Source organism: Hydractinia symbiolongicarpus, chromosome 12 (genome assembly GCF_029227915.1).
Source record: "Hydractinia symbiolongicarpus strain clone_291-10 chromosome 12, HSymV2.1, whole genome shotgun sequence".
NCBI lineage: Eukaryota > Metazoa > Cnidaria > Hydrozoa > Anthoathecata > Hydractiniidae > Hydractinia > Hydractinia symbiolongicarpus.
The window spans coordinates 5417316-5664286 of NC_079886.1; the positions used below are offsets into that span (position 1 = coordinate 5417316).

Here is a 246971-nt window from a genome sequence, read left to right on the forward strand (position 1 = left end):
GGTGATTTTTCCAGATTCACAAGATAAGAGTGATCTACGTGGGTCAACTTTAGTTGTTTGGCTGTTTTTCCTACCTAAAGCTACCACTTGATACTAAAAAGAATCTCCCCCCTATGGGTGGTGATTGACCCATCTATGAGTGGTGGTTTACACGTCTCTAGGTGGTGGTGACCCGTCTCTATGGGTGGTGATCGACCCCTCTATGGGTGGGGGTTTACCCGTCTCTAGGTAGTGGTTTACCCGTCTCTAGGTGGTGGTTGACCCCTCTTGGGGCCTATATTAAATGGAACATTTTTTTTTCAATTTGAACATTCGTAATCCTGATTAAATCATTTTTAAAGTAATAATCATTAATATTATAATTCACATTAAACGTTCTTTAATAAATAACGCAAATAGAAACCATTCTTCACATAAACAGCACGTAGAAACCACCAATAAATGACATCCAATAATCCGCTCTTATGATAATCTGCTTCGTTTGTTTACTTTTGTAAAAATTTGGTCGCGTTTTAATTTGAAAATTGAAAAAAGTACATTATAACTGTAGTTATTAGTCAACGTGTTCAACCAGATTTCTAACTGTCGCTAGTTTAAACACCTGGACAAACATTTATGTCGTGAATACTCTTTATTTCAAGAGGTTTGAAATTTTGCATCAGATGTGTACTGCTCCCAGGATTATCTTTCTTTGGCAGTCACTCCCCGCTGCTGGATCCACTGAACTTGCCTGCATATAACATCTGTATGGCGCACCATACTATAGTGCGTGCTGTTCGAGTCAGCTTGGTCAAATCTCTGACAGCAGAAACCAAATTCATCACATCTGAAAAAAATCAAAACAAATCGGAAATAAAAACCGGACTAAAATAACAACAATTCAGCACCGACTGGTAGTCTTGTGTTTCAAACCCAGGCCGAATCATGAAATTATAAAGACTATGTATAAAGACTATGAAAGTGCATATATATGCTATTTTAATGCTTAACGTTAAGCATAAAAATAGCATTGATATAGGTCGTCTAGCTGAGCGATTTCTGTGCTTTACACTTAAATGGAAGCTTTAAATGGCCTAGGACCCCTTTTGCAGGACCTTCATCTATAGCAGTGGCAATAAGAACGGAAGAGGCTTTTCTGGGTAAATAATTTAAGAACAACAACCAAAGCTTAGCTATAAAAAAGCTACCATTTTGAGTGTGCGATTTACTGTAACCACTATTGGTATCGCTCATATTTGCTAATTCGTTCTTTCTTGCGCCTCGCAAGTCTTTAATCGCACCCAACCACAAATCTAACGTGACTCCTACATTCGAATGTAACGGCGTAAAACCCAAACGCTCGATTCTTCCAATGAGAGATTCCACCTAAAGTAAATAAAGAAAAATCAATGTGTCAATATTTAACTCTCTCTCTACTGGGGGTGATTCTGCCACTTTCTTGCCAAGTGTTTCTGTTCATTCTTTCGGTCTGATTTTAAGTATAATTTTATGGGGATTTTGACCTTAATTTTATTGACCTTAATGGATTAATAGGATTTTGACTTTAATTTCTTGACTTTCATTTTGAATTGATGGGTTCATGTTATTAGCAGGTTGAAAAAAATACCCTTGTATTTAAATGAGTATGCAGCATTTGATCTCTTTGTTATTCACAATGACCTGAAAATCTGAGTAGAAATAACTTCTAAAATAACTTCTTAAACTCAAATTCTTTCACAAAAAACAGTGTTTTGCTCGATCACTTGATATTAATCACATCCAAGGTTCGGATATAGCATACTAGTAGGTTTCTTCAATGTTGTGAAAATACTTTCAAGTGATATCGAATCATACCTTTTGATGTTGTCTTTGTTGATCAACAATAAGTTTGTCCACTCTTGTTGCATTGGGCGGATATTTCACAGGGCTACCTTCACCCAGTGACGACTTACGTAAACGAAATTGACTTGTTAAACAATGATCAGCCTATAAACGCACCACAAAACAAGTTAGTCACAAAACAAGTTATTCGTGGAAATCTGTTAAATGTCTTATTTCTGCTAATTTCGCGAACTTGAAGTGTATTTCTGGACGTGTTAATCTTCACTGTTATACATGAAATTATTTTATCTATATTTTATATCAAACAAAACAGGTAATTTTAGTAGATATTGAGAATAATTTTAAGAAAATTTTTAAATTTTTTTCCCAAGGTCTAAAAAATAGATTTTGCGAAGTTCAATTTTAGCGACTCAGTCATGCCGAGATATTCTCGAATGAACCTGAATTTTCGCGCGAACAAATAAGATAATATTCGCAAAATTTAATCTACGCGAAAATTTATCAACTTTAGGTACTAACTATGACTAGAATATTAATGACATTTTAAGCCACTCATAAACCTTTTGCAATCCCGCATTCTCACGCCGTGGAAACAACGACTTCTACAAACCTTCTTAAAATCTCTGTCCAAATGTCTCAACTGATCTCGACATTCGTCCAATGTTATCCCCAGCTCCTCTACGCTGCTCATTTGATTGTCGAATAATACAGCTGGAGCAGGGCGTTGCGAAACATGATACCTATGTCTCACTCTGTTCTTGTTGACATCAGGGTAGTGGTAACCACCTACGTAATGCGGGTTGCCATAGTAACTCTGCGCATCCATCACAACAGGTCTGGCGTTGTCCATCACGATGTTGCTTTTTGTTGGCGGTATAACATTGGGGTAAATCTCCGCACTATGTTGATGCTGTATACCAGGACTGTAGTTGTATTGTTGGAACACAGGCGAAGGAAGGTTTTGGTAACAATATTGGGGTTGATTGCTTGCATTATTGTTTTCCTGGTTTATCTCATTACTGTATACGACATGCTGGTTTAGCATTTCGGTCTGCACCTGCTCAAATGACAGCTCAGGGCTTTCTAACGAGTTTGGACTGTCGATCACTTGCTGCGACTGGTGAATGGTTGCGTTGTATTGATTCAACATTTCGTCACTTGGTGAAAGGTTATTTAATCCGTTCGGAGAGGGATCCGGAGACCAAATCTCATGAATTGACTTATTGTTAATGGAGCTTTTGTCAGAAGATGATCTATCCACATTGAGTGGCAGGTTAAAATTCGATGTATTGGAATGCCACGCATCAACGATATTATTCCCAGTGATATTGTACCTAAAATCATGATTCAACTCTTCTACTTAATACATTTTCCTAAAGAAAAAACAACTCACTGCATTTTGCTAAAAAACGAAAGAGCTTACTGATTCCTTTCTTGCGTCAACGGGTGAGGGTGAGGATAATTCATTCTTGGGCTAAGGACAGGAATGTGCTCCTTCATCACGTCTTCAGGAACTTCATCGTCTAATACATTTGAGACTAAGTGAAATGCTATGTGTTTTTTGAGAGTATTCGTACTTGCTGAGGAACCTGCTACTATTAAGTTCTCAGGATCAACCGGTTGATGGACCCAAAATGGCGAAACATAACCGTTCACACTCTAAAAGTATTAGACAAAAAAAACGTTTTAAAACGTCATTGGTAGCTGGCAAATATATTTAACAATATTATACTGGATGTACTAAAACTCCTTTAATACAGTTGGGACTAAAATGGATCGATTCGACCACATTTGTTTGAGTGGAAACCCGCCTTTACAGCATCTGAAATTTGATTTTTAAGGTAAAACGTTACTAAAATACAACAATCATTCAATATCTTAAAAAATGATTTAGGAGGATTTTAAAGGAGATTTGCACTGAATTTAAAGGATTTTTTTTCGCAAAAAAGACAAAGTTCGAAGAAAAATAGAAATGTCAAGAACAAATGTTTTAAAAAGTATTACTAAATAGATTAATAAATATTATTATTATTAAATAATTTAAAAAAAACAATTAAAAAAGGAATTAAAAGTAGATTTGGTCACATTTTTAACGAGGACAAACTTTAAAGGAGGTTTTTAAGGAATGAGGACTTTTTAGGATTTTAGAGAAGAGGAGGCCACCCCAGTAAAAACGAGTACAACTATGATGGTGTATACAAAATCCTTAAAGGAATTAACACATCAAAGCAATGTAACTGGAACATACATACAGATTGAACTTAGTTAAAATATCTATTACCTTTCCATTCTCGTTTGGATAAAAATGCCAGTTCGTTGGAGCAATTGGTAATGGATTTGGAATAAATGGCTTAGCATCAGGATTTGGACGAAAATGCTAATAAATGCAAACAACAAAAAATCATATAGAATTAGTGTAAAATTCAATGGGTCCTGGTGGAGGTTTAGCAGTTTTCCCTACAAGATTTTTGGCTTATAAATTGACCTTTGCATAAATGAATAATTATATTGGTTGTTCCTGTTGAAAGTTCAAGTTGTCACCTGTTGTGTTTCTTGCCACCTAAACGGTCACTTCAACCTTCCTGTTTGTTAAAAATAAAAACTAGCTCCAGTTTTTTGTGGCACCTGACCATGTTACATAATATTTATGTATCACTCAAATTAATGACTTTTAGTCGCTAGAATTAATGACTTTCTTAGCCGAAACACCTGGGTGTTGGCGAAAGCTTACTGAGAAAAGAATATATTTTGGATGTCTTAGATTTTCTGTATATATATTAAAAAAATGCTCTACCAACTCGAAGTTAAGTAAAATATGTAATCACACAATACAACAAGTTTTAGCAGAAACAACCTTCCAATTTTACACTGAAAAATTTCTAATATGATTTAAAAGTGTATTAGTTCTTTAAAACACCTTCTCCTCATCAGTTACTTCAGCAATACCAGTTACACCCTTTTGTTCATTGTTATGATGAGCTACATCGTGAATGTTTGATAAAGCCATTCTTGGAAGTCATATACCTACCATCTTGTAGATATTTTTACGTCTAAATGTATGCAATCATGCATATACATTATAAAAACTAAATAATGTACTGACAAACAATAATTTGCTTCTTTTGCAAATTAACAAGTTAGAAACACAAAATAACACACAATGCTTAAAGAAAATTGCGAATATAACAGATCAGAGGAGGAGTGAGGCAAGAATAGGTGCATATTTTACATGGCTAGCCTTACAAATATCGAGGAATATATATTACCATCTATTTTTTCCAGGAGGGGCCATGGCTAAAATGGGGAGCCTAGAGTATTTAATGGTTATTTCGCGTTATACACAGACCAAATTAGGGTCTGCACTCTACCAGATAACTCCCTGCAGCATACAACAGCCCACATATTGTACCATATCCCCAATTTCCCCACATGGCTTGAGAACCTGGGGCTATGGTAACATGCACTTGCCCACATTTAATAGCTGCCAAGGGAAATTGAACCCTGGTTTTCTGCACAAAGTGCTAGAATTATAACCAGATAAGCTATGACGCAATAGGCTACAACAACACCATAGGAGTTCTAGTTAAAAGTTGTGTTTCTCGACACTTAGCACATGTAAAGAATGATATAAATTTAATAAAAAAAAAAAAAAAATTGACACTTGGTTTTAAAAAGTTATGCTGACAGGAAACTCATGTGACTACAATCTGCCTTACTCTAAGAATAGGTTATTTAGGCTATATGCTACCATGCTGAAATATCTTACACAAATTTTTTTAGACATAACTGTGACCATGAAACAAAGCAGCCATGAACATAGCACAAATCAAAACAAACTAAAAGATATATATCTTTTGACAGCAACGTATTAACCAAAATGTCATTAGGGTTGTTAAAAGTAAGTTCCATAAAATGTTTTTAGCAAACAGCTGTTACGACTATCATATGGAAAAACAGGAGAAGCCAGGTTGATAGCTTAAATTTTAGAAGACATAAGTTGCCCAAAGCATTTTAAAAATTCGCAAGAAGCAAAATGAAACTAAGGATACAGTAGGGCCAGTACAGGACTCAGACAGTCACATTATGCATAATAATTTAAAAACTGCTAAATGTTCAACGAATATTTTGCCTCAAGTTTTTCCACAAGAATTGTTAACAGAGCTTCCTGATCCTCCCTAAATGTATTTCGGAGATACGAAACTTAGTCTATGAAATAACAGTTGAATGTGTTCACAAGAAACTAATTGCATTATCACCAAACAAATCAGCCCTAACAATATATATATATATATATAAAAATATATGAAAGCCTCATAGTAGGTTGTAAAAAGATAATTTTCATTTGTTCCTCAGGCTATTAATAAATGGAACAGTTTACCAGAGAAAGAAGTGTTTGCTACTTCAATAAACCTTTAAAAAGTTCATTTAACCACATTTGGAGACTGTTCCTATTAATGACCATAATAGTGGATCGGAAATGTTATCCAGTAAGGTAAATAAACTAGCTGTAATAGCTATATAAAGATGTTACATTGTCAAAGTCTGATTTGCAGTTGTCCCCTGAGTCTATATATCTATCTTACACGCACGTTGGAAAAATCGTTTAAATCAAGATTGCTTTTACACCAACTGTACCAGCTGTTCGCTTCGTAAAACAACTAAAAGCTATTATAGCTAGCAGGCTAGTGTGCTCTTCAGAGGCAATTATATATAGTTTAGCTTAAGGCAATTTAGTAAAAATGGCTTAGAGTTACTATTCTTCAATAATAATAGTCACAAGGTCTTTTTTTTCTAAAACAGCATAAAAAACATTGACACGAAACAACCAAGAGGAGATCTAGCTAACCCATGTAACGGAAGCCATATTGTTTTTATAAGACTTAAGCGACTCTGGGTATGTGACAACTCTGTCCGGACTTAAAAATTCTCGGAAAAAAAATCTGAAACAGTTTTGTGTGGTCAGAATTTTTTTAGGACGCGCTGAAGTTTTGTGTATTGGTTATAATAAAGATATGCTTTGCTAATCTATCGTATTTACGAAATAGCGTGGCAACGTCAAGATTATCTTTAATGCTCGGCTGAATTTATGTATTTTTTGGACATCAATCAGCTTTCTGGCTTGCCGCAGAGCTTGTTGGCTAGCTAGCTGACTACTTACAAGCAGAGAAGCATGAGAGAGAGGTGATACAACCGTCTAAATCGTAAAATAAAATAATAAACGTGATGATTTTCTGCGAAAGAAATATTCATAAATGAACAAACGACCAGGGTTGCAGATTTTACATTAGAAAAATTGCCCCTGTAATATCACCACAACATCCGTCTAGCCTCTTTCGGATGTTGCGACCACGCTAGCTAGTTGACGTATCTGTCTGTTACTTAAAAACCCAACCGACAAACACTAACAAGTTATGCATTGGAAAACGTTCATTTTAAATAGCTTTTTAGCTATATCTAGCTGGCTACACCAAGGAGGGTGAATATAATTTGGCAGCAGAAGTGAATGATAAGTATGTGGTGAATTGCCTTTTATCTTTTAAACTGAGCCGATGTAATCGTTCCAGTGTTCTAGATATTTTTGTGTCAACGTAATTCAAAATTCCAAAAAAGTTTTAAAAAACTTGAGTCTCTACGGCTCGCGCACGTACGGGTGACTTGTAAATTCGCTTTTTTTTCAGCTCAGATAATGTTGATATTCGTGCAGCCATCTTTAAATTTTTTAGAAGCCTGAACCGAGCGCACATGCGCAATCGAACGTTGTGGTCATCTGACATTTTTTTATTCGGGCCTGCATCGTTGTGTGTGAAAATGTGTTTCAAAGCCTGGATATTTACGTAACACGCATGAAGGGTTGTCCTCCCGCCTTTTTTGTTCAGTAGACCAATTCAATAAGTTACTGTGAAACCATTGCTTTAATAATTGGAAATTTAGTTCATGGACAAAGCTGATTTAAATAGTCCCGTCAACTTTAATTTTATTTTTACGAGTTGCGTTAAATGTGGTGCATAGTAACTACTCCAGCCAACGAGAGTTAAAATTTGTTCGTGTGTAAAGTGATAATACCATGAATAAAACTTTATCGATGAAATGGTTCATTATTTTAAAGAATTGGTTACAGTGAAGTGTATGGCTACAGAGTACATTCATGGCGCCTGCTTTAGTTGAGCATCCAGCTTCCAAGGGGAGAAACTCTGTTAGCAAAAAGTTTTTGAACAACTTGAGTTGTATACCCCAGTTAAGTTTAGTTTTAGCAGATAAATTAAGGTGTGTTGATACTCCTAGCATACTCAACGAAAAGATGTTCGGTTCTACGAAAATATCAAATAATCATACAGAGAAAAATAATTCTTTTGAGCCCAAACTTATGGTGTCACCATTGCAAGATTCATCTCTTATTACATCGTGTAGTACACCATTAACTTCAAAGGATTTTACATTTGAGGCTCCAGTTATAAACAAAAAGAACAACATTATTCAAGAAAATGTAGATACGTATGAGAAGGCTATTAAAACAAATCACGTTAATGAACAATGTGCAACACTGAAAAGGCTTCATCCAGCAGAGTCACCAGATACAAAAGACGTAATAAATTACTTAAAACTTAAACAAGATAAAGTGAAAGTTAAATATTATGATATAAATCAGAGTATCAGTTCTATTGAACTTTCGTTAAGAAAATTATGTTCGCGAAATATCAGTTCACATGTTGCATGTCATTTAAGTAGGCATGGTCATAACACTGATGATTCTGGAACTAAGACCGAAAACTATAATACTTTAAGCCCTTGTTCACTTACATCCGTGACTGAAAGTCCTGTAAACAAGCTTTTGGAAAGTCAAACACAAAAACTTTACGAGATTCGGAAGATTAATGATCTCACTGGATATCTTAATAATGATACAGATCATGAAGAAGACTTTGATTCAAGAGTAAGAGTGCCAGTTTCTCATGGAAAAAAGAAATCTCAACAGTATGTTAAATAAAATCCATATGTTATTTCTCTTCATATTCGACCAGTAACTAGCCATTAATTGCTGATTGGAAAATAAAATATAATTTTTAGTGCAATAGAAAAATGTATCCTAATAGTGTGAGTTGTTAAATAACATACAAAATGGCATTTCATTAAAATCTGATTTTGCATCCATAAAAATTCATGATGGCATATATGCTTAATATTTATTAATTTTGAAATTAAATGCTATGGAAATGTTGTAGTAGTTTGAAAATATTCAGAAAATCTCATTTAAGGTTGCCACATCAAGTGAAAAGTGAAAAATACGCTGGTTAAGAAAAACTTTGTTAGTTCGATTCAACTGGGGTAATTTAGGACAAGGTTTGTTAATGTTAAAATCAGATGATGATTTTGACATCAACATAGGATAAATGAAGACACGGCTGGATTGTCATTTGATGGTAATTAATAAGAAATCAGAAAAAAATAAAATAATTAATGTAAAAAAATTCGCTCTATGTTTATTTTAACCCTGTCGAAATATTTTGTTGGTTAAAATTACAATTTTTTTGTTCAGTGACTAAAATTTTTACTGAAAAAATTATTGACCAACAGATTTTTCAGGAATAAGGTATTATAAAATATACCAGAACAAAATCTTCGTTCACAAATCAATTGTCAGTGCTCAAAATGAACTTTCATTTTGCTAATAAAGTTGACCTAATGCAAGTCGACGTACCAGTGTTAGCTAATAAAAAAATATCTTATGTCCAGATCAATTGTATTTTCCTGAAAACTATGAAAGAATATACATCAAGTTAGTGCATAAAATATGTAAATGTGTATATGTGCACATACAACCCTTTTTCAACCCCTGGCTGATATATGATGTAGGGTGAATTTGATATTGGTGTGTTATATATTTTAGCCCTCCTCCAACAACTAGCGCTTTACACCAATGGAAACAAAAGCGTGCAAAAATTGGCTCACAGTGCACATGGTTAAGTCTTCAAATACACTCTCTTGATAAAAAGATTGAGAAGCTTGATCAAATAAATAGAAAATTAAAAATAGAAAGACATGCAAGTAAAATGTTAAATACTGAACCCTGTGAAAACAGAGTAAACACAGAACTGACTAACGAGAAAAATGGTGTCATACCGTTGTCATCGTCAACATCAAGCCTAGATGATCAAGTTATGATAAACCATGGGTGTAGTAGGACTTCCCCAGTGTCATTGTTGTATTCACATAAATACATCAGAAATACTATGTTACCTGAAGTGAAAGGCAGCTACAAATGTCATAATTTACAGTCATCGTTAACTTGTCGCTTGTGTGCTCAGACAAGAAGCCGGAGCTCACCCTGTGCTGCTACAGATTGTCTTCATGAAATGTTAGATGCAAGTTACCATTCAAATCTTTCATATGCCAATGGTATGTTTTAGTTATGTTTATTTTCTGTGATAACAGACGATTCATAGAGCTGCTCCATTATCATTTTATGTTCTTTGAATCACAACAGATTTGTTTTTATTTTACATTAAGCAGGGTTAGTCATGAATTTTTTACCTGGAAAAGATGTTTAGTAGTCTCACCTACATAACATATCAGGCCTGTGAGTGAGAAAATTAATCCGCAAGCTAAACCCCAGCTGATAATATACCTACAACGCTAATGATAGTCAAAAAAATTCTGTATCAAGTTTTTTTTACCTATGGCTTACTTTTATATTCTCCAAAAACTATACCAGCGCCTATAATAATGTTTTCAAATCTAAGGATTGTTAATTTTTACAATGTTGAGATTTGATTTTTATTGTTCCTAAATTCATGGAACTAACTTTCGTCATGTAAGCATACAATTGTCTGGCACCTGTCTAAATAGTTTATTAGAGTTTGATAAATTCCGCCTACTGTTATCATCTTTTTTTCAATACCTCTAGATTCTACTCACACAACAAATGTTATAACTGTGAGGGTCTTCTTCTGTATTGCTAACTGGTGAATAATGTTTATATGTACATTAAAAGCAAGTTGAAATAAAAAATTATAAATAACTTTTCATTTCTTTTGAAATTGTGCCAAAATCTTCCTTTCTAAGAAGGTCATTCTTGTGAATTTAAAGCTTCTATTTGAGCTGCGAAAGCCATGCATATACAACAATTGTATAAGTAGTCAACAGCCTCAGATATCAATCCTATCCTCATGCTTAACGCTAAGCAGAAAGAGTGGGTCTACACTTATATAGTCTTTGGCGTGGCTTGATCAGGGTTTGAACGAATGACTTTGTGCAGTGAACGCTCAGATATCAATAAGAACTGGAGCATGGATGAATAATTTCAGTAATAATAATAATTCATAGTACCATTACCTGAGATCTTAATGAAAAATTCAGTTGATTTATAAACCATTGACAAACGAAAATCTATAAATTATAGGAGAGTGGAGTGTGTATGTTAATTTTCTTAATAAAATAAGGAAAATAATTCAAGATTTTGAGTCCCAGGTGCAAGTCCTTGGTTACAGAGTATCACGTCCCAGGTTTTACCTAGGGTATATGATGTAAAAGTTTCTGAATTTGTGTTTGCACATGGAAGTATTTTACCTTTTCACTTCAACAGCTATTTATTTAAGTGTATTTTCCTTAAAAAATTAAAAGCAGAACTATTATGCCAACTGACTGACCCAAAAGCGTTGTGTTTGTTGCTGTAAAACAATGAATTAAGATTGTTGTTAAAATGGAAAACTTTCCATTCCTCTGCACACGGGGAGATAAATTGTTGTTAAGAAAGAAGGTTTTTACCTGACCAGATTTCTTTCATTTGACAGCCCTTTATTATTACTTTTATAATTATGAATTTTTGTAATTGCTTTCAGATATATCTTTGTCATATTCTTTGGAAGAGACATTATGTACAAAAAGAATAAATACGAAAGTTACTATAACGAAACCAACAAAGAAAAAGTAAGATAATGTTATTTTTTAAATTCTTTTGTAGTAAGTATTTTACTGTAAAGCAAAAGGAACTTTATAAGAATATGGTAACCTCCTTGACAGGTAATTTTTTTTATTATTATATATTTTTTTCTTTAAATTTCAATTCTTTCCATTGAATTTTTAAAAAAGTGAATATCTTTCACTTTTTTCAATATTGTGTTCCAATTTCTTAGATATTTTTATTCTAATGAGAGAGGTATAGCAGAACGCAGGGTATTCCACACATCCTAAAATCTTCTAAATAACCTAAAATTTGGTCAAAAATATTGATTCCTTCTAAAATCTCCTAAAATTGTTTATAATGATGTCAATTATATTTTTGAATAGTATCTTTTTTTGTGTTATGTTTTATCTGACAAAATTGGTTTGCTCACATAACCAGTTTTTTGCCAATTACATAGAGAAAAGTAGTGTTGCTATATAGTGCAAAAATAATTCCTTAGAATAGTTTTAGGACTAACTAGAAACTGCACCTTTTTTAGACTAAAAAATGAAAAAATGGCAAGGCTGATAAAACACAAAAATATGGGGAAATATTTCTGTTACAATAGAAATTTTCGCCTTATTAATTATTTGTTTGTATTGAAATGAAATGATAAAAATTGCTCAAGATATAAGAACAAAATAAGATCGCAGGTAAAAAAGATAAAACTTATTTCTGGCTAAACATGGCTGAAGCCGAATTTTCTGGGTTTTTTTTATAAAAAAGGGCAATCACAGGTTGAAGTATTTCAAATGCCAAGCATTTTTTACAGCAGTACTGTTTATACTTTTCAGAAAGAAACTGAAAGTAAAAGACATACCACCGTCACTGTTGAAACAACCAGAAAAAGAGAGTAAGTGACGCTTACCTAGATTTCAGTTTATTATAAGAGCACTTGAACATGAAATTAACACAAAGAAAAAGAGTCAGTGTAGAAGTAAAGATCAGCACTGTCTTTCTGAACTGATAAATTATGCGTCTAAAGGCTGATCTGAGGTGTCTTAAAAACCGATTTTGTTAGACTTAGACTTTTATAACATTTTGAACCAGACGAGGTCAAATGTATTGAAACGCGGAAATTTTAATATGATCTCGTCCTTTTAATGAATTGCTTAGAAAGAAATGCGTAATGGCGCAAATTGGTTACTTCATCTCTGTTTATTTTAGAACTAAAAAACTCCGTGGTCGAAGAAAAAACACATTCAAGAACAAAAAATGAGCGTTCAAAGTCTGACGAATACACTCGAAAGCGTTCTTTGACGTCCGAACACAGTTCGTCAGGTTCGATTAGCTAGTCATAGCAATAATGTAATTATAACTGTAGTAGGTCACTGTGGAAACTTAATAAGCGCTAATGTTTTAGTAGTACATTTTAAGTCTTCGCGATTTGTTTGTTTACATTGATGTGTTTTTTCTGTTTTTTCTGTAGGTCGTGTTCGAAAGTTACGAAAATTTTCTGAGTCGCTTAGTTGCGATAGCTCGAAACCATCGACGCCCACCAACGAACTATCTAGTCCTTTGTCGCAGAGCTTAAATTCGAGTGGTCTGTTTACGTCATTTAACAAAAACAAGAAAAAACTCTCCTCTGGTGGTGATTATGACATCAATAACATCGTTATTCCGTACTCCATTGCTGCTTCTACAAGGGTAGAGCGAATTCAATACAAAGAAATTCCGACACCAGGATGGAGAAATATCGAGGATGATTTACTTGACGAAGAAGTGGAGTTAGAGGTAAATACTCGTATATAACTTTAAGGAAAAAAGAGGAAGCGTTGTTTTTCTAGTAAACAATAGAACCTTAACATTCCCTTTTTGCTATTTTTTTCTTTGCGCGAAGATATTTTTTTCGATAAGCTATCCTTTTCGCTATGTTATTCTACGTTGTGTTAAAACATAACATCCTGTAAATAGTAAAGGGTTTGCAGCTAAAGCAATTATGCAACTAAAACTATTTTGTTAATATGAATCACGTGCACTTTTTACTTTATTATCTGTTATATATGATTTATAAGCGTCTTTTTGTTGATGATTTTTTAGCGAGAACTAACTGATGAAGAGGTGATCTCTGAAAGACACGCACGGTGCGAAGTGTTGGAAAGGAAACGCTTTTGTGACTACTTCCAACCATCTCGACGACCACGACCAAGCCGCTTAAGTGAGGGACAACTGTCAGAGCCGCCTTCACCCATCGTTGTCGATGAACCAGCTGGAACTCCTGCAGATTCTCCTAATCCAAATTCTTTTAAAATTTTCGATCGTTCTTCTAATCTGACTCCGTACAGCGAAGAAGAGAGAGAATTGTCGTGGACTGCACGCAAATTTCCGCTTAATGAAAAGGAAAGCAAAGAATTGACGATATTCCCTGACCTGCTGTCGCCTGTTGTATCTCCGACAGATTCAAAAACGTTGGCTTCTCTAAAGCAAGTTTCGCATGCTTTGATGAGGAGCAGTCGTACTCCGCGTCATTCGCCATTGCAATCCCCCACATTGCTCAGTAGTCCTGGTACTCCGACAGAGCATGACTCAAATTGGACGGTGAAATTATTAAATGATCCACCTATAGATGTTGTAACATCAGAGAAGCAAAGGAAGGGCATTGTTCTTAAACTTGCAAAAAAATAACATTTTCTGTTCTATTGTTATGTTGTGTGCCGTGTAATTGTAAATATTCCAGTAAAATGCTCGGTATGCAAACACTTGTGAAGATTAGATTTACAAGTGCAAGTAAATAAAAAAATAAATACGTAACCGCTTCTTCGCCGTTCTTTTTCTTCATTTTTTTACCTAATGAAAATTTCGCCGTAAATCAAAACGAAGTCGCGTTTTTAAAAAACGACACAAGTGTTTATTATTTTATTTTTGATGCACGCATACGGAAAGATCCTTTGTTACAAATTTTAAAGCTTGGTTGTGTCTTACCTTCAATAAATGGATTTGATAAAAGGAATAGTACAAATATCTGGCGGATAGCCTGATGGTAGAGCGTTAGCTTCCAGTGCGGGAGGTCTTGGCTTCAAACCCCGGCCGAGTCATGCCAGAGACTGTAAAAGTGTGAATCTATCCTTTCTGCTTAACGCTCAGCATGAGAATAGGATTGATATCCTAGGCAGTTGCCTTGTTAAACGATTGCTGTGTTTGCATAACTTTCCTAGTTCAAATATGGGAGCTTTAAGTGTAAGGACGTCCTTCGCAGGGCACCCTTGTTGATAGCAGTATCAATAGGAACTGAAGGGGCTATCCTGGGTAAAAATATTAATAATAATTATATATAATTCAATGTATTTAAAAATAATTTAAAAGTACGTAACTGTCAATTTCACGCTGAACGATTATCAAATGTACAGTGATAATTACTTCAACAAGTTTAAAAAACTGTAAATCCGGTGGGAATATGTACAAGTTATAGACATAGAAGAGTAATACAATTGATAAAAACAGTTAAAAGAAGACGTTTAAACGCCCCCCCCCCCCTAAATATCAAAATATTTAATAAACGTCCCCGGCGTTTAATCGATGATGCATTACGGTATTATCAAGAACTTCATTTCGAAAATATGCCTTATTTTCCTTCTAGCTATTGAGGAAAAAAGCAACTTATTTTTTTTTTAAATTTGCTAAGAGGATTACTTAATAGTACGTCGTTTACGATTTCCTCTCGTTGGCGGTGTAGACAACGATAATATTACACTGAATTCGAGTTATTTACATTGCGTATTTCACACTGAAATTCAAAATGACTTGTCGGTGGCCCATGGGAAATCCACGGGTTTGCTCGTTCTTTTCAAACCGCATAGCGTGCGTCTCGACACTTTCGATACTATTTCACGTGACAGACGGATAGACGTATACGGGTATTATAATATAGATTTACTATTTATTATTTTTTTGCTGAATAAGTTTATGTTGTGCACTCCTTTAATTCCGCCATTTGAGGGATTTGGTGTATCGCCTCTGTGTTTTTTCTCTTACGACCAGTAGGTCTGGTCTTTAAAATAAACACTCATCATGAACTTTTATTTACCACCCTCTCCTTTAAAGAGCAGCCATCATTAAAACACGGAAAAATGATGAACTTTATTGACATTCCTTTTATTATTTGCCTTTGCTTGCATGACAAAGTATGAGCATTTTTTTTTATTTCTCTTTCCTCTTCTCTTTCTCAAACGAAAAAAAACTCAAGTCTTTCGATTTACATATTTCCCGCCAAAAAGCCACTTTAGCCCCAGTACGCAAAATCAAACAGACAATATTTTTCAAAGCAAATATCTTTTTTGCAATCATAAGCCATTCTCATCCCCAGAGCTCTTTGAGATTAAAACCTTACTTACCTCAAAGAGCCTTGGAGTCGAGAACTGGTCATAAGCGTAACTTAACTACTCAAAGGGAGAAAATATTTACGCTTGCTAATGGCAAATGGCAAATGGGCTTCGCTCAGCTCCGCCAAAAAGTTTACGTTTTGAGAAAAAAGGTGGTGCTTTACCGCATTTCTAATATAAGACCCGTCTTCTATTACTTGAACACACCTTTTTGAGTTCGGCTATAAATAAAAGGAGGCCAGTATAAGGTTCTATTATTTAGGTTGCTAGGTTCGATTCCTCTTTCTAACCTAATTTGGTCAATCTTGAAAGAGGTCTACGATTAGAAGATAGCTAGTACTTGAGGGGTCGATCACGATTATCCAATTTTCTTATAATATGCTATTACTAACAACCTCGTCTCCATAAAGCTCTTCTTCTACTAGGTCTACTACATAATGATAGTCTGATATTACGCCCGTCGCGCGGCGGCCGGATGTTATATAGGCGTAGGAGGGCCCTGGGGATGAGGTAATGCTGCCTAACTTAGCAATATAGTGTAGCCAACCTCGTCCCGCCCTGACCTAAAAACGCTAATTTTAGCTTTTGATATGCGCCAAGTAAGACGCAGCCAGCCAAAGTTTACCGACACAACTTTTGCCCGAATTTGTATAGAACCCATCGTTGTGTGGAACAGCTGCGTCCACCAACACGTCAATCAAACAAAATGAAGTTGTCAATGTGACGTACTGAACATTTTCCTTCTCTCTGTTTACTTGCGTTATGAAGTTATGAGGACATTTTAGTTACGTAATTGTGTTGATTTTTTATTGTTTACAGGTTTTAAACATATTAATTTTTAAACATTTAATTTATGATACTTCAGCTACAAGAAGACCCAAGTAGTAGCCATATAGCCAGTTACACTTTGCTAACGATGCTATATAGTTCTGGCTAGCTATCTATGTGTTAATGAAGCAAAGCCACAGAAATAGAAAATGACTATTTTTAACTACAAAGATTTCGGAAGAATAACCAGTAGAAAGGTTTTATACATCATAGCACTCACATCAGTGTTTTGGCTATCTATGAATGTTCTGTTATTGATAGCAAACAATGAAGCAGCAAGATCGTCCTTAGAACAACTAGCTTTTACATCAAATGAACTTGTAGATTCTCATTATATGCGCCATGTAAATATTCAGCCATTAGCACCGGCTCATAAACCGTTTGATCTACCATGGCTGAGAAAGGAATTTTGGGAAAACAAACTGGTTAATACTGTCAAAGATAAAATATTATTTAAACCTGGTTACAGAATAGTTTATGATAAAAGTAAAGAAGTTAATAAAAACCCTGCAAAAGGGGAAGGAGGTGAAGCTGCTTATTTAGATACAGAAGAAGAAAAAAAATATGCTGAATCAATATTTAAAAATCATTCTTTTAATTCATTCTTGAGTGATAAAATTTCCCTTGATAGAACTATGAAGGATGTTCGAGGTGAAAGGTATGTTTATAGCTAGCCAGCTATATTTACATTATTTTCAATACTCAAGTGCATATGAATTTGTTTGTGCATCTATATTTGTATTGTTAAAAGCACTTAAAATATAAGTAATCTTATGTGGGTAACCAAAATGACCAAAATTTCTTACACTCGTTTTAGAAGAAAGGCTTTAATGATTCATAAAAAACCTTTAAACCCAATATCAAAAGCATAATGATCCTATTTACTCTGGTGGTCTTGATGACTGCTAAAATTAAAACACTTGTATCTCTTAAATTAATTGTCAAAAACACATATTCCTGTACATTTTCTTCATCAGATATTATGCACTCTGACATTATCAAAATTTCTAAAAAATCTAGTCTTTTCCATTGTTTTTCTGCTTTTTTCATGGCCTTATTGGCTAGTCACTGATTAACTATCAGCAGGAAAAAGGAGGAGTTCCCTAAACTTTTATAAACACAAGTATTAGTGATCACCAACTTTCCACTGAAGATAACTATTATATACTTGTTCTTATTGCAAAGAAATGTGATGATGTTTAATTTATTAGAAGGTATATACTGTAGCATTTATTCCATCAAATTTAATAGTAAGCACCTTATACTAATGAAAATTTAAAGCCAACTGGTGTGACCACCAAGGCAAATTCACCTATGGGCAAACAAAATTGAAAAAAATATCAGTCTAATTGAAAACATTAGAAAACAACTTGATTTTTATAGACCTTCGAAAAGCCTTTGATACCGTTGACCACAACATACTATTGGTTAAAATGGCATTCGTGGACTAGCAAACTCCTGGTTTACATCTTATCTTACTAACCTAAGACAATTTGTTTTTATTTCTGGGAATAACTCTTTCGAACTAGAAATTTTTCATGGGGTGCCCCAGGGATCGGTCCTTGGACCACTACTCTTCTTGATTTACATTAATGACCTCCTAAATGGAATTTACTGTAGTGATGTTTTCCACTTTACAGATGACTCCAGTCTATTATGCTCTAGTCCCAATTTGAAAACCATTAAGAAAAGAGTAAATATTGATCTAAAACTTCTATGCCACTGGTTAAATGCAAATAAAATTGCACTTAACGCTGCCAAAACCGAGGTTATTCTTTTCAGGCATCCCAATAGGTCAATCAACTATGATGTTAGCCTAAAACTAAATGGCAAAAAACTATCCTTTTCTACTTGTGTTAAGTATCTTGGGGTTATTATTGTCTCTCACTTAAATTGGTCATTTCATATAAAAAACTTAGCTACTAAACTTTCCAGAAGTAATGGAGCAATTTCTAAACCCCATCACTATGTACCCCAAGGGTCTGTACTTGGACCTTTACTATTTCTAATTTATATTAATGATCTAAACAATGCAATTAAATACTCAACAGTCCACCATTTTGCAGATGATACTAACTTACTGACAATTAGTGATAATTTAAAATCAATAAGGAAGCAATTAAACCTTGATCTAAGATTCCTTTGCAACTGGCTCCGGGCCAACAAAATATCTCTAAATGCTAGTAAAACAGAAATCATCCTTTTTACCCATCCAAACAAATCTATTGACTATGATATCAAAATAAAAATCAATGGCCATAAAATTTTACCTTCTGAATCTATTAAATATTTAGGGATCACTCTGGACAAACATTTAAAATGGCATATACACATAGATAATCTTAAAGTAAAACTATCCAGATCCATTGCGATATTATCTAAAATAAGACACTATGTTTCCTATAATATTTTAACTAATATATATCATGCTATCTTCTCATCACATCTAACTTATGGATGTCAAATATGGGGACATAACAAAAGCACCTACCTGAATAGAATTATCTCCCTTCAAAATAAAGCAATTAAAATTATGAACTTCAAACCTGCAAACAGCCCTACTTCTCTATTATTTAATAAATCCAAAATACTTACTTTTCCTGACACAATTAAGCTGAAAGACTTTTTATTTGCGTATGATCATTATTATAAAAATTTGCCTAAACCTCTGCAAGGCATTTTCACTCTGGTTACAAATACTCATACCCATAATACTAGAAATGCATCAAACAATAACCTAATACTTCCAAATGTTAGTACCACTTGGTATGGAATTTATAGTATAAAATATCAATCAATCCGTTGCTGGAATACAATTAATAACCAACACAGTGATAAAAAGCTGTCATCACTATCCAAAAACCAGTGCAAAAAAATAATTACAAATCAATTGTTAAGTAAATACTTATAAGGAATATATATAAACTAATAATTTATTTGCTACACTTAAATTTAATTTTAAGTTTAATTAGTTATTCATTTTTTGTATATATATAGCTATATATTTTTTTTATTTAATTTTGTTTAATTTTTGTTTATCTTATTTCATTTATTGATTTTTTGTTTGTTTTTCTTGTGTTTTTTTTTGTTTGTTTTGTCTAATTTATTTCTACTACGTATATATATATGTCTATCTTATTTTTTTTTTTTGTTGACAGGGGTACTAGTTCTTGATTAGATTTATCTATTTGACTAGCTCTCCTGTTAGGTTAGATTATTGCATTATTTATACTCTAGACAATTTTTTTTTTTTTAAAAAGTTTATTTTTTGTAATCTAACTTAACAAATAAATGTATTTACTTACTTACTTACTTACTTACTATGTTCCCTTAAAGATACTCCTCTCTGTATACTACTCTTTATTTTTTTCTCACGCTTCTTATTCCTCCCAAGTTTGGTGTCAAACCCGTAACATCCATACTGATCGAATCTTTAAACTTCAAAAAATAGCGGTAAGACTCATCACCTTCGCTGACTTTAATCAACCTTCTAAACCTCTACTAAAGCAACTTAATCTTCTTGATATTTTTGATATCACCAAAATCTGTAATGTAACTCTAGTTCACCAAATCCTAAACAAAACCTTTCCACCTAATATAAATAGTCTTTTGAGTCTAGCGTTTTGCCCGGATACTTACAATACCAGATTCTTCTATTAAACTTTTAGACAAACCCCTTGTTAGAACTTTTTCTTTTGGTACCAATTCTACTTTATATCAATGTATACTAGCCTGGAACTTTCAATCTCTTTTCCCTAGACAAGACCTTTCTTCACTATCAATATTAGGAATCAAATCACTCCTCAATAAATATTCCTAACTAACTTAGTCCCTTTTTTACTTTTTGCAAACGGATAAATAACCCAGTTACAGTGTATATAGTTTATATTTATTAAATTTAAAATGAAAATTCTAAATATATAATGGTGGCCATCTCCTTAGATTAGTTTTTAACTATTGTGATGGTCTCCAGCTTGTTGTTGTTTTTTTTAGCAACTTATCTAGCTAATGTTCCTTTTTCATTATAACATTTTGTTTTTTGTAATTAATTATTTTTCCAGCAAATAAACTCTTACTTACTTACTATATATATATATATAATACTGATTGTATATATTTGATTTTTGATTTAAAAGCTGTAATCAAATCAAATTACCACCATTTATATGCAGAAGATACAATAATTATTTTATCCCATAAAAACTCGGACACCATTTTCAGCACTTGCAACCTTAAAAAAATGACTGTTAATACTGACAAAACAAAAATAATTTTTTTGGAAACCACAGCCAGTTAGGATATTCTTTGAAGATGTAAAATTTGATTAAAAATCATTTTATCCCTAGTGGATGCATATATGACTAGTGCAGTGTAGAACACGTGGGTAGGCGACCACCAGCAGGCTGTGCACGAAATTCTGAATGTATGCATTTATGGGAGATTTATCGAGTGCAAAATATTGAAGTCCCCAAAATTCGCAAAAAGTTTTTCCTGCCAAACTGCATAAGAATTGTCTACCTGACAAGTTTCAACTTTCACGGTTACAATTTTTTGCAAAGAAAGCCTCATTTGATATTTCGCGACCAAGTGTACTTGTGAGCTGATGAAGATAATGCTTCCTTGGTGGGACCGTCTTCAGCCGGTCGATAAGTGAATGTGTTCATTTTCCTTTGATGTAATTCAAAAAGTTATGTCTTATTTGCAAACTTTTTCAACATACGGCACAATGTCAATGCATTAGACTTACAGGGCGTTGAGAGCCAAAAATTATTAATGACACAGTCCTTTTCAGGAGAGGCGTGCGATCCAACTCGCACACCTTGACACACGCCTAAATCCTTTCAGGTGTGTGATTAATCGCACGGCTGAAAAATAAATATTGAGTTTTCAAAATCAACCTTTGAAATCCATTTTGTAGCATCAATGCAGCCCTTTAACGAATTTTTGGAGACTTGTCAGACAAAACGTCCGATAGATTTCTGTCATGGTCGGACACTTTTAGATCTCAGAAATTATTGAATAGTCCTGGTCCTTTTAGTCCATGAGCAAGCCTTTTGATAGCCAACCCGACCATCCTAGCTAATTCACCGACTCCTGACTTAGTTAAAAGAACTAGGTAGACATAAATCTCTTTTGCCTGGCCTCTTCGTCGTTGGTAACCAGGTCTTACACAAGAAATCCAGCCATGCGGTCTTAACTAATGTGGAGATGAACGCCGACGAAGCACGGATGATGCAAGTCTGCAAAAATGCACTTAATAATTTCTTCAGGTCGGAATTTAATGGATTTTTTCTTTATGCCTGTAAAAACGAAACCCACGTGTGGTGTAAATTTTTTGAAGTTTTAAGCCACGTGGATAGAGATTTTTTTTAACTTAGAAACAAAGCATATTTTTGCCTGTTTGATTGTGATGACCCGAAAAGTGAACAATAAATATAGAAATGACAGTATAGTCATGCATACTAATTTGGACATGTAGAAAAGGAAGTTAGGATTGAGAGAGTCGCTATACCAATAGACGCTCATTCATTGTGTTTGGGATTCACGATTTAAAACGTCCCCCACTTTTCTACCGCAAAATGAATGTGCAATAAAAACTAACCTTGGAGCCCGTGTCGTATGCGTAACATTCTTTGCATGTGCGCTTTACATCGCACGCATTACTTGATTTACATGGCGAATCATCGCACACCTACTCAAATATTCCTGAAAAAGACTGATAACAACCCGGTCAAATTGAGACTAATAAAAATGGAAACTGTATTGGTATGGGATATTATATCACTTTACTGGCGTTAAACTTGTGACTGCTTCGTAGTTAAAGATTTTTATATACTTGTAGTATATAAATTCATAAAAAAAAGAAAATAATTATCAAAAAATGTTTTAAACCAACCTGTAAATCAATTTACATTTGGCCTTCTTTCTCAGATTCATCTTCTGAGTCACTCGAACCTTTACTATTTTCACAGCGACAAAGATCGCTACAATTAAGACCGTAAATCCAAAAAACTAAGACTGTGCGATTTGCATATGCACTGGTTGGTGCGTCTCAACAGTCTTCAACAGTCACAAGGAATAAGATTTAAGTGCTGCTCTTCTCAACATTCACTGCATTATTAAAACCCCATGTTGCAAAATCCAACCATGTCCATTGGGATGTGACACCTGTGAGAATGGCTGAAGTGATTTTTTGATAATCGCTGTGACACAACAGGGCGTCACATTTCGGTGAAAGTTGTTGGGGCTCTGGTGTTTTGTTCTTAATGCAAAACTTTTTGTAATAAACCTTGTTAGTGTTATTGTGGTCAATACCATACAGCTAACACACAATTGTTGGAAACAGTGTTGCATCAACATAAATGTGTCTCCGATTTTTGAAAGGCACTTTGACACTCCATTGATTTCTAAGGATGTTAAAGGCTTTACCTTTCCAATACCATAAAATGCACTGGTGTAGTCGTTCCTGGTAAATGTATTATTTTTTCTTCAAAGTACAATGCATATATTGCAATGTCACTGTCAACAGTAGATATGCAAGCAGAATGGCCTCCCTTTACATAGACATGTTGTGCGCATAAGAAGATCTTTGTATCTACCTTTTCCTGACTTGTTTCCAGTAATTCCTCTTCTAAACAAATGTTCATTCTGTTTAGACAAGTTAGTTTGTAAATCTTTAAAGCAGAATTTACAAACAGAGCACATTGCGCAGAGAAATATTTACAAAGCGAGTTGCATGTAACCAATCCTGTTGAAGGAACTCAACAAATTCCATTTTGTTTAAATTGCTCCTTATAAACTTTGCCCACTGCTGCTCATGTCTTTTAATTCTAACTCGCAGGGTTTCCGAAGCACCTCTTCTGTCTCTTTACCACTTGATGTTGCTTTCAAAGACAGCTTTGCTGTTGGCCTAAATTTTTTGCTTCTTTGTTCAAACAGTTAGTTGCTTTCTTATGGAGAAAGTATTGTCTGTACGTTTTAGAAAATATGTATATACGGAATTTCCCTGTTTATGCTTTAGAAGAATTAAAGGTTAGCTAAACCCTTTTATTGGAGTGGAGAAGTTATAAACAAACTGATGTAGCATATTAGACCAAGGGGGGTTAATCTTCTGGTCAGCATGTCTAAAATTGCAATTGCATGAGGATTTTCATTGCCTAAAAATATCTTATGCGCTAACAATAAGGTCAACTTTCCTTGGCCTTTATAGCGGTGTGAAATGTACCATTTTTATTGTTTTTAAACAAACTGCAACACTATTCTAGCTAACAACGTTTTGATAAACTTCAAGCAATCTGTAGCAAGGTCATCCTGTTTTGATATATTTTTAGTGTCAATTGATCTGTATATACACATAGGGTCAAAGTGAATTTCAAACACTCTTAAATGGCCTTAAATGGCTCATTTTACATGAATTTCAAATTATATTTAAAAAGTATTAGCAATTTCAGAATATTTGCAATAGTATGACTCTAATCTATGCACCTCCCCTCCCTCACTAAAAAAATACAACTCCTGAAGTACTAAATATCATCACATTTCTTGGCAATAGGGACAATGAGTTTCTTTTTGTTTGTGATTGCCAAAAGAGATGTATTATTTAAAATACTAAATATTATACAAGTTTTTTGGAGATACAAGCTTTAAATAGAGTGTTTGTATGTATTCTTTATTTTAGTTGTGCCAACAAACATAAAAGCTATCCAAAAAAGCTACCAACAGCCAGTGTTGTTATTTGTTTTCATAATGAAGCACTTAGTGTATTACTTCGCACTGCACATAGTGTATTGAACAGAACACCACCAGATCTTCTTGTAGATATTATATTAGTTGACGACAAAAGTGAATATGGTAAGACACTGTTATTATTTTTAAACTAGAAATACTGTTGGAGGCTCCACAGAGAGGTTCTTCTATTTTTGCAAATTTTGCACAATGGCTGCAATTTGTTCTGTGAATTCAATCTAACAATTTAATTCAATTTTTAGCTCTTACCCTCGGGCATGCACATACATTTGTTATCATTGTGTTGACACAGTTATTTCTGCAGAACTGACTTGTGTCTAAACATACCGACAAACTCAGATAGTTTGTAGTTTTGTACTTAAATTTAAAACGATCATAAAATTACACTTGTAAATATCAGTTTCCAGGTACCTTGTTTATGATTTGATTAGTTTGCTTACACAGTTCTCACTGCAGAAGCAAACTAAGCTTGGATTTTTTCTGTTTTCTTTAGAAAATCTTAAACAACCTCTAGATGATCACGTCAGAAAACTATCAAATAAGGTTAAAGTGGTACGCAATAAAAAAAGATCAGGTCTTATAAAGTCTCGTTTAGCAGGAGCTGCTAGGGCTATGGGCGAGGTACTAATTTTTCTGGACTCACATTGTGAAACAACACCTGGTTGGATTGAACCTTTATTGGCAAGAATTTCTGAAAAAAGGTGAGTTATGCTATGGGGCTATCCATTAGGACGTCTGCACAGTTTTTTTCATTTTTTTACTCCAAGCATGTCAGTGCAGTGAAGCTTAGTATAGCTATTCTATAAAAGCAGGAAAATTTAAAACTACTAAGATTTCTCTATGCAAAATGCATCCGATGTAATTGGATAACGAAAGAAATTGGACAATAATGTCTTCATCCATAAAGACAACTAAATCGACAAAATATTAAGATACATATTTTGCTTACGGCTAAAAACCCTCCCTCTCCCTGTCCACTTTTGTCTTCATTGTTGCTAACCTCCACCGCACCTAAATTATGGAGGACCCTTGTTATGCACATAATTGTTAAGACATTGTTAATCTTTGTTAAGGAAACGTGCATACTGACGTGTTATTTAAATTACCTGTGTTTTTATAAGCAATAAGCATATTTTCCTATCTGTTTTCGTTCCCGAAATACACATGCCAAAATACAGAATATCAAAAGCGAGATTATTTATAAGCAAATTTCGAGATGCTAGTTGTTTGCATGCATATACTTGTTTACAAGTTTGAAGAACGAATCAGAAAAATGTTGAATTTTTACAACTTCTAACTGGCTGTTTCACGAAATTTTAATTAACATAGTTTTAGGGTATTGATGGTTGTAGTGTCACAAAAAAAGTTAAAATTTGAAACGGTATATATGTTATGAGCTAAAAACTATTTCTTAAACATGAAATGAATAGCAACAAAACTAAAAGTTTTAATGACACAAGTGTAATTTCTGACAGTATGGTAGCGTTAAAAAAAGGTTTTAGTTTTAAGAAACGACTGTGCTAAATTAAAACACACACAAGCATATCAGAAACAACAAGGCTAAGCATATGCATCAAATATTTCTCTAACCGAGTCTGAATATGTTTTTAAACGCCACGCTTATGAAACACATGTGTATGAAAAATGCAATATAGAACTTTGAACAAACGTTATCTTTAACTGCAGAGAGTTTGTGAACAGACAAATAGTAAAACAATGAAAAACAAAGTCAGTAATCATCAAGTGGTAGTGCCATCGGCTTGTAATCATAACGTTTCAGTTTCGAGTCCTCACTCCAGCGCACTTTAAATGTACTGTTATCAGCCCATTTGGTGCCATCTACTGACCGCTAATTGGCTTGTGTGGCAGGCAAGCAAGTTAAAGCAATGCTATACGTATCTCTAGCAATATGTAACATAGTTAGGATGGAATCCCCAAGGACGGTAAAACTTCCCGTTACTTACTTTTTAATGAAGTACATTTTATTGCTTTGCAGATCAAACGTGGTTGTACCTGTTATAGAAGTTTTAAATGCTGACACTTTAGCGTATCAAGCAGCACAAAATCCTGATCAACGAGGAGGTTTTAGTTGGGATCTGTTTTATAAGTGGAAACCTATACCAATGGATGAACAACATTTACGAAAATCTCCAATTGATGTTATAAGGTATGTCCTCTCACCTCAGCTTACTTTGTCAATGTTATGGTCAGTAGAAATCACAACTCACTGTATATGTCACCAATTACACAGGACGCATTTAAATTACAATGTTTTGTATACAGAAAATATTTTATCCTTTATAAATATTCATTATGAATAAAATAAATTAAAAAATGGGATGTAACTGATGTAAAGGTCTATTTATAACAGACAGAAACTTGTGTTTCAGGGTTTAAAATTTAACTTGATTTTTATGTTTTTATCCGTTATGGCATAAGCAGAAAACTCCTGATATTTGCAAACGTGCTAAAAGAACTTGGAATCTATTATATATTGTAATAAAAAATCTTGGAAATGTTTTAACAAAACAGAAACTTTCTTTCATAATTATTGAATTCCTTTTTAGTAGTTTCATGAACCCTTTTCCACTTAAACTTACTTGTAGCGGCTCGTTCAAACGCTGATTAATTTTCATACAATTTTTGTGGCAAAATTTACAAAAAGCCCCAGGGCTTTAAAGTTTACCTCTTGTAAAAAACAAATTGATTTATATGAAAGAGCTTTTAAAATTGTCTATGGATCTTTATTTTTCTTTGAAAAATCTTTATCGGTTTTCGGGATATAGCCCTGGAACGTTTCGCTAGTTAAGCAGAAATATATATATAAAAAGATTTATTATAGAGAAAACTTTTAAAGCTCTTTCATATAAATCCAACTTCTTTTTTTCACAGGAGGTAAGCTTTAAAGTCCCAGAGTTTTAACAATCTCAGTAGGAGTAGTGCAAGGAAAACCGCTACCACATTGAAAGCAATATAATAAACAAGCGAGAAACCTAAAATTAAATTACTTTTTCCTCCACCGTAATAGGACTTGTGAGAGATAAAAATTCTAAGTTGTAGTTGAATAAAATAGCTGTTCACGGAGCTGTAAACTAGATGCTGCATGATCTAGAATTTCTTTTGAGTATAAGCAGCCCTCCTACAAAGTTTTTTAACATCAACGATACATTTTATAGCCACGTTATAGTCATCTACGTGCGAGAAAACATTTCAAAGCATTCCTTTAGGTGTCGTCAAATCCTGCGTAAAAGGTTCATGTTAAATATGTTCGGATACGAGTAAAGGAGGGTAATTGGGTAAGAAAGTGCAGAGACTAGGTAGGATGTAATAAGGATAGATGTTTTAAAGAAATATTTGAGTAAAGTACGACGTGTATACGGTGTGCGTTGTGTATACGGTGCGCGTTGTGTATACGGTGCGCGTTGTGTATACGGTGCGCGTTGTGTATACGGTGCGCGTTTTGTATACGGTGCGCGTTGTGTATACGGTACAACTTGTGTATACGGTACAACTTGTGTATACGGTACAACTTGTGTATACGGTACAACTTGCGTAGGACAAAAATTGTATTGTTTGAATTTAATTTACCTAGATTTCTTTTTTAAATATAACTTTAGAACGCCTGCTATGGCTGGAGGCTTGTTTGGCATACATAGACAATACTTTTATGATGTTGGTTCTTATGATAAAGAAATGGATATATGGGGTGGCGAAAACCTGGAAATGTCTTTTAGAGTGAGTGTGAAATTTTCTATTTTTTTCTTATTATTTTTGCGAAAGACTTTAGTTTTGTGACACTTTTTTTTGCCCAAATGCGCACGCGCTAACAAAAATAAAAATGCAGTCAAATGGAAACGAGTCTTTAGAAAAATGGTGGAAATACATTTGAATGATACCCGAATTTTTCTAAAGAATAATATTACAATTAAAAAAACGATCTTTTTAAGACCTCTCCACGAGGTGGCATGTGCAGGTCCAGTCTCCAATATTCGGAATGCGCAACCCTGATACTGCGCCTGCTCCAAGATGAATGGAAGAGAAATTAATTTTCTTTCCCGAATCTCGTAATTAATTTTAAAATGTGCGGTGCTTGTTGTTCTTAGATTTGGATGTGTGGAGGACGAATAGACATTATCCCTTGTTCAAGAGTCGGCCATATTTTTCGAAAATATACAAGTCCGTACAAATTTCCTGACGGAGTTGAGAAAACACTAGCTAAAAACTTGAACCGCTTAGCTGAAGTGTGGATGGATGAATATAAGGAATTATATTATCAGAAAAGACCGCATGCTAGGTATACTTGTTCATCTCTTTGTTTTGAATAACCTCTACGTGTACCCGAAATGAGATTTCACACCACAAGTAATGTTCTTCACAATGACTTTGTGAGCATGCGCAATAGTGTTATTCAGAACATTTTAAGAGCAAAAAAACCTCATATCAGTCATTCAGGTTAGTAAAATTTTAGCACAGAAATTTGTTGAATTTCGCCTGAACTATAACTAGTTCTATATTTTTACACTATTAAGATAGAAATAAATAAAAAGAGGAATAAATAAAAATAATAAAAATATATAAGAATAGAAAAATAACAGGGACAATTATAGGGAGCATGTTGTGTTGTCTGGTTAAAGAAACTTAATATAAAAGCCTAAATTGGATTTTCACTACTTCTGTAGATTTAGTTATACTTTCATGCTTGGATATGAAGTCACGTGAAGTATTGTATACTTAATTCGTATTGTTTAGAGGTATGGAGTATGGTGACATCAGCAGCCGTGTAGCATTACGCAAAAAACTTGGTTGTAAAACTTTTCGATGGTATATCGATAATGTGTATCCTGATGCTCAAATGCCAGATCTCTACCCACCAGGAAAAGGAGAGGTGAGGCTTCTGTTTATGGAAACAACATCTTGAAATCTTGAAAGTTACAATCATAGAGAAAATATGTGAAAACACGACAGCTATTTTTGAATTTCGCTATCACAAGCAATACTTCGGTCATGTCACAAAGTCCTAGCTCTTGAAATGTGCTAACTATTTTCCCCATATTTCAGGGACTTCATGGGTTCTGATGTGAATTATTTTGAATTGTACGGGCGTGCTAATGCCGTCACAAGCAAATGTTAGGCTCTGTTCACCCGACCTACGCCTAGACAAAAGTAGCAAGTGTTAACCACTTTACAGTTTGTCGAAATTTGAAAAATAACGAAAAAACTGTCTTGTTTATTATAATAATATTTTCCGTGTTTGTACAACCATGAAATCTTCATGGTAGAATATTATAATAATATTTTCCGTGTTTGTACAACCATGAAGTCTTCATGGTAGAATATTATAACAATGTTTCTGCGTTTGTAGAACCATAAATTCTCCATGGTAAACTAAAAATAGTCGATGGGTTTGTGAACTAATAGAAAATTATATAATTGCATTGATGAAATAATGCGCTGATTATGGGCATGAAAAAACATTGACTTTTATTTGTTTTGTCATCATTATCTTTAGATACGAAATATAGGCTCAAAAGTATGTTTGGATTCAATGGGTGAAGTGAAAGGAAACGACCCAAAGCATAAACTTGGTATATTTCCATGCCACGGTCAAGGTGGAAACCAGGTAAAACAAAAACAAAAAAAAACCGCGGTCGTTGTTTTTAACTGCTGATCTAGCTCGCCAGAAAAGCTATGCAGATTTTTTCTTTCATCCTATTAACTAGGTAAAAAAAGTTACCTGTATGCTATGCACATTACAGGTGGAATTCACAGTAAATGTTGTCATGTCAAACAAGAGTAAGGAATGAGCTAGCTACAATTGTTGGAGTTCCTTTTTTCTGTAATATATATAAATTTGATGTTTCCTCTCTTCTTTTTGCTGAAATAAGCAACATTGCAAAATGGCATTGGCTTACCATATTTTATTTAACTAGCTAAAAATTTCTTCCATGTTATACACATTTATTCATGCATCAAATTTGTTAGAGTTTCCCTAGCACTTTCCATACATCTACGTGGTATAAGATTAAATCTCGCTGCTACCCACCTGATTGTAAATTTAGTTTTCGAAATATTTCTGCTGCTTTTACAAATGAGCTTTTGTATAAATGTTTAGCAATTTATTTGTAAAATATTGGTAAAATAAAAGCTTTTTGTTAAGAGCGAGAGAAATATGGAGGCCTTGAATCGAAATTTGAATTACATGATAAAAATACGTGCACGGGACCCAATAATTTGATTAGATGATTTTTCAAATTCCGCGAGTTTGAATAAAAGAAAATTTTTGAGTCTGCTAGTAGATTCTGAAGTAACGGAGAACTTGTTTATTATAAATGATCCTTCGAATTATACGAGTTCCACCCATGCGAACGTAGAACGTAAATTAATTTTTTGACCTTTTGTTATAGTATTTTCTTTTCACAAAGAAAGGCGAAATAACATTTGATGAAGAATACTGTCTCGATTGTTCAGACTCGAGACCTGGTGCTAGTATTGAGATTTTAAAATGTCACAATTTTGGCGGGAATCAAAAATGGATTCACGACAGGAGAAATGTAAGTTAGTCTTTACAGTCCACCAAAAATATGCGACGAGAGTTAAGTTTAAAAAAAAGTCGTTAATTTTGTAATATACACTTATTGTTTTTTTGTAACGTATATTTTTGTTACGCAGGGTGAAATTCGCCACCATCCAACACAACAATGCATCGATCGAGGTGCAGATGGTGTCGACCGCGCCCATATGAATCCTTGTGACGGACGACCTTCTCAGAGATGGCAATTTGCTTCTTATAATTCTAGTAGCATGATATTGCAGTGATCGCTGCATGTAACCATGGTGATAATAATAGCGGCGTAGTACACAACCATGGCACCGTTGAAGAAAATATGGCTGCCTTGAGAAGAAGCAGTTTCAGTCATATGGTCAAGTGAATTCGAAATAACAACTTTGGATTTTACCAAACATGTGTACACTGTGTTGGTATGATTTACCAGTTTGATCAAATTGGGGTTAAAAACATTTTGGTGCAGGGGTGTTGGGAAATAGAAGAAAAGCGAAATGATTTTTTTATGACATACCTTTTTAATGTGCTTTTTCACTCGTGATGAGGACCTTCGTGTTTTTATCCTTTTTTGGCTATTTCTCCGTTTGATAGAATTTAGTGAAATTTTTTATTATGTGAATATTTGGAAAACTATTTCACACTTTTTGTGATTGATAATGTCTTAGAATTCGCCTGAATACGTATCGCTTCCTTTTATATTCAAAAAATATATTTCTACACATCTACAGTGGTTTTTAAACTTTATAAAAACTCTAGAATTTTATTTTGTATTTATAAGATATAAGGAGTTGGGATAGGTTTTTAAAATAAATATTAAAATATAAAATTTATTTTCTTTCTATGCGTAGCATTGTTCTGATTCTATGTACTGTTTAAGTTTTTTCTTCCTGAAAAATAAAGTAATATTTTAGAAGTATTAACGGGCAAATAAATTATGACATTCAAGAAAATCACTATTAAATGACAGACAGACACACGAGTTCGTTACATCCCACCTTACAGCAAATTGTTTGCAGAGAGAATAGAGGCGACGACTTTACAATTTTCTGTTTTTTATGGTTGTATGACAGATTTTGACGTCATCATGAAAATGATATATATGTAGTTGTATACCTCATAATCAAGTGATTTTTATCACCCATCTTTTACCTAGCGCGCTAATATTCTGTGTGTACGTGCTTTTGACGTGCAAAGTTGATATGTTTATTTTCTCTTAAATTCGCTGAAGAGAATGTCGTAGTTTTGTAGAGACCGGGTTCGATTCCCCTTGGTGGCGATTCAATGTGGGCTAGAGAATATTACCATAGCCTCAGGATGTTGGATCTTGCAGGGAGTTGTCTGGCAGAGCGTGGACCCTGTTTGGACTGCTTAGCTCAAAGCCATGACCCATCCTGAAAATAATAGACAGGGTATATCCCTCGAAATTTGTGACGCTGCCTTGTAAAACATGCACACATAAGTTACGACGTAACGGCACCGCGTCAATACATGAAATTGACGCCGATACACTAAGTTTGATGGTCTAATAACATGGACAACCTCCCGTTTCGGAACAGATGATAAAACAGATGATAAAATCATAAAAAAAACATCAAAGAAATTAATATTTTAAAACCAATTATTTGGCAATGGTGAAACGGATTATTGAAGCTCTGGAAAACAATAATTGCCTATCCACAGGCCATTTAACTAGTAAAATCTATATTAGGTTCGAATTTTATAACCGAGTCAATTTGCACAGGTTTTGTTAAGAGAAAACTAATTTTTAATTTTTTTTAAATGAAACAGAAATAACTTTGTTTCATTCCTTTAAATTTAACACCAAATTTCTTGCGGCGGACCAAAGTACATTTGGAATAAGATGTAGCCTTGACATGTTGACACGCCCGACCTTAATTTTACGGAACTGTCAATTTAATGACGCGTGACCTTGTGGTTACGGAGTTCGCTTCGCAATCACAAGGTCCGTGGTTCGGTCCACAGCGCGGGCATGTATAGCAAGTGCCTTTTCCACAGCTACGGGTCAACCCATGTCACGTGAGGGAAATTGGGTAGGTATTACCGGTGTATACTTAATGTATACATTCCGAACGCAGGACTCACATTAATAACAGTGTTTCCTACATTGAAGTGGCTATATCCTGTATAGATGTTCGGAATAATAATAATAATATTAGCTTCTTGTTAGGCGCTATATTTCTGAAAGGATAGAAGGAACCTTTCGCACAAGAAATTTATTTTATTTGTAGAACGTGTGCAAAACTATTAAATTGATTAAAAAAAGTAATTAAAAAAATTATTGAGAAATTACGTTACATTTGGAAATAAATAAATAAATATATGGTGAGCAAAGAACACAACCACAATTACGTGTTGGTGTCAAATTGAAAGTTGACATGTCTACCAAAAGTAAACCAAGAAAAACATTTTGTGCTGTAAAATGATTTCAAATGCTCATGGCAAACTTAAATTACCAAGGTAAAAATATAAACTTGTGCAATGCAAAATTTTAAAATGTCGTTTCTTTTGTTATCGTGTTTTATGCAAAATTATGAAACTACTTCAACACAATGGTATCATGAGAATTTAACTCTCCATTGAGTGGGTGGATGACATCTGTCAGGTGGTGATTGTTTCCCACATAAGCAGTTGTATGTTGAATCACCGCTGAAACCTAAGATGTCACGTTCTTCGTGAATGCGAAACGAGAATGTTGATTCACATGTACCCAGGAAATATCTAAAATAAATGAAAATATTGCACTGATATGAGAAGTAATTTTTATTTAATCAAAGCAACAGGTGCAACGAGAAAAAATTTAAGATGAAAACAAACTGAAATCTTAATGCAGGTTTCCACTGAAATAAAATTAGCCACAGACCAATGCGACAGTAGAATTCCTTGTTAAGACAAAAATAGTCAATCGAATTGACTATTTTTGTCTCAAGTGAAAGCCCTTCTTTATTTATCTCCGAAAACATTTCGTTTTAGGGAGAACGCATCTCCCTAAAATATAGTTACGTGGCAGTTTTAAAGGTTTGTTACGTAGGAACATTTTTATATTTTCCTTTAAAGCAAGTACAAAACAAACAATATTTCATGGGTGGCTAATCCATCACGTATAGCGCATACCGTGCATGTGCAACAATCCATTGATCTATGATAGCAATTCCTCCATCTTTGAATTTTTCAACAACATCTTTCGGACGTGGGTACATGTAAACCTTTCCCTTGATATAACTTTGTAATTCTTTAATTTCTAAAAAAAATTAGAGATACTTTAAAGGAACAAATTTTTGCGCAAGAAACTGCTCAAATCGCAAAAGTTAGGATCTGTAAAAAATTTTAAATTCGCAGTTAAAAGGCTTTCCCGTTAAGGTTTATTCTTTCACAAAATAATTTAAAATCATCTATTAGAAAAAAGTAATTCTCATTCTGTTTTGTTTTTTCATTCGTAGGATAGAGAATCTTTATTGGTAAGTTCACATGCTATTGAGAAAATAATCAACCATGGTCTACAAAAGTTAATTCTCGTAAAGTATAATTAAAATGATCATTCGCGAAAGGTAATTTTTGCGAAATATCATTAAAATAAAATTTTTAAAGTAATACTATCCAGACGAAACGCGACTCTATACCTTCATCAGTTCCATCAGTGGAAAGATATACTTTCTTTATTTTCCATTTATCTAGCAACTTTTGTACTTCAGTTCCTATTTCTTCAATTGATGGAACAGTTTCCTTGTGCGCATAGTGTGCAAAATCTCCTCTTCTCATATGTACACCGATATATGGTCCACCTAAAGCATCGCCATCTCCTGGAACTTGCTTTCTCCAATCAGGAGTATATGGTGTCTTGTCTTTTTCATCTTTCGAGTTTAGATGTTTTTCACGAAACCTGTCTCCTTCTTCTCGCAAATGTTGAGCAAAAACTAGACTTCTTCTAGCCTAAATTAAAAAAAAACACAATATAAATTTAATACTTAAAATACAGATGTTTTTTTTTATAAATGGCGTATTATTATTTCATGTTTCATTTTTTTTTAGAAGTCAAAGTTCAAAATCAAGTTGGAATATGCTTGTGTGAAAAACACAACCAGGTTTAGAGTATGCTTACTGGAGAAACAAATTAAAAAGTAAACGGTTGCATTATTGGGATAAAATTTTGCTGCTTTAAAAAAAACAGAGACAACACTATATGCGTATAAAGACAACGAAAAGACTGTCTTTTAATATACACAACAAAAGAAAAAAAAGGAGATTAAGAAATTCTCTTATCTTAGCATTAATATGCTTATAAAAAGAGAAACTTGTAGCGTAGTAAAATTTTCTTCAAACTGCTTCTTCTGCGAAACTTTTACATCTTTTTCCTTCTCCACTCCTGATGTACGTTTAATAGTAAACTGCCTCCTCTCTTTTTTTTGCATTAGACTGCTCTGAAACACCTTCTGTGATTTAACATTTTTCCCACGGGGTGGCATTCTTAAATAAATGTCACGCTAAATACAGTACTTAAGATATAATGGGCCTTATACTGATGGATATTAACCGATATTATCTATCTTAGGTATGGTTTCCCATTCCACCTCTAGGTAATACTTGAAATTAAAACTTCAATCTGTTATCTACATATGCCATAAGAACAAACGATATAAAAACATTTGGCTTCAGAAGTTCTGGAACTTTAAAACAAGTTAAGACATTTAAGGCTTCGTACATACAAAGAAATACTTAAATGCTCCTTTAATCTTCAAAAATGATAAAATAAGAGGAAAATTAGGAACAGTTTAAGAATACTTTGAGGTTTCAATTGAAAAAGTCGAAAACATTTGAAGGCTTCCTTCAGATTGGGTGTAGTCGGCACGTGTAGGATTCGTTTATATTTGTGTTTGTGAACAACTTCTTTTCTCTATATTAATATTCTGACTGTCTGTTTCAAATAGTTGCTCGCAGTTTTAATTGTTCCATCTTTTGGTAACGCTATTTTAAACTTTTCAATTCTGTCTTTCAACAAAAAGCCTCCTCTGATTAATTTTTTAAAACTTTCTTACCAAAAAGTCATGAGTAATTAACTTTTATTGTTCCCTGGATGCAGTTTTTGTTACAAATACGTGCACGACGAAGTTAAAGACAATTAACATTGCGTTATCTACATTAAAAAAAGTTATTCGCGCCTTTTCAAAGAACTTAACAAAACCAATTTACGATGGAACAACAAATTTAAAGAAGTATATATTTGCAAGTGGATTTTTTTGTTTACTATTATCCGTACGGCAGGCGAATTCCACTGAAATTATCCGTACGGCAGGCGAATTCCACTGGAATTATTCGTACGGCAGGCGAATTCCACTGGAATTATTCGTACGGCAGGCGAATTCCACTGAAATTATTTGTACGGCAGGCGAATTCCACTGGAATTATTCGTACGGCAGGCGAATTCCACTGAAATTATTTGTACGGCAGGAGAATTCCACTTGGTTATACCATGGGGTAACAACTAGTTTTATTTTATTATGATTTTTCCATCACTACGTCACAGTAATTTTATTTTGTAAGTTAACCGGTTTCCTTTATCTGTTTATGTTAGTGACATTTTTAATTGTAAAACATGTTATTTGAATTGTATGTTATTGTATCATACCAACTTTTTAAATAGATTAACAGATTCAAACAGAAGTACAGAAAAGAACAACCTACTACTTTATTATAAAAGCCAACAATCAATAATTTTATTTAAAAAACAAAATTACATCCTCAGGCTAAAAAAAAAGACAAAAACCGAAGATGTAACGGTTTAATTATGAACAAGTTTGTTTTAATAAAACTTATTGTGAATTTTAAATGTTGTTTGTTATTAAAAATTAATCTTTTAATTATAACCTTATTTCTTTATTTTTATTTATTGTTTTAACACATATTTTCACATATTTTACTACTCAACCATGTTATTAAATTTTACATTAACTTTTACATGATACATAAAAATTTAACATTTTTTAAAAAGCTGCATACTATATGCACATACCTTATAAAAATCAACTCCACCATAGTTGGTATGTAAAAGCTGCTCAAATCGATCAACTAGTATGGACCTAAAGTGAGGAAAACATTTTTTCAGTTATTAGGATGTTTGAAATTGAAATACGGAACTTCCTAATTTAACACTAATAACAAAGCCCCACAATATTTCACTCATATAACCAAATCTTTAGAATTTGGGAAGGAGAAAGATTTCAACATCCCTGCAACCAAAAGCCAATAGTTTGTTGGTTGAGAATTAATATAGACACAAAACATAAAAACATGGAAGTAATGACTTGTTGTCTTATGTTACATGTTGTTGCACTGTGGTATCTCTTACCATGCTTAATGATATTGATAAATTATATAACATTATTGTATAAGATCTTTATTTTAGATTTTTTCGTTCTTCATAAAAATGTATTACCAAATAGTTGTATGTAAATATTTGAACAGCACACTGACAATTTATGACGGAACACTTCAGGAGAGTGGATTTGTTGTTGGAATTTAGAACACAAAATAATGAATTTAATGAACTTAACCACCTATGAAGCTTTGAATAAATGATTTTTTTACAACGTCCTTGAGTGATATGGGCAATATGACCTTATTAAGCCACTGTAAGGGATTCTTGGAAATATCTCTGGGATTGGTAAAATATTTCCCAGGAGTATTCTATTAATCACATTTTGCCTTTCTCATCCTTATAAAATGTTGCTACTATTTTTACGGGGTGGCGATAAAAATACATGCCCTCCTTTTTGCAGAAAAAAACTGTGAAGTGCAACTTACTCACCTGAAAATAAATTAGGGTAAAATTTGAAGACTTAATGTATATACCATTCATCTTGTGTTGCTGTGCAAAATTACAAATTGTTATGCCTTTAAATAAATGTCTTATCAAGAGAAAGCTTTGTTGCTCTTTTTTGCTGCCACTTTTAAATTTATCAAAAAAATATGGTTACAGGGCACTAGACCCTATCAGTTTGACTTAGCAAGACAATATAACTCTTGATGATGCAGGCTTTAGTTATCAAATTATTATCTTTAACTAAATATCCTTGACTTGCATAACAGCAAAGGAAGGGTGTTGAATAATGCACTTTGTGTAGCAATTTTTTCAGAGCAACCATAATATTTTAGAGGTTGCCTGTCTTTTTTTTCCTTTATTGAGTTAAAATTAAAAAAGGAAATCTACTTTTTACAAGTCTGACTTAATATAGGTAAGTGAAAGTTAACAAAGCTGAGGGTTAACGCAAGTCATGTGAGTGAAGTTGGGTAAATGGCACACTGTGCGCCGTTGGATGTGCATGGAGTTGTCTGGTAGAACGGGTCTAAGTGGGTCTATGTAGTTTAAAATAAAAATGAAAATTTTGGTGTATACCTTGCCTCTAACTTCTTTAAAAAATCTGCTAAAACTGTAGCATGTCCTTGAGCACTGACACAATCAAACTTTTGTGAGTAAATATGTGACATACTCCAAAAATAACCTCTGAATTTTCCTGAATCATCTCTATGGTAGGTAGCTTTTTCAATGCAGTCAGCTGTTTCAATTACCTCTTTCCATCCATTCTTAAAACCATCTGGGTGACGTTGCAAATACAAAACATGGTCAATGCCATTTGAACCTATGTAGGAAATAAATTCTTCAAATTCCATGACTGGCACATACAAGTTCATACTAGATAAGTCAAAAAAGTATCTCCATGGTGTAGCCTCTTGACGTAGATACCTAGATTTCCAGTGAAACAAGTGTCTCCATGGCGGTAGAACAAGTATCCAATCTTCGCCTCTATCATTCATGAACTGAATAAGATTTGCTACGCGAACATAAACATCCCTTCTCAGATTAAAACCTTCGCCTGGATTCACATCATAAATGAGAAACCTAGTTTTTGATGTAATGTTAAGGTAATTTGAATAAAATATTGGAGATTTATTTCCTGGATCAAAAGCATCACTTTCTTCGATTTGAGCAAATGAATGGTTTAGGACAGCCAGAACAAAAATAAACATAAAAAGTAGTATTCTTGACGCCATCTTTACCCAACGTGGTATTGTTATTATGATGGAATGCCAATCACTTTATTAATACACAGGGCGCCATATGTACAAAACTAGTGAACGAGAGGGAGCATCTCGTCACCAGATCTCCTTTTTCTACAAAAATAACCCCGAAAATTATCGGGGAAAATATCGCGCCCTTATCGACTGATGACGACGGAAATGTTTTTAATTTCTATTTTGATTGGGTTTAATTAGTATATAAACTTCCATAAATATATATATATATATATACCGTACTATTATTATATTTACTTCCATCATAAAAAAGAGAGAACTTCAGAGAACACAGGACAAGGTTGCCGCGCATGGCTATTATTACTGTATCCAACTTGCCGTTGTATGCTAAAAACTCAAATCACCTGTACACGATATTCTTAACATTTAAAATTTATTTTATTTTCACACATCACACATCTGGGGGGGGGGGGGGAGTTATATAAGAACTAAAAACGTTATTCGAAATTTATAAATCTGAGCTTTTTCGAGCGTTTAAGATTTATCATACAGAAATAAAAACTCAGCATTGTTATGATTTCGCTGTTGTTGCCATACTCATTCAGTATGAAAATTCGTACAATGCCAAGACTCTATCAAGAAAGAAAGCTATAAAATTGGTAAGTTGTTTAAAGTTTTGACCAGAAATTATTAGTTAGTTGATCTTTATGGCTTAAAATTATGTCTTCATAACCTTTTCTAATTCAGAGAATAACGCAAATTTGTGAATATATCGTTTAAAGTTAAGTTTGTTTCACTCAACGTATAAACTATTATATTTTACTTTCTTACCTTTAAAAGTCATAATTTGCAGACGTAACCAATGATGGCGCCTGTACAACTTATTTGCTTGATTTTGTCCATATTAACGACAGCAACAAACTGTCTGGATAAACAAGGCATTCAACGGCTCAAAAAGAACTTCAACGATAGCATTTCAGTTTTGGATGATCGAGGTAAGATATTTTTTCGCTATTCTTTTCTATACTTTTATTTTATCCACTATGTTAAAAAGTCCATCAGTATTATTTCCTGGGTGACTGTCTACCAAAAAATTCGTAAAATTATATTTTCTTTACAGTTGATTGTAGTGTCGTCGTCGCGAGAGAAAACAACGGGTGCTTGTTGCAGGGTTTCACAGATAAATGCGTCATCCTTCCAACTTTGAAGCTGCTACAATCTGTACTGTTTCCTTATATTCACTTAGAAAAAGCTTCAGGTAGGTTGATAAAGCTACCATTTTAATTTACCATATTATTTGTGATCTGTGTTTTTTTATTTAGTAAAGCACTGGCATTGTACAATTTTCACGTTATTTGGGAGCAAGTTTTACTAAGCAGTGCTAAAAGTAAACAACAATGAAAAATCTATAATGTCCACGGCTGCATGGAAGGGGGAAAAGATGGAGCTACGCAACTTAATTATCTTTTTAGCTTTGTAGAAATACAAGCTTCAATTTATTTGCTACTATTTGAAAGAAAGAGTAAAAACAAAAGTGTTAGCAATCCACGATTCTCTCCAAACACTACATATATTGATACATAACTGGTTGTTTTGCAATAAATAATAACCAAAACATGTATAAGTCTGACATCTGAGATTGTATAAATCCATTTCGACCGCAACATATTGCTAAGATCGTCCTCACAAACAATTAAATGCCTCATTTTAAAACTGATACACACTTTGTCAATGATGTCAACAACAAAAGTGTTTTGGTATTTGCAATTTCTAGAAAACTCAAAAAAAAGTTCTACAAAAATATTGCAGAAAAGACTAAAAAAAAGATTACACGCAGTAGAGGGTTATTCAAATTGCGCTCTTGTAAGAGTCTACTGGGAAGGATTTGGCAGTGCTTTTACCAATGCTATCACTTTTTGTCTAGGTGGTTTCATCAAAAACATCAAACTTCGCGTTGAAATGTACTCTCTCAATGTATGCGACGAAACGAGTCCATTTTTTCAAATATCACTGACCAGCTTGGAATCATATGAGCTTGCCGAACGATACCTGATTGTTGACCAATTAAAATTCAATATAAGGTTCTCCACAATAGAAGGAACAGTAAACGGTCTTGCCGATGTCACTATATCACATGGTGAAGCGCAAACGATGATTGGTGGAAACAACCTCACTATTGCGCTAAATTCTGGAAAAGGAAAACGTGTATTAAATTATGAATTCGCTGCCGATGTACTGCCATTGGAAGAAATTCTGAAAAAGTTCCATTTGACAAGTTTAGAGTCCACGTTTGGTAAGGAAGTGGTAGATGAGAAAAGGTTATCCCTGTTACAATTTATTGATTTAAAAGCTGTCGGGTACTCAACACCAGGAAAAGCCTTTGAGTTTGAATTATCTGGAAACGTTAATGGTCCTGATAGTTTTTCTGCAGCTTCAAAGGTCTTTCTTATCATGCAGAAGTACACTCACGAGCTAAAAGATGTCAAATGCTTACTGTTTGCTTTACTAGAAGACCAGACCCCTCTTACGTTCTATAGGATTTCACGTTTGGGTGAAATCGATTCAAACATTCCATTTCTAAATTCAGTTGATGGTAAAATTGCATTGGTCATTTCTAATGCTGACTTTCTTGCTTTTAACAATGAGGGAATAAAGCATACGGTGAATATGTTTACAACAGAATCAAATTCAGGAAATATCGTCAGCAAAGGTTCAAAGTTTATATATAGGCTTCAACGTGTTGATGTTGATAATGATAACGATGGGAACAGCACAAGCGTTGATTCTGATGATGCGACTGAAATGTTAGAAGGTAGTAACATTCTCTTTGTTGTCTTGTCTGTTCAAAACCATCAACATCTTCCATCTGTCATGTATGATAAATCAGTGTTAGAGATGATATGATGGATAAACCAATTGAAAAGCCTGCATTTTAGGTTTTCAAGTTAATTCAAGGGAGCTTTTAAGAATAGAAAAGATAAAACGCCTTTTAAAAAATTGCAGAATATTGAAAGTAGCTGAAGTCATTAAAAAATTCCTGTCCACTTGTTGACGTCCCCCTATGGCGTTAGTATTTTCAATGCTGTGTCGTAAAATTTGTTGGTGCAATGTGTTCGTCCATACGATTTTACGATGTGCCTTTAAAATAACGAATGAATCAAGTTTAAGTACATAAGGGCCGACATAGCATAAAATAATGTCAAGAAGATGTCAATATATTTTTTCGTAAAAGCGTTATAAATAATGCACTTTTTTTTGTCATCACAGATTCTGCAAAATCTGGCTTAAAATATGAGCCAACACCAACAATGAAAACCACAACAAAACCTCTCACGACCACGTGGAAGTTAAAGACAACCAAAACAAAACATGATGGATACTCGTCAAGTGCGTTGGAGAGACAGCAAGCAACTTATCAACACAAGTCACAATCATTTCCACAACAACAACAACAACAACAACGTAAACAAAAACAATACCAATATAACAAACAATCCAATATGGCGCAATCCTATTCATACCCACCACAACAAATATGGTATCCGAATCAACGGAATTATCAACAGCGACAATACCTCAGTTACCCAAATAATGGTTACTACAATGTTAGAAGCAAGCGAGAGCCAGGTAAGCACTATGGTGGAGAACATTTGCGGATTTTCACGTTTTACTTTTTAAAATTATGAATGCTTGGTGCTCTCCAAAGGGGAGGATGTGTAGTGTACTGGTGGTATTATTTCCTTTCTAAACTCCGAATTTAACCAAAAAACGTTTTTAGGAGACAGTTACGAGAATGAAGAAATCATCAAAAATATTATGAAAAACGAAAATACATCTTCGGATAAAGAACTTTCCTTTCAGTCCGAGACGAGATATCTTGTGTTTGAAATGGAAGTAAATAAAGATTCCGTTTTGATCCAACCAAAACAAGATGTTTCTGGAAATTTTGCAGACATGATGGCTTACATATTAGGTAACTTTTCCGAAACTCCTGCTGCTACATCTCCCTATATTAATAGGCTACTTCCGTGTTCTTGCCTGTAACAAGCGAAGTGGATGTCTTTATTTACGTTTGATGTAGCCGGAAGAGTTACGTCTCAAATGTTAAATTTTCTGACGTTACGACACGACGTTAAACTAATGAAGCCATTACAATGAACTTAAAAATTTGAGGCTAAATAACTAAATAACGAGTTGGTGACGTAATTTTTCACCGCGTGGGTTTTTCGGGACAACCTGAAACCAAATTGGTTAAGTTTTTTAAATTTGGTTCCCGAACCATCAAGCCTCTCATTCGTCACCTCAATGTCTCTGTAACCATTTGTCAAAAGTACATGATCCTATACATTTTTTATCCGCGCTTCAAGATCTTTTTGGACTTTGAGTCGGCAAAATTCATAACTCGACAACATAATCCCATACTTTATTTTGATCAGCGTTTCACGTTCTACACTATATAAGCAAAATTCTTTTTGCATCTGGGTTTATAAACAAAGAACTTAAAATAAGAAGTAAAACGTACAACACTTCTAACTCTATGTCAAATGAATAACCAAAAAAAGAAAAAGAAGAAGATATTCTGTCTTAGCTTACACCAAAACTCTGATGCCAGCGTTTTGGGTTTTGTCAGAAAGTAGTTGAATACTTTTTGAGTACAATTTTGAAAGTTTTGTGCAAAAAGTTAAATTTCCTCCCTTTCTTCTGCGCGAACACTAAATGGTTCAGGGAAGTTAGTAGCACAAACTAAAGACGTCTATTTATATCAACTCTCAATATGTGCTGTATCTTAAAGTTAAAGTTCTGCAATAAAAATATATGCGTGCATATATTTCTTTAAACTGTACATGTGATAACTCATAGGTGATAAATACGCAGCAGGGAGAGATGAAGTGCCAATTAAAGAAGAAAGTGATGTGTATCTACAAAGTGTCGAGCTCTTCAATGTTGATAGTATGATGGATGTAAAGATGGATTTGATACAATCAGAACCATTAGTGGTAGCGCCAGACTTTCTCGAGTTGAAAGAAATAGGTAAGACGCTCAGTTATTATTGTCCTCCCTGTCGTTGCACAGTTTTATTTGATCCGCATCACGTGTTCGTAAGTTTAATTACCGGCTGAGTCATGCCTGAATCTATAAAAATACGTAAGACCCTTTAGCAGTACCCTTCAACTGGAGCCTTTATGATAAGAGTACAAATAGATAAAGAAAATCTTGATTTGTTTCCTTCATCTAACTTGTTTCAGACTTTTTATTTAAAAAAGTTTATTTTTTAAAATATACACAATGATTTTCGTCTTGTTGCTATATTGTCTTTCTGCTTAGTGTTTAACATGAGGATAGGATTAATATCTTAGGCGGTGGTTGTTGTTGTTGTTGTTTTTTGTTGACGATGAAATCTATTCTATTGCCCATAGGTCTCTCGGTCTCTCGTTCTATTTCTTCAAACAATAAATGGCGACTTGCTAAAGGAACTTCCAAAAACGACGAAAGCGATACAAATATAGTATACAATGTTTTCACAAAAAATTATTTTATAACTGGTCAGCTTGAAGTTTATGCACAAGACGAATTGGAAAACAAAACTAACCAAGCTCCTTTACCAACCAAATATCAACAAATCTTTCCTGAGCTGACCAAATTCCCTTACAACAATGCTACCTTCAAGATGGAGTTGAATAAAAATGGAACAGGATTCACTGTGTAAGAACTTTTTAAAACAATATATACACTAGTAGTTAGCCGGTGTAAAATCTATCGAAATTCACCCATTGCAGCGAGGTTATTAAGAATATATCACAATTGTTATTATCAGTTGAAAGCTTTTTTGCGTAGTTTAGCATGAACCGGTTTTGGCTGACAAACACACAAAGCACGGTTATCATGAGAAGACGAGAGTTATAGCTACCAAAAACTAATAGTAACTTTAAAAGAATGAAAACTAAGTTAACAGATCAATAAAAAAGTAAATTATTGTGGAAGATGTTATACACATTACTCAACCTCGTCACCAAAGCCCTTTTACGCCTATAATATGCTGACAGAAAGGTGCCGTTTTGCAGGCATACCATAGACGTAGGAGTAGTATAACTAGTTTAGCATAACTAAAATCACTTCAGTTGAAGTTCAGTCAATTATAATCACTTCAACTTTTGTTACTATTTTGTTATACAATGTTTGTATTATTATGGCTGCCCCCACATATTTGGTTTTTACCTAAAACATTACCCTACTATGCAATGACGTAACCTATTTAATTTAACTTCCACAACGTTTGTTTTCCGCAATTCCAAAAACACTGTTGCTGCAGCTTTAACTTTTGTTCTGTATAAACAAATGATAGTATCACAATTTTTAATCTAGACACTATTTCTGTTGCTGCGACACAGTTAACTTTTGTATGTATCTTTTTCTATTCTCTTCAGCATTGAAGCGGAATCCTTAATGTTTGATACGAAGAAAGTTGCGATCGAGAGTGTCATATGGAAAGACGAAAAAATTGAAGGGCTCACGACTGGTATCATTGTAAAAAATATTGACCTGAATGACTTTTTGTTCAGTCTTTACAGTAAACGTATGCTGAAGATATGTTGGTTAAAAATGAAAGAATTAGGTAGCTTTATTCATCGTCTTTTTCCCAAAAAATATTTTTAACTCTCCGGTTATATTGTAGCCTTAAAGGTACAATATTGTAAAAAATTATACATGGACAAAGGAGCAAATCTTAAGAACACAACTTGACGTTATCAATAACGTGCTCAAAACATAAAATTTGGTCCAAGTTAAAGTTTAAATTTAGATACTTTAGATATTTTTAAAGGGTGAAATTTTTATCAGTGATCAGCTTGTGTTAACACTTAGTTCTTTTTTCTTATTTTAGTGATCATTTTCAGCACGAAACAAAACAATAGTATGGACGGAATGTTTCTTTCCAACGTGAAAGGCATTGATCTGTCTAAAGATGGTAATAATTTTAGGTTCCTAACATCGAGATTCAAATGAAGGGACATTCATATCATTTTCAATTGTTTAAAACAAGTAAAGTAGATTTCTTGTACTCAAAAACTCCCCGCAATATATTGCACTAGTTGTTCACCTGTTAAGAAATCCACGGAAAAGCACCTGTTTTATGCATCTTTTATTTATGTTTAACAAATCGTAGTGGTTTGACAGCCATTTGAACAAAATATGCTCAACCTACAGCCCACCTTGATTAAGCATCCTTATGTATGTATACATAATCATTGTATACAATATACTAAAATGTACATTATAAAGCAAAAGTATACATTCCCAAAATGTGTTTTTACAAACCATAATAAAATCCATTTATTTTTCAGATATAATTGTGGTAAAGGGAAGCCTCGATGTCAACCTAAAAACCGGCTGTCTCGATGAACCAGTCTGCAATTTCATTAAAAATCACATTCTTCATGAATTATCATTAAATTTAGAGGGACGTATTTTAACCACATCGTATATGTTTACAGCAGCATTAGAAGGTGTGTCGATACCATTTGGTGATACTTGGGGAATGAGCCAGTTAATGTTAACAATTGCAGGGACAAGCGAAAAGGATTCTGGGATTACATTAGCAGGAACTATTATTCATGCAGAAACAAAGCGAATCGGAAAATGTAAGTATACATTGATGTTCGAGAAGAGTCATAACTTTATTTGTTTTTCGTCCCAGTAAATAAATATGACATTATATTGATGAAGTTGTAAGTTTTCTTTTTGTCCAATTTATCAAATGATTACAGAGCCTTTCAATGTTTTAGATTCTAAGTTTCAATGTTTTGGATTCTAAATTTCACCTCTTTAATAGCGTTGTAACTAACTCACAAAGACAAACTCACAAAGAGATAGGTTCAAAAATATCATCATCATAATAATAGGATTTATGTTTCATTGTATAATCTTTTATAAATAAATGTTCTATTCTTTCGTAGTTTTTGTTGGAGAGGATAAATTTCTAAAGCGAAATACATTAGAAATTATATTTGAAACGCCATGGAGATCATTTCTTGGGTTTCCAATGCTGACTGTAAAAGGTATGGTATCTGAAATGGATATAAGTGGAGATAAAAAGCTGAAAGACCTAGGTATGTTCTTCTTTTTTCTTTTTTCTTTCTTCTTTTTCTCCTTTTTTTCTTTTCTTCTTTTTCTTCTCACAGCGTGTCACTCTTATTTATCTAGCGTTTACAGCAACAATGGAAGTTGGCAACTCAAACACACCAATCGTAATTGAGAATGCAATTGTCGTCATGGATATGAAACGGGCGCATTCTGCAGAAAATGATGTCATATACGGCTCATTAAAAAACGTCTCAATGATTCAATTTGGAAAAGCATTCAAATCAGCGAAATTGGATCAACTGAGTCGAAAGTTTGCTTTCAATCATGAGTTAAGGGTATGCTTCACCAACAATGAAAAAGGTGGGTAAAGAATGTAGCAAACTGTTTATCAAACTCCTGTTTTTCATTACTAAATCAAAGAGGTGCTGATTTCGTTGACTTTAGTGACAACATCAACTTTTCCTCATATTAGCAACATTACGAACCTTTGATCAGAGTTATTTTTGTTAGGAAAACTCAACCATTCCGCTAACATAAAGCTGTGGAAAATGGGTTCTTGCTATTGAAGCATGTTTTTGTCCCCTGCTGGTAAAGAATAACACATCCTGAGTCTCTTGTACTCTTGTAGCGTATTACATTTTAAATTTTTACATTTCAAAAAATACTTGGGTATTAGGGACGGTTTTTGACTAAGCATACAAGTATATATAGCTATCTTCTGTTATTGCTTTCTCAAGTAACTGTTTCTGTTTAAATTATTCTGGACTATCTTTATCAGGACAGTTTACTCACACGATTGTCTCACATGGTTCTGTTGTGATAAGTGTAATTGAACAATGGTGTATAGAAGTATAGAAATAAACAAATTAGTTGCTTGCTTTTGGATTATAACATGAAAAAAGATACATATAATTTTATTTTAGGTTTTCAAGTAGAAGAATTTGGAGGATTTAAATTTGATCCAACTTGTAATGCTATAGGCAGCATCAACACATTCGCAGGGAATGTTACAGCTCAATTTACACTGAACAGAAAATTAAAAATGCGTTTTCAATCAAAACGTTTAAAATACAACGATGAAAACTTGATAATTCAGAAAAGTGAGAAAAACATAAAAGATGGACCGGAATTTACGTTTCAATTCATTGACGGCAAGAATACTACAAGTAAGAAGGTCTTGTTTACTAAAATCACCTTAATATTGGCAATCAATAACCAATGGTCATGAGTTGCCAAAAAGGATAACTATACACATCCAGATTTAGTTTTTCCACAACAAGTGTTTATCAAAATCAGCCATTTCCCAGTATCAGAAAGTGCTGCAAAGTACTTTTCTAGAAAATCACATGCATGTCTCTGTATAATAGCCATTGTTTTTTTCTACGCAATTTTATAATCATGTTATGAAAAAAGCAAACGTGGAATTTAAAGGACGGACCAACACGTGCATTTATATTTTCATACTTTTTGTCAGTGGTCAGTTGTCAGTTGTCAGTGGTCAGTTGTCAGTTGTAAGTGGTCAGTTGTCAGTGGTCGGTTGTCAGTGGTCAGTTGTCAGTGGTCAGTTGTCAGTGGTCCGTGGACAGTGGTTAATTGTAAGTGGTCAGTTGTCAGTTGTCAGTGGTCAGTGGTCAGTTGTCAGTGGTCAGTTAAAGAATAAAAAAGCAGTGGGTTTGAGGAGGTCTTACTAGAACCCACAAAAAAATAACGCAAATATGAAATAAAAAGTGATCCCTATTATTCCGACACACTCGTTTATAATTTTGCTGTACTTACAACTTGCACCCCACCCCTTTACTAAATTCATCTGTAAATTTTTTGAGGCCGAAAGCCAAGTGTTTTTTTTATTTGTTATTAGGAGTTTCAAAATAATTTACATTGATCAAAACGTCCGCCTCAAAGATCTCGCATATGTATTTTAGCAAATCTGTTTTGTCATAGCTTTTGTATAGCTGTATTTTTGTTGCAGCATCGAAAACTTCAGTGAAGGGTTATATGGAAACAGTTGGTTTTAAAGGTCCATTCAATAGTAATTTACAGAACAGTCGGTTTAGTCATCAATTTTCAGCGTATTTGTTTGATGAGGTCAAAATGTTAGTCAACATTACTGGTAAAATTGATCAGCATATGAACGATACAAAGGTAAGATTGCTGTCAATTCTGTACATTGCTTAATAACCCAAAATTTTATTTACAAAAAAATATTCTAAAATATTTAATATTCGGTAAAGAATTTGCTTTTGATAAACATAGAAGACAGACAATATTTAGATGATATTATTTTCGGTTTAGTTTACGACAAAGCTTGACCAAGTAACAGCGTTACCGGAAATTAAGCGCAAGTTACGCCATATTATCAAAAAAGAGACTGATTTCGTTACGAACAACCTTATCAGACGAATGGAACTCTTAGAAAAAGAAATTCTCAAAGTAATTAACAATATTCAAAACGATGAAATCAAATTAACATCAGAAATTCGAGAGAAAAAGAGTAATGTTTTTAAAAGAAGATTTAGTATTGAGAAATTAAATGAAGTGATCAAACAGGATTGCACAGAAAGTTGTGGAAAGGGTGAGTTGCTGCTACTATTTGTTCTCTTTGGGTTAGCTCGTTTTTCGAGATAAGAAACATGGTCGGAAACGAACAAGAAACTTTAAATCTTCTGTCTGTTAGTGCGCATTTATGTAGGGCGGCCTTAACTCTACTTGGAATAAGGGGAACATAAAATGTCCGTGGGGAATTTAAATTTAAATCATTTATATCGATCAAAATAGAAATGCCAAAATATTTCCAGAATGTCCTTAAACCTAATTTGTGTTAATAATGGCATCTTCCATGATTTTAAAATGCCTACGTCAGCAAAAAATAATTATGTTGATTTATTTATTTTGAATTTATTTGATTCGATTTTTATTTGACCAATCACCGAGCTGTGTTTGATATAGAACAGCATTTCTCGCTAATCATTGTTTTTTTTATCAAATTCCATAAGGCGTAAACTTTGAGAGTCTAGGAGCCTAAAGGCATCTAATTCACAAAGCTTAAAATGACACCTTGCAATTCTGCAAAAATTTCTTACCATGCTCTGTATAAATTAGTAGGGGGCGGATAGAAAGAGAGAAAAATGATATTTTAAGGAAATCTTGGATTTCCTAAATGAAACGATAAAAGCTTCCAAGCAGGAATAAAAATATGATGGATTTCGACTACACACAGACATTTGTCCATCATTTTTTACAAAGTATAGGTATCATCTATGGAAATACTAACCAAATGTAAACGCTTGTAACATTACACAGCAGTGAAAAATTATTTTAAATTATCATGTTACTAGTTTATCAGAAAACTAAACTTAAAATGTAGGAGATTCTTGTTTCACTTTTTTATTTGCGCCGAGTAACTCTATACTCAGTTTAAATGATCTCCTTTATTATAAATGTTAACAAATATATTATTTTTGGAAAGCAGTAATCGGTACCTTGATTGAAAACGCTATTCTAAAATTGATATAATTCTTTCTTTCTGTGATCATTAAACAGTGGACAACTTTTTGCATATTTCAGAATGTGTCACTGCACTGGATTGGGACCACGATTGTTCCACTGTCAGAAATCAGAAATTTGGATGCTTAAAATGGAAGACCTGTCAGGCCCAGGCATCGGATACTAGATGTATCGCAAAATGTGAAGCAGCAAAAATACCTGCCACCATCACTGCTCATGAAAAAAGAGATGGCATAAGGGTATGGATAATAAATATTAAAATCACACAATCTTACTCTTTGTCTTCATCAGTAGCATAGGTAAAATTTGTTCTTGCTGTACTTTGTTTGATGCTATAAAGGATTGCTGCTTTAAAAAGTTTATGTTAATTTTTATTGCTACTGTGTTATGTTCACACTCTTGCGTTTGTTTTGCGGCAGTCTTGGAGTCTTCCTCACCGTGGTTTTCCCCTGAGTATTTGTAGGCATGTGATTGGTTGGGAAAACTATTGTTTTAAAGGTGTAACTTGAGTTGACAAGATTTACAACTGTATGAGACAATAATCCATCCAAAAAACGATGTACAAATGGTTGTTCGGCACTGATGCATTTGCTCTACATAACACAAACATGATGCATTTTACTAAGAAATTTACCATTAGCTACATCACGGAGCAGTTCAATATTAGCCATCAATAACATTTATGATTTTTTTATTTACGTTAGCTCAGTGTAGACACGAACGTGTATTGTGTTTTAGTATCTTTCTGAAGAAATCATCCAGACGCGAAAGTTGGCTGGCATAAAAGACAAATTAATAAAAAAAGGTAGAAATTTACATGCTGAAGCAAGAAGGAAGACAGATTACTTTAAGGACAGGTAATAGATCATATCACTTGTTTTAAAATGGATAAATAGATGCAAACATGACATCTCGTCTCTCATATATTCTATTCTTGGAAACAGTTTAACGCAATTGCTCCGGCATGAAGAAGAAGATCTAGAAGTTGATATACTAGTGTTAAAATAGTTAGCTGTTTCTTCATGTAATACACAACTCAATATAACATACATCTTTCCATAATGTAACAGCTATGAACTGATAGCTATTTTCAATCAGGTTTACGGGAAATCCGCTGCGCTGATTGGCTAAAAAAGCTTCACTACAGGCATTATACAGCACGGTATAACTTAACCTCATAACAACCAAACTACATTACTATAAATGTAAACAAACAACTTCGCCAGAGAAACAGACTCAAATATCAACTTACAGTAAATCCAAAACTTCGCATCACTTCGCCAGTAAAACAGCAATTCAACAGATAATTTTAAATTCACTGCGTTTTTAATATCAACATTCATCGCAACAATAAGCGACAAGCGAAACAGCGTCGAATTTGTGTGATAGACTCTTCTTCTAACGAAGAATTAAACTTTGGTTTAAAAAACGTTTAAAAAAATTCGATATATGGATATTCGAATGTTTTGTGTTCCTTTTGTACATGTATTTAAAAAATTGATACAATAAACTTCAAACCGAACTTTTTCTTTTTTTTTTGAATCTTTAGATAATTATGCTGGTTTCCAAAAACCCAAACAAAATAGCTATCAGCTGATAAATACAACATGAACTGTTTGATCTATCTCTTCTGTTAAAAATATTTCCCTCGGTCACCGCATCGACCTCGCAAGCTCGGTCTATACTTTTGACCTCGGGTAATATTTCTCGGTATAGATAGATAAACAGTTTATATTGTATTACATTGTACACAAAACACAAAGCAACACGCCGCTCCATATAACACGCAGCTCAACCATGCTCAAAAGGATATTTACAACCCTAATGAAACAAACTATATTCTTAATAATATTTTTATACAGGTTATACTTCTTGACAAGCATCAACCCATCAATAAAAGCCTTATTTTCCTTCACTACACCCATGACGCCTGCATCATCGCAACAGCTTTCCAATATGACGTCACCGTGTTTGTATTATGACGCCATCGAATACAAATTTCTTAGTCAGACTTATACGGTTAAAAATAAAGAGATATGCATGAATGGAAATTACTTCAGAGATTTAGCTGAGGTGATATTAGAAGGAGTCGGTAAGGGGTTTGGACAGCTGCCTGAAATAAAAGATGAAATTACAAAAGACATTATAAACTTACAGAATAATTTGAATACATTCAAAGAAAAATACAGGTAGATAGCTACATTTTAATCCTTAAATGCCTGGAAAATTAGAAGTATAGCGGAGTGGGATACTTTTATTTTGCTGTAACAATGGCCGCATTTTGTCTGTTCAAATTAGTTGGGGCAGCAAAAATCCTCAGACTGGCGAACTCGTTGATTCTTTCATTCTTCCACGACTAGTTTACCTATGAGAGTGTCTACCATTTTGTAAATAGATTTTAACATTTTCAGCAGAAACTTAATTTTTTGTAGAAGAATATACAAAATAAACGTTTCTAATAAATAAATCCCACTCAACTTTTAGTAGGCAGTTAGAAAGAGAGAAAGATGAAGTTAATGGAGATGAAGATGATGATGATGATGATGAGGATGACGACGAGGATGATTATAAGGAGGAAAAGGAGGACAAAACAAACTCCGGTCAAACAAAAAGGCCATCTGAAATACCAATGGAATCTTCCAACATAACAGGAAGTGTGTTTAGTGACGCGTTTCCGCTTTATCAAGCGTCCAAAAGGAGTGAAGTAACAGACGAAGACGAAAACAAAGAGATATTAGAAGCTACCGAAGCTGATATAGCTCATTACGTCATCAAAGGTAACATCTAACGTAGTCACCGAAGCATGTTCTTTAATTTCAATTGTAAATAACTAGTAAGTCTGTGGTAAAATAGTGATCATATTTGGTAATATTTAATACACTATTTTCAAGTATTTATTGAAAGAATACAACAGACAAAATAAAATCTATGTTTGCTTTTCAACAGGTTCAAAAACATTCGCTGCGTTCGAAACAGATGCACCATGGATATATATGAACAAAAAACGTGGAATAACCATACCAGCCCTGGGAATGCTCTCCCTCAAAAACTCCTCCTTTGATGGTAAATATATTACCTCTTACAGTCAAAAATTTTTGATAACAGCACTAAGCCTTAGTGCTCGTTAGTGCTCGAAAAACAGCACTAACGAGGGACAATGAGCACCGAGGAGCGTTGATTCTCACTTATGAAAAAAAACACGAGATATCGCGCATTAGTGCTCTTTAGTGCTCTTTAAAGTGCCAGGTGAGAAACAAGCTTAAAAATCTTTCATAATCGGTCAATAAACCAATGCCAGCAATATTTCTTTAACATCTTTTTGGTAAATTAGTGTAAAATTACTTGATTAAAGTATAACAAAACTAAATAGGACTGTTAGTAAGGATATTTTAAAAAAAAGTTGCCACGACAACAGACGTCACGTCATAAATTGTAAATTGTAGATCATTGCACCAAAAGAAACGACGCTATTGAACACTTCGAAGATCTGGCGAGCAGTCTGAATGACATCAAACTGGCTTATGAAGAAGGAAAAACATCCTTAGAAAAAGAAAGAACCCGTCTTTTAAATGACAGAAGAGATGTTGATGATGAAATCACAAATGGTGCGTATTGTTTAAAAATTCGATTTATGTTTTCTTCTTTATTTTCTATGGAATGTAAAGTTATCAAATTTCTGTCTCTTTGTTCTATTAAACGATAAAAAAAAAAATTATCATTTAGCCAAAAATTCAATACAGTCAATCCTGGAAAGAAATGATATGATCTATTGGTTAAAATCATACAAAGACGGTCAGTCTGCTTTTTATTAGTGTGTAATTATTTCGTGTAATGTTTACTAAAGGTTATGAAAACATGGCGGCCTTAGTTAAACTTTTTTCTTTTTGAATTTCGTAGGAAGTTTTAACAAAGTAAAAAGGAAAGTATCAAATTTGATGCAAAGTGGATTGATTTTAAAACTCTCTCACAAAACTTCCAGAGTTTCGTCATTTAGAATTGAGCCTTGTTTATCTAAAAGCTTTAGCCAATTTACAATAAAAGTTTCGTAATACTGACAAAAATGCTGCGTGGATATCAGGCGATATTTTTACGATGTTTTTAGGAATTACTGAATATCTCGAGTCTGCAAAGAAACAATTGGAGCATCAAAATAAAGTGAGTTTGAAATATTGGTTGACGCAGCTGGATTCTGCAGTCCGAGCGAATATCGCACGTACATCAGTAAAATACTTTGAAAAACTGAGACTTAATGTGGTTAAATCGAATTATGCAGCTAAACGGAGCAAAATAGCTGGTGAAGAAGCCTTAGATAGTGTCACAAAGGTTAGATACTTGTTGTTAACAATAATGTTAAGGGATATACATAAAGGACGTCCGTACAATTTGTCGAGTTTTTACCCTCTCTTCCCCCTTGTCCACCTGTCTGCTTTTACTTAACAACAAAACAAAAATTCGGAATAAATTAAGCTATTATTTTATGACAAAACAAGCACTGTTCGTTAGAAAATTATCTTGTTTACAGGCAATTTTATACTTCCTAAGACATAAAACTATATTAAATAGGTGGACTCCTGGTGTGTTAAGATTATTTTTTTAGGAGTTCATCACTATTGCACAAAAAGAACTATCGCTCTCCGAACTGAATGGGAGGCTTACAAAGATCTCAAAACAGCTTGATGTTTTTAAACGTTCGTCTCTAACCTGCGCACCATAAAAAGACTGCAGAAGTTATCCTTACTATTCTATCTAAATAATGCGTTGAATCTTCAATTTTTTTAAAAGATCCAGAAGAATCCGAGTTTTTTTAAAATATCTAAACTTTGTATATAAATTTAAAAAATTGAAAATATTGAAAGCTGTGTCAATGTTAGAAGAATATCTTAAAGCTGTAAAAAACAACATAGTCACTCTGCAACCGTTGGAGAACATATGTTTTTGGGTGACACAGTCATATTTTATATTGGTCCCTCGATTATCTGCCTCTCGTGGTACACCCGCTTTAATATCAAGCTACTTACATTTTTTATCTTCCACATCGTGCGTTCAGTAATCATAAGTGAGAAATGGTAGGAAAAGAAAATTTTGCTGCTTCCACCAGTCAAAAGATATTGTTAACGAGTAACATTTCCTTGCGAAATATCATTTCATCAAACATTTGTACTTGCAGGATGTAATAAACATGTTCTCTAAGGTGAAACTATATACATTCGTTTTCTTTATAACGCATTGACAATTAGATGACGTTGACAATTAGATCCGTCATCTACAGAGCGGCACATCATGAAAACGATATCTCTAAAAAAATACAGATTTCCTGGTTCTCATACGAATCCTTTTTTTATCTCTTACTAAATGTTTGTCGCCGAAACCTAAACGAAAACAAAAAATAAAAAATAAAAAAGTATTTAGATTTATTACAAAAGAGAAAAATTGATCTTCTAAAAAAGAATTTCCCAGTTTCACTTTTCAAAATCGTATGAATGTCCCCCCACCCTGTGCCCTCCCAATCATATGTTGTATTATTGATCTGTTTGGTGACATACAGGGGTGATATACTAACCGTTATAAAGGATATACTAACCGTTGTTAGCTTTTTTTCTGTTTATCAAACTTTTCGTTTTTCTGTGTTCCTATCTTTCGGCTTATTTTGACGACTCTCAACGTACTCCGAATAACGCTTGTATCGCAAGAAAACAAGATGCAGAAGCTGCATATCTCGCTTTAAAAAGGTGCAACTACAATACAACCAAAATGGTATATGCTACTTAGGATCTATGATTGACCAGTTATACGAAACATTAGGAGACATTTTAATAGTTAGTTATAAAAACTCAAGACATTAAAACAGGTTATAGTTCAGTTGATAAGTTACGAGTTAAATACTAATACTATCCTCGCAAGCGAGATAGTAAGATATGCATCCGTTAAAAAAAACATATTTAACAAATATCTAAACACTAAACAAGGTTAATTATTAATGGTTGGTGATTTTTACGTTTTTTACGTTCTTATGATCTGAGCCAATGTAAAATTTGCTGGTAGAAGAAACCTATGTCAGTCTTTTAAGTGATTTATCCATTTTTATCTTGTCAGTGGAACACTGTTTCAAAAGCAGTTTCTTATTACACCCGTTTGACCTGTGATTCAGGTTAAAGAATATTTTAACAACTCAAAAAATATTCATTATTTAATGCAAACAAAAATACCGCAAAGAGAACTACGATGGCCCCTATGGCTCACTTCTCTTCCAAATCAAAATCACTTCTCTTCTATATAACGAAACACTTCTCTTCTGTATTTTGACACTTCTCTTCTGCACTTAACACTTCTCTGCATGTGGCTCTTTACAACTTGAATTCTAAAATCTGGTCCGCAACTTTACATCATTGGTCCGTAGTTTTAACCTTTTGTGAGGTTTATTACACGGGACCAGTCCCCTCGCCATGTGACATATTTTTTCAACAAGAATAAGGTCTGATGATGGTACTGAAAACTGTATTTTGGAAGCTGTTGAGATTGCATTAAGATCTCAGCATAATGACGAATATGCTGGCACTGGCAGTTTTATTGTTGGTACATCAACAGCTAATCAAAGAATCGAATCTTTTTGGTCACAATTTTCAAAAGACAGACCAAGTTGGTGGAGGTTATTTTTTAGAGAACTTGCAGACACTACTGCTTTATGGATTTGATCAGAAAGAACCTTGATAAATTTGCGATTCGTTGGAATCAACATCTGTTAGCACCAAGCAAAGGTGCTACTGCTCCCCGTGGAAGGCCTGATACATTGTACTTTGTTCCAGAATTATATGGTTGCGAGTCTTTTAAAAAAACTTTAGATCTTAATGAGCTAGAAGAATTTAGCCAACTATCTGTACCAGATCACGATAATGAGCCTGAATTTATTGAATTTGCGAAACAGTTCTTCCAATGGAAGGTTTCTCCAAACTCAAGCCAGATACAGCTCATGAAGCTATTGATTATTATATCGCCTTGATTTGTGCAGTAGAAAGATATATGTATTACAACACTTGTAACAATGTAAAATGCTTGGATTTTAGAAATATATATCTTGTTTTTTCAAAACCACGAGTTCTTTTCCCAACATTGCTGCAAAAAAATATCTTGGTTTTTGTAAACCACGAGTTCTGTTCCTAACAGACATCATAATCAATATTTATTCCCGGATAAAGTAGGGTCAATTGTAAGCCGCAAAACGTTCTAGTTTCGCCGAATCGCAATTATAAAAATTCAAAGTTAGTAGAAACTAGATAAAAAAAAGCAATCTCGTATTACGCTTCTGGGACCGTATAAGAATATAGCTTGAAATTTCGCAAAGTTTTTCCCGCGAAAAATCTAATTTTGTAGAAACGTTAATATGCCCCCGTAAGAATTTATGCAAACTTTACTGGGTACAAAATTTCCTATGCGCAGAGCCCGGGGTGTGCCATTTATTCATAAACAAGATCTGGATAAATTCATATATTAAGGACCAGATTCAGTCTGGGAAATTTTCGAGCTTATGGAAGAAAAGTGTTTCGCACTTGGCGAAGAAGTGTTTCGAACGGAAGAGAACTTCGGGTATCAAAGTAGAGAAGTGTTTTTATACAGAAGAGAAGTGTTGTTATACAGAAGAGAAGTGTTGTTATACAGAAGAGAAGTGTTGTTATACAGAAGAGAAGTGTTGTTATACAGAAGAGAAGTGTTTTTATACAGAAGAGAAGTGTTTTTATTGAGAAGAGAAGTGAGCCATAGGGGCCATCGTAGAGAACGTTTAATTTCTAAGTTTTACACAGAAAGTAAATAACATAACTTATGCACGCTTGCATAGAAAAAAAATACCAGGTCATTGGGCGCTTATGCACACTGTTGCATCTGAGAAAAAAATAACGTTCCGTTAATATCTAAACATATTTTTTGGCCATTTTTTGAATGGAGTTACTGTAGTGATGTACATAGCTTAGTTAACTAAAATTTTTTTCGAGGATACTAAAATTTAGTCAGCAAATTCCTCAAATTTAAATTCCTCAACACAAAAAAGCGAACCCCGAATTGAAATCAACCAATAAGCACAAAACTAGCGTGGTTATATCTCACCCTTTTAAATAGTACCAGAATTAATTATATCTGTTCGGGTGAATAAGGCCATTTGCGCTCAAAACAAAGGAATGCCCGATAGTGATCACGTGAGTAAAAAACAATAGAAGTAACCAATCAGGAAACTCGTTTGCGACCCAGCATAATCTTCATAATTTAATTATTGCCATTCATGGTGAGAAAGATTACTTCTCCTGGCTACATAAAAGATTTATGGTTTGCAATAAGCATTTTAGAATTCCGAATATTTTGAATCACGAAAAAATTTGTCACACATTGAAAGTTTTAAAGGATAACATTACATCGACGAGCAGTCAGTCTTTCAGTAGCTTTCAAGGAGAGATGTCGTTGGATATAAAGACAACTGCGTTTCTTTTTTCAATTTGTTTACCTTTGGTTAAAGCTGGTATATACGTACAAGGTGATGAATTACCTAATGGCAACATAACAAAATATTTGAAGGGTAAGACTGAAGTTAGTTGTCTGTTGGAATGTGAAAGAAGCGAGCAGTGTGACACCATTTTATTCAAGCAAAAGAATAAACAGACGAGAAGCGGATATTGCTGGTTTGTTAAAAAGAAAAACACAACAGATGTAAAAAAGAAGATGGATAACAGCTCTGCTAAGATCTTTAAAAAGGTGAGTTTAGTTTAGTGTTAAGTACAAAGATATACAACAACATTGCACACCTTCTATCTACACTGCTTTGTTAGATTGGGGTAAACATTTGTTTAAAATCTAAAACTTCAATACGAATTAATTTCTTTAAGCTACCATCTACATGTGCAGCTGGACCTCCGTGTAAATATAAACAATGTGTGGATATATATGCTTCCAAAGGATACAGATGCAAATACAAAGGTAAACTAAGGTTTTCTCTCCATCTACAAGCTATAAAAACACAGCGGATGAAAGACATATTATGAATTGCTTTTTAAAAGGTATCAAAATAAGGCAATAAATTAGAAGCTTGCAAGATTAAGGACAGTTTAAAAAGTGATCTAACCAAGTGTTGACTGAGAGTACGAACCACCATTATTTTGCTGTTTCGACAAAAACCTTAGACGTCTATCACTCTAACAGTTTGTCAAAAACAAAGGCTCTGCATATCACTTGACCAACGTGCCAAGTTCTACACTCCAACATTTTTACATTTTCTATCGTACCAATCAAGAACAAAGAACTAATTCATTATTCTATTACAGAAATACATACAATAGATCCTAGCTAAAAGAGAAAACGCCATTGTGAGCACAAGTTTAACGGCATGCGATTCAAAGCACGATGAAATTGGCTTGCTTTTAGTTTTTCATGCGAAGCTCGATTTAAAACTTTCATGTAGGCTAGCTGAACTCTTTACCCTGTGCTATATCTATGCTAGTTTCGCAATTGGCCTAATGATTATATATTCAAATGATGTAATTCATATCTTGTACCCAAAACATTACGTACAAGGTCTTCTAGGATAGTTCAAGTTAATTTTCTTGTTATAGATGACTGGATACTGCTACAACAGAACGTCTGCTTTGGAGCACGTGCAAACGAATTTGGAACATTTACAATACAGCATGAAGCAGTCATGACCGGTATGAAGCTGGTCCATGTTGGTGGAGTTGGTCTTCAATGCGTTGATACAACACCAACAAAATGGGGATGTAACTCAACATTCCATCTTGGGTATAAAATGGAAAATGTCATGACTCTCGTTACAGATGTTGAGAACAAGATAATTTACCCAAATATCAAATACCATATTGAAAAGTATGGTTATTTGTTGCCAGGATACAATGCTAACTCTCCCTACCTTATTTTTAACTCACGTAACTACACTCTTCACCAAGGACAGGAGTTAAGAATACAATATGGCGAGACTTTGTATATTACTCCTTTGTACAATAACAAAGGTGTATCTTGTGCCGATATATATGCAAAATTTGCTGATACGTAAGACATTTTAAGCTGAAAATTTCTTTTAATATGTTACAGGGTATAATCGTTTCTATATAAAAAAGGTATATATGGATAATAGGTTTGAGAACCTTTTGAACATAAACAACCGCGTACGTGTCTTCTTGGAGGAACCTGCAAGGTGTCATCATGTAAAAAAACGTCAACTTTGAATCAATAGGCGAGTAATAAGTTTTGTTGATAAAATTTCGCATATGATGGGTTTGTTGTATATTTAGATATATAGTATGTATGTACACTTGACGAATATATAATTTATACTTCTTTCATTTTGTAAATCTATATAACCATAGCGTTACAACATTAAGTTTTGCTTGTTGTTGACGCGACTTTTTCACAATTTTTTTTATTTACCAAGTCACACATAAAGTGTTAATTTACTTCGCAGTAATAAACATCATTGTTGTTTGGTGTTTTCAATTCTACTCGCCTCGTTTACGCATGAACCCTGGCATGAACCGTTCTAATTCTGATAACATTGAAATCGACTCAGACAAAATAGCGAGTCTGTTGACATCAAAAAATTTTTGGCACCTAATACTGTTGCAGCAACAATCTGTTTTTCGTGTATCTTAATAATATGGACGTTTTTTTTGTTATTTTTATTGATCTCGTTATATAACCAATATATAATCATGCACAAAAAGAAATTTGTTTTTTGATTTTTGTCAAATGAGAAGGTTAATATATCCTACTTGTTTATCAAATAAAACAATTGTAGTTTTTGCATCTCGCTGTGTATCATATGAATCCTCTAATGGTTATACTTTTCGTATGGGTTGAATTAAGAACATGCATTCATACTTTTTATATATTTTATTTTTCTTACATCGTCTGGATACAGCAACAAACATCATTATACAATCCATAAACCAGTAGAATAACAAGAGTGTAGAACACAGTATAGAGCATATATACATGCTTGATACTGTATATTCTTTAATAGTGGAGGTCATATCTATCGGCGAAGTAAAAAATAAGAGCAAGCGGATTTGAACCAGTAAAATACTTCTTATTTATAGTTTGTATAATGCTCCATATATATCTTATATACATCTGTTTGCAAAACTAAAGGATATGTGTATATCTAATGACACGGAAAGAAGGGACGATGCTTCATTATCAGGGATAAATAAATGAAAAAATGAACACTTTAAGATATTTCGTTTTTAAAGCCTCAGGATTGTATCTTCCTTTTTTTTCTCCCCTAGTACCAACAAGCACAATAAGAAAACATCTGAATACAAAAATTTTTCTTTCGCTTTGGGATTAGGAAGACTATTTTCATCATAATTTAAAAAAATATGAATCTTATCCAGCACGGTGCACTTGCTGTGTATATACAACAACCGATTTTTTTAACACTGTGGAAACGTTTTTTGAGAGACAAAGACATATTAAAGTCACCAAAATTAGAAACATAAACTTTATTTCCGAAAATTTTTTCTTCTCTGTTTACTAATATGCATTTATGTTTTTCATATATTCCATTTCTTCCAATACTAAAAACTGCATTATCTGCAAATATGAATCAGTATGATTTTTTGTGGAATAATTATTTTCCGCAATTTTTTCGGAAGAACGCAAAAATAAGAACATTTGAGGCTGAAAAAATAAGCACATCCAACATAAATTAAAATTTAGCCTTTTTTTATATGTATATAAACCGTGTATAACAGTACAGTGTTTAAAAATAACCAAAAAATACTTAGTAACATTTTAATTATGGGTAGCTACTTAATTTCATGGGTTGATTTTTTCAGAGAAGATTAACATGTTATCTATTTTTTAGTAAATTAACCTTATCTTATTCAGTTTCGGTTTGACAAGCTATATATTTCTGCGGTCAAAAGATAGCGTTAATATTTTATTATCACATCAAAAATTTATTGTTTAGTACTAACAAAGATGTGTTATTCCGGAGAATAAACAACCTTTCATCTATCTGCATGATTATTTCGTATAACAACGATTAAGTCACAAAAGTCGTGCGCATAAATAATAAGCCGGTATCCACGCAATTCCGAGTTTCTTACGATAAAGTTGTGAAGTCAAACTCACCTGCATAAAGAAGGATTTCTTTGAATAAATCCTTAGCCTAAAACGTAGCATGCATGAATGCAGAAAAACTACATAAATATTCGTGGTCACTGTACTCGTGCTCACTGTACTTGTAATCACTGTACTCGTAATCACTGCTCTCGTTACGAGAACAGTAATCACGAGTACAGTGATTACGAGTACAGTGATTACGAGTACAGTGATTACGAGTACAGTGATTACAAGTACAGTGATTACAAGTACAGTGATTAGTGATATGAAACTTGTTGTCAAATTTGAACTTAGCGTTATATTGACACGCCATTAGAAGTGATCGCACGTCTTCTATGTTCCTTGGTCGTCCACCGTCTTTGATCTTCTGCATCTTTGCGGGTCAGCGCAGAGTCCGTTGGAGTGAAAATGTCTCCCAAACCATTTGATCCGTGGCTGGTCAAACGTTCACTTAGAAGATTTGTTGCTGTTGGTCCAAAATATAGGCGTCGTTCCATTCGGTGTAGATTTTCATGGATTTGGAAAACACTTTTGTTCTTTGATTCCTTGTCAAGTCGTAGCTGGTGATAGCCCCATCCCACCTCTATCTCACTGAAAACCTTGGGTTCCCTCAGATTATAGCGTATCTCCTGTGGTATTTGGATATGGAATCTGGTACGCTTCATTCCTGGATTCTGAGGTGTGTTGCCGATATTTATGCGTATCTAGCCATTGTTCTTGTTAGTAATGACCATGTTCACGATACAGTCGTAAATCTTGCGAGAGTCGACGTCAGTGATTACTCCTAGGACTCTCAAGAATGAGAGGAGTTTGCTGACCTCGTCTTGGTGGTGGATTGGAACGTTGTAAAGTGGTGGCTGCTTTATTGTATTTTAGGTGGATTGGTTTCGTGTTGAGACATCCTACTTTGTCTTCATCAAAAACTAGACCTTACTATCCATCGACGAGTTGCTGTATCTAGGATTTGGTTTGGTTTCCGCTGGGCGTGTCTTTTACTCCTAAATTTGTGTTTGACCGGTGTAGCTGGTAGTCCGCCGCCAACCTTGTTAAAGGTGTTAAATCTAAGATTGTTCTGCATCTGTGTCTCCTAGCAGTGGACTAGAATCCATCGACGACATAGACTTCGCAATGGACTGTGGTGCCTTTAAAGTTTTCAATTACTGCGTTGATCATGCCTGTAATGTGGAGGTTGTCTGATTAGTCTCGCGCTCTTAGTTCTCGTGATGTACGTCCATGTAGATCACGAAAGCGAATTATGGCTCAATTCGTGAGAGAATTTTAATTTATTCGACCTAACTCTGCATGCAGTATCGGCCAATGGTAGGCCCGAGAATCCAGACTATGATATCTGATATGTCTCGTTCGCAGTATTACACATGTAAAAAACTAGCCTAGTTAACTAAGCTTCCCCTACGGGAAATTAAAATTTAGTTTTTTTCTATAATAACGTGTTTATTGCTTTCTAGGCTTTACTCGAATGCCCAATCTTTTTTTTAATTACAAATTAGTGTGTACTTTATGAACATTTAAAATGAGGAATCGGCCCCTAGGTCGTGTCGATGTTCGCTGTTACACCACACTCTCACATGAAACTATTTCCATTTTCTGGTGGTAAAGAAAAATATGCTGGTTCTCCCGGCTAGGAAAGAACCAAAATGATATAGAAAAAGCGGAAATAATAATGAGTGCCTGAATTGTCCGCCAGGGAAAATTCTAATAACAAGTGCGAGGACGGAGGTCCTGTTTTCTACAGTGAATATTTTAAAAATGTAAGTAGCTGACATATGAAGGCCATTCTTGTCTCGATTTATAACATGCACGTGGTGCAAGTGTGGTTATTCTCAATTCGAACGGTGTTGGTTTGTTCCTGCGTTATAAATTTTCACATAATTCAATCTAGTTTCCTTTTTTACTACTTGCACCCTTTACCTAAATTCCCCCTCTGTCGAGGAATATGAGAGTCTCATTTTTCGAAAAAAACTCCCTTTACTTGCCTTGCGTTTAAAGTAGTTTGCTTTTTCGCTCAACATTTAGCAGCCAAATTAAGAAAAAAACTATTGGAAAAAGATATCTGCAAGCACTAGCAAGATACTTTAGTGGAATTGGAAGTGTATCCTATTGAGTCATATTACCCAATCTAGCGAGTCGCATTGCTTAATTTTGATATACCTCATCTAGTAAATCTGCCTTGACCTCTTGGCAATAGCCTACACTATTACCTGATCAAGTTAGCATATGTTAATGCACTATGGTTTACCACTACAAATGAGGTCACCCACTTAGATATTCTCTTCATATGTGAAAACATCACACATAACCTACTGTGTTCTATACCTATTTTCTTTTCGCATGTACCTTGTTAAACCTTGTTGTAGGCTTTCAAAGAAAGTCTTCAGGAGTAGCAGTTGTGTACCAGTCCTCCATTGGATTGATCATCCAGTTTATACCAATGTGTGCATATGTATATTAGAGTTTGAATCAGCCCGACTTAACGTGGTGTATCCTACCAGTTGTGGTTCATCTGGTATCTGGAATAGATATTTATCAAGGCTGTTTTTAAAAAGGTCAAGTGTGCAACCAGACATATACGGATGGATTTGGGGAGGATGTTAAAGAGCTTTATTCCATGGATAGGTAAACTGAACTTTGCCACCCTACTGCATGGACCACACAGAAGTTTTTCTTTCCGCCCATGCCAAGGATGATGATAGCTTTGGATTTTCAGATTGACATTTGGTACCAACTGTTCCATGATTTTCCAAATATAAATTATTCGATACCTTTCCCTTCTACGCTCCAATGAATACAGTTTCAGTTCCTTCAATGATTTCCAATAGGTGTGATTGGTCAAGTTTCTGATTTTTCGTATATAGGACCATTGCAATGCCTCTATCATCTGTATCTCTCCAACTTTATGTGGACTCCATAGGACTGAGCATTACTTTAATAGAGGAAGAAAAAGAGATTTCTACATGGTCATAAGGTGATCCTTCGTTCTAGTGTAAAAAGTTCTTAAAATCCAAGACATCATGTTTTTACTGTCATTTACTACTTTTAATATGTTGGAATGAAAGGAGCAGTTGGTGGATAATATGACACCAAGATCTTTCAGTTCCTCTTGCTCTGTGATTATGGATCCAGAAGGGAAAAGATACGACATGCATATTTTCAGGGTGTTGTTCGTTTTCAGGGTGTCGTATGTTTTTGAAGTTTGATAAACTTTTCCAATATTGGAACAGACAACACAATAAAAGTTGACAACAGTAAAATTAAAAGGGAATCAAAACTTGCATATTCAAGATTATGTCATTGAAGATGAAGAACAAGCTAAAAACAATATAGCTATGAAATAAATTTATGGTCGAAATCAATCTATTGTTATTTCAGAAAATTAAGCATACTCCCCATTGAAAAACAAGAATTACAGAAGGAAATATAGCACTGTCAAAAATGTGACTATGTAACATGTGACTATGTAAAGTTTTTATCATAAGTTAATAGTCAATAAAGTGGAAAGATGTATATATTTAGATGTATATATCTGGATCAGTCTCCAAACAAGCAAGCACAAACAATAAGAGTACAAGTCATGACGGCAATCCAAACCAAGTAAACATCCATATCGGATGGTACAATGAATTATTTTTTTGATCGGTGAATCAGTGCAAAATACAATAGTAATCATATGTAAAACAATTATTTAAATACACTTTCCTCAAGCAGCTTGCCACCAGTCAGAGCTGAAAAACTACTCACCTGATTGAGACATGTCTATAAAACTCATTTAACTTTCCGATTTCTCTAAACTATAAAGTTCTATTATCTCACCAAACCACTGGAAATTGTATGTTATTGCTTATTTTTGTTGATTCAGGAGATTATGATCCAATTGATATTTCAATCTTCCAGTAGTCCCAAGAGAGTTGTGATATGTTCATCTTCAATCAAATTTGCTGTTAAAACCTGCTTGCAGGGTGATTTTAATTTGAAATGACACCTTTTTTTCCCAAGTGTAACTAAAATAAGGTGATCTATAATACAACCCCCTGTTGAGACTTTGAACCTGCAAACTCTATACAGTACAGTCTAAATGTAAGTACACAGAACAATAACATTGTGAAAGCTTTTGCTATTTTAAAAATAATTGTTTAAGTAAAGTTATGTTGATAAGTAAAGTTATCTTGATTAATTCAAAAAAATAATGTGTAAACCCTTGCGGCATTTGCATAACCATATAACTTACCTGATAACTTACCAGATCCACCGGTATGGTCTTTAGTAGGCCAACATCGGTGGTCGTTTCAAAACTTGAGCGGACAGTCTTCTTTGACTTGTATAAAGCCCCCTAACAGTCTCGAAATGTGGTTGAAATAAGTTTTTAAAATTGTTTATGGAAGTAGCAGACACTGTTGTATACATGATCCACCATCTTTATATTTATTTAGTTGGCGCCTGCACTTTGGTCGGTATTGTTTAACGAATATAACAGACACTGCTTTCTCTGGTAGAATGTTCCATTTATTAATAACCAGAGGAACAAATATATATATATTTTTATTCAGCCTACTACGAGTCAGTGGATTCAAACACAGTTCAAAAAAGTCATTATTATTTTAAATACTTCTATGAGGTCAGCTCTTAATCTCCTCATTTCCAGAGACATAAAATTACAGTGTTTGAGTCTTTCTTTAATGGTAGATGACCAATACCTGTGATCATCATGGTAAATCTTCTCTGGACCTTTTCTATGTTATCAGCATCGTTTTGTAGGAATGGTCTCCATGATTGTATGCTGTATTCAACATGAGGTCTCACTAGGGATTTGTATATATAATATACGCAAGTTGCTTTTGGTTTTGCATTCAAATATTTAAGCTTTGGTCATACCCTACTAACTTCAATTGGTACTCTTATTTTGGTGAGTTTACTAGGACTCATCAAAATCAAATCAAAATAAATCAATTGAATGGACCCTAAGTTTTAAAAATAACATTGTATTCACTAAATTTTAACCACCTGGAACCAGGATTTTTCTTTGTTGGTTCAAGATTTGAGTATCCTTGATGCTAGCTCTTACCTGAATGTAAAGGGAGGTTCTCTTTTTAAGAGCAAGTTATATTTATTTAGCCTAAATTAATTTTATTTTCTCTTAATTTTTTAAATCGTTGTTATCTGTTAATATATCTTGAATGTATGTATGCTTGTGCATATCATTGTTCTAAAGCCGAAATAACAACATCGCATCACACCACAACTTGTATTCACTAAAGCACCAAGGTGACACAAAAAAAATTTGTACAAAGTATTTTACAACCAAGTATTTTTTTGGCTATTGGCAACATTTTTTGTTACCAGTAACAAGATTATACAAAATCAAATATTATGTTAGATATCAATTTTTTGTTTTTTTTAGTGTCTAAAATACTGTATATATGTATAAATTGTACATATTTATTGTATATATATACACAGGGTTCCCACAGCTCCTTGAAACTCCTTGAATCTCCTCCATTTTTATTTTCCTTAAAAAACTTGAAAATCAATGATTCCCTTCTCGAATCTCCTCGAATTTTTTTTTCAAAGTGCGCAGAATATTTTGATGAAAAGAGAAAAAGGCTAAAATGGACAAGTACAAATTCAAATTGATCAATTGAACAAAAAAAAATCAGTTATAAAATAAGAATTCCTTGTTATTTTCTTTTTTTTTCTGGTTTTGATAAAAATTTAAAGATTTTTCTAATTCCCATCATTATAAGTTTAGAATTGTGTAGATATTGTAGATATTGTATTTGCCTTTTTTAAATTATTAACTTCCCCGGGTTTTAAATGTTAAGCACTGTTATAAGAACTAGTGTTTTTCGTTTGTTTGTATATATAAAGTATAATATACATGACGAAATAGCGAAAGAACCATTTTTTGTTGACCTAAAAACTCCTTGATTCTCCTTGATTTTGTTTGAAAAAGTAAGAATAAGAATTCTGCTCACTTATTTTCAAAATCATCCTTGAATTTTACTAAATTTCTTTTTTAATAGATATACATAATTAATTTTATATCAACTTATAACGTGGCAGAGATGAGCAGTTCAATATCAGGTATGTTTTTTTTTCATATATTTTATGTGATTAGCCTCCCTTTTGTGCTACACAAGGCAGCTTTAAACATTGTTAAATATTGTAAATTTTAGCTATAGTAAGTGTGTCGAATAAAACAGGTGTTACCGAATTAACAAAGGAACTTTCTAAACTTGGTTATCAGCTACTTGCATCTGGTGGCACAGCTTCTGCAATCCGTGATGCTGGAATATCAGTCAGGTAGGTACTGAGACATTTTTCACACTCTGCAAAATTATTTAAATTTGAAAACATCCAAAAGTGTTTCGAATGTGGCATAACATAACAATTCTTGTGTACAATTTTTTATATATCAACTTTTTTCACCTTGTAAATGTTAGTTTTATTTTTTTTCATGTTTTGCATATATACTCAGTATAACTGATAATGGGGAAACTTAAAAAGCTTTTATGAAGAAATGAAATCTTTCATATTTTATACTTTTTTTTAACTAATAGTGAATAAATCAAACACTTTAGTCTCTATTTCACACACTGTTATATACACACTGTTATATATATATACAATAGCGATGTGTCTGAAGTTACTAAAGCTCCCGAAATGCTTGGTGGTCGTGTGAAAACGCTTCATCCTGCTGTGCATGCTGGTTAGTGGTATCTATATGTAATTTACTTTTTGCCAACTGAAGACAGGAAAACTTTGCAAGAATTATCATCATATCACTAAAAAGATTAAAAGGAGACTACTGTTTTTCAGTTAAAGAATGTTACTTTTACTTGTTTTAACTTCAGTTTAAGGATACCATACCCCCTAAATCAATTTTTATTAAAAATATGTACATTCCAAAATCTCATTTTCAATAACATTCTTTTGAAATAAATCAGGCAGTCAAATACAATGGAAAAAAGATATTATTCTTTTACAATATTGCTTATCGTTTTCACACCTTCTTCTAAATTTAAAAAGAAGAAGCTTTTATTTTTTAAACAAATTATGCACACACAATAAATTATTTAATGGTTTCACACTTTTTGCATACCAGTATTTTACAGGTGAAATCTTTGAAACTTTACGAAAATGATGTAAATAAACACAATTGTTTATACTTATATTACTATAAGATTTAAAACGAGTTATTAGAGAGATATATAGCAGTAAATACATCAAAATAGTTATAAACCCGATAAAAAAAGGAACAAAGCAATGGAAATCTAAATAAAACAATTTGACCATTATATGCTTTATGTAAAAAAATAAGTTCTGAGGGTAGTTATCAAAGCTTAAATTTAAGTGTAATTTCTTTGGTGCAGATATTTTTCTACCTTTTTAAAAAAATCCTTATAGTAAAGTAATAATCATCATGTAGAGAATCTTTCAACTAACATCTATTTTTATATGAACAGCTCTCTCATGATTTTGAAATCTATATTACAATACCTGTGTAAGTCTGTCTGTAAGTCGTGTAAAATGGTACTGCAAGTAGCGAGATACACGCAATGCAATATAGAAAGAGCGGGCGAACCCATGGATTTTTTCACCGGCCACCGACTAGTATTTAAAAAATACTGAGTGTGTAAGGTCTGTCAGTACCGGAGGCATGCCATAACTCTTCCCACAAAAACCACATATATACACTTGCACTTTTTTAGAACGAAAAATGATTCACTTTCTTAATTAAGGTTGACAGATTATAAAAGTTATTACTAATTGCTAATTATAGAAGCATAGAGCAATATCACAAACATGCATGATTTCAAGATCTTGATAAGTGTTTTGATTCAGAATTTTATTCATTTGTTCAACAATTTGCAATCAGAATGTTGAGAATAGTGGAATAATAATGCAGTTATACAAACTATATTCACTGTACGTATATCTTTGTAGGCATACTTGCACGAGATTCGGAAGAAGACGAAGCAGACCTCAAAAGGCAAGGATACACTAAAATAAGGTATAATGTATAATAAATTGCCACGTATATTCAATTTCTATAAAGTTTAAAACCTTTAAATTTTTGTCTTTTTTTTGTAGAGTTGTTGTCTGTAATTTATATCCATTCAAAGATACCATCTCGAAAGAAGGAGTAACTGTTGACAAAGCTGTGGAAAATATCGATATAGGTGACTAACAACATTTTATTGAGTTGCATTTTGCTAGAAAGAAAATTTGTTTTATCTTGCTTATTATGTTATTAGGTGGTGTAACATTGCTTCGTGCCGCTGCCAAAAATTTTAAATATGTTACGGTTTTATGTGATCCTGCTGATTATGAAAGGTAAATCTGCATAAAACTCTATCAGAATTTTATCAGGTTTGAACACATTGATTTCCTATGGCAAATTAAATCTGAAATAGAATCTTTCATCCTCAATTTTTGTGAATGGTTAAATCAATAGTCATCTACGATAATGTTAAATAACTATTCGAGTTGTGTGTTAGCAAGGTAAGCCTAACATTTTAAGTTTATGTTTTTTTGTAGTGTGATAAAGGAAATGAAAGAATCCAGTAACAAATTTACGTCTTTAGAAAGAAGAAAAAGACTTGGATATAAGGTTTTATTATTACTATTTTTTTTATACTTTCCTTATTTTCTTTTTTTTCAAGTCAGATTTAAAGTTACTTTCTGCAATTTCAAAATTACTCTCCGATAAAAACGATATTGTTTGCTTTAGATAAAAAAGATTCATTTGTGGTTAGTTCACACTAGGGGCTTTAATCTTTTTTTAATGCACCTGTCATGCTAAGAAAATGATGTTTACACCAGTGAGCTAATGAATATAAAACAGATCTTAGCTCAAAGAAAAGAAATTCAGTACCATGCAAAGAAAATAGGAGTTTGCAGGCTTTTTTAGGAGAGGCGTGCAATTGCACGTGCACACCTTGGCACACGCCTAAATTGTTTTAGGCGTGTGATTAATCGCACGCCTGAAAAATAAGTATTGAGTTTTCAAAATCAACCTAAAAATCCATTTTGTGGCGTGCCATGGCAGCCCTCAAAATAATTTTTGGAGACTCGTCGGACAAAATGTCCAATAGATTTCCGTCGTCAGGCCAGAATTATTGAATAGTGCTGGTCCTTTTAATCCACGAGCAAGCCTATTCATAGCCAACCGGACCATCCTAGCTAATTCACCGACTCATGAATTAATTAAAAGAACTACGTAGACATAAATCTCTTTTGCCTGGCCCCCTCGTAGTTGGAAACCAGGTCTTACACAAGAAATTCAGCCATGCGGTTCTTAACTAATGCAGAGGTGAACGTCGACAGAGCACAGATGAAGCAAGTCTGCAAAAGATTAAGAGAGTCGCTATACCAGTAGACCCTCGATCATCGTGTTTGGGGTTCACGATTTAAAACGTCCCTCACTTTTCTACTGCAAAATGAATGCGCATCAAAAGTTAACCTTGGAGCCCGTATCGCACGTGTAACATCCTTTGCACATGCATTTTACATCGCTAGCGTTAATTGATTTACACCTGCGAATCATCGCACACCTACTCCAAATATTCCTGAAAAAGCCTGAGTTTGGCTTTTAAATTTAAAATTATTTAAAGCAAAATTATCATTCTTTGGTTAAAGAAATATGTTTCCTTTTTGTAGATATATAAATATATTTTATATATTTTATCATGTATTAAAAACCTTACAAAATTTTGGTTTACAGTATGCTATTGAAATGTTTTTAGGCATTTACGCACACTATGGAGTACGATACCATGATACAAAGTTACTTTAAAACAGAAATTTCACCTGAATGTGCAAATTACCTTCCTTTGCGTTATGGAATGAACCCTCATCAGAAACCAGCAAGTTTATTTACCACACTCGATACCCTGCCCATATCTGTAATGAATGGTTCCCCTGGCTTTATTAATTTATGTGATGCGCTAAACGCTTGGCAACTGGTGAAGGTGGGAAAATTGTATTCATTTAATGTCTGATGAAAATTTTAGCGCCGTATCTGCATCTTCTGCAATGAGTAAAAATTGTTTAATTATTAGTGTTAGGGAAAGAGAAAGTAGAATAATCAATTGCTGGGCTTTTGACAAGCATATATTTTAAATTGCTGTGATGTCTAACATTTCATTCCAGGTATTACCAATCTATGAATCTGGAGATTGAAATTCAATAAAATATTGTACTGCTTTAATTAAATAACTGTGGCTTTTATTTATTAGGTGTTTGTTTTAGGTGTATAGGTAGTTTTAAAGTATGGATAATATTATTGTTAATCTGGCTGCTAAAAGCTATATAGAACAACTTTGTACTTAGTTAAATTAGTTTTTCACTAAAGGAACACAGAATTAATATATAATATTATATTTTTTAAAAATAGTGTTTCTGGAAATAGAGCGTGTAAAAGAGAAAAGTGTGTCCTTTAATGATACTGCAAGTAATAATGTTAATGACCTAAATATAATATTTTTTAAAAAAAATTGTACACCCATCCCACAAAGTTCATTGTTTTAAGAATATTTAGGAACTTAAAAGATCGCTCTCTTTGCCAGCTGCTGCTTCATTTAAACATGTCAGCCCTGCAGGTAGGTAACTATTCTTTATTTTAATATACGTAAGTTGACTTAAGGTGAATTGCACCTATTGCTTTTTTCAAATGGCATGTGCTGCTTTTAAATTTTAAAGTCACATTTCAACAAACCATTATATACATAGCACCTAGAATAACATGTTCACAGGCTTGTATCCAAGCTAAGCAGTAAAACATTTTGTTTCTACTGTAAACAGGAGCATATTTAACCAGTATGGCTAAGAAAACATCGCAATATAAATATTTAAATATCTGCCTGGTACACATGCTTGCCTAATTCTACTTCTCAGTACATGCATACTATTCATTTTTTAAATGCGATGTTTTGTGCTATGTTTTTGTCATATAATTTTATGAATGCTTGTACAAAAGTTAAGAGTTTTTATTTGATAGGCACAGGTTCTAAAAAAACTAAAATTTGATAATATCCTAGAAAATATCCTAGAAAATCCTAAAGTTTTGTACAATATACGTCTGTCTGTCACACAAAATGGTACCGCAAGTAGTGAGATGCACAAATTGAAAATAATGGGCGATCGCGTGAATTTTTCCATGGGCCACTGACTAGTTTGGATGAAATTGATAAAACAAAGACAGTTTTTTTTCATTTTTCGAACATGGCCAAAAGTGTCAAATGGTCAATATTCTGCATTCAAGGAAAAGTGTCAAATGGTCAATACTCTGCGTTTAAAGTTGCTACTTTTGCACACACGTAGGCCAGGTAGAGAGTGTTAAAATTTGCTTGACATAATCAACGTTGGAACCCACAAAGATTCCAAAATTTGCTAAAGACAGCTGTGCTGACCTCAGCAACAATTAGAATGTTTCTAGAGCAAAATAACCTAAGATAGTCATAATTCCATATTCATAATTTTACTGGAACGGCTACCAAAAAAACTGTTAAAAACGGTTTACTTTGAGTGAAAACTGATTTCATATTGAATTCTGTCTGCTTATTATTTAAAAGTAACATTTAATGTCGTTAACATAGCTTGATATTGATAAGTAGCTTAAAGTCATAACTCTGAAGCGAATATGCTTTATTAATAAATAAAATAAATAGACAGAAACTGTATGCATTTGAAGCTGCTGTTAAAACTTTCTCAACTTTATCATTCTAAGGTGCAGCTGTTGGTGTCCCACTGTCTCCAGCTGAAGCAAAACTCTGCATGGTGGATGATATGGATTCCTGTTTGAGTCCTCTTGCAATTGCCTATGCACGTGCACGCGGAGCAGACAGAATGTCTTCATTTGGTGATTTTATAGCTTTATCAGAATCATGTGATGTTGCCACTGCTAAAGTTATCTCAAGGGAGGTAAATATGATAAAATGTAACAAATGTAAAATTCAAAAAATAAAGCAGTATAATTTGTATGTGTTATCTGTTCTAAATGTATTTTTGATTAGGTATCTGATGGAGTTATAGCACCAGGCTATGAAGATGAGGCTCTTGAAATTTTAAAGAAAAAGAAATCTGGAAAGTATTGTGTTTTAACGGTGAGAGGCTGGTTGTTTTACATCAAACGTTGTGTGCAAATTGACACTGTCTTTTAAAATAAACAATTCCCCCCTTTTCCAAAAAGATAAATGCTGTAAAGAATTTGTTTTGATTGGACAGCCTTAATGTTCTAAAAAACGTTTTTTACCAAGCCAGAAAGACAAACTGTCACTATTCCTAAAAAATATTTTTTTCAGATGGATCCTAACTATGAGCCAAGTCAGATGGAATCAAGGACGTTGTACGGAATGCAACTAGAACAAAAAAGAAACAATGCATTGATTGATAAAAGTTTTTTCACAAATGTTGTGTCTAACAACAAAGAGGTATATACTTTTATTGTTACTATTAGGGTATTCTACTGGTATTTTATGACTTGTTCTGCTCGTTACTCTGTTCTTTTTAACTAAAAAAAATGGGCAAATCCCAACTATATATGTCGACAGGAGCGGTGAAGTTGTTAACTAATCAGGTTCTAGCATAAAATATGTTTAAAAGTTTCGTTTTTCTAATGTATGCAAATATTTTTTTGAAGATGAAAGAGTGTATTCACAACTATTATATTCGAAATCTGCATTTTATGTTGTGTTAATCAAAAGCATTATTCAGCAGTAAAATATGTGTTTGAAATAAATGTGCTGCTTGTTCACAGTTTAAGATTGTTCCTTCACGCGATGTTTGTTGCCTATCTTAAGGCCTAAACTTTTATAACTTGCAATGCTAGACTTCATATGTTTTTTAGCTAACAGAAGATGCAAAGCGTGATCTATTAGTTGCCACCATTGCTGTGAAGTACACACAATCGAATTCTGTTTGTTTTGCTAAGAGAGGACAAGTAAGTTTGAAGTAATGTGTGTGATATTTTATGTTTTTCTAGATTAGTTTTATTCTTAAGTAGGAGAAAAGTAGTTTTTTTAGTGTTCGTTTGGTGTTTGTTTGTTTGTTTTGAATCGTATAAATCGCTGTCATTCTTAGAAAATTTTTGCTAACAAACACACAGTGTGAGCAACTCCCTTTTTTTCTTTTTGAGATAAGATGGTTTTCATTTCAGGTTGTTGGGATAGGAGCTGGTCAACAATCTAGAATACACTGTGTTCGATTAGCCGGTGACAAAACCAACAATTGGTAAGATAACTTAATGTTTTGTTGTGACCAAGTTGTTATTTTCGCATTATTATACCTACAACCCTGGAACTGACATTTTAAAAAAGTGTCCGTTAGCAAAGGCTGGGATAACAACATTAAAAAATGCAACTATATTTTTAGTAAACGATATTTTCGTGATGAGGCGTATACCAGGACATCGCTTCCAAACAATCATTCAAAAAATTAATAATTTCAACAATAACTTTAAAATGCGATCACGTCCCTAACAGGAAGTTCGCATTAAGAAGTAGCGTGGCCTACAGCCCGTAATAGTCTTAGAATTTAAGAAACAGGGTATGGCAACGTCAGTAAAAGTAGCATGGTTTAAGAATTATGTGCTAAGCAAATAACCTAACGCATGAGTCACCTCTGCAAAGTAAACGTTACCTAGAAACGGCGTTCTCAACTTCTTAGAACTATCTCCCTCTTTTCCAAACTTTATCAACCGTGATTGTAATTGCAAAACGAAATACCTTAAATCTGTATTGTTGTTGTTTATATGATGATGTTCTTAAAAACTTTCATGATTCTCAACGATCTCTATTTTTCTTGTAGGTGGCTAAGACAGCATTCAAAAGTTTTGAGTTTGGTTTTCAAAAAGGTATATCGATACCTTTTTTGTTCAGTTGTTCTAATCTACGTTTATAACCATTACAGTTCATATACGAATTTCACGAAGACAGCACAGACGTATTTGTTGCCTTTCATAATTTAGGTGGCAACAACATATAGCTGCACCTGGAACTTTTTTTTTATTTCTGATAAATATTCAAAAATTGTTGTTTTTGTTAACGGTATCATAAAAACACGTGTGGAAACGCACTATTTTTTATGAGTTTCAGAATATCTCAAATCTCTGCATAAACTAAGCAAACAGTGAATTTTTTATGAATAGGGTGTAAAGCGATCTGAGATGTCCAATCTGATCGATGTTTATGTGAATGGTACAATTGGCAAGGTGAGTGTTTTCAGCTACAACTTGTATTTGCATGTCTTTTTTGATACATAGAATATGTATATTCTGCTTCACGTTAAGTAGACGAATTCCTACATTATTATTTAGGATATGGAAAGGGAAAAATTTGAAGAAAATTTTGATGTTATACCGGAAGAGTTTACTGATGTAAGTGAACTCTTCATTTTTCTTTTTGCATTCTTTTCAGCAATGGGAGATATCAGAAGATGATAGTTACTATCCTGACAGAAATAAAACAAATATATTACTATTGTCTGGTAACATACTAGTACTGATTGCTAGCCTTTTGAAAAATGAAATGATGTAAATGGATGTTGCGTTTTTAGTTAACAGTTTTTTCATATTAGTGCTGTTTCATTCGTTGTTAACTATTCTAATTACTGTACACATTTTGTTTTTTTGGAATACCAAAATTCTAGCAATGGGATCATTATTCTTTCTTCTCTATTGTTTTAAACAATAGGCCTTTTCTTTTTAACCTGGAATCACAGCCTGATATTCTTATAAAACATTTTCTTATCAAAGAAAAAGCCTTTATGTGTTTTTATTCTTTAGAAGGAACGCAAAAACTGGATTGCTTCTCTGTCAAATGTTGTGCTAAGTTCAGATGCTTTCTTTCCATTCAGGGATAGTATTGATCGTGCTGTCCAGGTTTGTAACTGTGTGTGTTGGACTGTGATACAACCTGAAACTCTACCCAGATGCTTTTAAAGCAATTATTTTCGACCAGAGCGGGAATGAATTTTCTGTGTAAAAGGTAATAAATGTGAAGAGCCAGCATCTTTAAAACACTGCTAATTCTATATAATTAGCTTGCCCCAACGCTCGATTTTAGTATGTTGTTTTAAATTGTGTCATAAAGATGCTAGATTGGTGATGCAGGGTCAAATCACAGAAACTATGTGAGATGTTATTACTTCATGTTACATGAACTGTGAGCTGTATTCTTAAACTTAGCATTTGTAAACTACCCTTGTAGCACCAAAAAATTTGGTTTTTTGCATTTCCAGGGCGGCCTACAGGAATGAGAAAACTAGAAAACAAGTTTGGGGCTAGATGTGTACTAAAAAACCTTCCCCATTATGAATTTCCTTATTAATTCGTGTTAAAAAAAACCTCGATCGATTGGGCTTGCCATAAATGGATGTTTATGCATATATATGTTCTTTTTCCCCCAACTTGTTTGATATACTTTAATTGATGCCCCATCAGTACCACGTCTGTATTTTAGAGCGGGGTGAAATATGTTTGCAGTCCCAGTGGTTCTGCTGCAGATCAGATTGTCATCGATGCATCCAATGAACGAGATGTTGTGTTAATTCACACCAATACAAGACTCTTCCACCATTAAGAACATTTCTCAAAATGGTATCTTCAACAAGCTTTCCTGGCTAGCCTCTTATAAAAAAGAAAATTCTTATTGTTGTTAAAAAAAAATAAAAAAAAAAGATGTTTATTTTTATCTACAAAAAGATTTATATATTTTTTTATTTTAGAAAAATTCTTATTGTACATATTGTCTCTTTCTCTTGTCCAAACACAGGGTGACTCGCGGGCCCTAAAAACCGATTAGTTTGGCTAAACTGTTGAAATGGACTATTTGTACTTTTCATGTACACAAACACATCCTTTTTCTCATAGCTTCAGGAGTCAGTGTAGCTGCTGTAAGAGTAATTATAGAAACTTGTTTGTCAATGTCGAGTGATTGTTACATACAAAAATAAAAATTAGTTTGGTTAAGTAATATTCTTTATTTATCTATTTTACAATTTCCCATTTATATTGAGGGTACATTAAATACAATTTTTATAAAAATCCATAACTGAACTTTGAAATGTTCACGCTGTCACAGACAATATTTTTTGTGTTTTTCTCACCCTCTTTTCCACGTCTTTTCTTTTTAAACAAGAGTGTTAAGGGCCATGTACGCGTTGAAGTCCTGACAACGAATTTTATCAGTGCTGTCGTAATATTTGTTTTTGATTAAAATTATACCCTCTGTTGAAGTACTTTATTTTTTCCGCAATTACTTGGATATATGCGTCATCAACCATAGCAATATATGCTTCACCTTTCAGCTTGTGACAAACGGTCGGTTCATATACTTGGGCGTAATGGCGTAATTTTCTGGGCGGATTGTGTCCTGTACACCAGGTTTTAAATTTTTCCACACCTGCAATTTTTCATTCGTGTGTTTTTTCTCCATATTAGCCATGTCTTTCGTAATTTTCTCTTTCCACTTTTCAATCATTTCAGTTAGTTCTCTGCGGGCATCACGATTCACTTTTATTCGACGTCGAGTTGCTAAAACACAAGGAATCCAAGTAACACGTCAGTTGTTTGTTTTGTTTTTCATAATTAAAGAACCGGATCTAAACATCAGCCTCGTTCCCAGGGCTTAATTTTAAGTGTGCAATAAAAAAATTAATAATCAAATTGATATTGAAGAGACGAGGCTATGGAAAAACTATATGCTTAAAGAACCGTCATCGAAATTTAAATACACTTTCCCTTGGTCTTCTGCTTAATTTGATTTTTTCACAGCTTTCTTGATTAGTTAATCGCATATTTTTAAAAACATTCAATCCAATGAATAGTGTTCTAAAACTTCTCGGACCTTTGCCTTTGTTGTTCGGCTTTGTACACATGAAATGACCACGGCTAATGTTTGAGTGTCTTGGGACATAGGCGACCACTAAGTTTATGTCTGTGTGTGTTTGTGACAAGCAAAGTAGACTGAATTAACTGGCAATACCTTCAGTTGTATATTTGCGTTTCCATCTTTTGAATCCTATATACCAGACGCTTGCCCCCACGCCAGTGAAGAAGATGAGCATGATAATCAACGTTACCATGGCAATTTTCATCTGTGGTGAATTAGCACTTGTCAGGCTTGTACTTTCAGCATTCTCTGGAAAATTGAACTAAAATAGAAAAGACTGTAAGAGGACACGTGAAAATGGTTCATCCTAAGAGAAATAATATGTCGAGGTATTCAGGTGCGTCGCGTATACAATAGCAGTCGCTTAACTCCAACCTCCATGGAGGGAAGATAAAAAAGGTTCCAGTTAAAGAAAGCCTTTTCAAACAGAGAGGCATTTCCACTTCTTAAAACCTATTTGGTCAGGGAGTGTTTCAAACAGGAGAGGGGGGGGGGGGGGGGGCTGATTTCTTCTTGCTTCCACGCTATCCGACGTAAAATTCACTCAAGTACACAAATTATGGTTCGAGTTTAACTATGCGCATTAACGACCTCGTCCCCAGGATTTTGTGCTTCTCATCTACACTGCAATTTTTTCATAGTTCTAGCAGCTAGGGTCACGCTTGAATACTTTAATCTAATGCGCATATTGTATAGATATCTAATAAATGCGTACAATATACTAACCTTTAAAGCTGGCATGTATTTTTGAAACGCTAAAGCGATCGCAGTGGCGTTTGCTTTTATAGCGCTGTTAAAAAAATCTGCTGACGTAGACAACTTCGAACTAAGCACAATTCCGTAAGATTTGCTTGTTTCTACAGTTCGTAACACAACCATTTGTGGTATATTAAACAGTTCCATATTCAAAGCAGCGTCGTATACATTAACTAACGCCCCGTCCACGTTTCTTGATAACAATACTGATGATACATTTTCAGGTTTTCTCAACGCTCTTACTAAAATAAATATAAAAATGTTTTAGCATAGTTTAACGACGTGCTTGACAATATGTACTTGTATTTGGTGGTCACTAACCTTTCGCTTGGCCTGTTTCCGCAATTTTTTGTTCTAAGCTTCCTTTTAAGACTGATATCTAAAAAATGCCAAAAATTACAATGCTGATTTACACTTCCTCGAATAGTTTTTGAAAATCTCGTTCCCATGTCTTTTTGAAATGTAACTTTGGAAGAACCTATAAGATTTTTTACTTACTTTTGAACCTAACATTTTAAAATCGAATTTTGAATTTTCTGTTTTCATGACAACCGTGGTTACACTCCCTAAGAAGGTACTAATTATGATCATGCTTGCTAGAATCCAAAACATTGCAAATATTCGTCCTGGGATTGTTGTGGCGTGTTTGTCTCCATAACTAAAAGGAAAATTGAAAATTGCTTTTGATTAAATTTTTGATCAGTCTATGTCAAACTTTGGTAGAAATATTTATCGTAAGTTAGGTCACGCACTCTCCAAAAAGTATTGGTGACAGTGCATGCAGAGAAATACTTTTTTTTCAGAAATTCCATTTAAACCTTTAAACCGAAAATGTAGGGCAAACGTCCGATCGCACAAAATATTTATTGATTCTTATTGGTATGAAAAAAATTCTTCTGTTAAGTTTTTATGAAGTAATTATGTAGGTTGTATTGCAAGTCCAGCACATATCTTTATATTGACGTCAAATGTTAACATCTGTCAATCATATTTGCATCTTTATATTGACGTCAAATGTTAACATCTTTCAATCATATTTGCATTCAATCTTACCCAACTGTTGTCATGGTTACAAAGGACCAATAGAATCCTTGTAGTAAAGCACCTCTCAAAAAGTCTGGATGAAACTGATCGGAATTTTTGGATCGTTCCTAAAGAAGTTTCATAAAGCAGCATTAGAAGAATAACACATAGTTTTAGGTAGCCTCTATATACAAACTGTTTCTAGGGAATGGTTTGTTTACGTTTTTGCAGAATTCAACTACCAAAATGCATTGCGAATTAGCTGTATAGAGAGAACGGGTAATTGACAGCCGCCACCAACCTAGTCCCCTGGGTTTTTTGCCTTCTTGATATGAGAGGGGACTGCGAAAAAATATACCTTGTATGTTTGAGAGACACAAAGAGGTATACTTGGCCTAAGTTTTTTGAGGTTCACTTAGTTAACTCACGTTAAGACTTAAATTTCAGAAATACACACAAACTTACACAAATCCACAAAAGAATTCCACATATGACTACGAAGAGGGACATGATGAGGATGAAAGGTAAAATGGATGCGATTTCTTTGATTTGTAACTCAACGAAGGTGTCAAAGGCGGGAACCATTGTAAAAAGAAAACTGCCTGGGTACGAAATAATAGGTACGAATGTTCCTGTGAGATAACTTGTTGTACTATCATCTAAGAAGAACGGGAATGACAATGATGGCGAACCATTTATATCACTGGATGCTTCCTGTGATGTGTGTTTCTCGGCCCAGTTCCCCTTTCCTGAAACGAAGAAATAACGTTAAACAGTTTCTGTTTAACATGGGAATAAACACCCTCGATCTCAGTGCATGTGTTTTTTATATGAGAATAAACATCCTTACATCAAAAAACGCTATAGGCCCTGGGATTAAGGTTGAGGACAAAAGTTTTGAAAATAAAGAAAAATTCACAATAAACAACAGTACCATTTTATAGCAGACAAATCGCATCATTTTTTCAAAATCAAATCTCGAAATTTTTTAGCCTCAGACTCTTGTAGCCCTTTGATAATGTGTCTTGCAATTTAGAGCCTATTTTCTAGAATAATTTCAAACGTAGTCTAGTGACGAAACGTTTGCTTTTTAAAGTCTTGGTCTTATCTGAACCTCTTCCAAACTGAAACAGCGATTATGATATTAATTTCATCCTTTCTTCTTTTAATATTGAGTTGAGTATTTGGTTTCTTTGTGCTCCAGCGTAGATGAAAATAGAAAGATTTAAGAAAAGGCGTTACTCTTGTTATAAAGGCTAAACAATTAGCCCATTAGGTGTGAAATGCTTTAAAAGGTGCGCCAGTATACGTACCGTTGGTAACCCAATCTACAGTTGACTTCCTCTCCACACCATTCACTGAACACGTTTTGCAAACCTGCTCTATGAGACCGTCCACGACATCAACAAACAGACCTGTCAAAGTCCCATCGTCATTTCGGAATAAGTATGGTTTTTCCATGAAATAGTTTGTCGTTACCACCAGTGGACATATACAATTTTCTAAAAAATTGAAGCAAAAAGTAATAGTTTTATTGCTATTGGTTTTTTGGGACGAAGGTTTGGTTTTTACCCAATAACAGAGCTAGATGGATCTTCCTGTAAAAAATTGGAATTAAACAAACTTTTCGCTTGTAGGAGAAGATATGAATTGAATCCAAATTGGACGTTTTGAATTCATTTTATAGGTATTTGCGGCTTCTAATATTTACAATTCAATGAGATACCTGTTTTCACAAACGCTGACTCAATTCCATATCCGTCCTGATTGATAGCCTGTACATTTATTGTGTAATGACCAGAAAATACCAAGTCATTTATTGTCAAGCTGTTCTGATGGGCAGGTACCGACACGTTTTTTGTCACGGGATTATCTAAGTCATTAAATCCATATTTGGTGACCGTGTAAATGATGTTGTATCCGATCAAATCGCCGTAATACCAATTAAAGGGGACTGGGTTCCATGAAATTGTGATGCTATTTGGAGCGGTCCGTGGTTGCACTTGAACATTAAAGAAGTGCCATGTTTGAGCTTAAAGAAAGAATATTTAAGTTTAAAATAAAAGTTCAAGATATCTCTGTTTACAACAAAAGCCAAGTCATTTGATTAGGCTGTTATCTTCGAGAAATTAAGTAAGGGAGATTGAGTACGAATTTATCATGTTTACTCACTGTTGCCCTTTGTACTCCACGTCGTCTTTGTGCAATGCAATCCTTCACCAACCTCGTTCTCAGGACATATTTTGATGACAAAATGATTAGCTGGTGCTAGCTCAGCTATCTGCACTCGATCTGAGGTGTAGGGAATTTTTGCGCTGAAATCTGTATGGCCGTTGGAATCTCGTATTATGTACATATTGTATGAGACTGGCTGGCCGTTCATATACAATAAGGGGATTTTTTCCCATTGAATAAAGAGGTGACCAGGATTTATTTCATTGATGTTAATCTCTGGAGCATCAGGTGGCAAAACTGGTACTAAAATTAAACAAAAGATGAAATTACTTTAATGCTTTCGATCTTAATTAGCTCCCATGTTCCTTAGCCGAAAGGCGTTGACTTTTGACGATTATTTTAAGAAAGGGCGTTGGAACCACTTAATATTCAGCAATAGTGCTATCTTTCAAATCCTCAGGATTGGAATTCAACTACAGGAATTGCATTCGTTTTATAACGGAAGACATTAAATTTGCGGTAAAACTCATTTTAAAAATGTAATCTTATCTGTTTGGTACTTTGTTTTTCATAAAAAGTTAATCAATAAAGTGTAAAAAAATATAGTTTGTAGCAGTGAGATGTGTACATTTGAAGCATTACCAATGTTATAATTGTCACATCGAGCACTTCCAAATTAGGTAACATGACAATTTTAAAACGACGATAAAAAAAAGGACTGAAGAAGAGAAGAAAATCCAAAACGAAAATCGTGAACAAAAGCAGTTTTCCCGTTATTTTTCAAGCATGGAGAAGGGTCAAATAGTTAAAACTCTGCAGCCGGCACACGTAGGCCAGGTAGAAAGCTTTTAAATTTGCTAGTTTTAATCTGCAGCACACCCTCCTTTGTTCAGTCAAAATTGAAAAAAAAATGCGAAACTGGCAAAGAAAATAAAAACAAGCCGTTAAACATACAAAATTTAGAAAAAAAATTATATTCCATTTTTCTTCGTGCTTTTACAAGTAATATTTCCATATTATTATTACTATTATTATTATTATTTAGTCCAAATATTTATACAGGATATAGTCACTTCAGTATTAGAAATACTGTTAAAAATGTGGGTCTTGTATTCTGAATGTATACATTAGGTAATACACCGGCTAGCCTACCCAATGTCTCTCATATGGCTTGGCTTGAACCGTAGCTGTGGTAAAAAACTTGCTAAACATTTCGACGTTATCCCCACAACCTCAAAATAGTTCTAGTCACGAAGAGATTTACCTTGATCTGCGCATGCACATGTTAAATAATAGTGTTTTCTCAGTCGTTGATAGCCCCGTTCTTATTTCGTAAGGTCACTAATATATGAACAGCGCACGCCGATAACTTGTCCGGATAGCGTTTGGGTAGTTGAAGAATTAACATAAAATGGTGTTTTAAAAAAATAACTCACATTGTGGTAAAGTCTTAACGGAGACAACTTTACTTGGTACACCATTTCCCCACGCATTGTACCCCAATACTACCACTCTATATAAAGTTCCTGGGTTTAAACCGGTAACCAACGTGCTTGTAACGTTCATCCATACTGTCCGTCCTTGATAGTGACTTTCCCGCACATCAGCATAGCGAAAATATATATAGTATCCACCCAGTGTAAAGTTGTGGGTGTTGTTTTTGAAAACATTGAAGTTAGAGTTATCGATGCTTTTCCATGAAATCTCAAATGAGTTGGAGGATAAAGGAGTTGCTGAGTTGATGTCAGGTTCTTCTTTTGGGACTAAAAAATTAAAAATTAACAGTCAAAAATGTTACCACGGCAGTTATAACGAAATGTCGTCACGATTAATATTTGTTACACTAAACTTGCTAACGAAAGTCAATTAAAATGAGCAACGCCCCTTTTCTAACGTTGAATACCATGAAAAAATTTTACGTTACCTTCTCCCAATAGCGATAAATTTGTCAACAAACTTTCATTGATTGAGACTTCATATGAATTAAGTTCGATGGCCAACTTTTGCATGGATCCATGTTTTTGTAATTCGTCCAAAAGATAAATATATTCTTCCTTGTTTATTGAGTTATACACAATGTCAATGAAAGATGTGAATTTGTTGTTTCTAAAAGACACAGAAATGAAAAATGAAATTCCGAAACGCGTGTGTACCTGAGTTGAACTTCATAGTTGATTGTTACAGAATACATTTGCATCATGTGATTTATGCGGATGTAAAGAAACTCACATCAACTGAAATGACTCTACACTCACACTGCTGACGCTAGAGTTGATTGGAGCAAGTGACTCTTCATAAAACAGAAATATCTAAATACATAAAAGTTGTTTTTATTTTGTGCTGAAATATATGGATGTCATAGTATTCGTTAGACATTTACTTTTTAGCACGACGTCCACTTTGAAATTCAAATTTTAGGCGATAAAAGGATGAATCTATATTATAACACCCGTATACGTCTGTTTTGTTGCCACGTAAAATGGTAGCACAAATAGTGGGAGGGACGCAATGTGGTATAAAAAGAACGTGCGAACTTTGGATTTTTCCACGGGCTACTGTCTAGTATCCTAAAACAATATAACAGTTTTCCAATGTTTCACATAACCAAGCAAAAAAAAAAAATCTTACGCTGTTGCTAATAAATGCTACTAAATCATCATATATTGCATTCGGAGGGTACAGAAGTTGATTTTCCCAAAGTTGCTCTGTTAATACTCCTTTAAGTTTCAACAATGTTTCTAGGGTAAAAAAATATTTATTAAGATTTTTTGCACGGATTCTTGATGCAATAAAATACTTAGAGTGGTAAAAAGTTGCTATTTCCTTTAATTTTTATATATTTTCCTTTAACTATTACATATTTTCCTTTAATTATGACGTATATTTTTAATTATTATATATTTTCCTTTAACTATTACATATTTTCCTTTAATTATGATGTATATTTTTAATTATTATATATTTTCCATATTTTTAATTATTATATATTTTCCTTTAACTATTACATATTTTCCTTTAATTATGATGTATATTCTTAATTATTACATATTTTTCTTTAAATATTACATATTTTCAAACTTGTCTTACTATCGGAGCAAAAGCTCAGTTGGCACATCATTTGGGCGCTAACCTAATGGTTACTGGTTCAAATACCGCTCGGTTCAAGTGTTTTATTTTTGACCAATAGATATCGTCTACATACTAAAAATTCTAAATATATTTAATTCTAGTACGGTGTTCCACTACTATTCCATTTTACTACTGTTCTATGAATTGCATATTGGCTCGTTCGTTTACAGCATGCTACCATTTTTAAATTTCTTACGTTGGCCTCAGATATTTCTATTGTTTTATTAAGGGATCTCCATTGCTGACATCAGCATGCTGAGACTTTCATCGCTCTATATATAATTAAATTAAGAAGTTTAGGTTAAATAGACTTTCTAGTGACAGCAAGATCATTGGTTGATGCGTACTGTAAACAATGCAAATCAATTCTACCCTGGAACGACATTTCCACCAAACAAAACAAACAAAATGCTTAAAATCAGAGTTAGCTCAGAATACTATGCTCAGTGGAGATGAGTTAGTGGCGCCCTTTAATTTCAACACTCTCTTCATTATTTGGTTAAATACTCTTTTTTAACCCACTGACATTTATATGAATGCAGAATAGTAATCTCAACATGTCTCAGCTAATCAAAATTTGCAGTTAACCTTCTAGCTGGATAGAAATGTTGGTGTATTTATTTATTTATTTATTTATTTACTTTATTCATTCAATACTTATACAGGATTGCCAATTCAGAATATATACAAGTATTACATGTACAATTCTGTAATTAATGTGGGTTCTGTGAAAAATAAAATTGTCAAAAATTAAAAGATTGATATTTAGGAAGAAAAAAGACTTTAAACCAAAATGGATGGATAATAAAAAGAGAAAAAAGAAAAAAAAACATGACTGAAGGTAGGATAGAAACTACCACTAAGAGATGTAAGGTAAAAGATTTCTAAGCTGATACGACACAGACGCACAAAGAATAAATTGAAGAAAAAAAGAATATCTATAATGTTAGATAAGCAACAAAAAAACTGAAATGACTGCTAATTAGAACTTAATACATATTAAAATTTGTTTGATTTCGAATATTTACAAGAAATTTATTATAAATAAAGCGCCATTGTAAAAAAATGACGCTTTTCCAACTCGAGATGTAATTTTGGCAGTTTTAACGAGATCGTGTTGTTTCTTGTTTGCTTGGTATGATTCATTGAATTAAGATAGTTCACGTAGTTCTCACATACTTCTCCGTTGATCGATTTTCTAGTAACAAGTAACGCATTACAAGATGGTAATTTGTCGTCTAGGTTTCGACCGTAGTCAATAATTCTACAAGCTCTAAGATGAAGTTGTAGCAGTTTGAAGCTTTTAGTTTCCCACAGTCAGTTTTACAAAACCACAGTATGTAACCATAGGCTGTATCATACTTCTGTAGATAGCTGAAGTTGAGACCTTGTTATTTCTAAGTCGAATTTTCGTAAGAGGCTAACTTAATTTATGGCTTTCCTGAAGGTATTTTCGAAGTTTTCGTTCAGGTTCGAGTTTGGGTCCAGAGTGATACCAAGATATTTGTATGACATGGTAAAAAGTATGTTGCTGGATCCATATGTTCAACGTTGTTGGCTGCAGTTGAAGATTTTTTGCAGTACCAAAAAGCATGCATTCCGTTCTTCCAGGTTTTAGATTGAGTAACATTTCGTTCTCACCACACCAATCGTATATTCCGATGATAAACATGACTTAATTATATACGTATACTTCCCTGCAACAAAGAGGACTGTATCATCAGTATACATGATAGCATCTGAGTGCTTAAGAATTTCGAATAGATCGTCAAAAAACAGAATGAATAGTACGGGTCCTAAACTTGACCCGTGTGTTATTCCGGAGGTTACTGGATGGTGATTGGCAAAGTGCATTATTACATGTGACACATTGAGTCCAATTGAACAAATAGTTTGTGAACAAATCCAGTTCACGTTCTTTAACACCATACCGGGATAGTTTGGATAGTAACTTTGAGTGACTTAACATATCAAAAACTTTAATGATAAGATCCAAAAACACTGCACAAACTACTTTTTTCTTGTCTCAGTAAAATAAGTTGCCGCAAGCTCAGTGGAGCGTCGTGATCTAAAACCAAATCGATTGATGTTATAATTTAAAAACATAACTGTATATGTACTAATCGTTCAATAATTCTGGAAATAACCAGTATGACAGATATTGGTAGATAGTTGTCGATGTCCACTGATGCACCTGATTTATAGAGTGCGGTAACTTTGGTGCGTTTTCCAATAAGATGGGTACGTTGATGATGATAGAGAGGTATTGATAAGGTGTGTCAAATACTCGACGATTTAGTAGTCACCCTGGTGTGTCATCCAAGCAAACTGTTTTCTTCTGTTACAGATTTCCAAGAAGTTGTTTTACTTCAGCGACAGCATTGAATTCGAACCTTTTTTTTGTTAAATTCTTTGCATGTTAATAGTACTTCCAGGTAAAATCACCTGATAGAAAATTTAAATTCTTGAGTTTAACGATGACGATTTCGGAGAAGAAGCCGCAAAAACCCTCAGCGATCGCTTTCGGATGGGATGTAGTTTTTCCGTCAATTGTGAAAGAAGCTGTAGTTTCTTTCTTACATTTGTTCGCATCGCATTACAGAATATACTTGGGTCTTGAGCAGATTCTTCCAGTAATGTTTTGCTATAGTCTTGTTTACATTTCCGAACGTCTAGGTTAACTCTGTTTCACACTGATTTGTATAATCCAATGTCTTTGGGAGATTTTCGTTTTCTTGATTTTCTATGAAGTTTATCTCGTAGATTCATTTCCTTCTTTATATCGTATGTAACCATTTACATGGTTTTGCTCGGATTTTCTTCTCAATACTTGGTGCAAGAATATCTAAACTGTTTAGGAGAGCGGTTTTCATAAAGTCCCATTTGTCATTCACATTAATATAATCGTAAAACGGTTTCCAATTAATATTTATCAAAAAATCACACATAGATTTGGTATCGTAATGGCGGTAATTTCGGCATTTGATGTTCTTCTGCTGAAACTTCTGAGGGCTCATCTTGCGTACACAGCATATAATGTCATGATAACGAAGCTGGTATGACGTCAGTGGTTGCGATAATCGATGAATTTGTTGTAAGAATAATGTCGATTAACATTTCACTGTTTCCCATTATTCTTGTCGGTTTGTTGATGATTTGTTTAATCCATAAAGAGATAATCAAATTTTTAAGTTCTAAGTGGTCTTTCTTTACAAGATAGTCCATATGATAATCATCATGTCTTTATTGCTTACTTTAGATAATATTTCTGCAAAAATTGCGTTATGGAATCTCACAGGGATACTTGCTTTTTATCATAGAATATCGAAAGTGATATAGCTATTGCTATTTCGAAAGGAAGATTGGATCCCAACACAAAAATAATTGTTTCCCTGAACGGTGAAATTGTGAATTAACCTAGCTTGATTGCAGCTAAGGAAAACTCAGATCAGAAGATAAAGATTGACGATCACAAAGCAAAATGCAATACTTCGGTTGACGTTGGCTCATATGAAAGAAAAGAACAGTATGATCAACAAGGAGTTGACAGAGGCGAGTCAACATAAAAAGGATTTAGGGAAATTTTAAATTTATCGAACGATATGATTCCGAAACAATAAGAAGTTAAAAAGAAAAACTTTTGAGGCCGAGGGAAACTTAGCATGCTTGATTGGTAAAGTTTAGTAAAGCGAAAGCCTCCATTCAATTCTGTATTATAATACGCTTGTGTGAGTGACTGTGGTTGTCCACGGTACAAAAATCATCAGTCACTATCTTATGGCTCTCGCCTTGCTTCACTAAAGGAAGGCATGAAGCTTAGATTTTTTTCATCCTTTTGGCGTTTTGAATTAACATAAAGTGGCATATGCAATATTTATACCGAAATAAATGAATTTTTAACAATGGTAAATTTTGGTAAATTTTTATTTCACATGTTGTGGGCCTTGGAACTTTTGAGTAAAAATATTGTGGACGATGGCATTAACTATATATATACTAAAAGAATTGATTTTTGTTGTTTTGAATGTTATGACTGAAACATTTTTTTGACATTTCACGTAAACATTTGTGAAGGATGACCATATACAATGTATCAAAAGATGACAGTATTGACATACCGAAGTGATTAATTCTTCTCCATTTATACTCGATCTATTTTCATAAATTATGATTTTTTGGGTAAAGAAAATATACAAAATGTCAAAAAAAGGATTTTTTTTGATTCGGTTTTGCTCGCACAAATCCGTTGTTTGTTTACATTTTCTGTAAACCTCTGCGGGAAAGGACTGCATGCAATGTGCTAATGTGAAGAATGATATGCAATAGACAGAAATAAAGGAATTTAGTTGGTTATGCTTTATATGTTGCGAATAGTGGGTTTTAAAAGTTTATGGTAAACATTGTGGTTGTATAAAATGAACCGAAGATAGATTATTATTGTTTTTTTAAATTTTTAATAATTTTTGTGTCGAAGGACAATATGCAATACCTGAGATCAATCATTTTTTGTCCAATTAGATTTTTCACCTTTCAAGCTGTTTTTTTTATTATGTAAACTTCTGTGACAGAGGACTGTATACGATTTGATATTTTGTGTAAAATTTTATGAGTAGCGATGGAAGCTCGGACCGAATAGGGTTAACAGCACTAAATTTCACCAGCCAGAAAATTTCTTATGGCTTATTCCTTTTTTTAAAAAATTTTACTATGACATAATAAATTTATCCCCCCCTGTTTTAAATTTTAAGTTTAAGTTCTTGCTAAAAAGAAGAAAGAAAAGAAAAAGAAATTTAGCCGAGAATCCGATTATATCAGAGTGCTGTTACTTTTTCTCTCAAATGTCACTTCGGCATACTTTAATCAAAAAGATAAACTGAACTGACCTGGGCATGTTTCATTAATTGGTAAATCGTCACACGGCATTTTATCCACGTATTCTCCAAAACATGACAGTCCACCATACATTGGTGGAGGTTCCAGGCAGGGGCGATAACGCAAATGGTGTCGACCATTCAATGGATCGGTGCAAACAGGACACGAATTCCATGATGTCCACTGGCTGAAGCTTCCATTGACTAATAAAATATTGGGTAAGAAATGAACAACCATTTACAAACGAATCTAATTACGAAAGGTGTTTAAATATAAGATAGCTTAATGTTTAAAAGCTCGACAGACAAAGTCTAGATTAAATGCTATAACTTATCCACGATAAAAAAGTCCGCTTTAGATAATATTGGACCAAAAATATCTAGTTACCACTTCTTTAAAGTTTCTTAAAATTTTATAGCCGAATGACAACAACCTTTTTAAAAGGTTGAGGTTGTTGTAAGTATTTTTCTGTTTGCAAACAGATGACGTATTCCATACGTACTGGGACAACATTGCACATTGCACGATCCTGTTTCTTCAACTATGTTAAAACACGGATTGCCATCATACATTGGTATGGGATTCGTGCATGTTCGATTTCGTGTTTTTATCCCTCCTCCGCATGTGACTGAGCAAGATGACCAGCCTGACCAATCAGATAGATCACCATGTACTAAATAAGCATGACTATATCTGAATCCAAGAAACTCTGTAGGAGCGCATTTAAGCTCTATAGGTTGGTAGCAAAATAGAAAAAGTTCACGAATATCACGAAACTTTACAAAATAGAATGGTAACGGAAAAAGAAATATATTAGAAAGCTGTGAAGGAGAGCACAGAAAGAAAAAAGAAGTACCAAGTAAGGTGTAGGTAAAAGTAAACAATAAAACATATCGATGCAAAACCTTACCTGGACATTTCTGCTCATTGCAATATCTTTGTCTTCTGCTATCTCCACTACATGGGGGATATTGGCAGTATCGACTTTGATATTGGGTCCCGCTTCCACATGTGGTCGAACATGCTCCCCAAGATGTCCACTGACTAAAGCCTACATCATCTAATAAAAAAGAAATAATTTATCGATAGACGGACGTTTGATGGGATATGTAATGACTACAGTTTTTAGTTTATATGTACTAGTTGTCGCACAGTGCACAGTATAGTATAGCATATATTTTTCAGTTCTGACATTTTTGCCTGGTTATTTTTTGAGTCTTTAGGAGAGAAAAATAAATATAAAAATATAAGAACGAGAAAAATATATGTCATATTGTACGAGGTTTCAGTGCGATAGCTGGTTTTTCATATCAAAATGAAACAAAATGCCAAATAAATCGTAAGTCTCTTTTCCAAGAGGTTTGTTGTAAATTTTCAATCAAAGGCGGGAATATTTTTGATGAAATTTTGATGAAATAGACAACAATCGAAAGACAAAGAAGCAAACAATAAACGTTAATTTACCGCGACAATAACACAATAAATTAATTTAGTGTAGGTTGTAACTTTTACACATTAAATTTTATAAAAAAAATACGGACAATAAAATTACATATGTCACAGAAACACAGACTGATATTTTTATGCTAATATTAAACATCACTTTTATAATTATCCAGTCTTGTCTTCTACGAATAGTCAATGTTAGCCAGTGAGATAGGATGTATAGAGTGAAAAGTTACAACTCGGTGAGTGTACTCTCTAATAACATTGACATACCTTGAGTATAGCAGTTACACAATCTTCTGAAGCCCAGTGGTGGAGCTACATCACATGAAATCTCCTCCGGGGTGAGCAGATAGCCGTTACAAGCACTAGTTGCCACTTGATATGAAGGATCAAACTTGTTGTTCCATGTTGGTATTGAAAAAATAGAACAAGATACCCCCTGAAACGTGAATGCTTCCACTCGATTGGCTGTATGTATATCTGTTCCGCATTTTACACTTGCGCCTGTATAAAAGGTGCTTACAATCGAATATAAAATGCAACACATAGTAAAAAAAACCGGGATAGTTGTGTTGTGTTGAAGACAAAATAGGCTAGCATTGATCACGTATTATCTGGAACAATTCTGGTAGAAAATTGTTACAAATATACCTTTTCCATTTAGAAATTTAAAGTTAAAATATTGTTAATCGGGCATCCACGATGCTCAAATTTCTTTTTGCTTTTATAACCTATCTCAGACCCTCCCACCCCCTGATCTAATCAGCTTTTATATAATCGCAATTACTTTTAAGTTGGACGTTCGAAGGACCGAGAAATCGGTCCCACTAAGTGAATTAATCTTTTGTAAACATTACTTTGACACAAGAGGTAAAAATATCTAATCCAGGGTTCAATCGTTGCTCGTTTCAAGTTAATTATAGTAATTCCCCATTATTCAGGGTCCCACATAACGCAAGTATACTGGTATTCAACAGGAGAAAACAGTAAAAAGCTTTCTTTGATTAAGCGAAGGGATTTGGTGGTAGTAAAATTGAGGTACCTAAGCTTGTACAATAATTTTCGCAGCTTTGGCCATCATTTGCAAGTACAGTTCCAGTGCATGGCTTTAAATGACATGGTTTGTAATCTACGTTGCTCCCAGCACATGTGGAACCAGTTGAAGATGGTGTAGGATTGTCACAGTAGCGCCATCTTGACTGTCGACCCAAGCCACATATTTCACTGCATTCTATGCTCCATGGACCCCACACGCTCCATCCGCCATTAATTACTGTTGAGCTCACTGTATGGAAAGGAATGAAACTCAAAAGAAAGAGTTGAAACAAAATCGACAAAGAAAGGACTTTTGAAAAAAAATGATTAAAATTATAAACAAATGTATTTGAAATAGAAGAATAATTTGAAGAAGAAGAAGAAAAGGAGAAGACAAAAAATATTTTTCTTACCTATGTTTACGGTGACAACGCTGAAGATAAGAAGTGTACCAACCATCTAAAATATAATATAAAATTTAAGATGAGATATTTCTGCAGGTCACATAATTAAGAAGTTAAAAAAGACTTACGTTCAAGTAATGGCTTTTAATTTAAGAATATGAGAACGATTTAAATTATATTAACGTGAACTGAAATTCCTATGTATGTGATTATTTATGTCACCGTAAAAAAAGATTTAAAAAAAAATATTTTCTACCTACCACCGTAATCTTTCAATATAATTAAAATGTTTACTTTGGTCACGTACTTCAAAAATTAGTAACAGGACCAGGAATGAAGTTTTTCAAGTATTGTATTAAAAATGAGTAACCTTTCAAAAAAATTTTAGTAAACTTGTTTACGTAGCAACGACCTGTATCGAGAATACAACGTTACCTCATTCGTTATTGTACATTCACGAATTGAATGTGAACTTAATTATTTAAAAATGATATTTATTGATATGGTACGTTTCGCAGAAATATTTATGAGTAAAGAACAGAAATGAAATAGTAGGGCAGGTTTTAGCAACCACGATTTGTAGTAATTCAGAATAGGACATGCCATATTTTGTAAGTAAGAACAAGCCACAAGCCACTACATGTTCTGAAATTTAAACTTCCTGTTTTTATAACTTTTTTTTAAATTGAATTTGTTTTCCTTTTTTTTAAGATTTCACAGCACTACTTTCTATCTTATTCGATGCTGGAAAGATAGGAAAAGAAAAGTTCAGGGAAAAATTGAGTCCAAAAACTTTTTGTAAAAAAAGTTTTTAAGCTTTAACTTGCTTTAAATTTCATCAAACTTTATTTTTCTTATGCAATTTTTTTAACAAATGAGCTCCCCCGGTTGTGTCAAGCACAGTAACTTCATTACGACTCAAAAATGTTGTTTAATTATTTAAAGGAATTTATTTGTGATTTTTATTTATTTTTTTAGGCATGGTGACGTACAATAAATAGGGTAGTAACAACGTATTTATTGATAGTGGTTGCCTTATCCTACTCAGAGTTCGCAACAGCAACAACCTTGATAATCAGTTCTGCATACTTTCTTTAACGAATACATTGTATATGTTTTGAAACTTCACAATCATGGTGTCCGTGCTGCAGCTGATACTGCAACAACCTTTAGCATAACAAATCATACAGAATGAAGTATTGGTCACTCAAAGTGTCATACTAATTTAGCTACACATGCAAAAAAACCAGGAAATACATCAACTCTCTATTATTAGCACTCTTTAACTTCAGTTTTTAATCTCTCTCACGCGTGTTTGAGTTACAGAAAATCTGCTGTAGTATTTTTCTAGCAGTGTTTTATTTTTTGGGACTAGTCAAGCTAGAAGTTCTAACTTGATTAGTGTGGAAAAAAACAATAAAGAAGGTAGGCAGATAGGTTATGTGATGAAACCGGCTTATTTTTTGAAGAATGACCTGGTAAAATGAAATGTCTGGTGCTGAAATTCATTTCTCTGGTGAATGTTCTGGTGAGATCACATGTTATGATGATTCTAGTGTTAGAACCAATGCATTTGGTGGTCGTTCTGGTGAAATCTAGTGTTCTGGTGATTCTGGGTTTTTTCACGGGCTAACGACTAGTATTATTAAAAAACGCGCCAGCTTCTTTACAAAACGAGCGGATGATTAATTACAAAACACGTCAGATTTTTATTACAAAATGAGTCGTTCATAGAAAAACGCAGCAGGTATTAGAAAATGGTTCATTTTCTAATACCTGCTGCGTACCTCATACAAAACGGGGCTCAAATGTCTAAATATAAAAGCGTTTGTGTTACTACATTAAAAGCCTTGCAGAGCTATGACAGCTCATATTCCATATACTGTTTTCTCTCCTTCTTAACGGCTACTTAATATTTCATGTAGGTAATAAGAACTATATTATATGCATACTAACTATATGCAAAAAACGTGCCATTTCATCGTACTTCATTAATATTTTAAGCAGTAAAATTTTAATGTTACAAGAATAGGTTGTTTTGCACTTCATCCACGTCATATGTTATGAACTCTTTTTTAGTAACATGAAATGCTTGAGGGATTCTTAAACCGAGCAAAGCAAATATAATCCGCATTAAGCCAGGCTATTTTAATTATTTCAGTAGAATATTCCAAATCAGAGAAACACTATGTAAAACACAAAATATTTTAGTTCATGCCTCTACAACGTTATGTACATAACGTCACACAGGAGAAAAAGTGAGGGGGATAGGGGTAATCAATTATAGATGATTTGAGATGTGCGTGCAAAGGATGGAGCTATCGCTGAGGCATATGTATCTTGAGTATTGAAGTATTGACAATGTTGTAATCGCTATAATCAGAGACAAAATTAATTCAACGTCTGACAAAATAACCCTTTCCCTTGCTTTGTCTCAGCTTACCGAAAAGCTGTCTCTTAGTCAAAATAGTCTGCACTGTATGAATCCAACGTTGTCAGGAGGGAGAGCTGCAAAATATCAATACTTTTTAAGATTTTTAATTACATTTCGTGCAGGGTCTGTTACAAAACTCCTTTTTATGTGGCCGTTGTAAACGGTGTCAAATGTTTGCGGACAACACATTCCACTTAGAAGCGGAATTTCACACAAAAATTGCGAAAACATGCTCACATTTTGAGTTGAACTATGTTAAACTTGTTTTTGTACAGATCACGGTTGCATGGCAAGCATTTCAACATCAAAGAACCAATAATATTCTTTACTGGAAGATCATTAATTAACATATTAAGTTTTGCTATAAAACACTTTGAAATGTAAATTAAAATAAACAAGCCTTAACCCTAGGTCCGGTGTTTTTCAAACATATTATGACCGAGGGGGGGGAGGGGGGGGGGTAAATGGGCGGATTCCGGGCCCCCTTTTTAACTATTTATAGGCTTATTCAAATTGAATCAAACTTGGCACACTTATAGTACGTCACAAAAAGAACAAAATGGCGGCAATAAATTTTTGCTTGCGTCAGCATATTTTTTGTGACGTCATCAAAAGCTTGCAATTTGTTTAAAATGCCTTTAGTTCTAGAGCTGATTTTTACCTTCTCTTAAAGCTACATAAAAGTTATTTAACATATTTTCCGGTTTTTATATAGATCGCATAAAAAGTTGCCGAAAGTTTCCCGAAAATCCGTTTTTTCCGATTTTCGGGGAAAATCCGAAAAATTCCAAAACATGGAAAATGATTTTCTTAATGAAACAATGTTGTATTGTAAGTTTCAAGTTCTAAAGATAATCCTTTCAAGAGTTATTATATTTTCCCCGTTTTAAGGGTTTCGAGTATTAGCTAATATCAAAGCCTTTGAAAGTTATGGGACCTTTTGATTTAAGATTTGGCATGCAGGTGTCTAATTGATAAATATTGAAACTCAGTAAGTATCATAGCCATGCAGCATAGTGTTAAAGAGTTATTAAAAAAACCCGTCAAGGGGAGGGGGCGGAATCCGCCCACTCCCCTGGACCGAATAAAAGACTAAAATGATAGTATAGAAATTTATATCACTTTTGACCGACAACAAAACGACAATATAGAGAAGACAATTATGTACTTAGGGTCTTAGGGTTAAATAGTCGAAAAAAAATATTTAAAGCTTTTTAAAACAAAAAGAGAATGGACTGTGACAAAATAACAAACGGTTGTAAAGAAAACAATAACAGTCTATACTTATTGCAGAGTAAAACACAAGGTCAGTGCAATGGAATGTTGTTTTTATTTCCAAATTGTAAATTCTTATGTACTTTGGGAATATATAAACTTTATTGTAGCAGTTACCATACCACGTTTAAAAGTTATTGTGCAGCTAAAAACTTAACTAACTACTTAAAAAACTCTTAGCATGTGGAGAAAATTTTACAAACTTGATTGACTCCTGGTTATCAGAGGGTAGTTATTTCTGGTACTGCAACTATCGTTGACTTTCTTTCATTCATTACATACTACGTCCTCCGTCTTAAACTCTTCAACGCACAGTATTTCATCGACTTACTCAGTTGTCTCGCACACATGACATTCTGAAGTCAGGCACCTTTCGTCAGCAGAGTTACAAGCAAATCTTTCAACGATATCATGGGGATTGGTTTTGGCATTTGCGAACTTTTTGGAAACCACTGATTGAGCCCTGTCATAAAATATACAGCATTTTAGCATATTTCGCACAGGCAGGTCGCATGCGGAATGTTCTTATTAAAAATGTATTCTTTATAAGTTTTAGTGTTTCATAAAGAAAGTTTCCGACCAAATACTTCCACAAACGAATCATCAATTTCATGTGTAGTATTCATTGCTGAGCATCCGTTAGCAATATCCAATATGTCGGTCAGTGTTCAAAGCAGGTATTTTTTCTGCTTGAAGACTTTCTCACCGCCAAATCTTCCCAATATACACCTGATCGTTTTTGCCTGGAGTTGCATAGGTGATATCTGGGCGATGCAAAAACTCAATTAACCAGGATTTTTCTTTGACGGTTAGTTCATGTTTCTTCCGCCCTTTATTTTTTGCTTGTGGTGCAATTCTTACTTGGAACTTTTTAGCTAAACTCGATACAATGGCTTTTTTTCTTCTAAGACTGTCCAGCAAAGCTTTTTCTGCTTTTCGAAGAGACCGCATAAGGGTAGATCGATGACTGAAGCCTTCGGGAGTTGGCCAAGATGTCGGAGATAATGGAGCCATATCTTTAGAAGTAGTCACAGTAATGTAGTAATAAATAGTCACATAGTTTTTGTGACGGAATAAATAAAGGCATTAGTAAATTTTAACTGTCATATTTAACTTTATGCTTAAGATGTGCTTACATTTTATAAAACCTAAGCGTAGAAATGCTTAAAAGGTGCTAATGAAAAGTGCCTATAAAAAAAAGGGAAATAATCACACCAAAAATTAAAGGCTCACCTTACTTTGAGAAGTTTTATTACACACACACAACATTCTCAAGCTTGCCCATTGTTTACTTTCCAATAATGCGTTCAAGTTTTACATTCGAATCAAAGATACTTCTCCATTGCAACGTTCAATTTTTCACAGAAAAGCTTGAAAAACATAAATTGTTGTGAAATAATCCATCTAAATTATCTCATCCTATCCATATGGATCAGTATTACTAAGATTTACATGAGAAACGTTGAGTTAGAGTCAAATATTGTCGTTAATAAAGAAAACATTTTTGTCCGTCTGTCACGCAAATTTTTTTCAAGTATTAATGTTAACTAGCTCAAAAAAAAAACATAAAATGACAACATATTTATTGTTTTCGTCCTAGCCATTATCAGAAAATAACAATATTTTTATTATTCTGTTAACTTTTAAATTTTGTGTAAACGCAACGATTTTTGTAACAGCCTCGGATGACACAAAGTTATTTTCCAAAGTGAAAAAACAGAAGTAATACAGATCAACTACAAAATGATCTTGAAACTATGTATAATTGGTCAAAACTGGTATATGGTTTTCAATTTTAATAGATGTAAATGTCTACACATTGTTTGCAACAATCAACACCATGAGTTGATACATTGATAGTTGAAGCTGTAGAAGTATGTGTATGTTGATGCAACTATGAGTGTGCAGATGCTGTGTCAAAAAAAAACAGAACCTTTTGTCATCTAACGAACGCTTCAATGCAAAACCAAAAGCAACTTGTGTATATTATACAAATCCCTAGTGAGACTTTATGTTGAATACAGCATACAAACATGAGGACCATTGCTGCAAAAAGACATTGACAATAACATAGAAAAGGTCCAGAGAAGATTTACTGGGATGATCACAAGTATTGGTGTCATCTACCATATGAAGAAAGAGTTAAACAATGTAATTTGACATCTTTGGAAATGCGGAGATTAAGAGCTGACATGAAGTATTTAAAATAATGAATAGATATAAAAATTTGAACTTGAATGACTTTTTTGAACTGAGTGAGAATTTACTGACAAGAGCAGACTCAAAAAAGATTTGGAAGCTTTATAGATTCATTTGTTCCTCAGTTATAAATGAATGGAACATTCTACCAGAGAAAGCAGTCTCTGCCCCTTCAACAATCCTTTAAAAAGTTTATTCAACCACAGTTTGAGACTGTTGGGTAGCTCTACACAAGTCAAAGAAGGCTTCCTGCCCCAGTTCTAAAACAAACCACCGATGTTGGCCTGCCAAGACCTACTAAGACCATACCGGTGGATCCGGTATGTTATAACGTAACTTTGCACAACTGAACATCTATTTTTGTTGGAATGCCATTTTTAAAATATAAAACAAAAGACAACGGATTAAAAAAAATCCGGAAAATTGTTGCCAAAAACTTTTGCGTTTGGCGACTTTTGGGAGAACTTTCGCGAATTCGAATTCAAAATAACTTTTAGGAGAACTTTCGCAAATTCGAATTCGAAATAACTTTTGGGAGAACTTTCGCAAATTCGAATTCAAAATAAGGTTCGTTTCCGCATGAAAATTTTTTGTGTAAGACAAAAATACAAGAAAATATTTCATTCGGTAAGTCGCATTCGAGATATTTAGTATTATCTGCATTCATTACTGTTTTAAAGAATCGGTTTATTCAAAAAATGTTCGCAGCACCCAAGAAGAATGAAAACACCAAATGTTATTGTAGTTGATGATTAAAGAAAAAATAAACCACTGACTTTGGTATTACCCGTGTTAAAATTTTTTTACGGTAAAAAAATTTTTTTCGCGTTTTACTGAATAAAGTCTTGCGAAAATAATAAAAATTCGAAGTTTCTGTCCGCACAAGTTTTTGCTCATAAAGTAGCCAGTCAAGAAATAATACTTTGAAGAATTTTCTTAATATAATAATTTACACTTTCATAAATGCTACAGAATTTTCTTTTTTGCTATAGTTGTACTACCCTACTAAAATTTACAGTCCAGATTTATAGTATCATAAAAAAAATGTTCATACCTGAAAAGGCTTTCCAAAAGCAGGGTACCAATTTTCGACAAGAAACAAAAGAATTCATTGACTTAGAGTCCTTTTAATGTCAAAATATGAACAAGATCCGCTTAACTAAAAAAAAATTCGTTGCTTTAGAGTAAAATATGAATTAATTTACAAAATGTTTTCTCCTTTTATTTACAAAGTATTTATTCTCGTTTTTTTGTTTTGTTTTTCTTTCGTTTACTGATAGAGGTATAAAGCCATTAACAATCTTTGTGATTTTTTTATAGGCGCATTTCTCGATAAGTAAATCAGTTAAATAAGCATATCTTCGCCAGTACAAAACCTCTGGTGGTCACACTTTAAACAATCTGATGTAGTCACAGTAAACAAATGACAACAATGCCGCATATGACCAGGGCTGTTCCAGTTCCAGTCATCTGTGTCACTTGTTTGTACTTTACAATTTTTTTGACAATTTTTCGAAATCCTCGTATTCTCCTCGCATGTAACTGTGATGCTTTCGTTGGTTGAACCTGGCGACGACAATATTGAGGAGAGTTCAATAGTGCTCTGTAGAATTCTGTTTGGTCTGTGTAACCAGAGTAATCAAAATCGGGAGCTGTTGGATGGCTATCTGGAACTTCAGCACTAATGGAATCGTATGGAGCACGTGACACGTATTCTTGTTTATCTTGGATACAAAGTAAATCACTCTCCATACAATCTCGTAAGTTTTTCGGATTAATTTTTACGACTTTTCACTTCAGACTTTTTTTGATCGTTTGTTTTTTTAAATCTCTTCTAAAAAATAAGTTAAAAAACGGTAACATCTTAAATCCTTTTTTTCTGTAAATAGAAGTGAGATAAGTCAAAATTATCGCAACTGAAAAAGAGCAAAAATTGAGTGAAGCATTTAGAAAATACCCTGTTTAAATCATGAACAAGAAAGTTTTAAATACAAAAATAAGAAAAAACTTGCTAGGGAGGATGTAATTAAAGAAGCAAACTTGTTAGATGGTACGTAAACAATTTTTTTAAAAAATACATGATTTTTACCATTCATAAAATTTCTCGAAAAATTGAATGTTGAATCTATTATATTGAGATATATGTAAAGCACAAAGCATCTATATTATAATTCCCGTCCGTCCGTCCGTCCTTCCGTCTAGGGCTAACGACTAGTATTCCAATAATGTTGATGAACTTTTTTTAAGCCAGTACCGTTGAAAAATCGCTCCGAAACATAAGAAACATATATGGGGGAGAAAAAAAGTCAATAGCTAAAAAAATCAGTGCTTCTTCACCATCCATATTGCTTAAATTTTTTGTTTGAGTGTGAACGGCTAGCATTTTTCTTGTTTCACTCTTGCGTTCCTCTTAAAGAAGCTGCTACTGCGCATGCGTACTTCACGACGCAGACATAACTGAGAGCAAGTGTGAATCAGGCTTAAGTCCATTTGCTTCCGTACCTCAAGGTTTTTCTTAAATAATTTGAAATGCACAGGTCTAAAGATGGAGAGCGTGATTCATTCGATTGCTAGCAATAGTAGCAACTTACTTACTCATCGACGTCTACCAACTTTTCAACTACTTAACTTTCCGATTATAAAAGTTCTCATACTCATAAGAACAACACACAAAAAGAAATACAATAGATTATGGTGGAAATTATATTGCATTCTTTTTCTGCAGCAAACTAAAGTAATATATTGGTCGAACTTAATCAAAGAAGTCTTTTTAATCAGTTGATATACACAGCGCAAATATGCACAATGCCTCAATTTGCTCTCAACAAGTTGTTAACTTTGCGACATCTCATTTTATGATGATCATACTTCTTGTTCTAACTCTCTACCTCCTGAAAATATTAATTTGCGGAACTACATGTCTAAATTTTTGTTTATCGTCGCCATTTGTTTTTCAAACGCAAAGATTTTCATAATGTGAACATTGGTAAAAATAACTGTGACTGTTAACAAACATGAAGTATATTTTACATAAGCTCTTTTGTGGCCAGCTACAAAAATACATGGATGTGAATGTGGTGGCTTTAAAATGAGTTTTTAGCGAGATATGACGGTAAATAGTATACTTCAGAGAAAAATTATATATTTTTTGAACAGAGCATTTTTGAAATGAATCAAAGCGTTAAGGATCTAAATAAGAGCAATTGGACTATACGTTTTTAGCGAAAAATTTTTTTGAGGTCAATGGCTTATTTATTTTATACATAATATCTTAAAAATAAATTGGTCGTGATTAAATGAATAAAAAAACGTTAAGAAAAACTTACCGCACAAAAAACTTTTTTGTGTGCAATCTTCTATCGCGAAAATTTTATATTATGGTAAACCTAGCGTAGGCTGCCATATTTATAGTGATTTAGATGAACCAATCAAATACTCTGTTTTCGTTTTTGTCCCTCCAAATATCATATTGTCAACATTTTCCGCGTGCTTTTTATTACTTGTAAATGTCGCCGAAGATGAACCGCAGACCCACTGTTGCCTCTAGAATTTTTATTGTTTGAAGACATGTAAAATGTCAGGAGTTTTCGTTAAAAAGGAAAATTTGTATGCGACGAAGCACAAAGTGATAAAGATAATGTGTAATCGAGTCGGTGAATAATATATAAAAATAAAACCCGTGAATCACTGCAAAATTGCACAAAATTTGATGAGAATAAAGTCGCTTGTTTATGACATGATAATATTTATATTATTCAATGACAATGACTGAACAGATAAGTTGTAATATTTTTTAAAAAACACTTTGTTACTATAGTTATTGGCACTGTAGTTCTGTTGTATAAATTTTAGAAAAGACTTACGCTATAAAGATAAATACTCTTCACTTAAAACATTCACAATAAATCTTCTGCGATGGAGATCACAATTATCACGAAATCATCACAAAATCATCGGGCTAATAAAAGAAACTAACGTCATGTTTTTTTTATTGTTTTCTAATTTTATTTTTGTCATATATGGTCAAAATTTGCATTAGAGCACATAATATTGGCAAAGAAAACACTGAAAATAAGTTTGCCATAGTAATCAACTTGCGCTTCGCCTACGAAATACGTAAATACGTGCGTCATAACACCGTCACTACGCGCCACCTCTTTTCTCGTGTCGCGCCAGTATTTTTTGGTACAAGTATCTACATTTAGTAGAGGATGTCCTCACATTGTAGGGTACTAACACAAAGGGTACTAACTGGAAGCGTATAATTGAATTTCGAACGAACCTTTTTACAGGAATTCAGCTATAATAAAAAAGTCCATGAATTACTTAAAGTGTAAAATTCTTCCGCAGGATTATGTATTCTCAACTGTACTGACCCCAAACTAAGTTTTAAAGCCATAAGACTTACCAACCTCGTTACAGGGCATGTAAAAGTTAAAATATCTGAACGGAGCCGTCCTAAAAAACCTAGCAATTCCGCAGACGAGGTTGAAGACATATGATTTTGATAATAAACCATTTTATAAGTAATTCTTAGCCCTCCAATACATCTTTCCCAAGACCATGAGTCATACTTTTTTTAAACTCGTAAAATATGAATACCATATTTGAATTCAGCATAGTTTGTTTAATTTATGTGTAAAAGTTTAATTTGATACGCCATTAGGAAGTGCTATTTTGAGGAGATATATATCACAGTTAAAGTCTTCTTAATGCTCAAGTTACCATGTCCCGCCTCGTTTTCAAAAAGAGGTTGGACATGCTACAAATCTTTAAATTAGAATAGCAGGTTGTTTACCTGCTGCATTGTTTCGAAATTTTCTTTGTTTATGACATTTTTGATAAGGAATTCAAATCTGTTGTCCGTTTTTCATAAAACTTAACAGAAAATGTTGCGGCATATCAAAAGAATAAGTCTTGGGAAAGGTGTATTGTGTCATAGTAAGGAAATATGTCGTTATTCTACAAAAAAATTCACAATTCTTTTTGAAAAAGGTTTTAATTTTTAAATCTTTGAGAAAGCTTCTGTACGCAGGATATTTTTATCTTTTTTTTCTTTCAGAAAACAAGAAAAACAGTCTGGGCGGAAGATAAGAGCTCGTTTAGCTCACGCGGAAAGTAAATCGCCATCGCTAGATTTGAGTATATAATTTGCTTTTGTAAACAATAAACTACGCATGCGCTTGCTTAGAATCTTTCTGTTTAAAAATGGTAGCCGTATCGAAGCTCGGCACTTTTGGTTTCATTTTTGTTTTGTGATTAGCTGTGCTACCTTTGTTAGTCCAATGCTATTTTTTTGTCTGGTTTAGTTTACAAGCCATTTTATTGGTTTGTTAATTAAGACTAAAAACCCTAGTTAAAATTATATTATATTTAGGTACTAGCTAGCTAGTATACTCTTCTTGAGCGCTCTCTACTTTACTTAGGCCGTGGACCCCGTTAAAAAAGGCCATTCTCTAGCTAGTGTGAAAAAAATTTCAAAACAAAAAAATTTCCAATCAACGTTAAATGCATTGAAATTTGAGGTTAAACCCCCTTCTAGGTATTTGTGTTCAAAATAAACCTCTAAACATCAGCATCTTATGGTGACACATGTATAGCTAAGAAGCACCCCTAAAGGTGCAGAGGCAAAACAAGGAATAAAAAGAATTTCCTGCATGGTGGCTAGCTACACGTTTGCAGGATGCAAACAATAATAATGGTCAACTTAGGAGGGTATTCATATCTTAAATTTGTTGTTTTGTCAAGGCACAGTAGTTTAGTGGTTATCACTCTCATACTTTGTGCGGGACACCGGTGTTCGATTCCCCTTGGCGGCGATTCAATATGGGCAATTGAATATTACCATAGCCTCGAGTTAACCCAAGCCATGTAATGGAAATTGGGGAGATGGTGCACTGTGTGAGCCAATCGATGTTGCAGGGAGTTGTCTGACAGAGTGCTGACCCTAATTGAGTTTGCTTAACTCCGGGAAATAATAGACAGGTTATATCCTTTGATATTTTTGAGGCTAGTCATGTAAAATATACACATCTATCTATCTATCATCTATCTATCTATCAAACATTCACTTGCCACATTGAATCTCACCAACTCCAAGCGATACACCCTTTCAATTATTTCCAGGAGGGGCCACAAAGGCAGTTCTGGAGTTTTTAAAGCTCCTATTTGAGCTACACTAACCTATTTTGAAATTATTGGCTAACTAGGCGACAGCCTCATTTCAGGATCACTTAGGTATGAGTGGAACGCTTTACCGACTGTGCTACTAATCCTCATTTATCAAATATATTTGTCAGTTGATGTCTGTGTTCGTTTAATTTTTAAGAAAAGCACAATTTATGACATGGTATTTGTATTAAACATTAGTTTAGGTATATTTGTAATGGATTATATTTTGAGAACTCAGGATTTATTTTCTTCCTCCAGACATTTTTTGTCCCCTTTAGTCCTCTCCTATAGATACTGCATTTATCCACAGTTGAGCCTGGCATGTCTTCAATTTTTTTAAGTCCGAAACTGTGTGTCAGTTATTGGGTCTAGCCCATCTTACAATGTTTAACTTTAGTCTGGGGGAGTCTTCAGACTGGCCCATGATGTGGCTGTCTCTAAAAAGTGTCTTTGTCATAGTTGCGCCTGTCCCATCTTGAGAAATTTTTATACATTTGTCCAAGGTTGGACCAGACCCGTCAAAAGATGGGCCGTCCCAACTGCAAATGCCCTGACCCTTCTTTTGATTGGCCACCCACGTCTGCAGTTGGACTGGTGTCTGCAGTTGGAACAGTACCATTTATCTCCATATTCATTTATTCAAAACTGAAGTGGTGTCTTTTTTTTTCTTAAAAAATGTTAAGAATTTATCACAATGTGAAGGTAAAAAGTACAACAAAGAAGATCGAAAAGCAACTCAGAACTACACTTAAACAGGCAAAACTGAGGCACCGTTTCAGTACTCAAGTGGAGTATATTTAAATAGTAAGTAATTAATAATTTTTTACGTTTTTCCAATTTTTTATTTTACAACAAAAATAACACATTTTAAGAAGTGATTTATCTGGTTTTCAGAAAATATATACTTCTGTATATTTTATTTTGCAGAAATGTAAACAGTAGTCTCAACATGTGTAATAGGTGTTTCATGTATCCTGAAAAACACTGATGTTTCTTATGCTGTGACATTTTTAGAGAAGTAGTTATTTTGTCAATTAAAAAACCAAAAGGATGGTTGTACAGTACTGTGAAAAGGTTTGTTAACATTGTGGTTCATGTTTATTTCATGTTACGCACGAACCACGATAGTCCACGATGCATATTTTTTTAACAATCATGGACTTCACGGTCGTGGTTCATGGACTACACAAACGAAAATTAAATATTACATTGTGGCTTCACGATAGATAACTTCTATTGTAAAACAACAAAGACCGTTAGTTTATCAATTAAATCAAAAACCAAGGGCAAAAAAATAAATTAACACGTTTTAATTCGTTGTCATAAAGCTAGCAACATAATAGATTTTAATCGTTCATGAATCAAAATTGCGATGTAAAAAAGCATTTCTATCGCCGCTTTTCGTCTATAAACTTTTAAAATGCGATCTAAAAAAACATTTCTATCGCCGTTTTCGTTTATCGACTTTTAAAATACGATCTAAAAAAACATTTCTATTGCCGCTTTTCGTTTATAAACTTTTAAAATGCGATCTAAAAAAACATTTCTATCGCTGTTTTCGTTTATAAACTTATAAAATGCGATCTAAAAAACATTTCTATCGCCGCTTTTCTATTTTAAACTTTTAAAATGCGATATAAAAAAACATTTTTATCGCCGCTTTTCGTTTATAAACTTTTAAAATGCGATCTAAAAAAACATTTCTTTTGGCGCAGACAAATTTAACTTTTCTAGACAAATGACATTTCGTAAAAATACGATCGCGTCCATGACGAAAAAGTATACACAAAGCAAAAAGTACGAATATGCTTTTTTAACTTGATAAAACCTGAAACAAACAAATTAACTTTAATGAAAGACTTTTTTGAAAAGAAAAAAAAATTAATTATACTGGTTATAAAAATCGTGGAGCTCGCGAAAATAATCTTGGGACACACGATGTTAACAAACCTTTTCACAGTACTGTAGCTATATATATATATATATATATATAGTTGTACAATTCAGTCCTTACTAGAAAAACTGTGCGCTTGCGCACTTAAATTTTTTCTTTTTGTCAATTTATTCTTAAGGCATTAAAAATTAAGCGTTTTTTGTATTTATAAATTTGATTGCAAACTGACATGTGAATCCCAAGTTATGGTATCATCAGGAAAAAGATAAGAGGCCTGGGATGAGCAAACAAATTTATGTTAATAAATTCACCTTTATAATATCTATGCATTGATAAAGTCAGAATGAAGAGAGAGAGAGAGAGAGAGAGAGGTGCATATTTTACATGGCTAGCCTCACAACTATCGAGGGATATACCCTGTCTATTATTTCCAGGAGGGGCCATGGCTTATAGATAGAGAGTCCTAGAGTATTTAATGCTCATTTTGAGCTACGCAGACCCGATAAGAGCCTGCTCTCTACTAGACAACTCCTGGCAACATCCAACGGCCCACACAGTGTGCCATCTTCCTAATTTCCATCACATGGCTTGGGTTAATACATAACTACTAATCTACGGCGCCACAGTAACCACTAATCTATGGCGCCACATGAACTTAACAGGTCTAAAATTACTGATGACAGAAAATGTCAAAATTTGCTATTCCTTAATTATGACAACATAGTTTATGCAGTATAATTAAACAATAACCATGTCACCTCAAGTTTGGATGGTCCCCCTTGCTGCATAACATAATGCCGTTGCACACAAGTCAAAGAAGCAATTATTCATGGCGATTGATTGCAATAATGAGATGTATTCCAACAAGTTATCATTTTTCTTTTTTTTTTCTTTTTTTGTGTCACTAATAAATGCAACAAGTTTCAGTTTCTGATGTGTATTTTCATTACTTTTTTCATGTACATATTTTAGTATATATATACATTAATAAACAAAAAAGAAAGAAGAGATGCCATCTGGAAAGGTCAGTTGTTGTTATTGCTTCATGATATGTAATGTGTGTGTGTATGTCCTGTTTTATTTTTTAAACTTCTACAATATACAAAGAAATTAGAATACCATTTTGTTATCAAAAAAAATGGAGCCAAGTTTGTAACATGCTTATAAAAGAGCAAACCTGTTCTGTCCAAATTTTGGCTTCCATATGCACACACAACTCACAACTTTCAACATAGACCATAATGCCTGGCATTATAGACCACTATTTAATTCTTTGCAAAAGAATATCAGATGTCATCCCTAAATACACACACAGCCTATAAAACATTACAATTATCTATAGTTAAAGCTTTAGTGGTAATAATTTTTACAGGATACCAAATGTTTTGTTGGAAATACAGGATTTTATGCTAGACGTATTTGGCATAATGTGCTACCAGCTTTAAAACAACGGTTCACCCACATCATCACATAACATGACATTTTCCCCTTTAAGGAAGTTGCACGAAAATATGTTCATTCTTTTTTATTTCCTCTAATATTCTTTACATTTTTCCTCCACAGGTACATGGGCTTTTGAAGATAAAAAAACTCAGAAGGGGACCTTCAAGATGGCTACCGTCACACATATTTCCTAGATAAAAGAAACTATATCCCAAATTTGATTCTGTGCTTTTAGTTTGGTGTCATATATTAAGGATGGTTTAATTCTAATGGTTTCATGGCGGCATAAGTTGCAACAATACAAATCATAAAAAATCGTGGAAAATATATACATGAAAAACCTTACAGGGAACTCAAGACCTAAAATAATGTTGGACTTGTTAACTTGTTAAACAACTTTTTAAGTTCTACACTATAAGTCCAACATCATTTTATACCTCGGGCTCCCTTTAATATTAGTTTTTATGGCCAATATCTAAGACTCTGAGAGGTATGAAGGCCTGTGAATTAATACGAATTTCATGCACAATAATTTATGATACATTATCTTGTGTGACAAAACGATTTCTGAACAACATTGTGCAAAAAGATACACACTTTATGCAACTATAGACAGCAAATCCATGATGATGAGTTTGCTACTTTTTCTTTTCGTATTTTTTAGAATTATTTGTGATGTAAAATAAGACAACACTGCATATATTTGTTAAAAACTAATACCTGCAATAAGATTTGAAAATCATTGTTAATGCCTCAACTGGCTTTATGTATACAACAGGTTGGAATGTTTACATGAAAAATTTAGAAGAACATAGTTTCATCAAGCTGTTTTTATCAAAAAGCTTGATTTAAGAAATATAAAAGTGCTATATAATGTGAAGTTCTATGGGCCTGACCGTGTACATTTTTTCAGAAAAATTATAAAATGATACAGATTCTTTTAGTTGAAAAAAAAAAAAAATTAAGAAAAAAATAACAAAATTACATGTAAAAAGCAAGGCAGAATGTTTGTACTACACCCTCCTCTGTTATAATGATAAATATTTTGTATATACAGAATCTTCTATTATTTTCAGATATCCAAAATGTTATTTAAGTTAATTAAAAATATTTTAATCCTTTGTGATCATAAAACCTTTCCAGACAGTAGCCCAACTTCTGTGTTTTTCACTAAATTAAAAAATCAACAGCCCGTTTTGTAACCCTTTTTAAACTTCGTTAAAATTTATTACACAATTTTTATTCTTAATAAATTGCACTGTTTTAAAACTACAGAAATCTCACTAAGATCATTAATGTAAATTAAGATCAAATGCTGCAACAGTATAGGAACAAACTTTTTTATAGATTATATATTACACATTATATTCCCAATCTATGTATGTCCATTGTGTTTGCTGCCCTTATGTGTAAAAAGATATTGCAGTAGATTTGCTATGATGTGCAAGTCATTACAGTCCCGATCGCAAGTAACTATACACAAGTATACAAGTACGGGTACATTAAATGCCGAGTAAAGTGCAAGACGAGTACGAGTAATCGGCGAGTATACTACTTCATACCCTTGAGTATAGCCTCTTGCGCATGCGAGTACAGTAAGTGAATGATTTGTGAGTATGTGTGCCAGTATAAGATAAAAAACGGGAATTCGTTGTAGCGTAATTTTTATCGATAGCTCACATTTGTCTGCTACCTTCACATTGTGAAAACTTTTACTTCGTATTCGCGTCTTAAGAAATACATTTTATTTTACATAATTTTTTTTTTATGTTGCAAAAAATTTTTTAGTTTACATAAAAGTTTATACGTTGCTGTAATGGCTCTTTATAACTTGAATTTATATAGTTAATTTCTCACCGACGAGGAAACCCTTTGCTATTTACATCTGTTATCTAAATGCTTTTTTCTTCTAGCTGAATGTTTTGTTGCTACATTCAAACATTATTCCTTTTTCTTCGCAAGCATGAATTAAACAATGAACTCTGGAGACTAAATTAAGCCAATCGCATTTAATTTTATGTAAGTAACCAAAAGTAAAAACGTGCCCAGCAGGGAAATCTTGGATCCAGTGAGAATGATGTGCACCCAAATTTTGAGTGAGTTCCCCAGTTACTTCAAAATGGGTTGTCATAAATTATAAGTAGCTTATAATTTCGTTTTATTTTTTCGTTTGCCTTTCGAGCACGCTAGCGAGTACTGTGTGAGTACAGTAGCAAAAATGTGCGAGTATTTTTGACGTACTCGTACGCGCATTATACTCGTCGCATACTCGTGGAATACCCAAGGAAGAAATTACTCGTACCCATAGTTTAATATATTTTTTGATATTTTTTTACCACCCTAATGCGCAAGTTTTTCAAGTTTTTTTGTCAATATCTTTTAACGTCAATAGCTTATATTAATTTAATGAAGCCATTACAGTGCACTTGAAACTTTGAGGCCAAATAACTTGGAAACGAGTTGGTGACATCAATGATTTTTCACCGTGTGGGTAACTAGAGACCACCTGGGATCAATTTGGGTAATTTTCTGGAACCTGGGTCCCCAAATCCGTTTCGGAATGGACGTGTTGATGACGTCATCAAAAAGCATTCAATCCCTAATATCTCTGCAACCGTTTGTCAAAAGTAAATGATCCTATACATATTCTTGATCAGCGTTTTAAGATCTATACGATGAAGGCAACAGGTATACAGATTTCTAACAAAAAAAAGTTAGTACTTTTGACAGGCCATTGCTGATGTCAGCAAAATTTTTAAACTCTTATATCTCATTAACCGAACCGGTCATCAAAATCACATGATCATATACATTTTCTTGATCAGTGCTTTAAATTCTACACAATAGAGGCAATGCTAAAACAAGGTTCTATTTTTTGTTGTTGATGGGTTGCTGACGGCATCAAAATTCATATAATGCTCATTTTTAAATTTTTTCCTGCCTCAGTGGATTTTCCCACAGGTTTTATCGACTAGTCTTAGAATAAGACATCGATGTTTTATTTTCTTTTTTAATTTTTAGTAATAATAATTATCTCTTATATTAATACAAAAATTGTGTTTGTCCGTCTGTGAACCGCAGAGTGGATGTGTTCATTTTTCTTTGATGTAGCCGAAAAATGCATGTGTAAATTTTTTAACATTTGTGCATTCAATAAGATTAGTAAAGCCATTGCATTGCAGTTATAACTTTGAGGCCTAATAATAAAAGACGAGGTGGTGACACAGTTATTTTAACTGCTGGACCACCTGGAACCAAATTTAGACTAGTTATTTTTATTTTTAGAGGAGTAAAGAAGATACTTGGACTGAAAAAGACTTAATGAAAGAAATTCAGGTACTGATAATTTAAGATAAAACAACACATGTTTTTTTGTTATCAAAAATTTCTTATACATAACAAGACGAAATATCCGTTAACGAAATATTTGTTAAAATAAAATAAAAAATTTCATCATCAATCGAACTTCTCAGACTTATTTTTATTGTGAAGTTTTATGCCTGAATTTATATGTTTAACATAAATATATATATAAAAAACAATATGGGATAAATTTTTACATCTATATTCGCATATCTTAATATCCATATTTTGCTCCAAAAACCTATCTTACAAACAGTTGCTGCCATTATTAAACAAAAGCCAACCTAGTTCGTATATGTTGTGTCATTTTTGTACTGTCATATGGCTTCAGTACAACAAACTTTAATAGGAGATGACTCTAAAATATATTTCAAATTGTCTTCTTAAGAGATTAATACAAATTTTTATTTCATAATATAAAGGTGGATAAGTAAAACATATCGAAACATTTTTGACACATAGTAAAAATTTTTAATAAAATCACTTGTGGTCATGTCTGGAACAACATGTAGTGTACCTTTTTCTTGAAAAAAAATCACATTTTGTATATTGTTTGTTATATATCATAATCTTTCTTCTGAAGTGCTATACTGGATGAAAAGTTTGGAAAAAAATGATTGTACTGTGCTACTAATAATGATTTGGAAAGGTTCTAATGTAACATGGTAAACATGGCCGATAATTAAAAATTTTTGAACATACTTCTTGTTACAGGTAAACCATTTTAAAGTCCCTTACTGCAAATAGATTCATATTGAAACTTTCTATTCAAACAAATTAGAAAAAAAATAAAAATAATAAAAAAAAAATTGTAATATATACTTGATTTTCTTCAATTGGTTCTTTTTTTACCATTTTTGACTATTTTGAATTGGTTTTGTCTTAAAAACGTTTTTTGGTTTTTAAATTTCTAAAAAAAATACAAAAAATGGCTATTTATGAACATGTCATTTTGCCCTTCAAATGCCCTTCAAATCTTTATCTACACTGTCATGGCGGTGACTGTTTCTGTTAACATTAAAAACCTTGAGAACCAAAGCTCATGACAAAAAAAATTACAACCATTTTATTATCAATCATTAGTTTTCTTTTAACAAGTATGATCCCTTACTAGAGAAAGAAGAAAACAACTCAGAAGAAACTTCTTGGAAATAATACATCTTATATAATAATAAGGAGTGTTTGTGACGGTCTTGTGGATATCGTCATTTTCCCTTGATGTTGCCGAAAAAGTGATGTCCCAATTGTTAAATTTTCTGACGTTTTGACGCGACGTCACTAACACTACTTTAAAGTCAATATCCTATATAAAATTAATAAAGCCATTACAACTTTGAGGCCAAATAACTTGAAAATGAGGTGGTGACGGCAATGATTTTTCACCACATAGGTTGCTAGGGACAACCTGGGACCAATTTGGCGAAGTTTCCCAAACCTGGGTCCCCGAACCCGTTTCGGAATGAACGGGTTGATGACGTCATCAAAAAACCTTTAAACCCTAATATCTTTGCAACCGTTTGTCGAAAGTACATGCTCCTATACATTTTTTGATCAGCGTTTCAAGATCTGTACAATGAAAGCAACAGGTTTATTAGTTTTTAAAAAAATTTTTGTGTGTCTTTGCGGGTCTTACATTAGCAAATTTTTAAACCCTTTTATCCCCTTAGGTGTTAGTCGAAAACATATTAATCTATACATTATTTTAATCAAGCAGTACACAATAGAGGCAATAAGTAAAAAAATAAAAAATGGCAATTCTCTTTTCCATAAGTTCTCCTTCCTAAGTGGATTTTTCCATGGGTTTAATCGACTAGTAAATAATATTAATATTTATTATTTATAAATTTTTTTAAAAACATTTCAAAACTGTAACTCAAACATATTTTTCAATTTTTAAACAAACCTGTTGCAAATCTTTATTTACACCTTCTCCATTTCTGGAAACATCTCCAATTTTTTTAAAAAAATTCAAGTCACAAAAATTCAAGAAGGCAAACTTTGTTGCATTCCATTGTACAAAGGTTCTAAGAGATCTGCAGCTCTTTTTAACATTTTTGTTTCTCGCATTCTTTATTCATTAATAAAATAAAATTATAAAATAAAAGTCTTGTAGGGTTGGCTAAGATAATAAGTTTTATAATTCAGATTTGGATACTTTTTTACTGATAAAGTATATCTTTTAGTGGCATGAATATTAATAATGAATGATTCGCAATTGCCATTTCTTATGCTTCTCTTTTCTGTTGTGAAAATTATTTCATTAGCTTTTCTTCTTTTATCACTTCCTTTCTATTTTCCATTGTTCAATAATTCAATTCCCCTGTACATGTTTTTATGTATTATAAACAAATCTTAGTGACACTTTTATTTGTCAGTGATTAAGTATCTTGAAATGTGCTTATGTGTATAACAAGTGATATAAAGGATATGTAAACATTTTTTTTACTATTGTATTGAATGTTGACACTGCAACCTTTTTTTCCCCCATATTCAAATTATTACCCAAGCGTCTTTGAATTACAAATTATCCAGATATAGAAGAATTTTCATACGTTTTTAAAAACATAAGTAAATATAAACATGCAACACAAAAATTATTTCTGCTTTTTTACAAAAAAGTCAGAGGAGATCAAATGCTCAAAGGGGATCTAATAACACAATTGGGATGATATTGAACCAAAAAAAATTGATGAACTGTTGTTGTGAGAACAGTTAGTATGAAAACGTCTAAATCACTTTTGCATGAACTATACCCTTATCCCTAAGTTTTAAATTTTAGTGGTTTCAAACTTAACATATAATCTGAGGTTAAATCTTTTTTTTGTAAAGGAAACTTATATATAATAATAACAAGTATTTAATAAGTATTTATCCCATTGTCTTTTGTCACATTTATCTCATTTATTTATTTTATTTTGTCTTTACTTCTTCTAATTTTAGAGCCAAAAGAGCAAAATTTAATTCCGCATTTCAAATGTTTAATTATTTTGGTAATATTTATTTGTAAGAGCTTGCAAGGCTAAAATTTAAATATATTTTTAGGGTGATTCAAAAGACAAAAAACATAGATCTAGTCGAGAGAAATCTTCAAGGTATACACTAAATTTTTATATTTTTTGTTGTATTTTATTTGGGCCATTGCAGTCAGATTTTACGAGAAACTAAAACTTCCTGACGGCAAATAAAAAACAAAACGTTATGACCATATTGTGGAGCAGATGCTTCAAAGACATCTGTGATTACGCGTTTTTTACTATTCTTTTTAATATTTTTGGGTGCAAGGTAATTTCATATTTCTTAATTTGCCAGTTGTAAATTCAGGTAAACATTCAAATGGAGTTAATATAATTTTAAATTTTTAAAAGTCATTTTGAGGGATCTATATTTAAAAATTTGTTCATTGTTAATCACTGGATTATGTGGGTAAAATACTCTCATTAAAAAATATTGATATTCCTTTTTGTGCTGTTGAGTCATCTATAAATCAAAAGCCACTTATTAAGTCAAGTTTAAGGAAAGATTAAGTAAAGAACTCAATTTCTTCTCAAAATATCCTCCACATCCTGCATTTATATTTGTATGAAATGATGATAAACAAACTTTTTAATATTGGTTAACTAATCTCTTATATGTAAATTAATAGGCATGTTTGTTGTTCTTTCTAGGGAAAAAGATAAAGATAGGCACAGTGAAGACAGAGAAAAAGTATTTATTTTTCTTGATTACTTAGTATTTCTATTAAAGTTTACCTTCCGTGAAAAAACGAGTTAAGCTAAATTGATTTATATGAATTAAATAATCAAACAAAGTTTCCTTATATTCGACAAGCATATTCCACCTCACTGGAACATGCGTGTGACTTCATGACCTAGCTCTCATCAAAATATACTCCCCACTTGGACAGAATAGTTTTATAAGGAAGAGAAGTACTTTCATTACAACTGATATATAACTAATAAATACATGATGTACAGGGCAGGGCTGTATTTTGGTATATTATTCAACCAGAACCAGCAGAATGTAGCAGGTGTAATTTTTAATACTTCCTTTGATTATTACAGGTAATCACTTTTAATTAGAAAAAATAAAGTTTATTTTTGTATTCTAAAATGAAAATAAGTGAATTTAGGTCAACATTTTTGCGGGAGGTAACCTTTAAATTCTGTTTCAAAGCATTTTAATACACACTTTTATAGCGAAGAGAAAGTCAATCGCATAAAGAAAAAGACAATAAAACTGATCATGATAAACATCGAAGAAGTAAAACACAAGAACTAGATGGCAAAAAACTTGATACAGAGAAAAAACATCGTAGGCATAAAACTGAGGACGGTAGGGTTGCACATGTGAAAAACGATGAAGAGAAGAAACATAAAAAACATAGAGAAGATAAAGAAGATAGGAATGATAGAGACAGTGAACATAAAAAACATAGGGAAGACAGAGAGCATAGAAAACATTCAGACAGAAAACATCGAGATAAAGATAAAGCTGATAAAGAAGCAGTGGAAAAACATGCAGATGACGAGAAAGAACATAGAAGCCAGAAAGATAAAAGGAGGAGACACAGAGGAGAAGACACTGAAGAAAATAAAGAAGAACATAAAAATCGTGAAGATAGACACAAAGATAGAAAAGAACATGACAAGGATTCTAATGAGAGGCGCAAGCACCGCGATAAAGAGGAGAGAAGTAAAGAAAAGGAAAGAAGAGCGAAACATAAAGAACAGGAAGGTATGTTGTATAGTATATATGTTGTCATTGTTGTGCTTGTCGATTCATTGTTTGCTTTGTAACCTCAGACTCTGGTAGTAAAACGTACAAAGAAGAAGATGGAACACATAAATCCAGTAAAGAAAGTGATGATCAAACAGAAAAAGAGAAAAGACGAAAAGAGAAGGACAAGGAGGTATTGACTGAAAAACTTTTTTATGTCTTATGTATTTTATTGAATAGACCAATTGAACAGAATAGTATTTTGAGTCATCATTTGTTTGGTTACAGAAAGCAAAAAGACATAAAGAAAGAGAAGAGGAGATGTTTAAAGCATTAGAGGATACAAAGGTATAGTAGCGAATGTTTATGCATTATCTTTAGTTGGGCTTAGTGCTGTATAAAAATATTTTTTTGTCAGTATAGCTTAGGTAGTCAGGATAAATAGCCTTTTTAACCTCACAACTATATGTGGCTTGGGAGTACATTCCTATAATGACAACCAAGATGGATCTGAAATTTAATTAGTTTGACTTGCCACAGTCCAATTTACAAAAACAAATATTTAAGACATCATGCATTTACTTTTACGGGGCCAAAAGCATGTCTATCATATTGTCTAACTGTCAAATTTGTTTTTAGAAAGAAAATAAAATTACTGAAGAAGATACAAATTATGATTACGATGATGATTTTGATGATTATGATGATGACGATTTCGAAGAAGAAGAAGAAGAAGAAGAAGAAGAGGATAATGAGCAAGAAGAAAGTCATACTGATAATGACATACAAGACAGTAATGACAGAGCTGACAATAAACAGAAGGTTCAGAGTCAAGAATCTAAGATACATTTATCAAAATCTGTAAGTGTTATCTTGCATAGAATTTCTTATCTTTTCTTACCAATGATCTTTGCACAGTTTTTGTCTGCTGTTTAAAAAACATTATTTTATTATAATATTTTTGTTATTTATTAACAGATTGTATTTCAAACATGTTTTTATTTTTAGGAACAACATGGAGTAAGCGAGGTACAATACTTTTTGAGTGGTTCTATTTTATGTCTTATATATACAACAACATAAATGTAGAATCAACGTCTGCCACCATATCTTTATATCGTTACTTTACTGACAATCAGAAAACATATTTTGGCTTTTAGAAAAAATATATGTTTGCAAAATGTGTTTACTTTGTGAAAAAGCGTAACTGTATTTATATTTAAGTTGGTTATTGCACGATTGAAAGACGAATATTCTTAAGTTTTAGAAATGTTGAATATTACATCTCAATAACTTGTTAATAGAAAACACATCATTTGTTGTCTAATATTCGCATTCATTTTGTAGAATTACCTGTAGAAATTGAAATGTGACATCTATTCTCAGGTCTAGGTCCATTAATTTGGACCCACATCCATTGGTGGCATCAACATTTTTGATTTCTTTTGCATATGTCACATATTTTTGTAATCTTACTTTGCACATCATCGAATAGGTCCTAAAAGCCATATCAGCTGAAAACAAAATAGCTGCTTCACAAGCACACAGTCGATCAGCAAGTAGGGTATGTGGCAACATCATGTGTATACATCCGTGTGAAACAATTGCAGTACCCCTTTCCTCCATTCTCCTTAATAACTATTCCTTTTTTTTTATTCCAGTATATATTTCAAGCACCCATACCCTTTTCCCATGAGCAATTTAAGTCCAGAAAATTCCCCTGCAATTGGTGCACAAAATGTATTCACAAGTTACATGTTGATTTCTGTTACTGTGTTTCACATTCTATGTTTATCGTTTTTACTTTGAAAAATCCATTTTGATTATTGTCTAATCATCTCATTTTTGACTAACTTCATTAAACAATATAATAATTAATTATAATAATATTAGTTAATATAATATAATAATATTATCAATATCATTGTCAGAAGGTTCTCATTAAACAAACTAGACTGCCTTTAACAATAAAATTAATCTTTAAAAGTAATATTTATATATTCGATTTTATTTATATATATCTTTTTTCCATTAGCCTTCAACTGGTAGTGACAAAGAAGAATCCAAAGGTAAATTTTGTAAACCGGGTTGTTTTTGCATCAACGTTTTTACTTCAACCACAACTATAAAGACAGAGCTAAGGGTAGAAGGGTTTTCTCGAGTTTCTTAATACCTAACCTTTTTACTGGCTCAGTATTAGAATTCTAAAAACTCGACTCTAAACTTTGGATTTTGTTTATTATGTTGATAATAGATCATCAGTTTTAAGCTTTTTAAACATTGCTGCCGTCCAATTGTAAGGGGAAAGGTTGCTAAGCAAGCAAAAAGGATGGGAAAATAGGGGTGTTTAAGAGTTTAATCTCACCAAATAAACTAAAATCCTAAATCCTAGCATGTTTGTCTGGCATCTTTGCATGTGATCTACAAAATTCACACCTCATTCCCACTAAATTATGTCCAGGGTTGTAGACCGTTAACTACTAGCTTGTAAGAACACAATAATCATACAATGTTGCAAACCTACACGTTGGTTACTTATCTTTTCTTTCTCAATACCAAGACTCATACTTCTCAATCAAACTACTGATTTACTGAAGTAATATTTTTAAATTCAATTTGTTCTGCTGCGTAAATTCATCTTTTTTTTACGTCATTCCGTATAGATGTTAATTTTGATAGGGAATCCACCATCGTTGTAAAAAATGTTTGTCAGCTGCTGTAACAATAGGGGATTGGCACAATAACACGGGCGAATTACCATGTCTGTCATATAGCCAGTTTCTATAAATTTGGCAAGGAAACATTTTTGTAGGGACACCCATAGTTTGACGTCCTAAAATCTTATAAATTATGTGACTGAATTTTTTGTGTTAAAGAAATTAATTAAAAACGATGTTGCACTGCAGAGCCAGTTGTTTATGAAAGCTAGAACGACAGCTCATTCCCACCTCTGATTACTCCCTTTCACTTCACTGGAGTAACCTTTGTGGTTAATGTGAATTTAGTAACTGTGGGCCGTTCCACTATGCATTTTGCATGGAAAAATATATAAGGTTTAGTCAATTTTTCATAATCACCAAATAATAATGTAAAAATTGAGCGTAAAAACTGTTATAAATTAAATTTCATGTCAATTTAGGGTCAAAATTTGTGATCTGACAGTTTAATAATAAATCAGTTTTTTTCTGTCATTTTATTAGTGAAATGTAACTACGTCAAAGTTTTATTTATATCTGATACCATATTTTTTATCTTATTATTATAATTCTTTCCCCTTGGACATCAAATTCTAGGGTGGTGTCCAGTGCAGTATAAGTTATCACTAAATATAGGGAAACTTTACTTCACAAGGTGTTATCTCAAAGAGTCTTTGCTTCTTGACAGCTGGGGAGGTACTGCGTAACAATTTATGTAATTTTTTAGTAAATTTTCATCATTTTGAACAAAATATTCACTGGCCACCCAGTGCAAATGAAAATTTAAGGTGCGTTTGTCCGTGGCTGCCCCGAAAGAAAATGTAGGTTGTTCTCCAAACTCATAGGAACTGACTGTGCTTTCCTTATTGTAAAATTTCTGAAACTCAAGTTATGAGGTAATCTGCATGCAAATCTGGGCGAATTGCTATGCTTTTCTGCCCTATTTCTTATTGTTAACACAAGAAACCTTCAAATTGAGGTAATAAAAATTTACTAAGGAGGACTCATTCGGTATGCATTCTTTTCTGCATAGGCGGAAATTCATTTCAGCGTGTTCTTTATACATATTTGCAATGGAATCTCCGATTAACATGAATTACACTTTGGGTTCTTTCAGTCATATCTTCTACTTTGGAAATATGTTATTGTGCTCCTAGTTTCACGAAGCAGTGAGCACAAATTGATGAGCTAAACCATTCTTCTAAATTTGATAAAACTTTTCAAATCTACCGGAAAACCAATGCCATCTAGGTTTTACGATTTTATTTTAGAAAAGGAATCAGCAAAGAAAACATTTGGAAAGATTAATTTTATTGCAGCAAGTCAAAAACAGTTGAATGAAAAGACGGCAAAGAAAACAAAAAAACGAGGCCAGGTAATTCACACTCTTGTTGTGTAGTCTATACAACTCCTGATCATTGGAAAAATTTAAAATCAGTTATTAGATTTTAGATGTTAGAGCGCTAAGAAGGAGATATAGGAGTTTTGGTGTCCACATTTAAGAAAAAAAATTCAATTTATATTAACAATTGTTCAATTCAATCCAACAAATAATTACTAAAGATCTCTAACTCTGGCGTAGCGAAAAACTTTTCCATCCTACAGACTGAAAAAAATTCTGATTTTATATAACTGCTCATTAAATATTAGTCGCATTTGCACCCTGCAACATGTAATTACTTTAAAATAAACAAAATAAATAAAAATGGCAAACACATAAAATTTGCATTTTTTGCATTATTGCTACCATTTTAAACAGCAAATCTCTTCTTTTAAATTATTAATATAGAATACGGGGACAATTTCTTAGTTGAAAATAATTTTGACCTTTTTTAACCAACTGACATATTTTCAAAATATTCCACTTTTACACTTTCTTTTATGTGTGCTATTTTTCCATTTTGTTAGATTCGTTATTTACGTTTTACATTGTCGCATGTCGAAAACGTGACAGTTTTTACACTGACTGTACGAAACAACAGTAGCTCCAAGAAAAGCAGCAGTGATCACGGTATAAATAAACACTAATATCTTACAATTGAAAACTATCAAGTAACTATTTTGCTGTGCGGTAATTGCATTCGCATTATTAAAAGCCTTGTGAAAATATAAATGAAAAGATTGGTGGATTATGCGGCTAAATCAACTTTCATATATTAACGAATAATCCCTTATAATATTTTGGACAGTTTTTTTTTCAATTCTTAACTTATGATTTTTATAGGAACTACTGCAACTGATCCAGCTTGATGTGCGCTCAATAGAACTTTTTGACATGCCACCGATGACTGAATATGAATTATACATGAAAAGATTTGGTCAGTCAGATAGCAAACAGGTGAGTTATCTATCTGACAGCTTTTATATAACTATTTGGAAAAATTTGAAAAAGTGTGGAAAAACAAAAACCATTAAGCTTTGAGGTTTTGAGGTTTTCCTATTCTTGGCAATGTCATCGTCACACGAAAGACAGTGGATTAATTTCATCACAATTTTAACGCGTGTTTTGCTGATATTTTGTTTTTTGTTTGTTTATTTGTTTGTTAGTTTGTTTACAATTCTGATGTTGGTATATTTTGTTTAGACCTTTACACAAACAAATGATGATGACGTTACCCAAGAAACACAAACTGATGAAGTCGAGACTGAATCAAAATGGTGTCAGTTTACTCACGATATAAAAGCTTGTGGCAGTAAGTACTGCTGCTATTTTGTTTTCTACAACTTCAGAAGATTACCATCTTTAATTTTTTTTTCCAATATTCATTTTGTTAAAGCATTCAAATATTATTTTTATTGGTATCTACACAACTAAAGCAGCAGTCACTTTCGTTGTTGATAAAATTTGTAAAAAAATGTGTAAAATAATATTTTTTAAAGTTGGAATGATAGGATAGTTGTTATAAAAACTGCTTTCTCACTTTTTCATTTATGTTTTTAAATAGTTACGTACAATATATAGAAAAAGTACATATATACATAATTAAAAAGAAGAATAATTGATAAAAAGGGATGGATAATTGATGAAAAGGAAAGAATAAGTGATAAAATCCATTTTTGAACATTTTTTGAGTCAATGCTATGAAACGCAATATCAATTCGTCAGTGACGATGTGTTACAAATGTTTTGTTAGGGATCAACCCTCTTGGACACGAGATAGGAACAATCAATCAGGAACGACAATTTGTATTTGATAAAAGAAAGTCCTTTTTGATAGCGACAACCAAATTTATTAGCAATTTCTCAAGCAAGATATTAAACATTAAGCATTCTCTTGCAATAGTCCTGTTAACAGAATGGAATAATTGTCCATGTTTAACTTTCATAACACGTTTATCATATTTTTCCTTTCTTTCTCTTTTTCTTGATGAAATTTTTTTCGGTTGGCATGAGAGTGGGTTTGTGGAGCTGATTTAACGTCCAAAAATAAAAAATATATATAGAGATAAAGGTGTTTACTGATGTGGTGGAAACTTCGCATAAAAACTTACCTCCTATTTAGGTGATGACGGAGACAAAATGGACACATCGTATACAAGCAACTTGACATCCACTAGTTCTGTTCGCTTGAATAAATTTCTTCTAAAATCTTCACAGGTAAGATTCTTTAAATAATTGGTTGATTGTGTATGATATTAAAAGGAAAAAAGAACAACTCTTTCTGGTGAAATATATTTTTTAACGACGTTTCGGCCGCACGACGGCCGATAGGGTAAGATTTGGTTTTATTTTCTTGCAAACACATGCTGAACGAAAAAAGAATTGCAATGGAAGACAAGGATGAGCGATCAGCGTGAGTAATTATGGGTGGTTACACTGTGAGAAGCAACGTGTATTGTGTAAAAGTTTACTTAAGATTGTCAATTTTTCTTTCTCCTAAGATAGCAAGCCTTTTATCTTTTGTCAACATTTTTCAAAACTGAATTTGCATGACTATTTTGTATGGACATCAAAAGTATGTTTTGTGAAGTAAACTTATAATATTTTCATTAAAACATCCTACAAGCTCATTGCACAACCCTTTTTAACGTGTCTTATATACATTCAGACATACCAATAAAAATTACTGTTCATTTTTGCCTTCATGCGTTTACATAAACTTTATTTACATTATCGCACATTCACACGATAAGGTTTGTTCGTGCGCGAAACTTACAACAGCAATTCCGCGAAAAGTATACTTTTTTTTATGAAAAAAAACTACAAACATATCTATACGTTGTCTTAAATTTTACTTTTTTTTCGTGCTTTTTGTGGGGGAATCGATGTTGCGTGAAAATTAATACGTTCGACATAATTTTTCTTCACTGGGATAAAATTAGTACAAATAAGATACTTCGGTAAAAAAGATGTAAATGTCTCACTGTATGCATGTTTCACTCAATTGTTTTGTAGGTTTGCAATGCATTGTTGGAAGAACTAGCAGCAGGTATTGAACAACCTCAAAGACAATATACAGAATCTCGCGGTGCTTTCAGTGACGGTTATGTCACCCTGGAGAGTTCAAATTTCCTTGTGCTTGGTATGTATTTTTCGTTGCATGTGTATATTCAAAAGTTTGTCCTTTAGACGCGGAATGCTCATGGTTGTTTGAGTTTTAACTAACACTGTTGACTTTACCAGACACATTTTTATAAAAGGTCATATTTCCTACTACCTTCAGGTCGAAATTTCTGCGATTTGGCGTACTCGATGTCACAGACGAATATGTTACTCACAGCTTATGGCGCCAGTAACGTCGTGGTGTGTACCCTTTTTAAAGTTTATGTCATGTCTGCAAAGTAGATAGAAAATAGATATGAAATCTTGAAATCTTATTAGTAAAAGCCACTGGTTCAGTCGAAAAGACCGTCTTCTTACCTTTTTTCTTTTTCTTTAAAATACTAAAGAAGTTTTTGAATTAAACTTGTAGTATTATCTTGATCATTTGTACTCTTGTCTGTAGACAAAACATCATAAATCACCAAAAGGTCTCATCTGTTTATGGAACACAAACGAACCAACCAAACCGCTAAAGTATGCCAATTTTTTCTTGCTAATTTTACAGATTATTTTTTGCAAAACAGTGCATTTGTAATTTCCGGAAAATAAAAGTTCGCGAATAAGTACGGCGTGAATTTTTCGCGAAAATTAATCATATGTAATAAGAAGAATGTTTAAAAAAATGCAGAAAGATGCAAATAATTGTAAAAGTGATGGTATGTTTATAAACAAAGTTAAAAGTGAAATTTGTCGTAAAATTCTCGCCATTTAGTTTCGAGTTGTATTTTCTCAAATGTTATTTATTGTTTTGCAGTTCATAGTAACAAGTTTTTTTTAGGTTACTGACATGTGAATCGATACCAATGAGTTGTTGTTTCAGTTCTGGCAAAGCTTCGATGGCATTTGCTGGAATGGTAAATTCCCTTTTGTTCTCTATTAACACTAAATGTGTAGTAATTGTGTCATAAATGGCTCCTCTTGTTCATTTAATTCATTTTACAATTTATACAACTTACTCCTAAATATTTTTTGTAAATTTATACTTAATCAAATTAATTTAATCTTCCAGATCAACACGTAATTCAAATGGTTGTACTGAAAACAAACAGTAGTATTGTATTGTTGCTAAAGAGCGTAGCTGTTCTGTCAAAATTAACCGATGCACAAATGTACGCAAGTTCATTTTACTGATTATTTTTTTTGGACTTTCAGGAAGATGGCATTATCGCAGCATGGGATCTTACTGAACCAGCCAGTTACCATGACAATGTTATGATAGGAAACACGTCACATGTTTTTCGTACAGCGACATTTACGACAGGTTTGTATGTTGTTGTTTGGTGGAACTTCTGATTGTATTGTTATAGTGTCTGATTGTATTGTTATAGTGTCTGATGTCGGGTGTGAAAAATGTTTAAGTACACTTCACCAAAGGACAGGATTGTTGATCTACGTTTGTACGGCGCGCTATGTCATGCCATTACTGCCGAGTACCTTTGGAAAAAACTATAGTATATATGTTTTTAGAGAGTAAACTCAAAACTTACAATGATTTTGTTTGTTTAGCTGCATCAAGTGAAAACCATATGTTTTCTGTCGTAACGTTGGCTCCAATAACCTCAAATGCAAGGTAATACACTTTTTTGAAGTCGGCATGGAATTTCAATATTTTAAAATGTTAAGTGTGTTAAGTGAGAATGCTTTAGAGTTCAGGTCAACGGACCTGAGGCAATAAATGCAGCCAAGTATTCAGATATTGACGGAATATTATACTTCATTGATACATGTACTGTCCTCTATTTTTTTAGTTATCATGCTGAATCAGATTCGAACGGTAAAGAATAATAATTTTAAGTTGCATAAAACACTTTTCCAATCCTCAATATATTACAACTCTGACCTTTTTGCAATAGCGCGACTTAATACTGGTCTCTACGACAGCTCTTAACGACGTTATATTTGGTTATCTTACACGAGAGGTTCACCGGTAAAATCTAAAATCTAAAGCCAATAAACGCAAAAAATTATTCACAATGACGATCTACGCCCATCCTCTTTTTCATCCTCCTAATTTATTTTAGATGACGTTGACATGTCTTTTCAACTCGCGTCATTGGATCAAAGTGGTGTCATTAATATATGGGTAAGAGTGATTATCTTTCCTCCTAACTACTTGCTGTACGAGCGATTACAGGAATTGGTATGGATATAGATGGAACCCCTCCTTGAATGAATGCTTATGGTAGCGAAAGAAACCTAAAGACGCCCCATAAATTAAGTAAAAGTACAAAATTTATTGTTTTTTAAGATATTAACTTTAAAGAACAAATCGCATATAATTTCATCACTTTCAATAATACCGTATTTTCTCCAATAAATGCCCTGGGTTTTTATAAAATTTTTAAGATTTTTATTGTCATATCTTATTGTTAATCTTATATTTTTGGGAACACTAGGGAAAGGTGGGACAGTTGGAGTTCCCTTTTGTGATCTCGATAGTTTCCCTTTGAAAGTTCAGGGAAGGTACTATAAGTTTATTTTACTTTTAAGATTGTTGTTGCTGTGGAACCAAATACTACCAATCTTTCGAGTGTAGATGACGATTTAGGTATGTACGGTATGTGATACAAGGTTAGACGTGTAGTGACGATTAATAATAATTGTATTTCTGCTTATATCTTGTAGGATTATCACCGAAGGGAAGGATTAAGTTGGTAAAAAGTGCAACAATAACTCCAGCATCATCTAGGTAACACGCCTGTTGTATAATTTATGTTGTAGTACTTCTGAACTATTGTATTACTTCTGGACTATTGTAGTACTTCTGGACTATTGTAGTACTTCTGGACTATTGTAGTACTTCTGGACTATTGTAGTACTTCTGGACTATTGTAGTACTTCTGGACTATTGTATTACTTCTGGACTATTATAGTACTTCTGGACTATTGTAGTACTTCTGGACTATTGTATTACTTCTGGACTATCGTAGTACTTCTGGACTATTGTATTACTTCTGGACTATTACTTCTGGACTATTGTGTTACTTCTGGACTATTGTATTACTTCTGGACTATTGTAGTACTTCTGGACTATTGTATTACTTCTGGACTATTATAGTACTTCTGGACTATTGTAGTACTTCTGGACTATTGTATTACTTCTGGACTATCGTAGTACTTCTGGACTATTGTATTACTTCTGGACTATTGTAGTACTTCTGGACTATTGTAGTACTTCTGGACTATTGTATTACTTCTGGACTATCGTAGTACTTCTGGACTATTACTTCTGGACTATTGTGTTACTTCTGGACTATTGTAGTACTTCTGGACTATTGTAGTACTTCTGGACTATTGTATTACTTCTGGACTATTGTATTACTTCTGGACTATTGTATTACTTCTGGACTATCGTAGTACTTCTGGACTATTACTTCTGGACTATTGTAGTACTTCTGGACTATTGTAGTACTTCTGGACTATTGTATTACTTCTGGACTATTGTATTACTTCTGGACTATTGTATTACTTCTGGACTATCGTAGTGCTTCTGGACTATTACTTCTGGACTATTGTATTACTTCTGGACTATTGTAGTACTTCTGGACTATTGTAGTACTTCTGGACTATTGTATTACTTCTGGACTATTGTATTACTTCTGGACTATTACTTCTGGACTATTACTTCTGGACTATTGTAGTACTTCTGGACTATTGTGTTACTTCTGGACTATTGTAGTACTTCTGGACTATTGTATTACTTCTGGACTATTGTATTACTTCTGGACTATTACTTCTGGACTATTACTTCTGGACTATTGTAGTACTTCTGGACTATTGTATTACTTCTGGACTATTGTAGTACTTCTGGACTATTGTATTACTTCTGGACTATTGTATTACTTCTGGACTATTATAGTACTTCTGGACTATCGTAGTACTTCTGGACTATTGTATTACTTCTGGACTATTGTAGTACTTCTGGACTATTGTATTACTTCTGGACTATTGTATTACTTCTGGACTATTGTATTACTTCTGGACTATTGTATTACTTTAGGACTTTTCATAAAAGTTGTTGAGATTACTTAATTTTTAGCCCTGATGCTTTTAAATTTTTGAATTTTAAGGTGCAGGGCAGATAGGCCTTATTATACTAAAGGGATGCCTAGCCCTCTTTAAATGTGGATGCTAGTAAAAAGTCTTTTTCGCGAGTACACAGTATCAGTTGGTACAACGACAGCAACTTAAAAACTTAAGTGCTTACGACACGAGTCCTGTTCTTATGCTAAAAAAAAGAGAAATTCACACGTCTAAAGTTTAGCGTAACGCGAACAGGAAAGACAACAAGAAATTTTAATTGCGTTGAAACCGAATACTCCTACTACAAGTTTTAACAATAACAAATGCCTTATCAACTAAAAAATTAAGCCCGACGAAAACACAGGCTGACGAATAATTTCCGACAGTTTAAATTTAATTCAAATATTCGATCAAACAGAGGAATCACAAAATAAATTTTATCCTAAGCCCAATGTGAGAATTCTATGTTTCTACGATACATGTAATGATGTGAAATAAATTAGTGACAAAATTTTGAGTAGGAGATTTGCACCGATAAAACTGAAAAGCTATTACTGCTGTTTTTTTCTTTGCAGTATTGGATCATTCGCCAACTTGTTCTCTTTTACTTGTCTTCAAATCAACCCAACCAAACTCAATCATCTATACTGTGGTACTGACCAGGTACGTTACTACTTTCTGTAGTTGGGTGTAGCTTAACTTAGTAGCGTTTAAAGGATTTTTGTGTTGTTGCCGAATCCTAAGCTGAACTTTGAAACTTATTTAAACCCACTTAATGTCAATATTACCATGCGTTGCATGGAACAATATGCAAACTGATGACTAATTCATATAGACGTCTTTTAATGACACGGTTCAATGTGAAAGTGTACTTTGCTCTTTGTTACGGTTCAAAGTTAGTTGTGTAGGACAGCGATAACTAACTTTGCTTTTTAAATAAACAAGTAGTGTTCAACGTTAAGTTTGGACTTTCGTCTTTAAACTGCAAACCCACTGTTGTTATTGCGTCCTGCCTAAGGAATGAATGCAGAAGAAAAGAAAACGGAATCAATGTTCGCAAATTGGCCTCATATTCAAATTGGCCTCGTATTCTCAAATTTCGCTTCTGTAAACTTTTTTCCCGCTAACAATTTTTTCCGACATCGTTGTTTAGGGAGAAATATTACATTTTGTTCGATTTGGAAATAGACCAACACCAAAATCTCTAAAATCAAGCGAAGGTATGTATAATATATGAACCAAAAGATTGCAAGCAACTCGGAAATTCTACCTTGACATTAACTTGTTCCACCCTTAAAGACGTCGGGTGGTTCCACAAGATACAGGTTAACCTCTCTTAGTCTCGAAGTTATTATGATCAGCGATACAAGGTTTCTTCTTGATTTAGATGGAAACAACGAAGTGTATTCTATAGATATCTCTCCGTGGCGGATGCCGTATTTATTGGTAAGAATAATTATCAATCTCAAAGGTTTTTCCACTCTCTACCGCAGAGAACATTCTATGTCGTTTCAGTTCAGCTTACGCATATTTATTTACTATCTCGATAAAAGAAGAACTAGCTTTACCTTTTACTGTCTAGGCAAGTTACAGTGATGGATCAGTGCATCTCTTCAATCTCAATAAAGGTACTTTCTCACGCAAGTGTTCCACGTAATTTTTCTTCTTTGTTGTTATTAATTCGATGTCTTCTATTTTTATTTCGTTTTCATGTATCGCATTCCTAGAAACACCTGTTGCATGTTGGTCCATGTTTAGCAATGGATCGGCAGTACTCGATGTAAAATGGTCGCGAAGTAAACCGAATGTCTTCTTTGCTATTGACTCTCAATCTATTTTATACTCATGGTAAGAGCTCGATCCGTATTCTTACATGTCGGGTTATACTCACTCACTGTTTATCATTCCAACATGTTTATTTTCAGTGAAATTTTAGTATGCACTTGTGGAATGATTTTTTGTCAATTATTCAATACTTTGTCTGTCTATAACTTGGTTTTATTGTGATTTGCGCTTTTTTCAAGGAGCACGTCCCTTTTTTTGCAATTAAAAACTAAAGGCACGTTTCCATCTGGTGGTATTTTCCCTTATGGCGCAGGGCTTGAGGCCTTAAAAATGTTTTAAAAACGTTACATAATAAAATGAGTATAACCAATCATAGTAGATTTTTTTTTGTTCAATGAATTGCAAGACTATGCAATGCTGTTCTTAACTCGTTCCAAAGTTTTTTACAAGTATTTTGACTAGAAACTGTTGTGATATGAAGCGGTTTGGAAAAGGTGTTCTAGACTTTATCAAATTCTTTTTCTTCAGGGATTTGTTAGCTTCGGATTCAGGTCCAATCCTAGAGCAAAAGTTGAGACGCAAAGATAAAAGGTATGTTATGGATTTATAGTTGCTAATGTAGATAAATTTTGATGTGCTAGATAATAATAAAAGAGGGATATTTTCCTTGAAATTGTCTTTGACATTCAAGGTCAAATAATTAGCTAAATTCGAATCATCATTTCTTTCTTTTTTTAATTTTTAAGCAAAACATCCGAATTTAATTTTCGCCCATCTTGTGTTCTAGTACTGTTGCATAAAAATAAACTTTTACTTGGAACTCACATAGTTTCTCCCCTTTGTTTATCCAGGGCGATTGGTTTTGCTTTTGCTAACGACTACACATCACTTGGTGTCGGCACACCTGGCAGAGCTGCGGAAATGGTAACGTATTTATTCGGCTGTTTTAGCTATCTGCCTTTGAGCTAAAATTAACACGCGAAAAAATAGTTCTCTTTAACAACAGTTTCCATTGTAATCGTATGTTTGTTATCATACGAGACCGAAGCCGAAACTGCTTTCACAGTCAATTTGTTTTTGTCCACATAGTCCTTGTTACAGACGTTTAAAAGCAAACGCTATGCGATCATGTAATCTTATTTATATAGGCTGTGGTGTATGGTGACGGCTCTGTTGAAATTCATCGACTGTCGAATAAATTGTGCCGAATGTCGGGTGATGAACTTGACAGAACACAACAATATTTTGATGAGTTGACTAACTAGTTTGTTGTCATATACGCGCTTGTCTTCCCATTTTAGATAGAGAATTAGCCTATGAGTTCTGCCCGAAGCCATTTTTTGTATCTGTTTCGAATAAAATGTTCTAGCTGAAAGACTGCAAAACACTGCTTTTCTTATTTCGTTATTTCCTGATCTTTAGCGTAGATAATCGACTAGCTATGCGTTTCGAAAATTTGCACATTTTTATTTCTGAAGAAAATATAGCACCGTAAATGCTCGATCAAGCGTCCACATTTTCTGTATTTTTTTTAAAGCGATCATCTCGAACAAGCCCAGGGATGGCTATTTAAATATATTACTAGATTTCGTGTAAAAATATTTGTCCATCTTTTCGTTCTAAATAAGCACCTGTCTAGCTTAATGGAGTAATTACGGTGCATGACTCTGCACAAATATCGGCACAAAAAATGATGTTTTTTTCGTGTTTAATTACATGAATATGTGTATATATTAAAATTTTTTAAAATGTAATTTATTGGTATAACAAAATATAAAAACATAATTTATACAATACTTCACTTGTAGTTGTCAACTATACTAAATTTGATGGTAAATATATTTTTCATTAATAGAAGCTTCATGGAAGATAATTCGTTATAGTGGAAGGCATTCTTGATGAAGCACTTCTTCTGTCTACCGAATGTTATATCGCACTGTCGTTAACCGTCTAAAATTTGCACGAATGTTTAAACTAAATCGATTTGCCTTAGGTCATAATACATCGTGCATATCAGGAAACTGTGACAAACAGACAATGGCTATTATTAATCTCTTTCCTTCTGAGAGGGTTTTACAAAAACTAAGAGAAATGTATTAAAGAGTTATCTTTTGATCTACTAGCTAATTAGCATTCCGATCAATCAGATCACTCAGCAAAATATTTTCTGATTCTCATATTGGGATCTTCAAGGTATTTTATTTGGACCAACATTTGATGCCCTTCTTCTATTTGTACGTTTGATTTTCTTAAAAGAGCACAATTAGCAAACCATTCATTCACTAATATTTCAACGGGACAACGTATACAAGTGGATGTTAAGCTCTTCACCTACAATCAGGAAATTATGTTTCTGTAACAACGCTTTGTAAATAAAAGATTTATTGCTTCTTTAATGACATCAATTACTATCGTGACGGTTGAAGACATTGAAGTATGGAAAGCCTCTTTTTATTCCTTGCAAACCATGTAAAACATTTAAATATTACAAATTTGTTGGTGCACCAATCAAAAGCATGCTGCATTCCTTTGACTTTTAAATGGTGTTTTAAATGGTTTTTTTGTAAGGTAATTCCGTGATTATGACAATCTCGTGTTGCATATAAAAGAAATCATGTGATTGTAAAAAGAATTCAAGCCATTAGTGTTCATACCAACGTTAATTGTTGTTGATGTCAGTATTGTCAACAGTTCACGAATTGTTGGGCTTCGTCTCAACACTATTCTCTGGGATTGTACATTGTGATGAAGTTGTACCTTATGAAAATAAAACGCGTTAATAAACAGGATAAGGTTCTGGGGTGTAAACGGTCATTGGTTAAAAATCCCACATACGTTGTCTTCAGCAATGACTGCGCGAATCATTCATGCTAAAATAGGAGCTAACAAGTTTATCATCCGCAATGTTTATAAGAAATAAATACAAAAAGTTGTTCCTATTTTTATTTCTATTAGAACTGCACCCTGTACGTCTACTATTAAATAAAAACAAACACATTATATACAATCAAAAATACACAACAACAAAATTTTCTCGACAGCCTATATCTATCCATATCGTTGTGTGGGAATGGCTGTAACGTCTTCGATTTTTAAAAAAAATCTTGTATCAATGTTATTTTTAAGAACATTGAGGTGATTTTAAACAAAACTTATTCATTGTAACAAAGATTTTGATAATATGGCTAGGTTGAACGTAGTGTGTCATTATAATATCAGTAAAATATTTTAACAAAAGTCAAGTATCAAAAGTCATACCACTCACTCAAAAATCGCAAAAATTAGTACTAATGAAACTTTCTACAAAACGCTATTCGCAAAAAAATTAGTCATAAAACGTTAATCAAATTCATGGCTTCTAAAAACGAAACAAAAGAATTAAATATAGCTTTCTTATATTTATGAGTACAACAAACCAATTACAATTGTCGCATATGAACTTTCTCATTTGTTTCTTATGAAAAAGATAAAAAAAATCTTTACAGACATATTCACAGCGATGCTTTTGAAAGCTTATTATTGACAAAAAAAGGAGTTGTAAAACATGATTTTCTACTGGAGAAAAATAATGTATAAACGGCAAGCTTTGCAAGCTAAATAATTATATAATATTCCTCTAAATATATGAATTACAAAGTTAACTACTGTAGCGACGTAAACACAACAAAATACATAGTCTTTATATAAAAATACGGCGCTAGATAAAACCAACAGAAAACGGGAAATTTGATTCGTTAAAATATCCAGCAACTTTGTGATAGCAAATGTGATCAAGTGCAACCAACCAGCAGATTTACTTGATAGCAGATTTGATATCTTCCTCCCATGCTGCCAGACAAAACATGATAAGCCAACCTGTCAATAGACCGAACATTTGCAAACCAATGCAAGTCCACGGTCGCACCTTCAACAACGCACTGTGCAAAATTTCTGGTAACTAAAACAGAGAATACCCTTCATCAATTTAAAGTTTAATTTGCATTGCATCTTATTTCATTTTATATCTAAACATATTCAACAAAGCAACAGAGATCACACAACGTAGCAGTGAAGGTGATCACACAACGTATCAGTGAAGGTGATCACTCCTCGTGTTGCAGTTATTACAGTGTCGAAAAAAATGTCGAGAATATTTTTTTTGATTTTTTTTAAGTTACAGATTTCAGGACATTTTGGGCAAGTATTATAATATAAACCGAGCAAAATCATTTTTTTGAATACTCGGTAGTTTATTGTTCAATTTCCGTCATGGTTCATGAAGATTTTATTATAATTTTCTTTTAATGAGAGCATTTTCTTCTTAATAGATGTTTTAGTGTAGTGATCAAAGTGTTCAAACAAAAGTCACGCTATCTCAGTGATAACGTTTAAACAAAAATTCTTACCATATCTACCAAAGCAATGTAGACAAACAAGCCAGCTGTGCATGCAAATAACCAAGGCATAGCATTCCACGTGGTACCGAGCAGTACACCAACAGTCGCTCCAGCAAACGCCGTCAGTGAGGAGATAAAATTCATTAAAAGGGCTTGCTTAATGCTGAGACCAGACGACAATAAAATGGCGAAATCACCTGTAAACATTTTTAAAAGATTACTTCAATTCGCTACAATTGTAAATGTTGTTGCAGATCACACGAAAAACAACACAAGTGGAAGGTTAAAAAAGACGCTCAGGATACAGTGAGTTCTGTGTGCTACGATTTCCCAAAATCGATATCTTTAACTCTTCGTGTGACGATAAAGTAAGAAGATTTTGAAAGAAATCTATGGCTATAAACCCCAAACCATAAAAAGATAGCTTAAATTTTTTGTGTTAATTTGAGTATTTTTTACAACTTGCAGTTTTTCAATTAGCACTGAATGGCGCATAAATTTCACGTCTCCAATTCCTGATGAAATCTTACAGTAAAAACATAATCCAAAAAGCAACTGTTATAAATTTAAGCACCAGCTATAACCTTCAAATTAAAAATAATGTGCAGTAGCAACATCACATACCAATGTTTACCAAAACTTACCAAGTTCATGTGGTAATTCATGACAGAAAATTGCAATAGATGTGCTTATACCACCATGTAAACCTGACGGCCATGTTTCAGTAAAGGCTACACCAATTGCAATTCCATCCAAGAAATTATGGATTGCATCTCCAATTAAAACCATCCATACAACTGATTTGAAATTCTTTATAGAGTTCTTCTTAGACGGAGATACTAAACTACTTTTCCCATCGCTGTTGTTTTTAAAGTTGACGGAGCCATTATTGTAGTTTTGCTGGTATTCAACAGTTATCTATAATTTGAAAGTAATCCATAAACAAATTAAGTTAGCTACACATGACTGTTACGTGCTCCACATCAGATAACAAGGCAAAGTATTGATTACTTCAAAAACCAAAAAACGCCATACAAAAGACAAAGCAAATCAGGAAATGAACAAAAAATGCAGTCAAAAGAAAACGAGCCTTAACTACTTTTCATGAGACTTACTAAGTGTGATATTACTATTTTACTCGTTTTACTTTACACCAGCATTCGGAAATTGTACCCACAAATACCGACATCTCAAAGCTGCAGGAAATGGCATATCGGTAATTTTTTGCCGACGTAAAAAAATTAGAAGTAGAAAAGCTATGTTTATTATTATTAGACGAAAAATATCCACTGAATGAAAAAGATAAACATCAACATACATTATACTCTTTTTCATTGGCGCACTCATGTATTCCAGCTGGAGTATTAATGACAATAGATTCAGTCCGATTTCGCTAAATAAAAGGGGCGGAAATTTTATTAAGAGTTAAAAATAGTGCAACCACCTTCGCACCACACACACACTCATCACTGTTAAGCTAACCCTAACGCCAACAAAGGTCACTTACATTTGTAAAAACAGCGTCTTCAGACATCTGCAGTGTTCCCTTGGTTGGCTCTTTGCTCAACGAATTCATTCTTCCTGCATGCTTATGTGTTTCCTCCTAGTAAAATAAACAAATGAAGTTCAAGAATTCTCTTCTTCAATTAAACTTTATGTTAACAAGCATTTGACAATGGTTTAGACAAATTTCAACAAAATACATTTTGAGATGAGCATAACACAAAATGGGTAAATCGTTAATCAATTTTGCAGATGCTACAAAAAAACTCAAGGACATCGTAGGAGAGAGATAGCCACATGAAACAGCTGAGAAAAAGAGGTTTCACAAAAACCAATAAAAGAATTTCATTGCCCATAATACGAACTATATAGGTTTTTAAACTAAAATTGGTCCAAAAATAAGAGTATTTCAGCCCTTCGATAGCAAAGGCAGATTACACACCAAATCTTAACAAAGGTTGGGCAGGGTATTTTTGATCATGGTTATTTGCAAAAACAACACTCGTAATAAATTGTGAAATGACTATATGACTAAATAAAAAAAAAATAATCGCAACAAAATACGTACCAGAGATGTCATACCATCAGGTCCATGTGAGTGGGAATGTCCACTAAACGCGTGCATGAGTATTTCAAATGTGAAAAACGAAAAAACACCGGCTAAAAAGACCATACTTTTCCACACAAAACTGTTTGATTTCAAGGCTTCATTTTCACCACCATGGTCGTGACTTTCACCTTCCTCGTGACCATGCAAACCGAGGGACTGTAATAGAAAAACGTCATCTTATTAATAAATCTATAAAATGTTTTCTAAGAAATATATAGGAGTGAGAACGACTTTACGAAAAAAGTTAAACGTGGTCATCACAGAATTTTCATGATTTTTTTATTTATAAGATTATCTAATGTTTATATTCAAAAACCAGATCTATACCAACCGAAACTTACATGAGGAAATAAATGCAGCAATGCATCACCAATTAACACAGCCACAGCAAGTGCAATAAGATACATTATCAGGAGTGGAAACCATTTTTTCTTTGATAGTGGAGCAGCCAAAACTCCTGACAGAGATCCCAAAGATACAATGAAAGTTGCAATTAATGCTCCAATCCATGCTGTAAAAACACAAATAAAATTTAAACACAAATCTCACGGCACACTACCAAAAAAATACGATCGGGATAAAAAATAATCATTTTTGTCATAATATATATATATTCATGTTGTTAATTCTATGAAATTTACTACGTTCAAAATGCTCATTAAGACCTTTATTACCAAATTCTTGTCCGAAGAAATGTGCTGCCTAATTAGATGACACAAAACACTGCAACTGTTGTGGGGTGGGATAACTCAGAATTAATGATTCCTGACATCTCATATCACATATTGTTAAAAGGATTTGATTGACACATACATATGCATCACAATTTGCCACAAAAATAAAAACTCACTTGTTTACCTTGTGTAAAAACATATTTAAATGAAACTCACGTTGCCACTTATCTTCTTCTTTGTCTTCTTTCTTTGTAGTTGTTGTATTCTTTGCTGCAACATTGCATGCACCACTTTCTATTTGCTGGATTAAAGCTGGACACATTTTTTCAAACTTTGCTTTGTTTATTAACGAACCTTCTGGCACAGAAAAGATGGATAACATGTCTTCACCAGAGTAACACTAAATAACAATTAATACCAATAATTAACAAATTTTCACCAGAATACTAAAATAGCAATACAATTCAACTAAAATAACAATCAAAGATTTAAAAAAATAAATCACAAAGTTGAATAAAACAGGAAAATATATTGTTACTTTTTTTGCATATGCTGAAGATTTGGCACTGTGCTCATCATGGTCATGCCCTGTTTCTGTTGATCGTCTTTTCCGATGGTCATGGTGTTTATCTGGGACAACTGACGAATTCTTTACTTTTCCCAGATTCAATTTCTCAACTAATTCCTCAAAATTTTTATGTGTTAAGTGAGTTTTGTTACCAAATTCATGAAATATCTGTTCTGCAAAAAAACCTTTCTCAGGTAATGGACTGACGTCTTCTTTTATACAGGATTTCTTGAGCAATTTTAGAATGATATAAGCAGTAGCATATTCAAATTCATGTTCACTTATAACTGTTTTCGATATGTTACTAGCTTCTTTTTGTACTTCATGAGCAGAAAAACACTAAATCATAAAAAAAATAATGGTGAAAATAAATGTGAGCATAACAGTATAGCTAGACTGGTTATTTAAATATTTACACTTCTGCATCTTTTATTTAAACTTTTATTTAATTTAATCTCCCAACCACAAAAGTAAGATCTGTCAATTCGAATTACAAAAGAAAGTTCTGTCAGTTTGAACCATAAAAAAATTTCTGTCAGTTTAAACCACAAAAGTAAGTTCTGTAAGTTCAAATCACAAAAGAAAGTAAAAGTTCAAATCACAAATGTAAGTTCTGTCAGTTTGAATCAAAAAAGAGATTTCTGTCAGTTCGAATCGCAAAAGTAAGTTCTGTCAGTTTGAATCAAAAAAGTAAGTTCTGTCAGTTTGAACCACAAAAGAAAGTTCTGTCAGTTTGAATCATAAAAGAAAGTTCTGTCAGTTCGAATCACAAAAGTAAGTTCTGTCAGTTTGAATCAAAAAAGTAAGTTCTGTCAGTTTGAACCACAAAAGTAAGTTCTGTCAATTTGAACCACAAAAGAAAATTCTGTCAGTTCGAATCACAAAACGTAAGTTCTGTCAGTTTGAACCACAAAAGTAAGTTCTGTCAGTTTGAATCAAAAAAGTAAGTTCTGTCAGTTTGAACCACAAAAGAAAGATCTGGCATTTTGAATCATAAAAGAAAGTTCTGTCAGTTTGAATCACAAAAGTAAGTTCTGCCAGTTTGAATCAAAAAAGTAAGTTCTGTAAGTTTGAACCACAAAAGTAGTTCCACCCAACAGTTTCATTTTTCACATATAATAAGCAATTGATATTTTATCAAGGATAACCTAATTAAAAAATTGAACACAGAGTTGCTAGATATTTGTAGCAAAGTAATAATAAACTAGTCTTTAGCCAGTGGAAAATCCACAGGTTCGCCCGTCCTTTTTATACCGCATTGCGTGCTTCTCGCTATTGCGCAGCTAAGCTACCATTTTGCGTGACAGACAGACGGACGGGCGGGCAGACGGATACGGGCATTTTAATATAGATTTCTATAAAATCTCAATTTGAGAAACCACTAGAATGAAATGAATTATAAGTTCTAGATCTTGTTTACAAATTGTTGCTTAACACACATTTTTTCTGTCCATTGTTTTTTTCATGTGTATATATAATAAATTAATTGATTGATTTCGAAATACATATTCAAAAGAAACAAATTAAACCACTCCTGAATTCTTTATGGAAACCAATTACATTATTGTAATTCTGACAGATTGAACTAATAAAATTTAAAACTTACCATAATAATTATATTTCTTTTTTATATTATATTGTATTTATATTATGAATATTACAAATGTCTAGAATTTGCTTTTCGGGAAAAGTTTTAGTTTGAGGAATTGGGCCTAAAAATTTTACTTATTATGTAGAATTATGACATTGAGGATTTTTAAACGTGTAATTGCTGCTATCAAGCACTAACTAAACTATCTTAAGCATAAAGTAATCATGCATATTATTAATTAGTAGAATGTTTAAAGGGGACCCAAGGTATAAAATGATGTTGGACTAATAAAGCCTAAAAAGTTGGTTAACAAGTCTTTTTAAATTTTTTAAAAAGCTTTTTTTGTTCTCAAAATATTCACATTTAAAGAATTTCAGATCTAATTATGCTGTATAAATTGTGATGACTTTAGTAAAGAAATAGCAAATTTTGACATTTTCTGTCATCAGTAATTATAGGCCTTAAGGGATATGCATTTAAACTTTATCAATGCATAGATATATTATAGAGGTGAATTGATTACCATTACCAATTTTTTGCTGATGACCCAATAACTTCAGATCTGCAACTTGGTTTGCAATTAAATTTACTGGGTAAGCTTTTATATGCCCTATATGTTTACCTGCAAATTTTGATTGCAAAATGACATTAAATCTGAAATTCTTTAACTGTGAAAGACTTTTAACCAACTTTTTAAGCTCCATAATAAAAGTCCAACATGGAAAATTGAAGAATGTAGATTGTTTATATAAATTAAAAAGAACAGGGGACCAAGGACAGAACCTTGTGGAACACCGTGTTTGATTAAGCATTTATCAGAGGAGGTGCCTGAAATTTTAACATGTTGGGTTCTACCTGTTAGATAAGATTTAATCCAATTATTTGCAATTCCCCTGATACCATAGTAAGAAAGTTTATCAAGAAGTATTTTGTGTTCCACAGTCTCAAAAGCCTTTTGAAAATCAACAAAAACTCCAACTGCAAATTCACCTTTGTCAATAGCATTTCTGATTTTTTCAGTTATTTGAATGAGGGCATGATTGGTGCTGTGGTTGTTCCTAAATCCAAACTGGTTTTTATATAAGAGAAAATTATGTGTTAAAAATTTATAGAGACGATTATAATATAATTTTTCAAAGATTTTGCAAATATTGGACAATAATGATATAGGGCGATAATTTTCAATAAAGTGTTACGCTCCTTTTCTATAAACTGGGATAATTCTTGCTTCTTTCAGACAATTTCGGGAAGATACCAGTAGCTAGTGACATGTTAAAGAGACTAAGAAAAAAGAAAATTTTGCTAGCTAGCTACATAAAAAAGATTTCAGTGTCTTTTCGGATTTTGAGCTATAAAAAAACTGTATAAATTTCGAAAATAGCCATTTCTATACCTAAAAGATTTATTTGGCAAGTTTAGCTAGCTAGCTAGCTAGCTAGTTGGCTAGAGGTTAGCTACTGGACTGGGATACTTATCTAAGCTACCACGTTATAGCTTGCATTATTTTCTCTTTTATCAGCCACTAACACTTAACCTCTGGAAATTAAACATAGGAAGTCAACACCTACCTTTTTGGACGATAATTCGTGTCCGATCGTTTTATTAACATCTTCGAGAATCTTTTCCAAACTTTTTTCGTTTAGTTTACCATTATCACCACCATATTTTGTCACAAAAACAGTAAACAAAGTCGATGTCCCGTTTGTTATCGACGAGTTGAATGTTTTGCACACGACACCACTGTAATTGTCTGTTCTTGAAACAACATCGGAAATTAAAAAGTACAAGACTCCTGCAAGGGATTCTCTGAATTGTTCTTCGCTTAGTGTTACATTTTCGTCATATTTATACCATTTTAAGAAGTCTTTTGGGGTTAGACACTAAACAAAAACAAACGAAAATAAACAAACGCCTAAATTTTATTTTTACTTTATGACGTGTAAGGACACAAATCTTAAATAACTTACCAGGTTACATGAAGCATTAGAACTTCTTGAATTGGAACAATTTTTAAAGTTTAAACCTGTAAACAATTTTTGAATGTCTTTGTATGTAAACACTGTGTGGTTTTCTGGGGACTTTGTACTTGTTTTTAGATGCTCAGCAATCTTATCCATTAGATGTTCTCTTTCGTCTCCATGTTCATGTCCATGTCCATGATCATCATCTTCTAGCTTTACTTGTGCAAGCGAAACACACAACAAAAGTATAACGGTATACTTCATTTTTAAAAAATATATCCAAAAGTACTACAACACCTTCCCTCGTTGTTAAAATTTATTAATTATAACTTCATCATTCTCTTTTCTATAATACAACAAATTAATTATGCATTCCTTTGGTGTTACGTAAAAATAATTAAAACCAATGATCCATAAAAGTCCTTTGAAATCGAGACACGTCCATGCAAAAAACAAGAGTGAAGCATCCTTTCTCTAGCTTGTATTTACATAATATGTAAATATAACTAAAAATAGCGCTATTATAAAATAATAAATGCTGTATTTTATTTGTATAAAGTAAAAAGAAGATTCTCTCTGTGTTTATATGCAGTACAAACTACATTATTATTTCAAGCCATATTTGGGACTTTCAACCCACGATCGTTGTAATCAGGTTTCTTAACCTAGCTGCTCCAAATATTAAAAGGAAAATATGGAAACTTCATAAGTATCATACAACTAATGTTCAAAAGAAAACAAACACCAACGGCTTAACATCCTTACGAAAATTCTATGATATAAAAAGAAATCTTAACGTTTAAAAGGATTTAGACGTAAAGTGCAAATTAAAACCTTCTAAACATTAAGATTAAACTTTACAAAATTATTGGCAACTATGGTAATGGCTAAAAGTGGCAAAAAGTGAGTAGAAGTAAAAGGATGGAAATTTTATATATAAAATTAAGAATTAAAAGGGTTTTTATTATAGTCAAGACAGCTATAATCAAGAAATGCGTTTATTTTCTTATTCACTTCGTTCAACCCAAAATAGGTGCCTTATTATCTACGTAATTTCTTTAAGACTTAGGACGCTATTCGAGAAATGAAAATTTGTGAGTGGAGTCACGATGGGTGGGGAAGTTGTTTTCAAGCATGCGTTATCAGGCAAATGCTTATCTTGCCTCGATTACTACAAAAAAAGTTCTCGGCATCAGGGCTTTGTTTTTCCCGGAAACGAGGTTGTATTTTATTTCGAAAAAAGGCACGCATTAAAATGTTTTTAGGTATTACAACAGAAGATGAACAAAAATAAAATTTGCTGATGTCCTCTGAATACGACAGTTAGAGTTTGTTACTAACCATGAAATAATTCCAGAAGAAAAAAAATATCAAAGGTCAAAAGCATCAATTTTTTTAACTTCTTTCTTTGCCAAAATGTGACTGAATCTGGCCCCTGTTTTGGCACACTATCTTCTACTAAAGTGATCTAACAATGCGTTGAAATACGAAATAATAATTAGCTTATTGACCCTTCCGCTAATGACGTTATTTTTGCACGTGTTGTAAAAATGCTTGGCAGGAAAAGCTAGAAAAACGAACCTAACATGGTAAATTCCACATCAATATACACTTATGAGAAATTCTAGATGACTTTGCAGGCCACGTTTGGGGTTCTTTTTCTTTCCTTGCTTACGCCGGATGATGTGACGAGGAGTGAATTGTTCGTGCACATCCAAAATATTAAACTGACACTGATAAAAAGAAACGACGTACATTCTAATAGACTGCTCGTCATTTTGAAAACGACAAAGCAAAAAATGTAAAATTAAATAAAGGTAAATGGAATGATTAATCCATGTTTATACATTCTGGAAACGTTGAAACAAACACATCCAGGTTTTTTTGGAACTTCGTTGTTTTGTTTTGAAATCGTTTTTCCTGACCAAGTAAAATGACGCCAAAAATAATTATAAGACATTTGTGCATTTGATTTACGCAAATACTTAATATCTAGCACCTGACGCGCCATGAAATATCTTAAAAAGTAATGGTTCATGAATCCGGGAAACTTAAAACGTCAGATAAAAAACTGTTTGCTTATTCATTTCCTTAAAAAAGGTTAAACACGTCGTGTGGATAAAGGGTAATTTTTATGCATAGTCACCGACTGTGCAGAGAACAGCAGGAAAAATAAAAATGGCGCAAGTTGAATGACAATTATTATTTTAAAATGGCGTCGTAATCAAAAATTACAATATGCTAACCACAATGGCGAGTTATGTTTTATTTTTACTTATCGCCATCCTCGTTTCCAGGATTCTTTGTCTCTTTTTGACACTGGACATATTTGAAACGCCATCCAAACGTCAAAAAGTTTCAATTTGCCCTGGGGACGACGTTGACTTATTACTAACTGGGATTAATCGGGAGCAAATTAAAAAACTTAAAAAACACTCGTAAGAAAATAGACATACAAAATAGACGTACAAAAATGCAGAATAACATGAAAACGAGATTAGTTATGAGCAAATTTCAGGATACTAGTTGTTTACATGCAAGTTTGAAAAATGTATCAACAAATTGTTGATTTTTACAGCTTTTACCTGGCAGTTTCACATAATTGTAGTTAACACAGTTATAAAGAGGGTATTGGTAGTGGTAGTGTGACAAAATAAACTAAAATATTGAAGATTTTAAGGGCGTATCTTTTGGTAATGTTACCTAGCTAGTATCATTTTTCGCAGTCTCAGCTGTAGTGACAGGTTAACCATCTCGTTTAAGTGGCACGAACACATTTTAAAAAAGGAATTCTCCGTGTAATTTCAATTTTATGGAATTGGAAAATATTAATACTGTCAATTAGTACGTGCCATCATGCATGCTTCTTTGATCAATTTTTGCCCAAAACAGAACGTTTCTTTAAAAAAAAGACCAAATATAATTTGCGATACATCAGCATAATTGCCAGTCATTCACCGTGTAAATATCTGTCCAACATCGTTCCCTGGAAAGAGCCTGGAAACGAGGTTGATCTTTGTCAAAAGGAAAGCACTTTACCTCATGGGTGAAATTAATAAATTGTTGATTTAATTATTGACTTGTTGTTTCAAGGAATGACTCACTGTTATAAAATAAATTGTTGTTTAAAGCAATGTCTTTGTAGCAGTCTTAGTAGTAGATGCAGTATTTTTAAAACCGTTTGTGGCAAACGTGAACAAGATTGTTATTACGGAGCAAGATGCTGTAATGTGAAGCATATTCTTAAAATGATTATATAGATTATAAAACTTAATTCTATATTTATGCACGATTTTATCAGTCCTGTCCATAACACAAACACACCTGTGCATACACACACCTGTGCATACACACACCTGTGCTTACACACACCTGTGCATAACACAAACAATGTTTAATTTCCCAACTAGAGTCTGCTTAAAACCAACTTGGGATATCCTCATATAAAGAAGTGCTATAAGTTCTAGGAACAAGGTTGCTTTTTTTACTACTTTCTTCCTGTTGAACATTTTTACGAAAAGTCGGCATTAAGTTTATTATTTCCTTACTTATTCTAAAGTTTATATTACTCATTTGGTACGTCGTGAACTACTTAAGAGAGTCTAGTGTTCTCATTTAAAATGTTTTTAATTTAAAAACATGTTACATGAAACACTAGAATTTAAATATAGTGTGTGGCATGATACAATCACCATAAGAGTATTATTTTAATAGGCTTTTAAGTACAGCTGCTCTCACGGTTGAGCCAACCTTTTACCGAGGTGTTTTCCACCTTTCACACGGCGCACGGCAGGTAAGATTACCGTCTCTATAAACTAGAAAACAGCAGAAATTCTTGTTTTTGTATATAAAACAAAAACAACCTTGTCCCTAGGACTTCATTGTTTCTAACAACGATAATCAAAAGGTATTGTAGACAAAGTTGTCATTATGGCAGCGTAGATAATATGTTGCCAAGGGATTAATAATGCGTTGTTAAGGAATTTAAATCCCTTATTGTCAGTAAGGCTGCAAAAGTTTTTATGGCAAATAGTTTTCCATACTTTAAAACTGAAACAATCCCCTTACAATCTCGTTCCCAGGACTTCTTTTTTGCTTTCTGATTGAATGAGATTGAATGAGATTAAATTCTCAAACGAAACTTGCATACAAATATATGTTATTTTTTGGCTGGTAAAAATCCTCTAATGGAGATTTTACAGCGTGCCAAAGGTTTTTTGCAAACAACCTTGTCTTAATATTTCAGTCGACATGGTAGCAAATTGCTTTCTTGGTGAGTTTTCCGGCCCTCAATTGCTGATAAAAAAATTAATTTGGTGACGCACATGTCAAGTTTTTCATTAAATCATTAATTAAACTTTTTTTTCTAACTAATTGCTTTGTTACGCAAGGCTGCGTTCATTAAAGAAAGTTCATATTTTGATAGGTTAAAAAAAATATTGATCTTATTAAGCATGAGCTAGAAAAATTGTGAGAAGGAAGGAAATAGGTTGAAACAAGATTGCAAAGGCAAAATTCGATGGACATCAACTATTGAAAAGAGTGACGTTGTTATGTTGGCCCCAATCTCACCGAAATTCACATTAAAAGAATGGATAGTGAGATTTTTCCACTACTTTCAATAATTTCTATATCTACGCTTTAAAAGAGACTTTTAGGGGATACTTTGAAATGCGCTCATTTTATTTAACCATCAAATTTCAAATTTTTTTTGCCGATAATCTTCCGACTTTAAACCGGAATTTTGACCACAGGTGAACTCAAGGCTGAACTTAAGCAAGCAATAGATGGAATATTTAATTCTCTTTCATACGGCCTGCATCTTGATATCTCAAAGATAAGTAGTCATAAGTTATGGCTAAAAGAGATGCCAATTTGCATGCTTCGGACAATCTCGTTCCCCGGGCATTTTGCCTTGTTGATGAAGTTGATACTCCGTAATAACGGCTATGGGGCCACAAGACCCTGGGGACGAGGTTGTGCTTCGGAATCTAAGGAAGTCAAAGAGTTCCAAATGATGGGAGGCGATTAAAAATGAGTGACGTAAATAAAACATATTATTTCTTTTAATTTTTTATACACAACCTAGCTACTTAAAAAGAAGTATTCAGTAGCTGCTTTTTTCTTTGCAATTCAAAACGACACGACTTTACACAAACTTGCTCACAGGCACACCCAGCTCGATGATGTCAAGTTCTCAGATAACTCATACTTATTTTAGAAATATTTATGATATTACTTATTAAGACTTGAAGTAAATTTCCATGAAGTAACATATGCATCTTGATATTTATTTCTTCAAGTACTTTCGTGCTTGTTTACGTCACTAATCAAGTAAATTTCTCACGGTCCAATCAGATAGTGTTTTGAGATTGCTGAAGTAATGGAAGTTACGAGGTAGCGTGTTGATCAATATTTAATTAAATAATTAAATAATGCCACAGCGAAAAATTTGGAAATGCACATAAACAAAGTTAGTTAGATATGATAAGTTTGGAGGTGTCATGCCAAACTAGAATATTAAATAGAACATCCTTGAAAGCAGATGCACGGGCAACCGAACACTCAAAATTGACACCAAAAGTCAATATTAACTTGTCACTGTGCACTTTTCAATATTTACTTGCCACTGTTCATTTGTCAGTGTTTACAGCGGTATTAGGACTTCGGATTTTATTTGGGTGAATCCATACTTTTGAAATTGTTGCTGACGTCAGCACAACAATTTTTTTTCTGAAGGGCTGCAGAGTATAAACCATTTGAATCTTTCGACTGTGTTTGTAAAATGACGAAAAACTCCCTTTGTTTATTAATATTGTCTGCGTTTCTTGATTCCTATTCTCAGATCTCAAACAAGAGTTGTTGTTATTTATGTCGTCGAAACAACGTCTTTTATTCGGCGGCATCGACGCTACAGAAGCAACATTAATTAGGCGTTAGATTTTCAGTTGCGACGTCGCTACCCGAATCAAACTTCTAATCAACGCCTCGTGTGCACTTGGAGAATGATGTGGATAGATTTTTTAGAAACAATTGGATTGTCTGATATTATAAAAAACTAATCGTTAGCCCGTGGGAAAATGCATTATTCTGTCATAGGTTATCTAGTCCGCAGTACCAAAGCTTGGATTTCATCTGCCGGTATTTCGAGTTAAGCAGGTGCGTTAATTCGAGTTATTCTTTAGCGCCTAATGGAAACATTGATGGCTCCCATTACGCTAATTTTAACGCAGATTAACTCGCGGGCTAAATGTGAAAACGTTAATGTGCGCAAACTTGCTTTTGTATGAAAAAAATGAACATGCTGTGAAAAGCCATCTCTACAAAAGTTTCTTTTATATGAAGAACAAGTAAACAATCGCAGGATTATATATTAATTCTTCTAAAACATTTCCCATATTGTCCAAAAGAATCACGAACCTAAAATTTGAACTATTTTTTTGGTTCAACTTTCTTCTTTTTATTCTCCCTGTGAAGATCCACGACATCAAGATGTAATTAGGCAAACTCGCGCTAAATATTCAATATCAATGACTCTGAGATAAGGAATTAGCGCGAAAAAAGTAAAAGCGATTTAACACCAAGTGGAAGCCAAGCTTTAACATGGAATGTTGTGACCTGTTTACACACCCAATTTTCTTAGATTCGGTTTTGAAAGTTTAGTGTTTTTAGAATAAATACTATATGCTGAAAGGTATTAACAAACCTTAAGGCGCTTCATGACATGACCTGCTGTCATTATTTCTCAGTGATAATGAAACACGTAAACTTACTTTTTCAAAAAAAACAACAACAAATATTTGTTCACAACTATCACCATCTTGAAATGGTAGATACTCAAATAAGTATATTAATAACATTCTTCTAAAAAATTATTTTACTCTGCTACTGTTAAACAATAGTACTTCTAGAACGAATTTACAAATCCGCATTCATTTAAATATTAGGGAATAAACGAAACAACAACAAAGACTACTGGAACGGCGTTGTCAATAACTTTTCATGAAAACGCGCCAAAAATTTATTACAAAAAAATAAACGAAAGTGACGAAAAATCAAAACAAATATGGCTTCTGTTAAAAATTGCAAAAGAATGTGAAACTGATGAAGGAAATGATAAGAAACGGTGAAAACAAAATTTAGAAGAAAAAAACTTTATTCGCTTTTTTGCATGCTTTTATCAGCGATATTTCCATCATATCAAATTTGTATCTGCACAAGTTTATTGAAAAAATAGTATTTTTATTGTCGTAGACGGCCCCGTCTCTGTTTCGTAAATCCAACTCAGTGATCGATGGTCAATTTTGAGTGCGACTTTTATCTAGACATGATAAAAAATTCGAGGCTAATAATGGAAAAGATTGTCACGTGATGTAAACAAGTTTTCTATCTTGTTTAGTGGAATAAATATGTCACACATAAACCGCCTTTATTAAGACATGTATACGAACTGTATCTTTGTTAAATACAGTAGTTTTCGCAGTTTACATTTATCTTTTTTGAAATTGAGAAAATTATTGAGTACTATACAAGGTCAAAATTACGGTCAAAATTACGTCTAGAAAACTGACTATGTTAAAAATAAGTCAAATATGATCCAATAATTGTGCTTATAAATAATTTGTGTTTACCTAAGACCATTTATTATATTTTAAATTTATCTATTAGTGTGAGAGTGCGTATAATAAGTCTTTTTGAGTTTACCTTTGTTCATGTACTGCAGGTTTAAAACACGCTGCGTATCAGTTATAGTGACAAGCCAGGATACGGGCTCAGTCTCTAAAAACTACGCAACAGGTACGACTCAGTTTAGTTGCCCATTTCGAGTATCAACATATTGTTTTCATTTGTGAAAAAGTATAGAGAAAAACGGCAAGTGTGATTATAATAGTAACATCGCATCATAGTCAAGTGTGAATTAACACGCGAAAATAACTAGGCGACGAATATGTAATACTTCTAATGAAAATAAACTTGCGAAAGTTTCATTATCCTGTATCTACTTGTCTAGCTAGATACCAAATGCGACACTAAAAGGGTTTACGTGCTATCATTTAACTTATAAATGCTTTAATGTCTTCTTCCCATGCTGCTAAGAAAAACATCAACATGAAACCAGTTAGTAGCCCACAGTTTTGCAGGAAAAAACATAAACATGGACGAGCCTTTAACAACGAGTTGTGAAGCATCTCTGGCAACTAAAAAGAATTGCAATTAACCTAAAAAGATTTCCATAACATGTTCAAAGTATCAGTATGCTATTTCCCTTGGGATTACATATTCTCGTCCTTGAGAAAATATATTATGGTCATTCATAGCATGTCTAAGGCAGTTGTCTCGTGGAAGATGCGCATAACAAATCAAAACAAAATCAAAATATAATTCTTTAGCCGTGAAAGGTTGTTTTGAATCCGAACGTCGCAGTTTGCAGCTAACATTTTGGTACAAAGACAGCCAGATGTACGGCATAGATACTTATTAAAATAAATGTAACCAATATACTAACCATATCCACAAGGGCGATGTAGATAAACAAACCACTAGTAACAGCAAACAACCATGGAACAGCATGCCACTGTGTTCCCAACGAAACGCCAAGTATAGCACCAATAAAAGAAGTCAATGAAGAGATAAAATTCATGAACAACGCTTGTTTTATGGTCATTCCAGAGCTGATTAAGATAGCAAAATCCCCTAGAATTACATAAAAGTATTGCTGTTACATTTATGCTCGTGCTGGACTGCAGTGTTTACAAATAGTAGGCATAAACACAATTATCCAATAAACCTACCCTTTTTTTTATTAAAGGGGCTATGAACCGGTTAAAATGCCCACATTCCGTATATCCCGTGCACATATTAAAAATCCGGCAAACGCGTTTTGCGCAATGAACAGACCAGCGCACTTTGCTCGCTGGTTCAATATTTTTTTTCGAAAAGTATATTACAAAGAAATATTTCAGCAAGACTCATTCTGGATGAAAACATGACCAAGGCTGGAGAAGATAAAAATTCTAGATATATCTATGTGTTCGAGTCTATAAATTACATACATGCCGAAAAAATAGCCATTTTTTTTTCGCCGCCATCAGCTCGACTTTCGTGTAAGTCACTAAAGTCCAAAACCAACAGCCGTTCCGTAGCGCCTCAACAAAATTATGCGTTGACACCATTTTTTTTTAAAGAACCTCAAATTTCCATTATTTTTTGCTGACAATTTTTGGACTTTAGACCGGAATTCTGGCCACCTCCTATCTCAGGACGTGTAAATCTGAGTACTATCGGATGGGAAATTAAATTTATGGGCCTTCAACTTGATATCTCAGAGGTGAATGATCACAGGTTATTGCTAATAGACGGCATGTCGGGATTTTGACCTTGCAAGACGCCAATTGGCGTACTTCGGAGTATAAGTGTTAAGTTCAAACAAACACCAACATCCTTTTAATTCTATTGAAAGTTATCATTTCGCTGAAAATGACAAATCTATTCATCCTTTCAAAAACTTACCAAGTTCATGTGGTAATTCATGACAGAAAATTGCAATAGATGTGCTTATACCACCATGTAAACCTGACGGCCATGTTTCAGTAAAGGCTACACCAATTGCAATTCCATCCATAAAATTATGGATTGCATCTCCAATTAAAACCATCCATACAACTGATTTAAATGTTTTAACGGACATAGCACTTTTGTCTTTGTCATTTAAGAATTGCTTTTCGCTGTCATCCTCACTTGAAACGCTGTATTTGCTGCTTTTGTCATCGACAACCTTCTAAAATTTAAAGATTACATCAGGTTTCTGTTAACAAAGTTTTTACTGCAACAATCATCTGTTAAGTATTAACTATCAATCATTTTCGACTTACATGGACAATTTCTTTACATTCATGAATTCCTGATGGCCTTTGGATAATGCCGTTATTTGACCCGCCCTACAAATTGAAGAACGTTAATAGTATTACTGGTAGTACTTAGAAAGATGAAAAAACATAAAACAAGAAACCAGAAGTTCGCTTTATGTTACCTTTCTTTTTCTAAAAGTTCGCTTTTTCTTACGTTTGTCCCGAATTATTTTTTGCATTTTTTCCTAAATGTTCGTTTTTTGAAGTGCGGGCAACCATATTTCTGGAAGTTCATAGGAAATACTATTGATATGAGTATTTCTGTCTCATATCAATAGTTTTAGAAAAAGAAAAGATTTAATCAATCAACCAGCTTCCATCTGGGTCCGTGAAAAAGTTAGTTACTTTAATCCTCTAATTATCTCTTTAAATAATAAATAGCCAAAGATGATTACGACCATTGCCCGTCGATGACAGCTGTAAACATAGCCTAGAATATTCTTGCTTGTTCATGACATGATAATATCTATATTATTCAATGACGATGACTGAACAGATAAGTGGTAATATTTTTAAAAGAAACTAGAAATCAATACGTACTATATATGTGTTTAAATGTTCCTCATTCAACTGCAATGTTCCTTTCACATTCTCTGCGTTAATATTATCTGTTGGGGCTAAATGCTTGTGTGATTCATCCTATAAAGAGAGTACGGTAAAGTAGTTACAGTCCAATCGCTAGTTATATCGAGGCATCAGCTATTAAAATAATTGAGAAGACAGCTTTGTAAGGTTATAAACCAACTGGCAGATCAAGTTTTTTAGGGCTTAGTTTGAAGTTAAGTGATGGTTGACCATCGATAAACACATAAACACCCCAAATTAGGGAAAATAACTGCTACAATCACAAAAGAGTTGTTTCATGCACCACCCTTCCATCCTATTTAAACGGGAGGGGTACGTGAAACACGTGCTTCTATCTACAAGGTTATTGATTTAATCCACGGTTGAGTCATACAAGATACTTTAAAAACAATCAATCCTTATTGCTTAGCTCTTAGTGGTTGGTGCTTGCATGATGTCTATGGCTCAAATGGAAGCTTTACATACCTGAGCATTCGTTTACCACAAGCCTTATTGATAAGTGTAGCACGAGAAATTTAAGTTTATCCGAGGCAAGTAATAATGAGAGGAACATTTCTTACTAAGACATCAATATTATCCAGACTGTGTGAGTGTCCATGTTTCCCACTAAACGCATGCATCAGAATTTCAAATATGAAGAAGATGTAGATACCAAATAAAACCAAAACACATTTCCACAAAAAGCTATTCGGTTTTAAGAATTCGTTTTCTCCGCTACTGTGATCGTGACCGCCTTCACCATGTTTGTGAAGGTCTAGCGACTAAAAAAGAGTAATGTTGTCAAATGACAAGTGCTCCCTTTTAATAAATAAAAAGAAGGAAGAAAAGAAAATGGGAGTGCTAAAACACCAAAAGTTTCCGAGGCTCTAAAAATCATGAAATACGAAAACATGATTGAAAGCAAAACTGAGGTTAATTGGCGCACTTCTCAACAAATAAGCCACTGTGGAGTCCTGCAAAAGAGAAAAACCTTGAGCCTTAGCCAAAGTTTTGTGTTGTTTTTAAAAAAGGTTGTATTAAAATTCTTTATAGGAAGTACAGTATTAAACATGTCAAAATTAAAAGAGGAAGTAATTACGACGAATAACTTTCAGTATTATCGAATTTCTTCATCTGTATAATCGACACTGTTTTGATGATGCTTTTCTCCTGAGTAAATCCATTAACTGCAACTTGCAGGATGAAGTATAAGATAAAAATCAACATGAGATTTAAAAAAATTACAATACTTACATGCGGAAGCAAATGCAATATTGCATCGCCGATCAAAGTGGATACTGCCAAACATATAAGAACCATAAGAACGTATGAAAAGTAGGGCTTCTTGCTAAATGGTGCAGCAAACACACCAGATAATGATCCAAGACTAATGATAAATGTTGAAAACATGGCACCAACCCATGCTGAAATTAAGAGTTTAAAGTTATTTCACATTTAATTGCTGTGGACAAGATTTGTTTTGATGAGAGGGATGATATATAACAATTGACACAAGTATTTAAAAAATAGCAGATACTCACGTTTCCAATCACTTCCGCTGTCTTTGTCTTCTTTTGATAATTCCTCCTTTGTCTCTTTACAGCTTTCTGTTTCCAACTGCTGGATGAGAGCTGGACACATTTCTTGAAACTTCACATCATTAATAAAACTTCCTTCACGTACAGAAAACACGGAAAGCATAGTTTTAGCAGAATAACACTACAGTGAAAAAGAGAAACTAGTTATGAGGAATTTTTCTACATCACGAAAAATGAAAAAAATGAATTCAGTTATTTATTTTCCTTTCTTGCAGGGTAAACAAAACACCTGTAAATTAATTTGTTTTGTTTAGAAGTATGGATTATCTTTTGTATTAGTTAGAAATATGTTAGCTTATATTGCATCCTAGTCAAAGACTATCTGTTGGGTTTAATAAATGCAAAGAAGATCCGGCGTAGGTGCATATCCTTTTCTTTTGAAAAGGAAAGCATTCTTTTGTCTTACCTTTTGCTCGCTTAAGCTTCTTATTTGTCTAAAGGACTTGATTGATTTTCTCTTTCGATGATTATGACCTGCATGCTCATCTTCAGCAGAAACCTCTTTTCCAAGTTTTAATTTTTTGACCAAATGTTCAAAATTTTCAGACGACATGTGACTCTTATTACCATAATGGGAAAATACTTGCTCAATAAAAAAACTTTTTTTCACCGTTTTTGCCGTGTCATCTTTGTGAGTATCATGTTCGTGTTTATCGTGTTCGTGTTTATCGTGTTTGTGTTTATCGTGTTCGTGTTTATCGTGATCGTGTTTATCGTGCTCGTGTTCGTTTTCGTGATCGGTTCTATCGAATTCATCGAGGTCAAATTCGAACTCATCGTGATCGTGTCCATCGTGTTCATTGTATTTGTGAAGATCTTGTTCCAAGCGAATACACTTTTTATCAAGTAGTTGAAGTATGATATACGACCTGACATACTCAAAGTCGTTGGCTGATATTTTATCTGCTGATACGTTTGCTCCACGGATGACGTCATCAACTGAGAAACACTATAATCAACAAATTTGAATATGGCAGTCAATTCTTTTCTATTCAGGACAGCAATGCAGCAGATTGAGCCATTATGATACTCATTTGTTGTTCAATTTTTACCTACTTTAAGGGCAGGAACTTTTGTATTTTTTGGTAATTTTTGCGAAAGCTTATGAATTTGAAGAATATAAATCAGCAAAACGGGAAAGATTTTCACGCAAAGTCATGTTTTTTTTTTAAGACGCTAAAGTTTTGTCGCCACAAGAAAAAATCAAAAAACGGGAAAATCTTAAAGTTTCTTCCTTATTCATCCACTAGAACAATGTTTAGTGTTTTATATTCTTTGGTGATACGAAAATTTATCGGATATCCCGATTTCTTGAAACAGTAATGGATTACAATCAGAGAATAGAAAAGAAAAAAAATTACCAATCGCGAAATAAATTCCCTTGCAAATGAAGTGATTTTTAATTATTGCAAAAGTTTTATGATAAAACAGGTATTTCATTGGCAGAAATTCATTCTAAAATCCATTCATGGTTTGTTGTTGTGATTCGTTAGCGCCCGATAAACAACGAAATGATCTTATGTAAAAGTTGAATAAGCAGGACGAAGGACACGGGAATATTTTACTGCATTTTTTAGATTGCTCTAAAGTTTATATCAAGGGTCTTTTTATCAGCAGTTTTTTCGTTTTCATTGTACCACACTTTACTAGACTGAAAGTGTTTCCTGTACTGTAAAACCTGTCCGAAAATTAATGCACTAAGTTTTTTAAAAAAATACCTAATAAATTCTCGTATGCATAAACTTTAAGTTAAATGATGTGAGAAGTCATAAAGTTTTTAGCAACCTCTTCCCAATAGTCATTCTCGTCCCCAGACCTTTTTTAGATAAACCTACTTTTGAGGTTCTCAAAAGTTTATTCGTGAGATTTTTTCCTTTATACACTTAAATCTTTTGCGTGACAATTTTTGTCAAACATAACTTTGTCCAATAAGTGTGAGACCAGAATTGTTTCTTGTATTCCTGATGGATCATTTACTGTTTCGAATAATTAATTTCAAAGCACAGTACCCTTAGAAGCAGTGTATGTTTATAGCTTGTATAATTTCGTAATATTTATTAAAAAAAATAAGAATACTTTATTATTTATAACCGATTGAGTTTAGTGAAATAAAAATTTAATAATATATGAGCGTCTATATTCGAGTTTGATAAAATATGTAAGAATTGTTACAAAATAGAATTTGTGATTTATTAAAATTGTATATTTAACATGCTACTTTAAAAATTTTAACGACTTAAATCTTGCTAAACTGGTTATGCAACTGAATTAGTGAATTCTGTTTGCTCGCTTTCTTTTTCTGTGATCAGTAACATTTACTAGTTAAGGCCATGCTTTCTCTTGAATACATAACAAAAAAAACAAAGCCACAACAGCGTGGTGTTTTAACATGCGTGAAGAAATGAATTTCAAAAGTTTGTTATTAATTAACTTGCTAAGGTTTTTTTTTTATTGATCGAAATGTTCTTCTTGTAGCTCTCACCTGCGCACTGACTAATTATACATTTTATAAACCCGAGTGCATTTTATTTCATGTAGAAGTTATAAACTAATTGATTCGTAAGGCTTGCAAACCAGGGCACCAAAAAAAAGATACTACTTAGCTACATCTAGCTATAAAAATGAAAAATTTCATCAATTCAATTTTATTACATGACACGCTAAGTAATAACGAAATAATGATAGTCAATATTTTCTTGAAATAATTGTTTAGAAGTAGGATGGAGATATATCAAAAGGTTGAACATTTTAGCACGTTAAAAAAAGAACAACAGTAACTAATTGAAGAAGATAATTTTATCTATTTTGTGCACAAACACAGCGAATTCTTTGTGAATTTGAAATTTATTAAGCTCTGTTTTTTTATTTTTTTATTTGTCTTGATCTTCCGTAATTCTTGTATCAACAGAAAAAAGGGAAGATAAAAACATACAAAAAACTGATGTTAAACTTGAAAATAAAAAAAATAAAATAAATAAAAAAGTAAATAAATGAATTATTATAAACATATACCTTATTTTTATGATCCAACGTTCTTCCAATCGTTTCGTTTATATCATTTAATATTTTGTTTAAACTTTTTTCATTTAAAACCCCGCCATATTGTTTTTTCAACAAGCCGTATTCATCCGTGTTTATAATTGACAGCTGGCTTTCGAGAAATGTTTTGCACACGACACCCAAACTTTCTCGTCTGCTATGTTTCGTCAGAATATATATTATACCGTTTAAAAGTGGCTTGAATTCTTCCACGGTAAAAGTTTTTGTTGTGTTAATACCCTTGCCTTCCAAAAATGATATTGCCGTTGTACACTAAATATTAAAAAAAGTTGTTTTTACATAAAAAAAACGTTTTTTGCAGCTGTTAAGAATTTTCCTTCATAAAAAACAAAAACAAAAAAGAAAGTTCAAAACATAAGACTACTCACTAAATTGCAAGTTTGAGACTTTTCATTTTTCAAACAATTTTTAAAACCCAATTCATTGAACAATCTGCCAACGTTCTTTATAGTTAAAATATCACGATTCTCATTAACTCCATCTGATAAATGTTCAACTATTTTCCTTATTAAACGATTTCTACAACGACTCTCAATATTTTGACCATGTAGAGGTGAGGGCTCATTGGTGTAAACTTGAACAACGAAAAAGAATAAAATAAAAACACAACGTCCTTCAACCATCTTGAATTCGTGTTTTGAAATTAACACAAACTTTAATTGGCAGAAAAAAATGAACAACCAAAGAAATAGATTTTCTTTTAATGATCGTAACTTTTCTCTGCTTTAAAGTTTGCCAAGCTTTTGACTTATGATTTCACTGCTAAAATTTTATTCAATCATGTATAAAACATAACAAACCAGTGCATATAATATTTCTTTCATTGAAACGAACTGCTGAGAAAGTTGAAGCAAAAATTTGAAAATAATATACTATGTTTAAAATATTTATGTTTAAAACGTTTCTGAATACGCTACAGAGTTCATTGTTTTTTTTAAACCCAGGTGGTTATGATGTTAATGAATGAATTCTTTTTTTTTAAGGATTTAATATAGATCTTTTAAGTTTAACGACATTTACACTCCATAAAAGTAGTTACTGATTATAGTGATGTAATCACAGTGCGTATCTATTAACTATGATGTTACTATTCATATAATTTTCTCTTAACAATAATTTAATAAGAACGGTAAGTGGTCTAAAATTTCACTAATTTCCTCCATTTTTCCCACAAAAGAACACGTAAACACAGGTTTATAGCTGACGTATACGTGTGCTATGAAATTAATAAAATCTAACCATAAGAACAACATAAGAACAATTTTAGGCTATACATGTAAACAAAACAACACCGCTTAAGTCTAAAGGTTAAATCCCCTGCTTCTGATAAAAAAGTATAGGACAAAAAATTATTAACATACGCCAAGCATGGAAAACTCTTGAAGGGGCTATAAAACGAACTGTTGATTTTTTCTTTGTTGATTTACACGATAGCCGACGCTATGGCGGAAGGAAAGAATATGAGTATAATAGACAAAAACAACATCTTAAATCATCTTGGATTTCACATTGGATGCCTAAATATAAATGAAAATGAGAGAAAAGTACCTCACAAATAAATGATATGCATAATTTATGCAATATGAGAACTTACCTTGCTTTTAAATCAAGTTTTCTGGAAAAGGGGACTATGATTTTTTTTCAATAGCTAGCGATCTTCTTCTTCTACACTGAAACAATAATAAAGATTATTGCATATAAAGCCAGTTAAGGCAACAAAGATGACTTAAAATCGTAATAGAGATATTAAATACTCCTTTAAGGCTATTTAGTATAACATTTTCAAGAAATGCAGTCCCTCAGGCTGTCTGTAAAATAAAAATTTCGATTTTACTTTTTATATTTTCAGAGTGTACCTTATTGAGAAATGCTGAAAGATAATGTGTTTTTTTTTTAGAAAGTTCGTAGTGAATCATAAAATAGTGATTATTAATTAACAAGTTGTCTATATGTTAAAACAGTGGGTTTTTTTCTTGTATCTGACCTTTTGAGTGGTCTGGTTATAACACAATGTTAACGCGCGAATGTTCGATGATGGAGAGCAATATAAATGACGGAGATCTTTCTTGAGACCGTTTTGTAGCCCTGTTAACGCAATTGGCTTCTTTATTATGTTGTTTCGTGTTTTTTTTTTAGAAAAATGGAGGATGCGAGAAGAAAGAATGTAGCAGCTTATTTACTTCTATTGATTTTGTGATCTTGCGACAGCGAAGACGGCGTAATGAAAATAATGTGGTGAGGGAATTATTTAAAGAGAAAAACAGGCGAAGGTAGGTGATTTTCACAATCTGATGCGCGCTTGTGGACGATAAATATCACGTCAGCTTTCTGGGTGTGTTCATACAGTTGGTAGCTTTAAAGCGAAAAAGTACAATAAGATTTTGAATTTTTTTTCTTCTTAGGTATTAATTATTTGATTATGTTCTGTCGTTGGTTGCACCAATTACAGTGTACCGAAAAATTTGTTCGAATTAGCGAATGTTCGATAATAGGGAAAGATAAATATTTGGATATAATTCTTCAAAATTCTTTACTCCAGACTAGGATGCATAGAATTCTTAAAAAATCATTTGTCCTTGTTCGTTTCTTCGTGTGGGCAAAGTGCTTATCGGAAATGCGACTAACGTGATTCGCATTTCATTGAACCATCTCCCCCTTATTTGAAAAAAAGGAAAACCGTTTCATCAACTCTATCATTTGCAAAAGTTTACGTCGGTCAGGGCACAGTACATTATTTAAGAGGGGATATAAAAAGTTGCTAAACGAGTTGCGCTGCATTCATAAGACATATATAGTTAATAATGTACTCGTGCTAATTATGCAACTGATCCTTCCCTACAATACAGTTTGCAAGACAAAATCTTAACACTGGCCTTGTTTTAAGAAATGTTGCGCAATAATTCGCGAAAATGTGTATTATGTTCCGAATAAGCTGGGTTTAACACCGCCATAATGACCACTACGACTAACACAATTATTACTACGACCACCGCGGTAATGCTGCATAGTTTCAAGCAAAACTGAGCGAAACAAACTTAACAATTATTAACGGATTGGTTAAAAAACCGATTGATTGGTGGTAGGAAAACTTACTTTGTTACCCTGCCACCATCCAGCATGTAGTTTTAAGGTTGGATTAGAAGTGTCAACTTACTTATCTTATAATACCCATACCCCAATGCGGTATAAAAAGAACAGGCGAACCCGTAGATTTTTCCGCGGGCCACCGACTAGTTTAAAACAAAATCTCAACATTACATGATGTTTAAAATCAATGCATTACTGTTATTTTTAATATAACGGTTGCGTTTTCTTAATTTAAAAGTTAAAGAAAAATGAAGATTTAGTAAGGTATTTATGATTAATCGCATACTGTAGTAAAAAAAAACTAATTAACACATCCTGCACCATACATACATACATACATACATACATACATACATACATACATACATACATACATACATACATACATACATACATACATACATACATACATACATACATACATACATACATACATACATACATACATACATACATACATACATACATACATACATACATACATACATACATACATACATACACATTACATACACATATTCATCTGGGAACGTTATATATGGACGTAGCCAAGCTTTTCTTTCTGCGAAAGCAACATAGTTTATTATGAAAAGCATTTTTTACATCCCTTCTAAACAGAACGAAAAAAATAGGATCAATCATAGAATTAGAAAGTCCAAGTGCTTCCACCCATTGCGTTAGGCTTTTGCAGTCATCTGGAATATACGTGCCTTTTAAGCTTAAAATGTTGTGTATTAAATAGGGAAGCCACAGTAGCATAAATGATGCAACCAAAGCAAAGCAGATATTTGCTGATTTCGAACTCACAACAGAAGTTTTCCGTTTAATGTTTTTACCGTATAACTCAGTGTTGATTATTATTTTTTCATGCTTTCGAGCGATAAAGAATATGACGATGTTTGAGCCCATTAACACCAGAATTGATACGCTTATTAAAATGGTAGATGTAACCGTGAGATGTTTAAGCGTTACGTTAACATTAATGGCAACACAAAAGAATAAAATTGATAAGCTCCAAGACAGCAGAAGAATAGCAACAATCTGCTTTGTACGCAATGTTCGGTATTTGAATGGATATCTAATAGCGATATATCTATCTATAGTGGTAATGATTAGACTCAAGAAGGTTTGCAGTAAAATTGCGTTGCTGAATGAAGTTTCAAATTCCTGATGATAATGATTGGAGGAGATAACATATGCAGCCAGTAATATATGCGAAACTTGCAAATTCATAAAACACTTGATGCTTGGCTTTTTTCTTAACTTCCAGCATCTCCAATTCATCGTTATCAAAACTAAATTTACCAGTAGTATAACCCCACACAATGCATTCGTTGCAATGATGAAATGCTGCGTTTGGTGATCAGCGTTTTCACAAGAGCATAAGCCCACTTGGTGAAAAATAGTGTCGTATGTTTTATTATGCATTGAATTCTGTTCCTCACAGCTTCTCATGTTTTTTAAATGTGTTATATTTTTCCAATAAGATTTGTAGCATAGAAATATCTACGAAAATAGTTCTTACTGATTTCAAAAATATATCTTCAAAATTTTTCTCTTTCTTGATCAAAAACACATAGCAGATTGTTTTTTTATGTTGGTGTTTTATATTTATTTTATATATTACTCTTTTTTATTCTTTATATTCAATTTTGAAAATAAAGCCATTATCTCTTTGCATGGTTCTAAATTATCACATTACTTTTTTTCAAAGATGCTCTTCAAATACATTCCTTATGCTATAGCTAGATCGTTTGAAAGTATTTTGAGAGAACCACTGATCCCATTTTGGCGAAAATTACCGTATTGATTTTACCAACAAAAAAGATGTGAATTTCAAACAATACTCGTTGCTAAGTCTTTGTTTTGTAAGTTGAATTTTATCAAAAATGGAATCTAGCACAGTGAAATGTAACAATAGTCTAATAAGAATAATATGTATTTTCCATTTTATAGTTTCGTTGCAGTCTTAGCAAAAAAAAGAAATATTCTAGTCTTGCATAATACAATTTTAAAATCTTAAGTTCAACGGTTATTTTATTCCTCTTAGACGCGTTTTAACTGACGGGCTAGTACAGTAAACGACAAAATATTTGAAATAGATGTTCCTCAAAAACCAGATTCAACGTGTAACGACAAAACGAACAAATGTCTAGTATACCTGGGCATGTCTACTAAAATACCAATGGGTTTTTTTACAAAAGAGAACAACCTCGATGTTGTTTGATGTTGTTCTTACAGGTAGCTTAGCTACTATAGTTACATTTAGGATTAAACTAGCATTTATTACTTAATACCCAGTAAAATAGGTCAAGTTTGAATATTAAACTTTTTCGCTATAGCTAGCTAGACTAAGCATGAAAGGACAAGGCTGAGCTTTTTAGCTGGGTTAAAAGTCAAAACTTAAAAAGGAAAATTACATCACATTTTTTAAGATTATACTACCCATATTTTAGAACACCTGCAGGAAAATGCATTGTTCATCAAGTTACCCCATATGGCTAATATGGAGGATTTCTTCATAAAAAGCATCAGAAACTTTTTTCATGTGGATTACATTAACAAAAATTAAAAATTTGAAGATAAACTTTTGCGATTTTGTCACTCATTAGTTTTCAAATTTCTCGCTGGAAATTTGTAAGGTTTAAAACCCATGTCTCACAGTAACTTTTTCGTTCTTATCCTAATGTTAATACATAAGCTATGCAAAAATTTTTTCAGGAAAATAAAAACACATCAAGAGAAAAAGTTTGTTATTAAAATATTATAAATAATTTCAAACCGATTAGTACCTGCAGTCATTTTGGTGTCAGAGGTATGAAAAACTATGCTTAAACTATACTAAGTAAAAGTCCTATTACTTCAGTAAAAATTGAAATAATGACTTGAAACTTGTATTACATGTTTTTAGACCAGTTTGATGAAATGAAGCCCAAATTTTTTTTACTAGTATCATAGTTTCTGAGTTCTTAATTTTGGCCACTTTTGGAGACTCCGATAAACTTTTTTTGACAGCATATCAATTTTGACAAGCCATGTGTACAGAAAACATTCTAAGTGATTCTCAAGATTAAAAATAATTCAAACAGATAAAATGTGTCCCAGGTTTAGGACCAAATACCTTATCCAGCTCAGAGAAAGTGGGAATGTGCTTCTAAAGCACAGTGCTAAATACATAATCTAAATTTTATGCCGTATAAATACAAAGTGGTTAGAAAGTTATTTTTTTGTCCACCTGGATCTGCAACACGTTTACTTTGCACTAATCCCCCAGTCTGCTGCCACTTACAATTAATTTTTGAATATCCACAGGAACTTTTTATGCAAAATGAAAAATGCTAAACAACTGTATTTGCTTTGCAGAAGTAACAATAGGGCTATCTTTATCATAAGTCCTGTGAATGTTGGTTTATGAAAAAGATATTCTTAATGCTATAAGTTTCCTCCATGTGAAACAGTTTTCCCACTTCAAGCGAATATTACTTCTGGCTATACTTTCCCAAATTTTGTTATTTCATAAAAGAAAACTGAAAATTTACATAATTTATTTATGAAATATAGGTTTCAGTTTGTTGTGGAAACATGTTTACCAACATGCAATGTCTTGCATACCTAACTAGCTATGTACTCAAGTCTTGAATGTTCACTGCTATGGGAGGTCCAAATAACTACCTAGCTATTTTTATTTAAAATGACAGAATGCCTTGAAAAATCTTTTGTGCAGCTAGCTACACTGAAGTAATATATTTAGCTCTTGTACTTTATCGCTTAATTATTTAATAACAAATGTGCCCTGGAGTGCTGGCATGGTACTGGCTAGGTAGCTTAAAATCACAAAATAAATATTATCCAGATGTGACGATCCCTCATCACCAGACATCGGAAAGGCGTTTCTGTTCTTTACTTCTCATTTTGGGGTACCTCAAATTCTTGTAAATCCAATGAAAAAAATTACTTAAGAATTCCTCTTCTTTCCCTTGCACTACTCATGGCATTTCTTTGCATGTCTTTAGTTTCATGCCACGATCCCTGAGCTTCCAGCCCCGTCTCAGTCACAAGTTTTAGCGCTAGCCAAAATGTTGGACAACGTTGAGGAATTCTGGGTAATTTTGAAAAACGTGGTTCTGCCTTATGATTTCAGATATTTGCTGCTGATATCAGCATATTTTGGCCCTCGGGTGCCACACCTCCGTACATATAGGAGTTAATTATCTTTAATTTTTTTAAAAATTAAGTGGTTAACAAATATTTCTCAAGAGTAAGGTGATAAAACAAGTGTTACGTTTAGTGTACCATTGAAGCTAATGGAAGGTCGCTAGCAGAATTAAATGAATATATTTTTCAACCTTACCTGAGAAACTATCTGCGGGTGATGTATTGATGTATTTTTAATACTGTATTTGTTTCAACACCAATGCATCCTAAGTTTTAATGTTCCCTATCATTTTAGAAGGAAACGTGAACATATAGCAACGGAATTAAATAGAAGACAATCTTTCAAGTAAAAGTTCTTTAATCAACGAAGTAAAAATGCTATCTTAAACTGAATTGTTACAATGGAAGAAGAAACGAACATTTACATATTTTTTGTTTTTTTATTTTTTTATTTAACGAATGTTTATACAGGATGAGCAATTCAGAAATATTTACAATAAATTTAAAAAAATTATGTAAAATATAAAATAACTTGTCTTTTAAAATTAAATTATAATTAAAATGTATGTATTAAGGGCCTGATACACTTGTACAATATCACTGAAATATACCTTGTATATGTATAATTGCAACACCTGGCATGTGTGTCATAACCTAATAATTTGCTGCATGGCTACAATATTTAAATAAAATCAAACGAGTTTGATTTTAACAATATAGTCGGTAACCCGTGGATAAATCCACGGCTTCGCCCGTCCTTTATTAACCGCATTTCGTGTGTCTCGCTATTGCGGCTACCATTTTGCATGACAGACAGACGCATACGGGTATTATAATATAGACTAGCCGGGAAACCCGGCGTCGAAACGCCGGAGTAAACCACAAGTCAAGGTGTGACCATGCGTTGAACGCCCTGAGGAGTGCTTAATAAGAGTCGTAAACTGTGCCACACGGTCAGGTGGGTGCTTTAGTACAGGTATGCAGTATGCCGTAAATCAAGTAAAGCGCATACACCATTATAGTGTTGCAACTGTCACATATTCAAAAAGTAACTTTACCACAACAAAAGCTGAAACAAAAACAGAGTTTACAAACCGTTGTTACTCCGTCATAGCAAAAACAATTAGTCAATATTATTTTATTTTGCGGAATAAGTTTCAGTAAACGTTAAAAGATTAATCGTGACATCGGGCTAAGCGTTTAGTACAGTTAAACAGAGTTGAAGAGGCGTGTAGGGTCAATACCCTTTTAAAAAACTTTCTCGCAGACTCTGTGTAAATAAAAACACAAGAAACAGTCCATTACCAACACAGGGTTGAGCGGTTAGTCCAGGTAAACAGTGTTGCACACCCGTACAGACGTGATTCCTGAGAAAGTTTAAAAAGTAATTGTCACAGTGGGCTGACCCCTTAGTACAGGTAAACCACATCGCACATGCTCTAGGCGTAACAGCTTTTCCAAAAAAACAGTCCATTGTTAACACTGACCTTAGCACTTAGTACAGGTAAAATGTGTCGCACATGCCTATAAGCTTTATAGCCTTTTCCAAAATACTTCAGTTAAAAATAAAAACACAGGAAACAGACCGTCGTTTAACAACACGGGATAGGCACATAGCACAGGTACTCTGTGTCTCACTAATAAACTTTTGACTTTTGCTAAATTTTATATTACAGTAAAGTGGTAGGTAACTACTTATTGCATTTAGTATGAAAAAGATTACTTAAAAATTCTGTTGCAGCCAACTGTATTTGGTTACTTTTACATTTTAGCTAGAGGTAGCTAACCCCAGTTCACAACCAAGTAAAAATCAGATTGGCAAAGTTAACACAAAAATCAGAAATGTTAGCTAACATCTATGTTGGTAGCCAGAATCTTAAAATTGGTTTTGTTTAAGATTAATATATGGCTAGAGAACGTAACAGTAAGAGGCAAATAAAACTAATACAAATCTTTAGGTGGATGCATAGGTAGCTTAGCTAGTAGCTAGTTAGCTAACTATAAAGTATAGGTGAATAAACATGTAAACAAATAAAAAAAATACCCGAAAGTAAAAGAAACTGCAATCTTGTTAGAATACAAATAGAAGTATCAGAAAGAAAAATTAAAGCAAACAGTTAAGAAACTCTTCTTTCTCCAGCAATGAGTTGGTTCAATCTGATTGCTAAATTTCGGACCGATAACGTAATAAAATAATAAATAATAAAGAGCTTTAGTTTCTGATTGGTCATTTTAGTTATTATATTGTTTTTTATATTGTTTGTTGTTTCAATATTTATTTTTGTTGTTTGTTTGTTCTAATAGCTGGCACACATTAGGCATCAAGTCCCCAACAGTCCTCCCTTTTTCGTTCTCGCAGCTATCTCCTTCTCGAATCTTTTTAGTCTACATCATCTTAACGAAAAAATTTTTAACTCGTTTTTATATAATATATAAATAATTTTATTACTTTTATTTATTACATGACAGACAACTAATTACTTTTTATTTGTATAAGTTAAACTGTCAGTAAAAAAAAAAAAAATTTATATAAAACTCCGCTCCTGATTGGACCTTTGTTTCAGCGGCAATTGTCGGTGTGCCGGTGAGGGCCCGACGGTTTTCTCGTCCCTGCGTATTTTGTATTTCGTGCGTGGTTAACACAAGTCGCTTTTGACGCACGAGCAGACAGACAGAATACGGCTATTATTATAGAGACTAGTCGATAGCCCGTGGAAAAACCCACGGGTCCGCCCATCCTTTTTATACCACTTAAACGCGTCTCGCGTTTGGCTTACCCCGGTGTCAAAACGCCGGGGTAGGCCAAAGTCAAGGTGTGACCTGACGTTGAACACTCTGTGGAGCGCTTAATAAGAGCCGTAAACTGTGCCACACGACCAGGTGGAGCACTTTAGTACAGGTATACAGTATGTCGTAAATTAAGTGAAGCGCATACACCATTATAGTCTTGCGACTGTAACATATTTTTCAAAAAACATTCCCCGCAACGATAGCTGAAATAAAAACACAGTTTACAAACAACAGTCGGTACCCCATCATAGCAAAAACAATCAGTCAATATTTTTTTATTTTGCGGAATAAGTTTTTGTGAAAGTTAAAAAATTTATCGTGACACTGGGCTAAGCGCTTACTACAGTTAAACCGTGTTGCACAGGCGTATAGGAATAATACGCCTTTGGAAAAAACTTTCACAGAGTCTGTTTAAAAAAACACAACAGGGCTGAGCGGTTAGTCCAAGTAAACATTGTTGCACATCCGTACAGACGTGATTACCAAGAAAGTTTAAAAATGAATTGTCACATTGGGTTGACCCCTTAGTACAGGGAAACCACGTTGTACATGGCGTATAGGCGTAACAGCCTTTACCAAAAACAACAGTATGTTGTTAACCCTGGGCTAACCGCTTAGTATAGTTAAACAGAGTTGAACAGGCGTTTAGGCGTAACACCCCTTTCCAAAAAAATTTCATTGCAACTTCGGTTTTAATGAAAACACAGGGAACAGCCTGTCATTACCGGTTCAGCTAAAATAATCTGTCAGTCATTTTATTTGCACAAAAAGTTTTCAGGAAAAAATAATAAAATATGTAGCTACCTAGCTAACTGCATTTAGCATAACACTTTTTGTTTAAGAATATTGTTGTAGCCAAACTGCATTTTGATACTCTCACTTTTTAGCCAAAGATAGGAGCTAGCTAAATGGCTACAGTGTCAACACAAAAATAAATAGTGGGTAGGATAAAAAGCTGTTATACCATACAGAATAGTAATAAGTAAGGTTCTAGCTAGCTAGCCTCCAAAATCTTCGTTCCTAGCCAAAAATCCAAAACTGGCGCGTTTAAGATCGGTACGTGACTAAAAACGTGACAATGTATTTATCTTAACATTTTAGAACATACAAAAAAACAATGTTACGAAAATAAAAAGCTTATAGTAGACAAAAAAGTGAAACAGACTTACAAACAGCACTGACCCACCATTACTTTAAAAACAAAAATGGCCATCATGTTTCGGTCCTCATGTTTCTTCGTTGGCATGCCCAGGCCGCGAAAGTCTTGGATTGGTTTTTTAAACAATCAAGCGTTTTGATTGGTGTATTATGTGCGAGCGGTCAAAACAAAGTCAGTAAAACTATCAGTAAACTGTCCCATTTGTTTTCTGTAGCTTCTGAGCGATAACGGCGATTGAGGTCACGGGGGTAATTATTATTAAAAATAGCGTATTAAAATAATGCATTCATATCACTAAATTTACTTTTCTTACTTATGGCAATAAATTAAAGTAATTCAATTAATTAAATAAATAAATTAATTTTTAGAATTTAATTTAATCAATAATAAGATTTGCGATTAAACCACCCCCTGGTTTCTAAAAATCGCGGAAAGATCAAAGGAATATCGGTAACCCTTTGAACAGACAGACAGACGGAATACGGCTATTATTATAGAGATTAGTTGAAGGCCCGTGGAAAAATCCACGGGCTCGCACGTCTTTTTTTATACCGCATTAAGCACGTCTCGCAACTTGCGGAACCATTTTGCGTGACACACAGACAGACGTATACGGTATTATAATATAGAAGTAGGAAGACCCGGCGTGGAAACGCCGGGTTAAGCCACAAGTAACTGTTGTTGAGCGTCCTGAGGAGCGCTTAATAAGAATCGTAAAATGTACCACACGGGCAGGTAGAGTGCTTTAGTACAGGTATGTAGTATGTCGTAAATCAAGTAAAGCGCATACACCTTGTAGTGTTGCGACTGTCACATGTTTAAAGTAGCCAAACTGCATTTGGCTACTTTAACTTTTAGTTATAGGTAGCTAAAGGGCTATAGTTAAATAGCTACAACAACAAATATAAATGAAAAACAGTATACCAAACTGAATAAAACTTCAAACGAATAGGAATAAGTGAAGCTAATTATAGCTAGCTAGCTAGCCAAGATGGGTAAAAATCTATGTTCCTTGCCAAAATCTTAAAAGTTGTGATTTAAGATTTGTACGTCGGTAAAAAAACGTAAAAATATATATCTTGCCTTAACATGTGAAAACAAAAAGAAAACAAATACTACAAAATCAAAACGCTTAGAGAAGATAAAAAGGTCAAACGGATCAGTATTCATATTACTCCACAGTAATATGAATACTGAACAGACAAACCGAAATAATATGTTCAATAATATCAAACAGCAATATGGAGAATCCATCTTGGCAGAAGTCAGATCGCTAGAGAAATCAAGAATAAAATACGCACGATAATCTTCGGTTTTCTCTACGTTGTCTTCACAACGAAATAACGCCTAAAGATCTTCAACTTACTTGCAGAGTAAAGACTGAAAGAAGTAAGAAAATAACACGTAACACCCTACATCGCCAAATTCTTGATCGTGACAACACCATCAAATCAAGACTTTCCATCGACCAATATAAAAAGGTTAAGAATATTCACGATAGCGTGTATGAAAGAGAAATATACCAAACTGAATAAAACTTCAAAAAAATATGAATAAGTAAAGCTAATTATAGCTAGCTAGCCAAGATGGGTGAAATCTACGTTCCTTGCCAAAATCTCACAATTTGTGATTTAAGATTTGTACGTCGGTAAAAAAACGTAAAAATATATATCTTGCCTTAACATGTGAAAACAAAAAGAAAACAAATACTACAAAATCAAAAAGCTTAGAGAAGATAAAAAGGTCAAAGAGATCAGTATTCATATTGCTCCACAGTAATTGCTCCACGATACTCCAACCATCTTCGGTTTTCTCTACGTTGTCTTCACAACGAAATAACACCTAAAGATCTTCGACTTACCTGCAGAGTAAAGACTGAAAGAAGTAAGAAAATCTTACAGCGCGCAAGCCGCCAGTTGTTGCAAGAAAGAATCCACCTAAATCACGTAACACGTAACACCCTACATCGCCAAATTCTTGATCTTGACAACACCATCAAATCAAGACTTTCCATCGACCAATATAAAAAGGTTAAGAATATTCACGATAGCGTGTATGAAAAAGAAATGAGATTGGTTAAAGACAGACACCTTAAAAAGTGCAACAAAAGCAACGACAGATTTAATGATGATACACAAACGGGTATAGACAAGAGCAAATTGATTGTCAATCTCTCCAACAGATAACTCACGACAAAAGAAACAAACCTTCTATCAAAAGAAATGAATTTCTGTATGACACCAGCTTCAATTCCAAAGAAAAAAATAGTTGCGAAAGTGGAAGAGGCAATTAAAGATCTACCAAAAGAAGAGACAGACAAAGTAAGAGCTAAAGTAAGCTTCACGCTACAGAATAACAAAACACCGAATGAAAATTTGCAAAAATCTGAAAGACTGTCATTGAAGAACCTAAAGAAGGACAAAGATATCATAATCCTACCGGCAGACAACAACGGTTGTCATGAATAGACCTGACTACATCGATAAGTGTAACGAACACATCAACAACGGGCCTTACAAACATCTCAAGAAAGATCCTACAGAAGTTATCAAACGGACCATCACCGCGATTTTACGGACTACCAAAAATTCATAAACAGGGAAATCCAATTCGACCAATAGTATCCTGCATTGGAACACCGTTATACAACCTATCAAAATTTGTCGCTTCTATTCTCTAAGAACTTCTACACTCAAACAAACGGAGTTGCCATGGGAAGCCCTGCATCATCAGTAGTCGCAGAAATATACATGCAAGCACACGAGACAACAGCATTAGTCACATCAGACAGACGTCCGAAGGTTTGGAAAAGATTTGTTGACGACGTATTCGCCATAATCAAAAGATCTCATCTAGAAGAGTTCCATGATAGATTGCTTTATTTATAGTCGATAATGTACAAAAGATTTAAAATATACTAATAAAATATACTAATAAAAAAAACTAATAATATATAATAATAAAATACCATTTCTCTAGTAGAATCAATCCGGAAGCTTTTTGGCTGAAAAACATGAAAGACTCTACTGGAGAAGAGGTTAGTCTATTAAGACTAATTAAAATCGACTGTTTAAACGAAAAATTAAATAATCCCTAAATTAATTATGTATTCTGCACAGATCCGACATTTGCATTGGAAAGAAGAAAATTCGCCCATAGCTCTACAGAATTTAACCAAAGATTCTGTAGATTTGATTTCATCAGGAAGAGAATTCCATAATTGGGAGGCTATATATCCAAATGTTTGCAGCCCATATTTTGAAGATTTTATTCTAGGTCTAACTAAAGCACTTGATGACCTTAAATTATATCCAGTATCATTTCTAAACTGAAACACACCTTCCATGTAGGAAGGATTCAATTTCCATTTCGTCTTGTAGACCTCTTTTAGTAATTGTCTACAATGTTGCATATGAATTCTTTTCGTAGAAGAAATGGATTCCACTTTAGACTGAGACCTTGCCCTTTTTAAAACTCTATCCACCTTTGAAATAGATTTCCTGCTATTAAATCCCCAGACTAAAGGACAATAAATGAACTCAGATGCTATGAATGTTGCATATAATAAACTTCTCTGTTTATTATCAAAAATCCAGGAAATTCTCTTCAGGGCATTAGATTTACAGCTAGCTCTTTTGCACAGTGTGTTTATATGATCTGCAAAAGTAAGTTGACTGTCAAATTTAATACCAAGAAGCTTTACACATTTGGATGCAGATAAAATTGAGTTTGTGCCAATCGGACAGTCCTGTCTCTATTGCACAGCTATTTGTGAACCTTTTCTTGTCAGAAACCCATATATGATCAATACAGGATGGGTTCGCAGGGTTCTTGTAACAAGTTGGTGAATCAATTAAGTTTGAAAGATTATAGTGAGTTTTTAAGATTGATAATTCGGATTCGTGGCTGTTGAAGTCGCCCATTATTATACAATTTTCGTAATGAAACGAATCTAGGACTTTACCAAGGTTTTCAAGAAAATAATCGCGGCGTTGATTGGGTGGTTTGTAAATGCCCAGTACAGCCCATTTTTGTGCACGAAGGATAACTTCGATCCCAACTATTTCGATATCTTCAGGTAAAGAAGGGAGTTTTATAGCATTACTAATTATTTCGCAATTAACATACAAAACCAATCCCCCGCCATTTTTGTTTCGGTCTCTTCGATAGGGACGTTTGAAACCATTTAAGGCAATTGAAGCATCGGTAAACGATTGATCAAGTTTCGATTCAGATATCAGCAGAATGTCCAAATGATCCTTGACAACCTCCTGTAAGGATAGTACTTTGCTTCTGAGTGAATTTATATTTAGATGTCCGATCAATAATTTTGTGGGGTGCAATTTTTTAATGTTTAATAGCGCGCAATCGTCAGCCACTATAATTTGTTGTTCTGACGAAACGTTGGATCCATGCTCGACTTGTCAGTATTTTTCTAAATGTCCGGTGAGGTTTTTAATTAGATTTTTTGTCCCTTGTTTGTTTAAATGAAGCTTACTGGCATTGAGATGATTACACGTGATGTTGTTATGCTGTATAAAGCCAATGTTTCGTTGAATACATAATTCACGTAAAAAACTGTTTACATAACCCGCCTTCATTTTCAATTTATCATCCCTCGTTATTATTTCAGAAACTGAAACAATCATGTTTTTTCCCGTAATAACTTCAGTTGTCATATTTACAATTTTTGAAGCAATATTTTTAGGAGTTTCGTTAGACGGTAAATCGTTCGTTCCAATATGAATAATTAAATGATCAGGATTAACTTCGTCCAGCGTTGGTTTCAAACAATTTACCATGTGCGCCGTTTTTGCACCAGAAAATGACTTGACAATTATTTTTTGCTTTGATGTCAATTTGTTGTTAATTTTCCAGTGTGAGACATGCTTTAACATGCTATCTCCCACAATACAAGTTACGCTGTTTGATTCGGCAGGAATGGTTTCATCGCCTGTAGTTCTGCAAGCTTCATGATTCGTAATGGTCGGAAGGTTGTTATAGCCAGCAAGTTTTTCTAATCTATCTTTTAACGACTTTTGGTTTTTTTTCCATATAATAAATTTTCTTTTCTGTGCATTTCTAATTTCAAATAGCTGTTTAGATAATGCTTGTTTTCTCTCACTGTTCTTAGCTGAAGAAAATGATGATTGGTGTATAGAAATGTTGTTTATTTCTGTATCAAGAGAATTTTCGATAGAGTCATTAAGAGGATCATCAGACGTGTTTGTAGCAATACAAATTGGTGATAAGTTTGATAAAGAAGACGATGATCGATCTTTTGAGTCTATGATAAATTGATCATCTGGGACTGACGCAATTTTTGAATAGTCTGTGAACTTGCGTGAGTTTGTATCTGTAGAGGAAATTAACCCCGTCACGGAACAATGATTTTTCAGTTTAAAATGTTCGAAACATTTCATGTAAATTTCCATACAGTTCGTCATTTCCCGTAACTGAGATTTTAAAACAATATTTTCCTCTTTGAGGTCATGAATACATGTTTCCAATTACTTCAATTTTTCGCAGTGTTGAGATTCTCTAAGTTTTTGTATGTCTTTAGTGATACTCAACTGAAACTTTTCGAACATACTTCTTAAATCAAAATTCTCACCATTTACATCAACTTCGATGGTTTCATCTTCAGGTAGTACAATGCCATCTCTGTCAATATTTGAATTCAAATTTTCGGTATTAGAGCATTCATGATCCAAGCTACTCACAGAGCGAGTAATAATACGTCTTGCCACCGCCATTTTTTTTGTAGCTGTAACTCAAACGGTTTGGTACCGCCACGAATGAACGCATCAACGGCCTAGATCGACAAATCAATTTTACTTTTGAGCTTGAACACGATGGAAGTATCGCTTTCCTAGACACTTTGGTCAAAGGCAAGAATGGTTCCAATTCAGTTTCAGTGTATCGTAAACCAACACACACTGACCAGTACCTTAAGTTCGAATCAAGTCATCAAAAATCTTGCAAAGAAAGTGCCATATCTTCATTACTGAATCGTGCCAACAGCGTATTCAGTGACAAACAGGAGGTGAAAGAAGAAATTCGACGTGTGAGAAATGCATTAATCACAAATGGATACAGTCATAAAGTCATCACGCAAGTAGAAAATAAAATGAAGAGAAGATGCAACGGAGACAACAAGGAAACATCAGAGGAATTTATCGCATCAAGATTCCTACCCTTCGTACCAGGTACCAGCGAGATCCTTCATCGAGTTTTAAGGCAACACAAGATCAAATGCATTCTTAACTCTAAAGACACCCTAAGAAGCACTTTGTCTAAACCAAAAGACAAAATAAACCTGGAAGAACAAAGCAATGTTGTTTACGAAATCCCGTGTAAAGGTTGTGATGCAGTGTATAATGGCGAAACAAAAAGAAAGTTTAAGCAACGAGTACAAGAACAGATGTGCGCAGTGAGAAATGGAGATATGAAGAAAAACGAAATTGCGGACCACAGCTCGAGCAGAAGTCATCAATTTAATTGAGATGAGAAAAAAATCATTGACAGAGAATCCAGAACAACGACCAGGAAGATTAAAGAAACCATCAACAGTGTAGCACGTAACAAGCACATAAACAGCATCTCTTATCAACTTCCTAAGATTTGGTTACCAGCCCTACAGAAGAAGTACTTATCTTACATCTAGGCCAGAAAATGTTAATTACCGTAACTAACTGTAATTATCAGCTCGTTTCTGATTGGTTAATTTTTATGAATTTCGATCCTCTGCAATTATATAAATACATGCTCAACATCATTTTACTTTGCCCGATGATGGGAGAAGGATTTCCCGAAACGTCGCCTACTAAACTATCATCTTCAAGAAATGATAAACTTTCCACAGTAACTGGTACCTGTTATCTATATTATTTTTGAATGTTCACAAGAGTACATCTATAGATCTTTCGTAAGGCAAAAACGCATTTTAGGCCTAACTACTTGAAAAGTCAAAAAGTCAGGATTGGGTAAAAAGTCAGGAACTGCAAGGGTTAAGAAGGACACTTAAGGAATGTGAACATTATCCGAACTAATTAGCGAATATCTCACTTAACTTATTTTTTCTCTAACTGGAACTTTTCAAAAATGCGTAAAATGTTCTACTCATTGATATTCTTTTTAAACTTTTTTGAACTTTTTTCAATATTTTGTATTTTTTAATATTATTATTTTCGTTCTGTCTTTTGCATCCCTATCTGTAAACACGCTGAAGAAGCGCTAATACAACCTCATTTCCAGCGTCTGTTGACTCTTTTTTAATGTCTGGACGGCCAGACAAACATGGCCCTAGAGAAGGCTGGTCTGATAAAAACTTGATTGGTGCAGATGCGTCGTATAATTATTGTGTCACAAGAAAACAATTTAGCGCGGCGATGAGTTCGTAATGAACAGGAAAAGCTGTTCCTATTAAAATAGCTGCGTAGCTGTAACGTGTAATTTCTTTTAAAGTCGAAAAATTTATTAAAAACATTGCTAAGCAATGACAGTGTAAGAAAATAGATCGAATTGTTTCAATAGCTGGCAAAGTTTAATAACTGACAAAAATGAAAATCCACCTTTGCTATAACAAACTATCAAGATGAAAGTACATAAAAATAAAATAAAATCAACCTGTTTACATGTGGGAGGTAAGATTTAATTTGCGCTTTTTTTGCAGAGAATAAAGTTACATTAAGTTGCTAGCTGAGAAACTCAGTGTTGCTCCAGGGGTAACAGAATATGTCAATTGAATTGTGTCTCTTATATGTTTTAACTTATTCATATCAGGTAGAGGTTAGGAAGAATGTTATTACTTTATATATTTCAGTATACAAATTACCATAAAAACATAAACAACAACAACAATAGGTTAACCGTCATAGCCATAACCTGGCTAAACTGAAAATAAATAACGTAATTGACTTGAGATACGGGCTTGGTGATAAAACCCATTGTGTTCTTCTTGCTTTTGTTAGAAAACTATTATACACGAATTTTTTATATAATTTTTATAGTATCTTATACATTTATTTTAATATTACTTAATCTTTATATAAAAATTATAAAGTGAATATAAGGCGATATAACTTTTTTTAATTTAATACGCGAAGATAATTTCGTTTTAAAGAATTTTATACCTTAGTGGAGGTTTTACGAATATCTACAGGATCGTTGGTGCAACGATGCATGTGAGAGTCTCGGGAAGGAGATTATTTTTTCAAAAAAAGTAATTTAAACTAATATATCTGAACTTCTGACTTGATTTGTACAGTAGCTAGATTTCCAAACTTTGCTCACAAGATCACGTGGAAGTTAAATATACGACCTTCGGTTGTCGGGCTATGACTCTGGCTGCGTCATCCGATCCTTCCACGACTTCTACGGTATCGCTATTAACAACAACGATGTTTTGTAACGCTGTTAAATTATCTGATGTTGTTGAATGGAATCGTTTACAACACAGATAGTTGAGTGCCACATCCCTCAATGGTTTGTTAAGAAACACATATATTAATGGATCAACAAGAAATCCACAGTTCAACAGAATATCTCTGATTTTGAAGATAATATCGAAGTCCATGTCTTCGTCCTTTATCCATACGTACCATGTGTATACAGTTGACTCTCTCTATCTCGAACTCGCAAGGGACCAGAAAATTTGTTCGAGATAGAGAAAGTTCGAGATAGAGAAAAATTGACAAAAATTGGATTTTTTCGTAAAAAACGTATTTTTAACCTTCAGTGTATCGGGAGTTGATAGAGGTCAATGAGAGATGTTAAAATGTTAATATTCAATGCACAAGACTTCTTTTAAAATAAATACATAAAATAAATTTACAGCTTCATTTAAAGAAATCGGTTATGTCTTTTTGTTTAAGTGATGCCACTCTGTCTTCATTATACATTTTTTCGAATTTGGAGATAAGCATTTGCATTTCATTGCCTTTTTCGCAACACATTGCTAGATCTTTCAAAAGATCAATACTACACTCGACTTTTGATCTTGATGGTTTTTCGACAACTATATCAAATGAATCATCCTCCATGTCACTGCCATCGTCTTCAGCTTCGTCGTCCTGAGATTTCCGAAATTCATCAATGATATCCTCATTAGAGATTTGAGGGGCGGTTGCGATAACCTCATCATCCAAGGTCACAAGATCATTAGCACTGAGATCATTTGGTACCAATGATGGATCAGCCTCTCTTAAATCATCCAAACTTTCTTGAAGATCTTTAAATGGGTCATCCGAATCAGCAATAGCATCCTGTTGTCCTGTAGAAGAGATTCCAGATTTCTTAAAACAATTGATGATGGTTTGTTTAGTTACAGCCTCCCAAGAATCAGCCAGTATCTTCATTTCGCTTAAAATTGAAATCTTTGAACGAGCGAGGTTTTTTTGATTTGCCAATGACGGACATTGGCAACTTTTCTCCAGTAGCACTTGCTGCGGCCATTCCAGTGAATCTCAACTTGCTCTTCTTCCCCCCAGAACACTTTTCTCCTTTGAGGTGGTATGTTTTCTCGGGAAGACATTGGTAAAACAAACCAAATTCGTCTGCGTTGAAAGTGTCCTCCAATTTGTAATTCGACAGAATGGTTGGGGGCGTGGTTTCGTTCCAGGAGCTTGTCATTTGATTTGTAACTGACTTACATTCACCACCGATAACTTTCAAGGAAATGCTGTGCCTGAAAAAGTAAATAAATAAAAATGTTTCGTGTAAAGCAGCCCTTAATATTAATCGAACATAACACAATCGAACATAAATTTTAAGATTGGTTCGATTCGATTCTTATCTGTTTACAAATTATATTGTTGAACACGTGGAGTGTAGTAGAATCTGTAATGAACAATATGGCTATAAATTTACTGGGACAAGAAATTGAATTAACTGAAAATATGCCACTCGTCGTTTTGTCTTCCACTGACATTACATCTTACATAAAAGGGTACCATGTTTACAAAAGTTTATGGACACCAGTCCAACAAGAAAAACTACAAGGAGAAATGGAACCTCACAACCCTGTCGACAAATACGCTGTAGCCGTTAAAAAAGATGGGAAACTAGTCGGACATTTGCCGTTAGGAGAAAATGGAAAGTTTGCTAAAACCATATTTTATTTTCTCCGTGCTGATCAATTTGGGAGATGTGATATAACTGTTACTGGAAAGGCAGTTAATCTTGGAGATGGTGATGGAATGCAGGTCCCCTGTGTTCTAAGCTTATCCGGGCAAAAGTCAATGGTAGAGATTTTGAAAAAAACAGAAGCTGTAATTTTAGTGTTTGATATGTAATCACGTTGTTTTTATACACGAAATGAAAATTATAACTATGTTATTTACCTTTTTTTCCATTTGTCCAGCCAACCATCGGAAGCCTTGAAACTTGAACAATCAAAGTTTTTAGCAAAACTGAGTGCCTTTTCTTTTATCAAATTGCCATCGATCGGAATGTTTTGGCTTCTTTGAACAGTAAACCATTTGAAAACAGCCTTGTCTATCTGCTCATAATCACAGCCTCGAACCTTTTTCGAACCAGACGCGGTTTTTTGTTCTTCCAAGCTTTGTAGGATCTTATGTTTTTTTTTCATCCAAGTTGAAATTGTATTTTTGGGGATCCCGTATTTTTCTGCTGCCTCCTTGTTTGACATTCCTTTCTCGATTTCCCGAATTATTTGACATTTTTGAATTAAAGAAACGTTATTGAGTTTTCTTTTTAAAGCCGACATCTTCACCTCAAGAATGTGGTTCAAAACACCGTAAACAATGTTTTGTGAGTGACTTTAGAATTCGAACGTCAAACATTTTCGTTCGAAAATGGAACATTTTAATTCGATTTTTAGTGTAAATAGGTTCTTAAATCCGGAAAAGTTCGAGATAGAGAGAGAAACAGTCAGACGGGACCGAGATTTTGGTTCGAGATAGAGAGGTATTCGAGATAGAGAGGTTTGAGATAAAGAGAGGAAAATAGCTTAGAGCCTACACAAATGTCCAAGGGACCGAGACTTTGGTTCGAGATAGAGAGATGTTCGAGATAGAGGGTAGTCGAGATAGAGAGAGTCAACTGTATACATTTCGATATGGATGAAAACATGATAAAAGTAAAAACGAGTAAAAACGGTACGATGAAATGCTTAGCGTTTGTTACTAACTCCCCATTTTCCACATTCTGTTGGAACTTTCTTCTTCTTCGCTTCAAATGCAAACCAATTATCAAATACACCACCACAGCTATCACAATATAAACTGCATTTGTAATTGTCACAGCAAAGTAATATCGTTCAAATTGAATATCTTCAACAATAATTACTGGTAATACTGCAAATCCACTTATAATCCAAGCCGCAATTATAAATTTTACCAACCGTTGTTTTGTGACAATATAACTATATTTATGTGCAAAGAAATGCAAAGAAAACGATCTGTTATGACTAAAAACATAGCAAAAAGCAACGAAATACGTCCTACTATGTCAAGATAATAAAATATTTGATGCCATAACTTCCACTTACTATCTATACTGGCATTTGGCTGCATCTTTGTTATTTCAGAAAAAGCTCCAAGCATCAAAAGAAGAATTTCTGTTACACTCAAGTTTATCAGTAATACTTTCTGATTTTTATTTTGTTTTTTGTGTTTACACAACGAAAATAGTGCTAAAAGGTGTAAACACAACGCCAAGAAAATTGGAACAAGCAAGAAATAACTAAACAGTACCATTTTAAGGCCACTCGTTCGTGCATATGAAAAAAAACAAAAACATCTTCTATTAATACTCAAATGTGGTGTACGTTTTTATATACGTAGGGAAGAAGAGAATACAACTACTCTTTTTTTCTTTTAATAATTTTAATAAGACCACTCAATGGCTTTTTCACCCATGGCTTTTATTAATGACATTTTAGGCTTTATTTAATGATCTCAGAGTAACGTCGTTTGTTCTAGCACACTTTCAAACGATGTTTTTCCAGAAAAATGTTCAATTAATTATTTGACTGCTAATAAAGAGAATGTGTCTCCCTTAATACCTCCTATGGCTTTTATTACTGACATTATAGCTTTTATTTAATGATGTCAGAGTGACGTCTATTGTTTGCACATTTTTAAACCGTATCTCGCAGATGTTTTTCTTTAAAAATATTCAATTAACCTAAGCTGAAAAAACATTTCGAAAAATTAGAAACATCCCATTTTTTCTAAATCTTTATGGATAATAACAGATAAGAAAGGCTAAATGAATTTCAAATAGTGATAGACGTTAATTGTAAAAGTTGTCTAGGTTCGCTTAATTCTGAATCTGGGCGCTCATTTGCACAACTTCACATTCTAAACCTTTTGGGCAGTCTGATTGGAGAAATGTAGAAGCAAAGTCACCTAATAAAAAGAATTTTTTATTAAGAAACTCGTCAATAAGACCCGTTGAAAAATCCCCATAGAGTAAAGAGCAATGGTAAATAGATTGTTTTAGATGTTTTGCTGACGTCAGCAGTGCATGCAAAAAATTAGTTCATTGATTGCTTATAATAAGCAGAGGTTGAGACGCTGATCAAAATATTGTATGGGACCGTATGTTTTCGACGAACGCCTAAGGAGATATAAAGGTTTAAAAATTTTGCTGACCTCAGCAAAGACCCGCAAAAGCACAATGTTTTTTTAAAATTGTATACCCGTTGTCTTCATCGTATAGTCTTAAACTTAACTTCCACTTACTGTCTATATTGGCATCTGGTTGGATATATGTTATTTCAGAGTAAGCCCCAACCATCAAAAGAAGCATTTCTGTTACACACAAGTTTATCAGTAATGCTTTCTGATTTTTATTTTGTTTTTTGTGTTTACACACAAAAAAAATACTGGGAAAAAAATACCCAACACTGGGAAAATCAGAGGAAGCACGAAATAACTAATCAGTACAATATTGAGGCCAGTCTAAATAAGAAACGTTCGTTATGTTTGTGCATATGAAAAGAAAACATCTCCTAATAATACTCAAATGGGGTGTATATTTTTATATAGCTGATCATAGCTGGCTCGTAAATGAACATGCCTTAAAATTTCTAGTGAAATATGTTCTACTTTAGTATACTTACAAAAAATCGTTTTCAATTTTGATTGCATATGAATAAGGATCAACATGATGATTTTATGTTCATAATTCTATTCATACAGCCTGTCCCATTCTTGCTTTTGTTCAGGTTTTGTTCTTTTAAATTTAAGGAAGCAATGATTGCAGTAAAGGAGCCCATACGTGAACGTGATCCTTGCTGCGTTTCAAAACTATAGATCGGGAGCTATGTACTTCACCATAAGTTTAATAAAGTTTATCCAGAGCTCACGTCTATTAGAACAACTGTCAACACCTTTAAATCAAAATAATAAAAGTAAAAAGAAGGGAATAGCATCTTTAAAAATGGATGCCCAAATTTGTTTTTCTATGCTCCAATGAAAAAGATAAAAGGGATGATGATTGGTACCAGAGTCACCGGAACTAATGGTGAAAGAAACAACAACGTTGTTTGCCAAAATACAAGTTTCAAAATTTCCACAAAACTATTGGTCAAACACAAAAAAATCTCTCAACTTTATTAAGAAGATATTGTTTCCTCATCTTAAAGCTGTTCGTGAAGACAAATGAGTGTTGTCATCATGGACACTTTCAAGGGACAAGACAACGATGAAGTAATGCCTTTTTGTCAAGAAAACAACTGTTGAGTTATCAATGTACCCCACAATCTTACAAAGAAATTCCAGCCCTTGGATGTCCCCGTCAACAAGCTATCTAAAACTTTTATGAAGTGCAACGCATGGTACGCAGAAGAGGTTGTCAAGGAGCTGAATGAAAGCAAAATGTTGTTTATGTTGAAGTTTTACTGTAACCAACCCAGATAAACTTTTACATGCTAAATTGATTTTTGGCATGTATCAATACTCAACATTACTGGTTTGAAGTCGGCAGGGATAACAGAAGCGGTTGAAAAAGCAAATGAAGTCATTCAAAGAATAGATAGTCCCTTTACTGCATCCCGCGACTACTTAACTAAAATTTCATTCTTAGCAAATCTTATTATTTTTATTGTAATTTTGTACTTACGTTAGTCATGCTAATAGAAAAAAAAATTATTTTTATGAAATCAAATATTTGAATGCCTTTGAAGTTTTTATCTAGCACAATCCCATTCATTTGCCGTTGTTGTACAATAATAACGTCGGTTATTTCTTTTTCGTTGCCAAAATTGCAGTAAACAGGATGCAGCGTTCAGACAAATTAATTTTACTGAAAAAATGGTCGGGGAAAATTAGTAAGGTTTAGTAAGGAATATCTTTGGACTTTTTCCCCGACCTTTTTTCCAGCCTGTTTTGTAGTCTAGCACAATACAATTTTAAGCTCTCTAGTTCAAAGGTTATTACACTCGGCTTAGAAGCTGACGAGGTACTAGCGTAAACGATAACAAATTTAAAACAGATGTTCATCAAGAGTCAGCTCTAACGCGTAGTGAAAAAAATATGTAACTGCAAAATCATGTTTGAAATGTACAATTGTTCATCAAAGTCTAAGCAAATCGGAAGGTTAATTTTAAACGTCTAAACACACCCAAATAACTTCATATATCTTTTGCCTTTGCATAACACGAAGCCAGCTACATTTTATTTCTGTAGACTCATTTTCCTGAACTAGTTTTCTTCATTGGCTACGGTGAAGCATTTACAGCAAGGCCAGGTTATTTTGCCGAAAATATCTAGGTGGCTATCTCTATCACCCTGTCTATAAATATCATTATGTCATTTCTATTACTCTGTCTATCTCTATCGCCCTGTCTATATCTATCACTCTGTCCATCTCTATGACTTTGTCTATCTCTATCGCCCTGTCTATATCTATCACTCTGTCCATCTCTATGACTTTGTCTATCTCTATCGCCCTGTCTATATCTATCACTCTGTCCATCTTTATCACTTTGTCTATCTCTATCACCCTGTCTAACTCTATTACTCTGTGTATCTCTATCAACCTATGTCTATATACCGCTTTTGCTATTTAATATGTCCGTACTACGACTTCCAAATTCGCCTATAAATTAAATAAAAAAAGTTATTGCTACTCTCCAGAAAATGAAAAACATATTCTCATTATTAAAACCAAGTGTGGAAAAGTCTCTCAATAGCGATGTGTTATAAAATTACGTAATTTCGGTGTGTATCGTGTTACACCCAGTCAACAAGCCGTCATTTCATTTTAAATAATGTAATTGAACCCTACTATTACTGATTGTCACGATTTGTAGTACATCTAAAAACGTTGGAGGAATTAAATATCAATGCATTTATATAAAGTCTTAACCCTATTCGGTCTGCGGGGAGGGGGGAGATCTCTCCCCACCTCTGACGTTTTTATTTTACTAACTCTTTAACGCTATGCTTCATGGCTATGATACTTACTGAGTTTCAATATTTCTCTATTAGACACCTTCATGCCAAATATTTACGTCCTATGTCTTTCACAGGCTTTGATACTGGCTATCACTCGAAACTACCCATAAAATCTCTGACGGGGGAAATATAATAACTATTGTTAGGATCATCCTTAGAACTTGAAACTTACAACACAGCGGAACCCCCCCCCCTCCCCCCGGTCATAATATGTTCGGAAAAAAACCGGACCGATTAGGGTTAACTCAGAGGATGAAAATATAGAAGTCAACAAGCCGTCATTTCATTACAAATAATGTAATGGCAACCTACTATCACTGATCATCACGATTTGTAGCACATCTAATGACGTTGGAGGAATTGAATATCAATGCGATTATATCGAATCTTAACACAAAAGATAAATATAGAAGTCATGTGTTAATTATCAAGCTTTAGTTGCATGTGACATTGGTAATTAAGTAAAGGGTTAGTGCGAGAGTTTGGTGATTTGTATGATATCTTTTATTTTTATTTAACTGTTTTAACTTGTTTATAAGGTTTTACTTTTAGACCTGATGGTGAAATATTTTTTCGAAATATATTGTTAAAATATTTTAATACATTGTTGGCACATTGCAATTATAATTTTATCTCTTTTTCATATACAATAGAATGCCTATTATTAAATTGGAATAAGGTAACATTTCAAAATCGTCAAATATTTAGTGGATTGTACCCACAAAATTATTTATATTCATTCTATATTAGACACGCACTTTGAATTTCTCACAGTTCATTTACCAATATTTACGAACGAACATATAACATTTGGTTAGTTGGTTAAATTTAAAACTATGAATGATACTTAATTTAACTAACTTCCAGCTCTGCCAATTCTGCGCAGTAATACTGACATCGCAGAAATTACGACTATCGAATTTTTCACAGTGTTTACACAGTCTACACACCAAGGCAAGATTGCGCAGCCTACTGACTGAGGCGCATCTACAGGTGGTGCTGTTTGACAACTTAAAAAAAAGTCTTTTTCTATAAAAACTATCCTAATAATTGTAGTTGATGTTTTTGTTGGAATAAATATATATACTTGGCGAACAAAAGGGTTTTTCTTCTGAAATAACTTCAGAAAAAATGTATCGTCATAAGTTGGACGATTGTCGAAACCACAGTATCTTGTTTGTTTGTAAAGACCTTTTAATTGCCGATCTGTGTTAAATCGCCGAAACTTCTGTGTGGTATAGTGGTATAGCTTATGAACTATACCACTAGCCTACGTATGCTGTTAGAGGCGGTAGCTAACTATAATAGGCTAGCTAGCTACAGCAGAGCTACCTAGCTACGTACTGATCCAATTTGCAGAAAAATCTAGCTTAACTTGGATGACGAATGCCTAATTAAGCTAACTAATTCCAAATCACGGAATCCTATTTTGGCGAATCATTTGTTTTTCACCATTTTTAAAGCGTACGAGGCTTGAATCACCTACATAGAATCGCTTAAATAAGTGAAAAAGAACCAATCTCTCCTATGTCTTTTTAAAATTGTGTACATAGCTAATACACAGAGCCTAGTTTTATATTTGGGAGGGAAAAATGATAGATTTAGTGCTTGCGTATCAAAAGAGGATGAACTGTGATCTTAAAAAATGTTATATATAACCTAAATATTGCTTCGTCTTACAGTTAAATTAGAGAATTGACTAATTAGCATACCCTGCTTAGTTAGGAGTTTCCTTACTGCATATCAGATAGGTGTGAGCAACATTACAAGAAAGTCCAAGATCCTCCATTGACATTCTTGTTACTGTCGTTGCATGGCAAGACTCCAATATTTTTTCCTAAGAGTTTATTTAGCTAGCTAGCTGCTTTATAGCTTCTAGTCAAGTTTGTGTTTTTTGGTCTCCACAGTTAAACCTGTTATATGTTGAATGAAGTGTATTACATTCCCTCTACCAAGAATGCTTAAAAAACCTTGTTTTAAGCACAGAGGAAGAAATAGAGACGTAGATTAAACTTATGTTAGTGCGCATTAAAATTCTATTCAAATTGATATCCATTTTACTGGATTTTTACAAAATAACATTAGATAATCCGTTAGTGGACCGTTTGTTTATATACAAGAAGAAAAATATTGCGAAATGTTTGATTGTCTCTTGATATATTTGGAAACATCATGTGAAGTTGAAATAACACTGAAGAATCCTGCTGATTTATTTAGCTAAATTTTGAAGAATGGAACTATATTTACATGTGTATATCTTATATATTGATTCCCTTGCGTGAGTAAAACTGTGAGTCCACGACACGGAAATCACGGGTCACTTTCTTATGACGTGGCTGTACACTAAAATTTAACTAAAAAGATTAGGGATGTACTTCATAGAAATCGCACATAAGGTGTAAATATATAACCCGCTGCTAATAACGATATAAATATATATACCCTTATGCCAAAAAACTCTATGTTAACATATATATATAGGTATCGCTACATATGAAACGGTATTAGATATTCACAAAGCATACGGACTGTTAAATGAAGTTCCTAGCATAAAACGGAAATTGTGTTTACGAAAAAGATGGCTGTTCTTTTTGAGTATTCTATACTCTTTCATTCAAAATAAATCTTTAAAAAAACATTTGAAGAAGAGCATGGTTTTATAAATTAATCATAGCAAGGTTCTGTAAGGTTTTTTCATGTTTTATTTTCAGTTTTGATTATATTATTGTTGCCAGACATGTTTTATAGCTAGCATCATAAAAAGCCAACCACCACCAACAACTAGCTCGCTAGCTAGGAATATATATATATATGTAGCCATGTTCTTTATACCTAGCTAAGTCTCCAGTTTATATTTAAGTGACTAGCTATTAGCTGCTGTAGCTAGCTAATGCTAGCTTGAAACTAAAGATTCCCAGTATATATATTTCCACAAAACCCATCAAACGTTATTAACCCTGAAGATTTTAAACATTTTCCTGGTTTTTTTTGGTTTGCGAAGTTCTTTTCCTCCAAATATTCTGAAAATAAAGTTCAGAAATTACTTATTTTTAAAATGTAAATTTAATTTGTTTCAAATTGTGGTTTTGACATTTTCATGTAAGAATTTGTGGGCAAAAACCTTAATCAGCATGCTAAAAGAACTTTTACATTTTATAAGTTATTTGGAACAGAATGGTATGAAATAGACCAAAATGCCTGATCTTAGTTGTTTTTAATTTACAGGCTGTGTCTGTGAAACTTTAAGGGGAACATTTGGTGGAAGACAATGGCATGACATATACTGATAGAACTGATTTTTGTTGTGTTAGATGTTATATCTGAACCTTTTTGACATTTTATGTTAATTTTGCGAGGAAGGACCATATATATATACACAGAAGAAGAATTCAATTTTACACCTTGCAAGCTTTGTTTTTCTATATTTTGTATAAATTCTTACTGGGGAGGACTCCGTGCAATATATCGAAATGACTGATCCTTCTCGATTTAAATTTGATGTGTTCTAAATCGTATATAGTTTTGGAAATTTTGTGTAAGATTTAATGGGTAAGGGCTAGATGCAATATGTCAAAAAAACTTTTTTTGTTGAATCAGAAGCACTCCCTACAACCATTCTTTTTTTTACAGTTTGTGAAGCTTTTGTGGGGAAAGAGTGTATGCAATATTATCGAAATAACTGATTTTTGTTGCAAACTGTTTTTCTTTGGCATTTTGGATTAAAATATTGTTTTAGAGGGCATACGCAGTAGATATATGTACTGAAATAGTTAAATTTTGCAAACTTTGATTTTGTCGTTACCTCTCATTTTTTACATTTTGATTAAACTTTTGTGGGAGACCGTCGGTATGCGGAGGACCAAAATAAGAGATTTTAGTATTATTTAGAATTTGTATTTTGTGTTGCAAAATTGGTGCAAAAATTGACATAAAATGAACTTATATACAGATTGATTGCTGTTGTTTAACATGACTCATTATGACTTATATATATATTTTATGAAAATTTGTGACAGAATACTATGTGAGATTTGAAATTTTGTTTACTTTATTGATGGTAAAACAGCATGCAAATTGCTAAAAGGACTTTATTAATTTTAGATTTAAACACCGTTATTTTGTTGGCATTTTGTCTAAAGTTTGGTGAGGAAGGACTGTATGCAATATATCAAATAATGTTTTATTGCATTATAATTTGTCCTTGCAAATCCCTTTTTTTACACCTTAGATAAAAAATTCTGTCAGAGGCACAATTTATTGTTTATTTTTCACATTGTGTGTCAACCTTTGGCAGGGCTTGCAATAAACTAACTGATTTTAACATATACAATGAGAGAGATTTGTGTTTGACATTGATCAACTTTTTTGTATATATGTGGCGTTTTGAGTGATTTAAATTTTATGGGTGAGATGTATGTTGAAATGCTTTTGGAAACTTCTTTCCGAATAATTTTCGCATTTGTCAGATGGTAAGATGGCAAGTAATTTTAGTAGATTTAGATTTTAAATGTCACATAAATACTGCAGTTGTTGAAAACCTTTAATTTTTTTGGTCATTTATATAATAATGCAGATGTAAGATGCGCACTGCTGTATTGTTTGTTTATCTGCTACATAAATTAAATGGAATACAGTGGATTCTTCCACGGGAAACAGCTAGTATAGCTATATTTTTAAATTTATATATATATCGCCATAAACATGTTTTAGTTTACATCTTTTTTTTGCGCTTGCTCAGGCATTCTTTGGGAAGGGAAATGTCACCTGATACTTTTAAGCCAGTTACAGGTCCGTATTTTTCAGGGTAGTCAATATAATGAGGAAAAACACATCGCTCACCCAGGACCTCTTCATAAGTAGAAGGGCTGGACTTTTCACAGTTTTTTTGTTTTCTAACTTCAAACCTGTCATATTGTGTAGTTTTAGTTGAGTTTTTATTAGGTGATAAGATTGTACCACGTGACAATCTGACCGGAAAATTTTTGTAAAAGCAGGACCATATAACGTAAATTCCTTATTTATAGATTATTCTATTATTACAACTCTGAAATTGACTTTTTAACTTTTTTTTAACTGGATTTCGTCAATTTTGTGATCTGTTGTTTATATTTCCTTCTTGTGCTAACATACGCAAATGGTATATACTATAAATTAAAATAATGCTTGAGTAGTTCTTATACAGTAATATTGGAATGGTGTGACCTTTACAATTATAAATTTAGAAATTGAATTCTGTCGTTTTATAAGCCATTTGATTATTTTACAATATGTACCTTTTCACCACACAAATTTTCAAAATTTAGGCCATAAAGGCCAATACAAAAATGCATGGAATAAAAAAACGTTTTTGCTGGTCATTTAATTTTAATATAACATACAGTTATAATGAGAAAAAATGTTGTACTTATTATAGCGTATCCCCCCGCTATTAGCATCATAATACCTTCATCGCTATATATATATCATCACATGTTTAAAACAATTAAAATGCGGTAAAAGGTGCCGTAATGAGATATTAACGATTGACGCCTTAAATTTTTTTTTCTTAATAGATCTAAGACCTCCGTGGTGGTTTGTAATCTGCTGACTGCCATTTTGTGCATCCATTTGTGTTAAAGTTATGTTTGTATAAATTATGGAGATGAACGGAAAAATATGGCTATTACTACCAGATGGGTATTAAAATTATTAATAATTAAAGAACTATAAAATTAGTCTGTTTGAGATTTCAATAGTAAATAAATTTTTCCTAAAAACAAGTAGTAATAACCAATGTTATATTTAGTATACCATAGTCATGGGAGGCCACACATAGAACGTAGCGAATATGTATACCTAAGAAAATTATCTGCGAGTGATGTATTAATGTTTTTTTTACTACTGTATTTGTTTCAACATTATTGCATCCAATCATTTAATTTTCACTATCATTTTAGAGGAAAACGTAAACTTTTAGCGAGGGAATAAAATCAAAGAAAATGTCTCAAGTAAAAACTCTCTACTCAACGAAGTAAAAATGCTATCTCAAACTGAATTGTTGCAATGGAAGAAAAAACGAACATCAACATATGTAGTTTTTCTATTTTTTTATTACCTTATTGGTCTCGAACTGGGTTGCATCAACGCAACATTGTGGATAAAACTGGAAACGAAAAGTTATTATGGATTAATAAATGCTGCATTTTATGTTCCATCCTTGTTTTTCCCACCTATTGTGTCCAGATTTGTAGATAAAACACGGAGAATGAAATTATGTTTAATTGGGATATTGTGTTTATCCATTGCTGGTAGCATTTTGTATCCAATACATACGTCTCCAGTATTTCCATTAGTCGGACGATCTTGAGTTGCTTTAACATTGCATTTGCGCCAGTTATGATTTCAGAAGTAGCAAGGTCTTTCACTTTTAAAGAATTAATGCAGCGAATCCCATTGTTAAACGGAATCATCATGATTGGTTATGCGTTTGGACCTTGTATTTCAATTTTGTTCATAAACATAGATTTCTGGATTGGTGGAATTCATATAACGTACGCAAACGTAATCGGGTCAGTTCCTTTCTTAATTTCTGGTTGCTATTCTTTTAACGGTGATATTTCTATCTTATGATTAGGGATATCTTATAAAGATATCCCTAAAGAAACCAAAAGGAAGGTTTGGAACTATGCACTTCGCCATAGTACGCTTGCAGTAATCAAAAGATTCATTAAAGTTTATAGAAAGCTCACGCTCATTAGAACAATTGTTTATAATTGGAAATCATAATTGCAGAATGATAAGAGTGAAAAAAGGAATAGGTCGCCTAACTTTAGTTTCCGATTAAAAAAGATAATATCGACGATGATTGGTACCAGAACCGCTTTGTTTGCCAAAATATAAGTTTCCATAAACTTTTGATAACACACTTTCAGAAACCCATTGGTCAAACGCGGAAAAATCCGTCAGCTTATTTAAAAAGATAATGATTGCTATAGTCAAAGCTGTTCGTGAAATACATGGTTACCCAGGGGAACAAAAGTAGTGAACATAAGTAGTGTCATCATCGACACTTTCAAGGAACAAGACGACGATGAAGTAATGGTTTTTTATCAAAAAAACAACTGTTTAGTCATTATCCTTGCATATCACCGTCAACAAGCCATCTAAAAGTTTTATCAAGGACAGGTACAACATATGGTACGCAAAAGAGGTTGCCAAGCTAATGTTGAAGTTTTATTGAAACCAAGCCAGACATAACCTATATATCCTAAATGGATTGTTGACATGTACGAATACTGAAAAAGCCATAGTGACTTAATTTGTAATGGTTAACAGGGATAACTGAAGCGGTTGAAAAAGCAAATGAAGTCTTTCAAAGAATAGAAAATCTCTTTACTGTATCCCGGGATCAACTTAATTGAAAATTTTATTATGATAAATCAGCCAACAAATAAATAAGAAAAGTTTTAAAAACACATGTTAAAATTTTATTTTTAATTTATAAAGTAGCACTTTAGCAATTTATAAAGTTATAAATTAAAAATAAAATTTTAACATGTGTTTTTAAAACTTTTCTTATTAAAAATTTTATTTTCAGCAAATCTTATTGTTTTAATTGTAATGTACTTATGTTAGTTAAGTAATAGTCGGAGATAAGTTTATACGGGGAAAACTTCCGACTTTTCCCACAACTTTTTTCCCCGAATTTTTTCCCGGAATTTTTTCCCAGACTTTTTTTTCCCGATAAAGTACAGGTTTATAACAAAATATTCTAATCAATCGTCATACAAATTTTAAGCTCTTTAGTTTAACGGTTATTATGTTACCACTACACTAAACGACAACATATTTAAAAAGATGTTCCTCAACAACCAGCTCGAACGTAACGATAAAATATGTAACTACCAAATCATTTTTTAGAATGTACTGGTTATCACAGTAAAAGAAAACCAAAAGGTCAAGACGTACTAAGAAAATTTCATAGATTTACCCATCTGCCCTTGTATAACACGAAACCAGCTGCATTTTATTCCTGTAGACTCACGGTGAATCATATGCAGCTAGACCTTGATTGACGAAGATAAAGTTCTTAGAGAAGAATAAGATGAAGAGAAGACAAATTTAAAAAGTCCTGCTAATATGTACCACACCATACTAGTACAAGAGCTGCCACTCAACAACCTTTCGCAGTTAGTGAGCACTTACATATGACGTCCTTTACATTAAAATTCAAAGAATTTCTTGAACAACTCTGTGTTCTTTTGATCCCCCTTGGTCCTTCTTTATCAAATTCTTCTATTAAAGTGAAGGTAGAATTTGCATCTTGTTAACTAAGAAATTTAAAAAGTGTCTAGTAAAACTTTGTATCAGTTGACCAGTCTGTGCCAGGGTCATTGTTGGCCGCTTTGTAGCAACGTTTAGGGGCTAAGAAACCTTGGCGAGGAGAATTAGGTCATACTCTATTTTTCTACTTCCTACCTATTAAAGAAGTTATTACGAAGTGTAAAAATTTTGCTAAATTTCTTGACTACATATAATTTTGACTGGACTAACTAGCTATATTATTGACTTTGAGTTTTGCAAAAGTGTAAAGGTTTAAGCCAGAAGCTTAAAGTGGAGAAGGAAGAAAAATTCAAACAAGGTCTGTCTATTGACATTTGTGCCGTGGTGCGTATGTGAAATGAATGACAATCCACTTTAGTCACATTCGCTGAAAATTTTCAGTATAAGTTGCAAATGCTTAGTTAATAACAAAACATACAATCCCTGTCTTTACTAGTTCAGTGTTGTTTTGTACATCTAACCACAAGCTTTAACTGTCGCCGCATGTTATAACTGGTACTTAAATATTTTCTAAAGCCACCTTAATACGTCATTTACTTCGCGAAAAGTACGTTAAAAGTTCGTAACCGACAGTTAGTTTTTTAGGAGCTCGTTATACCAATAAGTCCGGCGAAAAGTATAACAAGCTAAAATAAGACCAGTTGAATAGCATGCCGTGACAGTCATAAGTGACGGCGACAGTTATAAATGACAAGGAAGTTATAAATGACAGGGAAAGTTATAAATGACGGCAACAGTTATAATTTGCGGATATAAATTTAAGTTACTAGTATAATATACGGCGACATTGAACTAGTGAAGACAAGTGTGCTTCGAAAATATTCTGGTTATTCGCAACATATGATGTTGAAATTTTTAGCAAATATTAATTAAAGTAATCTGTTATACCTGTTACATGTGGGCAATGGTATATTTACCTAGCGTCCTTGCGTGGAATATTTCAAAAGTCATTTCTAGCGAGAAAAAGGCCAAGTTGCTACAGAAGTGACTTTTGTTTGTGAAAAGTTTCGTGTAAATTAGCTTATGGGACTTAAACTTATACGGGTATTATACTAGCTATTTAAACTATAGACAACTATTTTGAAAATATTCCGCCGCAAATTTAAGTATTTTTCTAGTTACAATCGTGGCTGTAAATATTCGAAAAACAAACATTTTGGCATAAATTCAATATAATAATAATAATAATAATACCTAAGAGAGATGTTGTTAACAAACTCTTTTATAGACCCGTTGAAAAAAAAATCCCAAGATCCAGTACAAACAACTTAGTCTAGATTCTGTCAAATTCGTTGGGTGCAGGCTATGTGCTTTCTATCTCTATCACTATGTCTCTCTCTATCATTATATTTATGTCTACCACTCCATCCATTCACTATCATTATTTCTATATACCGCTTTCACCATTTCATATGGTTAAGGCACGACTTCTAAGTTCGCTTAGAAGATTAAATACAAGGTTATGGCTACTCTCAAAAAAATGAAGAACTTATTACCATCATTAACACTAAGTGTGGAAAAATCTATCACAAACCATGCGGTATATAAAATTACGTGTTCGCGGTGTGTATCATGTTATGTCGGTAATCATTTCAAAGAATATAATCGCACTCTTGTCGCGATCTCTAGCACATCTAATGACGTTAGAGGCTTTAAATATCAATGCAATTAAACCGAATCTTAACACAAAGGATGAATATAGAAGTCATGTGTTGACTATCAAGTAGTTATTTGATAACTAAGTGAAGGATTAGTGCGAGATTTCGGTGCAATGATCTATTTATGCACTTTACGAAGCCTATTGTTAAGTTAGAATAAAATAACATTTCAAAATTGTCAGATATTAAGAAGATCGTATCCACAAGTAATCATTTATTTTCTTTCTATATTAGGCACACACACTTTCAATTTCTCACAGTTCATCTATCAATGTTTACGAACTAGGATATAATCTTATGCTGGTTGGTTAATTTTAAAACTCTAAATGATAGTATTCAAAAATATCGGTTCGAGCAAATAAGCTGATGATAAGTAATATAACCAGAAGCTTGAACATTATAAAAAAAGAAACTTTTTTGACTCTGTTTCTTTTTTAATAATGTCTAAGCTTCTTGTTGTATTATTTACCATAAATAATAGTGGTTTTTGCCGAGCGCAGAACGGTCGAAACGCCCAATTCTGCGCAGTAACGCCGACATCGCAGACAAAAAGACTGGTGCATTCTCACGTTTCTACCCAGTCGCTTAGGGGAGAATGCGCAGCCTACTGGCTGAGGAGCATTATTATTGAAATTATTACCAGGATAGCTTCTTCTGTTCCTATCGTCACTGCTATCAACGAGGGTCCTCGAAGAAATTCCTAGTGTATTTAAAGCTCCCGTTTGAACTGCAACTGTTAACATCGCGGGGTATAACAACCTCGTTCCCAGGACTCCTTTTCTCTCTGCGACAATCTCGAACGGCGTGATTATCCGAGATTGTCAAAAAAAAAAAGAACACTGGGAAGGGGGTTGGTAGTAAACAATATCTTTACGCGTTTTTTCTGTCTTGTTGGTTTCCAGTGATAAATTTTGTTTTTCCTCATTAAATTGTATAAATTAAAAATAAAATTTTAACATGTGTTTTTAAAACTTTTCTTATCATTGTTGGCTGATTTATCATAATCATTAAATTTACTTTGTGATTTCCTATTTTAATTTACTTTACCATTCAGGCGTTCGTACATATAGATAATTTTTTAATTGTCATCTGGCTGAACGGAACCTCGTCCTCAGGCCCATTTTTCTCTTTCTGACAATCTCGGACGGCGAGAAGAAATGACCCTGGGCCACACTGGTCAGTTCTGCTATCTGATTGGTTTGTCAAGTTTCCGTTAATTATGAAGATAAATTAATTTATGCGCAAAAAATTGAATAATAACAGAAAAACAATAATGGCGGCTAAGTTTATGTGCGAACGGGACACTGGAATGTTAATGTTCTGCTGGACTGAATTTATTTTTGTAAAAAATAAAATATGTGGCATTGTTTGTATTGCTTAACGTGCAAACAAAATTAAATAGCTTTTAGTTGTACCCAGAGGCTGTTAAAGTAAGCTTCTGCTTTCTTGCAGTGCAGTTGAGAAGGTAGCTACTAGACTCTAAAGCTAGCTATGCTAGCTTTTGTGCACAGGGTGTAGTAAAAAATACAATGAAGGTTTCCTTGAAGACATGTTTAGCAGCTATCTAGCTAGCTTAAATACAACACAAGGTATATACAGGTATACATAACTAATTCTATTTCTCCCGAACAGACCTTTTTTTACACTCTAGCTAATATTCTTTCCGTGCAGAACACATAAACAAAAAAATAAAATCATATGCTGTTGATTTGGTTGAAAAAGATTTAAAAACTGGATTAAAAAGTTCATACCATTTAATTAACTAAAAGTTATACGCTTAATTAAATCGATTACGGATTAAATAACAATCTATTTTACAGATTAAATAAATATTTTCTCTGACTGCATGAAATGCAACATCCTATGTTTCATGACTTTAATCTCTTAGTAAAGCAACAAACATAAATTTATTGAAAAAAGTCAATTGGTTTGACCATAGTGGCCATTTAGTTGTAAATGAGTTTCCAGGAACCGTTTCGTGAAAACCGAAACTGCAATATGATAAAAAAGAAGGATGAAAAAGAAAGATATTGAGTTAAAACTTGTTTGGAGATGCTTTTAGGCTGGTCTGATGGGATTAGCATAAAAATGACTCTGTAATTGCTATACTTTCCAAATTTAAGCCTTCAAAGCAAAGCGATAAGATTTTTTTTAAAGACAATTATAAATTTTGACCTAACAATTGTAAAAATTTTTAGACAATACGAGTTTATTTAGGTTTATATGCACGTTACAACAATAACAGACAAAAGTAGCCAGTTATTATATACGTCAAAACGTATATATCTAATCTGTATCTGACTGACATATGGTTACGTTGATGACTCAATACTAGTATAATATATAGCTACACCATACCACTATAATGCCGGCGTGATAAAGCCTCAACTTAGGTTTATAGAGGTTCACAAAAATGGAATTAGAAAGACTGCATGTGTCTAAAAAAATACTAAAACCTTAACTAGCTAGCCTTGTGGTAGAGCGTTCGCTTTCAGTGCGGAAGGTCTTGGGTTCAAACCCCACCGAGTCATGTCAGAGACCATAAAAGTGTGAATCTATCCTTTCTGCTTAGCGTTCAGCATGGGAATATGATTGATATCTTAGGCAGTTGTCTAGTTGAGTGATTGCTATGCTTGCACAACTTTCGTAGCTTAAATGGCCTTAAATGTGCTAGGAGTTCCTTCGCAGGACCCTTGTTGATAGCAATACCAACAGGAACTAAAGAGGCTATCCTGGGTAAATAATTTCAATAATTTCAGTAATTCTAATCACAAAACCCTCTGAGAATTCTGTGGCTTGGTAGCTAGCTATAGCTAGCTAAAAGTACTTTCACTTTTAACTATAATAATAAATAAAGATGGCTAAAAATCATAATTAAAAAGTGTATAGCTAGCTACCTTGGTTTGCACAACCTTTGTAGCTACAAAAGTACGTCTTGGAGCTTCGCTAGCTAGCTAGCATAGATGGCTGAAAACTTTAAAATAAATACATATTTAAAATTTGTTTGTAGCCAAAAAAAGCGAAGGCAACACTGTAATCATGTTTTCTTGAAGCAAAAACGCAAAACACTTTAGCTAACTTGTTTCTGATTAAAAATAAAACTCTATCCTTGATTTCGATCTAAGATTGTTTTGCATAAAATATAGGAATACGGTGTTCCCGGTGGTCCGCATGCAATTCTTAACAAAATGACCAAATTTTGCATAAATAAAAAATCAGCACGAATCGTGCTGATTTTAACCAGCCTGGCCCAGGGTCATTTCTTCGCGCCGTCTCGGATATCAAAAAAGCGAAAAATTGCCCTGGGAACGAGGTTGGGCTGAACGTTGGAACGTCAGAAAGAAGAAAGAATACGTGTATTACTATAAAAAATTGCAATCAGTATCGTACATCTTTGTTTTCAAAGTATTTGTTAGCTAATGCTCTCTAATTGAATTTGTTCTATTGTCCTGTATTTGTGTACAGTATAATCCATTTTTAAATTTTCAACGCTCACTGCGTTTTGTTGAGAGACACCGCTACTGGTATCAGAATACCTTCAACGGTATATATCATTGCATGTTATCTTTTAAATGATTTAAATGTTGTTAAAAGACACCCCTATGAGATACAAACGATTGACGCCTTGTAGTTAACCTCAACTTAACATCCCCCAAAATCGAGTCTCTTTTTTTAATAGATGTAAGACCCCTGCGGTGGTGTTGAGAGACAAACGGACACAATAGGGCTTTCATTACCAGATGGATATTAAAATTATTAAAAAACAAAAACCAGACAGAATCTGTTTAAAATCTAAGTAGTGTTCTAATCTTACCTGAGAAAATCATCTACGAGAGATAGAAGAGAATCTTTAAACTAAAAGTTCTTTAATTAACGAAGTAAAAATGCTATCTCAAACTGAATTGTTACAATGGAAAAAGAAACGAACATCAACATTTTTAGTTTTTGTAGTTTTTTATTTTCTTATTGGTCTCGAACTGGGTTGCATCAACGCAACATTGTGGATATATGTTTCAACACTTCTTAAAACTGGAAACGACAAGTTATATTATGGTTTAATAACTGCTGCATTTTACGTTCCATCCTTGTTTTTCCCACCTATTGTGACCAGATTTGTCGATAAAACACGGAGAATGAAATTATGTTTCATTGGGGTATTGTGTTTATCCATTGCTGGTAGCATTTTGTATCCAATACATACGTCACCAGTATTTCCATTAGCCGGACGTTTCTTGAGTGGCTTTAACATTGCATTTGCGCCAGTTATAATTTCAGAAGTAGCAAGGTCTTTCACAAGCAAAGAATTAATGCAGCGAATCCCATTGTTAAACGGAATCATCATGATTGGTTATGCGTTTGGACCTTGTGTTTCAATTTTGTTCATAAATATAGACTTCTGGATTGGTGAAATTCATATAACGTACGCAAACGTAATTGGGCCAGTTCTTTTCTTAATTTCTGTTGCTATTCTTTTATCTGTCGTATTTCTATCTTATGATCTCTCGCGAGAGTATGACATGAAGCGAGACACTACGGAAGTCAACGAATATACCAGCAGCAAGCCTTCTCGCTCTGAATCCACCATGGACATAATGAAAAGAATTCTACAAACTGCAGATGCATTGCTGATTATAACACTATCAGTGTTTTACGGCATCGTTGATCAAATAATGTTTCGCGTACTACCTATACTAATCATAGACAAGTTGAATTTTAGCTATGCCTTCTTAAACTGGTCTTTTGTTGCTCTATCAGCTTTAAGCACAGCTCTCGTCTTAGTTCTAGTATGTTGGAAAATGTCTGACAAACAGTTATATTATACTGGTCTAGTAAGCGTAATATCGATAATGATCGTAACTTCGCTACAGCTTCTAACTTATCATAAAGTCGGGAACGAAAAGACGTGGTATTTATGGATAATAATAACTTTATTCGCTTTAATCCTCTTCCTTCTTTCCGATCAAGCATTTAGTGTTGTTATATGTGCGAAACTTGCATTTTCATATAATCAAGGTTTTATCGAAGGCGTTCGAACATTTGCCGTTCAAAGTGGTCGCATTATTGGGGGCTTACTAATCGGCGTGTACTTTGAATATATGAATGTATTTTACATTGGTATTAATGTTGTATTAATTTTGTTCCTGTTTGTTATGATTTCTAGAAGAAGATCACTTTCAAACCCGGTACCCGTTATCTAAAATAATTTTAAACGCTGATAAGAGTTGTCTTTCTGAAGACAAAAAGAGATTTTAGGCCTCACTACGAGGAAAAATTAAGAAGTAAAAACGACAGGATTATGTGAAGTCGGAAAAATGCATGGAAAGAAGAGAATACAAGTAGACTTTTTCTATTTTAATATTTTCAATAAGACCATATAAAGCACTAAAATGTTACATACTATCCATTGACGACAGATTAAGGGAGTTTGTCTTTTACGATAATCTGGAGCTAAATATCTTTTTGTTAGTAGTATTACTAATATTATTTTATATATAGATACATATTCCCTGAGTATATGTAAATATATTTCTTTAGCTACTATACATATTATTTTACCTATGAAAACGATTGGATATGTGTTTCTTGAAAAAACAATCTGTAAATTTAATTGTTTTTCTTTCAAAGAATATTCTCTTGAAAGGAGACACAAAAACGTTCTAAAAACCACATGATTTTTGTTTTTGTCAAGTTCTTTTCGAACAGAGACAAAAACAAACGACTAAATGCTGTGTGGTAAGTTTGACCACGACAAAATCAGGCGCGCCTAATTCAAGGTGGCAGAACAATTGGTTAAGGAAATGTAATCACAGGAAAACTTTCAAGGAATTAATGCTCAACTGTCTATTTTATTATAAACTTTTTTCCTATGTAATGTTTTCATCTCTGCGTTTTTTCACCTAAATGCGGTGCAGAGTACAATATGGCATATATTTTTCCAGTTTCTTAGACGAAGAAAGTAAAAACGAAAAAATCAAGGAAAAAAATATATGACAGTGCACGAGGCTTCACTGCGATAATAGTTTATCATTAGTGCGAAATATCTTAAAACATCATACCAAAACAAAACGAAATATGAAACAAATATATAATAAAATAGACAACAACACGGATTTTATACCACAGGTTATTCGATAATGGAGGAGCCACGAATAAATAAAAAGACAAAGGAAACAAAATTAGTTCGCGTAAGGCGCTTATTTTTATATTTTGCATATTGCTAACATTCAATCTAAAAATTAAGTAATTATACTGTCAGCAGTTAGTTTGGAGAAATTTAAAGGTTTCGAGACGTCACAAGGAAGTGCTGATGTTGTTATTTTGTTCCTGTAATGACGTGCTATAAGTATGCCAAGTCTTGTTAAAAGGCTATTAAAAGTTATGGACGGGAAACGGAATCACATCTCGCCTGAGAATCATAATGAGAACTAAGCCTGTGAGATCTGTGCAATGACCGAGGACGACGGTACCACCCGTGGCAATCGTTTATTATGTATTTCTTAATCGTCTAGGAAATATAAAAAGAATGAATAACAGGTTTAGTTTTCTCATAATTTATTACTTTCATTATAATGTTTGTAATTAACTAGCTGTGTTAAAAAAGCTTTTAGAAAGATTACAACTATTTCCGTATCGTCAATCAATTAGTGTGTCGCGTCAACCTCGTTCCCAGGGCATTTTGCCTTGTTGATGAAGTTGATAGCGGCGAAAAGGTTGTTGGCCACTCCGTAATAACGGCAGGGGCCACAAGACCCTGGGGACGAGAACGGTGTCGCGTGTTACCCGTTCTAATCATCGACGAATTTTACTTTAGCTATACATTTCTGAACGCATCTTTCATTGATTTTTTCTTTTATACCAAAATCCTGATATTTGAATATTTCTGACAATTATATCAATAACAGTCAAAAGGGATATCTGAAACTATGCACTTCGTCATAGTACTCATGCAGCAGTTAAAAGTTCAATAATGTTTATCCAAAGCTCAGGTTTATTATAACCGAGAATGATAAGAGTAAAAATAAGAATAGATCTTTAAAAAAAATGGTCGCCTAAATTTAGTTTACGATTAAATGATGAAAAAGGAAAAATTGATGATGATTGGTACCAGAGCCGCTAAAACTGATGATGGAAAAACAAAACGTTGTTTGCCAAAATATAAGTTTTTAGAAACTTCTGTAAATACGTTTTCACAAAACCATTGGTGAAACACGGGAAAAATCCATCAGCTTATTTAAAGGGGAATTAAACCCAAACTTTTTTTCTTCGAAAATATCTTTTACAAACCCTACATATTTTAATGGTATATAAAAAAAATTGAAATTCTTTGAATTTACATCCCTTTTCTAGCATAAAAGTTGACAACAGTAATCGCCATGTTAAAGTCAAAACGATATCTGCAATCGGTTAATATTATTTCATTCTGCGGAATGAGTTTTTGTTAAAGTTAAGAAATTAATTGTGACAGCGAGCTGAGTGCTTAGTATAGTTAAACCGTGTTGCACAGCGTATATGGATAATACCTTTTATATATATGGATAATACCTTTTTAAAAAAAACTTTCTCGCAGACACAGAGCTGAGCGGTTAGTCCAGAGAAACACTATTGCACATCCGTACAGGCGTGATTCCGGAAAGATTAAAAATTAATTGTCACAGTGAGTTGGTACAGGTAAACCGTGCTGCGCATGCCCATAGGCGTAACAGCCTTTACCAAAAAGCAGACTGGGCTAAGCACTTAGTACAGTTAAGAGCTGAACAGGCGTATAGAGGCGTAATACCATTTTTCGAAAAAGCTACATTGCAATTTTATTTGCAGAAAAAGTTTTCAGGAAAATAAGAAAATAAGAAAAGATATAGCTACCAGGTAACTGCATTTAGCATAAGTATTATTGCTTAAGAAAATTACAGTAACCAAACTGCATTTTCTTACTCTCACTTTTTAGCCAAAGGTAGGAGCTAGCTAAATGGCTATAGTATCAACATAAAAATAAATAAATGTTGGGTAGGATAAAAAGCTCTTTATACCATACAGATTAGTAATAAGTAAGGCTCTAGCCTAGCTACCCTTCAAAATCTTCCTTCCCAGCCAAAAATCCTAAGTCTGGTGCGTTTAAGATCTTAACATTTTAGAACATACAAAAAACAAATATTACAAAAATAAAAAGGTTACACAAAAAGGCAAAAAGGTGAAAGACCTACAAACAACTGTACTGTGTTTTTTGAGTGTTTATTTTGTGATCGGACGGACTCACGCACTTTAAATTCCATAATACACATAGAAAACGTACATGCGTAAGTTTAACGATTCAGTATGTAGCCTCGACCCCGTTAGAGGCTAAAACACAGGCTACATTCCCATTTCGCGCGTCGTAGTAGTAGGAGTTGCCCGATGATTTTAAACACGATTCCATTGCGTCGCACCGTGAATTGTTTATTTATCAAAACTTCTTTGAAAAAAAATTTTTTGAGGCACAAGGGCTCTTCTCCTTTTTTATTTGTTATTCAAGGAATGACATTATTTTTAATTTATCAAAATAATCCGCGATGGTGTGTATTTTCATAGCGCATGGACCTGTAAGATTGTAAAGCGAAAAGCGAGGAAATAAAAAGGTTTTATTTTGGTGTGACTATAAGAAATATGGTCTTTGAAAATATTTACAAGAAAAATATTTTTTTTGAAGAAAAACTTACTTATTAGTATATGTGGAGAGTTCATTATATTTTTTCTGGTATCGTCGATGTCGTATGCTGGCTGTCTCTAACACTGTGCGGTTCAAACATAAAATTTCAAAATCCTTGTGCATCGTGATGCATTTGTTATTATTCAACTTGTCATTCAATAAATTGGAAAATTCTTGGCAACACTTGCATTCCACAAGAGTGAAGGAAATGAAAATAACGCAACATGTACAGGTACACCAATGCAAATTTTCAATTCTGCTCGAACATTTAATGCGTCTTTTTCTTTGCTATCACTAGATTCATAAGTTACTTTTTCAAGTTCTGCTTTGGAGTATTCAGGCTTATTCATGTATCCTGTTACTGACATTTCACTAGAGTCACTTGAATATTCTAGCAATAGGGGAGTCAGAGCAGGAGCTTAAATTGTCCATATCTCGCTGCTTGCGCTCAGCGCAAGCTTATGCTTCTTCAGCGTAAGATACGTCACGATATAAAAGTCTCCAGAATCATCCGTGGCCTCAGAAAATTTAAATGGCGCTTACCGTTCGCTCATAGAAGGGGAAACTTTTATATTAAAATCAACCCAAATAATATATATTTTTTTATTTTAAACAGAATTTGGGAAATGAACATAATGTTAACCGAAATAATGCTATTTAAGTTTGAGGCTTAATTCCCCTTTAAAAAGATACTGTTTCTTAAAGTTAAAGTTGTTCGCGAAACACATGGTTGCCCAAATGGGTCGTGTCATAATGGTCATTGGAACTTACGAAAAGCGCGACGAAGGGGAGGACGACGACGTATCTTACATATTTACTTCAACTGAGCAAGCGCGAGATGAGGATTCCCTCATTCTACCGTTCTGTTGCAAACGCGAGGACGCGAAAACTGACTTTGATACGTCGCAGATAGAGCGTAAGTAAAATTTTGTACTTATCTTACACTTTTTGGTTCATTTTTACACTGGTTTTGATTATTACCGTCTTCTATTATATCGAACTTACTTATACATTGAGTATATTATTTATTTAGTATTATTTGATTGCAAAAATTGCTAGCAGTATTTTTGTAGCTGACTTTAGCTACATCCAGCTAAACTTTTTTGTACTTTTTGTTTATATTATGCGGGAAAACAGTGCCCAACAACAGAATGAAAATAGGTTTATAAAAAAGTTTTCAACTTTTTTTGGTAGCATAAAGCAATCACTTGATACATGAATGTTCAGTATGTGTTTTTATGAAATACACACAATATGTCTATTTGAAGTTTAACCATGAGCATAATACCTGAGCCTGTTGTTTTCTTAGAAAAATGTATTGGATTTCTTAGCACGAGGTAATGTTTTTGAGAGAAGTTTTGGTTGCTGATTTGTTTTCGAAAAAAAATGGATCACAAGAACAAGGATTGTGTCTTGAAGAAATTGCAGCTAATTTAAACAAAAGTAAAATTTTACGGTTTAGAGTAGATCAGAAAGCCCTAAGAGACAAGTTGAAAAAATTATGAGAATCTTTTTTATGGAAGAAAAACTAAGAAAAAAGTAAAAACTTGAAATTGAACCACTGTAAGAGACCAATGAACTTTTGCAGGAAATATACGACGTGAAAATGAAGCTAAACGTTTGCACACACATCAGGCTGAATATATGCGCAAAATGTGTACTGAGAGATTATCTGAAACAGGAAAACGAAAATAAGAGGGAGATTTTTAAGATGAAACTCCTAAGAAACTGTCTTCTGGTGGTGATACTATTGCATATTTACGTAAGAAATCTGAAAAAGGCTTCCAACTAAGAAAAGACAAATTAGAATTCCGAAGAGAGGAGTTAAAAGTAACCAAGGCTAGGGAGGAAACTTTAATTTCCCAATCTAATGCAATGATCAATTTACTAACAAAGTTGGCAGATTAGTTACACATGCCCTTTATATTTGTATTTTGTTATTAATTAAAGTATTGTTCCAACAAAGGTGGATCAAGGTTATAAAAAATGTGAGGTTTGATTTTTATACAAACACCCATGTGCATTTGCACTAACTTTGTACATTTTTCCTACACTACTCAGGCCAACTTTCATATCCTTCTTAAATTCTGTATGTTTGACATGATTTATAATTCCACCCAACACCCACTTAACAGACACCCTAGCAGCATTCATGATTTCGTTGAAGTCTTTTTGTTGTTGATTCAAATTTGCTCCAGCATAGGGACTGAGCAGGTGTCTTCTGAGGGGATATTCAGGATCGCCATATATGCAAAGTATTTCTTCATTAGGACCATGGGAGAACTATTGAAGTGTTTGTAACAAACCTGACATTGCAAGAAGGGCACACTCATGTCTCTTTCCCTCCACTGGACCGTATAAATTAGCAACCAATCTGTTAGGAGTACTGAAAGCCTAATATTTCAAAGCACGATGCCTTTTGTGTCCATTTTATAACATTCTAGGTGCAACTTGTGGTCGACAACAGGCTCTCACAGTCTCATCCATAAATCCCCAAACGTTGTCAAGTGCAGCACCCCTCATATGTAGTGCATTTGCAAATAACATCAAATTTCCTGGTGTTAGCCAGGGTTGATTCATGTTATGCACTAAATGTTCCCAGTTGCTATCTATGAAATCGATTGTTTGGTTAAAAATCATGCTTAGCTACGGTAAAGCCCTACCAAATCGAGAAATCATATCGAAGTATCTACAGGGGTAGGCTAGTCTACTCAAAACCACACACAGTGCTTCCAACAAATCAACTTTTAGGTCATTATAAAAGTAGCATTTTATTTCATTTGCCATATCAAGAGCACGGACAAACCGTAAAATGTCAGTCTTTATAAATCTGAACTTAGCAACCACATTATCGTCGCTTCTTTCGTTTAGGTAAAACTTGTTATAACATGTGTAGTCGAAATCAGTGTTCTTAGAGGTATTCAAGTCATAGAGTAAACAAAACTCTTCATCAGTTAATAAATTTTCTGAATAAAAATAGAGCAAGGTTTCTCTAGTTTCCCTGAAGTTTTGCATGCTTTCACTTACTGAAATGTTTGTTTACAAAATTCGCGCCATTTTTCTTAGTTCGTTGTGATGGGTTTTCGCATCTCCGGCAAATGTTGAATACGACGTACGGCAAAAATTATGCGGAAGCATCGACGTCTTTTAAACATCGCGATTTCCGTAAGGTCTTTACTTTCAAAGAACAGGACGACGATTAAGTAATGGGTTTTTGTCAAAAAAATAACTGCTTAGTCATTATCGTTCCTCACAACCTTGCAAGAATTTCCAGTCCTTGTATATCACCGTCAATAAATCATTTAAATTTTTATCAAGGACAAGTACAACACATGGTATACAAAAGAAATTGCCAAGAAGCTGAATGAAGGCAAACTGCTGCTGATGTTAAAGTTTTATTGGAACCAAGCCAGATAAAAGTTATATATCCTTAATGAATTGTTGACATGTACAACCACAGAAACAGCCATAGTGACTTGAGTTTTAATGGTTTGAGGTCGGCAGGGATAACTGAGACGGTTGAGAAAGAAAATGAAGTCTTTTAAAGAATAGAGAATCTTTTCAATGTATCCCAGAATCTACTTAAAATTTAATTGTAGCAAATCTTATTGTTTTGACTGTAATTTTGTACTCAGGTTAGTTATACCTTGTCTTTTTCTTTTCGTACGAATAGAAAAAAACTTCTTTGAATGCCCCTTTCATCTTGCAAAATATTTAATTGTCGTTTTTATGCGATAATGAAGTTACTTGTTGAATTTCCGCGCCCGAAGGCGTAGGAAATTCTTTAAAACCGTCGTTTTTTTTCTTTCAGAGCATTTTTTGAGAAAAAATCGACCCTGGGATTTCACGTTCCTCTGAAAGAAGGATAGTATTGGTTTACCTGACTAACTAACTAACCCTGTCTCAAATGGTCAATTGCAACGTCATAGATTTTAACTTCGTACTTTTCCCATGCTCCCTAACTACTAGTAAATGACGTTTCAGACCAAAATTGGTATTTGTTTTCGACAAAATTTGTCACAGTTAACAAAAAAAGTATGCTGAACATAATGGTGACATGATAAGTTTGATTTTTATCGCTAAATGTCATTTTAGGCAAAATTGGTCCAAAAATTAGAACTACTTTATTTTCAACAAAATTTGGCACAGTAAACGAATAAAGTATGCTGAACATGATGGTGAGACCAAAATATTGATTTTTTGCCACCTAAATGCCATTTTCGGTCAAATTTGGTACAGTTAACAAATAAAGTATGCTGAAAATGATGATGATACCAAAGTTTGATTTTTTGTCACTTAAATGTCATTTCAGGCCAAAATTTGTCCAAAAATTAAAACTACTTTATTTTCGACAAAAATTGGCACAGTTAATAAAAAATCTATGCTGAAAATGACGGTCACATCAAAATTTTGTTTTTTTGTTAACTGATTGCCGTTTAAGACCATAAACGTTTCAATCGCAAGACTTTCAACCATAAATGATAGGCTGTATTTTTAGCAATTTCTTTTAAAATGTAGTTTATTATGACACGTTTCGTTTTGTTTGCGTTTGTTGTAAGATATAATGTCACTTGTGTGCTTTATCTTCATGCACTTAAGCTTCATGCACCAAGCCTCTTCGAATGTTTGGCACGATAACACAACGAATTAGCATGTTGTCATCGAATATTTTGGTAGCGAGCGGAAATTCTTAGAGCCCCCAGGGCTTCTTGTTTCTTTTTAGTTGCCAAATTTCCAGTAAACAGGATGTGAAGTTTTAACAAATTAACTTTTTCTGAGAAATTAAAAAATATTGGGAAAAGTATTAGTCGTATTTTTTCCTCATTTAGCTTACTTTTAACTGACAGGCTACTACAATAAAGGACAACATATTGAAAATAGATGTTCCTCAAGAACGAGCTCTAACATGTAGCGATGAAATATTTAACTACAAAATCCTTTTTGGAAACGTACAATTATTTATCACAGTCAAAGCACACTAAAAGGTTAATTGTCACGTACAGACATACTAAGAAAATATTTTAGATTTAACGATCTGCTCCTGTATAGCCAGCTGCATTTTATTCCCGTAGGCTTACAGAGAATCATATGCTGCTAAACCAGCTTAATTGATGAAGTTAAAGTCCTTAGAGAAGAATAAGATGAGAAAAAACATAATTAAAAGGTCCTACTAATACCTAGATAAACCACATTTCACTAGCAGAAGTGTTGCCACTCAAAAAACCCCGCAATTAGTAAAGACTTTACTAGTGATGTCTCTTTCACTGAAATTCAAAAAAATTCTTAAAAACTTCCTGTTTTCTTTTGACCCTTTGGACCCTTATTCATCAAATTATTAGTAATATAATATTAGTAATATAAAAAACGCCTAGTAAAAATGTACATTTTTGTGTCAGTTGACTGAACTGTGCCAGGACTTTGCGAGGATATTTGTTGACCGCTCCGTAACAGTATTTCATGAGCCTAGAAACTCTGAGGACGAGAAAGAGTTAATGCTCTAATTTTTGTTCTTTTTACTTATTAATGAAGTGAGTACAAAGTATAAAATTGTTACTAGATTCCTTAGATAATTATATTTTTGACTGGACTAACTAGCTATATTTTTTGGAGAAGGAAGAAAAATTCAAACATTAACATTTGTACCATGGTGGGTATGTTACATGAATGACAATTCACTTTAGTCACATTTTCGGTACAGGTTGCAATTTCCCAGTTAATACCAAAACATACAATCCCTGTCTTTACTAGTCAAGTGTCGCTTGTAATTCTATCTAAATACGTCACTTTCTTCGCGAAAGGCACGTTAAAAGTTCGTGCGTTTTACCAATAATTTCAGCGTCAAGTATAACATGCTGATATAAGACGAGTTGTATAGCATGTGGTTACGGTCACAAGTGACACAACAGGTATAACTGTCGGTGACAGCATTAAGTGACAGTGACAGTTATAAGTGACAGCGATAGTTATAAATGACGGCGACAGTAGTTTTGTTTGTGGAAAGTGTAATTTGGTTTGTGTGACTAAAACTTATACGAGTATCATACAGGCGGCTATTTAAGCTATAGGCAACTATGGTAAAAATATTCCACCGTAAATTTAAATATTATTCCAGATGCGATCGTGTTTGTAAATATCCGAAAAACAAACATTTTGGCATAAATTTAATTTAGTATATTTTGCCCACACAACAGTGCTTCTAGAGTTAGTATGTGTGCGCCGAAGACCACTATGGTGACTAAGGAATACCTAAGGAGAACTATGTTATTAACAAACGTTTTTATAAATCGCTTAAAAAAATCCCAACACTCCAAGATCCTCCAATTCTCAAGGTTCAGCGCAAACAACTTAGTCTAGATTCTACCAACTTTGTGGGGTACTGGCTATGTGCTTTCTACCTCTATCGCTTTGTCTATCTCTATCATTCTGTCTATCTTTATCATTCTATCCATTCACTATCGTTATGTCTATATACCGCTTTTGACATTTCATATGATCGTGGCACGACTTCTTAATTTGCTTAGATGATTAAATGCAAAGGTATCGCTACGCCTAAAGAAATCAAAAACTTATTACCATCATTAAAAGCAAGTGTGGAGAAATCTCTTAAAATCGATGTGGTATAAAAAACTACGTGTTCGCGCTGTGTATCGTCTTATGCCAGTCAAACAAGCATTCATTTCGGGAATCATTTCAAAAAATGTAATTGCGAACTCTAGCACATCTAATGACGTTAAAGGCTAAATATAGAATATCCATTCTAATTAAACCGAATCTTCCCAGCTGGCACACAACGTTATATTAACGTTAGAGTAACGTTGTATTTAGGTTTTACGTTAGGCTACGTTACAGCAACGTTAAGCTAACATTACCTTGATAACGCTAACTCTATAACGTTATAACAACGTTAGCACAATGTTGCATAAAAACCATATTTAACGTTTGTGTTACGTTTGTGTAACGTTAAGCTAACATTGCCACAATAACGTTAACTTTATAACGTTACAGCAACGTTAGAACAATGTTAAATGTTCGTGGGATAAAAATATTGCGGTTTCGCAAATTTTTCCAAAATTCGCGAAGTTGATTTGATGTCCTGAGCAATTGAGAATGAACAATCGAATGTTAGTTTAACTTATCGTGCGTAAAGTATTTAAAATTTTCGGCGAAATTATTATTTGATGATCTATGAAAATAAATTCCGGGAAATCCGATGAACGAAATTTCCCCAAAACATACATTTCGCAAAAGTCAAGACCTATAACTTCAGTGATTTTATTTTTCCTTATCAATTAGAGGGTCATTTAGACCCGTCCAACCAATACTAACGGATGTTAAGCCCAAAATGATGATGATTAATTATAGCTCCCAAGTTCTTGAATTTAGCTGCTGATAAACCGTTGACTAACTTAAGTCAGATAGAGAAATTGAGTGCACTTTAAGTGTACAAAATATTTAATTGTAATTTGGGCTGGTGCAAATAGGGTTAAAACAATACGAAAACAATTGATAATCCATCATGATTAAATATTTTACCATTCATATATGTATATTCAAAATATCAAACTAAAATATATATATCCATCTCGTATATATAAAAAAACACCCACTTTAATTATAACGTCATACGTAATTGGCATAATTAGCAAAACCTCGAATTCCAAAATTTACAAACATATCAACATTTTTCAAAAAATAAAAGACAACTTTTCAAGCTCTTTTTAAGAATATTTTTTAAGGTGAGAGGTAATAAGCTTTAAGAAACTCAAAACTTCATTGAAGTTAAATTTAGAAGTAAAAAAGATCAACAACAACCATTTTTAAAAATATACTAAAGAACCTTAATGGTACTAATTTTGGTACTTATTTTCCCGAATTGTCAAATATATGTTATCAAATATTTTTGAAAAAAGTATTTTAGCAATAAAACATTCACAGAATTAATTACGCCTTTAATAATCTTTTATTAGGAATTTGGCAATGCTGTTCTATTTTTTACTTGTGTGAATAAAATTCCCTTTTTTTCTTTCTGAGATAAAAATTTTACGAATTATTGATATTTTTTTGCAGGCATTAATTAAAGAATATTTCAGCATGCAAAAATTAGTACCATTAAGCTATAGAAAATGATTATACTTTAACATACTTGAAGTTTATCTAATACATTATTCAGTGATATACGAAGTTTAATATCTTGATGTTTCATCAACTTCTGCTCAATTTAAGACTGGTCAACTACATACCTTGACAACAAATTACAGTCCTTCACGATCCCGCTAAAGTTCAGGTTCACGCTCCCGATCTCGCTCACGGAGCCACGAGAGCCATGCAATTTCTCGGAATGAATCTTTTAGTTTATCTGCCTCTGGTTCCAAGAAGGATTCTGCAAGCCATACGCCTTTCCGTCGTCAATCACGTTCTCGTTAACGTTCACGTTCCCGACAATCATTTTCATTCAGGAAAAATTTCCAATGGATCAAGGAGGTGTGTAGTGTTCTTCTATAACTTTTTTTGAAGGTTACTTAAAGTTATTATAGTGTATCATCTTTTATATTTTGTAGATACAAAAAAGCTGCATGAATCTTTCGGAATTTTATAAAAAACAAATTTTCCTTCTCACCATATTTGACATTGAAATACTTGAATTTTCTGAGAATGTTCTTTCTTGTAATTATTGATGGCACTATTGAAAATTTGTATTGAAATCTATGAATTCAAATATCTCGAGAATAAAAATTACAAAGGATTGATGGACAACTTTTTTGTCTCTACAACATGTAAAAAATAATTTGACATGCTACCATCCTTTTAATTTGAAAATTGGCTAACCTTATGGGAACGCCTATAATGTCGGCGAATTCTGTGATCATAAAGAAAGATGGCTTAAACTAATTTATGGACTTTTTATTTATTTAGAATTTCAAAGACTTGTGCTATCTCTGCTTAAAGAGAATAATGTCAACCGCAAAGTAGATTGCCAATACCCATGTAGTTGCGGGGCTCGTAAGGAAATCATGGGAATTAATCAAGAATTTGTGAGGGTACAGACACTGAATGATTATGATGAACTCGAAGAAAAGATAAAAAACAAGGACGAGTTTAATCTACTGGTAAGACAAAAATTGTACTTTTTTCTGCTTGTATAGACATTAACCTTTTAACCAACCTTTCATCAATCAATCAGGTTTATTTATGTACAGTGTTTATCCATCATTCGTTTAGGCGAGAGAAAAATATAAATTTCTTCCTCAATAATTTCTTTCAAAAAATATTCTTACTTTTGCTTTTCAATTTTGTAGGTTTTTCAACTAAAAAGATTAGGAGTGAAGGAGAACACAAAAAACATTCTTTTCACATTCAGAAATCAATAACAACTTTAGTTTCGTTTTTGAGCTAGCTGTTTTTAAAAAAATAATATTTTTAGACTTATGGCAATTGGTGTAATGGCCACCTTTAACATGAAGGGAAAGAACCAAAAAGAAAGCTTTTCAAGACAAGATAATTAAGTGAAGGATTAGTGCGAGAGTTCGGTTTATTTGTATGATTTTTTTTTTTTTTTGATTTAACTATTCTCACTTGTTTTAAGTTGTTTTTTTTGGAACCTGAAGATGAAATACCTTTTCAAAATATATTGTTAAAATATTTAATTACGTCGATGGCACATTGCAGATATCTGTTTAAACACTTTACGAAGCCTATTATTAAATTAGAATTGAATAACATTTCAAAATTGTCGAATATTCAAGTAATTATTTATATTCTTTCCATGTTAGTCACACACACTTTCAATTTCTTCCATTTTATTTATCATGTTTACGAACGAACATATACATATAATCTTAGTTTGGTTGGTTAAATTTAAAACGATTAGCTCTTTCCGAGCACAAAAAGGTTCAAATTTCCAATTCTGCGCAGTAACGCCGACATCGCAGACGTTACGCAACTATCAACGAGGTTCCTGTGAAGGGGATCCTAGTGCATATAAAACTTCCATTTGAGTTTCGAAAGTCGTGCAATCACAACAATCACTGAATAACACAACTGCCCAAGGTGTCGATCCTATTCTCATGCTGTACGCTAAGCAGAGGCGATAAATTTCACACTTTTGTAGTCTCTGGCATAACTAGGGCGGGGTTTGAATCCAAAGCCTTCCGCACTGGACGCGAACGCTCTACCACTATGTACCAGTCAACAAGCGAGATTTTTTAGCAAGCAATAATTCAAAAAAGTTTTTTTCTGTAAATAAAAAATGAATATATTGTATATAATTCTTAAAAATGCATATTATTTCCTAGATAAACAATATCTTTGTGATTTTTCCAACTGGTTAGTTAGATATCAATGATCAGCCTTGTATTCTCCTGAAAAAACTTTACAATATATGTTTCGTCATAAGTTAGGCTATTGTGGAAACCACAACATGTTGTCTGTGTGTATAGATCTTAACTTCCAATTTGTGTTAAATCACCGAAACTTGCGGTATTTATATCTGTAATTTGTTTATTTATATTACATACGTATTAGTGTGTCTATTTTAAGAATAAGATGAAAAATCTTTCTTAGCTGTTACCATAACGTGGTATACCAATCTCGCTCCCAGGGCTCTTTTTCTCTCTGCAACAATCTTGGGCGGCGAGATTGTCCGAGATTGGAATACAATATCTCTACCCTTTTTTTCATTCCTGTTGGATTTTAGTGATGAATCTTGCTTTTGCCTCATTAAATTTACTTTGTGAATTCCCCTTTTATTTTTTTTATCATTCAGGCTTTGTTACATATTTTTTAATAGTCATCTGACTGAACGTTAAGAATAGGTGTATTACTATAAAAAATTGCAATCAATATCTTACATCTCTGTTTTCAAAGTAATTGTTAGTGAATGCTCTGTAATTGAATTTATTCTCACTGTCCTTGGTGGGTGTACACCATGCTTCCATTTTTAAAATTCTTACGTTCACCGCAGATCACGTGACTGTGTCTATTATTTTGTTGGGAGACCCCCGCTAGTGGCATTAGAATACCTTCATCGCTATATATCATCGCATGTTATCTTTAAAACAATTGAAAAGTGATTAAAAGATACCGTAATGAGATATAAACGATTGACGCCTTATACTTAACCTGAACTCAACGTCTTCCAAAATCGAGGTTCTTATTTTAATAGATCTAAGACCTCCGTGGTGATTTGTATACTGCTAAATGCCATTTCCTGCGTCTTTTTGGCTCAGAGTTATGTTGGCACAAATTATAGAGACAAACGGACAAAATATGGCTATTATTACCAGGGGGTATTAAAATTGTTAATAATTAAAAAACTATAGAATTAATCTGTTTAAAATCTATGTAGTTAACAAACATTTTTTAAGAGCAAGAAGATATAACGTTATAATGTTATGTTTGGTACATCAGAGTCATGGCAGGTCGGGGGCAGAGCATAGTGAATATGTGTTCTAATCTTACCTGAGAAAATCATCTACAAGAAACGTATTGATATTTAATACTGTACTTGTTTCAACATCAATGCATCCTAAGTTTTAATTTTCACTATTATTTTAGCAGGAAAAGTAAACCTATAGCAAGGGAATTAAACAGAAGAGAATGACTCAAGTAAAAATTCTCTAATCAACGAAGTAAGAATGCCATCTGAAACTGAATTGTTACAATGGAAGAAGAAACGAACATCAACATATGTAGTTTTTTTATTTTTTTATTTTCTTATTGGTCTCGAACTGGGTTGCATCAACGCAACATTGTGGATATATGTTTCAACACTTCTTAAAACTGGAAACGACAAGTTATATTATGGTTTAATAACTGCTGCATTTTACGTTCCATCCTTGTTTTTCCCACCTATTGTGACCAGATTTGTCGATAAAACACGGAGAATGAAATTATGTTTCATTGGGGTATTGTGTTTATCCATTGCTGGTAGCATTTTGTATCCAATACATACGTCACCAGTATTTCCATTAGCCGGACGTTTCTTGAGTGGCTTTAACATTGCATTTGCGCCAGTTATAATTTCAGAAGTAGCAAGGTCTTTCACAAGCAAAGAATTAATGCAGCGAATCCCATTGTTAAACGGAATCATCATGATTGGTTATGCGTTTGGACCTTGTGTTTCAATTTTGTTCATAAACATAGACTTCTGGATTGGTGGAATTCATATAACGTACGCAAACGTAATTGGGCCAGTTCTTTTCTTAATTTCTGTTGCTATTCTTTTATCTGTCGTATTTCTATCTTATGATCTCTCGCGAGAGTATGACATGAAGCGAGACACTACGGAAGCCAACGAATATACCAGCAGCAAGCCTTCTCGCTCTGAATCCACCATGGACATAATGAAAAGAATTCTACAAACTGCAGATGCATTGCTGATTATAACACTATCAGTGTTTTACGGCATCGTTGATCAAATAATGTTTCGCGTACTACCTATACTAATCATAGACAAGTTGAATTTTAGCTATACCTTCTTAAACTGGTCTTTTGTTGCTCTATCAGCTTTAAGCACAGTTCTCGTCTTAGTTCTAGTATGTTGGAAAATGTCTGACAAACAGTTATATTATACTGGTCTAGTAAGCGTAATATCGATAATGATCGTAACTTCGCTACAGCTTCTAACTTATCATAAAGTCGGGAACGAAAAGACGTGGTATTTATGGATAATAATAACTTTATTCGCTTTAATCCTCTTCCTTCTTTCCGATCAAGCATTTAGTGTTGTTATATGTGCGAAACTTGCATTTTCATATAATCAAGGTTTTATCGAAGGCGTTCGAACATTTGCCGTTCAAAGTGGTCGCATTATTGGGGGCTTACTAATCGGCGTGTACTTTGAATATATGAATGTATTTTACATTGGTATTAATGTTGTATTAATTTTGTTCCTGTTTGTTATGATTTCCAGAAGAAGATCACTTTCAAACCCGGTACCCGTTATCTAAAATAATTTTAAACGCTGATAAGAGTTGTCTTTCTGAAGACAAAAAGAGATTTTAGGCCTCACTACGAGGAAAAATTAAGAAGTAAAAACGACAGGATTATGTGAAGTCGGAAAAATGCATGGAAAGAAGAGAATACAAGTAGACTTTTTCTATTTTAATATTTTCAATAAGACCATATAAAGCACTAAAATGTTACATACTATCCATTGACGACAGATTAAGGGAGTTTGTCTTTTACGATAATCTGGAGCTAAATATCTTTTTGTTAGTAGTATTACTAATATTATTTTATATATAGATACATATTCCCTGAGTATAAGTAAATATATTTCTTTAGCTACTATACATATTATTTTACCTATGAAAACGATTGGATATGTGTTTCTTGAAAAAACAATCTGTAAATTTAATTGTTTTTCTTTCAAAGAACATTCTCTTGAAAGGAGACACAAAAACGTTATAAAAACGACATGATTTTTGTTTTTGTCAAGTTCTTTTCGAACAGAGACAAAAACAAACGACTAAATGCTGTGTGGTAAGTTTGACCACGACAAAATCAGGCGCGCCTAATTCAAGGTGGCAGAACAATTGGTTAAGGAAATGTAATCACAGGAAAACTTTCAAGGAATTAATGCTCAACTGTCTATTTTATTATAAACTTTTTTCCTATGTAATGTTTTCATCTCTGCGTTTTTTCACCTAAATGCGGTGCAGAGTACAATATGGCATATATTTTTCCAGTTTCTTAGACGAAGAAAGTAAAAACGAAAATATCAAGGAGAAAAATATATGACAGTACACGAGGCTTCACTGCGATAATAGTTTATCATTAGTGCGAAATATCTAAATATTTTCTTAAGCAATAATACTTATGCTAAATGCAGTTACCTGGTAGCTATATCTTTTCTTATTTTCTTATTTTCCTGAAAACTTTTTCTGCAAATAAAATTGCAATGTAGTTTTTTTGAAAAATGGTATTACGCCTCTATACGCCTGTTCAGCTCTTAACTGTACTAAGTGCTTAGCCCAGTCTGCTTTTTGGTAAAGGCTGTTACGCCTATGGGCATGCACAACACGGTTTACCTGTACCAACTCACTGTGACAATTAATTTTTAAACTTTCCGGAATCACGCCTGTACGATGTGCAATAGTGTTTCTCTGGACTAATCGCTTAGCTCTGTGTCTGCGAAAAAGTTTTTTTTTAAAAAGGTATTATCCATATATATAAAAGGTATTATCCATATACGCTGTGCAACACGGTTTAACTATACTAAGCACTCAGCTCGCTGTCACAATTAATTTCTTAACTTTAACAAAAACTCATTCCGCAGAATGAAATAATATTAACCGATTGCAGATATCGTTCTGACTTTAACATGGCGATTACTGTTGTCAACTTTTATGCTAGAAAAGGGATGTAAATTCAAAGAATTTCAATTTTTTTTATATACCATTAAAATATGTAGGGTTTGTAAAAGATATTTTTTTGAAGAAAAAAAGTTTGGGTTTAATTCCCCTTTAAATAAGCTGATGGATTTTTCCCGTTTTCACCAATGGTTTTGTGAAAACGTATTTACAGAAGTTTCTAAAAACTTATATTTTGGCAAACAACGTTTTGTTTTTCCATCATCAGTTTTAGCGGCTCTGGTACCAATCATCATCAATTTTTCCTTTTTCATCATTTAATCGTAAACTAAATTTAGGCGACCATTTTTTTTAAAGATCTATTCTTATTTTTACTCTTATCATTCTCGGTTAAAATAAACCTGAGCTTTGGATAAACATTATTGAACTTTTAACTGCTGCATGAGTACTATGGCGAAGTGCATAATTCCAGATCTCCCTTTTGACTGTTATTGATATAATTGTCAGAAATATTCAAATATCAGGGTTTTGTTAAAAAAGAAAAAATCAATGAAAGATGCGTTCAAAAATGTATAGCTAAAGTAAAATTCGTCAATGATTAGAACGGGTAACACGCGACACCGTCCTCGTCCCCAGGGTCTTGTGGCACCTGCCGTTATTACGGAGTGGCCAACAACCTTTTCGCCGCTATCAACTCCATCAACAAGGCAAAATGCCCTGGGAACGAGGTTGACGCGACACACTAATTGATTGACGATACCAAAAAATACGGAAAAAGTTGTAATCTTTCTAAAAGCTTTTTTAACACAGCTAGTTAATTACAAACATTATAATGAAAGTAATAAATTATGAGAAAACTAAACCTGTTATTTATTCTTTTTATATTTCCTAGACGATTAAGAAATACATAATAAACGATCGCCACGGGTGGTACCGTCGTCCTCGGTCATTGCACAGATCTCGCAGGCTTAGTTCTCATTATGATTCTTAGGCGAGATGTGATTCCGTTCCCCGTCCAAAACTTTTAATATCCTTTTAACAAGACTTGGCATACTTATAGCACGTCATTACAGGAACAAAATAACAACATCAGCACTTCTTTGTGACGTCTCGAAACCTTTAAATTTCTCCAAACTAACTGCTGACAGTATAATTACTTAATTTTTAGATTGAATGTTAGCAATATGCAAAATATAAAAATAAGCGCCTTACGCGAACTAATTTTGTTTCCTTTGTCTTTTTATTTATTCGTGGCTCCTCCATTATCGAATAACCTGTGGTATAAAATCCGTGTTGTTGTCTATTTTATTATATATTTGTTTCATATTTCGTTTTGTTTTGGTATGATGTTTTAAGTAACAGTAACCAAACTGCATTTTTTTACTCTCACTTTTTAGCCAAAGTTAGGAGCTAGCTAAATGGCTACAGTATCAACATAAAAATAAATAAATGTTGGGTAGGATAAAAAGCTCTTTATACCATACAGATTAGTAATAAGTAAGGCTCTAGCTAGCTACCCTTCAAAATCTTCCTTCCCAGCCAAAAATCCTAAGTCTGGTGCGTTTAAGATCTTAACATTTTAGAACATACAAAAAACAAACATTACAAAAATAAAAAGGTTACACAAAAAGACAAAAAGGTGAAAGACCTACAAACAACTGTACTGTGTTTTTTGTGTGTTTATTTTGTGATCGGACGGACTCACGCACTTTAAATTCTTTTTTTTTTTTATTTGTTATTCAAGGAATGACATTATTGTTAATTTATCAAAATAATCCGCGATGGTGTGTATTTTCATAGCGCGTGGACCTGTAAGATTGTAAAGCAAAAAGCGAGGAAATAAAAAGGTTTTATTTTGGTGTGACTATGAGAAATACGGTCTTTGAAAATATTTACAAGAAAAATATTTTTTTTGAATAAAAACTTACTTATTAGTATATGTGGAAAGTTCATTATATTTTTTCTAGTATCGTCGATGTCGTATGCTGGCTGTCTCTAACACTGTGCGGTTCAAACATAAAATTTCAAAATCCTTGTGCATCGTGATGCATTTGTTATTATTCAACTTGTCATTCAATAAATTGGAAAATTCTTGGCAACACTTGCATTCCACAAGAGTGAAGGAAATGAAAATAACGCAACATGTACAGGTACACCAATGCAAATTTTCAATTCTGCTCGAACATTTAATGCGTCTTTTTCTTTGCTATCACTAGATTCATAAGTTACTTTTTCAAGTTCTGCTTTGGAGTATTCAGGCTTATTCATGTATCCTGTTACTGACATTTCACTAGAGTCACTTGAATATTCTAACAATAGGGGTGTCAGAGCAGGAGCTTAAATTGTCCATATCTCGCTGCTTGCGCTCAGCGCAAGCTTATGCTTCTTCAGCGTAAGATATGTCACGATATAAAAGTCTCCAGAATCCGCCGTGGCCTCAGAAAATTTAAATGGCGCTTACCGTTCGCTCATAGAAGGGGAAACTTTTATATTAAAATCAACCCAAATAATATTTTTATTTTTATTTTAAACAGAATTTGGAAAATGAACATAATGTTAACCGAAATAATGCTATTTAAGTTTGAGGCTTAATTCCCCTTTAAAAAGTACTGTTTCTTAAAGTTAAAGTTGTTCGCGAAACACATGGTTGCCCAAATGGGTCGTGTCATAATGGTCATTGGGAACTTACGAAAAGCGCGACGAAGGGGAGGACGACGACCTATCTTACATATTTACTTCAACTGAGCAAGCGCGAGATGAGGATTCCCTCATTCTACCGTTCTGTTGCAAACGCGAGGACGCGAAAACTGACTTTGATACGTCGCAGATAGAACGTAAGTAAAATTTTGTACTTATTTTACACTTTTTGGTTCATTTTTACACTGGTTTTGATTATTACCGTCTTCTATTATATCGAACTTACTCATACATTGAATATATTATTTATTTAGTATTATCCACTTAACAGACACCCTAGCAGCATTCATGATTTCGTTGAAGTCTTTTTGTTGTTGATTCAAATTTGCTCCAGCATAGGGACTGAGCAGGTGTCTTCTGAGAGGATATTCAGGATCGCCATATATGCAAAGTATTTCTCCATTAGGACCATGTGAGAACTATTGAAGTGTTTGTAACAAACCTGACATTGCAAGAAGGGCACACTCATGTCTCTTTCCCTCCACTGGACCGTATAAATTAGCAACCAATCTGTTAGGAGTACTGAAAGCCTGATATTTCAAAGCACGATGCCTTTTGTGTCCATTTTATAACATTCTAGGTGCAACTTGTGGTCGACAACAGGCTCTCACAGTCTCATCCATAAATCCCCAAACGTTGTCAAGTGCAGCACCCCTCATATGTAGTGCATTTGCAAATAACATCAAATTTCCTGGTGTTAGCCAGGGTTGATTCATGTTATGCACTAAATGTTCCCAGTTGCTATCTATGAAATCGATTGTTTGGTTAAAAATCATGCTTAGCTACGGTAAAGCCCTACCAAATCGAGAAATCATATCGAAGTATCTACAGGGGTAGGCTAGTCTACTCAAAACCACACACAGTGCTTCCAACAAATCAACTTTTAGGTCATTATAAAAGTAGCATTATATTTCATTTGCCATATCAAGAGCACGGACAAACCGTAAAATGTCAGTCTTTATAAATCTGAACTTAGCAACCACATTATCGTCGCTTCTTTCGTTTAGGTAAAACTTGTTATAACATGTGTAGTCGAAATCAGGGTTCTTAGAGGTATTCAAGTCATAGAGTAAACAAAACTCTCCATCAGTTAATAAATTTTCTGAATAAAAATAGAGCAAGGTTTCTCTAGTTTCCCTGAAGTTTGGCATGCTTTCACTTACTGAAATGTTTGTTTACAAAATTCGCGCCATTTTTCTTAGTTCGTTGTGATGGGTTTTCGCATCTCCGGCAAATGTTGAATACAACGTACGGTAAAAATTATGCGGAAGCACCGACGTCTTTTACACATCGCAATTTCCGTAAGGTCTTTACTTTCAAAGAACAGGACGACGATTAATTAATGGGTTTTTGTCAAAAAAGTAACTGCTTAGTCATTATCGTTTCCCACAACCTTGCGGGAAATTCCAGTCCTTGGATATCACCGTCAATAAACCATTTAAATTTTTATCAATGACAAGTAAAACACATGATACGCAAAAGAAATTGCCAAGAAGCTGAATGAATAAAAGTTATATATTCCTTAATGAATTGTTGACATGTACAACCACAGAAACAGCCATAGTGACTTGAGTTTCAATGGTTTGAGGTCGGCAGGGATAACTGAAACGGTTGAGAAAGAAAATGAAGTCTTTTAAAGAATAGAGAATCTTTTCAATGTATCCCAGAATCTACTTAAAATTTAATTGTAGCAAATCTTATTGTTTTGACTGTAATTTTGTACTCAGGTTAGTTATACCTTGTCTTTTTCTTTTCGTGCGAATAGAAAAAAACTTCTTTGAATGCCCCTTTCATCTTGCAAAATATTTAATTGTCGTTTTTATGCGATAATGAAGTTACTTGTTGAATTTCCGCGCCCGAAGGCGTAGGAAATTCTTTAAAACCGTCGTTTTTTTTCTTTCAGAGCATTTTTTGAGAAAAAATCGACCCTGGGATTTCACGTTCCTCTGAGAGAAGGATAGTATTGGTTTACCTGACTAACTAACTAACCCTGTCTCAAATGGTCAATTGCAACGTCATAGATTTTAACTTCGTACTTTTCCCATGCTCCCTAACTGCTAGTAAATGACGTTTCAGACCAAAATTGGTATTTGTTTTCGACAAAATTTGTCACAGTTAACAAAAAAGTATGCTGAACATAATGGTGACATCATAAGTTTGATTTTTATCGCTAAATGTCATTTTAGGCAAAATTGGTCCAAAAATTAGAACTACTTTATTTTCAACAAAATTTGGCACAGTAAACGAATAAAGTATGCTGAACATGATGGTAAGACCAAAATATTGATTTTTTGCCACCTAAATGCCATTTTCGGTCAAATTTGGTACAGTTAACAAATAAAGTATGCTGAAAATGATGATGATACCAAAGTTTGATTTTTTGTCACTTAAATGTCATTTCAGGCCAAAATTTGTCCAAAAATTAAAACTACTTTATTTTCGACAAAAATTGGCACAGTTAATAAAAAATCTATGCTGAAAATGACGGTCACATCAAAATTTTGTTTTTTTGTTAACTGATTGCCGTTTAAGACCATAAACGTTTCAATCGCAAGACTTTCAACCATAAATGATAGGCTGTATTTTTGTTAGCAATTTCTTTTAAAATGTAGTTTATTATGACACGTTTCGTTTTGTTTGCGTTTGTTGTAAGATATAATGTCACTTGTGTGCTTTATCTTCATGCACTTAAGCTTCATGCACCAAGCCTCTTCGAATGTTTGGCACGATAACACAACGAATAAGCATGTTGTCATCAAAAATATTTTGGTAGCGAGCGGAAATTCTTAGAGCCCCCAGGGCTTCTTGTTTCTTTTTAGTTGCCAAAATTCCAGTAAACAGGATGTAACGTTTTGACAAATTAACTTTTTTTGAGAAATTAAAAAATATTGGGAAAAGTATTAGTCGTATTTTTTCCTCTTTTAGCTTAGTTTTAACTGACAGGCTACTACAATAAAGGACAACATATTGAAAATAGATATTCCTCAAGAACCAGCTCTAACATGTAGCGATAAAATATTTAACTACAAAATCCTTTTTGGAAACGTACAGTTATTTATCACAGTTAAAGCAATCTAAAAGGTTAATTGTCACGTACAGACATACTAATAAAATTTTATACATTTAACAATCTGCTCCTGTATAGCCAGCTGCATTTTATCCCCGTAGGCTTACGGAGAATCATATGCAGCTAGACCGGCTTAATTGATGAAGTTAAAGTCCTTAGAGAAGAATAATATGAGAAAAAACATAATTAAAAGGTCCTACTAATACCTAGATAAACCACATTTCACTAGCAGAAGTGTTGCCACTCAAAAACCCCCCGCAATTGGTAAAGACTTTACTTGTGACGTCTTTTTCACTGAAATTCAAAAAAATTCTTAAAAACTCCCTGTTTTCTTTTGACCCTTTGGACCCTTATTCATCAAATTATTAGTAATATAATATTAGTAATATAAAAAACGCCTAGTAAAACTGTACATTTTTGTGTCAGTTGACTGAACTGTGCCAGGACTGTGCGAGGATATTTGTTGACCGCTCCGTAACAGTATTTCATGAGCCTAGAAACTCTGAGGACGAGAAAGAGATAATGCTCCAATTTTTGTTCTTTTTACTTTATAATGAAGTGAGTACAAAGTATAAAATTGTTACTAGATTCCTTAGCTAATTATATTTTTGACTGGACTAACTAGCTATATTTTTTGGAGAAGGAAGAAAAATTCAAACATTAACATTTGTACCATGGTGGGTATGTGACATGAATGACAATTCACTTTAGTCACATTAAATATTTTCGGTACAAGTTGCAATTTCCCAGTTAATACCAAAACATACAATCCCTGTCTTTACTAGTCAAGTGTCGCTTGTAATTCTATCTCAATACGTCACTTTCTTCGCGAAAGGCACGTTAAAAGTTCGTGCGTTTTACCAATAATTTCAGCGTCAAGTATAACATGCTGATATAAGACCAGTTGTATAGCATGTGGTTACGGTCACAAGTGACGACAACAGGAATAACTGTCGGTGACAGTATTAAGTGACAGCGATAGTTATAAATGACGGCGACAGTGGCTTTTGTTTGTCGAAAGTGTAATTTGGTTTGTGGGACTAAAACTTATACGAGTATCATACAGGCGGCTATTTAAGCTATAGGCAACTATGGTAAAAATATTCCACCGTAAATTTAAATATTATTCCAGATGCGATCGTGTTTGTAAATATCCGAAAAACAAACATGTTGGCATAAACTTAATTTAGTATATTTTGCCCACACAACAGTGCTTCTAGAGTTACTATGTGTGCGCCGGAGACCACTATGGTGACTAAGGAATACCTAAGGGGGATTATGTTATTAACAAACGTTTTTATAAATCGCTCAAAAAAAATCCCAACACTCCAAGATCCTCAAATTCTCAAGGTTCAGCACAAACAAGTTAGTCTCGATTCTACCAACTTCGTAATGTACTGGCTATGTGCTTTCTACCTCTATCGCTATGTCTATCTCTATCATTCTGTCTATCTTTATCATTCTATCCATTCACTATCGTTATGTCTGTAAACCGCTTTTTACATTTCATATGATCGGGGCACGACTTCTTAGTTTGTTTAGATGATTAAATGCAAAGGTATCGCTACGCCTAAAGAAATCAAAAACTTATTACCAGCATTAAAAGCAAGTGTGGAGAAATCTCTTAAAATCGATGTGGTATAAAAAACTACGTGTTCGCGCTGTGTATCGTCTTATGCCAGTCAAACAAGCATTCATTTCGGGAATCATTTCAAAAAATGTAATTGCGATCTCTAGCACATCTAATGACGTTAAAGGCTAAATATAGAATATCCATTCTAATTAAACCGAATCTTCCCAGCTAGCATACAACGTTATATTAACGTTAGAGTAACGTTGTATTTAGGTTTTACGTTAGGCTACGTTACAGCAACGTTAAGCTAACATTACCTTGATAACGCTAACTCTATAACGTTATAACAACGTTAGCACAATGTTGCATAAAAACCATATTTAACGTTTGTGTTACGTTTGTATAACGTTAAGCTAACATTGCCACAATAACGTTAACTTTATAACGTTACGGCAACGTTAGAACAATGTTAAATGTTCGTGGGATAAAAATATTGCGGTTTCGCAAATTTTTCCAAAATTCGCGAAGTTGATTTGATGTCCTGAGCAATTGAGAATGAACAATCGAATGTTAGTTTAACTTATCGTGCGTAAAGTATTTAAAATTTTCGGCGAAATTATTATTTGATGATCTGTGAAAATAAATTCCGGGAAATCCGATGAACGAAATTTCCCCAAAACATACATTTCGCAAAAGTCAAGACCTATAACTTCAGTGATTTTATTTTTCCTTATCAATTAGAGGGTCATTAAGACCCGTCCAACCAATACTAACGGATGTTAAGCCCAAAATGATGATTATTAATTATAGCTCCCAAGTTCTTGAATTTAGCTGCTGATAAACCGTTGACTAATTTAAGTCAGATAGAGAAATTGAGTGCACTTTAAGTGTACAAAATATTTAATTGTAATTTAGGCTGGTGCAAATAGGGTTAAAACAATTCCAAAACAATTGATAATCCATCATGATTAAATATTTTACCATTCATATATGTATATTCAAAATATCAAACTAAAATATATATATCCATCTCATATATATAAAAAAACACCCACTTTAATTATAACGTCATACGTAATTGGTATATTTAGCAAAACCTCGAATTCCAATATTTACAAACATATCAACATTTTTCAAAAAATAAAAGACAACTTTTCAAGCTCTTTTTAAGAATATTTTTTAAGTTGAGAGGTAATACGCTTTAAGAAACTCAAAACTTCATTGAAGTTAAATTTAGAAGTAAAAAAGATCAACAACAACCATTTTTAAAAATATACTAAAGAACCTTAATGGTACTAATTTTGGTATTTATTTTCCCGAATTGTCAAATATATAATATCAAATATTTTTGAAAAAAGTATTTAGCAATAAAACATTCACAGAATTAATTACGCCTTTAATAATGTTTTATTAGGAATTTGGCAATGCTGTTCTATTTTTTACTTGCGTGAATAACATTGCCCTTCTTTCTTTCTGAGATAAAAAATTCACGAATTATTGACATTTTTGATTTTTTTTGCAGGCATTAATTAAATGATATTTCAGGAAAAACACAAAAATTATTGCATGCAAAAATTAGTACCATTAAGCTATAGAAAATGATTATACTTTAACTTACTTGAAGTTTATCTAATACATTATTCAGTGATATACGAAGTTTAATATCTTGATGTTTCACCAACTTCTGCTCAATTTAAGACTGGTCAACTACATACCTTGATACCACATTGCAGTCGTTTACGATCCCGCTCAAGTTCAGGTTCACGCTCCCGATCTCGCTCATGGAGCCACGAGAGCCATGCAATTTCTCGGAATGAATCTTTTAGTTTATCTGCCTCTGGTTCCAAGAAGGATTCTGCAAGCCATACGCCTTTCCGTCGTCAATCACGTTCTCGACAATCATTTTCATTTAGGAAAAATTTCCAATGGATCAAGGAGGTGTGTAGTGTTCTTCTATAACTTTTTTTGAAGGTTACTTAAAGGTATTATAGTGTTTCATTTTTTATATTTTGTAGAAACAAAAAAGCTGCATGAATCTTTCGGAATTTTACAAAAAAAAATTTTCCTTCTCGCCATATTTTACATTGAAATAATTGAATTTTCTGAGAATGTTCTTTCTTGTAATTATTGATGGCACTATTGAAAATTTGTATTGAAATCTATGAATTCAAATATCTCAAGAAAAAAAATTACAAAGGATTGATGGACAACTTTTTTGTCTCTACAACATGTAAAAAATAATTTGACATGCTACCATCCTGTTAATTTGAAAATTGGCTAACCTTATGGGAACGCCTATAATGTCGGCGACTTCTGTGATCATAAAGAAAGATGGCTTAAACTAATTTATGGATTTTTTATTTATTTAGAATTTCAAAGACGTGTGCTATCTCTGCTTAAAGAGAATAATGTCAACCGCAAAGTAGATTGCCAATACCCATGTAGTTGCGGGGCTCGTAATGAAATCATGGGAAGTAATCAAGAATTTGTGAGGGTACAGACACTGAATGATTTTGATGAACTCGAAGAAAAGATAAAAAACAAGGACGAGTTTAACCTACTGGTAAGACAAAAATTGTACTTTTTTCTGCTTGTATAGACATTAACCTTTTAACCAACCTTTCATCAATCAATCAAATTTATTTATGTACAGTGTTTATTCATCATTCGTTTAGGCGAGAGAAAAATATAATTTCTTCCTCAATAATTTCTTTCTAAAAAATATTCTTACTTTTGCTTTTTAATTTTGTAGGTTGTTCAACTAAAAAGATTAGGAGTGAAGATAGTCAAGGAGAACACAAAAAACATTCTTTTCACATTCAGAAATCAATAACAACTTTAGTTTCGTTTTTGAGCTAGCTGTTTTTAAAAAAATAATATTTTTAGACTTATGGCAATTGGTGTAATGGCCACCTTTAACCAGATGGGAAAGAACCGTGGGGATGCCAAAAAGAAAACTTTTCAAGACAAGATAATTAAGTGAAGGATTAGTGCGAGAGTTCGGTTTATTTGTATGATTTTTTTTTTTTTTTTTGATTTAACTATTTTCACTTGTTTTAAGTTGTTTTTTTGGAACCTGAAGATGAAATACCTTTTCACAATATATTGTTAAAATATTTAATTACGTCGATGGCAAATTGCAGATATCTGTTTAAACACTTTACGAAGCCTATTATTAAATTAGAATTGAATAACATTTCAAAATTGTCGAATATTCAAGTAATCATTTATATTCTTTCCATATTAGTCACACATACTTTCAATTTCTTCCATTTTATTTATCATGTTTACGAACGAACATATACATATAATCTTAGTTTGGTTGGTTAAATTAGCTCTTGCCGAGCACAAAAAGGTTCAAACTTCCAATTCTGCGCAGTAACGCCGACATCGCAGACGTTACGCAACTATCAACGAGGTTCCTGTGAAGGGCATCCTAGTGCATATAGAACTTCCATTTGAGTTTCGAAAGTCGTGCAATCACAACAATCACTGAATGACACAACTGCCCAAGGTGTCGATCCTATTCTCATGCTGTACGCTAAGCAGAGGCGATAAATCTCACACTTTTGTAGTCTCTGGCATAACTAGGGCGGGGTTTGAATCCAAAGCCTTCCGCACTGGAAGCGAACGCTCTACCACTATGTACCAGTCAACAAGCGAGACTGTTTAGCAAGCAATAATTCAAAAAAGTTATTTTCTGTAAATAAAAAATTAATATAATTGTATATAATTCTTAAAAATGCAAATTATTTCCTAGATAAACAATATCTTTGTGATTTTTCCAACTGGTTAGTTAGATATCAATGATCAGCCTTGTATTCTCCTGAAAAAACTTTACAATATATGTTTCGTCATAAGTTAGGCTATTGTGGAAACCACAACATGTTGTCTGTGTGTATAGATCTTTTAACTTCCAATTTGTGTTAAATCAACTTGCGGTATTTATATCTGTAACTTTTTTATTTATATTACATACGTATTAGTGTGTCTATTTTAAGAATAAGATGAAAATTCTTTCTTAACTGTTAACATAACGTGGTATACCAATCTCGCTCCCAGGGCTCTTTTTCTCTCTGCGACAATCTTGGGCGGCGAGATTGTCCGAGATTGGAATACAATATCTCTACCCTTTTTTTCATTCCTGTTGGATTTCAGTGATAAATCTTGCTTTTGCCTCATTAAATTTACTTTGTGAATTCCCCTTTTATTTTTTTTATCATTCAGGCTTTGTTACATATTTTTTAATTGTCATCTGACTGAACGTTAAGAATAGGTGTATTACTATAAAAAATTGCAATCAATATCTTACATCTCTGTTTTCAAAGTAATTGTTAGTGAATGCTCTGTAATTGAATTTATTCTCACTGTCCTTGGTGTGTGTACACCATGCTTCCATTTTTAAAATTCCTACGTTCACCGCAGATCACGTGACTGTGTCTATTATTTTGTTGGGAGACCCCCGCTAGTGGCATTAGAATACCTTCATCGCTATATATCATCGCATGTTATCTTTAAAACAATTGAAAAGTGATTAAAAGATACCGTAATGAGATATAAACGATTGACGCCTTATACTTAACCTGAACTCAACGTCTTCCAAAATCGAGGTTCTTTTTTTAATAGATCTAAGACCTCCGTGGTGATTTGTATACTGCTAAATGCCATTTCCTGCGTCTATTTGGCTCAGAGTTATGTTGGCACAAATTATAGAGACAAACGGACAAAATATGGCTATTATTACCAGGGGGTATTAAAATTGTTAATAATTAAAAAACTATAGAATTAATCTGTTTAAAATCTAAGTAGTTAACAAACATTTTTTAAGAGCAAGAAGATATAACGTTATAATGTTATGTTTGGTACATCAGAGTCATGGCAGGTCGGGGGCAGAGCATAGTGAATATGTGTTCTAATCTTACCTGAGAAAATCATCTACAAGTAACGTATTGATATTTAATACTGTACTTGTTTCAACATCAATGCATCCTAAGTTTTAATTTTCACTATTATTTTAGCAGGAAAAGTAAACCTATAGCAAGGGAATTAAACAGAAGAGAATGACTCAAGTAAAAATTCTCTAATCAACGAAGTAAGAATGCCATCTGAAACTGAATTGTTACAATGGAAGAAGAAACGAACATCAACATATGTAGTTTTTTTATTTTTTTATTTTCTTATTGGTCTCGAACTGGGTTGCATCAACGCAACATTGTGGATATATGTTTCAACACTTCTTAAAACTGGAAACGACAAGTTATATTATGGTATAATAAATGCTGCATTTTACGTTCCATCCTTGTTTTTTCCACCGATTGTGTCCAGATTTGTCGATAAAACACGACGAGTGAAATTATGTTTAATTGGGATATTGTGTTTATCCATTGCTGGTAGCATTTTGTATCCAATATATACGTCACCAGTATTTCCATTAGTTGGACGATTCTTGAGTGGCTTTAACATTGCAGTTGCGCCAGTTATGATTTCAGAAGTAGCAAGGTCTTTCACAAGCAAAGAATTAATGCAGCGAATCCCATTGTTAAACGGAAGCAGCGTATTTGGTTACGCGTTTGGACCTTGTATTTCAATTTTGTTTATAAATATAGATTTCTGGATTGGTGGAATTCATATAACGTACGCAAACGTAATCGGGCCAGTTCTTTTCCTAATTTCTGTTGCTATTCTTTTATCTGTCGTATTTCTATCTTACGATCTATCACGAGAGTATGACATGAAGCAAAACACCATGGAAGCAAACGACAACATCTGCAAGATTTCTTGCTCTGAATCCACTATGGACATAATCAAAAGAATTCTACAAACTACAGATACATTGCTGATTGTAACATTATAAGTGTTTTTCGGCGTCGTTGATCAGATGATGTTTCGCGTACTACCCATACTAATCATAGACAAGTTGCATTTTAGCTATACCTTCTTAAACGTGTCTTTTGTTGCTCTATCAGCGTTAAACACAGCCCTTATCTTAGTTCTAGTATGTTGGAAAATGTCTGACAAACAGTTATATTATACTGGTCTAGTAAGCGTAATATCGATAATGATCGTAACTTCGCTACAGCTTCTAACTTATCACAAAATCGGGAACGAAAAGACATGGTATTTATGGATAATAATAACTTTATTTAGTTTAATCATTTTCCTTCTTTCAGATCAAGCATTTGGCGTTGTAATATGTGCGAAACTGGCATTTTCTTATAATCAAGGTTTTATCGAAGGCGTTCGAACATTTGCAATCCAAAGTGGTCGCATTATTGGGGGCATACTAATCGGCGCGTACTTTGAATATATGAATGCATTTTACATTGGTATTAATGTTGTATTAATTTTGTTCCTGTTCGTTATGATTTCTAGAAGAAGAACACTTTCAAACCCGGTACCTGTTATCTAAATTATTTTTGAACGCTCAAAGAGTATATCTAAAAATCTTTCTTAAGACAAAAAGAGATTTTAGGCCTCACTACGAGGAAGCATTAAAAAGTAAAAACGATAGGATTAAGTGAAGTCGGAGAATGCAAGGAAAGAAGAGGATACAAGTAGACTTTTTCTATTTTAATATTTTCAATAAGACCATTCAAAGACGACAGATTATGGGAGTTTATCTTTTAAGATAGCCTCAAGTTAAGTATCTTTTTGTTAGTAGTATCACTTGTATCATTATATATATAGATAAATATGTCCTGAGTATATGTATATATATTTCTTTAGTTATTTGTAACTATCAAACGATTGAATATGTTTTTTTCAAAAAAATTCTGAAAATAAAGTTGTTTTTTTCTTTTAAAAAACCATCTCTTGAAAGGAGACACAAACACGTTGTAAAAACATTTTTGTCAAGTTCTCTTCGAATAGAGACAAAAACAAACCACTAAATGCTGTGTGGTAAGTTTGACCACGACAAAATCAGGCGCGCCTAATTCAAGGTGGCAGAACAATTGGCTAAGGAAATGTAATCACAGGGAATGTAATCACAGGAAAACTTTCATGGAATTAATGCTCAACTGGCTATTTTATTTTAATCTTTTTTCCTATGTTATGTTTTCAACTCTGCGTTGTTTTAGCTAAATGCGGTGCAGAGTACAATATGGCATATATTTTTTCAGTTTCTTAAGCGACGAAAATAAGAACGAGAATATCAAAAGGAGAAAAATATATGCCATAGTGTACGCGTCTTCGATTAATTGAATAACCTGTGGTGTAAAATCCGTGACGATAAATTCAAATAATTGATAATGAAGAAATCACGAATAAACAAAAAAACTAGGGAAACAAATTTAGTACGCGTAAGGCACTTCTTTGAAAAGTTTTTATTCGCTTGTCAGACAAACCGAATTCCTATTACTGCTGTTACTTCTATTTTTCCTCTGCATTTTTGGAATTAATTTTTGCGAATTTAAGTCTATTTAAATGGAAAATATCTACGTATGTGTTTAAGATGTGTAAATACGTAATAAATGCATTTCGAAATCCAAAGTTTTCTGCATACATTTTTACAAGAAGGAGAGCGGTGCTCAAATTAGCATAACGAAATCCATCAAAGGAGGTTTTATAGTTCCATGATGGAAGAAGTGCATGAATAAGCTTTATTACTATTTCTACCTTGGAAAAGAAGACAAGTTCTAATAATATTAATACTATTTATCAGAAATCAGCTATTGCTATGTTCTTAAGATGAAAATCTACAATAAATCTACAATAATCTCAGATTAAGTTATACGTATGTAACTTAATTCCTTACAGTGACACATATACGTGCTGATAATACCTGCTATGTCTTAGGGTCCGTTACACGTAGCGAAATTATTTGCAATAATAAATACAAATGCATGCATGTGCTTGTGCATTCAATACAATTTCCAGGTAAATAAATCACTTTATTTTATGTAATATATTAAAATTTTTATCAAGGATGTTTTAAAGGCGCTTCTAAAAAAATTGTAAAAAATAAAATCGACTTTGACAGCACAGATGGACACAGATTTCGTATTATTATAACAGACTAGTTATGAAACCCGTGAAATATTCCACTTATTGTTTTTTTTTAAATTTTATTGTGCTTCTTATCACAAAAAAAGTTTGTTAAAAATTTCATTCCAAAGACTTATAAATTTATTGTATGTTTCTTGTCGCAAAATTATTTGTTGTCAAACAATGAAAACTTTTGAACGAAATAGAAAACACAATAATGTTAATCGCCTGTGACTTCTATAACAAAACACGTATTACGGTAAATTTAAAATAGCATGCAGTATAATTTCAAGCTAACAAAATCTCTTTGCTTTTTAACATGATTTTTTTTTTATTTAATTAAAATCACATTGAAGACTGTTATATAATTCAAAGCATTTTATAGGTGATGTTCTATACACCCTTTTACAAGAATGATCGAAATTCCGAAATGATTCGGCATCATTTTTAAGTAATAGGTTTTTTTTGGAATAGACAATAGACACTATTTAGATGCTACTTTTCAATCCAGGGAGAGTTTTTCACTTTCTTTAGAAATCTTTAGCTAACGAGACAAATATTTTCATATGAACATTCTCCACAATTTTGTATTTCTAATTTTAAATGACTCAATAAATTCAAGACAAGAAACTACAATGGCTTCATAATTTTTTGATCGTGATCCACTCCATCTTTGGTTTTCAATTAAAGAGCTATAAGAAATAATTAATCTAAAAGATGTTTTTAAATGACTATTGCCCTAGCGATGACCTATTTATTTGTTAGATGTGAGCATACTTCATAAACAAAACGTGTTTGTTAATTCCAGCTAAAAACTTCAAGTAGAATTAATTTCACACTTATTATTGTGCAAAAATATTTTAGTTGGTAGAGCAGTCTTTGAGATATTAAAAAAAAAAAAAAAAAAAATCTATGACATATCTAACATATATCTTTTCAGCAAGCTTTCGCCAGCGCCCAAGTTGGCATGTCTACGCTAATTCTAAATTTCTCACATGCAGAGATAAAAATACTAAATATAATAGGATATAATAGAAAGAAAATAGAACTATTATAAAAATTCTAAGACATAGATTTTATCGTGTTGTTTAAAATAGGACGGTTACGCGCTTAATTATTACACTCTCCATCAGAGTAAGTTTAAAATCAATAGACTGTTCTGCAAGTACTGAGACGTTGTTAAACGATGCTGGAGATTGATTACAAAACAACAAATGTTCGAGAACGGCCCTGGCCTGCGGATCAAGTCTAACGCGTTTACCTAAACGCTCAGACATGCGGACTTTGTGTTTGGTTTTGCCATAAAAAGTGACGTTGCAAGCACTACACTTAAAACAGTAAACGAGTCCAGAGCATAACGATTCGGGCATTCTGCCCTTAAAGACAAAGCAGCTACGTAGATTCCTCTTAGAAAAAATATAAGTTTATGCGCCAATTTCTGCTTAAGCAAACGGTGCAGACATGTTCTAATTTGTAAGGAAATCTTTCCTAAAAAAAGGTAAAACAAGGACTAATTCTTTCTTAGGAGCAAGAGACACTGGTTCCTTCGGTTTGTAATTTCCTCTTTTGAAGATTCTAAGACGGAATTCAGGAACCTTTAAAGAGTACCCATTCCTTCCAAGTCATACATTGTGATACTTCTACAAGAAATTTGTCGAAATCTGAACAAAGATGCTAACAGCGACAATGTAAAGAAAAAATCAAGCCGTGTTTATATACCATCGGTATGAAACTAGAAAAATTGGTACAAACTCCACTAAATGTTGGTTTGCTATGTACGTTGGTGACAGAAGAATCGCTTTCACGCATGACGCAAACATCCAAGAATGGGAAAACGTTATCACATATTTCCTCAAACGTGAATGGAATATACTGATGCCTAAAATTAGTATATTCAAAATTGTTTTTAAACATGCTCACGTGATTCAAGTAAAAAAAATCATGAACAGATTGCCTTTATTAGATCGGCGTAAATTCAGACAGACAATTTTCAAGCCAAACGTTTTCATAACGACACATGAAAATATTGGCCAGTGTACGCCCTAACAGAGACTCCATGGCCACACCGTCCATTTGCTTATGATATATTGCCAATTTTAAAGTCTGTATGTCGGAGCATTTGAATACTTCAGCACTTGCAGGTAAACGCGTTAAACTTGGTCCCCAGGCCAGTGACGAACATTTGATTTTTTGTAATAACTCTCTAGCATCGTTTCACAACTTCACAGTACTTGCGGAAGAGTCTAATGATTTCAAGCTTACTCCGACGAAAATATTTTGTTAATTTTAGTCATTTTCATTACGCAGGACACAATTTGACCTTTTAACTCCATATTATAAATTCCTATCTTGTATTTAACTAGATTACATCGCAAGAGTAGACAAACTAAAGTTAAATGTAAATATACTTATAAAACTTATAAACTATATATTAAAAAAACATCATATACAAAACTCTTAATTGTTGTATAGTAGATCTTTTTGCCAAGATTTATCCAGTTCTCCTTTGAATTAGAATATTTACTTCGCAATTTTCTAAATAACTGGTGCTGGACAACAAAGCGTTTTTCTTTTGCAAACCATGCTAATCAGGTATAAAATAGATACAATATTGATTATGCAATAAAACTCATTCATATATTCATGATACATGCCTATTAATACGCCCCCGATAACTCGACCACTTTGAACAGCAAATGTACGAATTCCTTCAAGGAAGCCTTGATTGCATGAAAAAGCTAATTTCGCACATAAAACTACACCAAATGCTTGATCTGATAGATGGAAGATAACCAGGTTGATCACAGTCAACAGTACCCACACATACCACGTTGATACATTTCCGATTTTATAGTAAATTAAAAGTAGGAGTGTAGTTGTTACTGTTATTGATATGACACTAATGATTCCAGTGTAATAGATTACCTTATCAGACATTTTCCAATATACTAAAACTATTATCAAGATTGTGTTGAAAAACGAAAAACCAATAAAAGATGCGTTCAGAAATTTGTAGCTAAAGTTCAACTTGTCAATGATTAGAACGGGTAACACACGACACATTAATTGATCGACAATACCGAAAAATACCGAAATAGTTACAATCAACAAAGTATCAGTATTTTGTACAATCCGCTTTAATATATTCACAGTTGATTTGGAGCCAAGAGGGTTGTCGTTGCTGTCTTTATTTTTCCTATTTGTGTGCGACTTCAAATCATACTCTCGTGATAAATCGTAAGAGAAAAATATCACAGCAAAGAGAAGTGCGAGGTTGACTAAAAAAAGTACTGGCCCAATTATGTTTGCATATGTTATACGAATCCATCCTATCCAGAAGTTCACTTTCGTAAAGTATATTGAAATTAACGGTCCAAATCCATAACCAAATACTTGGCTTCCATTTAATAACGGTATTCGTTGCATTAGTTCCTTGCTTGTATATGATCTCGCCACTTCGGATAGCATAAGTGGAGATACAGCTATGGTAAAACCACTTAAAAATCGTCCAACAAGTGGAAAAAGTGGTGACATATATATTGGATACAAAATACTACCAGCAAGAGACAAACACAATGTACTAATTAGACATAGCTTTGTTCTTCGTGTTTTATCTACAAATCTGGACACAATAGGTGGGAAAAACAAGGATGGAACGTAAAATGCAGCATTTATTAAACCATAATAAAATTTGTCATTTTTTGTTTTAAAAAAAGTTGAAATGTATACCCACAATGTTGCATTAATGCAACCCAGTTCCAGACCAATGACAAAATAAAAAAACATAAAAACTAAATAAGTTGATGATCGTTTCGTCTCCCAACAAGAGAACTCTGTTTGAGATATCATCACTTAAATAGCGTCGACACGTCTGTCTCTTTCATTACAACCTGGTCTTCAGTAAGTTGCACAATAATAAAATACCAATGTTGACAAGGTGATAAAATATTAACTTAAATTTGATTAAAATGACTAATTGAAATGTAACTTTACTGTCAAACTTTTTTATTAACAGATTGTTTTTAAAAAAACTTTGTTAATTGTTTTAAAATTAATTACTCCTTAGTGAATCATAAAATAGTTTAGCCATTGCATCTATTATGTAAAACTAAAAACCTTGATCAAAGAAATGTATAGGATCACGTGCAAACGCTAAAGACATATTTTAAAAAAACTTTGTTAATTGTTTTAAAATTAATTACTCCTTAGTGAATCATAAAATAGTTTAGCCATTGCATCTATTATGTAAAACTAAAAACCTTGATCAAAGAAATGTATAGAATCACGTGCAAACGCTAAAGACATATGAGATTCTAAAAATTTTCCAGCAATGCATTAATAAAATATTGGCTGAAATATGTTTGAAAGATAGTTCCATTGCATAGATTTGAAAACGCTGATCAAGAGAATGTTTAGGATTATGTACTTGTAATAAGAGACATCTATAGGTTTACTTTGATAACGTGATATGTTTTGATGCGGATGCGTTGACCCAGCTTTAGACAAGTTACCCACGCAGGCGATGACCTCGGTTGTTTTTATCCGTTTCCAAAATATTTCGTTTCAAACTTAAAAGTTTAATGCAACGGATTTACTTTCTCTTAGTTACTGCATTACCACTGTGCATTATCGTTGTGCCTTAACGTTTACAAAGATAACATATTGCGGCATCCTCCATACACACGGATAAAGTTAGAATATTGCCTATATTAAAATAATTCTTCAGGACTTCTGACTGGAACAGGCAAAGTAGAGGAATTCATTTTCCTTTAACCCTATTCAGTCCGCGGTTTTTCAAACATATTATGACGGGGGAGCCTCTAAAGGGTAGCATGCAGGTGTCTCTTTTATAACGGGATAGCAAAAACAGAAAAAAGGCCTGGTTTCGAGGTTGCTCACAATCTGCATTATTCTATGTTTAAAACCGCTGAAAAAAAAACGTCGAAAAATATAAGCACGTGCAACAAAAGAAAAAATTATGAAATAAAAATGAAAAATATCCAAAAAAGGCGTCTAACAACCGTTACGTAAAAAGCGAAATACGCTAAAACTATATACTTGCTTTGCCATTCCAGAAGTACACCAGGGATAAAAAGGATACCAAACATTAAAAGAAATCCAACATTTTTCGTTAAGTCAGACAGAATAAGCTATTCAGTCTATTGCATATGGCAAACCTTCCAAAGTTATACTCAGAATAAAAAAATTAATAGTTGAAAGCACATAAAAGAGGAAAATTAAATCTTGAATCATTTGGTATATTGCATATCTACCAAAATATTTCAATCCAAATTATTAAAGGAACAGTTTGCTTTAATAGACCTAAACCTATAGTTGAGAAAATCACGCATAAAATCAAAGAAGATAACAAAGCAGAGTTTTCGAATTTAAGAATCGAATATAATTCAAACGATTGTAACGTAACAGATGTGAACAATGATTTAAGTTTAGGTTTCATATTTAGGTTTTTTATAACGACGTCAACACTTAGCCAAACAGTCAAAATTTACTTTTTACAGTTTATGTAACTACACGCTGTTTTTATAAGAATAGTGTGTTTTAGTTTCAGCCTTGTGGTTATTAACTTTTTTGACAAATGCTATGCTCATTATTCTCAATAATTTCTTAGCACGACCATGGTCTCAAAACACATAATGCCTTAAAAAAATAAAGCCTGCTATTAGTTACTATAGCCAATGGCAATTTCTACTACATGTAACGGCCCATTGCTTGGACAGAAAACAGTTCAGTTTGCTTGATATACAATAAAAAATAAACTTCAAATCATTGTTGTGCGTCATATAAATGCTTATATATAGAACAATTAAGTTGAGATATATTCTTAGGATATACTTAACTTCTGACCCATTGCTTACAGTATATATATTCTTTCAAAAAAGTGCTTAATAAAAATATTTCCCGACAAAAGTTAGTGTTTAAGGGAAAATTTAACTCTTAGAGCTAAAACGACTAAAAAGTCGTTATACACCCAAATTCATTTCTCTGCTAAATAATCTAAGCAACACACCTGCTTTCCTCCGCGCTCTCAGTAGGTAGCTTGATAGCTGTCCCTGGATGAAAGTTCAATCAGCTTTTACATCGAATACAAAACTTCGCTTCATGAATTAGAAGCGTACACAATTATTTGATATATTTTCATACAATTTTCTTTGTAATGTTATATCCTCTAAATTTTTATTTTTTTTAAAAAAGAATTTATAACTAACAACAATGTTTTGTAATAACTCTCTAGCATCGTTTCACAACTTCACAGTACTTGCGGAAGAGTCTAATGATTTCAAGCTTACTCCGACGAAAATATTTTGTTAATTTTAGTCATTTTCATTACGCAGGACACAATTTGACCTTTTAACTCCATATTATAAATTCCTATCTTGTATTTAACTAGATTACATCGCAAGAGTAGACAAACTAAAGTTAAATGAAAATATACTTATAAATTATATATTAAAAAAACATATACAAAACTCTTAATTGTTGTATAGTAGATCTTTTTGCCAAGATTTATCCAGTTCTCCTTTGAATTAGAATATTTACTTCGCAATTTTCTAAATAACTGGTGCTGGACAACAAAGCGTTTTTCTTTTGCAAACCATGCTAATCAGGTATAAAATAGATACAATATTGATTATGCAATAAAACTCATTCATATAATCATGATACATGCCTATTAATACGCCCCCGATAACTCGACCACTTTGAACAGCAAATGTTCGAATTCCTTCAAGAAATCCTTGATTGCATGAAAAAGCTAATTTCGCACATAAAACTACACCAAATGCTTGATCTGATAGATGGAAGATAACCAGGTTGATCACAGTCAACAGTACCCACACATACCACGTTGATACATTTCCGATTTTATAGTAAATTAAAAGTAGGAGTGTAGTTGTTACTGTTATTGATATGACACTAATGATTCCAGTGTAATAGATTACCTTATCAGACATTTTCCAATATACTAAAACTATTATCAAGATTGTGTTGAAAAACGAAAAACCAATAAAAGATGCGTTCAGAAATTTGTAGCTAAAGTTCAACTTGTCAATGATTAGAACGGGTAACACACGACACATTAATTGATCGACAATACCGAAAAATACCGAAATAGTTACAATCAACAAAGTATCAGTATTTTGTACAATCCGCTTTAATATATTCACAGTTGATTTGGAGCCAAGAGGGTTGTCGTTGCTGTCTTTATTTTTCCTATTTGTGTGCGACTTCAAATCATACTCTCGTGATAAATCGTAAGAGAAAAATATCACAGCAAAGAGAAGTGCGAGGTTGACTAAAAAAAGTACTGGCCCAATTATGTTTGCATATGTTATACGAATCCATCCTATCCAGAAGTTCACTTTCGTAAAGTATATTGAAATTAACGGTCCAAATCCATAACCAAATACTTGGCTTCCATTTAATAACGGTATTCGTTGCATTAGTTCCTTGCTTGTATATGATCTCGCCACTTCGGATAGCATAAGTGGAGATACAGCTATGGTAAAACCACTTAAAAATCGTCCAACAAGTGGAAAAAGTGGTGACATATATATTGGATACAAAATACTACCAGCAAGAGACAAACACAATGTACTAATTAGACATAGCTTTGTTCTTCGTGTTTTATCTACAAATCTGGACACAATAGGTGGGAAAAACAAGGATGGAACGTAAAATGCAGCATTTATTAAACCATAATAAAATTTGTCATTTTTTGTTTTAAAAAAAGTTGAAATGTATACCCACAATGTTGCATTAATGCAACCCAGTTCCAGACCAATGACAAAATAAAAAAACATAAAAACTAAATAAGTTGATGATCGTTTCGTCTCCCAACAAGAGAACTCTGTTTGAGATATCATCACTTAAATAGCGTCGACACGTCTGTCTCTTTCATTACAACCTGGTCTTCAGTAAGTTGCACAATAATAAAATACCAATGTTGACAAGGTGATAAAATATTAACTTAAATTTGATTAAAATGACTAATTGAAATGTAACTTTACTGTCAAACTTTTTTATTAACAGATTGTTTTTAAAAAAACTTTGTTAATTGTTTTAAAATTAATTACTCCTTAGTGAATCATAAAATAGTTTAGCCATTGCATCTATTATGTAAAACTAAAAACCTTGATCAAAGAAATGTATAGGATCACGTGCAAACGCTAAAGACATATTTTAAAAAAACTTTGTTAATTGTTTTAAAATTAATTACTCCTTAGTGAATCATAAAATAGTTTAGCCATTGCATCTATTATGTAAAACTAAAAACCTTGATCAAAGAAATGTATAGAATCACGTGCAAACGCTAAAGACATATGAGATTCTAAAAATTTTCCAGCAATGCATTAATAAAATATTGGCTGAAATATGTTTGAAAGATAGTTCCATTGCATAGATTTGAAAACGCTGATCAAGAGAATGTTTAGGATTATGTACTTGTAATAAGAGACATCTATAGGTTTACTTTGATAACGTGATATGTTTTGATGCGGATGCGTTGACCCAGCTTTAGACAAGTTACCCACGCAGGCGATGACCTCGGTTGTTTTTATCCGTTTCCAAAATATTTCGTTTCAAACTTAAAAGTTTAATGCAACGGATTTACTTTCTCTTAGTTACTGCATTACCACTGTGCATTATCGTTGTGCCTTAACGTTTACAAAGATAACATATTGCGGCATCCTCCATACACACGGATAAAGTTAGAATATTGCCTATATTAAAATAATTCTTCAGGACTTCTGACTGGAACAGGCAAAGTAGAGGAATTCATTTTCCTTTAACCCTATTCAGTCCGCGGTTTTTCAAACATATTATGACGGGGGAGCCTCTAAAGGGTAGCATGCAGGTGTCTCTTTTATAACGGGATAGCAAAAACAGAAAAAAGGCCTGGTTTCGAGGTTGCTCACAATCTGCATTATTCTATGTTTAAAACCGCTGAAAAAAAAACGTCGAAAAATATAAGCACGTGCAACAAAAGAAAAAATTATGAAATAAAAATGAAAAATATCCAAAAAAGGCGTCTAACAACCGTTACGTAAAAAGCGAAATACGCTAAAACTATATACTTGCTTTGCCATTCCAGAAGTACACCAGGGATAAAAAGGATACCAAACATTAAAAGAAATCCAACATTTTTCGTTAAGTCAGACAGAATAAGCTATTCAGTCTATTGCATATGGCAAACCTTCCAAAGTTATACTCAGAATAAAAAAATTAATAGTTGAAAGCACATAAAAGAGGAAAATTAAATCTTGAATCATTTGGTATATTGCATATCTACCAAAATATTTCAATCCAAATTATTAAAGGAACAGTTTGCTTTAATAGACCTAAACCTATAGTTGAGAAAATCACGCATAAAATCAAAGAAGATAACAAAGCAGAGTTTTCGAATTTAAGAATCGAATATAATTCAAACGATTGTAACGTAACAGATGTGAACAATGATTTAAGTTTAGGTTTCATATTTAGGTTTTTTATAACGACGTCAACACTTAGCCAAACAGTCAAAATTTACTTTTTACAGTTTATGTAACTACACGCTGTTTTTATAAGAATAGTGTGTTTTAGTTTCAGCCTTGTGGTTATTAACTTTTTTGACAAATGCTATGCTCATTATTCTCAATAATTTCTTAGCACGACCATGGTCTCAAAACACATAATGCCTTAAAAAAATAAAGCCTGCTATTAGTTACTATAGCCAATGGCAATTTCTACTACATGTAACGGCCCATTGCTTGGACAGAAAACAGTTCAGTTTGCTTGATATACAATAAAAAATAAACTTCAAATCATTGTTGTGCGTCATATAAATGCTTATATATAGAACAATTAAGTTGAGATATATTCTTAGGATATACTTAACTTCTGACCCATTGCTTACAGTATATATATTCTTTCAAAAAAGTGCTTAATAAAAATATTTCCCGACAAAAGTTAGTGTTTAAGGGAAAATTTAACTCTTAGAGCTAAAACGACTAAAAAGTCGTTATACACCCAAATTCATTTCTCTGCTAAATAATCTAAGCAACACACCTGCTTTCCTCCGCGCTCTCAGTAGGTAGCTTGATAGCTGTCCCTGGATGAAAGTTCAATCAGCTTTTACATCGAATACAAAACTTCGCTTCATGAATTAGAAGCGTACACAATTATTTGATATATTTTCATACAATTTTCTTTGTAATGTTATATCCTCTAAATTTTTATTTTTTTTAAAAAAGAATTTATAACTAACAACAATGTTTTGTAATAACTCTCTAGCATCGTTTCACAACTTCACAGTACTTGCGAAAGAGTCTAATGATTTCAAGCTTACTCCGACGAAAATATTTTGTTAATTTTAGTCATTTTCATTACGCAGGACACAATTTGACCTTTTAACTCCATATTATAAATTCCTATCTTGTATTTAACTAGATTACATCGCAAGAGTAGACAAACTAAAGTTAAATGAAAATATACTTATAAATTATATATTAAAAAAACATATACAAAACTCTTAATTGTTGTATAGTAGATCTTTTTGCCAAGATTTATCCAGTTCTCCTTTGAATTAGAATATTTACTTCGCAATTTTCTAAATAACTGGTGCTGGACAACAAAGCGTTTTTCTTTTGCAAACCATGCTAATCAGGTATAAAATAGATACAATATTGATTATGCAATAAAACTCATTCATATAATCATGATACATGCCTATTAATACGCCCCCGATAACTCGACCTCTTTGAACAGCAAATGTTCGAATTCCTTCAAGAAATCCTTGATTGCATGAAAAAGCTAATTTCGCACATAAAACTACACCAAATGCTTGATCTGAGAGATGGAAGATAACCAGGTTGATCACAGTCAACAGTACCCACACATACCACGTTGCTACATTTCCGATTTTATAGTAAATTAAAAGTAGGAGTGTAGTTGTTACTGTTATTGATATGACACTAATGATTCCAGTGTAATAGACTACCTTATCAGACATTTTCCAATATACTAAAACTATTATCAAGATTGTGTTGAAAAACGAAAAACCAATAAAAGATGCGTTCAGAAATTTGTAGCTAAAGTTCAACTTGTCAATGATTAGAACGGGTAACACACGACACATTAATTGATCGACAATACCGAAAAATACCGAAATAGTTACAATCAACAAAGTATCAGTATTTTGTACAATCCGCTTTAATATATTCACAGTTGATTTGGAGCCAAGAGGGTTGTCGTTGCTGTCTTTATTTTTCCTATTTGTGTGCGACTTCAAATCATACTCTCGTGATAAATCGTAAGAGAAAAATATCACAGCAAAGAGAAGTGCGAGGTTGACTAAAAAAAGTACTGGCCCAATTATGTTTGCATATGTTATACGAATCCATCCTATCCAGAAGTTCACTTTCGTAAAGTATATTGAAATTAACGGTCCAAATCCATAACCAAATACTTGGCTTCCATTTAATAACGGTATTCGTTGCATAAGTTCCTTGCTTGTATATGATCTCGCCACTTCGGATAGCATAAGTGGAGATACAGCTATGGTAAAACCACTTAAAAATCGTCCAACAAGTGGAAAAAGTGGTGACATATATGTTGGATACAAAATACTACCAGCAAGAGACAAACACAATGTACTAATTAGACATAGCTTTGTTCTTCGTGTTTTATCTACAAATCTGGACACAATAGGTGGGAAAAACAAGGATGGAACGTAAAATGCAGCATTTATTAAACCATAATAAAATTTGTCATTCTTTGTTTTAAGAAAAGTTGAAACGTATACCCACAATGTTGCGTTAATGCAGCCCAGTTCCAGACCAATGACAAAATAAAAAAACATAAAAACTAAATAAGTTGATGATCGTTTCGTCTCCCAACAAGAAAACTCAGTTTGAGATATCATCACTTAAATAGCGTCGACACGTCTGTCTCTTTTATTACAACCTGGTCTTCAGTAAGTTGTACAATAATGAAATACCAATGTTGACAAGGTGATAAAATATTAACTTAAATTTGATTGAAATGACTGATTGAAATGTAACTTTACTGTCAAACTTTTTTATTAACAGATTGTTTTTAAAAAAACTTTGTTAATTGTTTTAAAATTAATTACTCCTTAGTGAATCATAAAATAGTTTAGCCATTGCATCTATTATGTAAAACTAAAAACCTTGATCAAAGAAATGTATAGAATCACGTGCAAACGCTAAAGACATATGAGATTCTAAAAATTTTCCAGCAATGCATTATTAAAATATTGGCTGAAATTTGTTTGAAAGATAGTTCCATTGCATAGATTTGAAAACGCTGATCAAGAGAATGTTTAGGATTATGTACTTGTAATAAGAGACATCTATAGGTTTACTTTGATAACGTGATATGTTTTGATGCGGATGCGTTGACCCAGCTTTAGACAAGTTACCCACGCAGGCGATGACCTCGGTTGTTTTTATCCGTTTCCAAAATATTTCGTTTCAAACTTAAAAGTTTAATGCAACGGATTTACTTTCTCTTAGTTACTGCATTACCACTGTGCATTATCGTTGTGCCTTAACGTTTACAAAGATAACATATTGCGGCATCCTCCATACACACGGATAAAGTTAGAATATTGCCTATATTAAAATAATTCTTCAGGACTTCTGACTGGAACAGGCAAAGTAGAGGAATTCATTTTCCTTTAACCCTATTCAGTCCGCGGTTTTTCAAACATATTATGATGGGGGAGCCTCTAAAGGGTAGCATGCAGGTGTCTCTTTTATAACGGGATAGCAAAAACAGAAAAAAGGCCTGGTTTCGAGGTTGCTCACAATCTGCATTATTCTATGTTTAAAACTGCTGAAAAAAAACGTCGAAAAATATAAGCACGTGCAACAAAAGAAAAAATTATGAAATAAAAATGAAAAATATCCAAAAAAGGCGTCTAACAACCGTTACGTAAAAAGCGAAATACGCTAAAACTATATACTTGCTTTGCCATTCCAGAAGTACACCAGGGATAAAAAGGATACCAAACATTAAAAGAAATCCAACATTTTTCGTTAAGTCAGACAAAATAAGCTATTCAGTCTATTGCATATGGCAAACCTTCCAAAGTTATACTCAGAATAAAAAAATTAATAGTTGAAAGCACATAAAAGAGAAAAATTAAATCTTGAATCATTTGGTATATTGCATATCTACCAAAATATTTCAATCCAAAATATTAAAGGAACAGTTTGCTTTAATAGACCTAAACCTATAGTTGAGAAAATCACGCATAAAATCAAAGAAGATAACAAAGCAGAGTTTTCGAATTTAAGAATCGAATATAATTCAAACGATTGTAACGTAACAGATGTGAACAATGATTTAAGTTTAGGTTTCATATTTAGGTTTTTTATAACGACGTCAACACTTAGCCAAACAGTCAAAATTTACTTTTTACAGTTTATGTAACTACACGCTGTTTTTATAAGAATAGTGTGTTTTAGTTTCAGCCTTGTGGTTATTAACTTTTTTGACAAATGCTATGCTCATTATTCTCAATAATTTCTTAGCACGACCATGGTCTCAAAACACATAATGCCTTAAAAAAATAAAGCCTGCTATTAGTTACTATAGCCAATGGCAATTTATACTACATGTAACGGCCCATTGCTTGGACAGAAAACAGTTCAGTTTGCTTGATATACAATAAAAAATAAACTTCAAATCATTTTTGTGCGTCATACAAATGCTTATATATAGAACAATTAAGTTGAGATATATTCTTAGGATATACTTAACTTCTGACCCATTGCTTGCAGTATATATATTCTTTCAAAAAAGTGCTTAATAAAAATATTTCCCGACAAAAGTTAGTGTTTAAGGGAAAATTTAACTCTTAGAGCTAAAACGACTAAAAAGTCGTTATACACCCAAATTCATTTCTCTGCTAAATAATCTAAGCAACACACCTGCTTTCCTCCGCGCTCTCAGTAGGTAGCTTGATAGCTGTCCCTGGATGAAAGTTCAATCAGCTTTTACTTCGAATACAAAACTTCGCTTCATGAATTAGAAGCGTACACAATTATTTGATATATTTTCATACAATTTTCTTTGTAATGTTATATCCTCTACATTTTTATTTTTTTTAAAAAGAATTTATAACTAACAACACCAACTTTGTTCGACACAGCAGTTTATTTATTACGTTTTAGATTCGAATTACATTCATTCTAGTCAATAAGGCCCGTGGAGAAATCCACTTAGGCAAAAGGATTAGCAGTGCAGATACAAAACAAAATTTGTCGAAGTTTAGTTCATTCGTTGCCTGTAATGTGTAGAGGTTAAAACCTTGATCAAAATAATTTATGGGATCATATCTTTACGACAAACGCCTAAGGAGATATAAAAAA

The 246971-nt window shown here is 33.2% G+C and overlaps 18 protein-coding genes across 22 annotated transcripts; 9 read left to right on the top strand and 9 right to left on the bottom strand.

The window, feature by feature from the left end:
- Positions 1-332: 332 nt before the first annotated feature.
- LOC130622705 (uncharacterized) lies at positions 333-5921 on the bottom strand. The gene is made up of 7 exons (XM_057438204.1): positions 4739-5921; positions 4103-4198; positions 3245-3480; positions 2432-3155; positions 1834-1965; positions 1188-1365; positions 333-826 (listed from the first exon to the last, which is right to left on the bottom strand). The coding sequence occupies exons 1-7, from the start codon at positions 4826-4828 to the stop codon at positions 699-701; spliced, it is 1584 nt and encodes a 527-aa protein (XP_057294187.1). The 5' UTR covers positions 4829-5921; the 3' UTR covers positions 333-698.
- Positions 5922-6705: 784 nt separating this feature from the next.
- On the top strand, positions 6706-14512 carry LOC130622704 (KAT8 regulatory NSL complex subunit 1-like). Of its 2 annotated transcripts, XM_057438203.1 has the most exons (8): positions 6706-7331; positions 7545-8793; positions 9707-10215; positions 11658-11745; positions 12556-12614; positions 12929-13042; positions 13191-13495; positions 13802-14512. In XM_057438203.1, the coding sequence occupies exons 2-8, from the start codon at positions 7967-7969 to the stop codon at positions 14384-14386; spliced, it is 2487 nt and encodes an 828-aa protein (XP_057294186.1). In that variant the 5' UTR covers positions 6706-7331; positions 7545-7966; the 3' UTR covers positions 14387-14512. The 2 variants fall into 2 exon arrangements, with proteins under 2 accessions (XP_057294186.1, XP_057294185.1); XM_057438202.1 differs by lacking the exon at positions 6706-7331 and having other exon boundaries at positions 7344-8793.
- A 2283-nt stretch (positions 14513-16795) lies between these two features.
- Positions 16796-31819, top strand: LOC130622666 (polypeptide N-acetylgalactosaminyltransferase 13-like). Its single transcript, XM_057438156.1, has 10 exons — positions 16796-17566; positions 24587-24759; positions 25148-25355; positions 26651-26821; positions 28272-28389; positions 28758-28948; positions 29404-29539; positions 30164-30274; positions 31059-31205; positions 31324-31819. The coding sequence occupies exons 1-10, from the start codon at positions 17058-17060 to the stop codon at positions 31468-31470; spliced, it is 1911 nt and encodes a 636-aa protein (XP_057294139.1). The 5' UTR covers positions 16796-17057; the 3' UTR covers positions 31471-31819.
- Positions 31820-33437: 1618 nt separating this feature from the next.
- Positions 33438-39322, bottom strand: LOC130622667 (GDP-fucose protein O-fucosyltransferase 2-like). The gene is made up of 5 exons (XM_057438157.1): positions 38625-39322; positions 37242-37308; positions 34855-35164; positions 34349-34475; positions 33438-33955 (listed from the first exon to the last, which is right to left on the bottom strand). Exons 1-5 carry the CDS (start codon positions 39278-39280, stop codon positions 33793-33795), a joined length of 1323 nt encoding a protein of 440 aa, XP_057294140.1. The 5' UTR covers positions 39281-39322; the 3' UTR covers positions 33438-33792.
- Positions 39323-39708: 386 nt separating this feature from the next.
- On the top strand, positions 39709-55700 carry LOC130622665 (uncharacterized). The gene is made up of 25 exons (XM_057438155.1): positions 39709-39921; positions 40103-40257; positions 40383-40520; positions 41187-42074; positions 42530-42889; positions 43041-43235; positions 44123-44293; positions 44680-44965; positions 45688-45875; positions 46143-46226; positions 46603-46899; positions 47215-47367; positions 47462-47701; positions 48265-48507; positions 49311-49483; positions 49634-49913; positions 50906-51084; positions 51584-51702; positions 52708-53034; positions 53330-53622; positions 53792-53908; positions 54289-54450; positions 54569-54637; positions 54948-55168; positions 55443-55700. Exons 2-25 carry the CDS (start codon positions 40125-40127, stop codon positions 55557-55559), a joined length of 5433 nt encoding a protein of 1810 aa, XP_057294138.1. The 5' UTR covers positions 39709-39921; positions 40103-40124; the 3' UTR covers positions 55560-55700.
- Positions 55701-55908: 208 nt separating this feature from the next.
- Positions 55909-61560, top strand: LOC130622416 (uncharacterized). The gene is made up of 9 exons (XM_057437881.1): positions 55909-55963; positions 56436-56599; positions 56694-56753; positions 57379-57491; positions 57542-57782; positions 58336-58400; positions 59050-59581; positions 59713-59803; positions 60436-61560. Exons 1-9 carry the CDS (start codon positions 55909-55911, stop codon positions 60888-60890), a joined length of 1776 nt encoding a protein of 591 aa, XP_057293864.1. The 3' UTR covers positions 60891-61560.
- A 6975-nt stretch (positions 61561-68535) lies between these two features.
- On the top strand, positions 68536-78716 carry LOC130621815 (bifunctional purine biosynthesis protein ATIC-like). Its single transcript, XM_057437166.1, has 19 exons — positions 68536-69058; positions 69151-69277; positions 69607-69683; positions 70922-70988; positions 71069-71157; positions 71233-71311; positions 71516-71588; positions 72724-72948; positions 73518-73578; positions 74706-74899; positions 74992-75081; positions 75280-75408; positions 75825-75917; positions 76134-76207; positions 76784-76829; positions 77124-77186; positions 77292-77351; positions 77760-77855; positions 78436-78716. The coding sequence occupies exons 1-19, from the start codon at positions 69040-69042 to the stop codon at positions 78553-78555; spliced, it is 1782 nt and encodes a 593-aa protein (XP_057293149.1). The 5' UTR covers positions 68536-69039; the 3' UTR covers positions 78556-78716.
- A 230-nt stretch (positions 78717-78946) lies between these two features.
- Positions 78947-95054, bottom strand: LOC130621814 (uncharacterized). The gene is made up of 21 exons (XM_057437165.1): positions 94970-95054; positions 94719-94764; positions 94313-94555; positions 93541-93774; positions 92732-92881; positions 92324-92494; positions 91833-92024; positions 86449-86558; positions 86050-86129; positions 85745-85926; positions 85257-85583; positions 83818-84123; positions 83372-83677; positions 82959-83147; positions 82111-82394; positions 81676-81773; positions 81121-81280; positions 80944-81001; positions 80593-80864; positions 79960-80128; positions 78947-79508 (listed from the first exon to the last, which is right to left on the bottom strand). The coding sequence occupies exons 2-21, from the start codon at positions 94762-94764 to the stop codon at positions 79279-79281; spliced, it is 3807 nt and encodes a 1268-aa protein (XP_057293148.1). The 5' UTR covers positions 94970-95054; the 3' UTR covers positions 78947-79278.
- Positions 95055-101533: 6479 nt separating this feature from the next.
- LOC130622530 (uncharacterized) lies at positions 101534-104390 on the bottom strand. 2 transcript variants are annotated; one of them, XM_057437993.1, is made up of 2 exons: positions 103944-104390; positions 101534-102448 (listed from the first exon to the last, which is right to left on the bottom strand). In XM_057437993.1, exon 2 carries the CDS (start codon positions 102367-102369, stop codon positions 102028-102030), a length of 342 nt encoding a protein of 113 aa, XP_057293976.1. In that variant the 5' UTR covers positions 102370-102448; positions 103944-104390; the 3' UTR covers positions 101534-102027. The 2 variants fall into 2 exon arrangements, with proteins under 2 accessions (XP_057293976.1, XP_057293975.1); XM_057437992.1 differs by having other exon boundaries at positions 101534-102451; positions 103944-104387.
- Positions 104391-107346: 2956 nt separating this feature from the next.
- On the top strand, positions 107347-133047 carry LOC130621862 (cytoplasmic dynein 2 intermediate chain 1-like). 3 transcript variants are annotated; one of them, XM_057437217.1, is made up of 34 exons: positions 107347-107592; positions 109655-109706; positions 113411-113461; positions 116531-116580; positions 117154-117193; positions 117685-118222; positions 118291-118397; positions 118493-118552; positions 118844-119065; positions 119213-119233; positions 119700-119768; positions 120240-120273; positions 122172-122275; positions 123125-123238; positions 123485-123593; positions 124404-124498; positions 125297-125423; positions 125565-125644; positions 125847-125917; positions 126222-126297; positions 126596-126704; positions 126950-127013; positions 127192-127217; positions 127465-127526; positions 127934-127991; positions 128069-128132; positions 130042-130129; positions 130620-130686; positions 130854-130912; positions 131049-131094; positions 131194-131314; positions 131780-131842; positions 132103-132175; positions 132400-133047. In XM_057437217.1, the coding sequence occupies exons 2-34, from the start codon at positions 109692-109694 to the stop codon at positions 132514-132516; spliced, it is 3000 nt and encodes a 999-aa protein (XP_057293200.1). In that variant the 5' UTR covers positions 107347-107592; positions 109655-109691; the 3' UTR covers positions 132517-133047. The 3 variants fall into 3 exon arrangements, with proteins under 3 accessions (XP_057293200.1, XP_057293199.1, XP_057293201.1); XM_057437216.1 differs by lacking the exon at positions 107347-107592 and having other exon boundaries at positions 109589-109706; XM_057437218.1 differs by lacking the exons at positions 107347-107592; positions 119700-119768 and having other exon boundaries at positions 109589-109706.
- A 1134-nt stretch (positions 133048-134181) lies between these two features.
- On the bottom strand, positions 134182-142872 carry LOC130621101 (zinc transporter ZIP12-like). Its single transcript, XM_057436400.1, has 11 exons — positions 142541-142872; positions 142142-142453; positions 138953-139321; positions 138631-138814; positions 138082-138251; positions 137699-137896; positions 137135-137230; positions 136946-137020; positions 136272-136545; positions 135637-135824; positions 134182-135188 (listed from the first exon to the last, which is right to left on the bottom strand). The coding sequence occupies exons 1-11, from the start codon at positions 142796-142798 to the stop codon at positions 135045-135047; spliced, it is 2268 nt and encodes a 755-aa protein (XP_057292383.1). The 5' UTR covers positions 142799-142872; the 3' UTR covers positions 134182-135044.
- A 6461-nt stretch (positions 142873-149333) lies between these two features.
- On the bottom strand, positions 149334-158444 carry LOC130621100 (metal cation symporter ZIP14-like). Its single transcript, XM_057436399.1, has 11 exons — positions 158033-158444; positions 157617-157916; positions 155011-155553; positions 154548-154725; positions 154261-154430; positions 153588-153788; positions 152983-153081; positions 152407-152472; positions 152045-152312; positions 151041-151228; positions 149334-150732 (listed from the first exon to the last, which is right to left on the bottom strand). Exons 1-11 carry the CDS (start codon positions 158285-158287, stop codon positions 150589-150591), a joined length of 2412 nt encoding a protein of 803 aa, XP_057292382.1. The 5' UTR covers positions 158288-158444; the 3' UTR covers positions 149334-150588.
- Positions 158445-160806: 2362 nt separating this feature from the next.
- Positions 160807-162362, bottom strand: LOC130621102 (type-2 angiotensin II receptor-like). Its single transcript, XM_057436401.1, has one exon. It carries the CDS (start codon positions 162204-162206, stop codon positions 161271-161273), a length of 936 nt encoding a protein of 311 aa, XP_057292384.1. The 5' UTR covers positions 162207-162362; the 3' UTR covers positions 160807-161270.
- A 35709-nt stretch (positions 162363-198071) lies between these two features.
- On the top strand, positions 198072-199762 carry LOC130622371 (putative transporter AmpG 1). The gene has a single exon (XM_057437828.1). The coding sequence runs from the start codon at positions 198148-198150 to the stop codon at positions 199459-199461; it is 1314 nt and encodes a 437-aa protein (XP_057293811.1). The 5' UTR covers positions 198072-198147; the 3' UTR covers positions 199462-199762.
- Positions 199763-214130: 14368 nt separating this feature from the next.
- Positions 214131-216243, top strand: LOC130622572 (putative transporter AmpG 1). Its single transcript, XM_057438039.1, has one exon. It carries the CDS (start codon positions 214577-214579, stop codon positions 215888-215890), a length of 1314 nt encoding a protein of 437 aa, XP_057294022.1. The 5' UTR covers positions 214131-214576; the 3' UTR covers positions 215891-216243.
- Positions 216244-229690: 13447 nt separating this feature from the next.
- LOC130622419 (uncharacterized) lies at positions 229691-230446 on the top strand. The gene has a single exon (XM_057437885.1). The coding sequence runs from the start codon at positions 229691-229693 to the stop codon at positions 230444-230446; it is 756 nt and encodes a 251-aa protein (XP_057293868.1).
- Positions 230447-239147: 8701 nt separating this feature from the next.
- LOC130622423 (uncharacterized) lies at positions 239148-240461 on the bottom strand. The gene has a single exon (XM_057437888.1). The coding sequence runs from the start codon at positions 240459-240461 to the stop codon at positions 239148-239150; it is 1314 nt and encodes a 437-aa protein (XP_057293871.1).
- Positions 240462-243181: 2720 nt separating this feature from the next.
- Positions 243182-244495, bottom strand: LOC130622424 (uncharacterized). Its single transcript, XM_057437889.1, has one exon. It carries the CDS (start codon positions 244493-244495, stop codon positions 243182-243184), a length of 1314 nt encoding a protein of 437 aa, XP_057293872.1.
- Positions 244496-246971: the final 2476 nt, after the last annotated feature.

What these genes read in the sequence shown, in the direction of transcription:
- LOC130622419 (XM_057437885.1), top strand. Translation starts at nt 229,691, where the DNA reads ATGCCATCTGAAACTGAATTGTTACAATGGAAGAAGAAACGAACATCA.
- LOC130621101 (XM_057436400.1), bottom strand. Translation starts at nt 142,798, where the DNA reads ATGAAGTATACCGTTATACTTTTGTTGTGTGTTTCGCTTGCACAAGTA. An exon ending in CCAATGAAAAAGAGTATAAT is followed by an intron (nt 136,546 to 136,945) that starts GTATGTTGATGT and finishes TTCAAATTATAG; the next exon opens with ATAACTGTTGAATACCAGCA. An exon ending in TGAATTACCACATGAACTTG is followed by an intron (nt 135,825 to 136,271) that starts GTAAGTTTTGGT and finishes AAATGTTTACAG; the next exon opens with GTGATTTCGCCATTTTATTG.
- LOC130622665 (XM_057438155.1), top strand. Translation starts at nt 40,125, where the DNA reads ATGATGGCGCCTGTACAACTTATTTGCTTGATTTTGTCCATATTAACG. An exon ending in CTTCACCAACAATGAAAAAG is followed by an intron (nt 47,702 to 48,264) that starts GTGGGTAAAGAA and finishes ATTTTATTTTAG; the next exon opens with GTTTTCAAGTAGAAGAATTT. An exon ending in CAAAAACTCCTCCTTTGATG is followed by an intron (nt 53,909 to 54,288) that starts GTAAATATATTA and finishes TGTAAATTGTAG; the next exon opens with ATCATTGCACCAAAAGAAAC.
- LOC130621814 (XM_057437165.1), bottom strand. Translation starts at nt 94,764, where the DNA reads ATGGTTGGTACACTTCTTATCTTCAGCGTTGTCACCGTAAACATAG. An exon ending in CAATGAGCAGAAATGTCCAG is followed by an intron (nt 92,495 to 92,731) that starts GTAAGGTTTTGC and finishes ATGCTTATTTAG; the next exon opens with TACATGGTGATCTATCTGAT. An exon ending in TAGCATTTATTAGCAACAGC is followed by an intron (nt 86,130 to 86,448) that starts GTAAGATTTTTT and finishes TTATGTATTTAG; the next exon opens with ATATTTCTGTTTTATGAAGA.
- LOC130622530 (XM_057437993.1), bottom strand. Translation starts at nt 102,369, where the DNA reads ATGGAGAGTGATTTACTTTGTATCCAAGATAAACAAGAATACGTGTCA.
- LOC130622704 (XM_057438203.1), top strand. Translation starts at nt 7,967, where the DNA reads ATGGCGCCTGCTTTAGTTGAGCATCCAGCTTCCAAGGGGAGAAACTCT. An exon ending in GTCCGAACACAGTTCGTCAG is followed by an intron (nt 13,043 to 13,190) that starts GTTCGATTAGCT and finishes TTTTTTCTGTAG; the next exon opens with GTCGTGTTCGAAAGTTACGA. An exon ending in ACGAAGAAGTGGAGTTAGAG is followed by an intron (nt 13,496 to 13,801) that starts GTAAATACTCGT and finishes ATGATTTTTTAG; the next exon opens with CGAGAACTAACTGATGAAGA.
- LOC130621862 (XM_057437217.1), top strand. An exon ending in AGTCGAGAGAAATCTTCAAG is followed by an intron (nt 116,581 to 117,153) that starts GTATACACTAAA and finishes TGTTCTTTCTAG; the next exon opens with GGAAAAAGATAAAGATAGGC. An exon ending in AAGCATTAGAGGATACAAAG is followed by an intron (nt 118,553 to 118,843) that starts GTATAGTAGCGA and finishes ATTTGTTTTTAG; the next exon opens with AAAGAAAATAAAATTACTGA.
- LOC130622423 (XM_057437888.1), bottom strand. Translation starts at nt 240,461, where the DNA reads ATGATATCTCAAACAGAGTTCTCTTGTTGGGAGACGAAACGATCATCA.
- LOC130621100 (XM_057436399.1), bottom strand. Translation starts at nt 158,287, where the DNA reads ATGGTTGAAGGACGTTGTGTTTTTATTTTATTCTTTTTCGTTGTTCAA. An exon ending in CGTTGGATCATAAAAATAAG is followed by an intron (nt 155,554 to 157,616) that starts GTATATGTTTAT and finishes TGTTGATTATAG; the next exon opens with TGTTTCTCAGTTGATGACGT. An exon ending in TGGATAATATTGATGTCTTA is followed by an intron (nt 153,082 to 153,587) that starts GTAAGAAATGTT and finishes CTCTCTTTATAG; the next exon opens with GATGAATCACACAAGCATTT.
- LOC130622424 (XM_057437889.1), bottom strand. Translation starts at nt 244,495, where the DNA reads ATGATATCTCAAACTGAGTTTTCTTGTTGGGAGACGAAACGATCATCA.
- LOC130622666 (XM_057438156.1), top strand. Translation starts at nt 17,058, where the DNA reads ATGACTATTTTTAACTACAAAGATTTCGGAAGAATAACCAGTAGAAAG. An exon ending in ACCTGGAAATGTCTTTTAGA is followed by an intron (nt 28,390 to 28,757) that starts GTGAGTGTGAAA and finishes TGTTGTTCTTAG; the next exon opens with ATTTGGATGTGTGGAGGACG. An exon ending in GGATTCACGACAGGAGAAAT is followed by an intron (nt 31,206 to 31,323) that starts GTAAGTTAGTCT and finishes TTTGTTACGCAG; the next exon opens with GGTGAAATTCGCCACCATCC.
- LOC130621815 (XM_057437166.1), top strand. An exon ending in TGTGGAAAATATCGATATAG is followed by an intron (nt 71,158 to 71,232) that starts GTGACTAACAAC and finishes TTATGTTATTAG; the next exon opens with GTGGTGTAACATTGCTTCGT. An exon ending in ACGCTTGGCAACTGGTGAAG is followed by an intron (nt 72,949 to 73,517) that starts GTGGGAAAATTG and finishes AAGAATATTTAG; the next exon opens with GAACTTAAAAGATCGCTCTC.
- LOC130622371 (XM_057437828.1), top strand. Translation starts at nt 198,148, where the DNA reads ATGCTATCTCAAACTGAATTGTTACAATGGAAAAAGAAACGAACATCA.
- LOC130621102 (XM_057436401.1), bottom strand. Translation starts at nt 162,206, where the DNA reads ATGAGAAGCTGTGAGGAACAGAATTCAATGCATAATAAAACATACGAC.
- LOC130622667 (XM_057438157.1), bottom strand. Translation starts at nt 39,280, where the DNA reads ATGGCGTCAAGAATACTACTTTTTATGTTTATTTTTGTTCTGGCTGTC. An exon ending in TTAAAGAAGTTAGAGGCAAG is followed by an intron (nt 37,309 to 38,624) that starts GTATACACCAAA and finishes TCCTCACTTTAG; the next exon opens with GTCCATACTAGTTGATCGAT. An exon ending in CACTGATGGAACTGATGAAG is followed by an intron (nt 34,476 to 34,854) that starts GTATAGAGTCGC and finishes AATTTTTTTTAG; the next exon opens with AAATTAAAGAATTACAAAGT.
- LOC130622416 (XM_057437881.1), top strand. Translation starts at nt 55,909, where the DNA reads ATGGTAGGAAAAGAAAATTTTGCTGCTTCCACCAGTCAAAAGATATTG. An exon ending in TCAAAAGATATTGTTAACGA is followed by an intron (nt 55,964 to 56,435) that starts GTAACATTTCCT and finishes AACCGTTGTTAG; the next exon opens with CTTTTTTTCTGTTTATCAAA. An exon ending in CTATCCTCGCAAGCGAGATA is followed by an intron (nt 56,754 to 57,378) that starts GTAAGATATGCA and finishes TTAAGATCTCAG; the next exon opens with CATAATGACGAATATGCTGG.
- LOC130622705 (XM_057438204.1), bottom strand. Translation starts at nt 4,828, where the DNA reads ATGGCTTTATCAAACATTCACGATGTAGCTCATCATAACAATGAACAA. An exon ending in AAGTAACTGATGAGGAGAAG is followed by an intron (nt 4,199 to 4,738) that starts GTGTTTTAAAGA and finishes TGCATTTATTAG; the next exon opens with CATTTTCGTCCAAATCCTGA. An exon ending in AACAAAGACAACATCAAAAG is followed by an intron (nt 1,366 to 1,833) that starts GTATGATTCGAT and finishes TATTTACTTTAG; the next exon opens with GTGGAATCTCTCATTGGAAG.
- LOC130622572 (XM_057438039.1), top strand. Translation starts at nt 214,577, where the DNA reads ATGCCATCTGAAACTGAATTGTTACAATGGAAGAAGAAACGAACATCA.